The following is a 279806-nucleotide window of genomic DNA, read 5'->3' on the forward strand; positions in this document are numbered from 1 at the left end:
ATATATAATTATTTCTGTATATCTCTGTGATATATATATCTCATATATATAGAGAGAGATTATTCTCTCTCTATCTCTCTCTGTGTGTCTCTGACGGTCTTCATGTTTCAGCTGAGGGCGAGCCTGAGGCTTCTCTGGTTTGGGAGGTGAAGGGTTCAGGGTAGGTGGGGCTTCTGAGAGGCAGAGTACCGGCTTTCCTTCCCAGTCTGTTACTTCGAATGTGCCACCTGAGTGACAACACTCCCCCCCCCCCCATCTTATTTCTTTCCAAATCCTAAAATCACAGACACGTCTTTAGGCTTTTTTTTTTTTTTAATAAATAGCATTCAGATACTCAGCTGGTCAAGTCTTTTATGAACGAGGAAGTGCCTTGCTCAGAAACGATCTCTTACTGGGAACTTTCCCCAACAGTTGTCCAACACTTTCTCTCTTTTTGTTTTTTTAAAACCTTTTTAAAACCACTTGCAAAGCCTTATCTGCGGAGCGTCTAATTGAGAAGAATATTGCCTTGGTAAATGGCTCTCTGCTCAAGACAACTGCCGGCTCTGTTTCTTCTCAGATTTTTCAAACCTAATTCCCCCATCACCATCTCCAGCTAAGAGCTTCAAACAGCAATTACCTCCAGGGAGAGACCAGAGGTCCTTAAAAGGGTCTGCCGGTTCCTCCAACAGTCTTTTCCAGGGTGGTCAGTGATAACTCAGCTGCTGAGGGACTGAGGAGAGCCGGCTAGAAACTTCTCAGCTGTTGACAGGCGTGACTCGCTGAGCACACTGCTTAAATATAGCAAGCAGCGAGCTCAGCTCCAGCCAAGTCACTGCACAGACCCGGCTGGGAAGACAACCCCAGAGGAGAAACCTCAGCTCGGCACCCAACAGCACCTAGCAACAGTAAAGGGACAGAGGAGGGGGGGAGACAACCTATCAAACAAAAAGTCTGGGTAGGAGAATAGAGAAGCAGCTCAGAGTTGTGCGGATCAGGACTTGAGGGCTTCAGGGAGAGGTGGCTGCCTTTTGCCCTCTTTCCTGCATGACCTCAGTTGTTGGCTAGTCCTAGGAAAGCAAGTGGGAAACCCTCTCTCTTCTCTATTCTTGTGGGGCTGGGTAGCTGTCCCAGGACTTCAACCTCTCTGTTGGGGGCTGTAGGACGAGCCACGGGGACAAGTTCTTCAAAGGAGAAACCAACCACTTCCACCCAGGACGTAGCCTTGGTTCAGACAACTGCTAGCAGGTAAGACCAAAGGAAACAGCCTCTTGTTGTCAGAGAGGGCTGTGTCCACCAGAAGGACTTTCTCCCCAACCCCCTTCCCTTTCCTTTGAGCCGTCCTGTGTGTTAATGATGCTGATCACACCTTTCGGAGTTATTATCATTGTGAATTCTTTTTTCTATTTTAAATTAAGAACTTCATCTGCTTCTCAGAATCCTGCCTGTTTCTTTGGAGCTCCCATAGACTTGTGGGATGACTTAATAATCGTCAAAATAGTTCTGTCTGCTGGTAGCTCTTCCCCAGGTAACCAAGATAGGACAAGAGACCATTGCAAAGTTCCTTTCTCAATCAGGACCGCTAGGAACGGCCCGGATGTTAGGCTCTAGGAGGAAAATAGTCGTTCATTTATTGAAACTAGGGGAGCAGCTTGTGGGTTACATGAGAGGAAGTCCCTGGGATGTTTGTACTGCTGTGCTTTTTGGCTTGCTGCTTTATCTCTCCCTTCGCCTCATTCTCTCATTACACGGGACACCTCGTGCGGACTCTCACCCCAAATGCCAGCTCCTAATATGTCTGGTGTGGAGCTACTACTTCTGCCCTAGTTGATTATAGCTATTCAGGACCACATGTATATATTTTTAAAATAAAGTAATTTCTTTCAAATACATACAGAAGGTTCTGCTGTTTCAAATCTTGAACTGAATTGATTAGAGTTAAAAATAAAAAAGAGAAACCTTTCTAAGTCGCACAGATGTGTATGTATGTATGTGTGTGTGTGAGTGTGTATATCTTAGTGTAAAAGAAATCCTTTTTTCCTGTACTGGCTTATTGTTGTCCTTTCATGAGTTTACTAGACAATGTTATCAGAATGGCTTTGAGTGGAGAATTTCATATTGCATCTGGCAGGTTATATGACTGAATATCAGTGACATGGTTAGTGATTTCACTTCATGGTCTGTAGATGGCCTGAATTTGCATAAGAAGGTAATATTTCTTTATGGGATTATGATACTTAGGGTGCATGTTCTAACCTCAGGATAATGTCCAAGTAGAAGCAGAAGACGATTTTAAAAGAAATCAGTCGAGCCAATTTTGACAATTCAAGTATAGAGTTTACCCATGAGCAATGTTGAACAAATTGTTGACAAGGAAGAATACATGAACACCCATGTGAATACAGCTTAGGCTGTAGCTCAGTGGTAGGGTGTTTGCCTGGCATGTACAAAAGGTTCTAGGTTCAATCTCTGGCAACACTAGAAAATGAAGGCAAAAAAGTGCTAGCCTTTTTGGTAATTGTGAAAAAAAATCATACTAAAAAAATCATGTATATAGCACAGATTCAGCAACGTGAAATAGTTCACCCATTTTGATAAGTATTGTATTTCGTAATTGTGATTATTTTATTAGTTTACAAAGTGAGAATAATTATACATAATGAGTATATACAAATTAAAATGAATGTATACACTGGACGCCCTGGGACTGGAGAAGAAACTGCTGCTTTTCTGGAGATGAACTATTAGTGTCTTGAAAAGAGTTCAAAAGTCAGAACTAAATGCTTTACATTTTTCTTGTTTTTACCCTAGGACGGGTCACATTGTTGGCTTATAAATGCATGTATGAAGCCAAAATCTACCACTAGTTTTAGGCATGTAATTTCTGTTAAGAGTCAGAAGGATAGGTTTTAGACAACTGAGCAGAGTCTGATGTTTGCTGAAGTGGATTTTTGAGTATTGTGAAGTGTCTTCTATTTTTTGGGAAGGGGTGGGGGAGGTGCCCGTACTGGGGCTTTAACTGAGGGCTTGCCTTATTTGTTCAAGACTGGATCCCTACCACTTGAGCCACACCTCTATTTCTGGCTTTTGACTGGTTCACTGGAGGTAAGAATCTCAGGGACTTTCTTGCCTGGGGTAGCTTCGAACTGCTATCTTTAGATCTCAGCCTCCTGAGTAGCTAGGATTATAGGCTTGAGCTAGTAAGCACCTAGTCATGAATTTTTTTCCTTGAGAATCAAGAATTGCTCACTTCCATTAAACCATACGCTTTCCTACCGTCCACAGTCAAGTCCTCTTATGATCTATTTTCCTAGTCCCTCAATTGGGAGAACTTTAGTTCCCTAGAAGGGTTGTTAGATTCCATGGCCCATTCTCTGTATCCTTCATCTGGATGGAAACCCAACTGCTCCTGGGGCGAGTCAGGTCATCTTGCCCTGGCATCACGAGACCAATTCGCCCACTGCCTTGCCCTGCAGGTCTGTCTCCCTTTCAGATATCTTCTTGGACCCCTAAGCTGTTGCCAACCACCTGGGCTGGGTATTTTGAAAGCCTTGCATCATCTGGCAACGACTTCACTTTTCCACTCTCACTTCCACGATTCAGACACAAGGTCTAGTCTTGGCGTTAGGTATTCAGACGATAGGCCATCCCAGAGAACAGTTCACTGTGCCACCTGTGCTGGCCTTATGCCCCCTGGCTGGCCCCGCCTAGCTCTCTATTCCTGTGAACACCTGGGCTAATCTTTAAGAGTAGATGACTTCCACCATCACGATGGTTTTCTGGACCATACTTCCGGGAAGTGACTCCTCAGTTTACATAGTGGGGTTCTCTGTTAGAGTTGGGGCATTTTGGACTTGGCTTTGTCTCCTTAGGTCCAGGATGGTTTTATGAAGTATGTACAGTGTGATCCTAAGCACCACTTGATTCTGCAGCACCTCAGGGCTGTGTTCTTTGGGTCTGTTTTGTCGACACTGGTGGCTTTAGATTTCTGTTGGTGAATGTATGATAAAGTATGGATGAAAATAAAATTAAGAAAACTACAAAAATCAGGCACTGTGGCTCACACCTGTAATCCTAGCTACTCAGCAAGATGAGATCTGAGGATCACCGTTTGAAACTGACCCAGGCAAGAAAGCTTTGAGAGACTCTTATCTCCAAAGAACCAGCAAAAAGCCAGCAGTAAAGCTGTGGCTCAAATGAGAGTCTGCCAGTCTTGATCTAAAAAGGCAAATGAGAATGGAGGCCCTGAATTCAAGCCTCAATACCTGCACAGAAAACAAAAGAAAGCGATGGTTATTTACCTAAAAAAAATGCTCAAATTCTCAGGCAAAGTCTTTGTTACTTTATTATGAACAGAAAAATTGCAGACAATGTAAACATATTCACAAGCCTAATTGTGGAGATGATTTTGTATCTCAAAAATGAGAGAGAAATTCTATCTCCTGTGAATACATGTAGACCTCTAAACTTAGAACTGTACATGCAGAGAGAGAGAGAGAGTCAGAGATAGAGACAAACAGAGAGACAGAGATGGAGTCAGAGACAGAGAGACAGAGACAGAGACAGACAGCATGCCTGTCCTTGGACTTGGGATCTGGGCACTGTCCCTAAATAGCTAGGATTACAGGTGTAAGCCAATGAATGGAACCCAGCTATAACCATATATTTTTCTCATCTTTTAGTTCCAGATTTTTGTAATAACTTTTGGTACAATTCATCTAAATCATAACCCTTTTTATCTGTGGGTTTAACATGGAAACATTTAAATAAGTTAGGGTTCCTTTTCCCCTTTAAAAGTGAGGTGTTTCTTAGTACTATTTTCAGTTGCTCATGAAATCTGTTAGATTTACTGTGTGAGACAAAGCAGGAATGATACTTTGGGAGCAAGGTTTTCTGTCTCCACCAAAAGAAAAAAATCCCCTATGATCTAAAGAGATTAAAATTACTCTTTTAGGAGGTTGTTCATCAAGAATTGTTACAGATTTTTTTCCCAGCAGATTTATGAAATATTTAACTCATATCTCTTAAACAATAATTTTTCTTTAGTTATAGTTTTCACTTAATCTTTAAAAGAGAAACTCCAGGGCTTGTGAATTCTGATTGTGTTTTTCTTTTTCTTTTCTTTCTTCTCTTTTTATTTGTGTGTGCTGATGCTGGGGTTTGAACTCAGGGCCTGGCCAGTGCCCCTGAGCTTTTTTTGGCCAAGGCTCGTGCTCTACCACTTAAACCACAACTCCACTTCTGGATTTTTTTGGTGCTTAATTGGAGATGAGAGTCTTGTGGACTTTCTGCCTGGTCTGGCTTCAAACCACAATCCCCAGATCTCAGCCTCCTGACTAGCTAGGATTATAGGTGTGAGCCATTGGTACCCTCAAATTGTGGTTTTCCTTGTGGGCAGGTGAGTGTTTCTTTAGAAAACAGGCAGCCTATACTTAGTAAATTATAGACTTTGATACAAAATATCACTCATTCGTCCTTGTGTCTTTAAAGTTATTGGGGGAGGGGGTTAAAGTCACGTTGAGAGCTATTTAAACACAAAAAATTAATAATGTCAAAAAGTTTGCAGAGTTGCCTGTAATCCTAGCTTCTCAGGAGACTGAGATACAAGGATGGAGGTTCAAAGCCAGCTCAGGCAGGAAAGTCTTTGAGACTCTTGTCTCCAATTAATCACCAAAAAGCTGGAAATGGCGCTGTGGCTCAAGTGGTAGAGTGCCATCCTTGAGCACAAACGCACAGGGACAGCACCCACACCCTGCGTTTTTTTAGGACTCCCCCCTCCCGCAACATACACATAAGCTTGCAAAGTCGCCAGACATTGGTTGTTTTTGCCTATAATCCTAGCTACTCAGAAGGCTAAAATCTGGAGGACTATAGTTTAAAGGCAGCCCAGACAGAAAAGCTAGCTAGACTCCATTTTCAAAAAAACCAGCAAAAAGCTGGGCTGGAGGTATGGTTCAGTGGAAGAGGGCCAACTCAGTTCATCCCTAACTCCAAAAGTCTGTGAAATGATTTTGTTTATAAGGTAACTATTCTTTAATATAGATATCAAAAGAACAAAAGATAAGCTAATATAAACATATATTGTTTCTTTGAATCAGAGTCAAAGCTATAACAAGAAGGTTACATTCATGGAAAGAGGAGTCAGGAACACAGGTAACAGAGAAAAGCCTGGCTTCAGATCTCAGCTCACTGCAGCCTTGGGCAAATTACTCTCCAAGCCTGTTTTCTCATTGGTAATATGACGCTAGTAATGCCATTTCCTCATAGAGTTGTTTCAAAGATTAAATGATTTAATGAAATATATAATTGTCAGAGCTGGGCATGCCTGTCATCCTAGCTACTCAAGAGACTGAGATCTGAAGATTGCAATTCAAAGCCAGCCTGAGCAGAAAAGTCCCTGAGACTCTTATCTCCAATTAACAAGCAAAGAGCTGCAAGTGGGAGATGTGGTTCAAAAGGTAAAGCACTGGCCTTGAGCTAAGTGAGATCATAAGGCTTTGTGTTCAGGCCCCAGCACCTGCACAAAAAACAAGCGAAAACAAAAACACAGAAATATGTAGCTTTCTGGTAGATCTATCTATCTTCTTTTCTTTTCTTTTCTTTCCTTCCCTCCTTCTTTCCTTCCCTCCTTTTTTTCTTCCTTCCTTCCTTTCTTTTCAGTCCTGGGGCCTCAACTCTCAGCCTGGGCACTGCCCCTGAGCTTCTTTTTCTCAAGGATATTACTCTACTACTTGAGCCACAGCACCACTCGTGGCTTTTCCTGTTTTTTTTTCTGAAGAATCAAACCCAGGGCTTCATGCATGCTATGCAAGCCCTGGTAGATTTTTCAATAAATTATTCTGTCATTGCTTTATTGCCACATTTTTAGTGCAATTATTTATTTTACTGTTTGATATACAGAAAAATCTCATATAACCCATATTCTCAAAGGGGGAATATTGACCTAGATGCACTGTATTCATAAACTGCTTTGTTGAATGGCAACTTCTTTGTACAATTACTTAAAGATAATTTAAAAGAAAGACAAAATCTTGGATATCAATAATTTGTGAATTCTGTATCACAGATCATAGGATAGACAGAATAATATACTTTTAAATTTGGAATGTTGATTGGCACAGTCTTTGCAGCTGAGTATTCGAAGCACACACATTTTGAATGGCAGCCAATAATTCAGCTTGGAATTTCTGCTTCATGCCCTTCCTTATCAGTGAATGCTGTCTTCTAGAAAGAAGCATTATTAAAGTGGATAAGCCATCACTCACAATATAGATTGTTCCATGTTCTCTATATTTGCACTCAGAGATAAAGTGTGTTTGTTTATATGTAGTATATGTAGCTTATTAAAAATATTTAATTCAATTGTTTATTATTAAGGTGTTGTGCTGAGGGGTTATAATTTTGTAAGCCAGGCAGTGAGTATGTTTTGTGAAATGTCACCTCTTCCTTCACTTTCCCCCAGTCTCCTCCTCCCATCTTGCCCACAAATACAATGGAGACTTTTCTGACGGAACACTGTGTTAAATTTACCATCTTTCTATTTCTTCCCTTAAATGATTTGTTTTGTTTTACTGACCTACTAACAGATGAAAATGAAAAGACCCAGCTGGGTGCTGATAGCTCACGCCTATAATCTTAGCTATTCAGGAGGCTGAGATTTGAGGATTGAGGTTCAAAGCCTGTTTGGTCAGAAAAGTCCAAGAGACTCTTGTCTCCAATTAACCACAAAAAAGCCAAAAATGTATCTCTGACTCAAGTGGTAGAGCACCAGCCTTGAGCACAAAAGCTCAGGAACAGCACCCAGGCCAACTTCAAGCAAACAAAAACAAAACAAGAAAAGTTTAAAAAGACCCCAAACAGTCATGTCATACTAACTTCAACCTGACCAAACAAAAAAAAAAAATTCTTTTGTTATTATTATTTTTGATTATGGGGCTTGACCTCAGGGCCTGGGCACTTGCTCAAGGTCAGTGCTCTACCATTTTGAGCCACAGCATCACTTTGGTCAGGGCTCTACCATTTTGAGCCACAGCATCACTTTCTGTTTTCTGGTGGTTAATTGGAGATGAGAATCTCACGGAAGCTTTCCTGTCTGGGTTGGCTTTGAATCCTGATCCCCAGATCTCAGCCTCCTGAGTAGTTAGGATTACAGGTGTGAGCCACTAGTGCCTAGCTAAAAATGAATTCTTTCCATTCATTATTTTTTTTGTTGTCGTCAGGCTTGAACTCTGGGCCTGGGAGCTGTCCCTCAGCTCTTCAGCTTAAGGCTAGTGCTCTACCACTTGAGCCACAGCACCACTTCCAGTTTTCTGATGGTTAATTGGAGATAAGAGTCTCATGGAGGGCTGGGAAGGTAGGTCAGTGGTAGAGTGCTTGCCTTGTATGCATGACGCCCTGGGTTTGATTCCTCAGCACCACATAAGCAGAAAAAAAAAACAACCTGGAAGTAGTACTGTAGCTCAAGTGGTAGAGTGCTAGCCTTGAGCTGAAGAGCTGAGGGACAGCGCCCAGGCCCAGAGTTCAGGCCTCACGACCGGATCATAAAAAAATAAGAGTCTCACGGACTTTCCTGCCTGGGCTGGCTTTGAACTGTGATCCTCAGATCTCAGCCTCCTGAGTAGCTAGGATTACAGGTGTGAGCCACCAGCACCCAGCTTCCATTCACTATTGTTAATTCTATCAATTCTTAAAAATGACAAATATATTTTAGAAAGAAAAAAGTGTGTTATATCATAAAGATCTCTGTTTCTGTGCTTGGATGCATAATATTCTGTATGCTTAATTTAACAAAAGTGTATAAATCATCCAGAATAAGTAAGGCCATTTCTTAACAGCTTTAGTAGCAATAAATCTTATGTATGATAATTATGGACAAGGCCTGTCAATTTTATTTTTAGTTTACCCAATTGAAAGAAAGTCTTTAAAAGACAAGGCAAATTGAGTTCTGGAATTAACATTCTCCAGTGAAAATATTGTGGAAAGGAAGGAGGGAAGAAAAAAAGAGAGAGAAAAGGAAAGGGAAAGAAAGGGAAGGGAAGGAAAAAAGAAAGTAGGAAGGATAAAGGAAAGAAGGAAGAGAAGGAGAAGGGGTAGGAAGGAAGCAAAGAAGGGAGAGAAGGAGGGAGGAAGGAAGGGAATACAGAAAAGCAGAAGAAAAAGAAAGAATGAAAGAAGAAAAAAGAAGAGAGAAGGAAGAAAGGAACTAGTTCTTTGAGAATATATTATTAAGGCTCTAGTGGAAAACTATAAGAACCTCAGGAAAATCTACTGTGTTCCCTTCTGGTTTTTCCTTAAATGGTCCATGTTCCTCAGTAGCTAATTTGAGAAGGGAAAAAGCTGCAGGCAGAATACAGCTCTTAGATCTTCATGGTCATAGCCGGAGAGCTCAGTTTCTAAGTCCAGGCAGCCTGTTGTGGCCAAACTTAGAAGGAAAGCCAAACATGAATCAAACAGATTTAGTGGGCTGGTAGCTCCCTGATTGCAGAACCTGAGACACTCTGGGTGGAGAAGCAGAGGAACAAGCCCTGCTAAGCAGCACTGGGTGTCTCTCTCCCTGAGTGCTTCTTCTCAGCCACAGCAGCACTGAGAAATCAAAAGAAGGTTTGTGTTGCTTTTCCTTTTTTGGGTAATGGTGTCAATGTGAATAATATTGGATGATTTATGTGTTTCTGAGGCCTGGGGAAGACACACTGAAAAGAATTTTTAAAGTTAATGCTGAACTTACCTTGAGTGATCTGACTTTCATTGAGCCCCTAAGGTTTAAGAAGTTTGCGTTTTTTGCTTAAATGCAGTTACCTACCTACTTACACAAAAAACATGAAAATGACAATTGTTATTTCAACTAGTGAAAAACTTTACATGTCTGCATTTGAAAATAGTCTTTCTCTTTGCTTGGTAATCATCTAACTAAATAGATGTGTGTGTGTAGATGACAGTACCATATCTTTAATTTAGAGCCTCACTCACACTTGCTCAGCTTTCTAGCTCATGGCTGGCACTCTACCACTTGAAACATGCCTTCAGTCTGGCATTTTGCTGAACTCCAAGACTTTGCTGCCTAGGCTGGTTTTGAACCTCAATCCTCTAGGTCTCAACCTCCTCAGTAGCCAGGATTACAGGTGTGAGCCACTGGCGTTAGGCCTTCCAAATTACTTTAAATAAATAAATAACCTGCACCTTGTCTTTGTGAAGGAGAGGTGTAAGAAAGTCCTGAAATGAACACAGCAGAGGTAACCAAATGCATTCCTTATCAAATAATTGTCTAGGAAGATTGGCCCCTGTGGCTCACACCTGTAATCCTGTCTAATCAGGAGGCTGAGTTCTGAGGATAGCAATTCAAAGCCAACTTGAGCAGGAGAGTCCCCGAGACGCTCATTAATTTGTTCCAATGAACCCCCTAAAAGGCTGGAAGAGGCGTTATGGCTCCTGTGGTAGAGCACCACCTTTGAGTGCAAAAGCTCAGGGCAGCACCTTGGCCTTTAGTTCAAGCCCCAGTCCCAGCACAGAAAAAAGAACAACCAACCTCCAATGAAAACATTCTAAAGATGTGAGACCAGAGTTTATACGTTTGAAAAGAGTAGATTGCTGATGTTACCAAGGCAATGGAGTTACTGCACCTTGTCTTGTTGATTGGAAAGATTTTTGCAGACTTAAGCTCTTCCTGTCCACCATGAGGGAGAGTGCTCACTGAGGAAGCCAGTCACAGGGGAAGAGGGTCGGGTTTTTCCTTTCCTATGCCTGGGCTGCCTGGCCTTTCTGGTTCATGCTCTCCATGTGGCACCCCCCCCCCCCCCCAAGCCGGGAGAGCATAATGGATGATACACTATACACTGAATATGACTGTGTGCCAGGTATGGTGCTAAGCACTTGATGTGGATGATGCTGTTTCTCATAGTAACTGCAGGACTCCAGGAGATGCCCTGCCTGCCTGCCTGTCTGCCTGTCTCTATCTGCCTCTCTGTCTGTCTACATATCATATCATATCTATCTATCATATCATATCTATCTATCTATCTATCTATCTATCTATCTTGGTACTTGGTGCTAGGTGCTGGGGCTTGAGAGGACCTCTTACACGGTAGGCAATTGTCTTGTCACTGTGCGAAAAACTCAGATTTCCCTCCCTCCCTCCCTCCTTCCTTCCCTCCCTCCCTCCCTCCCTCCCTCCTTCCTTCCTTCCTTTCTTTCTTCCTTCCTTCCTTCCTTCCTTCTCCCTCCCCCTCTTTCTTTCTATCTTTCCTACTAATACTGGTTTTTTGTTTTGTTTTGTTTTTTTGGTCAGTCCTGGTCCTGAACTCTGGGTCTGGGCTCTGTCCCTCAGCTCTTCAGCTCAAGGCCTAGCACTCTACCACTTGAGCCACAGCACCACGTCTGGTTTTCTGGTGGTTGGAGATAAGAGTCTCATGGACTTTCCTGCCCTGGGCTGGCTTTGAACTGTGATCCTCAGATCTCAGCCTCCTGAGTAGCTAGGATTACAGGTGTGAGCCACAAGCACCCATCTTGGAACAGTATTTTTTTTTAAATTCTATTTAAATGTCTGGTGTTTAACTTCCAGATTATCTGAGGGAGAAGCCAAATAGCTCTAGTGAAATTTTACCAGTTTGGCTTTTCTTATGCCAGTGGCCAGAAATAATGCTAAGAAAGTGCATGTTCCATGTGGAATGAGCACAGATAGCAGGATGAATTTCTAGACTCTGAGAAATTCTACAAGTTTAAAATTGTCAATCAGGCCTGTAGTTCCAATTACTCAGTAGGTATAGATAGGAGGATTGTGGTATGAGATTAGCTCTGGGTAAAACGTACAAGACCCTATTCAAAACTAATAATTAAAGCACAAAAAGACTAGGAGTGCATAGCTAAAGTGGTAGGGTACTTGCCTAGCAAGGAGAAAGCCCTAAATTTGAAACTCAGAACCCCTAAAGAGTATCTTGTCACCACCATACAGGCATACCCTAAATCCTCTCCCAGTGCATACACATCCACATTTATTATTAGTCAATGCACAGGACTTGTACTCCTGCTCCATGAATAGGCTAACAATCTTCTGAAGCAAATGTGCAGTGTTGAGCTGTGTAATTCAGACCAGGGGAAACAATTTATGACAGAGATGTATTAAATTTCATCAAGGTCTTCTTTTGCATTCATGTGATCTTTCTTCTTTCTTGTAATAAACTCACACTTCTCTCTTTTCTTTTTCTTTGGAAAAAGACCTAATGGTGTGAAAAGAGGAAAGAAAACCATTAGTGTTCTATCTGTTGGAGCGCAAGGTCTTGATTGGTTGGCTTCTGGAAGTATTGTTTGTTTGTTTTCTCCTTCAATTATTCTACATTTTTTCTTGGCAACAACATGGAGAGAGAATTTTCACATTAGTCTTCCGCTAATGCCTTTTAGAGGGAAGCCATTAACAATTGATCACATTCATTCAGTGTTCTCTGAGACTTTGGTAAGATTTCCTAGCTTTCTTGGCACTTCTGCGCTGGGTCTGACGGTAAGCAGGTGGCAGCCATGAATTCCACGCTCTCAATGGGTCCATAGTTTTAGACCTGGCTTCCTTACCTAGAAGGAAGCTGAAGAGAGTGGAAGTGTGTAGACTCATTTGGGGACCTGACATCATCTGAGAGGAGCCATGGGACCACTGAGTTTGGTTCTCCACACCCTTCTTTGGACCCACATTTTCCGGGGAGATTGAAAATCCACAGTTATCTGGGCTTTCCCCCCATAAGTTCCTATTCAAGGAGAGGAGTCCCCACTGTTGACTTGCATTGGAAGCTTTTGTGTGGTTATCATTTCCATCCAGGGCTCCATCTAGTGCCTGCCCAAGTCACTGGGAAGAACTTGCAGAGTCCTGTGCAGGTGGTGTTGGGTCTGGAACTCGGAGATGGGTTCTTTCCACGTCTTCCAGTGTCTGGATTTCTGGTGTCCAGTGAGCGGAGCCCCCAGATCATTGCTTGCCTGCCTTTCAGTATCCGTGGATGCCTTCTGCATGCAGCAGTTCTGCTCCCGAGTCACTTGGGAAGAGGCAGACGTGGAACAAGGACTCCAACTGAAGTCTCTGAATCTTAGTCTCTCACTCTTTCTACCCCAATTAGAAACAGCATGATGGTACCTGTCGTACAGGAAGGACTGACATCCCCACGCAGCAGATCTCCCCCCATCCCCACTCTGTTTTAGTGATAAGGGAGGCAGAGGGGCCTATCTTCTGTCCCTTCCCAGCAAGCAGGTGGCAGAGCTGGGCAGAGTCCAGGCAGCTGGGCTCCGCAGCCTGTGCTCCTAATCTCTGAATCACTTTGCTATTCTGGAGCTCACTCGGAGACTTGGAGGTGTTGAGTGCAGCTGCTCCCCTGTTTGAACACTGGGAGTCAGGGGGGCTGTGGCAGCTGGCTTTGCCAGGACTGGGGTCCTGTCTCTCCTGCATTTGCATCTAGTGAACCAGTGGAGAGAACCTATGCTCCTTGCGTCCTTCCTCCCAAGAACTATGCTGCTTCTGTTCTGGCTGTTTTGGAGAGGGCAATATAAGACTTCATGCACTCCTTTGGGATAATGTTCTCTTTACTTTGCTATAGACAGTCCAACCACAGACTCAACTCTCTCATTTAGACCCTTGACCTTCCCCTGTGAGTCTGGCTGGTTTCTCCTTCTTCCATTTTTCCTGTGATTCTGTCTGCTCTTTCATAGCACCCCCTGGCCCCTCTCACCAAGTGAGCAACACCAGGAAGGGATTAATCAGTTCCCTTCTGTGGTAGCAGGTGCAGTGAAAACAAACTGGTCTGTCTAATGAAATTGAGGTACCTGAAAACTTTTTATCTTTTTGTGTCGATACTGGGGTATGAACTCAAGGCCTGGGTGCTATTTCTTAGCTTATTCCCTCAAGTCTGGCACTCTGGTGTTGTGTTCACATGTCTTTTTTGTGATTTTAATTTTTTAATTGTTGTTATAAAGATGATATACAGAGTCACATGGCTTTTTTCCTGGTTAATTGGAGATAAGAGTCTCATAGATTTTCTTGTTGGGCTGGTTTCAAACCGTAATCCTCAGATCTCAGCCTCCTAAGTAGCTAGGATTGTAGGCATGAGTCACTGGCCCCTGGCAGAAATTATATAATCTATGTTTTTAGGTAGTATTTATGGAATTAATTTTTGAATAGGCTCTGTGTGCTTGAAATTCTACAGAACAGATTTTTCACATATCAGAGAAAATATTTGTTTTTGTTTTTGTTTTGTTTTGCTTTTGGTCAGTTGTGGGTCTTGAACTCTGGGCCTGGGCTCTGTCCCTGAGCTCTTCAGCTCAAGGCTAGTAGTCTATGCTTGAGCCACAGTACCACTTCTGGTTTTCTGGTGGTTAATTAGAGAAAAGAGTCTTACAGACTTTCCTTCCAGAGTTGGTTTTGAACTGCGATTCTCAGATCTCAGCCTCCTGAGTAGCTAGGATTACAGGCATGAGCCACCAGTGCCCAGCTGTTTTTTTGCTTTTTAGTGGATAATTGAAGTTAAGAGTCTTTTGGATTTTAGACTGATTTCAAAGCTCAATCCTCAGATCTCACAGTAAGCAGATAGGATTCCAAGTATAAGCCACCAGTACCTGGCTACTGATTATTTATTTATTTATTTCATTTTTTTGGTGCTGGTCCTGAGGCTTGAACTCAGGTCGTGGAGACTGTCCCTGAGCTTTTGTGCTCAGTGCTAGCACTCTACTACTTGAGGCACAATTCCACTTCTCTGATCAGTTTTTTTAAAAATTTTTAAATTTTTATTTTATTTATTTTTATTTATTTATTTTATTTATTTATTTAGGGTCTGGTTGTGGGGCCTGAACTCTGGGCCTGGGCGCTGTCCCTCAGCTCTTCAGCTCAAGGCTAGCATTCTACCACTTGAGACACAGAGCCACTTCCAGCTTTTTTTTTTTTTCTTCTGCTTATATGGTACTGAGGAATTGAACCCAGGGCCTCAGGCATGCAAGGCAAGCACTCTACCGCTGAGCCACCTTCCCAGCCCCTCTGATCAGTTTTTATTGAAGAACTAAGCCTACTTTTTTTTTTTGATAAACATGGCAATAATACTCAGGGACCATGAGCGAATCTTTCTCCTGCTTCTTAGTTTTCTGTTTTCCCTTCATGGCGATATTATTACTTCTGCATTACATCAGTCAATATCTAAATGTTCATTAGTTTCAGTGACCAATGCCATATTAAGACCTGAGCTCTCGCTCTGATTCACACAGTATAGATGTATTTCCATGAAAAAGCTAGAACATTCTACAGAACAGTAGTACCGATACAACTATTGACATACCAGATTGGCATCTATTTACCAATTATCTTTGCACTAAATTCTTGGAGAAAAAAAAGTCTGAAACAAAAACCACAGCCAGGCTCTTATTGGAGTTCATTAGCTGGAAATGCTCTCATCCTCAGAAATCTATTTTGGAGGCAGGATGGCTTGACTCTCCCTACAAGTAGCAAAGCAACAGCTGTCATTTCATTACTGCTTCTGCTGACAGTTCCAGCTGATGAATACTACTAAACTTCCTGGCCAGGGTCCATTCTCTTTGCATGGCTCCACGAGGAAATGTCTGGTGAAGTGGCTTGCTTCTTGCCTTATTTCAACCCAGCTTTCTTTCTCCCATCACTTGCTCCAGATTTGAAGGATGCCTTTATTGACATCATCATCCATATCTTCCAGGCAATAAAGTCCCATGGGGACACATGTGTTCCTGGTGATGTAGTGGGATGGACTCTCACCAAAAAGAAGCATGTGAAAGGATGAGCTCAAGCCGAGTGGGGGGGTGGGGGGAGGAGGACTGGGGGAGGGGCAGAAGACAGTGACTCGTAGTTTCTCAGAAAGTATGAATTTTGTTCTTCTGAAAGACCAGAGAGATGAGAGAAAAAACAGAGCTCTTGCTTGCCACATCATATGGACGAAAGACTAGAATTCTATAGTGTGATTTGTACATGGATTATATTGTTATTTCAAATTATTAGAGAGAGAGAGAGTGTGTGTGTGTGTGTGTGTGTATGTGCTGGTATTGTACTTTTGTTTAAGGCTGATTCTCTCCTGCTTGAGCCAGATCTCCACTTCCAATGTTTTGCTGATTCAGTGGCGATTAAAGTCTTGTAGACTTGCTTCCAACCTTGATCCTCAGATCTCAGCCTCCTGAGTAGCTAGGGTTACAGGAATGAGCCACCTGGTGCCCAGCTTGTTAGTTCAAGTTCTGTTTCCAAACGCTTTCACAGGAGCGGGGTTTCTACCATGCCATTGCTGTTACTATGTGACAGGGGAGAAGGATTTGGGCTATGGAGTGGATCTCCATCTGCTCATCTCGAAGAACATGTCTTGAAATTCAGTCAGGCAAGGCTTAGGCCTCGGAACTGGAAAGACAGCTGGTCTGGAGCTGAACTGAGATCATGACCGAGCACACCCAGGTCCCAGTGGAATTCAATGGTGAAGACTGGTCCAAGTGGACAGCTGGCATCGACAGCCTACTGTGCAGCAATGCGGTCTTATGTAGACTGGTGGTGTGTGGCTCAGCTCCAGCACTGTCTGGACAAGGTTATCAGCCGGAACAAGGAGACAAGGGCTGCAAGGTGGGACTGGAGAATACAGTGTTTGTGGAGGAGAAGCAATCCTGGAGTCTGTGAGTCAGGGGTCAGAGTTCAAGTACAATGTCAAAGCAATCTGCTGCCAAACTCAAGTACTGAGTGAATGTTTAGTAGGTGCTCTCTCATTCAGTAGTGTGTGTGTGTGTGTGTGTGTGTGTGTGTGTGTGTGTGTGTGTGTGTGTGTGCATGTGTGTGTGTTTTGTATTAGTCCTGGGGTTTTGAAGTCAGGTCCTGGGTACTATCCCTGAACTTTTTTTTTTCTTTGGTCAGTCGTAGGGCTTGAACTCTGGGCTTGGGTGCTGTCCTTGTACTCTTCAACTCAAGGCGAGCACTCTACCGCTTGAGCCACAGCGCCACTTCCGATTTTCTGGTGGTTTATTGGAGATAAGAGTCTCACAGACTTTCTTGCCCAGGCTAGCTTTGAACCATGATCCTCAGATCTCAGCCTCCTGAGTAGCTAGGATTATAGGCGTGAGCCACCATCGCCCGGCTGAGCTTTTTTTTTTGTTCAAGGCTAACATTCTACTATTTGAGCCACAGCTCCACGTCCAGAATTTAGGTGGTTAATTGAAGATAAAAGTCTCATGGACTTTCCTTCCCAGGCTGTCTTGGAACCTTGATCCTCAGATCCCAGCCTCCTAAGTAGCTAGGATTATAGGTGTGAGCCTATAACACCAGTATTGTTTTCTTGAGACTCATGTGTTAGGCCCAGTTAGAGACTGGGTGCTAATATAGAAACTGGTGTTAATATTATATTATTTCTATTCTGTGACAGGGGATAGAGTAGAAGCAATGGCAATTTCAATACTTCATGACTAACAAGCTACAGGAACTGTGGGGGCTCTAGTGTGGAGAGCAGGGATTGGTCTGGAGATCCCATGTGGCGTAAAGAGGGGCTGCTATTAGAAAGGGGGTTGGCAGAGGAGGAGCATGATTTAAGACACAGAAAAATGCAGCAGAAACAAAAATGATCAAAAGGCTCAAACGCCTGGTCTTTATAACAAGTCCATCAAGTGCTGCAAACGGGAAACTATTAAGTGACATTCTTTCATTTACACGATAATTTTAACTTTAACAAAAAAACATTGGAAAGAGAATTCATTCTATACACTCATGTTCATCATTCTTAAATCTTTTTTTGTTTTGTTTTAAGTACTAATACTGGGGCTTGAACTGAGGGTCTGGATGTTTGTCTTTTAGCTTTCTCACTGAAGGCTGGTACTCTGCCACATGAGCCACTTCTAGTTCCACTTCCGGCTTTTTAGTGCTTGGTTGGAAATAAGAATCTTACTGTCTTTCCTACCCAGACTGGCTTTGAATCACAATCCTCAGATCTGATCCTCCTGGGTAGGAGTATAGGCATGAGCCACTGGAGTCTGGCTTTTCATTCTTAATGCTTGAGTGGCCTTAATGAGCCAGGTAAATATGCATCTTGTGGACTGGAAAATTCCTGACACCCCCCCCCCCAACATTCTTTCAAAACAGTGACCACTCTCACTCCATCTAAAGAAGGGTGATGAATGCTTCCTATAAAAGTATTTGCTTTAGGACTTTTACAAGTTTGTGCACTTTGAAAAAATACTTACATATTTTCAATACTCTCCTTCAAGCTCCTAACTGCAGCTGTAGCAGTAAATCCACGTAACCAGCCAGGAAATCCTGGAAGTACAACCTCGAAGTGTCGCTTTCCCACATATCCAAATGAATATGGAAACCACACAAATGAACCACTAAACTGAGCAGATCAAGGGGAAAAAAGAGTAGAAAGTCTTAAAAATACAGACCAACATAGAAGAATTTAGTGTGCATTAGTGGAGACATTCCAAATCTGTACTAAAACTATGAATTATTTAATCAATGGTGTTTAAATGACTGAGGAAAAAGTAGAAACTAAATTTCTATATCACACCAACATTTGTGTGGTAGATCAGAAATTTAAGTGTGAAAAGACAAGATATTCATATACAGTGGCACTGTGGCTCAAGTAGTGTTTGCCTTGAGCTGAACAGCTCAGGGTTAGCACCCAGGCCCAGAGTTCAAGCCCCACGACCGACAAAAAAAAGATAAAGATATTCATATACATATGCAGCAATAGAAGGATGGATAGATAGACGTATAGACAAAACTAGTGGGATTTTAAAAAAAGCAGTAAAGCAAAAGATTTAAATATTTGACTATAAAAACAATAAAACTGGGCTGGGAAGGTGGCTCAGTGGTAGAGCGCTTGCCTTGCATGCATAGGGCCCTGGGTTCGATTCCTCAGCACCACATAAGCAAAAAGAATAAAAAAGCTGGAAGTGGCGCTGTGGTTCAAGTGGTAGAGTGCTAGGTTTGAGCTGAAGAGCTGAGGGACAGCACCCAGGCCCCACGACTGGACCCCCCCCCCCACCAAAAAAATAATAAAACTAAGCCAAGTCTTAGTTTGGTCTCACTGTGTATGAATGAATGCTTGTATAATTGAGAGACCTGTATAATTGATCATGTCCTAATATATTTTAGATCTAGCTTCCACATAGGAGAGAAAACATGCATTGTTTGTCTCTCTGAGCTTGGCTTACCTCACTTAACATGATTTGTTCTAGGTCCATCCATTTCCCTGTAAATGATATAATATTCTTTCTAATGGCTAGGTACTAAATTTTTTGGGGTCCACTCATCAATTGTAGGACATCTTGGCTGTTTTCATAGTTTAGCTATTGCGAATAGTGCAGCAATGAACATGGATGTGCAGGTATCTTTATGGATCCTGGTTTGTGATGTTCTGGGTAGATGCCCAGGAGTGGTATGGCTGGGTAGTAGGGAAGGTCTATGTTTAGTTTCTTGAGGAGCCTCCAGACTTCTATCCAGAGTGGCTGTACTAGTAACATTTCCACCAGCAGTGCAATAGGGTTCCTTTTTCCCACATCTCCACCAGCATTTGCAACCAACACACTATTAATAAAGAGAAAAAAAACCCTCAATATCCAGTTTGGTGAAGGTGTAGGGAAATGAATATTGTTGGTGGGAAATTCAACTGAAAACCATTTCTTCAACAATATATATGGCAAAATTCTAGCAATCAGAAGAAATGAGTGCACTTTCATTCTGAAAAATAAGAGTCCAAACATGATGCTTTTGAGCCTGTCTTTTGTTTTTCTCCTCTTGTTCTCAAATGTTGCCTAGTGACCTCTAAGAATTCAGCACTTGAGGCTTTTTTTTTTCTTGTTGGTTGTGGGGCTTGATCTCAGGGCCTGGGCATTGTCTCTGAGCCTCTTTGTGCTCAAGGCTAGTGATCTACCACTGGAGCCACAACAGTTTTTGAGTGGTTAATTGGAGATAAGAGTCTCTTGAGGACTTTTCTGAACCATGATTCTCAAATTTCAGCCTTCTGAGTAGCTAGGATTATAGGCATGAGCCATAGGCTCCTGGCTAGAGGCTCTTACGTTTTAAAATTTATTTTTATTTTTACAGAAAGGAGGTTCACATAGTTCTTTATACTTTGTTTCTTAGGAGTATGTAGCTGTAACCACATCACCTTGACAATAAAATTAAATTAAAAAAAAAAAAAGATTTCTTAGCTAGGTGCAGGTGGCTCATGCCTAAAATCCTAGCTATTCAGGAAGCTAAGATCTGAGGATTGTAGTTCAAAGCCAGCCCAGGCAGGAAAGTCCATGAAACTCATTGCCAATTCATCACCAGAAAACTGGAAATGGTGCTGTGGCTCAAGTAGTAGAGCACTTGCCTTGAGCTGAAGAGGTCAGGGACAGTGCGCAGGCCCAGAGTTCAAGCTATGTAACCAACAACAACAACAAAAATTCTTAGGGGGAAACTTGCTAGAACAGAGTTGTTAGAACAAGGTGCATAAACCATTCTGTGTAATCACTGGAAGTATTCAATAACTCTCTCTGTGTGTGTGTGTGTGTGTGTGTGTGTGTCTATCTGTCTGTCTGTCTGTCTCTCTGTCTGTCAGTACTTAGGCTTGAATTCAAGGCCCAGTGCTCTTGCTTGGCTTTTTCCACGTAAGGCTGATGTTCTACCACTTGAGCTCTACTTCTGGCTTTTTGCTGGTTAATTGGAGATACGAGTCTCTTGAATTTGTCTTCCCTGGCTGGTTTTGTACCGTGATCCTCAGATCTGAACTTTCTGAGTAGCTAGGATTATAGGTGTGAGCCACTGATGTCTGGCCTTCCAATATTTCTTGATTGTGTCTTACTTCCTGTGTACTGTTATTTTCAAAATATAAATTGATAGTTTTTATTTTTAAAAGAGACACATGTATGAGTAGGTCATGTGGGTGAGGAGCAGGTGCAGGGGTAAGATGAGGCTTTGATCATTGCCTAGCATGAAATTGCTCAAGCTGCTGAGGGAATCCATCCAGGAAAGGGTTTCGAGGTTCAATGCTTTGAGCAGTTTTCTCCTTTCATGAATGACTGAAAAACCTTGTTTCACAGACTTAAAGAGAAACTTTTCTGAAGAGGAAAGAAGGATGACCAATAGACACATGAAGAAATGCTCAACCTCTCTAGCCATAAAAGAAATGCAAATCAAAACAACATTGAGATACCACCTCAGCCCAGTTAGAATGGCTATAATCAAGAACTCTAATAACAACAGATGCTGGAGGGGATGTGGACAGAAGGGAACCTTACTGCATTGTTTGTGGGAGTATAGACTTGTTCAACCACTTTGGAAAGCAGTCTGGAGGTTCCTCAAAAGACTCCACATAGAGCTCCCCTATGACCCAGCAATCCCACTTTTGGGCATTTACCCAAATGATCACAAACAAGACCATACTTGCAGCATTATTCACCATAGCTAAGATATGGAACCAATCCAGATGCCCCTCAGTAGACGAATGGATCAAGAAAATGTGGTATATATGTACAATGGAATTCTATGCCTCCATTAGAAAGAATGACATTGCCCCATTTGTTAGGAAATGGAAAGACTTGGAAAAAATTATATTAAGTGAAGTAAGCCAGGCCCAAAGAAACATGGTCCCATGGTTTCCCTTATTTGCAATAACTACTATATGTCTGAGACAAGCAGAAAAGGTCAGATAAGTTGATGTTAGGTGAAATGAGCCCCAAGATAAGGATTCAAATGTTTTTTCTTTCTTGCGATGGTTTCTAACATATTTATAAGATGATATCTTTGTTGCTTCGTATGTCCCTCCCCTACGCTATAACCCCTGCTTTCACTGTATTTGATGTTGGCATAGTTTGTGGAGGGGAAGAAAAAAAACAAATGGTTTAAATAGGGATACTGGTGGACCCATTGCAACAATGAGATGTACAAGTCGTTATGTTGAAAAACAAACTTTACAACTTTGATGGGGGGGGAGAAGTGAAGTGGGGTGGCTAGAGGGGTGGGGGGGTCGGAGATGGGAAGGGATGGGAAGGGGAAACAAAGGAGGAGGCTACAATGCTTGATAAGAAATGTACTCATTATCTTGCCCATATAATTGTAACCCCTTTATACGGTATTTTCACAATAAAAAAAAATGTTAAAAAATCCCCCTTGTTTCACACTAACGTTGGTGGATTCTGATAGAGATGGCTGAGATATGAATTTACAGAATCGAGAGTAATCACTGGCCTTGTAGAAGTGGCCACCATTTCTCTCATCAAGGCTTTGGCACCACCAAGAAGCCCTCACACCTGTGTCAGGGGGTGGAGAGAGGCCAGTGCTCCCTCCAGACCTCCTGCCTCAGTGCTATGGGAGACCAGTATGTCCAGCCAGGGTCCCCAGGGAGAACTCCTGGACCCCCTCACTCCTCTGGGGAAGCTGTTTTGGAAGGAATCTCTTCTGCAAGACTAACCAGAGTAAAGCTAGTGTTTGATTGTAAAATATGCTTAATATGCTAAGAAAAGGTTGGAATCTTGCTTACACAAAGTACTCAGATAACTTCCAGAAACTGTTCATAAGTGAATTGGGGTAATGGCCTTGCCTTAAAAGGAGATTTATAAATGGGTCTTTAAAATATGTACATGGGCTTGGCATCCGTGGTTCCACCTGTAATCCTAGCTGCTCAAGGGGCTGATATATGAGAACTGTGGCCTGAAGCCAGCCCTGGCAGGAAAGTCCAAGAGGCTCTTATCTCCAATTAAGCAAGGAAAAAGCCAGAAGTAGAGCTGTGGCTCAAGTGGTAGAGCACTAGGCTTAAGCAAAAGAAGCTCAAGAACAGTGCCCAGCCCTGAGTTCAAGCCTCAGAACTGTGTGTGCGTGAGCACATCTGTTTACATGAATAAGGTGGGTACTGTTTTCTAAAATATTCTTGATTATATTCTACATAAGATTAGTGTGCAATTCCTTTCTTTAATTCAACTTACTTCCTTCACCAATGACGACTGATTTGTTTAATTTGGTTCACAGATAAAAGGAAGGTTACATGTATCGCCTCCCATGTTGTGTGTGATCTGCATCTAATTACAGAAGAAATTGTCTAGGAATTTCTTCAATGATCTTTAAATCCCAATTAAACTGAATGACAGAAATAATGGCATTAAATAGGATAGCTATTGTGTTCATTTGAGTTTATTTTTATTATTATAAAGAAATTTAATGGTTATTGCACTCTACCATTAAGCTATGTTCCCAGCCCTTATGATTACTTTTTTTGGGGGAGGGGGTCGGCCATGGGGCTTGAACTCTGGTTTTGGGCGCTGTCCCTGTGCTCTTCAGCTCAAGGCGAGTGCTCTACAGCTTGAGCCACAGCCCCACTTCCGGTTTTCTAGTGGTTTATTGGAGATAAGAGTCTTACGGACTTTCCTGCCCAGGCTGGCTTTGAACTGAGATCCTCAGATCTCAGCCTCCTGAGTAGCTAGGATTATAGGTGTGAGCCACTGGTGCCCGTCTCCACAATTACTTTTGAGACAGGATTTTGCTGCATAGCACATATTATCCTTGACTTTCAGTCTTGCTTCCTTACCCTCCAAGTGCTGGGATTACAGGCAAGTAACATAGGACACAGGAATTATTGCTAATTTTATTTCTTTTGCTGGTACTAGGGCTTGAACTCAGGACCTCATATTTTCACTTGTCTTTTTCTTGCAAAACTGGCATTCTACCACTTGAGCCATATCTCCACTTCAGTTTTTTTGCTGGTTCATTGGAGATAAGAATCTCACAGACTTTCCTTTCCTGACTGGCTTTGAATGAGATCCTCAGGCCTCAGCCCTGAGTAGCTAGATTACAGGTGTGAGTTACCAGGCTGTAACTATTATTGAAAGCTTGAAAGCGAGAGATGGTTGCTTCTGGCATCTAATTGGTTACTGCTGCCTTCACTTCTGGTTCTGGGGTTGTGGGAGGTGACAGCAAACGGTGTGAATTTAGCTGAAAACATGGAATGAATCATAGCTTTATTTGTAGCAACTTTGTTACAGTGCAAAGTTGGAAACAAACATGTTTAATAATAGAGAACTACTAACCAAGACAAGTAGAGCCGGGCCCTGTGGGCTCACACCTGTCATCCCAGCTACTCAAGAGGCTGAATAGCTGAAGTCAACCTGGGCAGGAAAGTCTGTGAAGTTCTTATTTCCAGTTAACCAGCAGAAATCTGAAAGTGGAGCTGTGACTCAAGGGGCAGAATGCCAGCCTTTAGCATAAAAGCTAAGTGACAGGTGGGCCACTCAGGAGGCTGAGATCTGAGGATTGCAGTTCAAAGCCAGCCTAGGCAATTAACCACTCAAAAACCCAGACATGAAATGGTGGTTCAAAGTGGTAGAGTGCTAGCCTTGAGCAAAAGAGCTCAAGGACAGCACCCAGGCCTTGAGTTCAAATCCCTGTACTGCCCCCACCCTCCAAAAAAGTGGAGTTTGTATGACATTCAATATTCACATAACAACAATCTCTGAGGACATCAGATCTGAGAGAAAAAATAACTATTTAATTCAACAATATATTAAATAAAAAGAAGCAAAACACAAAGTATGTTTAAGTTTTTTTCAGGCACTGGTGCCTCATGCTTGTAATCCTAACTACTCAGGAAGCTGAGATCTGGAAGATTGCTGTTTAAAGCCAGTAAGGGCAGGAAAATCCTCGAGACTTATGTCTAATAAACCAGCAAAAAGCCAGAACTGTTTCTAATGCCAATTTTCTTTTCTTTTTTTTGGGTCCGGTTGTGGGGCCTGAACTCTGGGCCTGAGCACTATCCCTCAGCTCTTCAGCTCAAGGCTAGCGCTCTACCACTTGAGCCACAGCACCACTTCCAGCTGTTTTCTTTTTGCTTATGTGGTGCTGGGGAATTGAACCCAGGGCCTCAGGCATGCAAGGCAAGCACTCTACCACTGAACCACCTTCCCAGCCCCTCACTGGAGGAATTCCATGGATGTCTACAATGTATTTTGAACGAGTTCATCTCCTTTATTCTATTTGTTCAGCTTGTCAAAAAAAATGTGGCCACCAGAAGTATAACTTAATTGACACAGAAATGCCATATGCCAATCTGGATTTCCATCCTCATTCACTGTACTTCACTCGGCCTGTGAGGCTCTGTAAATCGTAGTGGAGAATCTCACCCCTGATGGTCTTGCTCAGGGTTCCTCCACCTCCAACAATGACATTTGAGGTTCATGACTCATGTCCCAAGGAGGCTATCCTATATAGGTGGGGTGCTTATCTGCATCCTTGACCTCTTACTAGGTACCCCAAGTAGTGACAACCAACCCCAAGTAGTGTCACCAGACATTGCTGAATGCCCCATAATGGCTCACATTGTCTGGGCTGACAATTGCTGGAGATGTTCATTTATTTTGCTGGCTAGAACGCTATTGGCATTCAGATCCCCACACTGCCTCTTCCCCCTACTTGACTTCTATTCTCCTTCACTCGCGGAAAAATCACCGCATTCTTCCAAGGACAAATGCTCTAACTGTTAAATATGCCTTGTCCTGACTTTGCTTCCATGAGCTCAGAGGAAAAAAAAAGTCTTGCTTGGCTTACAGTTCTGTGATTATCATTTATTTATTTATTTTTTGCTTATGTGGTGCTGAGGAATCGAACCCAGGGCCTCAGGCATGCAAAGCAAGCACTCTACCACTGAGCCACCTTCCCAGCCCTTTTATTTTATTTTTTAAATTCATTTTTCCAATGCATGGTATTTGGGCTTCAACTCAGGGACTCAATTCCCTCACTTGGCTTTTTCTTTTTTTTTTTGGGTCCGGTCGTGGGGCCTGAACTCTGGGCCTGGGCGCTGTCCCTCAGCTCTTCAGCTCAAGGCTAGCGCTCTACCACTTGAGCCACAGCGCCACTTCCAGCTTTTTTCTTTTTGCTTATGTGGTGCTGAGGAATCGAACCCAGGGCCTTGAGCATGCAAGGCAAGCGCTCTACCACTGAGCCACCTTCCCAGCCCTCTCACTTGGCTTTTTCAATTCAGACTAGTGCTCTACCACTTGAGCCACACCTCCACTTCTGGATTTTACTGGTTGATTGGAGATAAGAGTCTCATGGACTTTTCTGCCTGGGATGGCTTTGTACCACAATCCTCAGATCTCGGCCTCCTGAGTAGCTAGTATTACAGATGTGAGCCACCAATACCTGGTACTTTTTCCTCTTTTTAATAGCACTAACCTTCATCCAATGCTTCGTGATTTAGGTGTGTTCATTGTTGGAGCTGAAACTCCTTACTAGGTTCTCCATTCTGTGTGTGCTTATAGCTGGCCTAGAGACCAGGGCAGGATGTGTGACTGAGACTTGTATTGCAGTCTCTTTGAAGAGACTGTCTCTTTGGGAGGGATGGGGATGCCCATTGGGAGGTGCCTCAGACCCTGGCTTTGGTGGTGGGGATGGGAGCAGTGGTCTCCTTCTCCTTGGGGAGCTTAGGCACTGATTGTCTGACTCCAGCTTCCTGGCTTCCAGGCAGATGGAGGGGACCTGCCATGTTCTGTCTACCTGGCTGTGGCTCTGCTGTCCAATGGCTTTGACACTGCCCAGCCTCTTCACTATCTCAAGCCAGGCCAAGCAGCTCGGAAAGCATTCAATACTCTGGTTTTGAGTCTTTATTCTAATACCACCTGCCTCCCATCTTTAAGCATCTTCTCCATTTATGGACTTCCAATGCTTGCTATTGTTTTTCAGCTATATGGATAGTGAAAACAAAAAAACAAAATAAAACCCCTCCCAACATCTTCTTTAATGTTTTAATGGACTGCAGTGGGAAGCGGAAGCTGTGATTGCTTTCTGCTCTCTTACCTCCCAGTGGGAAGCAGAATGTAATCTCCGAAGTCTTGGGAGGATGTTTTAAAATAAGTTTTACAGACCAGTTGCGGTGTGCAGGGTGTGGTCGTATGTGTTGCTCACTGCATGAAGGTTCAAGCTAAGGAGGTGAGCCATGATGAAAATTGAGCTCATTTTCTTACCAGGCTGTATAGCCTGCAGAAGAAAGCAAAAGGGAGGGGAAGAGTTCTCTTCTGCCTGTGGGACAGCAGCCTCCCTCATCATTTGATATTTATAGTATGGATGCCTATTTAAAACTTGTAAAATTAGTCATTATACATCGACATGGTTTCTCTTTTTTATTGTTGCTCATGGGGCTTGAACTCAGGGCCTGGGCACTGTCCCTGAGCGTTTCTGCTTAACACTAGCACTCTACCACTTTGAGCCACAGATCCACTTCTAGTTTTCTGGTTTTTAATTGGAGATAAGAGACTCGCTGACTTTCCTGCCTGGGCTGGCTTCAAACTGTGATCCTCCAGATCTCAGCTTCCTGAATAGCTATGATTACAGGAGTGAACCACCAGCTCCTGGCTCTACATAGTGCTTCTATCATGTGTGTTGGCTCAGAACCTGGGGGACTTGAAAGGCAGGAGGCTGGAGGCCAGTTTGGGATATAAAGGGAGGCCCTTCCTTCCTTCCTACCTTCCTTCCCTCCTTCCTTCCTTCCTTCCTTTCTTTCTTCTCTTTCTCTCTCTTTCTCTTTCTTTCTTTCCCTTCCTTCTTCCTTCCTTCCTTCCTTCTCTTTCTCTCTTTCATCCTCCTTTCTTTCTTTCTTTCTTTCTTCCTTTCCTTCTTCCTTCCTTCCATTCTTTTGTTCTTTTCTTTCCTTCCATATATTTATATATAAAGTTGAACCTAGCTGGCAGAGTATCAAAATTCTGAAAGCTGGTATCTTCAGGAACCACAAGAAGGACAGTTTTTTTCTGAGAAGAGAAAAAGCGGTATAATTAAGAATTTGCCTTGTACATCTAGGAAAATCCCTGGGCAGAAGATAGGAGAAACTAAAGCTGTCTGTCCAGTCAGTCCATCACAGTAATGACTAACCACATGGATCTATTTGAATTTACATTAATGCACATAAAATAATGTAAAAATTCAGTTCTTAGCATACTAGCCACATCCCAGGTGCTTGTTCTGCTGCTCTGTGTGGCTATTGGCCACTGGCCTGGACGCCTGAGAACAGATGGTTTCTGCCATCACAGGAAATCCTCATCTTTGCAGTGTCGGCTCAGATGCTCTCTTACTTTTGATTATTTATACCCCAATCTCTGTAACTTACTGCATCAAAGGTGGCACCAAACTTTAATTATCAGAGTCGAATGGGAAGGTGGAATATGGACTCATAGTATGGAATAGGGAGTGTCATGGATACACTTTTGATGAATGGATGGATACATGAATGGAGACAAACAGTGAATTCCCACCATTTGATGAACACCAGCATTGATTGTCCATTTATTAATTTGACAACTATTTATCAAGTACTTCCACTATGCTAGGTACTGCTTAGATAGTTTGGATATATTAGCAAATAGACAAAGTATGTCCCTTGTGGAACTGGCATGTAAGGGGCGGGTGTGTGTATTTAAATAATAATAAGTACAATTACTAAGTAAACCATATAAAAAGTTTGTTTTTTGTTTTTTTTTTTTTTTGGGTCCGGTTGTGGGGCCTGAACTCTGGGCCTGGCCACTGTCCCTCAGTTCTTCAGCTCAAGGCTAGCGCTCTACCACTTGAGCCACAGCGCCACTTCCGGCTTTTTTCTTTTTGTTATTTGGTGCTGAGGAATCGAACCCAGGGCTTCATGCATGCAAGGCAAGCGCTCTACCACTGAGCCACCTTCCCAGCTCCCCATATCAAAAGTTTTTAACCAGGGCTGGGAAGTTGGCTCAGTGGTAGAGCACTTGCCTTACATGCTCAAGGTCCTGGGTTCGATTCCTCAGCACCACATAAGCAGAAAAAAAAAAGCCGGAAGTGGCACTGTGGCTCAAGTGGTAAGAGTGCTAGCCTTGAGCTGAAGAGCTGAGGGAGGGGCTGGGAAGGTGGCTCAGTGGTAGAGTGCTTGCATTGCAAGCCAGAGGCCCTGGGTTCGATTCCTCAGCACCACATAGGCAAAAAGCCGGAAGTGGCGCTGTGGCTCAGCGGTAGAGCGCTAGCCTTGAGCTGAAGAGCTGAGGGACAACGCCCAGGCCCAGAGTTCAGGCCTCACGACCGGACCCAAAAAAAAAAAAAAGAGCTGAGGGACAGCACCCAAGCCCAGAGTTCAGGCCCCACGACCAGACCCCCCCCCCCAAAAAAAATAGTTTTTAACCATATTACAAATGCTATGAGAAATAAAAGGTAAAGCAAGATAAGAGGAATCAGAAAAGTTGAGTATGGCTGGGGAAAGGAGAACTATAATTTGATATGGATGACTTACTTATTGGTGAGAGTCAGGTATTGAAATCTCCCACTATTGGTGTTGGAGTCTATCAGCACTTGCAAGTCTAGAAGTGTTTGTCTAATAAGGCTGGGTGTGCTGTAATTTGATGCAGGTATGTGGACAAATGTACTTTTCTCTTCACAGATCATTCCCTTTCTTAATATGAAGTGATCTTCTTTGTCTCTTACTATATTTTGTCTTGAAATCTATTATTATCATTATGCTATTTCTGAGAATTATAATTTTAAGCAGGAAGGTCAGATTACACTGTGTGGAGAAGGTAATATTTGACCCAACCAGTAAGCCTTGTGAATGTCTGGGTAGTACAGAAGGGACAGCCCATGGTCCAGGCTAGGATCAGGCTTGGCATGTTGGAGGAACAGTGGCTGCAGGAGAAAGGGTATACATTTGCAAAAACTGTCTGAAAAGTAACAGATGGGCAGACAGCAGTGACACAAGGACAAAATCAAGAGACACCATTGCAATAGTCAAGTAAAAGCTGAGGTGACTGGGTTGAGCTTGGAGAAAAGTGGTCAGACTCTGGAAATACTTGTACGTGTTGTATACTTGTATGCATTCAGTCCATCTGTTAAGATTTCTGGGTTGATTGCCTGTCAATGTCAGAGGAATGGAGTAGCCAGAGTTTCAACCTAGCTACTGGAAGGAGGGAGTCACCATAAGGAACATGAGGATGGCTGCAGTAGGAACAGATTAAGGGTAAGATAAGAGACTGAGCTTGGCACATGTTGAATTTGGATGTGCATTCATTGTGGGAATAGAGAAACTGAGTAGACTGCTGCTTATGTAAGGGTATGTTGGAGAGAACAAGATGGAGTAACAGAGTGTTATGGTGGCTCACACCTGTAATCCTAGATACTCAGGAGGCTGAGATCTAAGACTTGCAGTTTGAAGCCAGCCTGGGTAGAAAAGTCCATGACACTCCTATCTCCAATTAATGAGCAAAAAGCCAGAATTTGAGCACTAGCCTCAAGCAAAAAAGTTCCGGGGACAGCACCCAGGCCTTTAGTTAAAGCCTCAGGACCTGCACACACACACACACACAACACACACACACACACACACACACACACACACACATATATAATAGGTAAGCAAATGTATTCTCCATGAATGAACTCCTAGGCTTTGTACAGCATAAGGTGTGACTGGCCGTGAGTTGCAGTGAAAATACCACTTTGTTCTTAGCAGAAGCTGGGAACCTGTTCATGAATTTTGCTTTGTAAACATTCACAAAATGTTCAGCCATTAATTTTGGTTTTAAGAAAAATAAAAGGAAGAAATGTTTCCAGAAGGCCTGGAAGTTTTAGTGTGCAAGTGTTGATTTTTTTTTTCTTGTCTCCTTCTGATTTTCACAGAAAGCACCAACATTCTTTTCTTCACATCGATGCCATGTTTGGATCAATGCTGGCATAATCTTCTACCCCCAAGTCCTGTCCTATATTTAGCAGTTAAACCCAAATTATTTTAAGCATATTTTCACTGAGGACTGTAACATAAATATTTTAGTTTTAGTCCTAGGAAAGAAATTCTTGGTGTGAATTTGAAAGAATGGAAGAGTGAAATAGAAATAGTTGAGTATCAGGCCTGCGTCTCATAAAAACAAGTTAATCAAAATTGTGGTGCTTTCTAATCTTAAAAGGATGACATCAAGGGTCTGAGGTCTCGGATTCTTAAGGCCAGATGTGGAGCAGTCCAACATCTGTGCCAGAATGACCTCTGCAAAGCATATTTCTTTAAATATTTAGACATCGTGATCGTTTTCCATGGCTTTAATTCATAAAGCATGGGCTTTTTTCCCCCTCAAAGCTACAGCAGCATTTTTTTCAGCTGTCATCTGTGTTCTCTCTCTCTCTCTTTCTCTGTCTCTCTATCTCTCTCTTGTACTTTTAATTCTGTTAACTTCTCACATGGACCCTGCAGTGAGTACCTTCCTTTAGAAATACGGATTTCCATCTCTGACTAAGAAAATTTACATAGAGGAACAATGGCTTTCCATTCCCATTGCTCTCACTCTTCTAAGCAGACTTTTACTTTCTCTTTGTTAAATAAACTCCTTGTCAACTTACTATTAAAAAAAAAAAAAGAATAAAAAGGAAAATAACACGGAGCCAGGCTCTGATGGCTTACATCTGTAATCCTAGCTACTCAGCAGGCTCAAATATGAGAATTTCAGTTCGAGGCCAGACTGGCCAGACAAGTCGGAAGTATTCTTAGCTACAATTAACCAGCAAAAAGCTGAAGGCTGAGCTGTGTCTCAAGTGGTAGAGTACCAGCCTTGAGCAAAAAAACGAAGGGAATTCAAGCCTCAGTACCAGCACACACACACACACACACACACAAGAAAGAAACAAAAAGCACACAGTACCAAAATAATCTTCATTAACTTACACATCAGGGTCATGAAGTGCGGGCTAGCTTTTTTAGTTACATATGATGTGTTTACTTACTTTCCTCTTGTGATGTCTCCATAGCCCCCTTGGTAGAATGACTTCACCTATGGACCATGTCATACATCCCCAGATGTCCTGACTCAGAAAACCCTTCAAAGGCACCATGCAAGTTAACATAGGAAACTGTGTTTCCTTTCCGCTAAGTTGTTGATCTAGTTGAGTAATCCTGAGCTGCAGATTTATGGAAGGTATTTTGCCGTGTTGACACCTGAGCACGCTTAGCTAGATGGTTCTCTTTCACACCTGCCTCACGTCTACCCCAAACACTGCTGACCAGGTTAAAACCCAACAAGGGCTTCAGTTATTCACATGCTTCTGACTACACTAGAGACTAAGTGCCAAGAAATGCCTGCTGTGAATGAATGGATTATTTTTTTTTCTGGTCCTGGGGCTTGAACTCAGGGCCTGGGTGCTGTCCTTTGGCTTTTCTGCTTAAGGCTAGTGCTCTACCACTTTGAGCCACAACTCTACTTCTGGTTTTCTGGTGGTTAATTGGAGAGAAGAGTCTCAAAGACTCTCCTGCCCAGTCTGGCTTTGAATTTTGATCCTCAAATCTCAGCCTCCTGAATAGCTAGAATTCCAGGCCTGTGCTACCAGCATCTGGCTACAATGTTACATTTTTTTTTACAGTGTTCTCATTTTTTATTCTATACAACTGTGAAGATCTCAGGTACAGATGCAGTCATGTGATAATGAAAAATTAACAAGTATCTGAGTAGCCATAGATTTGACCTCCCCAGACTCCCTCACTCTTGGGCACTAGGCCCCTGCTGTAGAGATTCAGGTCCTGACATTTTTTGGTGAAATCATGGGTGCAGCTTATATAGAAAGACCCATCTCTGCACCCCAGCTGGCTGTGGAAATGGAGTAAATGGAGCATAGGTGGCTTGAACCTGAGACAATTTTTAGAGGTTAGAATGAGGAAGATTTTTTTTTTTCTTTTCAGTCCAAGCTGGCCTCAAACATGTAATCCTCCTGTCTCAGCCTCCAGAGTTCTAGGGTTACAGACATGTACTACCATACCTGCTTTCCCCATGGTGTGTGGTATGAGATTCTCCACTCCCATCCCCAAATCCAGGAATCATAAGGTGCAAACTTGGTGCGTGAAGGGTCTGAGAGCCTTGACTTAGCACTTTAGCTGGCATGTCTTCTGATTGGAGGATAGATATTTGAAACAACCCTCACCTTGTGCCAGTGATCCACAGCTGTGATCTTAGCTACTCAGGAGGATAAGATCTGGAAGATCAAAGCTAGCTTAGGCACAAAAGGATCACAAGACTCCATCTCTCCAAACTAGCCAAAAGCTGGACTAGAGGTGTGGCTCATGTGGTGGAGCACCAGCCCAGTAAGCAAACACAAAGTTCTGAGTTTAAATCCTGGTCCTGGCATGAAAGAAAGAAAAATAAAAGAAGGGGGAGGGAGAAAGGGAAGGAGGGAAGGAGGAAGGAAGGAAGGAAAGAAGGAAGGAGAAACTAGCCTCTGTGGCTGTGTTATAGCCAAAGCTGGTCCTACTGAAGTGACATACATGGGAAGGGCAGCTCCACAGGGCTTCTGCTCCCAGAAAGAAGCACTGAAAGCACAGAAACAAATACAGGCAGGAAAAGGAGCTGAACAGTGGGAAGAAGTAAAGACACAGACCAGGGAAGGGCACTGTGAACAAAGATCACTGACCATGGCTTGGCCAAGGCTCTATCCCCACTTGGAAGTTTTTGTAGTGCCTTTGACAGGATCCATCCTGGCCACTCCCACCCATCCCTGCTTCTGCTGGGAGCCTCAGCACCTGCACACACTTGCCTCACTTTACATACAGCATGAAGACTCGGTGATGTTCGCTTCCTGCTGTCTGCATGTAAATAGCTTAGTGTGGCGATTGCCTGACAGAGCACCTCCATTTTGTGCAGGGGAGAAGAGGGAGAACTGCAGGAATGAAATAGTTACCTTCTGTCTCTCAGGTCTGGAGAGGGAGGAGTCGCTTCTTATCTTCTAGAACGCCAGCTGTAGGTTGCAGAGAGATCTGTCGTACCACCAGATACAACAGCTTTGCGAGTAGTTCCGAGCTTTCAGAGAGAAAATTGATTTTGTGTTTTCTTTACTCTCTAAAGACAGGGGGAAAATACTTGTCATGCTAGATTGAAGAAAAAATCTTACATAGAAATCTATGTGTCAAATATAATTTTAGAGAAAGGAAAAATGTCGTGGTCACATCAGGAAATATTCTTCTGTGGTGTCCCAGGAAATATGATGAGAATGCACTTGGATTTCACATGCTTGGGCTCAGGCTCTAGATCAGCAATGTTGTAGAAGTTACTCTACTTCTCTGGGCCTCGGACTCATGTCTGGTAAATGGAAGTGCTAATGGTACCATTCTATAGGATTGGTCTGGTTATTATGCTGGATGACTTAGCTTAGAGGAATGGCCAGCACACAGTAGGGCTACATGCACTAGAGATCTCTCCTTCTCCCTCTCCTTCTCCAGCTCCTTCCCCCTCTCCTCCTTCCCTGCTTCTTCCTCTGTCAGTCCTGTTTCTGTTCTTTGTTTCTCTCTGTCCCTGCCTCTCTGCCTCTCTCTTTTTCTATCTCTCTCTGTATCTCTCTCTCTCTCTCTCTCTCTCTCTCTCACACACACACACACACAACATACAATGTAACACTGGACTAAAGTTTTCTATGGTCCAAAGTCATGTCTCTCCAAGTAGGAGAGACTTGATTTGTTTGAACTGGATTTGATGAAATAATTGGTGTCAAAGTGAAAGGTCAGCTAGGAATGGGCTCCATGGGGGTTGGGCTGTGGAGATCCTTATGGAAACCTCACATTATGGGAAACTCCACATCTTTGCCATAGGACATAGGACATTCTAGGTTATCAATCAGTTTGTTTGGGTCAGTTCTCAGTTTTTTGTTTTTGTTTTTGGTTTGCTGCGGGGCTTGAACTCAGGGCCTGGTGCTGTTCCTGAGCTCTTTTTGCTCAAGGCTAGTGCTCTACCACTTTGAGCCACAGAGCCACTTCCAGTTTTCTGGTGGTTAATTGGAGATAAGGGTCTGGAGGACTTTCCTGCCCAAGATAGCTTTGAACCATGATCCTCTCATCTCAGCCTCTTGAGTAGTTAGGATTATAGGTGTGAGCTATCAGGGCCCAGCTTAGTTCTCGTGTTTATCAGTACTATGGCTTATCTCTTATAAGCAAATTATGTAGATTATATTTGGAGACAAGAAAAGCTAATAAGCATTCACCAGAGGTTGGTAGTTCACGCTGTAATCTTAGCTACTCAGAAGGCTGAGATCTGAGGATCACAGTTCTGAGCCAGCCTGGGCAAGAAAGTCCTGTGAGACTCTTAATCTCCAATTAATCATAGAAAAAGCCAAATGTGGAGCTGTGGCTCAAGTGGTAGAGCACCAGCCTTGAGCAAAAGGAGCTCACAGACAGCACCCAGACCCAAAGTTCAAGCACCAGGACCAGAAAAAAAAAAAAAGAAAGAACATATCATTCTGTTTTAGTGTCTTGTGACCACATTTCCTTATTTCTTTTTGGAGATTATCTGCAGAACACACAACACATAATTCACAGCAGAATCACAGAATCGCAGAAATTATGTGCGAAACTCCATTCCTAACCTGAGCATTAAATCAGACCTCTGTGGAAGATGAAAAACATTTTTATGCCAATAATTCAGACAATCATTTCACTCCAAGACATTTACCTAGTAAAATAATTTCTCAAACCTGAATTCTCACCTATAAAAATGATTTTATTGTTGTTGTTGTTGTTGGATACTGGGGCTAGAGCTCAAGGTGTGACAGTCTTGCTTGACTGTTTTTGCTTATGACTAGAGCTTTACCACTTGAACCACTCTTCCATATTTGGCTTTTTGCTGGACTTCCTTGTTATGCTGGTTTTGAACCATAATCCTTAGATCTCATCCTCCTGAGTAGCTAGGATTTACAGGTGTGAGCCACTAGCAGTGACCAAAAGTGATTTAATAGGTACTATTATTACTAGGTAAAATTCAACTGTCCTTTGGTACATTCTAGATTTCCTCCCCAAACAAGGTTCTTCTAAAACCATGTTATTGTATAAATTGGCCTTGTCAGTGGAAACATGCCTATCAGAGCTGTGTGCCTTTTGAATAGTAGAAAGGTGTCCTTGTGACATGTTGTTCTCTTCTGGAAAGACTGTCTCCATCTTTGTCCATCCTCCATGTGGTTCCTGAGAACCTAGCAAAGACGTCTTAGCAGTTCAGCTCTCCTCACTTTGATGGTACCTCACACTTCCTGAAGAAGGTCACAATTGTGGGGCCCCCACCAAATATTTAATGGGGCTCCAACCCAGGAATCCTAAGGTATACTCCAACTCAAGGGGCTAGGGAGACCACGTTGTCTTTGGGGAGATACAGGGGCAGAATGATTCACACGATCATGGCTAGCTTTTCTTGGCTGGGTGGCTCTGAGTACTTTGCACTTAGGGCCTAGCTGCTGTCTCGGAGCTCTTTCTTGCTCAAGGCCAGCACTCTACTCCTTTAGCCTACAGTGCCACTTCTGGTTTTCTGGCAATCAATTGGAGATAAGAGTCTCACCAACTTTTCTACCAGGGATGGTTTTGAACTGCAATCCTCTGATCTCAGCTTCATGAATAGATATGAGCCATCAGTGCCTGGATTAGCATTTTCTTTCCCAAAATAATATTAGGCTTGAATTACTTCTAATTACTTAATTTATTGGAGGCGGGGTTCATGAACATATTTGGAAACCTGGCCCCACAGGACACAAAGAAGATTCTAAAAGTCATCTTGTAATTCATTGAGAGAGGAAGTATTTGACAGCTGGTAACACTGTAAATGAGATGTAGTCCTGTCCAATCTCTGGATCCAAAAGAATAACAGAAAGAGAATGCATAAGGAGAGGTAGAAGTTGTTATACCAAGTCTACAAAGGGCCAGGTAAATAGGAACATCTTATTTCTCTTCCCTATAGAATATGCCCTATAAAAGTCCATCATTTGCTAGGCTCCAGTGGCTCACACCTGTAATTGTAGCTACACAGGGGGCTGAGATTTGAGGATTACAGTTCAAAGCCAGCCCAGGCAGGAAAGTCCATGAGATTCTTATCTCCAATTAGTGCCAGAAAACTGGCACTGTGGTAGAGTGCTCACCTTGAGCTGAAGAGCTCAGGGATGGCGCCCAGGCCCAGGGTTCAAGCTCCACCACTGACAAAAAAGAAAGAAAAGAAAGAAAGAAAGAAAAGAAAGAAAGAAAGAAAGAAAGAAAGAAAGAAAGAAAGAAAGAAAGAAAGAAAGAAAGAAAGAAAGAAAAAGAAAAAAACTCCATCTTTGTGCCAGGCATCGGTGGCTCATGCTTGCAATTCTAGCTACTTGAGGCTGAGATCCCAGGATCACAGTTCAAAGCCAGCTCAGGCAGAAAAGTCTATGAGACACTTACTGCCAATGAACTACCAAAAAAACCAGAAGTGGAGCGATGGCTCAAGTGGAAGAGCATTAGCCTTGAACAAAAAAAGCTCAGGGACAGCACCCAGGCTCCAAGTTCAAGTCCCAGGAATTGTACACACACACACACACACACACACACACACACACACACACACACACAAATTATGTTTGTCTCAAGGGAAATTTCTTTCTGAAGTCTGAGTGCTTCCTTAGGCAATATAGTTAAAGCAATTATGCTCTTTCAGTCCAGTGTTGACAAGAAGAATCCATGCTGATAATTGATAAATATGCTGAATGATCTTTTTTTAAAAAACTACCTTTAAGAAAATTCAGCTCCTAAGTTAAGAAAATGTTTGGGTATGTAGTCGCAGGGGGTTAGTGCAGACACTCTCAGAAGAGAAGTAATAAAATAATTCAGGCTGTGAAAATAAGACCAAGCAGGATCACCAGACAGTGTGTGGCGTCATTTGATTCTTATGTCATTAGATTATCTTGGCTAGCTCTTTCCTTAGATGAACCATGTTGCTTGCTTTGGGGCCTCCTAGCAAACTTTATGTGGCAAGAATTGACGTCTGAATGCATTTTCAGTACACCACGTCTGTTATTTCTCAGGCTTCTGACATTTGGCCAACCGCACGCCCCCCCCCCCCCCCAATAATCTCTAGTAGGATTCATCAATGCCTTCATTTTCCTTTTGTAATATTTAATAAATTCTTTGGATGGCTTTCCCACATCCAGGAACAGAGAGGGCCTTGAAAAATTTGAGACGCTAAGTTCGCCTGAAGACTTGAACAATATATCTTTGTAGGTCAAAGAAAATGTGGGAGAAAGAGTAGAAATAATCAGAGTTCACATTCCAAGACAGCTTTGCAACCTTCTTTTCTTTCCTGTAAATAAAGTTAGGGGTGGGGAAAGGATTTAGAAAATTATTTGAATGAAAAGTTGTATCCCCAAATCCTATACCTTCCTTTTCTGGCAGCCAGAGGCCACCCAGAGGCTTGGTTGGTGTTCTCTTCTAGAAACATCTGGAGGAATCTACTCTTGGATGGCTTCAGTGTATCTGCCTTAGGAAGGGAGCATTTCCGGGCCACACAGAAATGGAACCAGTTTTCTGGGTTTGCCTCCAAGTTGACCAACTTTGAAAGTAATTAGCAGGAAGCTCACAGCAAGTTATTTTAACAACTCCAAACAGAGGGGTAGCTCAGTAGCAGTGTGTCCTTAGCATGAGGGAAGTCTGGGTTCACTTCCATAGCGTGCACACTCATGTATATGCACACACAATTGCTGAGTAATTTAATGATGGCTCTTCTCTGTGCACCATAGCTAACAGCTTTTCCTCTACTTTGATACCTAAAGACATCTCTAGATAAGGCACCAAATGTCCTGGATATGTTGAAGGACTAAATATACAGATGCCCAGTTAGCCTTGGATAGCAGATAAGGAATGAATGCTTCATGTCTAATTACATCTGACATATTTAATTCAGATCTGAAAATCAGATTTCAGATCTGAAACCTGATTTTGTACGTGGTAAATCTGGCAACCTTACTGAGGTGGGAGGGCAGGGAGGTGCCAAATGACTCTCTCCTCCACTCCATTGAAATCTGTTGTAATTCCAGCCTTAAAAAAAAAAAAAAGATATGGTTCTATTCTCTTTGAAGTTTTCTGGTTCAGGATGATCACATACATAGGTCAGGTTTTCATCAGGTCAGATTTTGGGAAATGTTTCTATGTGGTTAATTTTGTTGTTAAAGACATATTTATTCTAAAAAATAATAACTTGCAACATTTTTTAGACTAGGGCAGAAAATAACCACTCCTTTCAGCCACTGCTGATTTTCTCCTGGGAAGAAGGAGAGAGAGAGAGAGAGAGAGAGAGAGAGAGAGAGAGAGGAGAGAGAGACAGAGAGGGAGAGAGAGAGAGGGAGAGGGAGAGAGAGAGAGAGGTCTTTCTCCCACTCCAAATTCTCCCACTCCAAATGTTATGAAGAGAGAGCTCTGTAAAGAAGTTGTGTGAAGTTACACACGGTGGAGAATGCCTTTAAAATCCCAGCTGTGAGGAGGCGGAGGAAGGAAGATTGAAAGTTCAAGGGCAGCCTAGGCTACATAGAAAGACCGTATCTTAACAACAAACAAGAAGTGTATGGGTGGGAAATGAATGATGCAAGTGAAACAAAGATTTAGGTTCACATCTTTGTTCTATGTCAAACCAGACACACAGCTTTTTCAACTTGAACCAGACTTCCTTCACCAATTTAGGACCTGGCTCTTTTCCTACTGTACTTCCTGTGGTCTAGAAAGCATGGGGTGTGAATAGATTTAGCATGCAGCTAGACAATCTTGAAGATGTCGGATCTGGTAAAAAAAAAAAAAAAAAAAAGGCAGAGAATTGTAAGCCTCATGCTACTCATTGTACTAAAGAACAGGAAAACATGTAATCACTGAGTGAAAGAATTTTTTTTTTAACAGAGAAAGTGACAAAGAAGATACTAGATGAACAAATGAAAAATCTCTCTCTTTTTTTTTGTGGTACTGTGGTTTGAACTCAGGACTTTGCATTTGATAGACAGGTACTCTACCACTTGAGCCAGGCCCCCAGCCTCTTTGCTTAAGTTATTTTTCAGATAAGTTCTTATGCTTTTGCCTCAGACCAACCTTTGATCACAATTCTCCTACCTATGTTTCCAAGTGGCTGGGATTACAGATAGGTACCAACACACCTGGCCCTGAATAACTTTTGGTTTTGAGTAATTACATTTGAAGTGTAGAGTGGGACACACATATGCAAAACTTCTTTTCACATATGCTTTATGCATGCACACACAAACAAAATGAGTAAGGGCAGGATTAAGGTAGGAATCCAAAAATATAACTCCTCTGAACAACTAATGTATTGTTTATCAAAATGAATACTAGGAAGTAGAAACGTATTTTGGGGGGGGCAATTGGCAGGGGGGGGGAAGGGAAGCAAATGTGGTCATTATAGTCAATGTACATTATGTAAAAAATGAACTACGTAACTCAAGGGTAGGGAAAGAACCAGGGCAAATGATGGAAGGGGCGACATTGATCAAGAATCACTATGCTCAGGCTGGGAAGGTGGCTCAGTGGTAGAGCGCTTGCCTTGCACGCATGAGGCCCTGAGTTCTATTTCTCAGCACCACATAAGCAAAAAGAAAAAAGCCAGAAAGTGGAGCTGTGGCTCAAGTGGTAGAGCGCTAGCCTTGAGCTGAAGAGCTGAGGGACAGCGCCCAGGCCCATAGTTCAGACCCCCCCACATCACACCACAACTGGACCCCCCCAAAAAAAACAAACAGAATCACTATGCTCATAAACCTGACTTATGGAATTGTAACCTTTTTGTAAAATTCCTTAATAATAATAAGAAATACAGGCAAACAAACAACTTCTTTCTCCCCCTGAGATTCATACTTGAGTAAGATTTCTCTATATTCGTTTTCTAACTCTGATGAAGATAGTCTAGATCCAGAAAGATTATTCACAGAGTTCGCATTCCAGGATTACAGGATTGTCTTAGCATTACTGTTACTTGGGGCTGGCTATATTTCTCTTGGAGATCACCCTGTGCATTGTACCCTGACCATTAACAACATCTCTGGCTCCCACTTGTTTGTAATGATGATGATGCCTCCTTCCCCTTTGAGACAATAAAAATGCCTCTGGACCTTGTCAAATGTCCCCTGACAAAGAAGATGTCAGCCGGGCTTAAGCCTATAATCCTAGCTACTCAGGAGGCTGAGATCTGAGGATCACAGTTCAAAGCCAGCCCAGGCAAGAAAGTCCATGAGACTCTTATCTCCATTTAACCACCAGAAACCTGGAAGTGGCGCTGTGGCTCAAGTAGTAGAGCGCTTGCCTTGAGCTGAAGAGCTGAGGGACAGTGCCCAGGTCCAGAGTTCAAGCCCCACAATTGACAAAAGAAAAAAAAGCTTCCTGATAGAGCACTGCTGGTGTAAAGGTGTAGGGAAAATTCTGAAAAGAGATAGCATTTGAATAGGGTCTGGGAGAATGGATAAGCTTTCTAAAGGAAGAGGTGCTCACTGATAATCCCCACACCCCAGGTGATGGGAGTGACATGATTAAGATGTCCAAGGAGAAACGTTCTGTCTAGATGTGGGTATGGGCAGTGAATTTAGTTTCAGTTATAGCTCACATGGGAAATAGTAGGGTTGTAGAATCTTTTGTGTTTTTGTTAGGTTTAGTTATAATTGCTTTTTCTTTTTCTAAAATTAATTTTATTTTACTGTAAAGGTGCTGTACAGAGGTTACATGAGTAAGGCAATGAATACATTTCTTGTCACACATGGTTACCTACTCCCTTGTTTTTCTCCCACTATCCCTTTCCAATAGGACTTACCTTGTGACTTGGCCTAGGCCTGTAGCACTTAAATCACAGCCTTCGTAATAACATGTTAGTCAACCGTAAACTGTATGTTCAACGAGGGATTCTAACAACAGAGATGAGAAAATCACCTGGTGACAACATAGCTTGCATAACGCATAGTATGGTGAATGCATTAACGCGTTGTCTCCTGCTGTGCCCCTAGCTAGGTAAAATTATAGCGAAGGCAACTGGCATGGTGCTTACCACTTGACAGTCATGACACACAACTATATCATTGGTTTGTGTGTCTAATATACCGTGAATCATTGTTCAGCGTTTATGCCTACTCATTGATATAAATGTTTACTACAAGTCAGTGTACCGAGTTTCTTTTACAGTAGCAGTCTTATAAATTCTAGGTGTATTGTGTCACTTTACTGTGTCAACAGGTCACCTTTAATGACTATCCTATACCATTCAGCTCTGTGAGAGTGTGTGTGTGTGTGTGTGTGTGTGTGTATGCTGGTCCTGGGGCTTGAACTTAGGGCCCAATTGCTGTCCTTGAGCTTTTAGTTGGGAATGGAGATAAGAGTCTCATGGACTTTCCTGCCTAGGATGGTTTTGAACGAGGATCCTTAGACATCAGCCTCTTGAGTAGTTAGGATACAGACATGAGCCACCTGGGCCCAGCCATTTAGGTTCCTGTAGGTATACTCTGTGTAGACATTAGTCCTAGAGAGAATTGTTTCACAGTGTATTCAAGTTAGCTGAACTAGTGGGTAATATAATCAGGAGAAAGTCAAGGTGTCCTAAGTCCGTCTGTCCTCCCTCCCTTCCTCCCTTCCTCCTTTCCTCCCTCCCTCCCTCCCTCCCTCCCTCCCTCCCTCCCTCCCTCCCTCCCTCCCTCCCTTCCTTCCTTCCTTCCTTCCTTCCTTCCTTCCTTCCTTCCTTCCTTTTCCTTCCTACCTTCCTCTCTTCCCTCTCATTTTCTCTCCTTGTCCTCCTCATCCTTCTTTTTTTTTCCTTTTTTGTGTAATATTGTTTTTCTTTGGCTTCACGTACTGGGGTCTGAACTCAGATCTGTGCTCTCAGTTTTTTGCTCATATTACTTCCCTTGAGCCATGCCTCTGGCCCTGCTTTTTTTGCTGGTTGATTGGAGATGAAGTCTTGTGAACTCTTCTACTTGGGCTATCTTCAAACCTCAGTCCTCTGATCTCAGATTACAGATGTGTGCCACCAGCATTTTATTATATTTTACTTTTTGGTGCATTCAAGGCAAGCATTTGACCATTAAGCTATACTCCCAACTCTGCTGCTGGGCTTGAACTCAGGACCTTGTGCTTGTTAGGCATATGCTATACCATGTGGGCTACCTTCCAAGTGCCTTTTTACTTTAGTATTTTTCAGATAGGGTCTTCAGTTTTGCTGGGTAGGCCACAACTACCACCCTCCTAAGTAACTTGGAGTTTAGTCACAGAGCTTGGTGCCTGGTTTGTTGAAACATTTCATGATCTCACTAATCTTTTCCCTGGGCTGGCCTTGAACTTAGATTCTTCCTTATGTCTGCTTCCTAAAAGCTGGAATTACAAGTATGCCTCACCATACCTAACCCTTAAGAGGCCAGTTTTCCTATTGACAAGAAATATCAATTAGAATTAAAATAGAAATAGCAACTACCTTCTAAGAGCCTCTATGTTTGTGCATGCGTGCCAGTCCGGGGGCTTGAACTCAGTTACCTGGGGTCTTGTCCCTGAGCTTTTTTGCTCAAGGCCACCACTCTACCCTAGATCCACCTCTAGCTTTATTGGTTATTAATTGAAGATAAGAGTCTCTGGGACTTCCCTATATAAGTTAACTTTAAACCAAGATCCTCAGATCTCAGCCTGCTGAGTAGCTAAGATTACAGGCAGGAACCTACTGCACAGGTCAGAAAGTCTTTTTTGTGTCTCACTTTACAAAGCACTTTTTGTCTGGGTTTTATAATCTGCTCCCATAATGCAATATCAACTGCATATGTTTTTTCTTTTTTCTCCCTGCTTCTACATTGCAATGAAAATGAGTTTTTAATATATTTCAGGCTATGAAAAAACCAAAAGTAGAAAAAAAAAATAACCCTCCACAATGATCTCATCAGTGGCCCTGGGCAGCTGGTACCTTGCGGGCAAAGCGGTACACTCTGCCCTGGGCACGGAGAGGCCTTTGGCCTGGGCGCCTTTCTGTGTCTGGGATTCACTCTGTTTGCATTTCTGTTGCCACCTCAGATGAATCACTGGGGCTGTACAAGCGTTAAAAGAGTTTCTGTCATTTCAACTTGGCATTGACCCCCTCCACAATCAATATCCCGCCCTGTCTCTCTTGCGGGGAGTAGCGCTTGAACTCCAATGAAAAGAAAAGACATAGAGCCTTATGGAATCCAGTTGAATTTCTGAGTGGAGTCCATACTTTCAGGTAGGAGGAGACCATAAAATTGTTTATCAGGGTGAGTATTTGTGATAGGCAGAATGGTTCCCCAAAAAAGCCTTCCCTGGCTCCCAGAAACACGGTATAGTGAAAGGCCAAACAGTCTTTGAAGATTTGATAAAGATTATGATTGCAAAATAAGAGCATCTGGAACTTCAGGGTAGGCCTAATCTAATCTAGTCTAATCCAGTCTAATCTAATCTGATCTCTTGTATCCTTGAGACATTTTCTTCTCTCCCTCCCTCCCTCTCCCTCCCTGCCTCCCTCCTTCCTTCCTTCCTTCCTTCCTTCCTTCCTTCCTTCCTTCCTTCCTTCCTTCCTTCCTTCCTTCCTTCCTCCCTCCCTTCCTCTATCCCTCCCTCCCTCTTTCTCTTCCTCCCTCCCTTTCCTCTCCCCTTCCTTCCTTAGAGAGTGGTGGGAGTCCTTTGAAGTCTTCTTGGAGGTGGTCATTATAGTATGGGGTGCTTCCCTCCCTCGTTTCCTGCCCCTCCCTCCTTCATCTGGGTGACTTTCTGGCTTCCAATGATTACTTGGTGGTGAGTGTAGGCACTGACCCTGCCCTTGTCTCAGGCTTCTTTCCTTGGTTCCCGTTTCAGGCACAAGTGATTGGCCACTTCCAATCATACACAAGTACAGAAGTAGATCTGCTTGGACATATCTTATTGTGCAAGAGGCCTTACTGCCTTATAATATTTTATTTCTTGTTATTTTTGGTGCTCTACTGAGGTCTGAGCTCTAGCAGCTCTTGCTTGATTTTTTTTTTCCCCCTGGAGGCTGGCACTTGAGCCACACCTCCAATGCTCCTTCTGTTTGTTTTAGGTGGTTAATTGGATAATTGGAGTCTCACAGACTTTTCTGTCTCAGCTGACTTTGAACCCTGGTCCTCAGATCTCAGTCTCCTGAGTAGCTGAATTGCAGAGAGATTTCTCCCTGCCCCCTCTTTCTTTTTGTTATTTTTGTCGGCCATGGGGCTTGAACTCTGGGCCTGACTGCTGTCCTTGTGCTCTTCAGCTCAAGGCTAGTGCTCTACCACTTGGGCCACAGCACCACTTTCCAGAGAACTTTCTTTAGCTGAAGGCAAGAGAAATGTAGCCAAAGAAGTTAGAGACCCCGAGGGTGAGGAGGAATGCTGAACTCTGATGGCGGCACTGAGATGTGCGGTCTATGACTGAGGATGGAGGCCAGGCCTTGGGAGGGAAGGGGTGCCCCGCCCAGTGAAACAGCTGCATAGAGCTGAATTCTGAATGACACAGATTCCTTCTAGTGGCTTGCAGTAAGAAACACAGGACCTGAGACATTAGATTTCATCCTGGTGAGACTCTAAGCAGAAGAAACAGCTGAGCCACGGTGGATCAAGATCCACAGAAGAGGCAGAAAGAACAAGTAGATGTTGTTTTAAGCCATGAAATTTGTGATCATGTGTCACAGCAGCAACCAACACCAATGCACTGATTTTGTCATTGTTTCCATCTTCATTACTGTCACCACCACTGCATAATTTATTGTAGAGTTAGTTTTACAACTAGATTTTAAGCTCTCAAGGATATGGATTTATTTTAAAATGTCACTTATCACCAGACACCAATGGCTGACGCCTATAATACTAGCTACTCAGGAAGCTAAGATCTGAGGATCTCAGCTCAAGGCCAGTCCAGGCAAGAAAGTCTGTGAGACTCTTGTCTCTAATTGACCAACAAAAGGCTGTAAGTAAAGCTGTGGTTAGAGTACTAGTTTCAACAAAAAAGTTCAGAGACAGGGCCCAGGCCCTGAATTCAAATCCTAGGATTTACACACACACATACACACACACACACACACACACACAGAGTTACCAATTTTCCCTTGTGCCTCAATTGTATAATAATGTGTGCTCAATACGTATTTCTTGAATGACTGAGTGGGCTGCAGATGAATTTTCAGTATTATCCCTTTTCTTTGTGGAGTTAAAAACTCCATCTAAGTTCAATATAAAAAGAGACCTTCCCAAATAGACAATATATTCCAAGTGAAAATGGCAGCATAGACCACGCACACTTTATTTTATTTTATTTTTGCTAGTATCAGGACCTGAATTCAGGGTCTCTCACTCTGGTGCAGTGTTCTTGCTAATAATTGGTACTCTATCACTTAAGCCAGACCTCTAGTCTGGTATTTTAATTGGAAATGAAATCTCATAGGCTTTCCTGGCCAGGCTGGATTTGACCTACTATACTCTAGGTTTCAGCTACCAGAATAGCTAGGATTAAAGACAGACAATGTACACTCCAAATTTTCTTCTTTGTTCCCATCCTAGGGCTTGAACTCAGGGCTTGGGTACTGTCTCTGAGCTTTGTTGTTCAAGGCTAGCACTCTACCACTTGAGCCACAGCACCACTTCTAGCTTTTTGGTGGTTAACTGGAGACAAGAGTCTCATGGACTTTCCTGCCTGGGGTGGTTTCCAACATTGATCCTCAGATCTCAGCCTCCTGAGTAGTTAGGATAACAGGCATGAGCCACCAGCACCTGGTTCACACTTTAGATTTGTAGAGGATTAGAGTCATTGTGAACAGAGGGAAAGACAGATGTCATGCAGGAGCTACGCCTTCAGTTCAGGGAAGACATGAAATAGAGTAAAGGAGGAAGACAGAAGCAACAGAGACAGCCCCAAACTTTACCCAAGGTGATCCAAGGTGGCCGCTGCTCTGTGCTCTGGGTTTGGCTTGAGTGTGGTGGTGAAGCCCCTGTGTCAGGTACACTCCATGAGGCAGTGGAAATTCTGGAGGGAATTGTATAGTAGAGCCCTGGATTTCAGTTATCAACAGTGCTTGTCCATCATCCCATGCTGGTCTCTTTCTCTCATACTAATATGAACCTTTCATATCTGATAATGTTACATCTTGTTTATATACAAACAAACCCATTTATATTTATAATATATACATAGAGAATATATATTTCTATACCATATGCTTATATATTTATATGTATAAATAGATATTTGTATTATAAATAAATGTATGTATACATTTCTTTTGGTGCCAGTACAGGTGTTTGAATTCAGTCTCATATTGCCATTTGACTTTTCTTCTCAAGGCTGGTGCTCTTATCAATTTGAGCCACAGCCCTACTTCCAGTTTTTTTGCTAGTTAATAGTGATAAGAATCTCACAGACTTTCTGCCCAGACTGGGTTAGATCTTAGCCTCCTGAGTATCTAGGATTATAGGCACCAATGACCAGCAAAAATCAATTTTAATGAAAAATAATACATGTTTATATGAACTACTTGGGTGAGAAGAAAAAAATTATATACATTTTCATCATGTATGAATAACTTTAAATAATTTAGTGTATTTTCCAAGGTTTATTTTTCCGAATAATTTAGATATCACAAAATCAGTACCTTATTGAAGTTGTTTGTTTGTTTGTTGGCTTTTTTTTTGGTCCTGGGGCTTGAACTCTGGGCCTGGGCGCTGTCCTTCAGCTCTTCAGCTCAAGGCTAGCACTCTACCACTTGAGCCACAGCACTACTGAGTAGCTAGGATTACAGGCATGAGCCACTGGTTTCTGGTGCCCAGTGAAGATACAGTTTTACATCTAATTATTATTTTCTGTGCAATTTACTAAGACATGAATAAACTATAACTTAAAAGCCCTTCTTTGCTGGTCATTTAATTTGTTTTTAATGCTGTAGAATTTGGAATCCAAATATTTGCTAATAAATTTCTAGTTGCACTTATTATATTTTAAGGATAAAATCTCAGAAGTTGTGATGATTCTTAGATCCAAAGGAGTAGCTTGTGTGTGTGTGTGTGTGTGTGTGTGTGTGTATACTGAGGCTGGAACTCAGGACCTGAGTGCCATTTTTTACCTTTTTCCATTCAAGTCTTCCATTCAAGCCACAGATCCACTTCTGGTTTTTTGATGGTTAACTGGAGATAGGAGTCTCATGGGCTTTCCCACCGGGGCTAGCTTGGAATTGTGATCTTAGATCTCAGCCTCCTGAGTAGCTAGGATTACTCACATCAGTCTCCAGTGCTCAGCCCAAATTTTCATTTTGTAAAGCTGTTGATGCTTAGGAGAAGAAACCTCTGCCTTGTTCTATTCACTATTCAAATCCTTCTTCTCACTGCTAAAGGCATGCACTCTTCTAACCGCGGTGGGGAAGGCAGCGATTACAGCCACAGGCATTACCAAGCATGACAAGCTTTGGCACGAAGCTAGGCAAAGCCCCGATTCCCCACCGTGTGTGGCGTGACCCACCTAAGTCTACCCTCCTTTCCCTGCAGATCTGATCACCTCAAAAGCGAGTTGGGCTGCATGTTGGCCATTCCCAGCGTCTGCTGTAAGACAGTGGCCTCCTTTCTGTGAATGCGCAATGCAGGCCCTGGTGGTTTCCGAGCTCGGTGGCTTGGTCCGTGGCAAACATTGTGTTTACCTGGCTTCACACCCTTTTGCTTTGCGCTTGGACCAACCTGAAAGTTCAAGGACGCCAGCACTGCCAGCTTCTGCATAGTTCCTTCCCATAACCATCAATCTCTCGCTGGCAATAGAAGGAGACCGACCCTCCCCTTGCCCTAGGGTCACCCGAGAAGATGATGATGAATCCTTGGTGGAGTGGGAGCCAAGAGCAATGACATCACTTCCCCCAGCAAATGTAAACGCAGAACACAGCTTTCTACTCGTTTTCTAATTTGGGGAATCAGATTCTTCAGGCCCAGAGCAGCATATTTCCTGCATTGGCTAATTGAGTCAGTTTCTTCTTAAAAAAAAAAAACAACAAAAAAGCAACAAAAAACTTCATGCTAGGAGTCTCCCCAGTCATTTTCAAACACCTGCCCTTTTGCTTAAAAAACAAAGAAAAAAGAAATAGATCTAGTGTTCACTTCCTTGGTCAGCATTGGTATCCTATCAAATAAAGTAACAAGTTACCACCAAGAAAGCAGCATATTATTCCCAGGAGATGTTTATTCAAACCCTTCCTCCCCCACTAAAAAAAGAAAGAAATCATGAAAGCACAGGTTTGGTAAGAGTAAGTCTATACACTTGAGTGTTATTAAGAGCCAATACATATTTTTAACTAACACAAAGTTCGAGTGTACCCAGGAGAAAAGGCAGGAATTGGTTTTAAATGTTAAAAAGTATTTTTAAAGTTTTTTAAAAAAGAGTTCTCTTATTGGCCTTTTATGAAACACTGGTAATAAATCTCCAAAATTTAAGTCTGTAGCAATCAGTTACAATATACATTTATCTCCTTGATTTTTAATTAGCAGGAAACATTTTCAAGGAAAAGTGTAGCTTATCCTATGCGTTAACTTGAGCCAAGAACGGATGCTTCAAATCTCAGAACTCTGGATGAGGTCAGAGTCATCTAAAGAATCTGGGGGCTGTGTGGGGGAGAGGGGAACCCTGATAATACAATTACCATTTATTGAAGAGTGGAAGTCAGCCCTCTCCACCTCAGCAATTATAGACCAAGGTTTACTTTCCAAACTCAGATTTTAAATACACACAGAATGAAAACTGGTGGCTAATTGTCAAAGGAAAGAAGAAATCATGGATTTTGAAAACTGAAAGAGCTAGTTATTTTTGCACTTTAGCTTTTGATCAAGGAAACATTGAGAAGACCTTCGGTTTGCAATGGTGCCTCGAGATCTTTGCAGAACACCTTCAGATAAACACTCAGAAGAAGCTCCATGTATTAAATATATGTCTTAAAAGCTATAAACTGGCCACTGATGGCTCACATCTGTAATCCAGACCACTCAGGAAGTTAAGATTGGAGGATCTTGGTTCACAGGCAGCCCAGTCAGGAAAGTCTGTGAGACTCTTATCTCCAATTAACTCCAATTATTTTACTCTAATTATCTCCAGTTCCTCTCTAGTTCCTCAATGATGGCAGTTCAGCCATGGATCTGCTTACAGCTTTTTTTGTTCAAGGCACAGCACCACTTAAGGTTTTCTGGTGGCTAATCAGAGATAAGAGTCTCACAGCCTTTCTTGCTTAAGCTGGCTTCGAACTGTGATCCTCAGATCTCAGCCTCCTGAGGAGCTAGGATTACAGGCATGAGCCACCAAGCCTTCACCCTCTTTGCATAAGGCATGGATTCCTCATATTATGTTACCTGCATCACATTTAGGCATCTATATGTTGGATGAAATAGATTACCTCTACACTTCTCTTTAGTCCTAACATTTTCACATTAAGTTGAACCATACAAATATGGCAATTGAGCCATTTAACCTTTCTAAATGTCAGCTTTATTTGAATATGGGGAAAATAATAATAGAGCTGCCCACCATTAGAGCTTTATGTGGACAGAATGGAAGGAACAGGAAAGGTCGCTGCGCACTGAGCCTTGTAGGCAGAAGTGGCAGCATTGCCAACAAAAGTAAATGACAGGGAGCATGATGGCTGAAACTCCACAATGGCCAGCCCAAGCTACATCAGAGCTAAGTGGCCATTCTTCTCTTCCAAATGAAACACTAGTCCTGTTTAAAGATACTACCCAAGCTGGGTGCTGGTGGCTCACGCCTGTAATCCTAGCTATTCAGGAGGCTGAGGTCTGAGGATCCCCATTCAAAGCCAGCCCAGGCAGACAAATCTAAAAGAGTCTTACCTGCAATTAGCCAGCAAAAAGCTGGAAGTAGAGGATGTGTCTCAAGTGGTAGAGTGCCAGCCCTGAGCAGAAAAAGATAAACAAGAGTGTCAGGCCCTGAGTTTATACTGGCATATCAAAAAAAGAAAAAGAAAAAGAAAGAAAAGAAAATCAAAGTGGGTGCTTGCATCTCCTGTAATCCTAGCTACTTAGGAGGCTGAAATCTGAGGATCACATTTCAAAGTCTGTAAGACTCTTAGCTCCAATTAATCACCTAAAAACCAGAAGTGGAGCACTAACCTTGAGCAACAAACAAACAACAGTTTCTCAGGGACAGCACTCAGGCCTTAAGTTCAAGCTCCATGACTGTACTCCCCCCCCCCCCCCCCCCCATCAACTGTGTACTATTTCACTAATTTTCAGATATACTTTGCTTGGTTGATCCCAAACCAGTTGGATTCCTACCTGAAATCAGGCGATTTGAAGCAGTGTTCTTAATGCTCTGTTTTTCCCAGTGGTTGAAGTAGCTATGCATATTTGATTTGTGTAAGCTTTCATTGTACATAATGAACTGGCTAAGTACATCTACTTGTGATCCATCTTGTGTTAGGCTTGTTACACACGAATAACTAAAGTAGGGGCATGACTCAAGTGGTAGATCATCTGCCTAGTGAGCTCCAGGTCCTAAGATTAAACCCCAGTAACTTCTCTCAAAAGACCACAAATAACCAACTTAGCAAGGAACTCGGTGCCATTATACATTAGCCACACATGAATCCACAAAGGACTCCACAGCATGGTTTTGCCACCATTGTTCCCACCTTTCAAAGCCCTTCTTGAACCATCTACCACTTGTCACATCCTGGCTCATCTCCTCAGATATACATTTCTTCTTCTTCTTCTTCCTCCTCCTCCTCCTCCTCCTCCTCCTCTTCCTCCTCTGCTTGTGCTTGTGCTTCTGCTTCTCCTTGTTGATAGTGGGGCTTGAACTCTGGGTCTGGGTGCTGTCTCTGAGCTCTTCAGCTTAAGGCGAGCACTCTACCACTTGAGCCACAGCACCACTTCCAGTTTTCTGGTGTTTTATCGGAGATCAGAATCTCATGGACTTTCCTGCCAGGGCTGGCTTTGAACTGTGATCCTCAGATCTCAGCCTCCTGAGTAGCTAGGATTTCAGGCGTGAGCCACCAGTGCCCGGCTCAGGTACACACTTCTTATGTTAGCTTGCTTTATGAAGTCGAAATAGACTTGTTCCAGTAGGTGACAGGCCTATATTTGTCTACTCTTCAAGAGATGTGCTTGCAAATTAAATCTGACTTGCAAAATTTTAATGTTTACTTGTTAATCCCTTCGGCAACAAAAACTAGGAAAATTCAAACAATTTTTTGTGACCTTCTTGAAATCTTTTTATTGAAATTATTTTCCCTCTTCTATTCTCTCCAGATGTTTTATTTTTCATGCACCTCTACTAGCTACCATTTTTATTTACCTATGAGTGACTTTCTTGAAAACTGGGACCCTATTAACACTCAATATAGTGCCGAGAACTGAGTTAAACTGTTAACTAGGGTGTAAATGTTAAATATTGAGCTTCTATACTCATATGAGGAATATGGGGTGGGGCTTGTGCTGTACCTTAAGAGACAAAGAATATGGGTTTTCACACTCTCATCTTGATTGTATCTGCTTTCTGTCTACTTGTTTTCTTCTGAGAGCACTTGGGAACTTAGGTTTCCTTGTCCCCACAAATCTGGGGGGGGTTGTTATCATGTAGAACCTGGTTGTTATGAGGCTCGAGGTGAGAATTCAGGGACTAGAGACTCGTTGGGGTTATTTGGGCACAGAGAAGATTAAGATGTCCTAAAAAAAAATACACTTTGTTTCCATTTTTATACTTGAGGAAAATTGATCTTCAACTTTCTAATAAGAGGACTGTAGAATAAAGAAGAAAAGCAAACATCCCAGGCTGAATATATTCAACGCCAAGATATTCAATTACCTTGCTCCACAACATGAAGTCCAGATGTGGGGTGGAAATGCAGTGCTGTGTGTCTTACAGCTTTGCTTTTTCCACATAACCGTGATGGACCATCAGCCTGTTTTGACTATTTCCTGCCCAGAAGAATCCATTGGAGGTTGGGGCTGAGACTCACATCTGTCATCCTGGCGCCTCAGGAGGCTGAGATGGGAGACACAGCAGCACAAAGCCATATTCTGGATTTCATGATGATAAAACTGCCAGTCCTCCTCAGCCCCTGGGCCACAAGAAGATACGCAGGAGTGATTGCAATATCCTCTCACTGGGCCTTTTCTATCAAGGCTGGCACCCTACTACTTGAGCCACGGCTCTGCTTCTGGCTTTTTTGCTGGTTAATTGGAGATAATCAGAGATAATCTCTCCAGTTTGTCTGCCCCAGCTGGCTTTGAACCATGATTCTCAGACCTCAGCCTCCTGAGCAGCTAGGATGATAGACGTGCGCCACTGGCCACATCATTCTTTTTAATACATGAATCTATGAACTTTCTAGCTTACCCTCAGGGGGGAAAATGACAAGTTAGTAATTTTCCACCTTAAATGTACAAACTGAGGCAAAAAGCAAGCAGTTAATTTTCTTGAAATATCCACACTTGGCAGTTAATTTCTTTGGAATGCCCAATTCATCTCTTAGCCAACATTACTGATGACTAATTCTTGATCCTGACGACACTTCTCCTTCAGTTCAAACATTTTCTCTGCAAATCAGGAAGAAGCTTGGCTTGTGACCTGCCTTAGAGAACACACTAGCTGTCTTCAAGGTCACCATTTGTTTGGATATGCATATCTTTGACCTCATCTCTTTGGACTGTACTTGGAGCTGGTACCTCATAGCAAAGCACAGAGCGATCCCTGATTATCAACCCATTAGTAACTGCTACGGAAATATCACAGACGCAGGCTCTCCCACAAGGCAGTTCTGGCCAAGAGGACTGCAGGAACGAGAGCTGCGAAGAAGAAGAGAAAGCCAGTGTCTTTAGAAACTAATAAAAGAAAGGCATTCAAGAACAAAACATTGACTTCAGTTCAAAATCCAGCTTGTTTTCTTGACAAGGGCTGTTTGGTTGATGTTTGTCCATCCAGGACTTCAACATTTTCTCCCTAGCTTATTGTCACATGCCTTCAAGAGACAAACAATTTCTTTCTGAATTCACTCTCCTCCTTCTCCAGGCTTATCTGGGGTCTTGACACAGAAATGTGACTTAGAACCAGCCAGGATGTGGGGCTGGGAATGTGGCTTAGGAGTAGAGTGCTTGCCTAGCATGCATGGAACCCTAGATTCGATTCCTCAGTAGCACATAAACGAAAACAAACAAACAAATCCAAAGAAACCAGCCAGGATGCTCCGGACTGAGTCTTGGCTGCTTAATATACTTCATCCTCACCCAGCACATGAAGGTGTTCAAAAAAAGAAAGTAGCTGTTTTCATCTACTCGGAAGATGCCACGTTTATCTGATGTTTGTCTTAAAGGACAGACCCTCTGTAATCTACTTGGCAATGCAGGAAAATGTCTCCAATCTGCTTTCCATTGTAAGCAAACAGTGGAGCAGGGAGTTGAGCTGCAGGAGTTGCTTGGGTCTTTTGCAGTGCTGTACTGTAGGCCACTGGCCCTGGTCACAGGGGCTGCTCAGCTCATCTCCTTCCATCTTTCTTCCATCTTTGTGTTCAGTGAGGCCACTTGGGGAGCTTGAAATTGGCCCTGCTGGAGTATGCAAACCAGATAATCTGCAAATGTCCTCCTCCTCCTCCCCATCTTCCTCCTTCTCTTCTTCTCCTCCTCTTCCTCCTCCTCCCCTTTTTCCTTCCTTCCTTCTGCTCTACTTCTTCCTTCCTTCTCCTCTTTCAAAAGTCAGGTAAAGAGCACGATGCTTCTTGGGCAACATCATCACCCCTTCCTTTTTCACCATTTTCCCATTCCCATCCCTGTCCTCAAGTTGCATAGTTCATTGTTTACATAGTATATATTGAATGTAATGACTGCATTGGCTCACCCTTCTTTCCTCCATTCCGGTGTTCCCTCTTTTTCCACCCCCAAAAGAGGGGGGAAAAACAAAGCAAAAATAATGTTTCTGTTTCTTGGAATTTATGTTCTTCCTCCTCCTCCTCCTCCTCCTTTTCCTCCTCCTCCTCCTCCTCCTCTGTCTCCACTTCTCCTCTTCCCTTCTTTTCTTCTCTTCTTTTTCCTTCTCCTCCCCTTTCTCCCCTCCTCCACCTCCTTTCCTTTCTCCCCCCTCCTCCTCTTCCTCCTCCTCCTCCCTCTCCTCCTCCTCTTCCCCCTCCTCCTCTTTCTCCTCTTTCTCTTCTTTATCCTTCCTTCTCCTCCACTTCTCCTCTTCCTTCCTTCTCCTCTCTTCTTTTTCCTTTTCTTTTTCTTTCTTCTCCTCTCCTCCTCCTCCTTCTCTTTCTCCTTCTCCTTCTTTTTCATGTTTTTCAGAGCTGTTTTACTAGTACATCTTTTACTAGTATATCCTTGTCCTCTTTACCTATTTTCAAAGGATTTCTGCTGGTGTCCTATAACAGTTCACTAAAATTGTATACTGTCAGCACAATGTGACAACCCAAAATGAATAGGGAGGATGGACTCCTTCCACGTGTGCCAGAATCACAAGACAGCTTGGGACCAGGGCTTGATCTGTTCCATCAAATCCATGAGCAACCCTTCTCTAAAGGGTTAAGAATCACCAGCAGATGACGTTGCTTGCAACTGGATCTCCATCCATCTCAAGGGCTGCTCTCACTCCCAGCTCTGAGAAACCTGCAGGCAAAGTACTGCCTAGCGCAGGGGCTTCTGGGAGCCTAAGAGCATCAAGATTTCTGGCTTCCCCATTGCCTTCAGAGCATGGGAATATTGGCAGCGCTGGAGAGCGGGGAGGAAGCCTGTATCTTTCTGAGATTTGCTTGGATGACTTCTCAGCCCCTTCCATGGTGACCAGACAGGAATCAATGGCTACTTGGCAGAAGAGCTAGAGGCAAGGGGATGGAAGAATGTCTCTTGGTAGTTGTCAGGACAGCACTAAAAAGCCTGACTACTCGCTTTCACCCTTGGAGACTTCTAGAACCAGCTGAGTGAAGATCTTTGATGAAAGCCTATTTGGAATGGGTAGAAACTTAGACTTCAAAGCTATACTTTTACTTCTAGAAGATCTGATTCTTAAGTTCTCATTCTGTCTAAATTAAGCCCCCAAATGGTTTCCCACTCAATTATAGTCCAAGACAAAAATAGAAAAAGATCTCCAATGAATTAACTTCTCCTCTAGAGAAAAGTGAACAGAATATTAGGGGCATCTGAATTGCCATTTGCTGTCTGATGTAATTTTCTTCTTCAAAAGTCAATGGCTAGCCAGATGCTAGTAGCTCATGCCTACAATCCTAGCTACTCAGGAGGCTAAGATGTGAGGATCATGGTTCAGAACCAGCTTGGGGGGGGGGGGATTCCATGAGACTCTTATCTCCAATTAGCCAGCAAAAAGTTGAAAGTGGAGGTATGACTCAAGTGGTAAGGTGCCAGCCTTGAGCAAAGAAAGGCAAACAAGATCTTGAGGCTCTGAGTTCAAGACTGAGTACCACTGGCTTTCTTTCTGGGGCTGGCTTTGAACCACAATCTTTAGTTCTCAGCCTTTGAATAACTGATATTACAGCACGCACCATCTTGAGCAATAAATTATAGTGGCCACAAAAGGTTAACTGTAAAATTTTCTTTTCAATGATACATTCACAGGTAAGATATGGTATTTATAAATATGCAGGTAACGAAACTAATTAGAACAGTGGGATTGTGTGGGTGAAATCAAAGTGATCTATTAAGCACAGAGTAAAATTAGTTTATATTCTAAGTAGAATCTATAAATAAATGGAAAACACTTAAATCTGTGTCTCTGGCTAGGATTTTAGCACAAGCAAAACACCTGCTCTTTATAATCCTTAGGAAGAGAAACTACTTTTATACAACTCACATGTGTCACTATCTTTCAGACAGGGCAAGAGAAATGTTTTTTTTTTTAACTTTGTTATTGTTGAAGGAATTGTACAAAGGGGTTACAATTTCAGAAGTCAGGTAATGAGTACAAGGCTTTTGGGGCAATATCACCCTTTCCTTTGCTTTTCCATTTTCTTCTGCTCCCATCTCTGGCCTTAAGTTGCTTACTTCATATTCTACAATAGTGTATATTGATTAATGATGCATTTGCTCACCCTTCTCCCCTACCTTCCAGTGTTCCCTCCTTTCCCACCACCAAAAGCGGGGGGATCAAAGAAAACATGTTTCCATTTCTTGGAATTTATTTTGATATATAGTACTTTAGATGTTCAGAGGAGTTATGCCTTTAGGTTCCTCTCCTAAGTATGCCTTCCTTGAGTCAGTTTGGTTGTGTACAAATGCATGGAGAGCTGTATAAGTTATCATGTATGCTTGCCTATGAGATCTAGTTTCTGCATTTGAGAGAAAACGTGCACTTAGGATGGTCCTAGGTATATCCATTTCCCTGCACATGACATAATACTATTTTTTCTAATGGATCAGGAAAATTCCATTGTGTATAATACCTCATTTTATTGATGCACTCATCCATTGTTCCGCACCTGGGCTGTTTCCATATTTTGCTATTGTGAATTATTATAGCAATGAACATGAATGTGCAAGTTTCTTTACTGTATCCTGATTTGTAATGTGCTGGGTAGATGACCAAGAATGGTATGGATGGATCATAGGGAAATTGTGTTTCTATGTTTAGTTTTCAGAGAAATCCCCAAACTACCCCATGGAAGTGATTTTTAACAAGTATCCCTCTTGTCTTCTGAGGTTTAGAATTTGGTGTTTTTGGGGTGTGTGTGTGTGTGTATGTGTGCGCGCACGTGCAGGCACACTTTTCTGGGGCTTGAACTCAACATCCAGGAGCTGTCCCTTAGCTTTTTTGCTCAAGACACTTTACCACTTGAATCACACCTCCACATCCAAGTTTCTACTGGTTAATTGAAGATGAGAGTCTCCAGTTTTTCTGTCTGGTCTGGCTTTGAATCAAGATCCTCAGATCTCAGACTCTTGTGAAGCGAGGATTACAGGCAGGTGCCACTGGTGCCTGGCTAGGTTTTTTGTCTTTTCTGTTTCTTCTTCCAGTTATTGGGTGAATTTTCTTTTATTCTTACCAGCTATGGGGCATATTAGAGAAGAAATGTAGAAAAGCACATAGGGGTATCTAGGCCCATTAGCTCAGTTAGATCATAAGTCTGGAATGACAGGCTGATTCTACCCTGGGCAGCTGGCTGTTCTCAGGTGGTGGGTGGGGAAAAACCCTTTCTTTGCAGGCTGTGCCACATAGTCACTCTGGTTTGTCAGTGGCCTAGTAAATCTTCATCCTTGGCCACAAGAGTCATTAGAAAAGAGAATATAGATGAATGAAGGCAAACACTAACTCTTAGAAAAGCAATTCTATTTGCACCGTGTGGCCAGTGAGTCATCTGGTATACTGAGAACAGAGGTGCACAGAAAACAAGAGCAAGAAGGGAAAAGGGACGCTCTTCCTGGTGACAAATCCCTCCCTGGTGACAAATTTGGAAAATGTTCACTCGGAGCGTTTTTGTTGGCTTGAATGGCAATCGATGAAAATAAGATGGCAACAAAATAAGAAGGTGGTGTCAAATGACTTGGGAAACTGTTTTTTCTCATGGCTACACAAGAAACAGACTTTACTATTTATGTATGTCTTACTTTTTTTTTAGGCATTAAAAATTATAGGAATATAGCCAACATTAAAAATAACCTGGTCTGTCCTTTCTTGATGGGCAACTATACAACGCCCCTTGAACTTTCTCTGCCCCTGCTCCCAGTATTTAGCTCCCATGGATACCACTAAAGCTCACTATGTTTTCCCTTGATATGGAAGATAAAAATGAGGGAGGAAAATGTCAGTGCAGTGTAGTTTCTTAGAATGTGCAACTTGCCTAAGTTAACCCATTGTGTTTTGTGACACACAGAATAAATATCTGGCTACATTTTCTTCTACTCTTTTGGGTATGGCTGGTACTGGGGCATGGACTCAGGGCTTGAAGCTTTTCCTTGGCTCAAGGTAGTGCCAAGATAAGAGTCTTGAGGATTTGTTTGATCTCAAACGGTGATCCTCAGCTCTCAGCCTCCTGAGTAGCTAGGATTACAGGTGTGAGCCACCAGCATCCAGCTTGTCCTCCATTTTGAAGTTTTCCTGGGTCCTCCGATGTGCCAGTGGTTGTGCTCTTCCTCAGCCTGGGAGGAGTTTGGTCATCTGTTAGGGACCAGTAGGAATACCACCACTCCAACTCATACTCAGTTTGCAAAGCTTGCATCTTTGTCCTGCCCTTTAGGCTTGTCTTTGCATGCTTCTAACTTCCTATCACCTCAAGAGTGACTCCGAATCTGGTCTAGTGAATTCTCAGATACAAAGAATGCTGTTAAACTGTATCAGGTATCCTTTATTTTATAAAGAGAGTGAAGTGTTTGGTAGATGAATTGTTACATGAGAAGCCCTTAGGAGGAGTATGGGTATTCACTGTGGTTACTTATAATAAGTTGAATAATGTTTATTATAACATATATACATCCAACATTCATTTGGGGATATAGTTTATACTGAAAACACTGTGAGACTAACACAGCACTTAAAAATACATATACAGCCAGGCACCAGTAGATCATGCCTATAATCCTAGCTACTAAGGAGGCTGAGTTCTGAGGGATCATGGTTCAAAGCCAGCCCAGGAAGGAAAGATTGTGAGACACTTATCTCCAATAAACTACCAGAAAACCAGAAGTGGCACTGTGGCTTAAGCGGTAGAGCACTAGCTTTGAACTGAAGAGCTGAGGGATAGCATCCAGGCCCAGAGTTCAAGCCCCATAACTGACTCCCTCAAAAAATACATATACATCCTTTGGGATTTATTACATATTTTATAATCAGGCTGAACTAGTAAAAACAAATAGAACTAAGAGTACATCTTAAGAGATAAGAGTGCCTGCCTAATTGGGCTCAGCTCACTCTTGTAATCTTAACTACTCAAGAGGCTGAGATCTGAGGGTTAGGGTCTAAGCCAGCTCAGACAGACAAATTCCAGATACTCTTACCTCCAATTAACCAGCAAAAAGTTAAATATAGAGGTGTGGCTCTAGAGTGCCAATCTTGAACAACAAAGGCAAATGAGAGTATAAGGGCCTGAGTTCAAGCCCCAGTACCAGCATTAAAACAATACAAAACAGAAGCAAAGGAGTATCTGCCTATCAAGGGTTCAGCCCTGAGTTCAAATTCTAGTTCTGAAAAAAATAATTAGAGATAACTGTCTGGACCTATGACATTTCTTTCGCATATCCCTGCACCCTAGATGGTCTTGTTAGGCAGTATTATAATGCAGAAAAAGAATTTGTGGACTGAAACATAACATAAGGCATCAAGTTGAAAAAGTCTAGGGTTTAATAGTGCAAACCTAGTGTTATCCTTGTCCTCATTTACACCTAAACTGTTACAAAACCTCACCTTTCTCTTACCTTTCCATCAGGTAAATTTGAGAAGTGGCGCCTATTGGGGTGAGGGGCTATGGGCTCTCTAACCACTTCCTGCTCCTGAGCTGGTGCGCACAGCGCTATTGATGGCTCTACAACTTCTGACGAAGTTCTCCACACAGTCCCCTGTCTCCTGAGTGCCAGTTAGCAAAGGAAGGTTCCAGCTCAACAGAGCCACTCTTATTTGCATCATACTCTTTATTCATGTCCCCAGGGGCTTCGCCTGTGGAGGAATCTCCAGGAGTACATTCTTTTTTCTCTTAGAAAGTCACCTGGTCCTTGGTCATACTTGGGGATGGACCACAGCTTCTTCCTTTGTGTCTCCTTCCTTCCTTCTTTCTTCCTTCCTTCCTTCCTTCTTTCCTTCCTTCCTTCCTTCCTTTCTTTCCTTCCTTCCTTGTTTCCTTCCTTCCTTCCTTCCTTCCTTCCTGCTAGTACTGGGGCTTGAACTCAGAGCCTCACGGGCTCTCAAGACTGGTGCTCTACCACTTGAGCCACACTTCTACTTCTGCCTTTTTGCTGGTTAATGAACTATAAGAATCTTGTGACCATTCCTGCCCGAACTGGCTTCAAACCTCAATGTTCAGATCTCAGTCTCCCGAGGAACTAGAATTACAGGCAGGCATGAACCATGGGTGCCTGGCCACCTCTGGGTTTCTTTGTCAACTCCCAACCAAGTCTTCCCCCATCTCCCTCCTACCCATTTCGTTTTGCCATTCAGGCTTGTCCAGAAGGGACCCAGTCCCGAATAGTTAGAGAAGAAGGGTGGGATAATAAAGAAGAGAAACCCGCAGAGCCTTTGTGTATCAAATTCATATGAACAAAATAATCTCTCCTTGCTTCTTTTTTTAAAATTTTTATTTATTTTTTATTGTGAAAATACTGTACAGAGGGGTTACAATTACATGGGCAAGATAATGAGTACATTTCTTATCAAGCATTGCAGCCTCCTCCTTTGTTTCCCCTTCCCATTCCTTCCCATCCTCCCCCCACCCCGCCCACCTAATCCTCCCCCCCCACCAAAGTTGTAAAATTCATTTTCGACATGATAACTTGTACTTCTCATTGTTGCAACGGGTCCACCTGTATCCTTATTTAAACAACTTGTTTTTCCTCTTCCCCTCCACAAATTATACTGACATCAAATACAGTGAAAGCAGGGGTTATACTGTGGGGGAGGGACATACAAAGCAACAAAGAAATAATCTTATAAATGCATTAGAAACAAATACATGAAAGAAAAAAAACATTTAAATACATAACTTAGGGTTCATTTTCCTAATATCACCTTATCTGACCTTTTCTGCTTGACTCATACATATACTAGATATTGCAAATAAGGGAAATCATGGGACCTATGTTTCTTTGGGCTTGGCTTACTTCACTTAATATAATTTTTTCCAAGTCTTTCCATTTCCTAACAAATGGAGCAGTGTCATTCTTTCTGATGGAGGCATAGAATTCCATTGTGCATATATACCACATTTTCTTGATCCATTCATCTACTGAGGGGCATCTGGGTTGGTTCCATATCTTAGCTATAGTAAATAATGCTGCAGTAAACATAGTTGTGCTGGTAGCTTTAGTGTGGTCTTGTTTGTGATCATTTGGGTAAATGCCCCAAAGTGGGATTGCTGGGTCATAGGGGAGCTCTATCTTGAAACAGCTTTTGTTTTTCTTTTGGGTGCAAGAAGAATTTTGGTACCATAAGAAACAGAACAGAGGGGCTGGGAAGGTGGCTCAGTGGTAGAGCACTTGCCTTGCATGCATGAGGCCCTGGATTCGATTCCCCAGCACCACATAAGCAAAAAAGGAAACAAGCCGGAAGTGGTGCTGTGGCTCAAGTGGTAGAGCGCTAGCCTTGAGCTGAAGAGCTGAGAGACAGCGCCCAGGCCCAGAGTTCAGGCCCACGACTGGATCCAAAAAAAAAAAAAAAAGAAAAGAAACAGAACAGATAGAATAGTAAATACATGGAAACAGAGTTGGTCCCAGGGCCTAAGACCTTACTGGGACTGTCACACTAATAGAAATAAAAGATAATGTGACATGTAATCAGTTCATGTAAACAGTTACCGTTATTTTTTTTAATTCAACGCAGCCCAGCATTTCTCATTAGTCTTAGGAAGGGTGGAGGGTTGCTGATGGCACAGTTAGGCCTCTACAATATTTTAGACTGGATATAGTGGTAGCTTGTTCTAGAACATTCTTTCTCAATGCAGTGTCCTCAGAATCACCAGCAACTGATTAGAAATGTTCTTTCTCAGGCCCCACCATAACCCCACAGAATCAGAAACTCTGGGTAGGGGGTCTGTGCTTACAAACCCTCCCCGTGGTGCTTCAGGGGCCCCTAGACACGGTGGGGGGGTCTCTATGCCAGGTTTTAGAGCATAGGCACTCTTGCTTAGCTTTTCCACTTAAGGCTGATGCTCTACCACTGCAGCCACACCTCCTCTTCTGGATTTGGTTTTGTTTTGGGGGTGATTATTTGGAGATAAGAGTCTCATAAACTTTTGTCCGGGCTGGGTTTGAACTACCATCCTTGGATCTCCACCTCCCGAGTAGCTAGGATGATAAGCGCGAGCCTCCAGTGCTGGGTTTTCCAGGGAATTTCCACCCACAGGATGCTAGGATAGCCCTAGGTCACCTTGCCCCCACCCCTCCCACCCTCAGCTCGGGCTTTGGGAGAAAAGTTATGCCTAGGATGTGAACAGGGGCCAATGGCTGTACAAGAAAGGAAGACTGGACAAAGGCTGCTATTGTGCATAAAGAAGAGAACTTGGGAGTTAAATATCTCGAGAGGGAAGAAAGTTCCACTTTTATTTGTGTGTGTGTGCATGTGTATGTGAATACACTCATGCATACACACACCTCATGCTCTTTGCCCTCTTGCTTGTTGATTGGATTTTTTACTCAAGGTTGGTACTCTTACCACTTGAACCACACCTTTACTTCAGGCTCTTTGCAGGTTAATTGGAGTTAAGAGTGAAGAGCATTATGGACTTTCCTGCCTAGGCCAGTTTCAAACCATGATCCTCAGATCTCAGCCTCATGAGTAGCTAAGCACCTGGCACCATTTAATTCTTTCCATTCTGTCCCAGAAATGACTTTGCGTGGAAGAATGGGCTAGCAATAGTGTAAGAGTAGATGGGTGTGGAATGGGGTTGGAGCTTGGGGCATACTTTATGGAAGCTGGTGCTGGAGCACGATGAGATCACTGGCATCTTTTTTTTTTTTTTTTTTTGGTACTGGTCCTGGGGCTTGAACTCAAGGCCTAGATGCTATTTCCTGAGTTTTGCTCAAGGCTAATACTCTAGCATTCGAGGCACAGCTCCATTTCTGGCTTTTTGGCAACTAATTGGAGATAAGAGTGTCACCTGCTCAGGCTGGCTTTGAATCAAGATCCTTCGATCTCAGCCTTCTGAGTAGCTAGGACTACAGGCGTGCTTCTTCACTTGGCATCTCAGTTTTAGAATTCCAGGGAAAGGGGTTAAGAGAAGAGCATGGTGGAAGCAAGAGGGTGAGGAGGAGCAGAGAGAGCAATGGAGAGCTCTGGAGCTGAGTTTCCCAACTATTCTATCCCAAGCAAGCTCTTTGTCAGCTTCCTCTGAGAGACCCTGGAGCCATTTTGTTATCATGGTCCTTGGAAAGTTCCCAGGCTCTGGTTGCTCCCAGGCTCCATAAATGTCTAATTTATTATTTTTTGTAGGAAGCACAAAGCTGAGATTTAAAGGAAAACTTTGCCAACATAGCTTGAACTTTCTCTAGTACTTTATGGTTTATAAAACCTATAACCAGTTTTTTTTGTTTTGTTTTGTTTTATCAATCATGGGGCTTGAACTCTGGGCCTGGGCTGTCCCTGAGCTCTTCAGCTCAAGGTTAGTGCTCTACCACTTGAGCCACAGCACCACTTCCAGATTTTTGGTGCATAATTGGACATAAGAATCTCATAGACTTTCTTGCCTGGGCTGGCTTTGAACTGCCATCCTCAGATCTCAGCCTCCTGAGTAGCTAGGATGGCAGGTATGAGCCACCAGTGCCTGGCTAGGGTTCTTTTATAGTCCTTTTGGGCAAGACTCATATGTTCTGGCATGTGATTGGGTCTCTGTCTCCCTTACCCCAAGGGGAGGGGCTTCTATGCCCTGTGAGGGTCCTGGGGGCATTGTTTCTCTGAGGGCTTATCTCAGTTTCCTTGGGTCTTCAAGAAGGGAGAGACACTTTGTCTCTACCAGGTCACCATGTCTCCCACCTGTCTAATCTTTGCATTTTTGCCTCCGTGCCAGGGTCCCTTCCTTAAGCGAGCTGTGTTTTTCATTTTGGCTTCAGTTTGGTTGTTCTGGAAGTCCGTAGCCTCTGCCTTGATGGGTTATCTTTTAGCATATTGCTGCCTCTCTAAGCTGCCTGTGGGCACTTGACCATTTTTCCTCTTTGGTGCCAGTACTGGGGCTTGAACTCAAGGCTTTGAGCTCTCTTTTTCATTCAAGGCTGGTGCTCTACCACTTGAATCACATCTCCACTTCTGTGTGGGGTTTTATTTTTTGCTGGTGAATGGGACAGATGAGTCTTCTAAATTTATCTGCTCAGTCTGGCTTTGAACCTCAGTCCTCTGATCTCAGCCTTCTGAGCCTAAGCAACTTGGCTTACAGGTGGGAAACACCAGCAACTGGCTATTGGTCATTTTTGTATGTCTCCAGATACTGTGTGTGGGCCTTCGTCTTGGTGACCTCCTTTCTGGAGGTGTCAGCGGCCTGACTTCTATCTGCTGTCTGCATATGCCAATGTTCCAGCTAAAATCTGGGAGAATCCTCTCACATTTTAGTCATGAAACTGTCAGGTTTGTTCACTTTCCATTGCTCACGCTCTGTGGGAATTCCTTTCCTTTTATGTGCACTCCTTCTCCAGGCCTATTGGGAAGAAAGAAGAGGATGGCTGGGCTCACACCATACCTCCCTCACTGTCTTTTCCTGGTTCTGTTCTGAGCTCTTCAACCCTTTGTGATTACTACAGAGTGAGGAGTGAAAGAAGTCATTTTCATTTCTTCCAGCCTAAATACATGCATGTTTATAGCCTTCCATTTATCCACTCACCTACCCACCCACCATCTACCTACTATCCATCCACCCACCCATCCATCCATTCACCTACCTTTCTACCCACCAACATATACATCCATCCAGCTACCCATTTCACCCATTCATACACCCAACCACCCATTCACCCACCTATCCACCTACTCACCTACCAGTCCACTTATATACCCATCCATCCACCCAAACCATTTGCTCACCCATCCCTCCAACCATTCATCCATCTATTCACCCACTTACCCATCTGTCCAACCACCCACCTACCCATTTATCTACCCACCCTCCTACCCATCCATCCATCCATCCATCCACCCACCCAGCCATCCATCCATCTACTCATTCATCCATTCATCCATCCACCCATTCATCCATCCATCCATTTATCCATCCACCACCCCCCCATCCATCCATGTACACATCTATATATCCATATACCCATCTATACATCCATCCATCTGTCCTTTCATATATCCTGCCATCTATCCACCCACCCATCCATCCATCCATCCACCCATTCATCCATCCATCCTTCCATCCATCTACCCACCCACTATCCATCCATCCATCCATCCTTCCATCCATCCATCTATTCATTCATCCATGTATCCATTGTTTTTTATACAACCTGGGTCAGTGTTGGAAGCTGAGAGCCACAGGTCAAATCTGGCCACTTTGGTGACATCTGTATTGTCAATGGCTACCTTTGTGCTATAGTAGCAGAATTAGATAAGAAGCAATGGAAACCAGATGGCCTGCAAAATCTAACATAATCAATGTCTTTGCCTCTGCAAAAACATTTGCTAATTCTGTTATATGCCCACAGTTGAAAATAAAATGGTTAACTCTATAGTAGTATGTAGAAGTGTCTGTTGATCTCAACAGCTACTCCACCATAAATAGGTGAATGCTTCCTGCAGCCATATTGATGGGAAGCAGGTTTGTGCACATAAGGAGAGCTTTTCTGAGCACTACATGCACTTATCCCCACTTTACAGATGAGGAAGCTACAGCTGGAAAGCTAACTTGTCCACAGTTACAGAATACATGTGGGGGTTAGGGATGCAGCCCTCTTGATTCCTGGAGTTACAAGGTAAATTTCTTCAGGAAGGTTCAGCCAGTTAGGAAAAGAAAGCCTAAGATATTATAATTGGAGGTCTACTGGGGGGATGGGTGATCTGCTGGGGAAAGGGAGACAGGAATGGTGGGGAGGGTCATAATGCCTTTGAAAAAGTGATTTGAAAAGGGGCTGATTCATTTTCTTACATACTTTCTGATCACATACTGAGCTTGAAATGTCTGCCTTGTGCCATGGCATTGTAGATAAAGGTGGTTTTTGTTTATGCTTTTGTTTTTGATGCCAGTATTGGTTCACTTTCCCCAAGGCTTCATTCTACCCCCCTGAGCCATACCCCTGACTTTTTGCTGGTCAATTAGAGACAAAAATCTCCGAGATTTGTCTTCTCAGGCTGGCTTCAAACTGCCCTCCTGAGATCTCAGCTTCCTGAGTAACTAAGGTTATAGAAAAGAACCAGCAGTGCTCAGTTGATAGACTGAGCTATTCTCACAGGCTAAGTCGCTCTTCAAACTGAGCTATTCTCACAAGTTAAGTCACTCCTCACAAAGTTCCCCAGCATTAGGACTCTTGCCAGAGTTTGTGTTCACGTAGAAACTGAGTTTATGAACATCGGCTGATTGACACTGAACCACACACCATGGCCTGTCAGTAGAGTACTGGAGTGACAAACGTCCTTCAACATCACGTCAACAAATGAGGTAGTTCCCGCTGCATTCATTACAGGAATAGTTTTTTACTTGTCTTCTTCCTTAGTCTATAAAGTGAAGTCCTGTTCTGTTTCCAATCTAGATGCCCCCTACTTTGATTTAATATAAAACAAGAAGTGTTCGGGGTTAGAACGGAAGACAGGAGGGGGTCATAGCTTGACTCCATTCATTACCACTGACTTTGGTGACTCTTTTCCTGCTAAGAAACACTCTAGGGATTTGAAAGGAAAGGCATTTATAGGACACCTGAGCGCAGCTGACACTTGGCAGGCAATGAGAGGTCGTGAAGTCATGGTCGGTGCACAGATGCTGTGGGCAGGTCAGGATTTCATTTGTTCCCTTGACAGCCTGTGATGGTGATGTCACTGAACCTCGGCATGGCTTTCTCCTGTGGAGGCTGACATGGGCCTCCCGCCGGGAATTGCATCATGTTCCTTGAAAATGCAGTAAAATTGCTTCAGAATACTTTCTATAGAAAGACAAACTTTTGTGTTCCAACGTGAGGTTTTTTTTTTCATAGCAGTCTTTATTGAATTATTAGTTAACCCAGAAACTAGAATTAATGAAAAAATTAGTTCAGTTCCTATCCAGTTGTCATAACAAATGTTACATTCCTAAGTCTGTGTGTGTGTGTGTGTGTGTGTGTGTGTGTGTGTGTGTGTGTGTGTGTGTGTGTGTGTGTTTACCAATGACTAGGGCTTGGACCTTGTCTTTTACTCAGCTTTTTTTCTCAAAGCTGGTTCTCTACCATTTTAGCCAACACACCAGTCAAGCTCTCAGTGAGCTTTCTAGTTTAAAAAATCAAAATTGCCAGGTGACAATGGCTCAGGCCTAGAATCCTAGCTACTCAGGAGGCTGAGATCTGAGGATCACAATTCAAAGCCAGCTTGGGCAGAAAAGTCTATGAGACTCTCATCTCCAATTAACCACCCCAAAAAAGCCACAAGTGGAGCTCTGGCTCAAATGGTAAAGCACCAGCTTTGAGTAAACTGCTAAGGGAGAGTGACCTGGCCCTGAGTTTAAGTCCCAGTACCAGCCCTCAAAATAAAAATGAAGAAAAAATTTAAAAATTCACAATTCAGCTGGATGCTGGTGGCTCATGCCTGTAATCCTATCTATTCAGGAGGCTGAGATCTGATGATCATGGTTCAAAGCCAGCCCAGACAAGAAAGTCCATGAGACTCTTATCTCCAATAAACCACTCAGAAAACTGGAAGTGGTACTGTGGCTCAAGTGGTAGAGCATTTGCCTTGAGCTGAAGAGCTGAGGGATAACACCAAGGCCCAGAGTTCTAGCCCTATGACCAACCAAACAAAAACAAAAACAAAAATAAAAAATTCAAAATTCAAGTCAGTCAGGGAAGCATTACTTTTCAGATTCTTTGGAAACCTTCCCCATGGAGGACACAGGCAATCTAAAGGACAGAGAGGGTAAGGATGTGGTCTTTGGAGAGTAAGGCATTATGTGAATAGAAGTCAGAGAAGAAAGTTTGTTGAGGTAGTAGGATTTTGTAGTAGTGTATGTGTATTTGAGGTTTCTTGGGGTTTGAATCTCTGTTGTCGAAACTTATTTCAGCCACATGGAAGGGGGCTGTGGATTCATGAGGATTGTAGATGGTGCAGTGCCTGTGTTACTGGGTGGTTGGCAGCAAGCATTTCATGAGATACTGTCTGCTGTCTTTGGCACAATGTATGAAGAGCTCTTCCGGGAAGGTCAGCTATTATTATTGTATGGGGGACAAAGGTAACATTTAAGAAAAATGCAGCAAATATAGACTGCTGAAGCTATGATGCTTATCTTTCTGGCTGCAGAAATTTTCTGGGCTTGTCAATTACAGGAAAACCATGGATTCTTAATTCAATTCTGAGACTGGGCCTTTTTAAGAGTGAAGAAAAACAGGAAGGTATTCCTGTCCTGCCTAAGAAGGCGTTTGGCTATTTTCCAGATGCAGAGTGACTTTAATTAAACGAAATGGTAATATCCCCTTTACTACAGTGCTATCTACATGGTCCACTACTATCCAAATGTCCGAAGAAGAGGTAGAAAATGGATCAGGCAACTAGAGATTATAATCACATTAGCTTGAAGAGCTTACTTTTTTAAGTCATCAGTGATTATTGATATATGGTGTCTAGAAATCAATAGATGTATTAAAATAGTATAAACATTTAAACTCGGGGCTTTGTGCTTGCTAGGCAAATGCTCTACTACCTGAACCATGCCACCAGCCTTTTTTAAAGTTATTTTCCAATAGGGGCTTTTTTTTCTTTTTGGCCTGGATAGGCCTGACCTATGATCCTCTTGCCTATGCCCCCCAAGTCACTGGGACCACAGATGAACACTACTAAGTGTGGCTTCTTCATTGAGATGCAGGGGTTCTCAGTATCTTCAAACCATGATCTTCCCAATCTCTACTCTCAAGTAGCTTTAATTACAGGTGAGATCTACTGTGCCTGGCCATTACTTCTGTTAAGGAAGAACTAAAACCCTGCCATGGGTACAGAAATAAAAAGAAGAGGTATAATGTGACATTCAGGCGGCATGACCACAGTCAATCATGGTATGTGTACAAAAAAAATAAAATAAGGAGACTCCTAAGGACACTTAAGCCAAAATTCCCCCAGTCGCATTGGCTAGTTGGGCCTCAGTTTCCTGAAGGAGGCTAGCAGTGAAAGGGATGCTGGCTACCATTTCCAGTGTAGCACATGCCAGGGATTCAACGCAAGAAGCTCCCATTTCCCACTGGAGGAATCAGTTTGAATCTTGCTGTGGCCACTTGCGTTCTGTGATTTGGGATGTTTTGGTTGCCCTGTTGCCCCATGGCGCTCTTAGCCCTTGGCTTGAGTGTCATTGGGAAAATGAGAGATGTTTGAGTCAGACCCATGGTGCATTCACCCTCTAATCTCCAAAATTGTGTGTTTCATCTGATGTTATTTACCTCCTATGATCTGACCTCCTACAATTCTTTATTTTTCAGTGTGTGTGTCTGTGTGTGTGTGTGTGCGCGTGCGTGTGTGCACACGTGCGGGCGCATGCACGCGCTGCTACTGAAGCTTGAACACAGGGCCTGGGCATTCCTAAATTCATTTTAAATTTATTTGTGTGTTTAAAAATTACCTGTTAATAGTTGTACAAAGGAGTTTCCATGGAACAAAGTGTGTGAGTACAATGCATCTTGATCAGTGCCACCTACTCCAACGTTCTCATCCCCTTCAAGGCCCCCCTTCCCTTACTTGTCTTCATTTTGTGTTCTATGCAGTGAATTCTTGACTGCATTTTCCCCTTAAATTTTTCACTCAAAACTAGCACTCTACCACTTGAATCACAGTTCCACTTCTGACTCTTTGTTGGTTAATTGGGGATAAGAGTCTTCAGATCTTTTCTGCCTGGTTTGGATTTGAACCTTGATCCTCATATCGTAGCCTTCTGAGTAGCTAGGATTATAGGTGTGAGCCACTGGCACCCAGCTCTTTATGCTGGCATTATTAGTAGTAGTAGTAGTAGTAGTAGTAATGTTTCAGGGGAGATTGGAAATAAACATAAATATTGAAGGCATCACATTTCTCACTAAATGTAGGTGTTACTTTAATAAAAAAAATTGCATTTCTTAGTGTTAAGAAGTTCTCCAAATGTCACCAATTGCTTTTGATGCAAATGTATCTAAATCATCTTGATTGTAATTATGTTTGTATCTAGTTATATTTATTGAAAATCATAAGTTCTGGAGGTTTATATTCCAGTATATAAACACATTCAAGTGATGAAATAATGCCTATGAATTCTTATTTGGGTGGTATGAAAAAGTCTTATGAGCTCTCCTCAGAGATTATATGTGTGTGTTTTGACATGCTTGCCATGTAAGCAAATATAACGTGTCACGTAATTGATGTAGAGGACAAGTGTTTGGCATTGCTGAGGAAGGAAGATGGTACTTGTTGAAATAGTCAAAGGAGACTTAAAACGAGCCAGGGAGGAATAGGCTGCCTTAGGAGAGACATTTGTGAGCAAATATATCAAAACATCAAACCAAATATGTAGCAGTAAATAAAAAAGCATCAACAAGGTTTTGAAGCGAAGGCTGGAAATAAAAAGGTTTTGAAATGGAGGATCTTGAATACTAGCCGAAGGACAGGCAGGACCGCTGCAGAAGATATTATGATAAAAGATTTAATCAATTTGGGGTCTATACCAAAATGTAAACAAGGTCACTCTATATTGCATGACCCCAATTACATGTCATTAACTGGAGTTTAAATCTAAAGTTGTACTTTTTTTCAGATTCAGGATGCTAATTCAACAAGATTTTTAAATTTTGTGACAATTCCTTGACCTATTCCCTTGTTATTTCTCCTTTTTTTCTGTAAAAGTTTTATAGGTCTGATATCACCCTTGAAGGATATTAAACAGAGCTTCATAAAAAAAAAAACATTTACCAGAGTTTTAGGCTGGGGAAGAATAATATTTTTCTATTGTTCCACAGTTATGTTTTCTTTGGCCTTTTGATTTCAACATAAGTACAGTTACTTTGAGAGTACTCTTTCTTTAATTCTACCATTTCCTGAAATTATTTAAAGGAAATTTTAACTTATCCAGCTTGGTTCATCCTGGTAGAATAAATATTTTAAATAAGTAAAAACCTGCAGATAATCAGAGTAAAAATAAAACATTTAATAGGATAAAAGGAACTAAAGAGAATTGTTGAATTAAAAAAAAATTAGGCTGGGGTGGGAAAGTAGCTCAGTGGTAGAGTGCTTGCCTCACATGCATGAGGCCATGGGTTTGATTCCTCAGCATCACATAAACAAAAAGCTGGAAGTGGCATTGTGGCTCAAGTGGTAGAGCACTAGCCTTGAGCTGAAGAGCTGAGAGACAGTGCCCAGGTGAGAGTTCAAGCCCCATGACCAACAACAACAACAACAAAATTAGGGCAAGGTGGCGGGGGGTGGGGGGGGGGAGAGGGGGGAGGAGTGTAGTTGTGGAGGTGGGAGTGAAGGGATGGTAGGGGGAAAAACAAAGGAGGAGGCAACAATGATTGATAAGAAATGTACTCATGACCTTGCTCATGAAACTGTAACCCCTCTGTACAGTATTTTCACAATAAAAAACTTATTAAAAAATTAGGGCAAGCCTAGGAACATTTGTGAGCAGTATATGCAGTTAGAGTGAATGATAATATCATGAAAAACACTTGAGTATTTATATATAGACCTAACCAAGTATATCAGATACACACAGGAAATAATCTGGTGTTGATGGAGAATAGTAGATGTGATTGGTCTTCTCCACCTTAAAATGCACTGATGACAGGTGTTTTCTTCTGCCTCTATCTTTTGGTGCTTTAAGTATTGTCATTTATGCCTACAAGAAAGAATGAGGACAGCTCTGTGATAATGATTTGGAATCTCTATTTGCCCCTGACCTTTCTGTAATGCTGTATTACCTATTTACTATGTCTTATACCTCTCTCTCTCTCTCTCTCTCTCTCTCTCTCTCTCTCTCTCTCTCTCTCTCTCTCTCTCTCTCTCTTTGTTCATCGTGGGGCTTGAACTCTGGGTCTGGGCATTTTCCCTCAGCTCTTCAGCTCAAGGTGAGCACTCTCCCACTTGAGCCACAGACCCACTTCTGGTTTTCTGGTGGTTTATTGGAGATGAGTCTCACATACTTTCCTGCCCGGACTGGCTTTGAACTGTGATCCTTAGGTCTCAGCCTCCTGAGTAGCTAGGATTACAAGGGTGAGCCACCAGCATCTGGCTTATACTTTTTTCTTCTATTTCTATAATTTTAAAATAGAAAAAAATAGTACGCACACACTTTCTGTAATGTGGCTTTGCATCCTGTGTACAAATAGGCTCTTGAGAAAAGTGTGGCTGAAATTAGGAAAGCAACTCCATTTGTAATAGCCCCACAAAAAATAAAATACCTAGGAATTAACTTAACCAAAGAAGTGAAGGACCTCTATGATGAAAACTTTAAAAACTTGAAAAAGGAAATCAAAACAGAACTTAGAAAATGGGAAAAACTCCCATGCTCCTGGATTGGAAAGATTAACATCGTGAAAATGGCAATACTTCCCAAGGCTATCTACAAAATCAATGCGATACCTATCAAAATTCCAACCTCATTCTTCAAGGAAATAGAAGAGGCAATCCAAAAATTCATATGGAACAATAAAAGACCCCGAATAGCAAAAATGCTCCTCAATGGAAAGAACACTGCTGGAGGAATATCAATACCAAATTTCAAACTCTACTATAAAGCCATAGTAATCAAAACAGCTTGGTACTGGCACAAGAACAGACCTCAGGACCAATGGAATAGAATTGAAAACCCAGAAATGAACCTACAGACCTATATCCATCTAATCTTTGATAAGGGAGCTAAAAAAAAATAGAGTGGAAGAAAGACAGCCTCTTCAGTAAATGGTGCTGGCAAAATTGGTTAACTACTTGTAGAAAACTAAAGCTAGATCCTTATATATCACCCTGCACCAGAATCAACTCCAAATGGATCAAAGACCTCAGAGTCAAAGCAGACACTCTGAAAACATTACAGGATGGAATAGGAGAAACCCTAGGTCTCCTTGGCTCAGGCTGAAATTTTCTTAATAGAGACCCGGAAACACAACAAATCAAAGAAAGGTTGGACAAATGGGATTGCATGAAGTTGCAGAGCTTCTGCATGGCAAAGGACATAGCTAGCAAGATCAATAGAAAGCCCACAGATTGGGAGAAGATCTTCACTAGCCATACAACGGACAAGGGTCTCATATCTAAAATAGACTTGGAACTCAAAAAATTAAATCCCCCAACAACAAATCCTCAAAGAAACAACTGCCCAATAAATAAGTGGGCTAAAGACTTACAGAGAAACTTCTCTGAAGAAGAAAGAAGGATGACCAATAGACACATGAAGAAATGCTCAACCTCCCTAGCCATAAAGAAATGCAAATCAAAACAACATTGAGATACCACCTCACCCCAGTTAGTATGGCAAAAATCAAGAACAGATGCTGGAGGGAATGTGGACAGAAGGGAATTTTACTTCATTGTTGGTGGGAGTATAAACTTGTTCAACCACTTTGGAAAGTAATATGGAGATTCCTCAAAAGACTCCACATAGAGCTCCCCTATGACCCAGCAGTCCCACTTTTGGGCATTTACCCAAATGTTTACAAACAAGACCACACTAAAGCTACCAGCACAACTATCTTTATTGCAGCATTATTTACCATAGCTAAGATATGGAACCGACCCAGATGCCCCTCAGTAGACGAATGGATCAAGAAAATGTGGTATATATACACAATGGAATTCTATGCCTCCATCAGAAAGAATGACATTGCCCCATTTGTTAGTAAATGGAAAGACTTGGAAAAAATTATATTAAGTGAAGTAAGCCAAGCCCAAAGAAACATAGGTCCCATGATTTCCCTAATTTGCAATATCTAGTATGTGTATGAGTCAAGCAGAAAAGGTCAGATAAGGTGATGTTAGGAAAATGAACCCTAAGATATGTGTTTTAAATGTTTTTTTCTTTCATGTATTTGTTTCTAATGCATTTATAAGATTATTTCTTTGTTGCTTTGTACGTCCCTGCTTTCACTGTATTTGATGTCGGTATAATTTGTGGAGGGAAAGAGGAAAAACAAGTCGTTTAAATAAGGATACAGGTGGACCTGTTACAACAATGAGAAGTACAAGTTGTCATATCAAAAACAAACTTTACAACTTGTGTGTGTGGGGGGGGAGGTTGAGGGGGTGGGAGGATGGGAAGGGATGGGAAGGGTAAACAAAGGAGGAGGCTACAATGCTTGATAAGAAATGTACTCACTATCTTGCCCATGTAATTGTAACCCCTCTGTACAGTATTTTCACAACAAAAAAATAAAAATTAAAAAAAAACAAAACAAATAGGCTCTTGAAATTATGGATGGAGAAAATAAAACACGGAAGAGACAGAGACTGGGGATTTGAGATACTGATAAGCATAGTAAAAATGCCAAATCTAATTTATACAGAAAAGTTTTTGTTGGTGGGAATGGGGAGTATTTTGACCAACATTGAATCATAACAGGAAAGGACCAATCTGATATGAAGCAACTGCAGAAAACTGAAGGCTAGAGAAAGTTCAAGGTTAAGATAGGGGAGAGCCAAAAAATCTTGGGAACTCGAGTGGGTATTGAATTGCTATAGATTTTTCCTTTGCATTTGTTTCCTTTTTCACTCATTCAAATGCTTTAGAAATACTTGCTAGTTCAGCATAAGTAAGTCTGAAGTGTTTGCCCTTGCTGATTTCTGTGATAGTACTCATCTGAGAGAATGCTCTGGTAACTGCCCGAAGTGGGAGGACAGGGAAGAAAGAGGTGAGATAACCATAGATAAAAGAAAGAGGTAAAGAATCACATTGCTTATTCCTTTTCTTCATTCCATTCTAACCAGCAAATTCCATGCAGAGTACTGCTGACTGATTACTGCGAGAGGAAAAGTAGATATATTTCATGAACTAAGAGAAGAATTTGTTCCTCAAATAACACTGATTTTTTAAGTTACAAAATTTGATAAGACTTTTCCATTAGACTGTTTGCTTGCTGAGAATTTTCTTCAAGGATGTATATTGGGATGAGCAAAGGCATTTTTGGCTTCTTTTTGGTTAACAGTATTGGGATTTGAACTTGGGACCTTGACCTTGCTAGGTTGTGTTCTACCACTTGAGTCATGCCCCTGGTCCTTCCAGTCTCCACTTTCTGAGTAGCTGGGAGTTAGAAGTATCGCTTGCTTAGCCATTGTTGGCTTCTTTCAAACAGTTTATCTTCTCAGAGAAACATTAAAACTTATTGGCATAGGCAGGAAACTCCCTGAATAGAATTTTAGGGGTTTAACAAATAGAAGAGAGAGTTGAAAAACGGGATTACATCAAGATAAAAAGTTTCTACAGATAGTCACTAAAAGCTAGTAGACAGCCTACATAATTGGAGAATATCTTTGCCAGCTATATTTCTGACAAAGGCCTAATACCGAATATACAAGGAATTAAAAAAAATTACACCTCCAAAGAATCAACAACCCAATTAATTAGCAAGTGGGCAAAAGTGGGCAAAAGACTTCTCAGAAGTAAAAATGACCATATGAAGAAATTCTTGGTATGTCTGGTCATAAAGGAAATGCAAATCAACACTGAAATTTTAGTTCACTTCAGTTAGAATGGCCATCATCAAGAATACAAACAATAACAAATACAGGCAAGGATTGGAAGGGGAAAGGAGGAACCCTATGACATCATTGATTGGAATACGAACTACTGCAAGCACTATGGAAGGCCATTTGGATATTCTTTAAAAAGCTAAGTATAGAGCTACCCTTTTGATTCAGCAAGACTATTCTTTGACATTTATCCAAAAGATGACAAGTCACGATATAGTAAAGACACCTGCATACCCATGTTCATTGCTGCACTGGCATGGAAATAGACTAGATGCACTACAGTGAAGGAATGCATCAAGAATATGCATATATATACACATATTTAATGGAGTTATACATGAAAAGGAACTTATAATTATATATACACATATACAATGGAACTTTACGATCTATCACAAGGGGAAATGGATGGATTTGGAAAAAAAAAACATTAGCTGAAGCAGGTCAGGCTTGGTGGGACAAAGGAACATGTTTTCTCTCATATGTGGATGTTAGATCTAAATAACATACATTATGCAGATATATGCAAATTCACTAAAGTCTGATATATCCAGGGGAGGACTCCAGTTGTATATTCTTTGAACAACTAACTCACTGTTTAACAAAAATGAATACCAGGAATGAAGCATGCTTGTCAGGGGAGTGAAGAAAGTGGGAGGAGGGCAGATAAATCAAGAGAGGAACGGTAGGCAAATGCAGTCATAATATTCAATGTACACAGGTGAAATGTACACATGTGAAAATGGAACCAGGTAACCTGAGAGTGGGTAGGGCTGGGAGAGCTGGGAAAGGATGATGGAAGGGTGGCATTCATCTAGATGCAGTGTGCTCACAAACGGACGTGACGAAGTCAAACTCCTTTGTACAACTACTTAACATTTTTCTTTAAAGGAAAAGTTTATCTTTTTAACCCAAACTATAGATATGTAAATGACTGTTAAAAAAGCACCAGTGGCTCACGCCTGTAATCCTATCTACTCAGGGGGCTGAGATTTGAAGATCTCTATGCAAATCCAGCTCAGGCGGGAAAGTCTGTGAATCTTCTATTTCTACTTAACCACTAAACAAGACAGAAGTAGAGCTCTTGGCTCAGTGGTAGAATAATGTCCTTGAGAGAGAAAGAAGAAAAAAAAGCCCAGGGACAGCAGTCAGACCTTGAGTTCAAGCCCAAGACCAGCAAACACACACACACACACACACACACACACACAACCCTACTGAGTCTCAGATGTATTTCCTGATACCTGCCTAATAGTCCTGCAGGCACAATAGGCTGGATTTAGCCAGCTTTGATTAATGTTCACTATTGTTCCATTGCCAGCTTCTTAACACAATAAGTTTGTAATGTTAGCTGTTCAGACTTTGCATCCTGTTTCTGTACTTTGTACTCTTAATACTGACAATATTGACTTTTTTCCCACTCAAAGTTTCTGAATGATTCCTTATTTTAGAAATTTTGCAGCAGGTAACTGCTATTAAAAAAAGTATATTTAATCTCTTTAAATCTTACTGGTCTCATCATTAAACCTAAGAATAATAGCAGCTACTTCCAGGATAGCCATATGCTTCAGACACTGTATAACACTTAACAGTCAGTAATAACTGTACAAATAAAAGAGAGTATATATCTTGCCAAATGTGATAGAGTATAAGAGAGTTGTGGGCACACCATTTCCTCTACAAAAGTAGGAAAAAGTAAACCAGGCTTTGGTGGCTCACACCTGTAGTCATATCTCCTCAGGAGGCTGAGATCTGAGGATCTCAGTTCAAAGCCAGCGTGGCTGTGAATGTACATGAAACTGTTATGCCCAATTAACGACCAAAAAGCTGGAAGTAGAGCTGTGGCTGAAGTGGTAGAATGTTAGCCTTTAGTGAAAAAGCCAAGCAACAACATGAAGCCCTGAGTTCAAGCCCCACTACAGGCGCGCGCGTACACATACACACACACACACACACACACACACACACACAGAATACATTATCCAGTCAGTCAGATACAAATACTGTGCTTGATTAAGGCTGTGTTTAAGTTTATAATATTATCACTTGACTTTTTGGGCTTTAGGAAATTATTGCCTGAGGTTTTTTATGAACTGATAAGGTTGTCAAATCATGATTTTATTCATCATTTCAAACATTCTTAAGATCTTATCAAGACAATTATATCAAATAAAAGGAGTTCAAGGGCTGGGAAGGTGGCTCAGTGGTAGAGTGCTTGCCTTGCATGCATGAGGCTCTGGGTTCGATTCCTCAGCACCACATAAGCAGAAAAAACTGGAAGTGGCGCTGTGGCTCAAGTGGTAGAGTGCTAGCCTTGAGCTGAAGAGCTGAGGGACAGGGCCCAGGCCCAGAATTCAAGCCCTACCACCAAAAAAAAAAAAAAAAAAGGAGTTCATGTGGGAATGGAGTTATGGAGAAAGACAGTCCCATTTGGGAAGCCCTTGTGTCTTGGTTGTGATGTTTAATGGGTCACAAGTTACATCAGAAACTCTATCCATCACTTCTGTTTCTTTAGTTCATTTGTCTTAAGGCTTCAGTGAGATTACAAATAAGCTGTGATGAAATACAGGAGATCTGCTCCTGAAATACAGGAGATCTGCTTTCTATGGAGGTTCCATAGAAAGGAACCTCTAGTTTTTGTTCAGTGGGGAAACACAAAAAGACTCTGAAGTTGAGAAGCAATCATGGCTGAACCGGAAGCAGGGTGTCAGCATGCGCAACCCTGCTTCCACTGACATTGTTTAAAGGTAGTGTGCTCCAAGAAGGTTCACACACACATCAGAGGGGCCACTTGGCTACAAGGGTTTAGTTTAAAAAATGAAGCAGGAATGTTAGATTTCAAGATTCACTGCAAGGATTGAATACTTACTATCCAAAAGGAAATATTATTCTGTGTCTGTTTTTCCATCCTAAACCTAATGTTTTTTTTTTCCTTTGAACTATTTTGTTTGATTATCTTTAAGTAATTTTACAAAGGGATTTCAATTCAACATGTTAGTTTATAAGAACAATGCATCTTGACCAATGCCATTCATTTCATCATTCTCCTGCAAAACCTAACATTTTAAAAAGGTTTCTTTCTTTGCTTCTTCCTTCTTTCCTACCTTCCTTCCTTCCCTCTTTCCCTCCTTCCCTCTTTCCCTCCTTCCTTCCTTCCTTCCTTCCTTCCTTCCTTCCTTCCTTCCTTCCTTCCTTTCTTTCTTTCTTTCTTTCTTTCTTTCTTTCTTTCTTTCTTTCTTTCTTTCTTTCTTTCTTTCTTTCCTTCTTTCCTTCTTCTTTCTGTCTCTCTCTCTTTCTTTCTGTGCCAGTACTGAAGCTTGAACTCAGAGCCAGGATAATTTCCCTTAGCATTTTCCCTTAAGGCTAGCGTTCTACCACTTGAGCCATAGCTCCACTTCCCACTACTTGGTGGTTGATTGGAGAAAAAAGGTCTCATAAATGTTTCTGCCTGGGCTGGCTTTGAACTGAGCTCCTCAGATCTCAGCTTCTTGAGTAGTAGCTAGAATTGAGCCACCAGTATCCAGCTTTTTCTCAAAGATTTTTAATAACATATCCATGACAGGTAAAGGAATGCTAACTGTAGACTGAGCTTTTTGTTTGTCTTTATTGTTGAAAGTGTAAAGTTGCTGTAAGTTTCTATGTATGTGGGCAGAATTATTTTAATTATTTTCTTGATTTTCCCTCTTTGCATGTGTTCTAGGTGGGAATGAGATCCAGAAACCAAGCGGGTGAAAGTTCATCGAATGGGCACATCTCCTGCCCGAAGTCCTCCATCATCAGCAATGAGGATGATAAAAGACTCTCTGAAGAAGCGAAAAAGAAGAACAAATCAAATAGGAAGGAGGAAGACGTCATGGCTTCAGGAACTGTCAAACGACATCTCAAGACATCTGGAGAAAGTGAGCGAAAGCCTAAGAAATCTCTGGAGTTATCTAGAGAGGATCTCATCCAGCTCCTCAGCATCATGGAAGGGGAACTGCAGGTAGAGTCCAGTGGTTTCAGTTCTTGGGTTTCTCATTCCTGAGCTATATAAAAAAACAAAACAACAAACAAAACAAAACTGCAAGTCTGTCTCCCTCACTGGACAGGGAACTTCTTTGGGGAAAAGGGTCATCTTCCTTGCTCATTTCTTTTTTTTTTTTTTCTTTTTTTGGTTGGTCATGGGGCTTGAACTCTGGGCTTGGGCGCTGTCCCCGCGCTCTTCAGCTCAAGGTGAGTGCTCTACCACTTGAGCCACAGCGCCACTTCCAGTTTTCTAGTGGTTTATTGGAGATAAGAGTCTCATGGATTTTCTTGCCCAGGCTGGCTTTGAACCTCGATCCTCAGATCTCAGCCTCCTGAGTAGCTAAGATTACAGGCATGAGCCACTGGCGCCTGACTTCCCTTGCTCATTTCTAAATCCCACTGCCCTGCTACAAGTTCATGATAAATACATATTTCTTCAATAAAAGATGCATGAACAGAAGTAGAGTTCAACTTCAAGCTTCTCTACAAGATGAGTTTCCTCACAATAGGATTTTTTCATAATAATAAAATACAGATTCTACACTTCATAGGTGATCAATGAGGCTATCTAACTTTGACGTTGACTGTGGTTGAACATCGTTACCTTGGCTTTTTTCTACAAGGTAGGTTAGAAGGGTGGGGGAGACAAGAGAAAGGAAAGGGAAGTGAGGCGGGGAAGAGAAAAAGGCTTTGCTGGAATCAGAAGTACTGCCTGATGTTTTCTTATTTTCGCAGTTTTCTACAGTGTCATAGGAATTGAGATGCACAGCCATCCATAGAGCATTGTCACTTCTTAATAGATCCACAAACATTTTCTTTCTTTTCTTTTCTTTTTTTTTTTGTCAGTCATGGGGCTTGAACTCTGGACTTGGGCACTCTCCCTCAGCTCTTCAGCTGAAGGCTAGCACTCTACCACTTGAGCCACAGCACCACTTCTGGTTTTCTGGTGGTTTATTGGAGATAAGAGTCTCATGGACTTTCCTGCTGTGGCTGGCTTTGAACCGCGATCCTCAGATCTCAGCCCCCTGAGTAGCTAGGATTATAGGCATGAGACACCAGCCCCCGGCCCCCAAACATTTTTGAATCCATGATCTCAATAAAATGTGGGTGTCATTATATAGGTTTTGAGATGAAGCCACTGAGGCCCAGAATTGAGGTGTGCTTTTGTCTAGATCTCACCCCAGCCTCCTAACTCTTGGTTCCCTGATTTTTCGTGGCCCACCCCACGCACCTTACCTAGTGGCCCTGAGCCCAACCTATTCTGGACTGGTCTTAGGTAGACATTTGAGACAACTTAACATTGGAGCTGTCATTTCCCTTTTTGTTAGGTTTTAACTTGCATGAGCTTCTAAGGGAATATTAACAATTGCGAGAAAGGAAACCTTCCTTCACTTCCTGTCCCTGTTAGCATCAGTGAGGTAATTTGCAACTTACCCTAATTAGGATAGGCTGAGTTGTTCCTGTTCCCATTGGTGTGTTGGCATACACAAGGAAGCTCCAGGAGGGCAGAGGGAAATCCAAAGCCCACAAAACTCAAGCTAGTGTGATTGCATTTGTGAAGAACGTTGCATGTTTCAGAGAAAGATGAAACCTCCTCCTCCTTCTTCTTCTTCCTCTTCCTATTCCTCTTCCTCTTCCTCTTCCTCCTCCTCCTCCTCCTCTTCCTCTTCCTCTTCCTCTTCCTCTTCCTCTTCCTCTTCCTCTTCTTCTTCTTCTTCTTCTTCTTCTTCTTCTTCTTCTTCTTCTTCTTCTTCTTCCTCTTCCTCTTCCTCTTCTTCTTCTGTCGTGGGGCCTGAACTCTGGGCCTGGGCACTGTCCCTCAGCTCTTCAGCTCAAGGCTAGCGCTCTACCACTTGAGCCACAGTGCCACTTCCAGCTTTTTTTCCCTGCATATGTGGTGCTGAGGAATCGAACCCAGGGCCTCATGATGCAAGGCAAGCACTCGACCACTGAGCCACCTTCCCAGCCCCAATGATGAAATTTTCTTTTTTTTTTTTAAAGAGAATTTTTTTTGGGGGGGGGTGTCCGGTCGTGGAGCCTGAACTCTGGGTCTGGGCGCTGTCCCTCAGCTCTTCAGCTCAAGGCTAGTGCTCTACCACTTGAGCCACAGCGCCACTTCTGGCTTTTTTCTTTTTGCTTATGTGGTGCTGAGGAATTGAACCCAGGGCCTCATGCATGCAAGGCAAGCGCTCTACCAGTAAGCCACCTTCCCAGCCCCTAAAGAGAATTTTTTTTAATTGTGAAAATACTGTACAGAGGGGTTACAATTACATGGGCAAGATAATGAGTACATTTCTTATCAAGCATTGTAGCCTCCTCCTTTTTTTCCCCTTCCCATCCCTTCCCATCCTCCCCCCCGACCCCTACCTAATCCTCCCCGACCCCCCCCCCCCCCACCAAAGTTGTAAAGTTCGTTTTCGACATAACGACTTGTACATCTCATTGTTGCAATGGGTCCACCTGTATCCCTATTTAAACGATTTGTTTTTCCCCTTCCCCTCCACAAATTATACCGACATCAAATACAGTGAAAGCAGGGGATATACCGTGGGGGAGGGACCTACAAAGCAGCAAAGAAATCATCTTATAAATGTGTTAGAAACAATCGCATGAAAGAAAAAAACATTTGAATACATATCTTAGGGGTCATTTCCCTAACATCACCTTATCTGACCTTTTCTGCTTGACTCAGACATAGACTAGATATTGCAAATAAGGGAAAGCATGGGCCAGAGTGCTAACATTCCAAAAAATAGCTCCGTCACTCCAGGCTGGTGGACCCCTTCCCCCCACCCCCACCCCGCAGCTATCAATGTGAGTACTAGGGAAAGGAAGCAGAGAAGCCCATTCCCAGCAACTTTACTCATTCCTTTCCCTCCATGCTGGTTCTTGTCTCCCTCAGAAGCTGCTTTCTGTAGAAGGCAGGGCTGTTGTGTGGTGGTGAACTCTGTAAGGTATTAATAATTCATATGGTTTTTAGGTACATGATGGTGCTGTCTACAATTCCAGATCCTGGGTAGCAAAATCAAAGCTCACACACTGGGAAAATTGAAAGAAGTTAGCTATCAGTCTCCAAAGAAATGAATTTGGCTTTTCCATAGACTTTAGGAGCACAGGTGACCTGCTTCTTATGCATTGCTTAGCAGTTAGAAGTCAAAAGTGACCCATATCATTTGTGAGGGGAGGTGGATGAAGGGAAAGAGAAATGGAGGATCTGACATTTTAACTATGCCTTGGTGGATTAATTTGCACAGCAAATAATCTGATATACAGATTTGTAGATTTGGGTTTTGCAATATCAGATTTTGTGTATGTCTGTGCTCATCCTGGTGCTTGAACTCATGACCTTGAATGCTGTCCCCAAGCTTTTTTTGTGCAAGGCTAGCGCTCTACCACTTGAGCCACAGCTCCATTTTTGGCTTTTTTGTGGTTCCTTGAAAATAAGAATTTCACAGACTTTCTTGCCTGAGCTGGTTTCAAACCATGAACCTCAGATCTCAGTTTCCTGAGCAGCTAGGATGACGAGATGTATAAAATGACAGAGTTGGTGTATTTAAGATATAGGTGTATGTTTTGGTAGAAGACATTTGTACTTTAGAAGCATGCTCACCTTGGGGGGATGTCGTAGCTGAGTGGAAAATGATCACATTAGCAAATGTGATCACGCTAGTGAAAATAGGCTGAATCTGACAGATAAGGTGAAAAAGAATTCTATCTGGGCTGGGTGCTGGTGTGTCACACCTGTCATTCTAGCTCCTCAGGAGGCTGAGATCTGACGGTAGTGGCTTGAAGCCAGTAGGGGAAGAGGGGTTCTGAAATTATTCTCTCCAGTTAACCTGTAAAAACTCAGAAGTGGAGGTATGGCTCAAGTTCAAGTTCAAGTCCTAGTACCAACACCAAAAAAATAAAAGTCTGCCTGAAAGACTGGTTCTGGGAGGAAGACAAAGATCCACTTTTCGACTTCCGGAGTGGCTGGGCTCCACATGGCATCACCGAATATCTCTCCCATGACATCACTTACATACCAGAAATGATAAGGGTGCTGGGTTTTAGGACTTTTGTATTTATTCTTGGCCTCTGAGTTCTTCTTCATGCAGACGTGCATTGCGAAGTCACAGACCGGAAGTTAATTCATGAAAGGATGAGATTTTTAAGAAAGAGAAATAGAAGCTGCCTTTGTCCTCAGGAAGATGGATGGAGTAGGAGCTCCAGGGCCTCGTGGGGTGGGCAGGGACATCACGTGAGCATGTGTGCTGACATTGTTCACAATCTGCGGGCTCCTGTGCACAGGGTGATGTCTGTGCGGTTGTGTACTGGCTCAGCCTCAGTGGACACACCCCTAGGCCAGTGGATTGGGGTGGTGACAGACAAGACCAAGGGCAAGTGTGCCTATAGGAGGTTGGCCTTAGAAGTGACCCTGTTTTCACTGTATTTGATTCCGGTGCCCTGCACCTTGTATATACATGTGGGGAGGGGAGAGGAAATAACAAAAAACTGAAATAAGGACACAGGATGACCCATTGTAACAATGAGATGTACAAGACACTATGTTGAAAACCAACTTTATAACTTGGGGGTGGGAGGGAGGAGTTGGGGAGGTGGGGAGGGAAGGGATGGTAGGGGAAAAACAAAGGAGGGGTAATAATGCCCGACACCTTACTCAAGTAACTGTATCCCCTCTGTACAGTATCTTTACAATAAAAAATATATTTTATTAAAATAAATAAATAATGACGGTAAAAAGGAAGAGAAATAATGGCCATGCACAAGATTGGCACTCCATAGATCTTACTTAGATTGGGAAGGATAAAAGAGGAGATGGAGGCTTTTTTGAGATTTTCATGCCAGTTTTCTTCTCAGGCTCCTTTCTGACCTCTCTCATTCTCTCCAGATTCATAGCCAATGTTGGTGTGTGCGTGTGTGTATGTGTACCTGGACTGAGGCTTGAACTCAGGAACTGGGCACTTTCCCTGGGTTTCTTTTTTCTTTCTTCCTTCCTTCCTTCCTTCCTTCCTTCCTTCCTTCCTTCCTTTCTTTCTTTCTTTCTTTCTTTCTTTCTTTCTTTCTTTCTTTCTTTCTTTCTTTCTTTCTTTCTTTTTTTGCTCAAAGATAATACTCTATCACTTGAGCCACAGCGACACTTCCAGTTTCTTGCTAGTGAATTGGAGATAAGAGTCTGATGGATTTTCCTGCCAGGTTCAAACTGCAATTCTCAGATCTCAGCCTCCTGGGTAGCTAAGATTATAGATGTGAGCCACCCACTGTCTAGGTGATATCTAACGTTTTAGGAACTGTGGCAATTTTGTGTTTTATTTTTGGAGCCACCAGTGAAGTACCACTTTTGGAATATATTCATTGACCTGTGAGAATGCATAGACTTAGTCTAAACAGCATAGATTTATAACTGGCTTTGGCTCTTTATAAAGTTTGCAAGTTTACTATTCTGTTTGCCAACACAGGTATCTTCCTTCCTTCCTTCCTTCCTTCCTTCCTTCCTTCCTTCCTTCCTTCCTTCCTTCCCTCCCTCCCTCCCTCCCTCCCTCCTTCCTTCCTTCCTTCCTCTCTCTCTCTCTCTCTCTCTCTTTCTTTCTTTCCTTCTTTTCTCTCTTTTTTTTGTCGGTCATGGGGGCTTGAACTCTGGGCCTGGGCACTGTCCCTCAGCTCTTCAAATCAAGGATAACACCCTACCACTTGAGCCACAGAGCCACTTCTGATTTTCAGGTGGGCTAACTGGAGATAAGTGTCTCACAGACATTCCTGCCCAGGCTGGCTTTGAACTGTGATTCTCAGTTCTCAGCCTCCTGAGTAGCCAGGATGACAGACGTGAGCCACTGGCGACTGGTTCAGTGCAGGTACCTTGTGAGCTTTGAAAAATGTAGTTTTAATAGTTATATATGAGAAATAGAGTTGCCCCTGTCAGCTCTTGTATGTGTACATGTGTGTGCAGTGTGTGTGTGTGTGCAGTGTGTGTGTGTGTGAGTGTGTGTGTGTATGAGTGTGTATGTGTGTGTGTGACAGTGTGCTGATACTGGGGCTTAAACTCGAGGCCTCGTGCCTTCAGTTGCCTCTCTTGGCCAAGGCTGGTGCTCTACCACTTGAGTCACACCTCTACCTCCAGCTTTTTGCTGATTATTTAAAGATAAGAAGTTCCTGGACTTTTCTAGTCAGGCTGGCTTTGAACTGGGATCCTAGATCTCAGCCTCCAATGCCAAAAGAATCTTGTTTAGAACCGATAATGTCTTGAACTTTTTTCAGGAGCAGGACATCTTCCAAACTGTCCACGCAGGGCTCAGCTGATGCGGGGCTCAGCAGATGCAGAGCTGTGGTCTGAGCACAATGCTGGCCCGCATTTGTCTGCATTAGGGATGTTTCCTATTATTACACTTCTGTCACTGACTGCTTCCAATAACAAAGACTTTCTAATAAACTGGAACATTTGACTCTCTGGGTGAACAACTGTTGCATAGTTCCCAGACTAAGCTGAAAGAATGAAATCATACACCCAGACCATCACGGGCACCATGATTAATTTCCTCTTGTATTTATCCAAAAATAGCACTTTTAAAAAGCCTGTCATCTTGGCCATACTAAAAACAACAAAACTTCAAAAGAAATGGTATTCCCACCGAAAAAAAAGAACCATAACACAAAAGACTTGGCAAAAAGCATATTCTTATAAAATGATTCGAGAGCATGATGCAAATTCCTTTTCTTGATGCAGAAATAAAGCCATGTCTAGAGTAAATTCCCTGGACATTTGGATATTTTTAGTGAAAAAAAAAACCCCACCCTCTCTCCTGTTTCTTTCTTTGCTGTTGGAGTGAGTTCTCTTCTCCCTGTAGGGAAGCAGTCAGGGAAAACTCAATAATGAAACTATAGAAGACTTTGCCTTCCCATTCTATTTGGACTTGATGTGTGTTAGGTTAAGTGAGAACCACTGACAGGCAGACAAATCTATCTTCCTCCTAGGCAACTAGCAGAAGTCTTTCAGACAATTTATGAAATCAATAGCAGGCCTAGGGATTGCTAGAAGCCTGCTCTAGCCTGTCTTGTTGGAGTTTCTAGCTACTTTCTGTAATAGTGTTCATTACTTTCTTGCCACCTCTACCATGGAGTAGAGGTGAGCTTTGAACTCCATTCTCAGAAAGATAGTCAATTCATTCTTAGAGCATTTAATGAACTATTCCCGAAAAATGAATTGCTCTTGCACTATTTGCATTATGTAAGAAGTAGGAGGAATAGGAAAATAAGTAGTAATGCTGATAGCTAAAAATTGATAAATTTCTATTCGGTGTTGATTGGTTAATTTCCCCCAAGTGCATTTTGTTTTTAGGCATGAGGCATTACAGTATTCATGAAGACAAATCCATGACCTGGTAGGATAGATGAGAATGCGTAGGAATCAATAACCTATGCTACCTCCTTCCTTCTCTTCCTATTTCCTTTCTTCTTCCTTTTCTTTCTTCATTCTTTTATTCCTTTATTTCTTTGTTTGGTCATTCATTCTTCCTTCCTTCTTTCCTTCTCCTTCCTTCCTTCCCTACTGTATCCTTCCCTCCCCACTGCATCATCATCCCTCCCTTCTTCCTCCCTCCCTCTACCCCTCTCCTCCATTCTTTCAGCCTGCTCTCCTTGGTTTCTTTCTTCTTTTCTTCTCTCCCTCCTTTCCCCCATCCTCTCTCTTTCATACTAGAGCTTAAGCTCAAGGCCTGTACATTCAAGATGAGCATTCTACTCTTTGAGCCACACTTTTGTCTCCTTTTCTTTTAGTTTAGTTTTCAGGAGGCTCTTACATAGGGCCAGCCTTTAATTGTAATTCTCCTACTTTTATCTCCTGCAAACCTGAGATTCTAGACATAAACCAATACACCCAGCTCCAGAACGAATGTTCTAGAGGGACATTAAAGGGCAAAATATGGTAGTACAAAGGAGGGTCAGCTTGTGACACTCTCAGGAAACGAGTCAAAGCTCCACTAAACAATTAGACATTGAAGAAGAATGAGTAGTTGGGGATAAGGGGAGGTGAGGAAAGTATGGGCTGTGTTTATAAGTAGGCTGGCTTCAGTGAAGAAGGTGAAACTACACCCTCATCTGTTGTCTGGTTATAAAGAAAGACAACTTGTAAAAGTCAGAAGATGTGCAAATATCAGGGGAGAGGCAGAGATCAGAGAGGTTAAGATTTTTTTTTTAAAGGAGAGCTTCCTTCAGTAGCATTTGCAGAATGGTGAAGGCAGGCCTGAAGTCTGCCTGCCTGGAGAGAGAGAGAGGGAGGGAGAGAGAGAGAGAGGGAGAGAGAGAGAGGAGAGAGAGAGAGAGCGAGAGAGAGAGAGAGAGAGAGAGAGAGATTATTAGATGTGTTTGCAGAGATGCCATAACTTTAACTGGATTGATAAATGAAAGGAAGGGAAAGCAACTGAGTCACATATCCTATTGAAAATCCAGGAACAGAAAATAGTTTTGCTCAGAGTTACACAAGGGCTGGTACTGGGACTTGAACTCAGGCCTTGACTCTCTCTCAAGCCTGGTGCTCTGCCACTTGAGCCACAGTTCCATTTCAGGCTTGTTGGTGGTTACTTGGAGAGAAGAGCCTCACAGACTTTTCTGCCTTGGCTGGCTTCAAACCACAGTCCTCAGATCTCAGCCTTCTGAATAGCTAGCTGGCGCCCAGCTATTATTTTTAACTTTTCGTAAACATAGTCAAAGACACTTACTCTCCTTTGTCAGCAGCTGACCAGTTGCACACAGTAAACCCTTAGTGTAGGCTGTTGACTTACTGATCTGAAATCCCTATGTTGTGTTCCTCTATTTTAGGACTTTATTTTCAAAGCTAAAACAATGTGGCTTGAATGCCAAGTCCCTTGGGGAAATGTGGGTGCATGCAGTGTTTTGTGGCTGACCCTACTAGGCTAGACTCCCCATGTGTAAAATGGGAGGGTATTTTCCGCACCCTAATTTTGTGGCTATTAAGCTGCACTAACACAGGCTATTTGCACAAGTTTTTTTGTTCTTTTTTTTTTTTTTTTTTCTATTGTGGGGCTTGAACTCCGTGTAGGCACTGTCCCTGAGCTCTTTTGCTCAAAGCTAGTTCTCTACCACTTTGAACTACAGCACCACTTCTGGTATTCTGGTGGTGAATTGAAGAGCCTTGTGGGATTTTTCTGTCCAAGCTAGCTTCAAACTTGATCCTCAGATCTCAGCCTCTTGAGTAGCTCCGATTACAGGCGTGAGCCACCAGCGCCCGGCTTGGACAAGTTCTAATGACGAAAGTAGAGAAACAAAACACGGTAGCTGCAGGGAAAGTTATTATGTCAAGAGAACATTTTCAATGATGATAGAGATTTTGCTGTTTTGTATAGGTTAAAACATCATCAAGGGCCAAGGGGAGCCCTGAGGGTTCACTTCTATCTTTGGGAGGCTGAGATCTAAAGAATACAGTGTGAAACCAGCCCAGGCAGGAAAGTCCGTGAAACTCTTAACAACCACAATGTTGGAAGTAGAGCTGTGGCCCAAGAGGTACAGTGCTAGCCTTGAACAAAAAAGCCAAGTGAGAGTATGAGAGTGTGAGTTCAAGCCGCAGTATCCATACAGAGGGGTGATAAGTTATAGGACCAGGAGCAGTGAAGAATATTAGGACAGAGAAAGAATTTGATGACAGAATCTTGGAGGAGACAAAAGAAAAAGAACCAAAGGTACTATTTGGAAGCTGACTTTAGTTTGTTTTTTATTTTTACCTATTTATCTTTTTTTTTTTTCCAGTCCCGGGGCTTGAACTCAGGGCCTGTGTACTGTCCCTGAGCTTCTTTTGCTCAAAGCTAGCACTCTACCTTTTGAGCCACAGCACTACTTCTGGCTTTTTCTGTTTATGTGGTACTGAGGAATTGAACCCAAGGCTTCATGCATGGTAGGCAAGCACTCTGCCACTAAGCCACATGCCCAGCCCCTTACCTTTTCATCTTCTGTGTGGGTAAAAGCACTCACCTGTAGCTGAGAGGTTGGTAGTTGAGGAAGCATCAATTTTCTGTGTAGAACAAAGCCACATCCTGCTCTAGGTCAGGTAATAGGAGCCAATCAGGGGTCATGAGGATGATCTTGTAGGTGCTAAATTATTCCTGAGGGGTCATGGATGGTAGAGGAAGATTTTTGTGGATGTGTAGGTACTGGGACTTGAACTCAGGACCTTAGATTCTTGCTTGGCTTTTTCACTCAAGGCTAGTGCTCTATCACTTGAGCCACACACCCACTTCTGGCTTTAGGTGGATTCGTTGCAAAGAAGGCTCTCAAGGACTTTTCTGCTTGGGCTGGCTTCGAACTCCAATCCTCAGATCTCAGCCCCCTGAGGAGCTAGAACAGGCATGAGCCACTGGGGTTTGGCTGAGAGGAAGATCATTGTGGGCAAATACAAGCAGTGAGGATAGACTTCAGGATTCTACAGAGAGCGAGCCTGTGTGTTTGCAATGCTATCAGACTGTCTCAAAGCCTGGGATGTAACTTGTAGGACCAGATCTCAGGTTGCGATTCAGATGGCTACAGTAAAGGGACAGAGGTGCAGGAGAACCCGGTTGCGTGGCTGAGACTGGGTTCAGCAAGGAAGAGATATTGACAGGAATGCAGGCCAATGGGCCTGAGCAGGAGAGGGCAGGGAAAGACTGGAAGGCAGGCTAGCTGCATGTAAGAGTGCTGTGTGACACAGATTTTACTAATATTACTATAAGGTCTCAGTGTGGTGGTGGGGTTAACAGTGAAAGTAACTGGAATTAATGAGGTTAAGGAATAGTGAAGCTAGTATACTGGCAAGACTCCCACTAAACATTGAAATGTCGGAGGATGATAGGAGGGTTTGGAATGGGAGGCCTGGCTGTATCTGTTGACACATACAAGGGCTGTGGAGCAGAAGGTCAGTGGAAAACTGCTGCCAGATGCTTTGGCTGAAGTATTTCTCTTGATCATGTCTATCTGTTGCTTAGGAATTTACAAGAGGTCCTTACTGGCTTGAGATCTAAATCACTCAGAGTGGTTTGAAAAAGCTATTGATGAATTGACTCCCCCTGCGGTATGAAACCTTTTTAGCTTTCCTTTATACAACCATTCCCCTGCAAGCAGGCAGTCTCCATGATCTCCCCTAACCCTGCCACACACTCACACATACAAATGCCAACACTTGCTGTATCTAAAATTTTTCTTCTTATATATCTGTTTGTGGAACTGGGGTTTGAACTCAGGGTTCTGTGCTTGCTAGGCAGGTATTCTGCCACTTGAGGCACACCATGAGCCTTGCTATGTTTTAGTTATTCTTTGAATAGGGTCTCGTGTTTTTGCCCAGGGCTGACCTTGGACCTTAGTCTTCCTACCTATGCCTCCCAATTAGCTAGGATTATAGGCGTAAGTCGCTATACATGGTCCCTTATGTCTTTCTTCTTGAGACTATGTGCAAGACAAAAATTAGGGTTCTCTAGGATATGTGACAGCACTTGTCTTTTTTTTTTTAAGTCACTCATGGTGCTTGAACTCTGGGCCTGGGTGCTGTCCCTCAGCTCTTCAGCTCAATGTGAGCACTCTATACCACTTGAGCCACAGCTCCACTTCCAGTTTTCTGGTGGTTTATTGGAGATAAGAGTCTGAAGGACTTTTCTGCCTGGGCTGGTTTGAACTTTGATCCTCAGATCTCAGCCTCCTGAGTAGCTAGGATTACAGGTGTGAACCATCCGCGCCTTGCCAGCACTTGTCTTATAACATACATTTTTCTTATATCAGTCAATTGGTCAGTCTCTCTCTCTCTCTCTCTCTCTCTCTCTCTCTCTCCCCGCCCCCCCCCCCTCTGTTTCTGAACTCAAACTCAGGACCTGAATACTATTCCTTAGCTTTGTGCTCAAAGCTGGCATTCCGCCACAGTTCCCCTTCTGGCTTTTTAGTGTTTAATCGGAGGTAAGATTCTTAGGGACTTTCCTGCCTGGACTGTCTTCAAATGAAGATCCTCAGATCTCAGCTTCTTTAGTAGCTAGGATTACAAGCACTAGCTATTGCACTCTGCCCAGTCAATGGTTCTTGAGGGGCTTCTGTCACGTCTTTTCTAATTATCCATTTGCCTTTCTTCTGCCCCGAATGCTACATTATTTTATTATGCATGCCATTGCCACATATTCCTTAAGTATAATAGCCCAGGTTTTTGCCCAAACAACTTCTTGAGTCAAGAGCTATACCTTGTACTTCTCTCCTATGCTTTGTTTCACCTAGTTACAGGGACTGGCATATCATTGTCAATCTTTTAATAACTGCTGATTGACCTCAGAATGGCTTGATATTTATAGACTCCTAGAGACATTTATAAGGTGAATTTTTTAGTGGCTGCAAAACCACGTTGAATCACACAAAAGTAGTATAACATACTGTTTTTAATGGTATTATTGAATTCACAGCCATGGTCATAGATTCTTGCAATGCTACTTCTGACTGCAATACTGTAATTCTAGCTTCTCTGTTATTTCACAAGAGCTGTCCTGCTCCATTGAGAATGATGATGGAATTACTTAGGTCAACCAGGAATAATCAGCTTATTCTGGAAGGGTACCACTGAGCACGTTCTGCTTTCGAGTTGGCTTTTCTTGTCCTAAATGAGTGTGGTTTATCCTGTTGCAGGTAATAGCTTATGGTTATCTGCTATGGGGATTTAAATTGATGACTCACATGCACTGTGCATGATCCTTATTCAGAGACTAATGAAACCTCACACCACCAGGGGGCCAGGAACCTCTCTGCTCAATTTAGGAGCTAGCATAGAGACAGGTGACTTTCTACTTTAACATCAGGACCAGATCTGACTCTTTGTCGATTATGATACTTCAGAATCTCAGGCATCCATCAGTATTGTCTGTATTTGACAAAGAGCTGTGCACTATTTTGGGCAGAATACTTTCAGTGCCCCTCATAAAACCAAAAAGTTGAGTTCATCAGCAGTGAAAATAGTGGATTTACTGGCTATAGAAGGGTGAACTCTGGTTTTATGGGAAAATGTCCCATAAAACATATATTACTGTTACTTAAAAGGACTGTGGATGTGGGAAAATACCACATAAAGGTAATATGTAAAAGATGGAGACTTCCTTTAATGGCCATTACATGTGTGTGTGTGTGTGTGCGTGCGTGTGTGTGTGTGTGTGTGTGTGTGTGTATGTGTGTATGTGTTTAGTGAAAACAATCCCCGTTGCTTTAATAAAGAAAATTATCTCAAAAAAGCCAGGCTCTGGTAGCTCATGCATGTAATTCTAGCTACTCAGGAGACTGAGAGCTGAGGATTAGGGTTACAAGCCTGCTCAGCAAAAAAAGTCCATGAGCTTTTTTTTTTTACTTGCCAGTCATGGGGCTTGAATTCTGGGCCTGGGCGCTGTCTTTCAGCTCAAGGCTAGAGTTCTAGCACGAGAGCCACAGCACCACTTCCGGTTTTCTGAGTGGTTTATGGGAGATAAGAGTCTCATGGACTTTCCTGTCCAGACTGACTTTGAACTACTTTCCTCAGATCTCGGCCTCCTGAGTGGTTAGGATTACAGGCGTGAGCCACCAGCGCCCAGCTCATGAGCTTCTTATTTCCAAGTAACCAGTAAAAAAAATCAAAAGATATGGCTTAGATGGTAGAGAGCTAGTCTGGAGTGAAAAAGCTAACAGAAAGTACCCAGGTCCTGAGTACCAGCCCCAGAATCAATACAAATTTTAAAAAAAACACCAAAATTCTATCTAAACATTTCAGCTTACCTCTAATCATTTTCATGTGTCTTTCTGACATGGTGCCCTTTTCAAGTACAATCAGTTTGCATAGGAAAGTGTTGTGAGAAGTGTGTGCTGAAGGAAGATTTGGAGCGTGCTGACTTTGTGACTCCAAAATGACTTCCGGAAGAGATGTGAGGCAGGTGTCCAGCCAGGGAACAGGTCAGGACGGGACCTGTACTCTTCAATGGAGACAGAAAAACTCTCCATTTGTCCTGCTCTATACGATAGTCACGAGTCACATGTGAATTATGAATACTTGACGAGACTAATTAGGCTGGGGGACTCAATGTTGGTTTTTATCTAATACTAATTAATTTAAATCTGAATAGCTAGAGCACTGAACAGCAAGAATGGACAAGGGGGAAAACATAGTGTATGTCTGAAGAAACCATGACTGAAAGTAAGGAATCTGTCCTTGACAGAAGGGTACCTCTGGTTATGAATAGGGAGAGGAAGTGGACTGGCCAGAGAAGAAACGAAGACAGCGTTAAAGATGGAGGAAGGAGAAGAGGCACCATTTCTCACAGGCACAGGGTTCAGGAGGAAGATCTTTATGTCACTGAAAGAATAGATGAGACTCAGCTTTTTTTTTGGCAGACTTTAGGTTTGGTTTCAAAGGAATGGTGAGGCAGGAGCTGGTGGCTCACATCTGTCATCTTAGCTACTCAGGAGGCTGAGATCTGAGGATCTCAGTTCAAAGACAGCCTAGGCAGGAAAGTCTATGAAATACTTATCTCCAATTAAACCACAACAAAAAATACAAACAAAAACAAAACAATAGTAAAGGAATGGTGACACACAGCTGGTGTGTAGGAATGTTTGAAGAAGGTAGAGGAAGATGGCTGGTTGCATCTGAGGAAAGAGTGGAGAATGGGAAAGCCTTTTATTTCTTTTGGGTATTAGGGGCTTTGAATTCTGGGTCTCTCACTTGCTAAGTGGGTGCTCTTACCATGCTTCAAGCTTCCACTCCTGATTCTGGCTGATTCGTTTTGAACTAAGGTTTCATTTCCTGTCTGGGCATAAGTGACCTTTCTACATTAGACTTCCAGGAGGCTGGGATCACAGGTGTGCACTGTTTTACCTGGCCACAGGAAGAAAAGGAGGCTTGCGAACTTTCATCTGCCAGAGCTAGATTTGCGCCATAATCCCAACAGGGTCAGGCTTCTGTTGCTAAGATTACAGGTGAAAGCCACGAGCATCTAGCTTTTAATTTCGCTTTTGAAGAGGACATTTGAAAGGTTTATGGGTGCTAGTTACAGGCTTCTACTGCGGAGTGTTAACCTTTATTCTCTCTGTTTACCTGCACACAGATACTTTGACCTATTTCATGTAAGAGTTTGAGGTCTTAGCAACCAACTTTTTTCTATGCTGACACCTCCATTTATCATCTCCTCTTTCTTCCCACTCCCCTTCACTTATAGCGAAGTGTCCCTCTTTGTCAAAGTTAGTTCCATTGACTTGATCTATTATCTGTGTGTTTGTGTGTGTGTGTGTGTGTCCTGGGCTTGAATGCAGGGCCTGGGCACTGTCCTTTAACTTTTTCACTCAAAGCGGGCATTCTACTGCTGAGTCAAACAGTACTCTTCAGGCTTTTTGATGGTTGGCTTCAAACCACAATCCTCAGATCTCAGACTCCTGAGTAGCTAAAATTGTAGGCATGAGCCACAGTGTCTGGTTCTACTGCCTTCTTAGATTTATTTCTTGTTGCTATACACCTGCTTCCCACCTTGAATCTCCCTCTGCTGGTCTTGGATGATGGGAGCTGTCCACATAAAGGAAGCTAGAACAGTTAAAGTCCCTGCAGTTCTCCAATCATTGAACATATTGTCACCAAGGTCCTTGTCCCCAGGGAATCTGGATATAGAATACTTAGGTACCTTTCTTTTTTTTTTTCGGTCATGAGGCTTGAACTCTGGGTCTGGGCACTGTCCCTCAGCTCTTCAGCTCTACCACTTGAGTCACAGTGCCACTTCCAGTTTTTCTGGTGGTTGATTGGAGATAAGTTTCACAAACTTTCCTGCTTCAGCTGGTTTAGAACTGAGATCCTCAGATCTTAGCCTCCTGAGTTGCTAGGATTACAGGCATGAGCCACTGATGCCCGGCTCTTCTCTTTTGATTCTTCTTTTCTCCCTCCACTCAGGTCCCTTTATTCCTCCTTAAGGAAGTTCTCTACATTTTCCCATACTCTTTCGCTATTTTTGACAAGAATTCTACTTTCAATGCCTTTTAAAACAAAACCATTATTGTAGAGATGACCTTGTGGCTCAAGTAGTAGAGCACCTGCCTAGTAAGTATGAGGCACTGAATTCAAACCCCACTACATCTGGGAAGGGAACGAAAGGAATGGGGATGGGAGGGGAGGGCAGGGGAAGGGAGGGGAGAGGAGGGGAGGGAAGGGAAGGGAAAGGAATCTCCTGCCTGTGAAGCCCTTGGTAGGTACTTTTGGAAAATTATTTTATTGTTAAAATTTGCCCATGAAAGGCTTTTAAAAAGTAGCTTGAAATTTAATTTTTCCTAGTAGTATTACATGTGAATTCATCAGATTTGTTTGGCATGGTGATCAGGAGGATATGAAGAGGAAATGTTATGTCATGGTGGCTCTCTTGGCGTAGTTTCCCGTCTGTCACATTACCTACCCACTGTGTTCCTTCATGTACTTTGTCATTGGGTGTGTCAGGCCAATGTCAGCAGCAGAGCTGTCTTTCAACTAGAAACCAGAAGGAATCCTGCCCTGAGAACTCCATCCTTGCTAGCAATGTAATAGCATGTCTAGGGGTTCTACTAAAATGCTCCAGCATAGTCTTCCAGAATATATATGGAGGGAGAATGGATAGCTCATTACGCTGTTGTATTTTTTTTTTTACTGTGTTTAAAACTTTTCCATAGTACAAAGTTCAAAAAATAAAAATAAGTTCCTGACCAAAAAAAGGGAAGGAAAAATCTTGGGCAGGAGGCATAGCACAAGTATTAGAGCACATGCATAGCAAGCCTGAGGATCTGGGTTCAATCCCAGGAATACTTCTGTATAAGTTCTATCATGTCTTTCACACCCCAAAGGCAGTACTATTAGCATAGTCTTTCAGAAACTACGTTTCTAGTAGTTTGTGTTTAAATAAATCTGTTTTTCAAGCTGGATGCTGATGCTCACACCTGTAACCATAGCTACCCAGAAGGCTGAGATCTGAGGATCACATTTTCAGCCAGCCCTAGGGAAGTCTGTGAGACTCTAATCTCCAATTAAGCCAGAAGTGGAGCTGTGGCTCAAGCGGTAGAACACCACCTTTGAGTGAATAAAGCTAAGGAACCGCACGAAAGCCCTACATTGAAGCCCTAGTTATGGTACTCTCTCTCCGTCTCTCTTTCTTTGAGTCTCTCTCCCTCTCCTCCTCGCTCTATATAACGTCTACTTTGTGTTAAAGACTTAAAGCTAATAATTTTAAATCTCTTTCAGAAACTAACTGTATATGAAGGTCAAGTGTGTGTCCAAAAAATAACACATTACTATTGTTTTAGCAGTCCAAGTTCAAAAGCAAAGTTACTATCAAAATAAAAAGAATCCTATTTCACAGGTAAGAAGAAAAGGCATAAATTGTCAACATGATTTCTTTTCGCATAGAAAACAACAATTTTGAAGTTGGTTGGATTTCAAGCTCTGGGTGACTTCTTTGGCCTGAGTTGATGTTCAGTTTTTGTTTTGTTTCTCTCTCTCTCTTTTTTTTTTTTTTTTTTTGCATCTCTAAGAATTCAACAACCTACCAGTAGAAATCATTTGTAACAAATCTGACGATCATTTACAGCACTTCAGTTGTCCAACTGATGATTGAAAACATTTTTTTAAATGCGGTCAGATCGTTACTTAAAGATTTTCTTATGTGCTTTTCCCAACCCTTGCATAGTGTTCCAAGAACTGCTCTTCTACTATTTTGTATTTTAATAATTCTGCTTTATAAGCCAGGCACCAGTAGCTCATGCCTTTGATCCTATCTCCTCAGGAGACAGATCTGAGGATCACAGTTCAAAGGCAGCCCGGGTAGGAAAGTCCATGAGACTTTTGTCACCAATTAATCACTAAAAAAGCTGGAAGTGGATTGGTGGTTCAAGTGGTAGAGGATTAGCCTTGAGCAAAAAAGCTCAAACCCTCAGTCCAAGGCTCAGGACTGACACCAAAAACAACTCAAAAATGTCACAGTCAAAGCCATTCACATGTGTAATTAGTGCATATTAGTAATTGTTATTAAAATGACATTTATCAACCTAAAGAGACTGGAGATGTAGTTCAATGAGCAACAATGTTCTTATCATGTTCATGACCTGAATTTTATCTCTAGTGCTAATAAAAATACCTAAAAATAAATAAAATGGAGACCAAGTTCTAGACTATAATGAACTAAAATTGATGAAGCTTAAATTAGTGAGACATCATTGTCCTATCTTTAGGGACATTCAATACCTTGACAATGTCTCCACTATTTTTTGACTTTTTAAAAAATTTTTAAATTCTAATTACACTCTTGGAAATCACTGGGTAAAGACAATAGATAAGCACTCTTTTTCTTTTCCTTTTGTTGTGCTGGTCCTGGAACTTGAACTTAGCACCTGAGCATTTTCCCTTAGCTTTTTCACTCATGGCTGGTGTTCTACCACTGGAACCACAGCTCTATTTGTAGTTTTTTGTTGGGTAATTGGAGATAAGAGTTTCACAGATTTTCCTGCTCAGGCTTTCTTTGAACTTTGAGCTTTAGATCTCAGCCTCCTGAGTAGCCACAGGCATGAGCCAGAGGCTCTTGGCTCATGAATCCACTTTGGGAGCTCCCCTCTTCTGGTTCTTCTGGCTCTTCCTGTTCTCTCTCTCTCTCTCTCTCTCTCTCTCTCTCTCTCTCCCTCCCTTTCTGTCTCTCTCTGTTTCTCTCTGTCTCTCTCTGTCTCTCTGTCTCTCTGTTTCTCTGTCTCTCTCTCTGATGGTGCTCAGGAGGCCTCTTCTAATGCAGTGGGGAAGGAGGTTTGCTCTGAACCTTGTGTGGGATTTAAAATTTGACTTCCCAGACACCACACCAAACTTTTATAGGCCAGCTTCAGCTTCAAAACAGCTAAAGACTCAAAAGGAATCATCCTAAGGCTGTCACAGGAAAATATTGAATCCCACTGTGAGTATTCAGAAAACAGAGCACTGCTGAAAACAGTTGAGATCATTCCATCAGGAAATTAGTATGTCATCAAAAGGAAGAGTATTAACTCTCATTAAAGAAGAGGATGATCTTTTGGGTCTCTTCAGCTAACGTCACCTTCTGTGGACCTCAGTTTTTGCACCACTGGAAATGTTTGTATTGGCAGGAAGGATTTTATCAGCCTTCCCAAACAGCAGCCATTAATCTCCAGGAATACTTGCTCAGATGTTAAACTTTTCCTGATCAAAGAGCTGAAAGTAATCATGAAAGCATACTTCAACACCAAATTTCTGTGGAGATTAGCTTAATTTAAGAGGAAAAGCAGGCTGGGAAGGTGGCTCAGTGGTAGAGCACTTGCCTTGCATGCTCGAGGCCCTGGGTTAGATTCCTCAGCACCACATAAGCAAAAAGAAAAAAGCCGGAAGTGGTGCTGTGGCTCAAGTGGTAGAGCACTAGCCTTGAGCTGAAGAGCTGAGGGACAGCGCCCAGGCCCAGAGTTCAGGCCCCACGACCGGACCCAAAAAAAAAGAAGAAAAGCAGGCAGAGCACCAGTGACTCCTCTGTAATTCTAGGTACTCAAGAAGCTGAGATCTGAGGATTGTGGTTCAAAATTAGCCTAGACAAGGAAGTCCATGAGATTCTTATCTCCAGTTAACTACCAAAAAAAAAAAAAAAAGCCATAAGTAACACTATGGCTCACGTGCTAGAGCACTAACCTTGAGAAAAAAAGCTTAGGCACAGTGCCTAGGCCCCAAGTTCAAGTCCCACGAAAGGCACACACACACAAAGATGAAAGAAAGAGGAAAACAGCAATAAACCAAGATTTATATGGCCCTAAGCAAATATAGGAATTGTTATTGTTGTTATAAAATCTATAGTGAAAAAGATGCCCTTTGAACAGAGATGTCTACTGTCTGAACCTTGAATGTATCTGCTCTTAAATGACATGTTACGATCCTGGAATAATGAGACAATTTGCATAAGTGTTCATGTATGTATAGGTATAAATAGAATCGGTGCATTATTCTCATCAGAGAGTGCACATGCATGTGTTTAACTAGGAAACTTTTTATCCTGAAAGCAATGCATAAGCAATGTACTATGGCTCAAGTGGTAGAGTACTAGTCTTGAGTAAAAGAAGCTCTGGGATAGTGCCCAGGCCCTGAGTTCAAGCCCTAGTACTGGCCAAAAAAAAAAAAATTCAGAGGCGCTGTGGCTCAAGTGGTAGAGTGCCAGCCTTGAGCTGAAATGCTGAGGGACAGTGCCCAGGCCCAGAGTTCAAGCCCCATGACCATTCAAATAAATAAATAAAAATAATAAAAATAGAAATAATCAAAAAGTGCATTTTGCCTCTTTAATAGACTATCATTCTTAGCTTTTAATTTATAGAGAACAAGCATTTGAAGGAAGATAACATCAAGCTGGAGATGAAGTAGGAGCCCTGACTTTTTATCATTTTTGCATATCTGAAATAACTTGTCTAAATATGGCTGTGATATAACATGTCAGCCTGAAATGCTAAGTATGTCAGCTGCAAAATACCTGGGCAAGATTTTAGTTCCAAAGAAATTTCCACATCCTAAGAGACCATTTCTGGATCAAGGGTCAATGAGAAACTTTCTCTCCAGAAAGAGAATCACTTGTTAGGAATGTTTACTTTTGTGAGGCGAGACATAGGCTTCTCCTGAATCACTTGTCCAACAAATTGAAGAATATTGTAAGAGCTTGTCTCTTTTAATTTGATTTTATTTTTTGTGCTAGTTCTGGAGCTTGAATTTGAGGCCTGGGCACTGTCCCTAAGCTTTTGTGCTAGTGCTCTGCCACTTGAGCCACAGCTCCATTCCAGATATTTTGGTGGTTATTTGGAGATAAGAGTATCATAGACTTTCTTGCCTGGGCTGGCCTTGAGGCATGGTCATCAGATCTCAGCCTCTTGAGTAGCTGGTGCCTAGCAAGCTCATCCCTCTTGAGGTCACATCTGCATTGCAGTGGTCTTCACAGATGTCACACAGAAGGGAGTGGATCAACAACCTGATCTTGCTTATTGATTATCTACCACCATGTGACAAGCAATTCAATTGCCAAGGAAATGGTTGCCAGGTGGTTGTGGGATGCTGGTGGAAGCATGCAGGGGAGAACACACCACATTGTCCCTCACCTGAGATGTCTGCACAACCATGATCTCCATTGCCACTCACCACCTCTGCCCTGCTATGCACCCTTGCAGTGTTGTCACCCTTCTGGTAACTCTCCATATTATGGCAAGTAGCCTTCTCAAATGCAAAGTTAATCATCCTTTCGCTTAAAACATTCAGAGGCTTCCTAAAGCCTGGGCCACTTTTATGGACTGCTTCTGCTCACTACTCCAGCCTCATTTTTCATTGTATCCCTCTAATCCATGGTTCTGTCAAACCCCCTTATCTGTTATCTTTGTTCTGTCATATCAACTGATCTACAGTCCTTGGGGGTATTTCCCATCTTAGTGATTTTTGTTGTTACTGGTGTGTGTGTGTGTGTGTGTGTGTGTGTGTGTGTGTGTGTGTGTAGGTTCCAGGACTCAAACTCAGGGCCTAGGTGTTGTCCCTGAGCTTCTTTTGCTCAAGGCTAGTGCTCTACCACTTGGGCCACAGTGCTACTTTTGCTTTTTTTTTGGTAGGTTAGTGGAGATAAGTCTCACAGACTTGCCTGCCTGAGCTGGCTTTGAATGGTGATCCTCAAATCTCATTCTCCTGAGTAGCTAGGATTACAAGTGTGGAGCCTTTCCTTATTGGGTATTGTTCTCTTTCGTTAATTAATATGCAAATGATTAGGGGGAAACACATAACAATATTCCACACATTAAAGATAGGTTGGTAAGAGCTGTGCATGGAACATAGTCATTGATTCATTGATTCATTGATTTTTCTCTTACTTTGTTATCATGCTGTTTTTGTACAGATCGAAAGTTATTCTACAGGAAAACAATTCTCCATACAAACATTTATAGTCAGCTGACCTTAGAAATCTCACTCCATTATTTGTTGTAACATGTTTGCTTCTTCTTCCAAGGACTCATGGGAAAGGATTTCTGTTCTGTCCAGGAGTTCGGAAATTTTTATCTCTGATAAAGTGCTGTTCCTACATCTCCTCAAGATGAAGACTTACATTGTAATCTCATGCTCAGGAACATGTTGTTATGACCAAACAAAATATTTATGTGGCTTCAGTCTTGACTCAGTACTAAACCTGCATTCAAACTTCAGACAAAACATGAAAATACAGTTCTAGAAGTAAAATTAATGTAGTCAAAAATTTTATATAAAAAATGTTTTGCTTAAGCCAGGTAATTCATACCTATAATCCTAGATACTTAAGAGGCTGAGATCTGAGGATCATGGTTCAAAGCCAGCTCAGGCAGAAAAGTCTGTGAAACTCTTTTCTCCAATAAACTAACAAAAAGCTAGATGTGGAGTTCTGTCCAAGTGGAAGAGTGCTTACCTTGAGCAAAAAAATCTCAGGGACAGTGCCCACGCCCTGAATTCAAGCCTAGGGCAGCCCCCTGCTGCCCCCCCCCCCCCCGCCACGCTTTACTTAAGTTTTTGAATGTTAAACTCACAAATATAGTTGAAAAGACTAAAGACCATAGTTATAAAAGACTATATTGTATGTAAATATATGTGTATTTTCTACATATATAGTAATATACATCGTTCTGAAACTGGTCTTTATAAGACATCACGTATGCCATAGAACTCTGTTAGGACAGATGGAAATTTCACATGGTTTTAATCAGTAGAGCACATGTCAGGTATGTAGTGCAGCATGCTGTCAATGGACATTTTTATTGCACTCAGACATTTGCTTTTATATTAAATGTTACATGATATATATGTATCTCACATACATGCAAGAAAATTTCTTTTAGTTAAATCTCAAGAACTTAAATCGATAACTTAAGAACATATGAATTTATAGTAGGTTTTGCTAAGTTACCTTTAATAGGTATGTGGTCCTTAGTTCTTTGTTTCATTTTTGGATTGTTAGTCTTGATCGCAAGGCCTGGGCACTGTCCCCGAGCTTTTATTTTGCTCAAAACTAGCACTCTATCTGGCATTTTAGTGGTTAATTGGAGATAAGAATCACACAGATTTTCCTGCCCAAGCTGGTTTCAAACCCTGATCCTCAGATCTCAGCCTCCTGAGTAGCTAGGATTACAGGAATGAACCACCAGTCCTGGCTGATTGTTAGTCTTTTATTAATAAGCGTTCTTCATAAAGAGGTAGTTGGTTCTTTGTGATATGAGTTGTAAATTGAATGTTTTTTTCAATGACTCTCCTTTGGGAGCTTTTTGTTCCATGGGATTTAGAATTATCAGTCAGATACCAATCTTTTATGGCTTTGATACTTTTACATTACAAAATTTTCTTCTAAGGCCCTCCCCTCATTTCCTACTTAAGAATTTAATTCTTTAAAATTCATCGTAGCTTAAAGAGTGGTATTGCCCTCTTTTCTTTGTTTTTAGAAGTACTAGGATTTGAACTCAGCTGCCTCACACTTACTAGCCAGATGCTCCATTACTTGAGCTACACCCTAGCTGTCACTTTACTTCTGCATATGTTCTTAGTGCATTTATTGTACTAGTTAGGGAATCTGACAGGAAAATGGAAAGCCCACTAGATACTTCAGATGAAAAAGTATTGGCTAAGCAATTTGGTTACACAGATATAGGAAAGCAGAAAGAGCAACAAGCAAAAATGAGACATGGAAACCACCAGGTTGTAGATAAAATCATGAGGAAAATTAAGTTTGTTCTAACAGATTAAAGGTCTAAAACCTTAGCTCTGGGGAATTCTAGCCCAGCAAGTTGGGAAGATGAAGTAGAATCTGCAAAAGAGAATGGGAAGCAAACAGTTTTAAGAAGTTGTAAGGTCAAGTTCTGGTGGTTCCCACTTGTAATCCTAGCTACGTAGGAGGCTGAAATCGGAGGATCATGGTTCAAAGCCAGCCCAGGACTCTTATCTCTCAGACTACCAAAAAGCTGGAAGTGGAGCTATGGAGCCTTGAGCACAAAGCTAGAGACAGTGCACAGATACTGTGTTCAAGCCCAGGCTTGAACACACACACACACACACACACACACACACACACACAAAGTTAGAAAGAAGTCAGAAAAGTAGGTTGTCCTGGGGTCAAAGTGAATTTTTCAAGATTAGGACAAAGATTTAAAACAAAACAAACAAATAAAGGGGAGGAGGGTTTGAGATATTTTAGCTAAGGCATCAAGGACAGTGAGGAATGAGACCTAACCATTGGATTAAGCAACAGGGAGTTCATGGTTTGCCTTGATAAGAGGATTTCCATAGAGTGATTTGAAAATGCTTGATTGGAATGAGTTCAAATTAATCCCACTCATCTGGGAAGAGAGAACACTGGAGAGAGCAAGCACTGCTACCCTTTCCACGACAAATGAAGAGATTTATGACAGGAGTAGGATGGTGAAATGATCTTGCTTTGATTGAAGAAGGAGCGGTATGTTTGCATACTGCTATTGTTTAAATGTAGAATGGCCATCACACTCTACCTCCCAAAGACTTGTGGTAAAATCACCTTCACTAGCATCAGCCTACACTGGTATTGGGAGGAGATGATAGAAGCTTTAGGAGGTTGGAAAAAGTAGGTCATTGTGGGGAGGTGCTGTAGTGGGATCCTGGCCCCTCCTCTCTAACTTACTCTTTGCTTCCTGGCTACCATGAGAATAGCTTTTCTCTCCCACATGCTTCCACCATGATGTTCTGCTTCATCACAGGCCTGCAAGCAACCAAGTTCTTGTGGTTAGAAAACTCTGAATCCTTGGGCCAGAAAACAATCCTTGGTTTTCTCAAGTATTTTGTCACAGCAATGGAAAGTTGCTGACACGCATTCTGATGAGCCTGAGCCAGTTTGGAGGGAAATGGAAAGATGGGTGACAAGTGAAACGTTGAAGCATTGTCCTTAACAGTCAAGAGAATCTGGTGAACCAAAGTGAGAAGATGGAGTTAACTAGAAGCCACTAACCATTTCACTTAGAGTGATGGGAAAGAAGGTTAGCTGTATGGAAGTGATGGGAGATTGTGGAAATCTATTCCTAATTGTTTTCATTTTCTTGGTGAGCTACATAGCAAAGGATAAAATATATGAAGAACATGATACAGGAAGAGAAGCTATGGAGTAATAGTATATATGGGAGTGGAATAGAGAAACACAGCATGGCTTCTTGATGGCATTAGCAGGCCACTTAAAGGCTAGTAACCATGATTTTTCAAAGGAGATCAGTTGGCACGATATGTTTTCCTCTAGCTATAGGTTTGAGCATTCGCATAGGCTGTCCTTTGACCACGAGAGGCAAATCAAGTAAGAAAAGGGGCATGAAAATGAAGGTGGATGCAAATAAAATTGAAGTTAGATAAAAAGGAAAGAAAAGCGTATTGAGAAAGAGAGGGTGAAATCCATAGGAAGGATAGCAAATCCAGTGGATTATAAATTCTCTTGGCAGCAAAGGATTGTTAGGTTTAAAGTTCTATAGGGAATGAGCTGGAAGAAGAGGAGGTAATGGTGAAAAGTCAAACTTATAAATGGATGGAAGTTCCATACTGATGCAAGGAAAAAATATGGCTATTGAAGGAAGGATGGAAGTCCTATGAAGAACAGAATCATCATGACAGAGTTGAGGAAACCCAGAGGTGAGGTGTTATATTATCATCTAAGGGAATATTGGACTTATCCAGAAATTTGACAGAAGTAATTTAGAGAAAATAACAGCCGGGCATCAGTGGCTCATGTCTGTTCTGTACTTCTAGCTACTTAGGAGGCTCAGGTCTGAAGATGGTAATTTGACGCCAGCTGAGGCAGCAAAGTCCACGAGACTCCTATCTCCAATTAACCTCACTCCCCAGCCTCCACCCCCCAAAAAAGCCAAAAGTGGCTCAAGGGGTAGAGCACTAGCCTTAAGCAAAAATGCTAAGGGAGATCTTCAGGCCTCTGTTTCCATCTAGTACTGGGAGAAAGGGGTGGAGGGGGGGAGGGAAAGTGAAAGAGAGAGGGGGAGGGAGAGAGAGAGGATGACAATATCCTACAACCTAAAATCTTTAAGGAAGGAAGGAAAAGGACCTGTGGAGGTGTGAATGCCATGAAGAGAAAGGATATTCATTGATATTATATGGTAACAGAAGCTTCAGGACATTTCGGGAAGGGAGAATGATCTGGAAGCAAAGATGAGGAGAAAGTCCATACCACCTCCATACCTAGTGTACCTGGGAGAGTACTTGGGGAATGGGAGAGGAGCTGTCTACTTCTTCTGAGCTATTGAGTAGTCAGAATCATCAGGAGAGAGCCGTGATTCTCTTGGGACAGTGGTTCCCAAGCTTGGCTATTAGATAACTTTTGGCACTCCTGTGTGTGTGTGTGTGTGTGTGTGTGTGTGTGTGTGTGTGTGAAAGCTCAGGTGGCTACAAAATACTGCTACGTTTGAGTCACTGTCTTAAACTAAAGAGGTGACAGGAACATTATCAAACTGAGTTGGTGAACTTGGGAGAGTTCACTTGTAGTTGTACGAGTTTCCAGCATACAATAGAAAAGTTAGGGGAATCAGTGAAATACAGAAGTTGGAAAGATTTGAGTTTGGAGAATGAGCATGGGGATGTGTTTTTCTCGGTTTTATGAAGTATGAAATACCTCCCAGTTAGTTGAGTGCAGGATTCTCTCCTCTGATGGTGCCTTTAGTGAATCCTTCTGAGCTCTAGCTAGAGAAAGCAAGAAGACCAGCTAATTCAGCCAGAAATGCTGCCAATGGTTTTGCTGTGGTTAAGTCATCTGGAGGCCTTTAGAACTGACTACATGGGTGTTACACCATGAGTGACACAGCCACCAGGATTTTGGCTGGAACAAATGTCCACGCCGTTGAGCCTCCATGATGTCTTGCTACGTTAGCTCTAGAGATGAATCATTGGTGAAGAGTGGCATAAGATTGGGCACCATACAGCATTCTTGCCATCCTCAAGGTCATGGAGAAAATCAAAAGCAACCTAGGGATGTTCCCGTCATAGTATTGAATCTGCCTGACCTCAGTTGAACATGAAATGGTGAGTTCAGTGCTGAGAAATCTGGCAGTGTCACGTGGACTGACCTCATCCACCTGCTTCTTCTATGTGGTCATGATCCCACGCTTTCATCTGACCACTCTCTTGTGACTGATGGAACACTACGATGACAGCTCAGATAAGGTTCCTCACCACAAAGCCTCAGTCCAGGTCAGTGCATATCAATTGTCTGAAGCAATAATGTTTGGCAGCCTAGTAAAGAAATAAACGGGGGCGGGGGGAGGGGGCAGGGCTCTGAGCTGTTTTATCCACTGTCATCGTCGAAAATGTTCTTTCTTGCAACAAGTTCTCATCTATTAATGGAAATCTTGGCCAGTGGTTTTTGGCCACTTATTTTGGCCACAAAAAACCCAGCTGCTCTGAAAATATACAAGATAGTATGGCAGATGTTTCCAGCACTAGAGTCAGTGTCATGCTGCCAGATAAAGCTTAGGTTTTTTTTAGTGGGAAAAAAATATATCCTAAGGGGCTGCCAGGATGTAGGAGGCTTTCACCACATCTGTAATTTTATTTTGTTAATAACAAACGTTTATTACACCATAATTTAAGACCTCTAAAATTTTATCCACTATAGATCTAAAGGGATAACGTCATTCTGAGTTGGTCCAGGCAGAGCACAATTCAAACTTTCTTAATGCAAAATTAAAACAACAGAGGGATCGTAAAGATTTTTTTTTTTTTGCAGGAGGAGGGGTTACTATATTTAAATTCATATCAAATCTTTGATCTCAGTTACTCCTTCAAGTTGACTAGATTAGTTTGCTAATCTTCAAATCCATCAGATCTATATATTAAAAAAAAGACATGTACAAAACCTCAAAATACAGGATCACTATTGTAGAAACATCTTATGTCTTTTAAGGTTTACATATATTGGTGTTTAGGGTTCTATTACTAATCATCTAGGCTGTTTCACATGTGAATAATTTTCGATGGTTGGCTTTGGTTGAGATCTTATTCTTCTGGTTTTCAGACTCACTAAATCCCCCACCCTGCCCCAGTGAATCTATTCAGTATTCGTGGTGAATTCCTGTACCATGCCTGTACCCTAAACGCTTTGTTTTATATACTTGATCTGTAGTGACCTTCAGAGTTTGTTGCTCACTGAACCGAAAGGCCTTCCCTGTGAAACCACAGAATAGCAGCCTGGTGTACTTTCTGTTGTTTGTTGTCACTGAACAAAAATACCATTATCAGTGTCTGTGAGAAGAAAAGAAAAAAGAAAAAGATATGGTACCCTGTCTCTTTAAAAGTGTAAGCAGCAAGTGTAGCAAGCAGCACAGTAATTTCTCAGGGAGTTGTGGCTTGAGAATTTTCTGGCCCTAAATCAAGCTACAGATAATTAATTATGTCAGTGAAGAAAAAAAAAAAAACTCTGATAGCCTGTTCTCTTCAGAGAAAAGTGACATCATCCACAGAACTCTCTGGCAAGAAAGAAGCATAAAACTGTGAGTGCAGGAAAGAACAGACAGATGCCCAGGAGTGCATATTTTCTCCATTTAGAAGTGCATCCTGGGGCTATCTCCCAAGCAGCAGTGGCCTGGCAAGGAGGGCCTAGAGTGTCCCAGGGGAGGAGGGGCTCAGAGGGTCCGAGGAGATGAGGGCCCCGAAGTGTCAGAGAAGGACAGTCACATGGCTGCCTTCCCTGTCTCACCAACTCTGTCTTGAAGAGCCCAGGATTGTGCTCTTGGGAGAAGTTTCTGAAACTGATGACAAACTCATGGAGGGCAGCTCTTAGTGAGCCCATCACCAGCTGAGGTGTGGGGGAAACTGGGCCAGATGGTGGAGGCATTGCTTGGGACAGGTTTACCCAGTGGGGGTCCTTCCACCACTGGCCTTTGCTCTGTTTACTTCAGAGTTTCACAGGTAATTGTTCCTGACCCTTTATGGCAACATGCAATGCAAGGAACACCTGTTTCAGAATCTAGTACTTGGCTTCTTACTAATAAGGTAAATTGAGGCAAGAGCTTCATTTCTTCAAGGCATAGTTTCTTCACTTGCAGAAGGGAGTTGAGAGGAATAAATAAATTTGGTCAAATTCCTAAAAAGAATTTTTCTAGTCTACTCCAAGATGCAGCTACTAAATTCAATTCTGCCCTTCCCTGTAAAATATATTAGGTTCATATTACGTATCCGGAGCCAGACTCCTATTAGCTGAAACAGGTGCTTACTTACATAAGCAATTTCAAACATTATAGAAAGGTTTTTGTTTAGCCTGCCACCAGTGGCTCACACCTGTAATCCTAGCTACTCAGGAGGCTGAGATCTGAGGATCACACACAGTTCAAAACTAGCTCAAGCTGAAAAGTCCTGTGAAACTCTTATCTCCAGTAACCACCACCAATCCAGAAGTTTAAGTGTGGCTCATATGTGCCAGCCTTGAGCAAAAAAACTAAGGGACAGTACCCAGGCCCTTAGTTCAAGCGTGTGCCCGCACACGCACACACACACACACACACACACACACACACACACACAATCATCATATGGTATTTTAACTTCTTTCTACAACTACTTAATAATAATTAATAAAAAACAAACAAAAAGAGTCATTGTTTCAAATTTTCAGTTACCTTAGGAACTGAGTAGGTATTCTATTACTAGAGTGCTACCTGTTTCAAATCTTCTTTTTAAAAATCTATTAATAAATTACCTAAGCAAAATGAATTCCCATTAGGTCATTATAGCATTCTCTCTCTCTCTCCCCCCCACCCCTGCAGTAGTGGACTTAACTCAGGGCTTCATGCTAGGTAGGCAGGTGCTAAATAGCTTGAGCCATACCCAACATGCATTCTCATTGAAATCACTGTTTGTAAGAAGATGAAGGGTCTGTGAAAGGGAGAGGTAAAAAATTTGGATGTGATAATGGTTTATATCCCTCAGAGGGACCATAATACAATGGTCCCGTAAACATATGTACAGTTCATATGTGGCTCACACCTATACTCCTAGCAACTCAGGAAGCTGAGATGTGAGGATCATGGTTCAAAGCCAACCCAGGCAGATAAATTTGAGACTCGTATCTCCAATTAACCGGCAAAACATCAGAAGTGGAGATATAGCTCAAATAGACTGCCAGCCTTGAGAGGAAAAAGCCAAGAGAGAGCTCAAGGCCTTGAGTTTAAGCCCTAGAATATTCTCCCTCTCTCTCTCTTTCTCTCTCTCTCTCTCTCTCTCTCTATATATATAAAGAGTATAATAAAGGAAAACATCTTCAATTGAAAAAGGTTCAAAACACAGTTTAGGAAAATGAAAAATTATAAAGAAAAATAAAACCATCCATAATCTTACCAAATTGAAAGAGCAATTTCAAATATTTTAGTATTGTTGTTCACATGTTTATTTCTGTAGTTGCAAGGTCATTAATGTGTGGCTTTGCAAATTGGCTGTAGGAATTTCTCATGTCATTCAACTCCTTAGCAATTAATTTTCAAGCCCTGTGTAATACTTTGTCATCTATTTTTAAATGTTTAAGTTTTTGTGCCATAAATAGCATCAACTTTGTGCAACAATCTTTGTCTCTCTTGTTAAACTGTCACTAGAGGAAGAGAAGAGGTGACAGAATTTCTTCAGTTTCTCAATTTCCCCCCAATCATAGACGCTTATGATTTGTCATAAAAAGCACTTCAGGATGTCTCGCAAAAAGGAGAGTCTCACACGTAGAAGTTTTAGCAAGGATCTATTTTTGTATAGCAAGAGAAAGTGGGGGAAAAGGAAAGAAACATTTCCTGTTCTTCATGCAAGAGGCAGGGGAAAAACAATATGCTTGCTTTTTTATGTTTTAATTTTAAAATAGTGATCATTATTTCATTTCATTTTTTTATTATCCTTAAGTAGTTGCAAAAAGGAGTTTCAATTCAACAGGTCAGTGTGTGAGTAATACTAACTAATATCTTAATCAATCACCCCTTCCCTCATTCTCCCTTGACTCTCCACACCCCACCGGTCCTCACAGGTTGCCTGCTTCCATTTCACCTATACCCATTCTTCCACTCTTCTTCTCTCCATTTGTCTACCCTCCTTCTCTTGACCTCAGCCCCTCCCTGCTTCAACGCCTGTTACCTGTGGTCTCGTGATCTAGCCAACGTTAGAAGCAATGGCTTCTAGGTGGGCCTGTTACCCAATCCGTGGCTGCTCTTAGTGATTTCCCAATGTGGAGGTGTGCTCCAGGCCCACTCAAAGCACAGGGCGGGCAGAGGAGTTTCCAAGCTTCCATCTGGTTTCTCTACCCGAGCTGCTGTGGATCCCAAGGCAGGAGTGGGCAGCCCTTTTGTGTTTCTTATTTTTTGTAATTTAACATCTGAAAAGGAGGAAGTGGCAAGAGGAGAGGGTGCTGCTTTCAAGGTTTTCAATTTTTGAGTGGGGATCTTTTATTTTGAATATCTTTCACCTCACTTATCTAGCCTGCCACCAAACTACATAATTAAAAAATGACTATTTTTAAGCTTCATGATTCTTTTGTTTGGTGGGGGGCAGCAACATTAGAGTCTTGAATTGAAGATGTACTTGCTAGGCAGGGACACCGCTTGAGGTGTGCTTCTAGCTCTATTTTGTTTAGCTGTTTTTCAGATAAGGTCTTGAGGTTTTAATCCAAGATTATCCTGCATGGCCATCTTCCTACTGACTGATACCTTCCTCATAGATGGAAAGACAGGTGTGCACCACCGAACCCAATGTCTTTGTTAAGATAAGGTCTCGATTACTTTTATATTTTCTCTTGGTCTGCTCTGGCCTCTTCTTCATATCCTGTCTCTGAAGTAGCTAAGATTACAGAGATGGGTGTGTGTGTGTGTGTGTGTGTGTGTGTGTGTGTGTGTGTGTGTGTGTACATGCGTGTGCACATGCTGATCCTGGGCTTGAATTCAGGACATGGGCACTGTCTCTGAGCTTTTTATTCAAGGCTAGTGCTCTACCACTTGAGCTACCGTTCTACTTCCAGATTTTTGGTGCTTAATTAGAGATAAGACACTCTCTCATGGACTTTCATGCCTGGGCTGCTTGGAACTGTGATCCTCAGATCTCAGCCTACTGAGTAGCTAGGATTATCGGTGTGAGCCACTAGCACCCAGCTAAACTTCTGAAGTTCTATTTTTTAAAGACCGTTGTATGTATCCATTGAAAACTACTCCCCAAGACTTAAAGACTTACTCTCTCTCCATCCACCTCCCGCCCCAAGGAGGCTGGGAAATGGGGCGGTCATGAATATTATCTTCGCCACACCTCTATCTGATGATCTTTTGGTGGCTGTAAAATGTAGTTGATCCTCCTTAACTTCAGATTCTGTAACTCAGAACTTGCTAAGATTTCTTTGTAATAGGCAAGTCAGCCGTTGCCTGGCTACTCGAGTCACAGAGGGACTTGAACAGATTTCACCTGGCCTTCCAATCACTGTTCTCATATTGTAGTCATCTTCCTTTCCTGGGTCATTTAGCCCCACATTCTCTACATTTTTGTGCTTTTGTTGTTATTGTTGTTGACTGTTTTGTTGGTAGTTTTAAAACGGCTCCAACCATAGTGCTGAAGTCTGTTCTAAGTACGAAAAGGCTGTGACGAGCTCTCAGGAGAAAATAGATGTACTGGGTAACCTTCCTTCAGACACGCGTGGTAATATCATTGACCGAATTCAGTGCTAATTAACCAACCACTTAGATTAAATAAGATGTCATTAAACAGAAAAATAAGTAAATCAAGGCAATATGTTGATTCACAAAAATGGTGCTGAGAGAACTCACAAGCACCTCTGTTTCTTCTAAAAGCAATGGTTTTGTATTTTCTAATTCAGGTTGGTGGCAACTGTATAGAACATATCTATTATGAATAGGAAGTATAAATAGTTCATTTTTATTTGTTTAATATACTTATTTATTCCTTATATACCATGAGTCTCTGAATTGTGAACTTAAATGAATAAGCCAACATCTTTTGAAATGTAAACTTTCTCTATCGAGTATAAATCTTTTCTTTTCTTTTTTTTTTTTTTGTCGGTCGTGGGGCTTGAACTCTGGGCCTGGGCGCTGTCCCTCAGCTCTTCAGCTCAAGGCGAGCACTCTACCACTTGAGCTACAGCGCCACTTCCTGTAAACTTTCTCTAAAGAAGAGCAAACTTTTTTGTCTTTCAGTGCTGGTCCTGGGGCTTGACCTCAAGATCTAGATACTGTCCATTGGCTTTTTTGCTCAAAGCCAGTACTTGAGCAAGTACTTCTGGGTTTTTGGTACTTAGAGATCAGAGTCTCACAGGCCTTCCTGCCTGGTCTGGCTTCAAACCTCAAACCTCAGCTCTCAGCCTCCTGAGGAGCTAGGATTATAGGCATGAGCCATTGGTTCCCACTCAAGAATTAAAACAAAAAAAAGAGAGAGATTTATTTATTAAAAGTTTCCTAAATTAAGCTGAGTGCCAGCGGCTCCCACTTGTAATCCTAGCTACACAAGAGGCTGAGATCTGAGGTTCACAGTTTAAAGATAGTTCTAAATAGCTCTAAATGGTATAAGGCTCAGCAGAGCCAGCATAGCTTCTGTGGCACTGCCAGTGGCCTGTTACACCCACGGCACAGGAGACACAGGCATCGTTACAAGTGGGTGAGGCAGTCAGAGGTTATTGAGAGTCACAGGAATGAGAAAGATGACTTCACCTCCGACTTGTTGATTTCATTTGTGGATAGTTATTTTTAGGCATTATTGCCTAATAGATCCAGATGTTCCACAACAACCAATGCACTGCTTAAAGGGGGAAATTACCTTTTATTGCTGCTGCATACCAGGCACCATAGAAGGGACTTGATATACATTGCATTTTCATGCAAGTTGGGGAATTGAAGTTCAGAGTCAATCAACCCAGTTACAGAACAAAGCCACTGTTGGTCTGACTCCTACGCAGGGAACTTATATTTATCAGGTACCTTGTATACAACTAGCTCGTGTACAATCTGTAAGGTAGTGACTGTTGTACTCATTGTAGAGATGAAGAGACTGAGTTCAGAGAAACTAATTCATACAATCAAGGTCATGCTAGCAATGGTGATGCATATGTCTAGCACAGACTCTCAAGTGCATACTTTTTTTTTTTTTTGGGTCCGGTCGTGGGGCCTGAACTCTGGGCCTGGGCGCTGTTCTTCAGCTCTTCAGCTCAAGGCTAGCGCTCTACCACTTGAGCCACAGCGCCACTTCCAGCTTTTTTCTTTTTGCTTATGTGGTGCTGAGGAATCGAACCCAGGGCCTCAGGCATGCAAGGCAAGCGCTCTACCACTGAGCCACCTTCCCAGCCCTCAAGTGCATACTTTTTAACCATACTGAATCTCTAGAGTTAAGAGAGAAGTAAAAGTCAGCAAGATGCTAGCTCTAAGTTCACGGTAGAAACTTGTTTCTTAATTTGAAGATGAAAAAAATAGCTTAAATACAGCCTGGTCATCCTGAGATTTTTTTCTAGTTTGTTTTGTTTTTGTGTTGGTATTAGAGTTTGACCTCAGGGCCTAGATACTACCCCTAGGTAGTACCTAGCTGTGGTAGCTAGGTATTAGCTAGTGGTAGCTACCACTGTACCACTTGAGCCACAGCTCCACCTCTAGTTTCTTTTTTCTTTCTTTCTTTTTTCTGTTTTTTGTTTTGAGGGGGTAGTTAACTGGAAATAAGAGTCTCTGGGCTTTCTTGTCTGAGCTAGCCTCAAAAATTGATCCTCAGATCAACCTTCAGAGTAGCCAGAATTGTAAGTATGAGCCACCGGTACCCAGCCATACTGAGTTTTTAAAACTACATTATCAGCAACTGTTTTCAAAGTCTTGAAAATGTGTTAGAATGCTAACTCTTGATTATTATTTTCTTCTTCTTTTTCTTCCCCCTCCTCCTCCTCTTCCTGTTCCTCTTCTTCTTCCTCCTCCTCCTTCTTTTTCTTCCTCCTGCTCCTCCTTCTTCTCATCTTCCTCTTCCTCATTCTTCTTCTTCTCTTTGTTCTCCTCCTCCTGGTCTTCCTCTTTCTCCTCCTTTTCTTCTTCCTTTTCCTCCTTTTTTGTGCTGGTACTGGTGCTTTAAATCAGGGCCTCATTTTTGGCATTTTGTTCACAGCCAGGGATCTTGATTCATGCCTCCTGTCCAGATTTTTTGCAGGTTAATTAAAGATAAAATCTCTTGGACTTTTCTACCTGGAATCACTGCTAATTACTATCCTCCAGCTCTCAGCCTTCTGAGTAATCAGAGTTATAGACCCCCCCAGCACCAGGCTTGATTTCTTTAAAAACTAAGATAAAGCATTCAGTTTGATATTCCCTATAGATTCAGAATGGCTGAGATTATCTTATATTTTTGTTTTTAAAGTGCACTTTTGCTGAGTTGGTCAAATGCATACTGCCTATGTGCAACTCCCTTAGGTCAGAAGCTGTAAAGAATAGATCAGAAAATGTAGGACACCCCAGGAACTCAGTGTTAAGTGATCCAAATAAACCTCAGAGTAAACTCTATCCAGATAGGGTGGTGCTATCTTATTTGGCTGAAATAGTTTCTCTTTTCAAAGAGGACTAGCCACATTCCTTTGCTCTTAGAGCTGGAGGATAAAAATAAGCAGACTGCGGAGCTGTCTCTTCCTTCTTTTGTCTTTGCCCCTCCTGCTCTGTATAAATTCAAGGCTCCTTCAAAGAAGAATGACCTATACTTGTGTCACACCCTTAATCTTCCCACCTTGCATCAGCGTGTGCTATTTTGTCCATTTTCCTGCCCTAACCTACAGCAGTCATGCTGACAGTATCCATAATGCCCTTGAGCCTGCTGTGTGCGCCCTGCTTCTTGTTCCCTGACACCCACCCTGATGGCAGGATACAGGACATGAGGACCGCCTCCTCATCATCCCCTCTTTTTGCTGAGGCTGCAAGGCCTTGAAGTGTAATTGACCAATCCCTCTAGTTGGTAGTTGGAGCTTTGATTGTCATCCTTTGCCCTGGGATTCAGACTTGGGTGAAAGGGGAAGGAGCGGGCGGGAGTCTGAGTGACAGGTTCCAAGTTGCACTCCCTTTCACCCTTCCCCTATGACCCTGTTCTATTGTTCATCTACCAACATGGCACCCTCTGCCCCCTGGATTAAAGATTTTCCCCTGGGAAGAGCCTGGGTCCCTCATGCAAATAGCTTTGTGGCAAGTGAGTCGTTCCTCCCCCCCCCCCCCCCCAGTTCCCCAAATGGACTTACATGGGACCATTTCCCTCAATATGGAATAACACTTCCCAGAGTCTAAAATAGAGGGTGGTCATAGGTAAAGTAAGGAGGGGAATAAAATTTAACTTGAGAAGTAGAAATATATCAAAGATGCTTGATCTGTCCTGGGTCCTGTCTAGCTGGTTATAGAATTGAATTTACTGAGCTAAAGCCAGGTACTGGTAGCTCACACCTGCAATCCTATCTACTCAGGAGGCTGACATCTGAGGTTCAAAGCCAGCCAGGAGACTCTTACCTCCAAAAAACTGGAAGAGGAGCTGGGACTCAAATGGTACATTGGTAGCCTTGAGCAAAAAAGCTCAGGGACAGTGCTCAGGCCCTGAGTTCAAGCCCCAGGACTGAAACACACACAAAAAATATTAACTGAGCTGGGTTAATAACCACAGAATACTGACCAGTTGTGTCTTAGCAATCAGTTCTCGGTGCTCTGAAGAATCGAATTTCTCACCTAGCTCCCACAGCTGTACCCCATCTGCCCTCCAAGGTCTTTCTTTGTGGAGTTTCAGAAGTTCTGCACCGTGGACTCCTAGCCCTGCCTCTGGGAACCTGTGACCCTGGCTGATTTCTAATTCAGGACACAGCAGCTGTCTCATTATTAATACCCCAGGGTATGCACAGAAGAAAACATGAGAAAATCACAGAGTAAAAATGCATTGTCATTGGATGACACCAATATTCAGATGACTAGTCATGAGGAAGAAAAGACTATGTAGATCTTTAGAAAATTTGTTTCATGGTGTTTTCACTTCTTAAAAAATGGATAATTATCTATAAAGGATTTTTATTTTCCTCAGAATTGTTGGGGTCGAATAGGGGACTGTTAAATTCTTACAAAGTGTGGTGAAAGGCTGGGTGCCAGCAGCTTACACCTGTAATCCTAGCTGCTCAGGAGGCTGAGATCCAAAGATCAAGATTTAAAGTTAGTTCATACAGACAATTGCCAGAAACCTATGTCCAACTAATCAGCAAAAAGCTAGACATGCCATGTGGCTTAAGTGGTAGAGCATCATTCTTTTTGTTGTTTTTTTTTTTTTTTTGGGTCCGGTTGTGGCGCCTGAACTCTGGGCCTGGGTGCTGTCCCTCAGCTCTTCAGCTCAAGGCTAGCGCTCTACCACTTGAGCCACAGCGCCACTTCTGGCTTTTTTCTGCTTATGTGGTGCTGAGGAATCGAACCCAGGGCCTTAGGCATGCAAGGCAAGCGCTCTACCACTGAGCCACCATCCCAGCCCTAGAGCATCATTCTTGAGAAAAAAAAGCTAAGCAAGAATGGAAGGTCCTGAATGAGTTCAGGCCCCATTACTGGCACACACACACACACACACACACACACACACACACACACACACACAGAGTAAAATATATGCCATATAAAAATCATCACTTTTACTCTAGTTGTGTATAATTTAGTGTTATTAAATATATTGCCAGTGATAATGACTTGTACCAGGTAAAGTTACTCAGGAGGCTGAAATCTGGTCATTCCAAGTTCAAAGTCAACCTCAGAGAATAAAAGTCTTTGAGACTCCATTTCCAGGGGGGAAAAAAGCTGTTTTGGATGGTGTAAAACCAGATATGAGCAAGAAAGCTGAGTGAACCAGTCACCAGCAGCTCATATCTGTAATTCAGGAGGCTGAGATCCAAATATCAAAGTTCCATGCCAGCCTGGGCATACAAACCCATGAGACTCTGATTTCCAATCAACCACTAAAAATCAGAAAGTAGAGCTATGTCTCAAGTGTACAGTTGAACAAACAAGCTAAAAAACAGCATCTGGGATGTTGGTTTATGTTGAAAGTATTAAATGTACCAAAAGTTCAAGCCCCAGGGTTGGCACAGAGAGAAAGAAAGAGGAAGAAAGAAAGAAAGAGAAAGAGAGGAGAGAGAGAGAGGAAAGAAGGAAGGAAGGAAGGAAGGAGGGAGGGAGGGAGAGAGGGAGGGAGGGAAGGAAGGAAGGAAGGAAGGAAGGAAGGAAGGAAGGAGGGAGGGAGGGAGGGAGGAAGGAGGGAGGGAGGGAGGGAGGGAGAGAGGGAGGGAGGGAAGCAAGGAAGGAAGGAAGGAAGGAGGGAGGGAGGGAGGGAGGGAGGGAAGGAAGGAAGGAAGGAAGGAAGGAAGGAAGGAAGGAAGGAAGGAAGGAAGGAAGGAAGGAAGGAAGGGAAGAAAGAAAAAGAGAAAGAGGGGAGAGAGAGAGGAGGTGGGAAGGAAGGAAGGAACAAAGCAAGGAAGGAAGGCAGGCTGAGTGAAAGTGAGAAGTTCTGAGTTCAAGCATAAGTAACTGATAAATAAGCAAATAAACTGTGTGTTGCATCCATTGACACAATCCATCTGCATTTTGTAATCTCCTAAACTGGAGATAAACATATTCAATCCTCCCCCTTCCATGTCCTGTCAACCACCATTCTGTCTGTGAATTTAACTACTCTAATTCATCCAAACGGACTCATACAGTATTTGGCATTTTGTAACTGACTTATTTTGCTTGGCACAACAGTCTCAAGGTTTATTGATGCAGTGACATTTATCAGAATTCCCTTGCTTTTAAAGGCTGACTAACATTCCATTATCTGTATACGCTGCATTTAGATTATACATTTATCTACCAGTTGGGTTCCTTAAACTTTTAACTGTGGTGAATGCACATTGATGCACAAATACCTATTTGAGTCTCTGCTTTCCATATGTTTGTATTTATACCCAGAAGTAGAATTGCTGAGTCATTTGCTACTCTATTTTTCACTCTTTGAGAAATTCCCATAATAGTTTCTATAGTGGCTGCACCATTTTACAAGTCTACTGGTGGCGTATGGCATTCCTACACTTTCTCTACATCCTCATGAATACTTGTTATTTTCTGTTTTGTTTTGATAAAGGATATCCCAATATGTGTAAAGTGGTTCCAGTGAATTTCAATTTTGGTTCACAGTCCTCTAATGGCTTATGATACTGAGCTCCCTATTGTATGCTTTTTGGTCATTTGTGTAATGTCTTTGGAAAAATGGCTGTTCAAGAGCTTTGCCCACTAAAAAAATTTAATGGTAGAGATTCTTTAATATTCTTGACATTTATCCGTTAGACAAGTGGCTTGTACATATTTCTCCTAGTCCATGAGATGCTTTTCTCTTGGTTAACTGTACTCTTTGATGCAGGAAAATGTTTAAGTATGACTGAATTTTTTTCTGTGTTTTGGTGTCATGTCCAAGAAATACCTGCCAAATTCAACATCATGAAATATTTTTTCTGAGCTTTTCTGAGTAATTTACAGTTTTAGCTCTTACATTTTGCATTTTAATCTGTGTGTGTGTGTGTGTGTGTGTGTGTGTGTGTGTGTGTGTGTGTGTGTGTGTATGACTGTACTGGAACTTGAGCTCAGGGCCTTGAGCTCAGCTTTCTCGCTTAAGGTTACTACTCTACCACTTGAGCTATATCTCCACTTCTATCTTCTTTCTGGCTAACTAGAGATAAGAGTCTCCAAGATTTGTCTCCCTGACTAGCTTCAAAAGTATCCTCCAGGTCTCAACCTCCTGAGTATCTAGGATCACAGCTGTGAGCTATGGGCACACAATTCACTTTGTATTCACCTTGATTTAATTTTTGTCTAATAGGGTACAGTAAGGGTTTACTTTTCTTCTTTTCATGTGGATATCCAGTTTTTCCAACACTGTTTGCTGAAAAGGCTCTCCCCCCAAACTCCCCACACTGGCCTGAATGGTTTTGGTGATTTGACTGTACCAGAGATTTACTTTTGTGTTCTGTGTGCTACAGATGTTCATGCCTGTCACGAGTGTAAGTTTACAATAAGCTTTGAAATTGGGAAGAATGAGACTTCCAACTTTGTTCTTTTGCAAGGCTGCTGTAGATATTCGGGGGCTCTTAAGATTCCATATAAATTTTAGGGTAAAATTTTCTATTTCTGCAAAAAAAGATTATTAGGCATATGAGTACATTTTTTAAAAATTCAACTGTCAGAGTAATGATAAAAACAAGCGTGTGTGTGTGTGTGTGTGTGTGTGTGTGTGTGTGTGTGTGTGTGTTGTTTTTGTTTTTGGTGCAGGTCCTGGAACTTGAACTCAGAGCGAGTGTGCTGTCCATGAGTTTTTGTGCTCAAGGCTAGTGCTCTACCACTCCAGCCACAGCTCCATGTCTTGCTTTTTGGTGGTTAATTGAAGATAAGAACCTCACAGACTTTCCTGCCTGGGCTGGCTTTGAACTGTGATCCTCTGATCTCAGCCTCTTGAGTAGCTAGGACTACAGGTGTGAGCCACTAGCACCTTATGATTAAAACAAGTTTTAACATAATAAAAGACATCCATTTGATATTTCTTTTGGATGACAGCTGGTCTATAGAGTATTTAATGAACATTTTCTATAGAGAACTTAGGCTACTTTTGACCATCTCATTGTAGAGGAAGACTTTTCTTTTCCAGAGATACCAAAAGTCTTTCTAAACTAACCATACTTGAATAGTTTCCTTGTTTGTTGTATTACTAAATGTGCTAGCTTTGCTTTCTAAAATTCAAGTTTAATTTCTATAGTAATAGTTAATAACGTTATAAATCACATAGTGGTTTGTTTTCATTCATTTTACAATATTAGTATTTACTGACCCAGGCTAAGTAGTTGAATTCCTTTTGTAGGAGATTTGCAGCTACTCCGTTTCCTGTTGCAACATTCCGGTGGAATGTTCAGTTTACATATCTCCTTTTTGGAATAAACTTAGGAAGAACAAAGTTATTCCTAAATGGGAGCCATGGGAGTCAGATGAGAGAGTCAGGGGCTTGAGGAAACGTTCACTGTTTAGATCTTTTGAACAGGATACGTTAGGTTGTCTGAGCTTTTCATGATCCATTCTGAAGCCTTTCTGACTTCACATCACTTAATTATACTTTTCTTCGTTTCAACAAATATTTACTGAATGCCTGTCAGACAGATGCTCTGGGGGCCAGTATGTGTCCCCACAAGGGCTCATTGCCTAAGAAGGAAATAGACAAATAAACTCATCAATTACCTTATGTAAATAGATACAGAACAGCCCAGTTCCCAGAATGAGAAAGCAACCACAGGATGGTCAAAACCACCCCTTCCAGGAGCCCTGGTCCTATGGCATCTCACGGAAGTAGTTAAGCAAATAATGCAAAAGATAAGAAGCCAGAAGGTATACGTAAAAGTTTTCAACATCACTTGTCATCAGCAAAATACAAATCAAAACCAGGTGAATAATCACCTCATAACTGGCACAATGGGTATTACCCCCAAAGAAATAACTGCATAGACTTGGTGGAAAATATGGAGCAACCAGAACCCTCGCGCAGCTGATGAGCTCACAATCATGTGGCTGCTATGGAAGCCCGTATGGAGATTCCTCTGAGGAAAAAAAAAAAATCAAACCTCCTCACAAAACAGAACTAACCCATATAGCCATTCTACTTATGGGTATTTATTTTAAAATAACAACAAAAAACTTTGCTACTCCTGGGCACGTATTCAGAACATTAACAAGTAAGGACAGTTGCACATTCGTGTTTACTGCTGCACTATTCACAATAGCCAACCTATGAAAATAGACCAGATGCCCTACAGTAAATGGTAAACCAAAAAAAAAAAATATGGTGCCTATACACAATGGAGTTTTACAGAGCCATTAGAAAGAATGATACTGTGTCATTTGCTGGGAAATTAATGGACCTAGGACAAATCCTGCTAAGTGAGGTAAACCAAGCTCAGAGAGACAAATGACGCAGGTTTTCTCTCATATGCAGAAGCTAGATCTGAAATGCACCGGGACATGATATATTACACAGGACTGTAGGTATTCACACACAGTGAGAACAAAGGAGGATACTCTTAGGAGAGGAACACAAAGGTACAGTGCCTCTATGCCTCTGTTTATCTGTCTGAGGGGAGATAAGGGAGAGGCATAAGAATGGAGGGAGAAAGGGCGAGCAAATGCAGCAATGCTACTCACTAGACACTCTGTTAGGGGATGGGAGGGAAAAACTGGGAGAGAGGGAAGGAAGGGATGACATTGTCTTAAAAAATATATTCACCACCTGACTTATGTAACTATAACCCCTCTGGACAGGACGTTTAGAAAATCAAAAATATATTATATATCATATATAATTTATATAATAACGAATGCAAAAGAGTAGTGTTCTGAACTGTGTCATACTGGCTCTTGAAGAAGCAGAAATAGATTTCTTTTCTGCTAATGGATCCCTTAGGGCAGTCCGCATCTCTTTCTGGGATGGCCTCACTTGAGGTACACAGGGTCAGGAGGCGGAGTCTGGCTTCTTGGAGTCCTGGGCCACTGAACCAGGGATCCTTAGAAGTCTCTTGCAAGCTATCTGTTTGGTTTTAAAAGTCTACATTTTGTCCTAAACTCTTAAGTAAATAGAGAATTTGTATCAATCTTCTGGGATTGAAAAAGGTTGATAAACCAATACTAAGTTATAGTTAGATAGAAGAAGATCTGACATTGTGTTACTCAATAAGGTAATGATCATATCCTGTACATTAAAAAAAGAAAAGCTAAAAAGGTGCATCTGGCTGTGTTTGAATATATTCACCACCAAGAAATGATTTTGAAAACACAAGTATGTTTACCCTGATTCGAACATTACAAAACATGTATATAGACTGAGATAGCATATTGTACCTCATCGATGTGGACAAGTTTTATATGTCAATTCAAAAACATATAAATGAGTTGGTCACTGGGCTCACACCTGTAATCCTAGCTACTCAGGAGACTGAGATCTGGAAATTGCTATCCAAAGCTATTCCAGACAGAAAAGTCTCTGAGACTCTTATCTCCAATAAACCACCAACAAGTGGAGCTGTGGCTTAAAATGGTAGAGTGCTAGCCTTGAGTGAAAAAGCTCAGGGACAGCACCCAGGCCCTGAATTCAAACACCCAGAACTCGTGTACATGTGTGTACATACGCGCTCACACACACACACACACACACACACACACACACACACACACACACACAAAATGTATATAAATGAAATGTAAATAGTGTTAACATAGTGACCAAGTTTTAAGCCATGTGTCATGCGCCTCTAGCTGTAGAAGAGCACTGTTTCCCTCCAGGGTCTCTGAAGGATCATAGTCCCCTGGGCTCCAGGTTACCTAAAACCCACTTGCAGAAATCCAGAAAGGGCTGAGAATAAAGATTGAAAAGTCCAGCAAGTATAAAATACCATCAAAATCTTCACCATGCATAATACTCAATAATGACATTTTGCAATTAAAGAAAGCTAAATTTGGGAATTCAGTAGTATGCCTTTTTTTTTTTTTTTTGTCTGACACAGGGCTTGAACTCAGGGCCTGGGCACTATCCCTGAGCTCTTTCCCTGAAGGCTAGCCTTCTACCACTTTGAGTCACAGCTCCACTTCTGGTTTTCTGGTGGGGAATTGGAGAGAAGAGTCTCACAGATTTTCCTGGCAGGGCTGGCTTTGGACCTTAATCCTCAGATCTCAGCCTCCTAAATAGCTAGGATTAATGAGCTACCAGTGTGTAATATACATATTTAACCCACCTTTTATCCTTTGAAATGCAGGCATGGTGCGGAATATGCATTTTCCTTCTCACTGGAGACCTTGCCCAGAGTGGCTGGCTTTTCCCAGTTTGCTTGTCCCTGCCCTGGGCTTGCCCCTGCTCTTAGGCCTCTCTCGGCTTTCCTACAGAAACTGCAGGGAAACTGATGACCCAATTTCCAGGGACCCTACCTAAAGGAACATGACCTATGGCAGAGAAAGTTCAGAGGAACTGACAACACAGAGTAACATCCAGAGACCTCTGGGCCAGCCAAGACCCTGGGAATCACGTGACCCTCCTGAGCCACACTGGTTCCAAGTCTTTGGGGTGTTGAATTGCCTGTCAGTTTTAGAGAAGACATGTTCAGTCGCATAGTACATTCAACTCTCCTACAGAAGAGAGTGTAGAACACAACACCTAGTGCCCCCAGCAAACCAGCTGACTCCGAATTTCCCTGGGAAACACAGCAAATGAATGATCTTTCCACCAGCAAATGTGACTGTGCCGCTATCCTGCTAATTAAAACACCCCACATTTCTTGTTGCTCTGTGACAAACATTCAAACTTGTGGTATGGCTTCTCAGGGTTTCCATGACTTCTTCGCTCACGCTGGGCCAAAATCTGCTTGGCCTTGGCTTTCTTCCTTTGCTCCAGGACATTCTTACCTTACTGCCTCCAGCCTTTCTCCGGTTGAAGCACTCTTGGTGAGATTTCAGGTTACTTTCTCCAGGAAGTCTTCTCTGTGAGCTCAGATTGAGGATAGTATTCCTCTAGTGATGAAGTCCACAGCACCTTCTCCTTCCTCCATCCTAATGTAATGCAATGTCATATGCCTTTCAGCTGCCGAGCTCCTGCTACACTTGACATCCTGAGGATGCAATTATATCGTGTGTGTGTGTTGTGTACCAATACTGAGGCTTGAACTCAGGGCCTTGAGCTCCCTCTTGGTTTTCTTTCTTTCCTTCTTTCCTTCCTTCCTTCCTTCTTTCTTTCTTTCTTTCTTTCTTGGTCAGTCATGTGGCCTGAACTCTGGGCCTGGGCACTGCCCCTCAGCTCTTCAGCTCAAGGCTAGCACACTACCACTTGAGCCACAGCGCCACTTCTGGCTTTTTCTGCTTAAGTGGTGTTGAGGAATCGAACCCAGGGCCTCATGCATGCAAGGCAAGCACTCCACCACTGAGCCACCTTCCCAGCCCCCTCTTGGGTTTCTTTTGCTCAAGGCTGACACTCTACTAGTTGAGCCAGAGCTCTACTTCCAGCTTTTTGGTGGTTCATTGGAGATCAATGTCTCATAGAGTTTCCAGCCTGGACAGGCTTTGAACTTTGATCCCCAGATCTCAGCCTCCTGAGTGGTTAGGATTACAAGCATGAGCCAGACTACTTCCTTGCTACAAGAGAAACATTCTGCCTCATGAAAGAGCTGAGCAGATGGTGGTTGTTTGCTTAGTTGGGGGAGACATTAATAGAAGGAATTCATGGGGCACTGGTGTAGAGGGGCCTCCCACTTGCTCTCTTATCCTCTGTTCCCCTCCTGGGAAACACTATATCCAAAGCCTATGTGAAAAACAGACAGACAGACACTAATCTTGGCCCACACTTAATAGCTAAAATAAGTTCTAATTATCAGATGTTACAAATACCTACAATATGCATATATAACATGCATACTTGTGTGTGTGTGTGTGTGTATTTGTGCAGGTACTGGAGCTTCAACTCAGGGCCTGGGACTGTCCCTTAGCTTTTTCCCATCAAGGCTGGTGCTCTACCACTTGAGCCACAGCTCCACTTCGGGCTTTTTGGTGGTTGATTGGAGATAAGAGTCTCATGGATTTGTCCTCCTGGACTGGCTTTGAACCTCGATCCTCAGAGGCATGCTTTACACAGAGTTAATATGCAGAGATATTTATAGAATGAGCCACTGCACCCAGCCCCCTTCAGAATCTATGTTTTTTTCCATGTCTCCTCCCTCCTCCTGCAAGCCTTGCCCTTCTTCCTGTACTGTCAGAAACAATCCTGTGGTCCTGACACTCTTCGCTGGCCCCACAGGTTTCAAATGAGCAACCTGCAAGCCCCTCAGCCAGCTCTGTCCTGCTCCTTGGAGCATGGAGCATGTGTCCTCTGGGATGGGGAGGTAGAGATGGGGTCCTCTGTGTCTGCTTCTGGGCTCTGATCTCCTGCTGTCATCGTCTGTCACGTGGAGGAAATAAGGTGGGCATTTTCTTTGTCACTTTCTCCTCCAATGCACTTTCTGCTGTCCAACAGAAGGCGGGTCTTTGTGAACATTCTCATCAAAGCCTGCTTCTCTTTGGGTTCTTTTCCAGACTGGTGAGTGGAATGGTCTGTTTAGAGCTCTGCAGGCCCTTGGCACTTTCTCCACTTGCTTCAAGTCAAACTTCTGTGGGAAAGTAATGGTCAAGGACAGAAGCGGCTAGCACTGGTGGCACATGTCTGTATCCCTCGTTTCTCAGGAGGCTGAGGTCTGAGGATTGAGGTTTGAAGCCAGCCCAAGGAGACAAATATGAGACTCTTATCTCCAATGACCTAGCAAAACGTCAGAACTGGAGCTGTGGCTCAAGTGGTAAAGTGCCAGCCTTGAACAAAAAGCTAAAAGAAAGCATGAGGCCCTGAGTTTAAGTCCCAGGACCAACACACACACACACATACACACACACAATCACACACACACACACACACCTGTTAGTACAAAGTAATCAAACTTCACAAAAACATGTAATAGTGGTTTTTTTATCCCCAAATGTAGCATCTTTTTTTTTTTCAGATATAGAGTTGTATATTTGAAGTTGTGAACTAATTTATTGGGATCACACAATCATCCTCATTAAGCCATTAGTTAAAAAGAACAATATTATTAACTCCATTAAACTGTTGTAAGGCGCAATAACATAAAGAACATCACTGTTGTTTTCCCCCTGCTTATTATTACAAAGATTAAGGAGTCTTTAGTAAGTTTATATGAGTAGTGTGTTTCTAATTAAGTAAAGAGGATTGCATGATTTCAGCCTCTTTGGTTTAGTAGTTAGTATCTAAGATAGAACAGGAACTATGTGTAGCACGGTACAGTCAGTCTAGTTCAAGTTCCACAGCCTGGTGGAAGTAGTAGGTTTTTTACTTCAGTTGAGACAAGTGAAGCTATTTCCTAAGAGAAAGGATCTGTCTTTGTTGTTGTTTTTAGACAAGCTTTCAATGTCTGACTCAAACCTTCTGTCTCAGCCTCTCACTGCTGGGCGTATAGGTGTAGAGCATAAGCAGATTGGCTAAGAAGATAAATACCAGTGAAATTAAAGCTGAACAAAGTCCCTTAAACACAGAAGAACCAGTGTCTCCATTTTCCACACCAGGAAACTGAGTCAGGGTAATTACATAATTTCTGAAGCTGCTCTGGTTTTAAAATTCCTTTTTGGAAAGAATATTCTTTTGCTTTTATTATGTTGCCAAGTCTGAGTCTTGAACTCAATTCTGTGTCAGCCTCCCAAGTGCTGAGATTACAGGCATGAATTACTACACTTGGTCCTGAGAAACTATTCTTCTTTAATTTTTTTATTATTATAAAGGTGATGTACAGAGGGGTTACACTTGCATAAATCAGGTAAAGAGTACCTTTTTGTTGTTTTTTTGACAATGTCACCTTTCCTTTTCTCTGAAAAGCTATTCTTACAGCCACATGCTGGAGGCGCAGGCCTGTAATTCTAGCTACTCAGAAGGTTGAGACATGAAGACTTAAAGTTTGAAGCTAGCTCAGGCAGAAAAATCCATGACTCTCCATTTTCAATTAACTAGCAAAATACTGGACTGGAGGCTAGACTCAAGTGATTGAGTGCCAGCTGTGAGCAAACAAGTCAAGTGAGCTCCAGGCCCTAAATTCAATCCTGCACTGTCCCCCATAGCCCCCCAAAAAAGAAGAGAGAAAATTGTGAAATATCGAAACAGTTAAACATTATCAATCGTCCATGCTATATTTGATTAGAGAAAATATATCTTAGAAAATTCCTCTTTCCTTGTGCAAAAACTCATCTAATGATGGCATAATATGCCAAATTCTACATCTTACATGTGTATATGCTTTTTTCACATGTTTATCTGATTACATCCCACCAATAATTTAGAAATTATTAGGAATTCTACTTCATAGATGATAAAAGCAATCAAAAAGTGCTGTTAGCAACTTGTGCAAATCACACAGTACAACTGGAACCGCATGAAATTGGAATTAATTTTGAATCTCTTAAAACCCAGGCCTCTCCTAATATACCAGGACACAAATTTTATGTCCATGTTATGTTTGTTTTCTTTGTTTTTGTCAGTACTATGGGTTGAACTCAAGACTTGTACTTATTCACTTTCTTGCTCAGAGCTGGTGCTCTACCACTTGATCCATGCCTCCAGCTCAGCTCTTTGCTGGTTAATTGGCAATAAGAGTCTCACAGACTTTCCTTCCTGGGCTGTCTTTGAACCCCAATCTTCAGATCTCAGCCTCTTGTGTAGCTAGGATTATAAGTAAGCAATAGGAGTCTGGATCTTAAGGATCACATTCAAAGCCAGTCTGGGCAGAAAAGTCCACGAGACTCTTATTTCCAATTAATCAGCAAAAACCCAAAAGTAGTACTGTGGCTCAAGTGGGAGGGCACCAAGCCTTGAGTAAAAAAGCTGAGGGAGAGTGTCCATGTCCTGAATTCAAGCCCCAGTACTAGCACAAAGGAAGGGAGGAAAGGAGGAAGGAAGAGAAGGAGGAAGGAAGGGAGAGAAAGAGGAAGGAAAGAAAGAAGGAGAAAAGAGAAAAAAGAAAGGAGAGGAAAGGGAAGAACTCAGCTTCTTCAGAATGGAAACTGGCTGACTAGTAGTTCTGTTGTGAGTCTAACGGAAATGTGACTGAGTCTGTGAAATGTGATCTTACTATATTTCCTAGTTTGGTCTCAAACTCACAATCCTCCTAACTTAGCCTCCCAAGTAGCTAGAATGACAGTACATGCTGCCACACCCAGCTAAGCTCCATTAGTTCTTTTTCAAAAGACACCACATTCTATGCCTTCCTCATAAATCTTTACACTTCACACACTTAAAATGTAAGCTCCAAAGAGAGCCTTTACTTCTGATTTAGAGATGGAAACAACAACAACAACAACAAAAAGAAGAAGTTTGTTCTGGAGACTTTCATCTTACCAGCCTTCTAGCATCACCATTTTCTCCCTTTCCAACGTGATTCTAAATTTCACTTCACTCCAGAAGTCACTAAACCGCCAGTTTCTTCTTTCATGATCCAGTTTTCAGCTTTAACCGAAACAAAAAGTTCACCTCAGGTGTGAGTGTGATTTAAAAAGAAACAATGCTGACATGTTTGTAAGGACCGGGAAAGACGTGCCTGTGCACCAAGGAGGGAAGTTTAGATTGGATCATGTCAAGGGTTCCTGTTTGAGTTTGGTTGCTACGTCTCTTAACTGACTATGTCTCTTAACTGTATTTGTCTGTGTTCTGCTGCTCTAACAACATCCTCGAGGCTGGGTCTTTTATAAAGTTGAGAGAGTCCTTCAGTGGACAGATGTGCAGGGAAGCCCCACCAGCTCCATCTCTGTGAGGGCCCCTTGATGACATCACAACGTGGTGCTGGCCATAATGGAGGAAGAGAGTAGGGAGAGACAGTAATTGGCAAGGTAGGAAGCCAGAAGGACTCAGGGGCCAGCCGTGCTCTTTTGCACACAGCTTACTTTCTCAGGGACTAAGGAGGGGTCTGCAAGAATGGCATCAATTCTTGTTTTGGGGGGTAGGGGTTGGTACTGAGGCTCAAACTAAGGCCCTGGGAGCTGTCCCTTAGCCTTTTTCACTCAAGGCTGGTGCTCTACCACTTGAGCCACAGTTCTACTTCTGGCTTTTTGTGGTTAATTGGAGAGGAGAGTCTTAAAGACTTTGCTGCCCCAACTGGCTTCAAACCACAATCTGCAGATCTCAGCCTCCTGAGTAGCTAGGATTACAGGCGTGATCCACCAGTACCTGGGCAGCTCGTTGAAATGCAGTCAGAAAATTTACCCATCATCATAACAAGAAACAGCTCCCAGCATATGTGTGGATGGGGTGCATTCAGTAAATGTCAGCTTTGCCATGACTAAAAATATCATCACAAGGAATCAGTACAAAGTACATCCAGATGTATGTGTGCTATGTGATAGAAACCAAAGAGATTCTCCCTCATGAAACCTGCTACCATGTGGTTCTCTTGGGAGCTTTAGCAAGATGTTAAAGTTGTACTAAGAAATCAAAAGCTGGGCACTGGTGGCTCATGCCTAGAATCCCAGCTACTCAAGAGGCTGAGATCTGAAGATCATGATTCAAAGCCAGCCTGGGCAGACAAATCTGAGAGACTCTTATCTCCAATTAACTAGCAAAAAGCCAGAAATGGAGCAGTGGCTCAAGTGGCAGAGCACCAGCTTGGAGCACAAAAACTAAGAGACAGAATTCAAGGCTCTAAATTCAAGCCACTGCACCAAAACACGTGCATGCGTGTGTGTGCATGCTTATGCGCGTGCGCATGCGCACACACACACGCGTACATACACACACACACACACACACATACACATACACTAGAACGTTTTGGATTGCATTTGACCTCATGTACAGGTGAGAGATCCCCAAACCAGCCCTGCCTACCCCTCGTTCACATCATCGCGACTTGCATCAAGCAATCTTATACAGTTAATATTAGCACAAGTCCCTTTTCTGCTTGCCTGCTTCCTAGCAACCTGAAGCAGAATATCTGCTTGCCAATCTGCTGTGGGTTAGAAAAGAAAAAAAAGAAAGAACAGCATACCCCGTGAGTTTGTCGATCGCTTTAAGAGCTGGGGATGCGTTTGGATCAGCTCAGTGCTGAGTGAGCAAGCCAGCGCCATCTCACCTTTCTCCTTCCCACCGCAGGCCAGGGAAGATGTGATCCATATGTTGAAGACAGAGAAAACCAAGCCCGAGGTTCTGGAGGCTCATTACGGTTCTGCGGAGCCCGAGAAAGTTCTGCGAGTGCTGCATCGCGATGCCCTCCTGGCTCAGGAGAAGTCCATAGGAGAAGATGTCTATGAGAAACCCATCTCAGAGGTAAAATCAGCGCCCCAGCTCGGTCCCCAGAACCCCCAAGCCTCCCAGCCCCATGCTTCAGCCCTTGCTTCCCAAGACTCCTTGATACACCAATTAAATAAGCCTGGGGCTTGGAGTGGAGAAGTTTCCGTTGCAAGAATTTCCGGAGCTTTGACTTTACATTTTTAAAGGTTGGCATACATTTTTTCCCATGTGATCATGCCCTTTAAAGTACATCATTGTTTTATTTCTCTAGGAAAGAATAATGTCTTTAAAAAAGGGGGGGGGGAGTGTTGGTCAGTTTTAGCCATGACTAGTCACAATTACTATCAAACTGGTAACTTAAATTTTAATTGATGTTATTACTTAGATTTATGATTGTGAAGCCATCTTGGAGACTGTTATAATCAAAGAGTTCTATTGCAAAATACAATGACTGATTCTGGGAGAATCTTACTCAATACTTAGGGCAATCTTTTGGGATGAAAGGAATTCCAACCAGGATAGATTTTATCATTTTATATGAGATTCTATTAGAAATTAGGGACTGTTATTCTTAACTACTTATGATACCATAGCTTATTTTATCTTCTGAAGAAAAGTAAAATACACTTTTGTATGTGTGTGAGCTGGACGTTGAGCTATTTTGCTCAAGGCAGGTGCTCTGCTACTTGAGCCACAACTCCACTTCTGGCTTAATTGTGGGCTTCCCTGCCCAGGCTGCCTTCGAACCTCTGTCCCTAGATCTCAGCCTCCTGGTTAGGTAGGATTACAGACATGAGCCACTGGTGCTTGGCTCTTTGAAGAAAAAAAAAGAACTAATTACAAAGCAAAGCCCAAGCTAGAGTCAAACTTGTAATCTTCCTGCCTCAGCTTTCTGAATACAGGGATTATAGGAATGCACACCTCACCCAGCAAGACACCGTACTTTACATGGTCTCTTAGGACTTCAGTGCCTAGTCAGAGTTCTAGTTTATGGATCTAGCCTTTAAAAAAAAAAAAAAAAAGCTGTTTCTGAGGCTTGAACTGTGGGCCTGGGCACTGTCCTTGAAGTCCTTTTGCTCAAGACTAGCACTCTACCACTTGAGCCATAGCTCTATTTCCAGGTGTTTTTTTTTTCTGTGATTTAATTGGAGATAAGAGTCTTACAGACTTTCCTGCCCAGGCTGGCTTCGAACCATGATCTGCTTAGAATACTTCTAAGATGAGAACAGGACAATTAGTAGTTTCAATGTAAAATGTAAGTCAAACAGGCACAGCTCTCAGCCTCCTGAGCAGCTAAGATTACAGGTGAGAGCCACCAGCACCTGGCAAGGATCTAGTCATTTTGACTCCCCAAAATTTATGTAAAAAATCCATAGCTATGAAATTAGTATGATGAATGGATAAAATATAGCACAAAAATGAACAAAAGTCTGGAGCAATTGATCCTCTAACTTCTCGCTTGCTTGAAGCCTTTGGAACAGCTCAGTTTAACAGATCTCTGAGACAGGATCTGCTTTAGATGATTTCAGGACAGACAGCAGCTTCCAGAATTCTCTAATTTAGGCGGCAAGTCGCCCATGGTGTGCTCTTACCATGAGACAACTCTGGCAAGACGATCTGAGATCCATCTTTTTTTTTTTTTTGGCAGTACTGGGGTTAGAACCCAGGACTTCACACTTGCTTGGATGGATGACACTGCTGAACCACATGCCCAGCACTGGCTTTCACTGGTGAACTTTAGGGTAGGGTCTCCCTTTCTCCTGGATTGTGTGTACCTGAGAGGTGATTCATCTACTTTTGGGCTTCCCCTGGTCTCTGGGGTGGTATAGGCCACTGCATCGAGCTTCCTCTCATGACTGCAGAGTCTCATAGACTTTTCTGCTTGAGCTAGCCTAGAACCATAATCCTCCTAATTTCATGTTCTCAAGCTGCTAGAATTATGGGCCCAGGCTACTTGTGTCCAGGTCCTATAGTCAAATGCTCTCTTGTTAGAAAAGTCTTTCTTTTCTGAGAATGTCTGTCCTCAAGCTTCAACTTGGGGCCTAGGTGCTGTCCTTGAATGTTTTTGTTCAAGGTTAGTGGACTGCCACTTGAGCCATAGCACCACTCCTGACTTTTTTGATGATTAACTGGAGAGAGGTGTCTTACTGGACTTTCCTGCCCAGACTGGCTTTGAACTGAGATCCTCAGATCTCAACCTCATGGTTACTAGGATGATCAGACATGAGCCACCAGTGCCTGGCTGAGACGCCATTTTAAAAATCACATTATAATTACAGTTTGAACAACCTAAACACATATCTGTATGCCTGTCTGAGTTACATTTTACACTAAAACTCCAATTGTCCTCTTCTCAGTTTAGAAGTATTCTAAGCAGAATTGAACATAGGAGCTAGAGTCTCACACTACTGTATCTTAGCAGAACTTATTGTCCCTAGTGCTAAAAGTCTGGGTCTAATATTCTGCCTAAGAAACTCCACATACAAACTAACACTCCAGAGACCGCAAGACTGTCTTCCTGATGTGGTCACCTGGTATAGGCTAGAGGTGGGTGTGAGTAGCATACAAACTACCTCCTCCAGCCCAGACTGCCAAGACTGCAAACACTCTGAACAACCGAAGTCCCTGACAGGCAGAAAGTGTCAAGGCTCAGGCCTGCTCCTGCCAGCCCAGGCCCTGCTGTTGCATCTGCACACGTCCAATGCACTATCCACTGTCCAATTCAAAACACTGGCTTCTTCCCTTAACGATTCCCGAAGTGTTCAAAGGACCCCAGGGAAAGTTTGGGCCTTCAGAGCAATGTATATATCTGGCAAGACTAAAAAAAAAATCCTGGCACCAATGGCTCATACCTTTAATCCTAGCTGTACTCAGGAGGGGCTTTGAATTCAATCCCCAGTACCAGAAAGAAAGAAAGAAAGAGAGAGAGAGAGAGAGAGAGAGAGAGAGAGAGAGAGAGAGAGAGAGAGAGAGAGAAAGAAGGAAGGAAGGAAGGAAGGAGAGAAGGAGAGGAGAGAAAGAGAGGAAGGAAGGAAGGAAGGAAGGAAGGAAGGAAGGAAGGAAGGAAGGAAGGAAAAAAAGAAAGAGGCTTTGAAATCAATCCCCAGTACAAGAAAGAAAGAAAGAAAAAAAGAAAGAAAGAAAAGGAAGGAAGGAAGGAGGGAAAGAAGGGAGGAAGGAAGGGAGGAAGAAGCTGAGCTATATATACTCTGTTTCATTTTCTAAACACAAACTTCAAATAAGTTATTAGGCTATGAAGAAACAAAAGGTGTACTCCAAATATTCCCGGTCTTTTTTCGTTTTTGTTTTTCTGGCCCTAAGGCTTGAACTCTGGACCTAGACACTGTCCCTGAGCTTTTATACTCAAGGCCAGTACTCTACCACTTATGTCACAGCTCCACTTCCAGATTTTGGTGGTTAATTGGAGATAAGAGTCTTGGGGAGGGCTAGGAAGGTGGCTTAGTGGTAGAGTGCTTGCCTTGCATGCATGTGGCCCTGGGTTCGATTCCTGAGTACCACATAAGCAGAAAAGGCTGGAAGTGGCGCTGTGGCTCAAGCAGTAGAGCTGAAGAGCTGAGGGACAGCACCCAGGCCCAGAGTTCAGGCCCCTTGACCAACCAAAAAAAAAAAAAGAGTCTCAGGGACCTTCTTGCCTGGGCTGACTTTGAACCATGATCATCAGATCTCAGCCTCCTAAGTAGCAAGGATTATAGGTGTGAGCCACCTGTGCCTAGCTCCAGAATTCAAAATCTTTTTGCAAAAAGTAGAAAGGATCAGAAAGGACAAAAGTTCTGATGATGCTTCTGTAATGCGTGACAAAGTGCATCACATGTGGTGAAAATCGCATCGGTAAAGAGCCTAGAGGCTTCTTAAGGAGTTCTTCCAAAGCGGACAGCTCTTGAACTGTTGCTTTAAGACCCTGGGCAGAAATCAGAAGACATCTTAGTTACCATCAGCTGCTAATTAACATGGGCTTCTCCCTGTTCTCCACTGGGATGTAGGCTGCTAAGCAAAGGGATGGGAGGAGGATCCCAGGGATGATAGGAGCAACCCCTCTTTTACTTTGGGCCCCAGAATTCAATCCTTTCACAACTGAGTATACCGTGAAGTTATAGAACGATCTTCCTTCTCTCCCTCCTTTTCTTTTTTTTTGGGGGGGGGGAGGGGGTCCAGTTGTGGGGCCTGAACTCTGGGCCTGGGCGCTGTCCCTCAGCTCTTCAGCTCAAGGCTAGTGCTCTACCACTTGAGCCACAGCGCCACTTCCGGCTTTTTTCTTTTTGCTTATGTGGTGCTGAGGAATCGAACCCAGGGCCTCAGGCATACAAGGCAAGCGCTCTACCACTGAGCCACCTTCCCAGCCCCCTCTCCCTCCCTTTCTTCCTTTCCTCCCTTTCTCCCTTCCTCCTCCTCCTCCCTCCCTCCCTCCCTCCCTCCCTTCCTTTCTCCCTGTCTCTCTCTCTCTCTCTTTCCCTTTCTGTCTCTCACTGTCTCTGTCTCTCTGTCTCTGTCTCTGTCGCTCTCTCTCACTGTCTCTCTCTCTCTCCTTCTGTCCTCTCTTTCTCTTCTTTGTGCTTGTCCTGGAGCTTGAACTCATGGTCTGAGCACTGTCCTTTAGCTTTTTCACTCTGCCACTTGAGCTACCTGCAGATAAGAATCTTACTGACTTTCCTGTCCAAGGTGGTTTTGAACCCTTATTCTCAGTTTTCAGCTTCTTGAGTAGCTAGGATTACAGATATGAGCTAATCGTGTGGGTCTGATCCCTCATATAACCAAAGGGCAAATGAAAACCCGAGGGGACCAGCTCTGATGGTGGTGCCATGGGAGGTGGCCCCTGTGGATTTTAGGCATGGGGTGGTGGGATTGAGAATGGATTATAAATGAATCTGTTTTTCACCAGGAGCAGTGGTTTCACCCAGGGAGGTGACAGTGGATTGTCACCACTAGACCAGTTGCTACTAGCATGGGGGCAGAGGTGGGGGTGGGGGGAGGATAAAAATCCTCTGATGCTCAGCCCTACAACAATGATCTCACCACTCTAGTGTGGTCACCAGGAACCCAGAGAGAGAGAGAGAGAGAAGAGAGAGAGAGAGAGAGAGAAACTTTGGATTCTTCAGATGCCCTTCCTAGAAATGCATATGGCTAAAAGCTTTAAAATAAGAGGATGGTGGTGGTATTTATGGGAGGTGTATGTAACTGCCTCATGTTTCTGAGATCAAGAGGAACATAATGCACTATCTTTGTGAGTACACGGGCTTTGCGCTATCTCATTAAAACAATGAAAGAGCCTGTCCTGAAAATCGAATGGCCCTACCTGTACCTATAGAAAAGAGATCAGAAGGCCAGAAGATACAAAACTGGAGCACTATGAACTGGGCATTGTAGTGCATGCCTGTAATCCCAGCACTCAAGAGGCTGAGGTGAGGAGGAATACAGGTTGGAGGCCAGCCAGAGAAAATGACACCGAAAGGGCAGAGATATCCCATTCAGTGTTCTCCCTTTTCCATCCATACATCACTGGGTGAATGAAAATGGACTCCTTAGAAAGTTGTGTGCAAATGAGAGCAAATACTCAGCTTTGGTGCTGCTTTTGTTGGTGCAGCTGGACAGGCTGGAGGAGAAGCAGAGGGAGACATATCGGCGCATGCTTGAGCAGCTGCTGCTGGCCGAGAAGTGTCACCGGCGCACGGTGGACGAGCTGGAGACGGAGAAGCACAAGCACACGGACTACATGAACAAGAGCGACGACTTCACCAACCTGCTGGAGCAGGAGCGGGAGAGGTAGCCTGGGGGAGGGCTCGGGGGTCAGGCTCCTGTCCCTGGGGCCTGTGGACAGGTGCCCAAGGGTGAATTCCAGCTTTTGAATAGCTTGTGACCAGAGAGAGACAGAGACAGAGACAGGCTTTTCCTGGGATGATTACAAGAATAGAGGGCCATGTTCCCAGTCCTGGGGCTTGAACTCAGGTCCTGGGGCTCGAACTCAGGACCTGGGGCACTGTCCCTGAGCTTTTCTTTTTGCTCAAGATTGGTGCTCTACCACTTGAGCTACAGCTCTATTTCTGACTTTATTTTTCCTGGATAATCAGAGATGAGAGTCTCATGGACTTTCCTGCCTGGGCTGGCTTTGAACAGTGATCCTCATATCTAAGTCTCCTGAGCAGCTAGGCTTATAGACATGAACCCTAAGGATGTTAATAGATATGAAATCACAAAGCAAACCAGGAAGCTCATATTTGAAATTGATTAGGGAAGTATCTACATTTTCAGATTCTTCCTAAAAATGGCTTTCTACTTTAAATAATTTACCTTTGGTCTTCTTTTAAAAAGACTGGAGTTTGAACTCACAGCCTCACACTTGCTAGGCTGGTACTCTATCACTTATGCCATACCTGCGCTTTTGGCTTTTTGTTGGTTAAAGAGATGAAGAATCTCATGGACTTTCTTGAACTGTGAGCCTCCAGATCTTGTCTGCAGAGTAGCTGGGATTACAGATGTGACTCTGTGGCACAAGAATGAACACCAAGCCGGGCGCCAGTGGCTCACGCCTGTAATCCTAGCTACTCAGGAGGCTGAGATCTGAGGATCTCGGTTCAAAGCCAGCCCAGGCAAGAAAGTCCGTGAGACTCTTATCTCTAATAAACCAGGAGAAAACCGGAAGTGCGCTGTGGCTCAAGCGGTAGAGCACTCGCCTTGAGCTGAAGAGCACAGGGACAGCTCCCAAGCCCAGAGTTCAAGCCCCACGACCAACCAAAAAACAAAACAAAAAAAACGAATGAACATCAACTTCTTGAACTTTACCATTGTAAGGGAATGCCATTCATCCTTGATTTCAGTGTAAAAATCATATTTGGTTGTGTATAAATTACTACTTATTTAACTTTCTAAAGAATGGATACCTGTTAAAATGCTTTAAAAAAAAAAAAAACTCACAGAAACAAAAGAAGCTAAAATAGTTGGAGTCTCTCCATCTGTTCTTCCAGGTATTCTGTTTCCTCAACCCAGAAATTGCCATATAGGAAATGCCCACCCCAAGTTCAAAAGGCTTGGAGGTTTGCTACTGAACTATTCTGTAGACCTTTTCAATTCATTTCTCCTTTCCCTTACTTCGACTTTCAGTCTTTAAAACCAATGACATTGAATGGAATGCTTTGCTTTAGCAAGCATTTTAGCATCCGTGATGAGGGCTGGCAAACTGACAGGGCCTGGGGAAAAGCTTTATATATTCTGGCTTTATTATCTACTTTGTTACTAAAAAAAAAAAAAAAAGGATCCAGACACTGGTGGGTCATGCCTGTGATCCTAACTACTCAGGAGGCTGAAGATCTGAGGATTGAGATTTGAAGCCAGCCTGGGCAACAAAGTCTGTGAAACTCTTATCTCCAGTTAAATGCCAGAAAACTGGAAGTGGTGCTATGGTGGAGCACTAGCCTTGAGCAAAAGAACTCAGGGCAAAGAAGAGAGAGTTGGAGGGGGGAGGAAGGAAAGGAGAAAAAGAGGTGGGGGGAGAGGTTTTTTGTTTTGTTTTTAGATTACTTTATAGACTAGAAAAGCTATGATACTAAGAGTAAAGTGGGTTGGAGGTGTGGCTCAGGTGGTAGGGAACCTGCCAATGAGCTGAAAGTGTCACTTAGAGAGTTCAAGTCCCATCTTGGACCAAGTAGGAAAAAAAGCAAATAACCAATACTAAGACTAAATGGAAGAATGAAACTGAGCAGGTTGTATTTGTAAAGGATTTGCCTTCTTGTTGGAAGATTTACTTATTGGGTTTGGAACATCCTGGAAGAAACAGAAATAGGAATGTGGCCAGAGGCTGGCGTTAGAGGCTGTATTCCTAATTTATGTCTGCTTTGAGTTACTCAGAAGCTCCTGGAAGCTAAGGCTTACAGGCCTTGTGTTTGAGCAAATAGATCACCAGGGCTGACACGTTGGGGTACCCAGTAAGAATAAATCCTGCCTGTGAGTATTTAAGAACTCTCCAACCTCAAACAACAGAGCCAGCAAAAAAAAAAAATTGACAATATAAATTACATATATCAACCAGGCACCAGTGGCTCACGCCTGTATGTAATGCTAGCTACTCAGGAGGTTAAGATCTGAGGATCACAGTACACAGCCAGCCCAGACAGAAAAAGTACAAGAGACTCCACCTCCAAAATAATCAGCGAAAAGCCAGGCTGGAAATGAGACTCAAGTAGCAGAATGCCAGCTAAAGGAAGGCAAGCAAGCATGATGACCTGAATTCAAATCCTGCTACTGTTGAGGAGCGATATTGCATATAGTATACACATGTCATATACATATCATACATACCAGACCATCATCTGATTAGATACTATGTTGGAATGTGGTCAAGGGTAAAAAATGTAACAACTTGTTCAATATTACTCTGTGTGTGTGTGTGTGTGTGTCTGTGTATGTGTGTGCACGGGCGCTTGTGCGTGCATGCATGCATGCATATGCTACTTCTGGAGGCTTAAACTTGGGCACTGTCCTTGAGCTTTTATGCCCAAACTATCACTCTTCCACTTGAGCCACAGCTCCACTTCCTGCTTTTGGGTGGCTAATTGGAGATAAGAGTTTCATGAACTTTCTTGATGGGCTGGCTTTCAATGGAACTTTCTTGATGGGCTGGCTTTCAATCATGCTTTTCAGATCTCAGCCTCCTCAGTAGCTAGGATTACAGGCATGAGCATTGGCATCCAACTGATAATGACTTTTTAAGTGATCTGAAATGGGGACAGGAATGTGTCTCAGTGGCAGAATAATTACGTAGCTCTGGGTTTGATCTTCAGAAACACAAAAATAAATTAATTAAATAGGTAGATAAATAAATAATATCTAAAATGAAATGCTTTTAAAGAAGACTTGGGTGAATTGCTTTTGATCACTATGTAAACTGCTTTAGAATAAGATAATGTCTTTTCTACAATTTCCTGCCTAAGCTAAAGGTCCTAGTTTACTTCGAGTTGATTTAACAGTGGTATGTGCTGATTGAGTGACTACTTAGCTCCTCTGTTTCTTTTGTTTTCTTGTTTTCCTAATTTTGTATTTTGTAAGAGTAACTGAAAATACTAACATGATAGCTTTATAGTTTATAGGGAGTTTGTCTTTTTTCTTGTGTGTGTGTGTGTGTGTGTGTGAGAGAGAGAGAGACAGAGACAGAGACAGAGAGAGATAGAGAGAGAGATACCAGAGTTTGAATTCAAGACCTTGCACTTGCAAGCACTCTACCACTGGAGCCACAGTTCCCACTCATTTTACTTTAGTTTTCAGATTGAACCTCATGCTTTTGTCTAGTATAGGGTCTCACTTTGTTGTTGCCACCCACACGCCGACCTTGAATAGGGAGAGATCCTCCTATTTCCATTTCCTATGTAGCTGGGATTATAAGCATGGGCTACTGCACCTGTTCAATATAGACCATTTATATTTATTAGACAGATGTCCCAAATGTATTTGTTTACCAACTTCATGTTCATCAACACTAGAAGGGCAAATGCAATCCCCTTTTTGGAGCTGATTTTTAATACTATTAAAACAACTACAAAAATATTCTCTCCTGAGTAAAACTGATATCTAGAAATTAGGTCAAAGTCAAAATGTGTTTTGGAAATTTACCTTAATAAGCCAACCGCTGGTGGCTCATGCCTGTAATCCTAACTACTCAGGATGCTGAGATCTGAGAATCGCAGTTCAAAGCCAGCCTGGGCAGGAAAGTCTGTGAGACTCTTTTCTTCAATTAACCTCCAGGGGGAAAAAAAAACAAAAAACCAAGAACAGAAGTGGAACAGTGGCTCAAAGCAGTAGAGTGAGTGCTAGTCTTGAGCAAAAGAAGAGCTCAGGGACAGTGCCCAGACCAAATTCAAGTCTCACAACCCACCAGAAAATAAGTAAATAAAAAATTACCTTAATGAGCTTTGCGATTCTTCGATCATCAGTCTGTGTCCTGAAACATTTACATGTTAGATGAGAATTTGTGGGGGTTTTAATGTCAGTGATTTTTCCCTGCACAGCTCTGAGAGCTACAGTGTGTGATGTGGGCGCGCTCTGGCAGACACTTCATTATAAATAGAACAACCCAGGACGATCCTCATGGCTTATGCTGGTGCATCTGAGTTCTTGGATGTGAGGAATTGGGGGGGGGGGGGGGGGGGAGGAGGGGAGCCTCTAGCACATTCCTCCAAAGTCCCTCCTAGGGATCCCTGCCGTCTAGAAAGGTGCTCTGCTAAATCGGCTTTGGGTTAAATCCTCTTTTTTGAACTAGGCGGTCATCATTAGATCTACTTATAGGAGTTGGCAGGTTGCTGACCTCGGGCATCCTTAAGAGGTCCCCCATGCAGTCCTGCAGCCCTGGCTCAGGGCTCCCTGCTGGTGCTCCCGCCTGCTGCCCCCTCCCATCCTCGGAGGTAGGCCTCAGGGCTGGGAGCCCTGGGCTCAGCGAGGAAAGCAGCTGCAGTTCTGAGCACACGTGGGAGAAACCCTCTGCATAAGGTTCCCAGGCCTCCATTTGCCTCTTTGCCCTCCCTTCTCATTCTCCGGCAAAGGCCTTCATGGGAGCAAAACTCCAAGCCAAGAACTTCGCCTTAGGCAGCACGTGCTTGCATCTCTTCAGTGAGCACCAGCAAAAGAAGGACTCGAAGCTGGGGATGAGCCAGCCGGCTTTCATGCTTGGAGGCTCTCTCTGCTTGTCCCCCACGGGGGTTTTTGGATTTAGTGGTAGGAGGGCAAAGTGGGGTGCTAAGAGCAAGGGGTTTCCCCCATGACACCAGCAGCATCCAAACTCCTCTGTCTACCCGTCCTGCTCTACCAGTATTGTAAGGTGAATTATCCAAGAAACCACAGGTTGGAAGATGGAATACTGGAGTCTTTATTACACAGTTAGCATGCCACATGAGGCCCATGGTTACAAAGGCCTGCAGCCCCCAAATGCACAGAACACAGCTAGGAAACAGGCCAGAGGGGGTAGAAGGAACAAAAGTAACACCAACAAACCAACTCAGAGCTGAATTGGGACTCCATGATGACCTGGAGACGAGTCAGGACCCAGGACCCAGGACAAAATTTTGGAGTCACACACGTGGCATGGTGTCATGGCGCCGGCGCTGGTTAGGGCCTAAATAGGGTCAGCGTAGTGGGCAGGCCCACAGGAAACTCCCAGTCCCAGGCTGGGACTGACAGGTTCAGTAGCCTATCAGCCAGAATCCTTGCCTCCAGGAATCTAGGCACGCCCATCAGTTGGGAAGAGGGGGCGTTTCCTTTCCCCCAGCATGAAGACAAGATGCCAGATCCTACCATCCACCACGTGGCCAACATGGCGTGGGTCAGACCTGACATCGTTTATTCAGAAGGAAGTCTCACTTTCTTGCTTCCTCTGGGGTGAAAAAATGGTTAAAGTTAAGAAAACAGAGGTCCAGGTACACAAGTGCTGAGAAATGATCCAACCTTGTCAGATGGAAACCAGGAGTGCCAGGCCTTGAGCTCTGGGATCAGGCCTTGTCTCCATGGAGACCCACCCCCCCCCCCCTCCAGAAGCTCAACTAGACCACAAGTGTGCGCCAACTTGTACCTCTTGCAAATGTGTTCTTTATGTGTGTGTCGGCTTCCTTGGCACCAGAACCTTCCATAGTCCAGACTATGATACAACACCTGAAAATGAAGGATGGTGACTGTCGATGAAGATAAAAGTGAAGAGAAATTGGGGCCCCTGCTGTATCTACCGGGTGAAGGCCAGAAGTTTCAGAATAGCAGCCTGGATGAAGAGCCCAGGGACTTGCTTTGAAACTGAGTTTGAAGTGTGTGTAATTTAGGTTGCATTTTCTTTGGGTAACTATGCAGCCAGGGTGATGACGTTTAAGAGGGGAGGTAAATAGAGCCCCTCAAATCATCCTTGCTTTGCTACAGGGACTTTATTTTTAAGAGTAAAAAGAAGAGCTGCAGAAATTACTTCTCATTTTACAAGGGTTGTTCAGTTGATCTGAAATAAAAGATGGACACACTCAGGAGTTTAAATGGCCAGTGTATTGTTCTGGGCTTCCTTTATTATAAGGCAGCAGATTATAATTATTATTTATGGCCATTATGTTTTACATACTGACTTTTGCAAATAACCATAGTCCCCAAATCAAAAAGGAAAATAGTATGAAGAAATGTACTGTTTAATTAGCGTGTGTGTGTGTGCGTGCACGTGTGCTGGCAGTGGAGTGCTTGAACTCAGGACCTGGGAGCTATCCCTTAGCTTTTTCACTCAAAACTGATGCTCTAGAACTTGAGCCAAAGCTCCACTTCTGACTTTTTGATGGTTAATTGGAGTTAAGAGGCTCACAAACTTTTCTGTCCAGGCTGGCTTTGAGTTATGATCTTTACAACTCAGCCTCCTAAGAAGTTAAAATTACAGGCATGAGTACGTGGGGCCCCACTCAATTAGCATTTTTAATAATAAAGATCAATATGTCTTTCATTGCATCACTTAAGATTGGATAAAGACGTCGGGCGCTGGTGGCTCACGCCTGTAATCCTAGCTACTTAGAAGGCTGAGATCTGAGGATCACGGTTCAAAGCCAGCCTGAGCAGGAAAGTCTGTGAGACTCTCATCTCTAATAAACCATTAGAAAACTGGAAGTGGCACTGTGGCTCAAGCGGTAGAGAGGTGGCCTTGAGCTTGGGATAGTGCCCAAGCCCAGAGTTCAAGCCCCATGACCGACGGGGAAAAAAAAAAGATTGGGTAAAGAATGTACCCTATCTAAATGCTATATTCCATTAAGTCCATATTTCATGTGAACTTGACCTTAACATGCGTAATTCTGAGTGCATGACATCACCGTCAGAGTGTGTACTTTATTCCCCATCTGAGCTGCATGACTTGTGATTTTAATCTTAAGCTTCCCTAAGGTTGTTCCAAGAATATCCAGCTAAAGAAAACACAGTTACATCAAAAAGTGGTCTGAGACTTAGAGAATTATTTGTGTGTATGTGTGTGTGTGTGTGTGTGTGTGTGTGTGTGTGTGTGTATTTAAATGATAGGGCAGTGCTGTTTAAATCTGCCATTGTAAATACAGGTTGTAAAGCCTTCGGTTTTATAGGCTCAGAAGGGACTACATAAATAATGACATCATCATATAATATCGCAGCAGAGCTTCCAAGTATATGTTCTTTAAAAAAAAAAATACAAATCAGTGTCCCAAGAGAAATTTCTTAACCTGTGTGTCCAAGGCTGTAGGAACAGGGGGCTTGAGTGGAAGGAAAGCTTTCAAGTCCCTAGTTACTGTTGTTTCTTTAGGTTGGTATGAAGGGGGGGGAGGTGGGAGTGCGGGCTGACATGTCCCTGTCTGTTCCCTGTCCATACAATTGTGGCTTGGCCTGCGGGGCAGTGATCAGCCACAATCTAGCATTGCTCTGTATTTATTTATTTGGTGCTAGTACTGGGGATGGAACTCAGGCCTTGTGTTCTCTTTTGGCTTTTTCTACTCAAGGCTGGTGGCTCTGGTACTTGAGCCACACCTCCACTCCTGTCTTTTTAATGGTTCATGGAGATAAGAGTCTCACAGACTTTCCTGCCCAGGCTGGCTTTGACCACGATCCTCAGATCTCAGTCTTCTGAGTAGCTAACCCTAGCCCTAACCCTAACTCTGACTTGAAAAAAGAGTCATTTAATTTACTAAGGGAAACATAATGACAGATCCATCCAGAATTAATCAAGACTTTCTGTCATCTGCTGGAATCATATGGAGCACACAATAGAAATTATTAAACACCAGAAAGGATAAAAGACTCAGAAAAGATAAGCCAGGCATTGGTGGCTTATGCCTATAATCCTAGCTACTCAAGAGGCTTAGATCTGAGGACCATAGTTCAAAGACAGCCCAGACAGGAAAGTCCATGAGACTTCTATCTCTTATAAACCGCTCAGAAAAAGCCAGAAGTGGCACTTTGCCTCAGTGGTAGAGCTTTCGCCTTGAGCAAAAGAAGCTCAAAGACAGAACCCCAGCCCTGAGCAAAAGAAGCTCAGAGACAGCACCCTGAATTCAAGCACCAGGGGAAAGAAAAAAGATCATTGTATTTCACAAATGTGTTGTGGCCTGCAGTTAGCACCCTCTTCATTAGTAAAATAATCTCTCTCTGCATATAGATATATATGTATGTATCTAGATATAGATATAGATATAGATATGCTAAGGAAGAATGATGAGGTATCATGACTGGTTCCAGAGAACAATGAGAGTAGCCAATAAGGTCCAACATCTTCCAACTGATCTAAAATATCATCTCTATCTCTATCTCTATCCTATCAAATATCTATATCTATCTATCTATCTACCTATCTATCTATATCTATCTATCTCACCATCCCTTAGCTTTTTCTACTTAAGACTGGAATTCTACCACTTGAGCCACACATCACTTCCAAATTTTTGCTGGTTAATTGTAGAGAAGATTTTTCACAGACTTCCCTGCCTAGCTTTGCATTGAACTGAAATTCTCAGATCTCAGTCTCCTGAGTAGTTAGGATTAAATGTTGTGAACCACTGGTGCCCAGCTCGATCATTAAAATGTACAAATGCCTTATGAGTTCCACAGCTTCTTTTCTGCGTTATTCTTGCTATAGAATACCAGACTCTCTCAAAAATCTATAACTTAGTCATCTTCTTAGTGTCCTGCAATTCATTTTGATTCCAGAAGCCATGAATTTAAATTCTAACTGTTACTACTTACTGGTCTGTGGCCTTGGCTAGGCTAATGTTTCTGATTCTTGGTTTCTATTTATACAGAATAAAAGAATAACTGAGATAGTTATCATACAAGGAAAGGTATATAATGTCTCTAAGCTATCATTTCTTGTGCCCACTTAATGTATGAAACACGGAAGAAAACAATGTAAGCTCCACTGAATCACAATTTCTATTTTGTCAAATTCAGAAATTTTGAAAACAAGGCAAAGAATCAGAAAAGTAAACTCTTGGTATTTGAAGATACGTAGTTTTGTATTTAAAGTAGGTAGGCTCAAGAAAATTTAAAAGCAACCACAGACACTTGGAAAAATCAGTAAGATATGGTAAGGTACAAAACTACATAGAATCAGTACTGAAAATTCAGTCATTTTCCTGTTTCCAAGTGACAAAATAATATGAAATAGGTTAAATAAATTTAAGAACATGAAAGATCTACATTTTAAGAAAGAGAGAAAGAGGAGTTGGAACTATGGTACAGTTGGTAGAGCATTAGCCAATGAGCAAAAGCATCAGGTACCGAATTCGAGTCCTAGTCACAGACCTAAAAAAATGTAAGCAAGCAATGGAAACAAGTCTTTGGATAAGAGGAATCAACATTACAAAATGTCAACTCTCCCTAGAGTTTACTAAAATTTTAATGTGATCCTAATCAAGATATGAAATTCAGTGTGGGCACCAAATGAAATGCCTATACTTACATGTTCACTATAGATAGACAGTAGTGTATGTGTGCAAGAAAGAATAGTGCAGGGGCTAGGAAGGTGGCTCAGTGGTAGAGCACTTGCCTTGCATGCTCAAGGCCCTGGGTTCGATTCCTCAGCACTACATAAGAAAAAAGCCTGAAGTGGCGCTGTGTGGCTCAAGTGGTAGAGGGCTAGCCTTGAGCTAAAGAGCTGTGGGACAGCGCCCAGGCCCAGAGTTCAGGCCCCACGACCGGACCCAAAAAAAAAAAAAAAAAGAAAGAAAGAAAAAATAGTGCAAAAAGCAGTAGAAAACTGTCCCACCAGAAACAAAAACGTAACACCAGAGTTTGAACTCAGGTCCTTGAGCTTCTTCAGCTTACTTGCTTGAATTGTTTCTCAGCCGGCATTCTACCACTTGAGCCATATCTCTAGTCTGGCTTTCTGCTAGTTAATTCAGAGATAGAATCTCTAAATTTTCTTCTTGTGCTGGCTTCAAAATGAGATCCTCCAGATATCAGTCTCCTGAGTTGCTAGGATTGCAGGCATGAGCTACCAGTATCAAGTATAAGAACTTCTAAGGTTCTTATACTTTAAAAAAAAAAACTGCCATTTGTTTAACAGTATGGTATTTGTGGAAGAGTAGCCTGATCAACAGAACCGACAGAATATTTGGAGATAGACTACATTAATTATAGCAAGTTAATATATTTTAAAGATGGCATTCTAGATCAGTTGCAAGAAGTTAGGTCCCTTATAGTAATGGCTATTATCATAATCAGACATATGGATAGTACAGATAATTTATTTGTAAACATAGGAAACCACTGATGATATTTTAGGTCATTTTCTTCTGGCTTGATCTGGTTTTTGCTATTTCAGAAAGTGCCTGTTTTGGCTTATGTTAGGGGAAAAATGTAGCATTTACCTTTTAAGATAAGTCCTCTGTAATAAAAAATTCTATTAGAGGAGTAAAACACAATTTTAAGACATATAGTTGGAAAATAATGGCTTATTTTCTCCAAAAAAGTATTATCATTTTAGCCACATAAAGTTTTATGTGAAGTAAAATAAATGATAACTATAAGTATTCTTTGGAAGAAAAATTACCACAGTAATCTTTGCTGAGGTCATAAATTTACTGCTGTATTTTTACTGCCTCCTAAATTTAAAAGAAGTTACTAAATTAGAAAGAAGTGACAGGATGCTTTATATCATGAAAAGAGTAAGAGATTAAACACAATGCAGACTGAGTTATTGGAATGATCTACAGAATAGCTTTCTTTCCCAACAATTGCATAAAACAAACCAGTTTAACTGTGAAAAAATGAATCTGTACCTGTCTACCAAACTGAAGGTCGTACAAGCACATGTTTGTCACATCAACTTTGTGTCCTCCTTAGTGACATCCAGCTACAAAATTTACTTAGTTTAGAAAACCTAGAAGAGGTTTACTTTATAATATTTTAAATTAAAAAGTTCATCACCAGAGCTGGAGGCGTGGCTCAGCGGGTAGAGCGTCAGCTAATGAGTGAAATCATCAGTTATCTAGCTTGAGAACAGTCTCGGAATTTTTTTAAGTTGATTGTGAGTGACACAGTAAATATGTGCCAGTAAAAATTCAGTCCTATTTTTCACTGTTAATCAGAGAGCCCGAAGAAAATAGACAAGAGCTATGAACATACTCACAATGAAAATCATCAGAAAACAACAACCAATCTAGCTAAAATGACACTTTGAGGGACTCATTTTCAGTCAGTGAGTAAAGCCTCAAACCTTACACATGTGACAACAATAGATAGTAACTAACTAGTGCTTTTTCAGTGACATTGTTTATGCTTTCCAATCTGTCAGGACAGTTGTAATCCAAGCAGTTGGAGTGCCAAGCAATTGACAAATCCTGAGCTTTAGGTCAGCAAACACAGTTTCCAATAGGTTTGTTTTTATCAGCAGAACTTAGGGCCTCATACTTGCTAAGCAAGTGTGCTATCATTTGAATCACAGCACCATTCCTTTTTGCTAGTAATATTTCAAGAAAGGTTTACACTTTTTTTTTTCCTGGGGCTGACCTCAGACTGTGATCCTCCTATCTCTGCCTCCTGTAGTGTTTGGATTATAGGTCTGAGCCCTCATGCCAATATGTCACAACCCACGGCCCCACAAGACAATGATGGACACCAGACCGTGCAATTGAAGTTTGGGACACCAGGGGCCTGAAGTCTTTTGCCAGCTTCAGGTGTCCTGGGTCCATTTTACAAGATATTTATTGAGTAGGGTATACAGGTGCATACACAGAAAGTAAAGTCACAGTTTCCTTAAGTCACAAACACCAATAATGTGATACCATCTCAATCCTTGAAGTCACAAGCACCAATCATGTGGTCTAATTTTACTCAAGTGAGAAATAACCTCTTTATCTCAAGAAGCAGGTGTAAGCAGCAAATGACTTACAGTTAGTATAGATTTTTTGTCTATTGCCATATTCCCAGAAAGTTTGGTGTGGAAATAGCTTACACCTGGGTAGAGTGTGCATGCCTTTCAAGCCAGGACCGATTGACCATTTGGGAAACTCTGAGCGTTCTGAGAGTTCATGTTGGGAGGAGGCATTCTATCCCCCTTTTCTATTATTTCAGAAAGTATCATCTTCATTTCTGTTTGAGCCAGCATACGCTGGATGCTAGAAGATAAACATTGAAATAGGCAGGGAGCTAGCAGGATAATCCCTAAAATAGAGGCTATTGGGCCCAGAAAAGGCAAAAACCTGGAAAACCATTCTGGATGTCCCCGTTGATCACTGAACTTTAACTTTTTCAGCTCCTGTTTGAGCTGGTCTAGCTGGTTCTGAATCTTTTGAGCATTGTTGGTTATATTAAAGCAGCATATTCCTTCAAATTGTTCACATCCTAAATCATTTTTCAATAGCAAATAATCTATGGCAGCTCGATTTTGTAAAATTCCTGTTTTCAACGCCTTCATCTCCTGATTTATTTCTCCCAAAATTATAGCTGTGGTATTTGTCACTTGGTTGAAAATGCAAGCCAGCCTGCTGAGCTCCCTTTGGATATCTACTACAAGTCCAGGGACAGGTAGAACAAAAGCTGCAGCCACCGCCATTTCAGCAGCGTTTAAAAGCACAAGGTGGTCATCACAATTTTGGGGGAGATCATGCCTTATAAGTCCCATATTCTGATGGATCAAATTACTAAGTAACAGAGGCACCACTCTCCCAACATAGCAGAGTCCTGAGTAATTTTTCTTTAGAGCACGATATGCCTTTCCTCCACAAAAGAAAGACCAGCCAATGCCAAGTCTTTTTCCCCTAGACAAACTAAGTCTTGTCACAGATGAGCAGTTACTAAGGTCATCTACACAGTTGAAGCATAAACATTCATGATGGACTATAAACTCAGGGCCCAAAGTTAATTCATTCTCTAAGATCTCCTCTTCTTGGTCAGTAATTTCATCCTGAGTTATATTTGTGTACCCTTCCAAACTGACAGCAAGCCCTACTAAATTCTGTGTTAGCACATTTTGCACAGAAGTGCCTTCCTTGATGCAAAAGGAGGTTTTATTCATGGTCTTAACGGCCAATTGAAGCCATAAGTTTGGAGAACTGGTAAGTTCTGACTCCTGGGCCAAATGTACAGTGACGTTTTTCCCTATAAGAACACTATCTTGTGGGTAGCCTTTCTGTATTTTGGAACAATTATATGTTCCTTCATCCTCAGGGGAGGCCATAAATTTAACTATACCAAATTGGATATTGCCTCTCTTAGACTGATCAGAGTTGTTAAACCAGGGCCCCTCAAGCCTTTTCTGACTAAATATTTTAACTCCATCTTTATACCAATGGACAGGTCCTATTTCTGAGTTGTTACATATCACAGTACAATTTAAGAACAACGGTTTACCCAGTTTAGGAACCCCCGAAACATAGGCTTGTACTGAGCAAGAGGCACTAGCAGAATGAATAAGTGCAGTCATCACCACAAACACAGACATCGCATTAATCTGCTGTTCCTTATCCTTTAAGTGTCTCTCAGCTTCTTGGGAAAGCGTCTTCATCTGCCCCTGGGAGGGAAAAGGCGCTGTTCTGATTCCCACTGCTCTCCCTGTGCCTAGAGTTATCTTCATCTTCTTGAAGGATTCTTCCAGAGGTTCCTCCATGTTGGATGATTTCCTCTTCATTTCTGGGCTTTCGTGTCTGGGCTGGTAGCCAGCTGTCCGCTGAACCTGTGGACACACAAGCATAATCACTGCCCCATACTTCGACAGCTGCAGGTTTCCAGTTATTTTCAGTGCCATCCTTCCGCCCTATAGGTTGGCAGGCAGATTAAAAGTTTTTTGGGTCTTTCCAATGTTTATCTGCTGCTGGAGTATTGGATGGAAAATTTAAAGTTTCACACTTAAGGGTATAGAATGCCATTGCTATAGGTCCAGGGATCTGAACCTATCCCTCCTTTTTGTTTATTTAATTGGGACTTGAGTGTAAAATTATTGCGATCCACAATTGCTTGATCTTGTGGATTATAAGGGATTACCCTAATATGTTTAATTGGCTATTTATTTAGGAAAGTTTGCAATTTAGCACTAGTGTTGGCAGGGGCATTGTCTGTTTTAATAAAGGCAACATCCATAGCAGCGAAGCAGGAAAGAAGATTGGTGATGACATGATTAGAAGTTTCTCCCGATAAAGGCATAGCCACATACAGCGAGAGAAGGTGTCAATATATAAAGGTGTCAATGTATAAAGTTTAATCGATCAAAGGGTGATAATGAGTAACATCCATTGGCCAGATATCATTGGGATTTTAAACCTCCTGGGTTGGTTCCAGGAGAAAATGAGGGCTGAGTAATGGAGGCACAGGTAGGATAGGCTACCATAATAGACTGAGCCTGAGTGCCAGTTAAGTGAAATTTTGTCTGTAAAGCACGAGCACTGGCGTGTGTTAAATTCTGCCAGTCTGTAGCTTGAATGAGTAAAGGATTAATCAGCTGATAAACAGAATCATTTCCCTGGGATAAAGGGCTGGGCAGTTGAGAATGAGCCCGGACATGCCTCTCAAAAAGGGGGAAGTTCTTCTCCCCAACCTCCTTTGGTAACTCAGTAAAGAGAACATTAACGGGAGTTTTCTTTAAGGACAGTGTCATGTGGCCACATATTGTGAGTCTGTGAGGAGATTAAGAGAAGCAGGCTCACCCCGGAGTAACCAGTTAATATCACCAAGTAATTTCTGAAAGGCATTAAGCAGTTTTAATGCCTCTGTTCTGATTTGAATTTTCTGTGGGGCAATTGCATTACCAGTTATTTTGGTTCCCAGATAAGAGTAGGGGGAGACTTTTTGGACTTTCTCCTTTGCTATTCACAGTCTTGAAGCTGACAGCCTCTCCTGTAGCATCGTGAAGAGTTTGTCCAGCATGATCTCATCAGGCAGAGCCAACAATAAGTCATCCGTATAATAGATAATATAGGCATCTGGGAAAGATTCCCGCACAGGTTGCAAAACAGCTCCTACGCAATATTGACCTGTAGTAGGGCTATTAAGCATTCCTTGAGGTAGAATCCTCCATTGATAGTGCTTTGCAGGTTCTTTCCCTATCCTGTTCTGCTAAGAGAATGTTAGAAAACAATCCTTTAAATCTATAAGTTTTCAGTGTCTAGGAATCATTGTGGGAGAACATAGCCCTGGCTATAAAGTGCCCATGGACTGAATAACAGCATTTATTTCTCTAAGATCTTGAAGCATCCACCATTTTCCGGATTTTTTTTCTTTATAACAAATACTGGAAGATTCCAAAGATGGACTGAGGGCTCTATGTGTCCAGCTTTGAGCTGCTCCCGAGACAAATGGTGCAAAGCATCCAATTTTTCTTTGGCTTTTTTCTTTTCATTGACCAGCTCATATGTGTGGGGGGGAGGGGGAAGGAAGGGTTGAGCCATTAAAGAGGCAAGGACTTTGGATGTCTATCAGTGGCCATCAGGAAAAACCTGGCAGGGTAGAGAAACAAATTGAGTCTCCCACTGTGCCATGAGAGCTCTCCCCCAGAGCTTGACTTCTATATTAAAGATGAAAAGTTCTATGTGTCCCATCTGACCATCAAGCCCTGTACAGGTCAGTATGGAGGCACTCTGCCTCACCTCTTTGACCTTCCCTACCCCGACACCTGAATTGTCCTTTCCAATTGACCGGCCGGTGATTTTGAGCAATAACAGTTACATCAGCTCCAATATTTATCAGTCCTCTGAACCTTTCATGAATTACACTTCTGCTTCGATATGCAGTGGAGACAGTGTGGAGGCCATAATCTGAATATGTGCATCACAATCCTTATCAATTACACTTACTTTAAGCCCTTCAAGTCCAATACTTCTTCCTATAATTAATCCTACTGTACACTTAGGTACAGGCCCATAAACCTGTGTAGGTATTTTAACAACACCCTGATCAGGAGTCAAAAACATAGGGGCTACAGTTTTTAGTTCCACCACTGTGCTGCCTGAGGTAGCAGCAACCCAGTCTGAGAAGTGTATGCGGTGGGAAACTCCAGACCAGCATCTGCTGGGCCTCGGGTACTTGTTTCCAGGGCCCTGAAGGGGGCTCCCACTGGCCCGTTTCTCAAAGGGAAAAGAGGCTTGCCACTTTTATTATATCTAGAAAGACACTGACTACCCCAGTGTCTTCCTTATTATATTTAGGGTACATTCCAAATGGGTTGGGCCTCTGTTTGAGAAGTCTTTGCTTTCACGACATTCCTTTTCATGTGCTCTAATTTTCCACATCCAAAACATCTGTATTTTTCACTTTAAGCCTTGTGATGGCTGTGGCCAGTAGGTTAGCATTATAGGCAGAGGAGTCTATGTCATTGCAGGCCTTAATATAGTCAGTAAAACTGCCATTGACAGCCTTAATGGGAGTAAAGCCTTCTGGCATTCTGTGGTGGTATTATCAAAAATGAGCATTTGGAGAAATAGGTTTCTTAGCTCAGCTTGTGGCCCAGTTTTATTAAGATTGTCCTCCAGCTGGGCTATAAAATCCACTTAAGGCTCTATCTCCTTGCGTTTACAAAAGGAGTAGCTGCCTGACCTGTCTGTGCTGTTTTTTTTCCCCCAAGCCCTGAAGCAACAGGTGTGTACTTGGTTGATTGTCTGATCATCAAACCTGTCTGCTCAGATACTCGCAGCCACGCCCCTTGCCCCCATCATCTGGTCCTTCTGGATTTCTATGGGAGGCTGCGCATGTCAAGTTTTCAAACCCTGGCTGCTTCCTCTCTCCACCACGTTTTCAATTGTAGATATTGACTAGGTTCTAGGCAGGTTTTGGCCAAGTTTTCCCGCCCTGGGGAATGAGATGTTCGGCCTCTACTCAGCCCCTGAGAATGTCCATAGTATAAACAGAGGTGGCCCCCTAGGTGGTGATGGCCTGTTTAAACTCCCAAATAGTCCTACAAGGCAGTGCTTCGTGCTCAGCATGGAAAATGCCTTCCTGAGGGTTGCCACCCTCCCCTGGGTTGATTGGTTGTAATCGAACCAGTGCCAACCAAGTAAGCATCCAAGTCCCCTTGTTGCTGAACCCAACAGATTCCTGGAGAGACCAGGGAACTTCAACTCATTAAAGGAGGGCACCGAAGGGTTTGAGAATGGTTTGACTTCTCATTCTTCATCACCCTCCTGGGATTCACATTTTTTATTCCCCTTGCTACCAGATCTAACGTCTTCCAACACATGTTTATATTCATTATCACAAGATTCAGAATTCCCAACCTCATTTTTTTTTGTTGCTTTTTGTCACAAGAATCAAAGTTGTCACAAGGCCCCCCAAATTTTCAGCCACATCTTTTTCCTGCACACGATTTTCCCCACATAGACCCATACTCTGGTGGCTGAGGGGTTTGAAGACACTGTAACACCAATATGATTAAATTGCATAAAGTCCAAACTTTTAATGGGATTGTAACCCCCTGGTTTTGAGCCATGTAAAAGGATCGCACAATCTCCCTCCATTGTTAAACCCACAGCATCTCCTGTGGAGATAACCAATGACTATACTTTGCTATATACCAGGCCAATTTTTCCATATCTTTTCTCTTTACTTTTATCTCTGACTTTGTCAGCAACATACTCACTGGGTCAAGATATCTGGCCGTGTTGCTGTGAGCAAACCCCATTGTTACTCTGGAAGTCCTGAAGCATGTCCTAGCGCATTCCCAGATCACGAACTCTTCAGCGTTCCATGGTTGACTTTTTCCATGTCATTGGTTCATCTGCTGTCTCCTCTCATGCCCCACATTGGGTGCCAGATGTCGCGATCCTCTGCCACCGAGACAAGACAATGACAGACATCAAGACTGTGCAATTGAGGTTTGGGACACCAGGGGCCTGAAGTCCTCCACCAGCTTCAGGTGTCCTGGGTCCATTTTACAAGATATTTATTGAGTAGGGTACAGGTGCATACACAGAAAGTAAAGTCACAGTTTCCTTAAGTCACAAACACCAATAATGTGATACCATCTCAATCCTTGAAGTCACAAGCACCAATCATGTGGTCTAATTTTACTCAAGTGAGAAATAACCTCTTTATCTCAAGAAGCAGGTGTAAGCAGCAAATGACTTACGGTTAGCATAGATTTTTGTCTATTGCCATATTCCCAAAAGTTTGGTGTGGAAATAGCCTACGCCTGGGTAGAGTGTGCATTCCTTTCAAGCCAGGACCGATTGACCATTTGGGAAACTCTGAGCGTTCTGAGAGTTCATGTTGGAAGGAGGCATTCCATCTTCTCAGTCCTTTCAGGTCTCAGAACTGGACTTTTGGAGAGTCTCACACCAATAGATTTTAAAAAACTGAACTGATGCATTAGCCAGATGTATAAATTCTAGAGAGAATAAATAAATCTAGATTGAAAAGCAACTGCTTTCCAGATGGCCATTTTCCACAACTGAGTGGGCACTCCCAAACAAATTAGATGGAGCTTTTGGTTCTGTGGACGAAAATCAAATATTGAAGCCAGGCATCAGTGGCTCACTCCTATAATCCTAGCTACTCAGGAAGCTGAGATCTGAGGATCACAGTTCAAAGCCAGCCCCAGCAAGAAAGTCTGTGTGACTCATCTCCAATTAACCACCAGAAAACCAGAAGTGGTGCTGTGGCTCAAGTGATAGCGCAGGAACCTTGAGCTGAAGAGCTCAGGGATAACGCCCAGGCCCAGAGTTAAAGCCCCATGACCAACACACACACACACACACACATCAAATATTGAAAAAGTGGTAGGTGAATTTTTTTTTTAAATCTGGAATGAGAAACTTTGAGAACCCTGCTCTAACTTAACTACACTACCATCACAATAAATCCAGTTAAATGTTTCATCCTAAACCTTTAAGGATGGTGATTTATGTGTTTATATCTTTTTTTAAGCACTGATGATAAACTCAGGGCTTTGTGTGTGTTAGGCAAAGTATTCTACATCTTAGCCATATCACCAGCCAGGTAAAATGTTTCATACAACAGCATCCACCAAGGAAGAACGAAGAAAGAAAAAATGCTGGAAAATGTGTTGTCTCTGCATCAGAGGGAAGAAGTGCATGCTTTTTATATTTTATCTTCTTTTTCCAGGGAGGAAGAAGGTACTCAGATTTAGGATTACAAATCTTGGGTTCCAGAGAGGGGTAGGGGATGTGAGAAGGTGAGGTTTTCCATGTACGGAGGTTGTTCCTCTGGCTCTCCACCATGTGTGCGCTCTTCTTTCCAAGAATGCTTGTGTCTGGAAAAACACAACCTTTATGGTGGTGGAAAGTCTGAACAGAAAAGATTAATCAAAGGTTGGGTCTTCCATGCTCCGTGCATAACATATTCAGTTCTCAATGCTAAGTCTTAGCCAAGAAACGATTTGAATAATATTCAGGGACTGAATGGGAGTTTCAGCGGCAGCTAAACTAGAGGTCTTAACTTTTCCATCTTACGTTGGTTGGATGATGTGCCTTAAGAACTCTCTGTTGCTGGGTGCCAGTGGCCTGTGCCTGGAATCCTAGCTCCTCAGGAGGCTGTGGTTCAAAGCCAGCCCAGGCAGGAAAGTCTGTGAGACTCTTATCTCCAATTAACCACTCAGAAAACCGGAAGTGGCGCTGTGGCTCAAGTGGTAGAGTGCTTACCTTGAGCTGAAGAGCTGAGGAACAGCACCCCAGCCCAGAGTTCAAGCCCCAAGACCAATCAAAAAAAGGGAAAGAAAAAAAAAAAAGAAAGAAAGAATGCTTCCCTGACTGAAATACAGCAGTGCCACATTTGGTTGATATTGTAATAAATAACAAAGACTAAATAGACCAGAGTATACCTCCCTTCTAATAGCACACTAAACTAGCCTATATCAACCATTTCCAGACCTGACTTCTGAAATCAGACCCCATGCTTCCTTGAGCACTTAATACCAGACAAATAAAAGTAATTCTTAGTGAGTCCTGTATAACACTTAGGGGGAAAAAAATCTCCTAAGAGGAAAGCACACTGAATTGGCAATGACCCCACACACTGAAAAGCTTCCCCCTTGTCAGATGCTAAGCAAGATCTCTCTATGTTCAGGAATCCTCTCCCAATTGCTTCTCTTCGTGATCAGTTTTAATAAGGAACAATTCTTTTTTTTTTTTTTTTTTGTCGGTCGTGGGGCTTGAACTCTGGGCCTGGGCGCTGTCCCTCAGCTCTTCAGCTCAAGGTGAGCTCTACCACTTGAGCTACAGCGCCACTTCCCGCAGAAAGGAAGGAGGGAAGAAAATACAGGTAAAAAAGAAAGAAAGAGAGAGAGAGAGAGGAAGGAAGGAAGGAAAGAAGGAAGGAAGGAAGGAAGGAAAGAAGGAAGGAAGGAAGGAAGGAAGGAAGGAAGGAAGAGGAAAAAGAACAGAGAAGCGGGAAAAAAAATGAAAATAAGATGTTGAAAGTACTTTCTGTGAATGATGATCACGTAGGCCCTCCTTGAAAGCTGGCTGGCTGCATTCATTCACTTTTGTTCTTGTGAACCAAAGGCCGCCCCCCCCCCCCCCCGTCATTTAAATTTATTTTTAGGGAGAAAAAAAAATCAGCAAAAAAAAAGTTTCCAAGAAAGAAAAAGTGGCCTTGCGTAGATGTTCATACAGGAGGTGCACTTTGATGGGACCCGGACGTCCCCTTGGTGTGGAATGGCAGAGCAGGCGCGGGGACTGGGGGGGGGGGGGCAAGGGGGGGCTGGGAGGATGCCGCCCTCCCTGAGCAAGGCTGTCCTGAGCTGAGGGAGCCCCACTGGCCATTTTAGGCAGAGCCTTTGTTCCTCCCCCCCCCCCCCCCCCCCGCCCCCCAGCCCCGCGCACTTCCCTCCTGGTGGATCCTAATTCCTGTTCAGGGGCTCTGTTTCAGAGAAACTCCCTCCCCCTCCCCTCCCTTCCCCTCCCCACCCTTCCCCTCCTCTCCCCTCCCCTTTCCTCCCTCCTCCCTCCTCCCTCCCCGCCCCCAGCTCCTCCCCTGCTCCCAGAGCAAAGCAAATCTGCATAACAAGGACCCATGGGGGTGACGTCATCTCCCCCCCCACCCCAGCACCCCATTCACCTTTCCTGGTGCCCGGGCCGGGGTGGTAGGAGTAGCTTCATTCCCTGCGGAGCACCCCCCCCCCCCCGCCCCAGCCAACCCTGTACGCCCAGCGGCTGTTGAACAAACTTTGGTACCCCTGTTACAGAAAACATAACAATCAGCTAAAATAAAGATCAATGACTAAAACCCGGAGCCCGGCTGAGCCGCCCCCCCGGGGCCAAGGCAGCCAGCCCGGGTCCCGCGGCCGCAGCCTGAGCTCCTCCACGTGCTTTTCAGCTGGCCACCGGCTTTCCCGGCGGCCAACTCGGTTCTCAGCACTTGGAGGCTGAGCGTGGACCTCTGGAGCCCCCCTGATCGGACGAGGCCCGTGAGCACGCCGCGGTCCGCCAGCTCGGTGGAACCCGGTGGTGACCCGGCTTCCCTCCCCGCCCCGCGCCCCTCCCCGCAGCCTCCGAATCCCGCACGGGGGAAAGGCCGGGACGCAGCTCGTGCGGGCATGCAGTGAGTGCTGGGGTGTTCCACGCAGGGGAGAAGTAACGGCGTTGTGCAGAGGTTTGGGGGAGCTCGGGTCAGAACCGAGGTGCCTGCTGACATCAACCCAACGAAAAGGACTCTGAACGTGTGTTTGAACCACAGCCTTTCTGAGCACTACAAGGGTAGCTGCTCACTCGTGATTTCTGGATGAGCAACATCCTAATGGAAGATGGAAGATGGTTGGTAAAGATTCTTCTTGCTATTGTTATCATGTGCATTTTAGACAGATCTCACTCTCTCTTGCTCTCTTCCTCAGCGAGGGTGGGGGAAAGTCTTCTAAAAGTTGGCAGTGAATTAGAATGCACTGTGATTCAAAGAAAGCTGGCCTTGGAAGCCCTGGGGGTTTCGCTGTGAGAGAGCATACTAAAGCAAATGAGAAGTTTGATTTCAAAGTGGGAATGGGATTTGAATTTGGACTGTTAAGTAATTGTTGAAGAGGTTCAACTCCACTAGTTTAAGTTACCAAAAAAAAAAAATTGTCTGTCTTCAGCAAAGTTTAAGTAGTTTATAGTTAGTGCTCAGAAGAGCTAGCGGATTCTGTGTTTCATAAAAGAATTCCATGTGGCCCCAAACAAATTTTTATGGTGTGATTTGAAAGTCACACGACTTGTTTTAAACTTGAATACAAGGGAAGATGGCCTGGTTTTCATTTGTGTAGATTTAATGTGTGGAACATGGATTATTAATAATGTTTGGTCTTCATGCTCAAAGTGATGATAATCTTGAGTTCACTACATTGAGCTGCCTGGATTCTTAATTCTATGTGACTGCGTGAACTTCTGTTAACTTGTTCAACTCAATATCCTTTCTACAACCAAAGGATTTTCATTTGTCCTCAATCTGGGGCTTGGGAGTTTGTTTTGACTTTTGATATCTTTTTTCCATTAGCTTTAAAGTTGTCTCAGAACCGTGTAAAATAGTAATCAGATAATTAGAAAAATAGTAAAATTTTGTAGAAGTTCATATTTAAAACCTTTCTGAAAGACTTAGATTCAATAGTAACATTTCAAAGAGGGAGGTATTTCTTGACTGACTAAATAAATTTACAGAAATACACTTGCTGATTGATAGATCACATCTGCAATCCTAGCTACTCAGGAGACTGAGATCTGAGGACCACTGTTCAAAGCCACATTGGGCAGAAAAGTGTGAAAAAACAAAAAGCCAGAACTGGAGCTGTGGCTCAACTGGTAGAGCACCAACCTTGAGCAGTGAAAGCAAAGGAAGTGATAGGCTCTGGGTTTAAGCTTCAGTGTCAGCAACAAAAAAAACAAAACAAACAACAAAAACCATCCCAACACTACTATACACGAATTTATGGACTTAAGCTTGATACTTAATTATACTGGTTATTTTAAACAAATCTTAAATTTATGCAAATAGATTTACCCAAGAGATAAATTGGATTTATTATATCTTCCTGCAAAGCTTTAAAATAGAATAGGTTTTTATATTGGGAATTCCCAGCACTTTTAAACTTAAAACCATGAAGTGTGTACAACACCCTCACTGCATGTATAGAGAAAAATCCATCTCGGTGCCTTGATTGCTTCAGTAGTCTTGGGAAACCCCACTCATTCATTAGCTCCTCCCCTCATATTTGGTAAGAAACCAAGTCCCAAAGACCTTCCCCCAACTACCCCCCCCCCCCCCCCCCCCCCCCCCCCCCCCCGCCCACCAGAGAGGCCCTCTTATTTCTTCAATCTTGATTTTCTCTAAGCCTTTGATTTTGCTTATTTTGTAAGGAAAGAGTTCTGTGTTGGGGGGAGGGGTGTGATTTAATCACTTCTTATTTGTACTCCTGTAGAATTTTTTTTTTTTTGTATGCTAGGTCCTGTGGCTTGAACTCAGGGCCTGATCACTGTCTCTGAAGCGTTTTTGCTCAAGACTAGTGCTCTATCACTTGAACCACAACTTTGTTTCCAGCTTTTTGGTGATTAATTGGAGATAAGAGTTTCATGGACTTTCCTGCCTGGGCTGGCTTTGAACCATGATCCCCAGACAACAGCCTCATGAATAGCTAGGATTATAGGCATGAGCCAGGGGTGCTAGTCTTGAGCAAAAACAGTTTAGGGATAGTGTCTAGGCCCTGTGTTCAAGTCCCAATACTGGCATTATAAAAATTAAAAATCTTTAAGCAGTTTCAATTCAACCTATCAATGTATGAGTATAATTCATCTTGATCAATGTTTCCCCTTCTTCTGTTCTCCCCCATCTCTCCCAGCTCCTCTTCTCCCCTCCCTTCCCCTCAAGTCAGACTCGGAAGACAAAAGGTAGATGTCTTCTCTTCTCCATGGAAGTTAGATCTAAATTATAAACATATAGGAAAACCTATACAGAGTCCTACGCATTGCCTACAGTATGCTGTATGCAGGGGAGGTTTGTAATGGTATAACTCCTTTGAACAACTAAGTCATAGTTGACCAAAATGAATACCAGGAAGCTGGAGCATGTGTTGGGGTGGGGGGAAGGAGGTTAAAGTCCAGGGGAGGGGCAGACAAATGGAGAGAGGAGGGTGGATGGATCCAGTCCTAGTACTTAATGTACATATGTGAAAATGCATTTAGGTAACTTGAGGAGATGCAGGTACCTCTTGATGAAGCCTCAGATAATTAGGTGTGGTGAATTTGGGTTGACTATTCTTTGGGAAATATGGAGAAATGCCCATTGAGGAAGGGAGGGAAGGTTTAGAAACCAGCGGGGAGGAGAAGCCCAAACTCGTACATTTGGATGACAGATTTATATGGCTTTGGGTCTTTTGTGCTCCCTGTGAAAATTATTTATTTGTACCCCTGGCTGCTTTTTCATAAACATGATTCAAAGCAAAGAACAGCATCTGTTTTCTCCTGCTTTGAAAATAGTTTGTCCCACCCGTCTGAGAAAAGGTTTGCAAAGGGCTGTGAACAATTTTAGGAAATTGAAAAATAGAATACAAGACATTTGATTGGCTTCTTCGCGTGGAAGACAGGAACGGACATCTGAAAGGTGACGAAGAGGAGCTTACAGGTCCCACGGCGTACTGTGTCCATCATCTCGTTGACTTAGGCAGAGGCAACGCAGACCCAGAAGCTTATAAATAGGAGCATTTTTCTCCCAGTTCTCAAAGCTGGAAGGTCAAAGTCAGGATCCCCAGCTGGCGGGTACTGAGGCAGGCCGGCCATCTTGCTTGCAGTCTGTAGATTTTCCCCTGCATCTTCTTAGGGTATGTAGAAGTAGAATGAGCTCCCTTCATGTTCTTCTTAAAGGGCACCAATCTCCTTCCTAAGAGCTCCATCTTTACAGCAAACAGGTTGAGGTTTAGGATTTTTAAATTTGGAGACAATACAAACTTTGGATCCTTTGCAGTTTTGTAGGCAGTAGATTATGGGGACTGAAATCAAGTTTCTATCCAATGATCAAGCTAGACCCTGGAGCCCAGAATGAGTTCCACAGGAAGTGGACCCTCGCCTGGTTCTCGCACTTTTTGATCTGTGGCCTAATTGCTGGAGAAGAGGATTGGAAGCAGGTGCAGAAGCTCTGAGCTATATCTCTCTTCATTCTCATCCCCACCCTTGGGTATCTCTTGGAAACCTATATTTAAAGCATAGCCAGCACTTTTATGTAACCTTATTCTTAGTACCTAATACACAATGCTAGCACCTGATGAGTTATTTTTGGTCAGTCCCAGTGCTTGAACTCAGGACCCATGTGCTGTTCCTAAGGTTTTATGTTCAAGGCGAATGTTCTGCCATTTGAACCGCAGCTCCATTTGTGGGTTTTTGTTCGCTTGCTTGCTTGTTTTTGGTGGTGGTTAATTGGAGATAAGAGTCTCACAGACTTTTCTTCAGAGGCTGGAGTTTCAAACCATGACCCTCCAGATCTCAACCTCCTGAGTAGCTACTATTATAAGCATGAGACACTAGCTCCTGGCTCTTTTCTTTTCTTTTTATTGTTATTATAAAGGTGATATACAGAGAGGTTACTATTTCAGAAGTCAGGTAAAGAGTACATTTCCTTTTGGACATTGTCACTCCTTCCTTTGTTCTCAGTGTTGCCCTCCCCTCCCCGCCCACAAGTTGTATAGTTCATTTTTCCACATAGTGTCTACTGAGCACCACACTGCTGCATCTTTTCACCCTGTGTCCCTCCATTTCTCATCTCTAGTTATTTTTATTTTTGGTCAATCGTGGGACTTGAACTCTGGACCTGGGCGCTGTCCCTAGGCTCTTCAGTTCACACTGAGCGCTCTACCACTTGAGCCACAGCACCACTTCCAGCTTTTTCTGCTTATGTGGTGCTGAGGAATTGAACTCAGGGCCTCGTGCATACAAGGCAAGCACTCTACCACTGAGCCACCTTCCCAGCCCCTCATCTCTGGTTAATTGTTGAGTAAATGAATACATGGTATTATTTCCATACAAGTCAGGGAGTTTGACACTAGAATGTATGATCAGAGACTTTCTCTCCAGTGATTTTCAACTATTGGCTTTCTGATTGGCAGCAATCTCTCCAAAAATACCATTGCTATGGTTCTAAAGCCAGTGACTACTAACCATTCCCCTAGATTTAAATTTTCCTGTAACCAAGAGCTACTTACTAGTCATATACTAAGTGATTTTAGAAATATAATACTAGTAAATTTTAATTCATATGTTACTACATTTTCTTGAACTGGTATTTTACAAGGTTGCTGGCTGTCATTCACTGTAAACACAGACAGAGCATGTGCAGGGCCGGTAGGAGAAAAATCCCATCACTTCATGGAGGGTCAAACTGTCATTAATCATGAACTTTTTGTGATTTTTTTTTCCATTGTCATCTGCACATTTTAAAGACAAATTACTATGGTCCTAACTTCATAATCAATTTAGTTTCTGTGATTCATAGGCTAAAGGATCCATAATGCAAAATGGGTTTTTTCTCATCATTTTCAACAATTGCATCTTAAAGCATGTCATTAATGTGCCTTTTCTGGAGCACAGGTATATATAGTTCCTTTAAGATCTGATGAAGAAGAAAACACCATTTGTCAAACTCTGCCTGAGATTTGTATATGTCAACTATTGGAATTACTTGAATTATATCACCAACTGGATTATTTTTACATTGATAGGATACAGTTTTTGTTTTTTATTTTGTTTGTTTGTTTGTTTGTTTTTGACCAGTCATGTGGCTTGTACCCAGGGCTTGGGCGCTGTCCCTGAGCTCTTTCACTCGAGGCTAGTACTCTACCACTTTGAGCCACTGAGCCACTTCTGGCTTTTTCTGTGTATGTGGTACTGAGGAATTGAACCCAGAGCTTCATGCATACAAGGCAAGCACTCTACCACTAAGCCACATTCCCAGCTCCAGGATACAGTTTTGTAATATAAAATCATGAATATAATTAAAAGTCTATCTCTGATTAAGTGAAAACAATTCATAAAACCTGATAGTGATAAGTCTATTATTTTCCTTTTTTCTCTGTCAATTGTTTATCATGGAATTCTTTTTCAGAGTGAAAATGGATGAGATAGGCCTTAAGTCCTTCAGTATTGCAATAGAGTCAGAAAGATTAAGATCAAGCCAGGCTCTGGTGGCTCAAACCCATAATCCTAGCTACTCAGGAGGCTGAGATCTGAGGATTGCAGTTTGAAGCTAGCCCAAGTAGGAAAGTCCATGAGACTTATAGATCTCCAGTTAACCAGCAAAAACTTCTAAATATAGCTATGGCTCAAATGATAGGGCACCAGCCTTGAGCAAAAAAAAAAAAAAAGCTCTAATCAAGAGAAGGCCCTGAGCTGGGAATGTGTCTTAGTGGTAGAGTGCTTGCCTAGCATGATGAAGCCCTAGGTTGGACTCCTCAGTACCACATAAACAGAAAAAGCCGGAAGTGGCACTGTGGCTCAAGTGGTAGAGTTCTAGCCTTGAGCAAAAGAAGCTCAAGGATAGCCCAGGCTCTGAGTTCAAGTTCCAGGACTGGCAAAGAGGGTGGGGGGCGGGAGGGGGGAAAGGACCTGAATTCAAGCCTCAGTACCAGCACAAAAGAAAAATAAGAAGTTGAGATTGGGAAGGTAGAAAAAGAAAAAAAGGTATCATTAAAAAAATTTTTAGCCAGGTACCAGTGGTTAATACCTGTAATCCATGCTACTCAGGAGGCTGAGATCTGAGGCTTGCAATTTGAAGCCAGTCTGGGTAAGAAAGTTGGTGAGACTCTTATCTCCAAGGAATCACCAGAAAACCAGAAGTGGTGCTGTGGCTCAAAGTGGCAGAGCACTAGCCTTGAGCAAAAGAGCTTAGGGACAGGGCCCAGGTCCTGGGTTCAAGCCCCATGACTACCAAAAAATACTTTTTCTTCCTGAAAACTCATTCTCAGTATTAAGAAATAAAAAACAAAAACAGATTTGAAAAGCTTTCGTCCTATGATGAAGGATCCAAAATTTAAAAGGAGGCCAAAATGCTAGTAACTAAGACCTACTACATTTGAACATACTATTTAATAGAGAAAAATGACTGCAAAAACAATGCATGCAGCCAGGTGCCAGCGGCTCACATCTGTAATCCTAGCTGAGATCTGAGGATGGCGGTTCAAAGACAGCCCAGGCAGGAAAGTCTGTGAAACTCTTATCTCCAATAAAAAAAAAAAAAACCACCAGAAAACGGGAAGTGGCGCTGTGGCTCAAGTGGTAGAGCACTAGCCTTGAGCTGAAGAGCTGAGGGACAGTGTCCAGGCCCATAGTTCAAGCCCCATGACTGACCCCTCCCCCCAAAAAAAGTGTATGCTAAAGAAAATATCAAAATTTGCAGTGAAGATGAGATCTACCTCTGCAGATCTAACCTGGTCCGGCCTCTCTCCCTGGTCTCAGTCCTATGCAGTAATTGGGGACATCAGATTAATTCTGGATAATTATTCTAATAGTCATAAGCTTGAGGAGCTGAGGGGATTTGTTTAAAAGTAATGCTTCTTCCTGATTTGCTGGTAAAACCTCTCTCTACCACCTCAATAAGCTGCTTCGCTCTGGGGCTGTGCTCTAGTTGGGAAGAAATGCATTGTGGGAAGAAAAGGCATTGTGATCAAAGACTCCAGCTTGCACGCACACTTGACTCTTTTGAAGTTCCTTCATCTTTAATTATTATAATGCCCTTGCTAGTTTTAATACGCCCTGTCTCCTGAAGGACAGAGAGACACACATCCAAGAATAATTGAAGAAAAGTAAAAATAGTCCATGAGAAGTATCTAAAACCAGCCTAGGTTAACAGGAACAAATGAGGGATGATTGTTCATGGTCTTGGTGTTTTAAGATGGGGTTCAGTGGGTTAGGATGATGCCAAATGACATCATCTATTTGAAGTGAAGAGACAAGTGCTGCTCTGGGACCAGCTGGAGAAATGGTTGAAAAGTGAGTGTCAGGAAAGTTGGAGAAAATGACCAACGGAAGCTTATACTGTTTGCTTCCTGAGGAAGAGTTGAGGACAGCCCCTGGCAGGCATGCCCCATGTCTTAACACACACAGACGGACAAGTCTTCCAGGAATGGTGTCTATCAAAAGAACCGGATCAGAGAAATAAGAATAAAGCCAGAAAAATTTCTAACTTCTGTCCCCCTTCAAAATGTTTAAAAGGAGGGGTCGGGAAGGTGGCTCAGTGGTAGTGTGCTTGCCTTGCATGCATGAGACCCTGGGTTCGATTCCTCAGCACCACATAAGCAAAAAGAAAAAAGCCGGAAGTGGCTCTGTGGCTCAAGTGCTAGAGTGCTATCCTTGAGCTGAAGAGCTGAGGGACAGCGCCCAGGCCCTGAGTTCCATGACCAGACCCCCCCCCAAAAAAAAAATGTTTAAAAGGAAAGGTAGATCAACAAATATTGGTGGCCTAAAGCCAAGTGAGAAAATGTTTGCTGGAGTAAGTTTACCTGAGCATCCACTGGATGCTGATAATGAAGAAACAGTCTGTCTATCAAAAAAGTTAATTTTCAGCCAGGTGCCGGTGACTCACGCCTATAATCCTAGCTGCACAGGAGGCTGAGACCTGAGGATCACGGTTCAAAGCCAGCCTAGGCAGAAAAGTTCATGAGACTCTTAGCTGCAATAAACTCCCACAAAGCCAGAAGTGGTTCAAGTGGTAGAACACAAGCTTTTAGCACAAAAGCTCAGGGACAATGGCCCACGCTCTGAGTTCAAGCCCCAGAACTGACACACACATACACACACACACAAAAAACAGAACAAAAACAAAAAATAGTTTGAATAACAGCCCCAAAATAATGATTGGTTTGCTGTAGCTTCTAAATTTCATTGAATCTATAGATTCTTGATGCTATTTTGTAGTTTCTTGCCTATCCTCTTGTGATTAGTAATGAATTAGAAGAATATGATATGACTGGAGTTCAATTTTTGGTAAGAATTATATATATGTTTAATATATATATTATATATATAGAGAGAGAGAGAGAGAAAGACTGGCAGTATCTCTTTTTAAGAGACATTTATTATTCCCTGGCTAGTAAAAATTTGATACCCTAGGGCTGGGAAGGTGGCTCGGTGGTATAGTGCTTGCCTTTCATGCATGAGGCCCTGGGTTCGATTCCTCAGCACCACATAACCAGAAAAATCCAGAAGTGGTCCTGTGGCTCAAGTGGTAGAATGCTAGCCTTGAGCCCAGAGTTTGGGCCCCATGACTTACCACCCCCCCCCAAAAAAAATTGATATCCTTTAATTCCTTCCTTCCTTCACTCTCTCTTTCTCCTCTCTCTCTTTTAAAATAATATGAACTTAGGGCCTTGCACTTGCTAGGCAGGTACTTTACTGCTGAGCCATGTCTCCAGTTCATTTTTTCACTGGGTATTTTGAGATGCTGGGCCATGTATCTGAGCTGTGATCCTTCTATTTTAGACTTGTCATCCCACCATAGCTGGGATGATAAACATGTACCACCATGTACAGCTTCTCTGGTTGAGACAGAGTCTCATGGACTTTTCTGGCTGGGCCAGCCTGGAACCATGATCTTCCCAGTCTCAGCTTCCCATAGAATAGCTTAGGACAATAGATATGAACCCTTCTCCCAGCCATCAGTTGAAAAGAGAGGTCTTGTGATTTTTATTTTAAGTATCTGACCTGGCCTCCGTGATTCTCGTAATTTTAGCCTCCCAAATAACTAGTATTACAGACGTGAGCCATCAATACCTGACATTTCTTTTTAATTAAGAGTAACATGCTTTCATTACTTACTACTGCTTATTAACTAGTTTTATATGGGAGAACAGAGTTTATTAATCTCCAATATAGACAAATAGATAGATATATACATGCATACATAGATACATAGATATAATAGGTGATCCTGTTCTACCTGTTTTCCTACATCTATATAACCCCGTTATGGCTTTGTCATGGAGATAGGATCTGATTGGCTCCTTTTTCTTTTTCTAGTCACTTAGGCTCCTGGGAGAATACAGAGAGTGGTCAAGAGTAGAAGCTGGGAGTGAAATTAGGTGCCATTTGAAATAATCCACATAAGAGATGCAGATGCGGTGTCTTCTTGGGGAGGGGTAAAGGGATGGGGCAGATGAGAAAGAATTAAATTGGGGATATATTTTGAAGATAAATGAGAAGTTCTGCTGAGAAATTTCCCTGAGTAGGGATGCGAGACAAAGGGAAGGTTCAAAATTGATTGGAAATTTTGGAACTAGGCATCTGGTAGAACTGATTGTATTTGATGGACTTGAGGAAGATTCCTAGGGGAAGAAAAGGCACAAAGTAAACAAGGAGTTCAAACATGACTTGCCCTACAAGTTTTCTTCTCAGCAACACCAAACTCCACCTGAAAATGTCAACTCCTTTCTGTTTACCTCCCCTTTCTGCTTTCCCCTCTTTATGCCTTAACAAGTTGCTGTGATAGGGTGGTTGTCTTTCCACTGTAGGCCTTGTACTTGCTAAGCAGACACTCTACCACAGGGCTACACCTCCAGATCTTTTAATGCTGGCTATTAGGGTGGGGAGGGGAGGATCATGGGGCTTGAACTCAGGGCTTGGGTGCTGTCCCTGAGCTCTTTCACTCTACTATTCTACCACTTTGAACCACGGCACCACTTTTGGTTTTCTGGTGATTAATTGAGATAGAAGTCTCACGGCCTTTCCTGCCCTGGCTGGTTTTGAACCATGACAATCAGATTTCAGCCTTCTGAGTAGCTAGGATTACAGGCATGAGCCACCAGTGCCTGGCTAAACTGGAAATTTGGGGGGGTTTTTTTGGGCGGGGGGTCAGTCGTGGGGCTTGAACTCTGGGCCTCGGCGCTGTCCCTCAGCTCTTCAGCTCAAGGCGAGCACTCTACCACTTGAGCCACAGTGCCACTTCCAGTTTTCTGAGTGGTTTATTGGAGATAAGAGTCTCACAGACTTTTTCTGCCCAGGCTGGCTTTGAACTACAATCTTTAGATCTCAGCCTCCTGATTACAGGTGTCAGCCACTGGTGCCCTCTTATACTGGCTATTTTTGAGACAAAAGTCCCATCTCCTGCTTGGGTGGATGTCTAGACCATAGTCCACCTATTTTATGTTTCCTACTGTAGCTGAGATGACAGGTGTGTGCCACCACACACAACTTCTTCCACTGAGATGGAAGATCATGAGCTTTTTGGCCAGACTGACTCAGAATCACAATCCTCCCGATCTTTAGCCTCCTGTGCCCAGCTATTAACAAGTTTTATGTTTTCCATGATAGTTAAGTCCTTCTTTTACCCCAACTAATAAGAAGGTGATCAATAAAATGTTCCTTCACACAAGTAAGGGTTACCCTTCAGGAAGCTAGCATAATGCTATTCCTAGGAGTCTGTAAAAGATTTGAAAACAATCTCCTCCTATTTCAGAGCTAAAGTTTTTTTGGAAGCTATTTAATTAAGAGATGTTTATACATGAGGATGTGTTCTATAAAAGTATACAGATATTGTATGACATGATCAGAACAATTTCTGTGGTAATTACATGAGAGTAGATTTAATTATAAATAGATTTTATATGGATGTCCAATCGTTTGTTGCACAATGCAATGTGGGACAATTTCTATTTACAGCTTACTTAGTCATAAACACACACAAAAAAAAAAACAATCCAGGCAAGGATAAAATGTACTGAAAGCAAATAAATACATGTTGGTAGATGTTTACACCATGTGTCTCTTATAAGCATATTAATTACTAAATATGCTCTTACAATAACTAACATGATGAATATGACTTGGGTAGATAAAAATAACCAATAAGTTAACTGAGCACAGTAAGAATGGTAGTTCCTTCTTAAAACTATACATCAGCTGGGTGCCAGTGGCTCACGCCTGTAATCCTAGCAACTTAGGAGGCTGAGATCTGAGGATCTTGGTTCAAAGACAGCCTGGGCAGAAAAGTCCCTGTGAGATTCTTATCTCTAATTAACCACTCAAATACCAGCAGTGGTGCTGTCACTCAAGTGGTAGACTGCATGCCTTGAGCACAAAGAGGCTCAGGGACAACGTCCAGGCTCTGAGTTCAGGCCCTACAACTGTCAAAACAAACAACCAAAAAAGACCCAGAAAAACCCCTACATATGAATAGCATAGAAAAAAAACCATTTCAGACATATAAAACATAATCATTATTGTGGCTGCTACCTTTTTTCTTAAAGATAGTCATTCAGATTCCCCCTCTACTTAGTTCTATATTTAGGGAGAAAAATTGTTTCAATCATAAAATGGACCAGATCCTTGACAGCTGTTGGGGTTAACTAAAATCAGTTTGTGTAGGTCAGCATTTGTACCAGAGAATTTATCTTGTCTTGTTCCTATCATGTGATAGTCACGTGGCTTATTTCAAGGCTTCAAAATAAGAAGCCCCAGGCAAGGTGGTGGTAGTTCATGCCTGTAATCCTAGCTACTCAGGAGGCTGAGATCTGAGGATCATGGTTCAAAGCCAACCGAAGCAGGAAAGTCCATGAGACTCTCATCTACAAATAACCACCAAAAAAGAAGAAGGGAGGGTGGGGGCTGAATGTGGAGCTACAGCTCAAGTGGTAGAGCACTAGTCTTGAGCAAAGAGCTCAGGGACAATGACAAAGCCCTAAGTTTAAGCCCCAAGCCAGAAAGAAAGGAAGGGAGAGAGAGAGAAAGAAAGAAGGAAAGAAAGGAAGGAAGGAAGGAAGAAAGGGAGAGGGAGGGAGGGAAGGAAGGAAAGAAAAGAGGGAGGGAGGGTAGGGAGAGAAAGAAAGGAAGGAAGGAAGGGAAGAAGGAAGGGAGAAAGAGAAAGAAAGGAAGGGAGAAAGAAAGGAAGGAAGAGGGAGGAAGGGAAAGGAAGGGGAGAGGGAGGGAAGAAGGCAAGAAGGAAGGAAGAAAGGAAGGAAGGAAGCAAGGAAGGAAGAAGGAAGGAAACCCACAGTTTCTTCCTTTCTTGATCTTCCCTTCCATTGAAATAAATGGCTCTCTAACAGTAGCATAGGGGAGACAGCTGAGGATCTGGAGTCTTGATGACAGAGCTGGAATCCGGGCACTGCCACTCACTGTGTGATGTGGGCCCAGTCAAGTGATTCCCTGTGTCTTGCTTTCTTCATGAGAGGAGAGTAGTTGGTTGTAAAGTGTCCTCAGGGTTGCCGTGAGGATCGAGTGGACCCGGGTGGATGCACAGAGCACTGTTTGCATCTTTGTCATGACTGATGAGCTGAGGTCTACTTGGTAGTTGTTATTACCTTGCAGTCTCCATGAAGAATGGGAGTCATTCTGTTCAACTTGTGAACTTTCAGTAATTGAGAAATCTTGAATAATTGGCACTTAAACCATGAAACAGAGACAAGGGCACAGCTCTCTTCACGCCCATCCCCTATAGTAAAAGTAACCAGAACCCTGACTTCACTAATTAATGCCCATTGCTAATGGCTATGACAGCGATTGATAAGCATAAACAACAGCGATTGTTGTCAAAGCATTTTGTTTTTAAGTTATTATCCAAAGCTTAAGATCGATCTATTTGCGCCTTTTAATACAGCTCACCTATTTACTCCTTTAACGTGGAGCTACATTTCATTTCTAGGCTGAAAAAGCTGCTTGAACAAGAAAAGGCTTACCAGGCTCGCAAGGAGAAAGAAAACGCCAAGCGACTCAATAAACTCAGAGACGAGCTGGTGAAACTCAAGTCGTTTGCGCTCATGCTGGTGGATGAGAGGCAGATGCACATCGAACAGCTGGGCCTGCAAAGCCAGAAGGTCCAAGACCTCACTCAGAAACTGCGAGAAGAGGAAGAAAAGCTCAAAGCCATCACCTCCAAATCCAAAGAAGACAGACAGAAACTACTCAAGTTGGAGGTGGACTTCGAACACAAGGCTTCCAGGTTCTCTCAGGAGCATGAAGAGATGAATGCTAAGTTGGCCAACCAGGAGTCTCACAACAGACAGCTCCGACTCAAGCTGGTGGGCCTGTCTCAAAGAATCGAGGAGCTTGAAGAGACCAATAACAACCTCCAAAAGGCCGAGGAAGAACTGCAGGAGCTCAGGGATAAGATCGCCAAAGGAGAATGCGGCAACTCCAGCCTCATGGCAGAGGTGGAAAACCTCCGGAAGCGGGTGCTGGAAATGGAGGGTAAAGATGAGGAAATCACAAAAACCGAGTCCCAGTGCAGAGAGCTGCGGAAGAAACTCCAGGAGGAGGAGCACCACAGCAAGGAGCTCAAGCTGGAAGTGGAGAAACTGCAGAAGAGGATGTCCGAACTGGAGAAGCTGGAAGAAGCGTTCAGCAGGAGTAAATCTGAGTGCTCCCAGCTCCACCTGAACCTGGAGAAAGAGAAGAACTTAAGCAAAGACCTGCTGAACGAGCTGGAGGTGGTGAAGCATCGCGTGAAGGAGCTGGAGGATTCCGAGGGTCGCCTGGAGAAGGCCGAGCTGGGCCTCCGCGAGGATCTGACCAAGCTGAAGTCCTTCACCGTGATGCTGGTGGACGAGAGGAAAAACATGATGGAGAAGATAAAGCAAGAAGAGAGGAAAGTGGATGGCCTCAACAAGAATTTCAAGGTGGAGCAGGGCAAGGTGATGGACGTCACGGAAAAACTCATCGAAGAGAGCAAGAAGCTGTTGAAACTGAAGTCGGAGATGGAAGCCAAGGTGTCCGGCCTGAGGAAGGAGAGGGACGAGCTGGTGGGCAAACTGAAGAGCGAACAGGAGAGATCCTCGGCCCTGAGCGGCAGCGTGGAGCTGCTGCAGAAGAGGCTGGACGGCCTAGAGGAAGTGGAGAGAGAGCTGGCCCGGGGGAGGGCGCGCAAAGGGCCTGAGCTCACCGGCCCCGAAGATAACAAGATCCGAGAACTCACGCTGGAGATCGAGAGGCTGAGGCAGCGGCTGCAGCAGCTGGAGGTGGTGGAGGGCGATCTGATGAAGACGGAGGACGAGTATGATCAACTGGAACGGAAATTCCGCACGGAGCAGGACAAGGCCAACTTCCTGTCGCAGCAGCTGGAGGAGATCAAGCACCAGATGGCGAAGAACAAAGCCGTGGAGAAAGGCGAGGCGGCCAGCCAGGAGGCGGAGCTGCGCCACCGCTTCCGGCTGGAGGAGGCCAAGAGTCGAGACCTGAAAGCCGAGGTCCAGGCGCTGAAAGAGAAGATCCACGAGCTGATGAACAAGGAGGACCAGCTCGCCCAGCTGCAGGTGGATCACTCGGTCCTGCAGCAGAGGTTCCTGGAGGAGGAGACCAAGAACAAGAGCCTGGGCCAGGAGGTGCTGGGCCTCACCAAAGAGCTGGAGCTCTCCAGGCGCTACGGCCGCGCGCTGCGGCCCAGCGGGGCCGGGCGCAGGATGGTGGACGTGCCGGTGGCGTCCACGGGCGTCCAGACGGACGCGGTGGGCAGCGAAGCCGTCGAGGACGAGACGCCGGCCGTCTTCATCCGGAAGTCCTTCCAAGAGGAAAACCACATCATGAGTAACCTGAGACAGGTGGGGCTGAAGCGGAACCCCGAGCGGGCCGCCTCCGTCCTCGACCGCTACCCACCCGCCGCCAACGAGCTGGCCCTGCGCAAGTCGTGGATCCCGTGGATGCGCCGGCGGGAGGGCGGCGCCCCGACGGCGGGGACGGCGGCGGCGGGGGCGCCCCGGGCCGGGCACTCCGGGGAGCTGGTCGTGTCCCCCAAGCAGGGCCAGCCGCTGCACATCCGCGTGACCCCCGATCACGAGCACAGCACGGCCACCCTGGAGATCACCAGCCCCACGTCGGAAGAGTTCTTCTCCAGCACCACCGTCATCCCCACCCTGGGCACCCAGAAGCCCAGGATCACCATCATCCCGTCCTCCAACATCCTGGCTCAGAGATCCAAGGGCGCCGAGGCCGCGCTGGGCCCCGAGCGGGCCGTGTCGCCCGTCACCATCACCACCTTCTCCCGGGAGAAGCCCCCCGACGGCGCCCGAGGCTCCGCGGCCGAGCGCGCCGCGTCCCCGGTGCAGATCGTCACGGTGTCCACGTGCGCGGCGGCGCCCGGGCCGGGCGATGGAGCGCCGGCGGCGGCGGCGGCGGCGGCGGCGCCCGGGCCCGCGGACGCCGCCCTGGGGAGGACCGTGCTCAGGGTCACGCCCGAGAAGCCCGCGGCGCCCGCGCCCGCGCGCAAGTTCAACGCCAACGCCAACATCATCACCACCGAGGACAACAAGATCCACATCCACCTGGGCTCGCAGTTCAAGCGCAGCCCTGGCGCCGCCGACGCCGCCTCCGCCAGCCCCGTCATCACCGTCCGCCCCGTCGGCGGTGGCGTGGCCGCCGAGAAGGAGGCGCCCACGGGCACCGTCCTCCGCGCTCCCCGGGGCCACGGGGCCCGGGCCGGAGCCGCCAAACTCACCAGCACCATCACCATCACTCCCGTCACCGCCTCCTCCACCCGGGGCACGGTGTCTGCGGTGAGTGAGTGATCCGGGGAGGGAGGGGGAGGGCAGGGGAGAAGGGAAGGGAGGGAGGGAGGGGGAGGAGAAGGGGGGGAGGTAGCAAGGAGGGAGGGCAGAGTGGCCTGGGAAACCAAGCACTCACCTAACACAAAGCCACAGCCCCACCCCCACCCCATCCCCACACCCCCTGTCCCAGTAATGAAAGGATGCAAATTGAGTCCTGATCTAATGTGGGGGTAAATTGGGCCCATATGCCAGCGGAGGGGGGGGAGGGGTGGACTCCATTGATTCAAATACTCACCAAGACAGCATCTTTGAAATGGGAAGCACAGAGCAATACTGAAGTTTCAAAGGGTGGTCAATTCTTAGGAAGAATTGACTGGTGGCTCACACCTGTCATCCTAGCTACTCCATAGTCTGAGATCTCAAGATGGCCAGCCCAGGCAGGAAAATGTGAGACTCTTAACTACTCAGAAAAGGCCAGAAGTGTTGGTGTGGCCCAAGTGGTAGAGTGCTAACCTTGAGCCAAACAGCGACAGCACCCAGGTCCTAAGTTCAAGCTCAAGGACCAGCAAAAGAATAAAGTAAGATAACACCATTCCTAGCCAAGTGCCCAGGGGCTACCTCACTACTCAGCAGGCTGAGATCTGAAGGTTCCCTGCTGAAGCCAGGCCACACAGGAATGATTCTTGTTCCAATTAACCAGTAAAGATAATTCTTATCTCCAGTCCAGTAAAACAGCAGTGGAGGTGTGGCTCAATTGGTAAGGTACCAGCAGAAAAGATCAGGGACAGAATTCAAGCCCTCCGACTTGCATACCCACACACAAAAAAATTCTGTTCCTAGGCTATATTTCTGTCACTTAAAATATTCAATATGTGGTTATGCATAGCCATACTCATACTCTATTCCAAAATAAGATCAAAAGAGTTCATACTAAAAACACTTAGAGCCAGGCACTGGTGGCTCATGCCTGTAATCCAGGCTACTTAGGAGGCTAAGATCTGAAGATCCCAGTTTGAAGCCAGCCCAGGCAGCAAAGTCTGTGACACCCTCATCTCCAATTAACTACAAAAAATAAAAAAAAAAAAGCCAGAAGTATAAGTGTGGCTCAAGTGGTAGAGCACTAGCCTTGAACAGAAAGGTACAGAGACAGTACCCAGGTCCCAAGTTCAAGCCACAGCAATGGTCAACAACAACAACAACAAAATTAGAAGCAAAAAGGAAATGCATTTATATGTTGAAAAAGTCTATTTCACTTAATTGTATCTTGCAGAACACATGCTGCATAAATATTTGATAACTAGCTGGAATAATTTTTAAAATGTGTGCTTTATAAGTGCAGTGTTGTGGTACATGCCTAACTATAGTCCCAGCACTTGGAGGCAGAGGACCAAAAGCTTGAAGCCAACTTGAACTATATATAATAAGCAAGACCCTGTCTCAAAAACTTGAAACTCAATTGAACCTAACCAATCAACCAAACTAGCAAAAGCAGAACCAAAAATAAGACATAAGTGTCCAAAGTAGAAAAATTAGAGCTTAAAAACTAAATTATGGGGCTGGGAAGGTGGCTCAGTGGTAGAGCGCTTGCCTTGCATGCCTGAGGCCCTGGGTTCGATTCCTCAGCCCCACATAAGCAAAAAGAAAAAAGCCGGAAGTGGTGCTGTGGCTCAAGTGGTAGAGCGCTAGCCTTGAGCTGAAGAGCTGAGGGACAGCGCCCAGGCCCAGATTCAGGCCCCACAACCGGACCCCCCCCAAAAAAAAAAAAAAAACTAAATTATATGTTCTAAAATACTTCTTCTTTCTACAATCCTGTCTTCAATTATTGGGGCCAAAATTCTTATAGGAGACCATGTAGTAGTTAGTTATTAATTTAAATGAATAGAGTAGAAATTAGGATTCTTATGCATGGAACAAATTCTGTAGCATTCGTTGAAATGTTTTTCAAAAAATACAGGAAGCTCAAAATTTAAATATAGAAACTGTGGCTTATTTCCCATTTCCTTAATATACTTTACATTAATTCTCTGGACGCAAGACAGACTTTACAGTATGAATTACTAATTGCTTTGCCAGTAAAGCTTTTAGTTATTGGCCATAGAGCAGTCACATAGTGCTCAGCTTTGTTCCACCCTCTCCTGCAATTGCAAAAGGATGGGTCGTGTATTATATCTTCCTGATGCCTCTTATACCAAGGTGACGGAAGTGTGAATCACTATCAACTAGAGCTCTGTTTTCTGCTATTCCATCCTATCCCCATCTTGAAGTTCAGATTAAAATAGGCTTACTCCCTGTAGCAACTTTTTTGTTCAAGTCCTGGGACTTGAACTCAGGGCCTAGGAACTGTCCCTGAGCCGTTGTGCTCAAGGCAAATGCTCTACCAATTGAGCCACAGCGCCACTACCAGCTTTTGTTTTTAGTGGTTAATTGGAGATCAGAGTCTCAAAGACTTTCCTGCCTTGGCTAGCTTCCAACTGCGATCCTCAAATCTCAGCCTCCTATGTAGCTTAGATTGCAGGTGTGAGCCACTGTAAGTGAGCCACTTATAACAACATTTGTGACTACTGATTAGACCCCAAACACAAATAAGATTTCAAAACCTAACTGATAGTGTGTGTCTTTTAGGCAAATCAGATCCCATACAATTTAGGACCACAGTAGGCTAAGGCCATCCTATCTCAGACTGTGGGCAGTGAAGCCAGCCCGTCTGTGCATTCTGCATTTATTGAGCATTAGCTACACCTCAGCCATGGTAGTCTGGTGTTGGGGAGCACCAAGGACTTCTGGAGTTCTCACCTGAGCTGGAACCGACTTAGGAGTTCTGCGGTAGGTTTGTACAAAGGACCTACTAGAGAAGCCTTCACAAATAAGAAAAGATTCTTCAGAAGGAATAGAGAAGGGGAACATAGAACAGCATGTGTGAAGGTGTGACAGTGGGAAGGGTAGGGCGTGGGGAAAGGGGAGCACATGGTCTACGCTGTAGCAGCTGTGGACGGGCTTGTGAATGTGGAGGCAGGAGATGCTAATGTTGCAGCAGACTAGCCTGGGTTATGTAGTGAGAATGTGCCTCAGAACATTCACAGAGAGAGCTGAGTACAGTGGCTCATGCCTCTAATACCAGCCACCTGGGAGGTGAAGAGCAAGAGGATTATGGCTCAAAGCTAGCCCAGCTCCTCCCCACCCCACCCCCCAAAAAAAGCTAGTGAGACCATTGTGTCAGCAGATGATAAACCAAGAGTGCTGGTTTTGCCTGTAATCCCATCCACCAAGGAAGCATAGGTGGGAAGATCACAGTTTCAAACTCTAATAAGCAAAAAAAAAAAAAAAAAAATGAGACCCATGGCTAGGAAGGTGGCTTAGTGGTAGAGTGCTAGCCTAGCATGCATGAAGTCCTGGGTTCCATTCCTCAGTACCACATACACAGAGAAAGCTGGACGTGGCACTGTGGCTCAAGGGATAGAGTGCTCGCTTGCCTTGAGCAAAAGAAGCTCAGGGGGCTGGGAAGATGGCTCAGTGGTAGAGCGCTTGCCTTGCATGCCTGAGGCCCTGGGTTCTATTCCTCAGCACCACATAAGCAAAAAGAAAAAAGCTGGCAGTGGCACTGTGGCTCAAGTGGTAGAGCACTAGCCTTGAGCTGAAGAGCTGAGGGACAGCGTCCAGGCCCAGAGTTCAGGCCCCACGACCAGACCCAAAAAAAAAAGAAGAAGCTCAGGGACAGTGCCTAAGCCCTGAGTTCAAGCCCCAGGACTGGCCAAATAAATAAATGAGACCTTATCTAAAAAGTAACCTAAGAGAAAAAGAGTAGGGGCAAATTTAGTATGAGTGACTAGAATTTAGTAGGAGTCTCTGGGCCTTCTAGTTTGGTTGTCTGGGTGTATATTTAAGAAACAGAAGGGATATGCATGACTGGAAAAAAAGATAAACTATTTTTGATGCAAGATAGCGCTCTCTCTCTCTCTCTCTCTCTCTCTCTCTCTCTCTCTCTCTCTCTCTCTGTATAATGATGCTTGTTGATGCTTGAACTCATGGCCTCAAGTGCTTGCTGGGCTTTTTCACTCAATGGCTGGTACTCTACTGGTTGAGCTACCTCTCTGTTTTGTGAGCTAATTGGAGATAAGAATCTTGCAGCTTTGTCATCCCTCCCTGGCTCTGAACCCTGACCCTCAGATCTCAGCCTTCTGAGCAGCTAGGATTATAGGTGTGAGCCACCAGCACCTGGTGGAGGCATGCTAGTTTGGAGCTGTCTGGGGGATGCCAGAGGGGCAGAGGAGGGGGTGCTGTAAATGTGAGCAGTGAAGTAGGGTTTGGAGGTATGGAGGAGTAACTAAGGAGATTTTGGGGGGTATGTCTAAAAGATTTAGAAAGAACTGAGAATTGAGAACAGGACATGGCATCCCACCCATCTACAGCCAGGAGCCAGCGAGAGATGGAAAGGAAAACAAGCCAGGGGCTGGTGGCTCATGCTTGTAATCCAAGCAACTCAGGAGGCTGAGATCTGAGGCTCATGGTTTGAAGCCAGCCTGGGCAGAAAAGTCCATGAGGCTTTTATCTATAATTAACCACTAGAAAACCAGAAGTGGTGCTGTTACTCAAATTGGTAGAGCACTAGCCTTGAGCAAAAGAGCTCAGGGACAACACCTCAGGGTGTTCAAGCACCCCATGACAGAGAGAGAGGGACAAAGAGAGAGAGAGAGAGACAGAGAGAGTGCGAGAAAGGGAGTCATCAGAGACTGGAAGTGAATTGTGAAAATCACCTAAGAAACCTTTGCAAAAAGTTTTAGCCACACTTTGGCCAGCCATGATCATTAAAAAAAAATATGACGGAAAGCTTGTCACTGATGGTTCACACCTGTAATCCTAGCTATTCAAGAGGCTGACATCTGGAAGACTGATGTTCAAAGCCAGCCCAGGAAGAAAAGCACACAAGATTCCATCTTCAAAATAACTAGCCAAAAGTGGGGCTGGAGGCATAACTCAAATGGGCAAACACCAGTCATGAATAAGAAAGCTCAGAGATCATAAGGCCCTGAGTTTGAAGCCCAGCAAAAACCAAACCAGAAAAAAAAAATTGAATAGAAGCTGAGGTCACTGGGTTTGAGTTTGCAAGAAGCAAAGAAAGCCCTCATGGTAATGAACTATGGAATCCTAAAAACAGAGTTTGACTTATTAGTTCCTACCTGCTGATGACTTTTTTTTCCTGTGAAATAGATGCTAAGAACACGGTAAGGGCTGGGGATGGTTTGAGAAGAGAAGGAAAGTCTACATAGATCTTTTGAAAGAGGGGAAGGCAGCAATTGGAAGAAGATTCACTTTCAACTCCCAAGTCAGGTACCAGTGGGCTCCCACCTGTAATCCTGGCTACACAGGTAGCTAAGATCTGAAGATCCAGGTTGGAAGCCAGCTGAGTCAGGAAAATGCATGAGACTTTTATCTCCACTAAACTACCAAAAAATCCAGAATTGGGGCTGTGACTTAAGTGGTAGAACATTAGTCTTGAGGGAAAATAAGCTCAGGGATGGTACCTAGGCCCCGAGTATCAAGCCCTAAAAGTGGCAGGGAGAAAAAAGCCCAGCTCCCAAGTTTTCTACAATTGCTTATCAGGGAAGGATGATGTGTGGGTGTGCCTGTGTGTCAGGCATCTGGCTAATGTTCAGACTGATGAACACCAGTCATGGTTTCCAGGGCAAACTCACTCACCCCGGTACCCCTTCTCCTGTCTCTGTGTGTTCTCTCTTGCAGTCAGTACAAGATGGGTCTTGCCAGCGGCCTACACCCACCCGCATTCCCGTGTCAAAAGGTATGAAATCAGGAAAGCCGGTAGTGGCAGCCCCAGGAGCAGGAAATCTGACCAAATTCGAGCCTCGGGCTGAGACTCAGTCTATGAAAATAGAGCTGAAGAAATCGGCAGCCAGCAGCGCTACCTCTCTCGGAGGGGGAAGGGCAGAGGGCAGTAGCTGAGGGGGTATGTCACGCAGATGCTTCCGCTGCCTGCATGCCTGTGAAAACCAGCCTTCTGTCTGTGCCCACACTTGATGTGTGCTAACTGAAGTCCGAAGCCTCTTGTTTGTAAAATAACCAACTAATAGCCATGTGCTTTTCTTCTTTGTGCATTTGTTTTGATGCGGGGGAGAGGAACAGAATGGCTGTTTGTGGTGTGGTTTATTAGGGTTGCCTGGCTAGGAGCCTGGCCTGGCTTTTAATCTCAGTTTTGTTTCAAATGAAACCGGTGAATAGACCCATTTCTCAGCCCTTAGGAAAGCCTCTGCTCTTCATCAGTGAGACAGTCGGCAGTCCTCACAGGCTTGAAAGGGCTGGGTCCCTTCATTTCTAACTGTAAACCAAATTAGTCCTTGATAAATTTATTTCTCAAAAACTCTGTCCAGGCACCAGTGGCACACAACTCTAATCCTTGCTACTCAGAAGGCTGACATCTGAGGATGGAGGTTCGAAGCCAGCCTGGGTAGGAAAATCTGTGACTCTTTATTTGCAGGTAACCACCAGAAAATCCAACAGGAGATGTGGCTCAAGGGGTAGAACACAAGCTTTGAGCACAAAAAGCTAAGAGACAGTATCCAGGCCAAGTTCAAGCCTTAGTACTGGCATAAAACAAAACAAAATAAAGAAAAAGCTCTGTTAGGAAACAGGACACCATTTAAAAATTGTCATTTGCTGCCATCAAATCTTTTGAATTTGATACAAATACTAGGGGACGGGGGAATCTCAAAGCTTTCAAAGGGCTGATAACTCTAAAATGTTGCAAAAACTAAAGCCCTCATATGATTTATGGAAACAATTTTGGATGTGAAATAAAGCAGTGATGAACTATGGAATTCTAAAAACAGAGTTTGAGTTATTTGTGTGTGTGTGCATTGTAGAAGTTTTGGCCACCTCCAAAACCATCCCAGAATTTCATTTTGTAATAAGTTTTAGAAACATTAATGTCAGACTTTTGTTCTATTCAAGTGTGCAACTGATAGACATTGTAAAGCAATTTGAACAGAGCTGCCGAATGGCCCTTCATAGCTAACAGAAATAATGATGGCTAGAAAACACCAGAAGGTAAATTGGGATACATGAATACCAAGAAAAAAAGATGACATCATCCAGAGCTTAATAGAATTCAAATGTTTTTCTCATTAAGTGTGAAGTGTTTTGCAAATGAAGAATACTTGTGATTTGAGGTGTGTGTGTGTGTGTGTGTGTGTGTGTGTGGTATGAATACACTATTATTCCTACCAGCTTTACTTTTGTTGGAATCATTTTCTTTCATTTGAAGCATGTTTGAATAAGCATGAAGCAGAATGTAAGTGTGAGATTAACTTTGTGGAAGAGCTCAAGGCTGGCACGCCCGTGGATCATCCCTGGGTCAAAAGTTTTGAGTCAAACATAATATAAAACATAATAACCACAAAGTTCTCAGTTGTTATTTTCTCATTTCAGAATTGTTAGCACCCCAAAACTAGATAGCACCTGCTCTTGATGTTTCCACAAAGGCAGATTAAATGAAACAAAACACAATGACGTATGATTAGGTTTTAGCCCACAAACCAACATAGTTTGTGATTAATAGGCTCCTGCTGCATCTTGTTCCCACACCATATTCCCTATGCCGTCTAGACTTTGGACTTGAATTATATGCATGGTTAGAAGATGACAGGGTGAAAAATCAAGGGGGAAACAGACAAAAAGGAAGAAATGAATGAATAAAGGAAAAGATGGTTTGAAAAATGTGATTTTGATGAGTTTAACCAGGAGAGCTTGTTATTTGAAGTAAGCGAGGCTAGAGGTGTGACTCAAGTAGTAGAGTACCAGTCTAGAAAGTACAAGGCCTTGAGTTCAAATCCTAGAACTGCCTAAAAGAATGAAACACGAGGTGGTGCTGATGATGGCTACTGCCCTGTAATTCTTACTCAGAAGGCTGCACTCCGAGGATCAATGTTTGAAGCCAATCTTGGCAGACAAATTTGAAAATCTCTTCTGTCCAACTAACCAGCAAAAAGCAGAACTGGAGGTGTCACTCAAGGGGTAGAGCTCCAAATTTGAATGGACCAAAACACAAACACTGCATTCCTTTAGACTCTACCTGCCATTCTCCCATGACTTTTGTCCTCATCTAATGTTACTTGCTGGTACCCTGTTAGTGTTTTACCTGCCACACTGTGCTTATACCATTTCTTGCTAGAAGTCCCTGTTGTGCCCTGAATGTTTAGCAGTGACTGTAGAAGGTGGTTACACATCTAACTCCTGACCTAGAGTCACAACACTCAGCCACCTTGCAGAAATTCTCAAGGATATCCACCATAGAAATGGCTCTGTGGAATTTTAGAACCAACTTTACAAGTATCGGATGGCTTTCCTTTAAAACTTGAAGTCCAGTGGGGATGGGAGCGGAAGGATTAAATGCACCTTTTTGATATCAATAACCTCTTATAGGTGCCGTGGGAAGGGATTTTGTGAGAATGAGTGGGATCAAAGAGTAGACGCCTTTTCCTATGCCGAAATATACTGTATAATGAAATGCTAGGAGGCACACCAGGGGCATTGAATCCAGCTGCTCAGACCCTACCCTGAGATGCAAGGTGGGGCTCCTGGGTGGGGGCTGTGTGCCTGCTCCATGGCCTTCCATGCCAAGGTGTCTTCCAGGGACATGCAGGTGCCATGCAGGAACAGGCAGGACAAAGCTACCCCGGAGGCCCTGGGCCTCCCACCTGCTACTACGTTCAATGTGCTAACTGTGGTGGCGGCTACAGTTGTCTACGTGACCCCAGGAAGGTCCCGCTGGGGCCCGTCCTACATCCTTACAGTAACCCTCTGCTCCAATATGGTCATTCCATTCCTAGGACCATTACTATCATATTAGCAGGAAGAACTGGTCCATGGGTGGCAACTAGTGTTTTCTAGAAATATCAGTGACCTTTGACTTGAATGCTTGTCTTTCAGGAGGCTACGAAGAAATAACTGATGTCTAGTGTGAGGAGAAAATGAGTTGTGTGAGATGAAAACATTTCCAATAGGCCTGGGGCTGTGGCTCAGGGGGTAGAGTTCAAACCCCCATACTACCATTTAGAGAGGAAAAAAAAGTCCAAGAATGTAAGATGTTTAAAAAAAAAAAAAAAAAAAAAACAAGAGACTTGAATTCGAATTTCTCATTGCCTCATAGATTCAGAATAGTGGGGAAAGAGGAGACTTTCCTGACTGGGGAAAGCATAGAAGGGCTGGACATGTAGCACGGTAGAAAAGGGCTTGTCTGGCAAGCACAAGGTCCTGGGTTTGATCACCCCAATACAGAGAGAGGCAGGAAGGGGGAGGGGCAGAAGGGAAGGGGGACGTGGGGAAGGGGGATATAGGGAAGGGGGAAGGGCTTCGGGAAGGAGGAGGGGAGGGGCAGGAAAGAAGCGTGGAGGAGGAGCAGAGAGGAGGAAAGGGAGGGGAGGAGGGGAAAAGGGGAGGAGGGGCAGCTCTGGACTATGGGAAAAAGGAAAAATAAAAGGAAAGAAGATCACATCTGTGTGCCAGGCTACAGCTGGAGGGCAAGAGAGAATGAGCTCATGAGATGGCAGGATTTCCCATGAGCAGGAATGAATGATACCAAATGTCCCTTCAAAAGTGTTTAAGTCCAGGGTTTCCCTTCTACCTGCCCCACCGGTGGTTTTGTCTCTGCTCTCTGTGGTTTCTCCTTCTCTCTCTCATCTGCCATTCTATGCGGGATGTAAACATGGTTCTTCCCAGGCTAGCATGCTCCAGCCTTCCATGTACCGGCCTTCACCTTCTGTGCCCAGCTCAGCCGTTCACAGATCCATCACACTCCTCTCTACACACACACACACACACACACACACACACACACACACACACACACACACACACACACACACGCTTCCCCTTCATTCCTGGTTTCCTATTCTTGTTTTTCTTTAAGGAATCCACACACACAGTGTATAGGTGGTGAAAGATGAGCACAAACATTCTTCACCTTTTCTGCCTGGCCCCCTAAGAATTTTCCCTAGAGAAACTGAACTCTTGGCTGATTCTTCAGACACTATCTTCATAGCTCTAAATAATGTGCTTGAATTCCTTTTACTTCTAGACTTCCAAACATCTTTGATTTTACATTTATGACCTGCCTCCCCTCTTTTTTTGATGCTGGTATTAGGGCTTGAACTCAGGGCCTCACATTCTTGCTTGGCTTTCTTGCTCATGACTAGTGCTACACCACTTGAACCACACCTCCAGTCTGGCATTTTGCTGGTTAATTGGAGATAAAAGTCTCTTGGATTTTTCTGCCTGGGCTGCCTTCGAACCTCAATCCTCAGATCTCACTCTACTAAGTACCTAGGATCACAGGCATGAGCTTCTGGTACCCAGCCACTGAGATTGTTTTAGTGGTTGAAGATTTAGAACTCTCACTTGGCCCTTCTTTTTTCCATGACCCATCTTTTCACCATAATTATGCCACCGGTTTTTTTTGGGGGGGTATATTAACAGCCAACAAGCATTTACATATGATTATTATTATTATTGATAAAATATGTAGAAACAGATTTTGTTCTCTGCTGAGCCTCATCCTTTGACCACTTTTCACTCTTTCAAAAAATAACACTTGGCCAGGTGCCAGTGGCTCATGCCTGTAATCAATCCTAGCTACTCAGGAGGTTGAGATCTGAGGATCATGGTTCAAAGCCAGCCCAGGCAGGAAAGTCCATGAGACTCTTATCTCCAGTTAACCACCAGAAAACCCAAAGTGGCACTGTGGCTCAACATGGTATATATAGCATTAGCCTTGAGCAAAGAAGCTCAAGGACAGTGGCCAGGCCCTGAGTTCAAGCCCCATGATCCCCACCAATAACAACAAGATAATACTTGCTTCAGTTTTTCATATGCTTGGTTTTCTATGGATCAATCATTTTTTTCCCCAATGCTTCATTCAACCTGCCAAACTCCTGGCTCAAATTTTCTCAGCTATTTAAAAACCTTAGTTCCCTATTTTTGCCCTGAGGGCCTTCCCTTTTACAGGGAAGGCCCTGCATTTTCCTTTGTCTGGAATGATTGTCCTCTAGGCCAGCTGTCCACCTGCTATGCTTTCCCCTGATTCCTTTTCCTCAATTTCTTTCATCTATGCATGTGTCTGGGTCCTGGGTTTTGATGGCACCTTCCAGTAAGTTCTTTTTTATTTTATTTTTTAACATTTTTTTATTGGTTGTGGGGCTTGAACTCTGGGCCTGGGCACTGTCCCTGAGCTCTTCAGCTCAAGGCAAGTGCTTCACCACTTGAGCAACAGTACCACTTCTGGTTTTCTAGTGGTTGATTGAAGATAAGAGTCCCATGGACTTTCCTGCTTGGGCTGGCTTTGAACCTGGATCCTCAGAACTTAATCTCCTGAGTAGCTAGGATTACAGGCATGAGCCATCGGCACCCAGCTCCTTCCAGTAAGTTCTGTAGAGAAAAGTCCTCCAGCAACCTCCCTGGAGCAGGCTCTGTGTATCTAGGGACATGAGATGAGAATCTATCTTATGATTCCATGTATACACTGGTCACTTCCCTGTACTTAGTCTGTGCTGTTCAATTCTTGTGCAAAGGTTCAGAACATCTTAGATCACCTTTTCTGGAAAATAAACTTCTTGCCAGGTGCTGGTGGCTTGTGCCTGTAATCTTAGCTATTCAGGAGGGTGAGATCTGAGGATTGTGGATGGAAAACATCTCAGGCAAGAAAGTCCATGAAAATTTATCTACAATTAATCACCAAAAAGTTGGAAGCAGAACTGTAGCTCAAGTGAACGAGAGCTAGACTTGAGCAAAAAACCTCAAAGACAATACCCAGGCACTGAGTTCAAGCCCCCAAAGCAGCACAAAACCAAAGAAAGAAACAAAAAACAAACCTTCTGGTCTTTGGCAACAGTGGGTTAGATTGTGCTTCTCTTCCTCCCTCCACCATCTAGACATTGATGGATCTTCATTAATCTCTCTGATGGTTCCACCTCAACCTCCTTTGCTCCTTCTTTACGAGCTTCCATGTTGGAGATTAATATTCCCCACATCTAGCAAAAGCCCTTTTCCTACTCTGCAGGCTTGCCCTGCTTATTTTATATACTCCCATAATCGCAGTGATTACTCATTGGATCACTCCATGACCTGTTTTATCTCCAACTCTTCTTCCTAAAACCATTGTTCACACCTCTCCATCCTGCCTCCAGATCTTCTCCTCTTCTTGCTCTCTATGCTGGGCCCCCTAACCCACCCAGCCCCAGCCCCATCCCAATGTAGACTGCCATGTAGAGTCGTTCAGCAACTCTTGCTTATCCTACGGCTTTAACTTCTCTCCCTTTCTACCATCATTGCCTAAGTTGTAGTCTTAATTATTTCCTTCTTGTAATCTTCTGATATTCTCCAAACTGGTATAGACCAGTCCCCTGAGCTAGCACTCTACCACTTGAGTCACAGCACCACTTCTGGCCATTTCTGTTTATGTGGTACTAAGGAATCGAACCCAGGGCCTCATGCATGCTAGGCAAATACTCTACCACTAAGCCACAGTTTCAGCCCAGCTTTTCCACTCTTCTGAACACCTTCCCCTCTTCCTCTGCCAGAGCCCTGTTCATTCCAGGCTCGTAGAATTACTCCATTTTGCTCTTTCTCTCCCTGCTCTTCTTTCTACTTTTCCTTTGGGCAGTTGTGTGTTTCATTGTTCAGTTTCTTTTCCAAGCACAGGCTTCCCTCGGGAGATAATTCTGAATCTATCCTGGGTTTCCAGGCCTGTCCTTTGTTGTGAAAACTTGGCCCTGATGGTAGACTAGAACAACAAACTATCAGGAAGTGGAGTGAGAAAGCTGTTCAGGGTTCCTGGCTTAGCATGCAGCACAAACCTTTGAGAATGTCTGAGAATGTCATGGGAGGCACATACAAGTCCAAAGTGAAACCATTGGGGGTAAAGAGATGGTGGAAATCCAGATGCTGCCATTCTGGGTGGTTTTCTGTTTCCCTCCAATGGTATATCAGGCGGTCATAGATACAAGATATCCAGGAGTCCTGGGTAGGAGTTATCCACTCAAGCCCCCCCAACCCCCACACGTGTGTGAAGAACAAAGGAAGCCACGTGGAGAATACCTGCATGAGTTACCAATGGCCTTTCTTCTCTCCTCCTTGGCCTCCCCTAAAGAACACACAGGGCACTTCAGGAAAGAGAAAGTTCCAGAAGGAGGTCATGTTGTTTAGGTTCATGAAGGACCCTCTAAAATAGGGCAGATGGGCTTTTGGGGGGGGGGAGGGGGATGTCCTGGGGTTTCAACTCAGGTTCTGGGCACTGTCCTTGAGCTTCTTTTGCTCAAGACTAACACTCTACCACTTGAGACACACCCCAGGCTTTTTTTTTGGTGATTAATTGGGGATAATAATAATAGTAATTGGGTTTTCTTGCCCCAGATGGCTTTGAACCACAATCCTCAGATCTCAGCCTTCTCAGTGGCTAGGATTATAGGCATGAACCAGGGGCACCCAGCAAGACGCTCTTCTTTTAAAGCATTAAAACTCTTCCCAATAACCTGGACTTTGATTTTGGGTAGATATCAGAACAAACATCCAGTCAGAGAAGGCTGTGGAACTACCAACTAGATACTGCTGGAAGCTCATGTCACCTTCTGCACATCACCGTACCATGGCTTATGGCTTAGCGTGAGCTCTAACTTTTTATGGTTCTGGCATCCTCTTTGAGCCATAATACAATACGCTTCTCATTGTTTAGCAAGCAGCTCGCAGAGCCTAGCTACACTTTTCCTAAGAACTAATGATTAACAGCTTCTTCTGGTGAAAAGTACTTAGAGTCTCTCTGCTTATGCTAATGTTCTGGACGGACAGAATTTCAAAATCAAAGAGCTGGGTAGCGCTGAGTCAGACCTTAGAGACCAAGAAGATCATTATCTCTAGAAAGACAATCAAAGACATCCTTTGCAAGACAAACATTATTAAGAGAAAAACCCTGAGCCTTCCAAGTGTCTAACCATGTAATTACTGATGAAGTCAGAATCAAAGATTTGTTCTAAATTTAAAGACAGAATTAAAACATTTACCATCTGTGCCCCAAACAGGAGAACTTGAATATACTTGGCACAGATACTTACCTATTTTTTTCTACCATTTAGTTTCAATTTATGGTTAATACTGTGTATGAGGCAATCCATTCAAATTTGTTCTTCTGGAAAATAGCATTCCATGCTTCAGAGGACAAAGGATTAGCTTGTTGGAAAAAGTTATTAGTATTAGCTGTAATTATTGATAACTCCTGCAAGCTGAGGGAGGTAACAGAATGATTTGGGCTGATGGAAGAGTGGGGAGAACATTTGGAAAGAAACCAATAGACTATTAGGTGGCTGGAAAAATCTCGAGAGAGTTTGTATCATCTGGTTCAAAAGTTTTCTGGAGCAACTGACAGAACTGAGTATCGGAAGTATTTTTAATTAGCCTAGCGGAATCCAAAAGAAGGGAACCAAGTCCAAGGGAACACAGGAAGTTTATTGAATTTCCTATTTAAAACAGATGTTTGTTTGTTTTCTCACAACCCTGATGAATTTCTGAGTGTGATAATAATGCAATTGAATCCCGAAGCAGTTAATGAAAATAAGTAACTTAAAACTGAACAAGATGTAGGTATGCCTATTTCTAAATGATACACAGCTATAGATTATAGAACTGTTTTTCTGACGGGTCAATTGCATTGAGGGCAGCAAGCTCAAAGTCTTGGTAGCTGGCAGAGAGGGTTGAAAGCATATCCTAAGCTCATACTGGTCATTGTAGCAGAGCCTTGGGTCCCATGAACCATGCAAAGCCAGACTATGAGCTAACCAAATTCAAAAGGAAATGTTTTCTGGACTGTAATATGTGACTTCCTGTGAATGAAAGCAACCTTCCCAGGCAGATGGAAAGCCCTGCATCTTCTGCTAAGTTTTGTCATTGGCATTCTGAATTTAGAGTCTTAGCTATTAAACTGATCTGGCCTAATTTATTATTAAAAGAGCTCCACTGTTGCCTGGCATCATTTGGCAGGTAAAAACAGTATGCAGTGCTTGCGGGGCAGGGGGGGTGGGAGGGGAGATATGGATTTTCCCCAAACATCTTCCCCTTTCTATAGCCAAGAAACTCTCCCAGGAAGGAGAATTCCAGTCTGTTGTGAGTTTGTCCCACTACCACTCGAGACAGCCCCTCCCCCATCTCATGAATTTGGGTTGCCTGGGTGGCCAGCAGTTTTGGGGTGCCACCCACAGAAGATGAATACTTACCAAAGTCAGAGAAATCAAGGGTTATTAGGAATTGATAATATGCTGAACATACTTTGCAGGCAACTGATCTAAGAGCTACTGTAATGAAAGAACAAATTAGTCATCTCCATGGTATCACAATAATGTCATAGCAACAAATAATACAGTGAAGGTCTGGTCCAACGTTCCTTAAGAAACAAAAAACATTGAAATAACACTTGAGGGGCTGGGGACGTGGCTCCAGCCATACAGAGCCTGCCTGGCAAATGTATGGCTGAGTTCCAATTCTAGCACTAAAGAAAAACAAAAGATAACATTTGAAAGAAATGTATAGAGGGTACAAGTGTGTTGGTTAAATGACTAATGTCCTAAGTATGAAAATCTCCAATATCTTCCATATGTATATGCTGATTATGAATTAGGGAATTTTCTCTCTTCCAATTAGATGGGGGGAAAAGGCCATTATTGAAATAAATATCTGGGCATCAGAAGGCATAACATTTAAGTGTTTTTGTTATTTTGAGGATATTCCCACAGAGGTGGTAATTAACCATGATCTTTGATCTCAATCTATTAAATATTTTACAAGTTACTAATTTTGTAAATATGTCTCTATAAAAAGAAAAACAAATTACAGAATTGTGTTTGCATGTACTGAGATCACTATCATGGCCCAAATAAGCTATACTTGGGACTTCTGGAATGAAATGAAGATAGATCAGGAGATGGAATAAAACCAACTGAGCCTATAACTCCAACAAACATGTTTTGCTATGTAAGGAGGGACTACAAAATGAAAAAGCATGAAACATTTGCTTCTCTCACTTTTGTGTATTGGTTGAGTAATTCTTATTTTTGCATAACATCAACAGAGATTAGAGACAAATATAGATGATGAGCAAGTATAGATTTAGTAAATCTGTTAGGTAAGTTTTAATTAAGATTATCTATAGATCTGTCTATAGGAATGAGATGACATATATCTCCATGTAAATAAAACAAAAATAATTTGGACTTCATTGTATTCATTTAAAAAAGTGAGTGTGCATAAATATTAAATACTGTCTTTTATTGGTAAACTAGAATTTACATACAATAACCTGTTATATACAATAACAGCATTATCAAGTATTTCTGAGACATTTTATTATATATGTATAAATATATGGATATTCTAAGATATATAATTATATATAACTAAATATTTTATATAAGTTATATACTAATATATCATTGTTAATCTTTATATTATCACATTTTATATTTATACTGTCATATATTATAGAATTATATTTTATAATAATGAATATATAAATAGCAGTATTTACATATAGCTACACATATAAATGCATATATGTGTAGATTACCAGTAACTAATTTAAATACAATTATGAAATGTAATGGTTGAGGTATAAGACTATATGTTTTTTCTATAGATAAACCTTCTGTTATTAGGGGGATTGCAATGCTAGGACTAAGAGAAGGCAACTCTAGGAATAAAGAGACTTATCTAGTCGGGTGCCAGTGGCTCACACCTGTAATCCTAGCTACTCAGGAGGCTGAGATCTGAGGATCGAGGTTCAAAGCCAGCCCAGGCAGGAAAATCCATGAAACTCTTTTATTTTATTTTTTTTAATTTTTTATTGTGAAAATACTGTACAGAGGGGTTACAATTACATGGGCAAGATAGTGAGTACATTTCTTATCAAGCATTGCAGCCTCCTCCTTTGTTTACCCTTCTCATCCCTTCCTATCCTCCCTTCCCCCCCACCGAATCCTCCCCCCCCCCCCCCCCCCCCCCCCCCCCCCCCCGCAAGTTGTAAAGTTCGTTTTCGACATGACAACTTGTACTTCTCATTGTTGTAACAGGTCCACCTGTATCCTTATTTAAACGACTTGTTTTTCCCCTTCCCCTCCACTAATTATACCGATGTCAAATACAGTGAAAGCAGGGGTTATACTGTGGGGGAGGGACATACAAAGCAACAAAGAAATAATCTTATAATTGTGTTAGAAACAAATGCATGAAAGAAAAAAAACATTTAAAATACATATCTTAGGGTTCATTTTCCTAACATCACCTTATCTGACCCTTTCTGCTTGACTCAGACATATACTAGATATTGCAAATAAGGGAAATCATGGGACCTATGTTTCTTTGGGCCTGGCTTACTTCACTTAATATAATTTTTTCCAAGTCTTTCCATTTCCTAACAAATGGGGCAATGTCATTCTTTCTGATGGAGGCATAGAATTCCATTGTGTATATACCACATTTTCTTCATCCATTCATCTACTGAGGGGCATCTGGGTTGGTTCCATATCTTAGCTATGGTAAATAATGCTGCAATAAACATAGTTGTGCTACTCCACATAGAGCTCCCCTATGACCCAGCAGTCCCACTTTTGGGCATTTACCCAAATGTTTACAAACAAGACCACACTGAAACTCTTATCTCCACTTAACCACCAGAAAACCGGAAGTGGTGCTGTGGCTCAAGTGGTAGAGCCCTCGCCTTGAGCTAAAGAGCTGAGGGAGACAGTGCTCAGGCCCAGAGTTCAAGCCCCACGACCGACCAAAAAAAAAAAAAGAGATTTATCTACTGAAGCTGGAAGAAAACATAGTAGTCACACACAGTGTTAGGCTTGCAAGGGGCATTACAGATGACTTCTGGTACCTTCACTCTGTATCAAGTAAACAAAGGCACACAAGTTCTGAATTATATCTACACTAAGATCTATTGTGGATAACATGCTTTTAAATTGACTTTCTGTGTTTACTTGAGGGAGAGAATGAGGATGATTCTTTAATTATATAAGGGGGACTTGAGACCTAGATGTTTTCATTCTTTGAAGCCAACTACAGAAATTAAAAAAAATAATTTTGCCAGGTGCTTGGTGGCTCACGCCTGTAATCCTAGCTACTCAGGAGGCTGAGATCTGAGGATCATGGTCCAAAGCCAGCCCCAGCAGGAATGTTCTTGGGACTCTGGTCTCCAATTACCACCCAAAACCAAACACACACACACACACACACACACACACACACACACACACACACAAAACAGAAGTGAGGCTGTGGCTCAAGTGGTAGAGCACTAACCTTGAGCAAGAAAGCTCAGGGATAGAGCCCCAGACCCTGAGTTCAAGCCCCAATACCAACACAAAAAAATAGTGGGAAATAGAATTTTAAATCTTGAACCATTTTTGTCTAAACACTTAGATATATTTTAGGCATTTAAAGAAGTTGAAACCAGGATAATTTTTCAATATTAGAAAAAGGAAATTATTTTTAAGGGTTTTCAATAGTAAAAAGTAATAAGTATATCTTAAGAGTTTTAAAAAGCCTTCATAGCTAAATAGTCTCAAGTACAATACATGTATTTCATTTTACTTTGATTTTGTGTATTTATCACAAATTCAAGCAAATTTGACAGTCATAAAAATAAAAATCTAAATTTAAAAAAAGTTTTCCCCAAAGTTCTAAAACAAAGCAAAACACAATAAAACCACCAAAAACACCAAACTCAAGCCAGAAAGAAGACTGAGAAAAGAAATGAAATTACCTCCACCTAGTGGTCATCATGAGGCAAGTTAATAGAACTAAATGAAAAAAACATTTTCCACAGGACTGTTAGCTTAATCATACGTCTATAGTACAATGTCATTTAATATTTTTTGTTTGTTTTTGCCAGTCCTGGTGCTTGGAACTCAGGGCCTAGGTTCTGTCCCTGAGCTTCTTTTGCTCAAGGCTAGCATTTTGTTTATGTGGTACTGAGGAATGGAACCCAGGGCTTGATGCATGCTAGGCAAGCACTCTACCACTAAGTCACATTCCCAGTCCCTTGATTAATGTTTTCTTAGATATAGTACTTGTTGATAATTGCTGACAGGTATTTCTGCACTCAAAACACGGATATGGGTGAATAGAGATTGAAAATTTCAAGTTGAGAAATGATGTGAGGCAGTTATGTTCTTTCTTCTGCTTGGTGCTAATACTCTCAGTTTTCTTTCAATGGCAGCGCCATGCATGGCCCTGTGTACAGCTGTAGTAAGTAGTTCTTAATTGGTCAAATGAAGATGAAACAAATTCAGGAAGGATCAGACACCTGAGAAGGCTGGAGCTCATGTCTGTAGTTCTCACTGAGGATTTAAGTTCAAAGCCAGCCCAAGAAGAAAGTCTTGGAGACTCTCATCTCCAGTTAATCACCAAAAAGCCAGAAATGGAGTTGTGGTTCAAGAGATGGAGCACTTAAAGCAAAAAAAAGCTAAGGAACAGTATACAGGCCCTGAATTCAAGATCCAGTACACACACACACACACACACACACACACACACACACACACGGGACAATAATAGAAAAGCAAAATCAATGGAGTAGAAATTCTAAATGTTCATAATATGGGTAGAATTTTCTATTTACTAAATCTACTTTTTACTTACCTTTATAACAATGAATTTAGAAAAGCCTTTAAAAAAAGGCAAAAAAAAAAAAAAGCCATCAGAGCCAGGCGCCAGTAACTCCTGCCTATAATCCTAGCTACTCAGGAGGCCGAGATCTGAGGATCACAGTTCAAAGCCAGCCCAGGCAGGAAAGTCCGTGAGACTCTTATCTCCAATTAACCACCAGAAAACTGGATATGGTGCTGTGGCTCAATAGTAGGGCACTAGCCTTGAGCTGAAGAGCTGAGGGACAGTCCCCAGGCCCAGAGTTCAAGCCCCATGACTGACAAAAAAAAAAAAAAGCCATCAAAGACAAAACTATTTCTTCATCCTGTGCTTATTGATCACATGAATCATTACTATCACCTTATAAAAGCTTTGATCCATACTCTTTAAAAAAGAAATTAAAAGCCAGGCACTGCACCTGTAATCCTAGCTACTCAGGAATCTGAGATCTGAGGATCATTATTCCAAGCCAGTCCAGGCAGGAAAGTCTGTGAGACTTATTGATAAGATATCTCCAATAAACTACTCAGAAAAAGCTGGAAGTGGCACTGTGGCTCATAGTGTAGAGCACTAGCCTTGAGCAGAAGAGCTCAGGGACTGCACCCAGGCCCTGAGCTCAAGCCCCAGGACTGACAAAAAGAAATAGAAAGAAAAAAGGAAGGAAGGAAGGAAGGAAGGAAGTAAAGAAGGAATGAAGGAAGGAAGGAAAAAAGGAAGGAAGGAAGGAGAAGAGAAAAGAAAAAGGCAGAGAAAGAAATTAAGGGATGTGAATATTGTTAAGAGCAGGAAAAGTTTGGGCAGGAAAGTTAGCAAAGCTATTTTCCCATTCTGAGAACTGTACACAGTAATTCACTACCCATGTTTTTTGTATAATGTTGACCTCATATTCTGAAACTATTAAATACAGCTTCTAAAGGGCTTCAATCAGGCTTGTGTACTTGAAAATTTGTTATTGTGTCATGTTGTTGTTTCACGTTACAGTCTCTCCTTGAAATGATGTATTGACCCTCACATAAAGCACCTGCTGCGGTGAATTGACAGCGCCGTTGTGTTTCTTCTCTTTATAGAGAGCGTGGTCATTCACCAGTTGAGGATGAACTCCAGATGAGCAGAGCTTGTGTGTGCTGGCTGCTCCAGCGTCCTCTGCATTGGTTACAGGGATCTGATTTCTGCCGTCCTCCCTCACCACCTGGGTCTCCTGACTACTGATCACAACTGGATAACTTTTGACTACTTCCAGTGATTTTCTTTTCTTCAGGAGGATACAATGGAAACGTTGCAAACAGCTTTGCTGACAATAGGATAATGTGTAGCAAAGCAGAGAATCTGTGTGCCAAAATAAAATTCTCTTCTTCTTCTTCAAATTCTTCTTCAAATTCTTCTTCTTCTTCTTCTTCTTCTTCTTCTTCTTCTTCTTCTTCTTCTTCTTCTTCTTCTTCTTCTTCTTCTTCTTCTTCTTCTTCTTCTTCTTCTTCTTCTTCTTCTTCTTCTTCTTCTTCTCCTTCTCCTTCTCCTTCTCCTTCTCCTTCTCCTTCTCCTTCTCCTTCTCCTTCTCCTTCTTCTTCTTCCTTCTTCCTCCTCCTCCTCCTCCTCTTCTTCTTCTTTGCAAAAGCTTTCAGGTCTATGGGCACAAGCTATATAATTTATTTCAGTAATAAATTTGTAATGTGATTCATGGTTCCTGAATGGTTTCTTTTGTCAGTCTAAGGCACTTATCTCTGTAAAACACTCTGTCAGCACAGTGTTGATTTTGCTGCATTGAAAATGTTAACCTATAATTATTGTCTTTCTATCAGTTTGTTATGGTTGAGGAAAAGAAAAGCCAACACTGTATTTCCTAGGGTAAATGCAAGAAAGGGGAAAATCTGAGAAAAGTTTTATCATTGCTTGTAAAAATAGATACACTTCTGATCATGGTTTGATGGTTAGAAAAATAATAATGCTCTGACTTAGGAACTTATTTTAACTTAAAACTATTTTTTAAGTTGCTCTTTCTGGTGGTCTGTGTCAAAACACCTGCATGAATTGATTTTTGTTTGTGATAAGTTAATAAAATGGTTCGTGGCAGCCTAAACTAGTCAGGGAAACAGCTTCCTGGGCCTTGAACTCAGGGCCTGAGCACAGTCCCTGAGCTTTCTTGCTCAAGGTTACTGCTTTATCACTTGAGCCATAGCTCTGCTTGCTTCTGGCTTTGTGCAGACTTTCTTGCCTAGACTGACGTCAAACCTAAATCCTCAGATCTCAGCCTCCTCAGTAGATAGGATTACAGGCATGAGCCCACCAGTGCCCAACCAGTTCAGTTATATTTCGATTTAGCATTATTTACATATGCAAGACACAAGCAAGACTGGGGAATCAGCACATTTCTCAATGCTACCCCAGTGAATGCTGGCAAATAAAAATTGACCTAGGAAATATCAGCATCTGAAAAAAAACAAACCAGAGAGACAGATGTGAAAATATATCAGCTTTCCCCTGATTTTGGTAGATCTTCATAACCACATATAGATAGGAAAATATATTCTTTAAAGATAAGCACAGTGCTACTCAATTCTCAATGTCAGAAGCTGCTGATGAATTTAGCTTTATGTGAAAACATGCATTAAAGTCTACTTGAAACTCTGACAATTCAGTTTCTTTTTTAAAATATAGGTTTTTTTTCTTTTAAGACTGTTAATGTAGGCCTGTTTTCAATAAGGTCTTTAGAGATAACTTTGAGTTGACATTTTTTTTCTAAACATAGAAAGCATTTACCACATAACTTTTTAAGCTTCAAGAATGTAACTTTGAGCCACTAAGTGATTTTTTTTTTCCTTTTGGTTAGTTGTGGGGCTTGAACTCAGAGCTGGGGCATTGTCCTTGATTTTTTTATGCTCAAGGCTATTGTTCTACACTTTGAGCCACACTGTCATTTCTGGCTTTCTGGTGGTTAATTGGAGATGAGAGTCTCAAGGACTTTCTTGCTCAGGCTTCAAATCTCCATCTTCAGATTTCAGCCTCCTGTGTAGCCAGAAGTACAAGGGTGAGTCACCAGCCCCGGGCACATGAGGTAATATTGTTGGCACATCTCTTTAAGCCACTGGATGTACACAGATTTATTAGCCACAGAGTCTGGAATGAAAAAAAAATAGTGCTAACTTTTCTTTCCTATGTAAAGTTGGAAAGTTTTTAGATACAAATGGAGGATTGAGCAAATCATATGCACTATGTATGGCACATTAAATAACTATATTGAATGTAAAATCAGTTTTGCTTCTTTCTAAGTGTAAGAAATGCTATAGTAGGTTTGCCCTAACTTGAAAGATGATGAAGTATCACAAAACCTCTGTGATTTTGATTATTGACTCAGAAAACTAGAGCGTGTAGGTGTGAAGCTTTCTTTTTTAATTGTTGTTACTAAGTTTTGTTGCCTGAAAATGTCAAATTGTAAAGATATTTTCAATTAGAAAATAGCTTTTAGTGTTGTTGCATTTTTTTAACTGAGTTCAATTCTTTATTTGCCAATGTTTATTCAATCTCTGATGGCAAAAACATTCAACAAGGACACAGATGTGCACTGGGAATACATTGCTTTTGTTCAACTCGGGGGAATCTTATTATACTATAAGAGGAGAAGATCTTAAATACTTTTTGGCTTTGAATTAAAATATTACTAGTAATTTATGTATATTTGGATCTTCTTTTTTTCTCTCCAAATTTGCAATGGAATTTGGAACTTGGAATAATGATAATACTGCGCTGCTTCCTGTCTATATTATCATTAAGTTCCCTGTTTAACCTTCAGCGGAATCTGAGTAACAAAACAGTAAAATTAGTCACATTCATTTTGAAATAAAACAAGAGAATATTAACAAACAAGATCTTAACATGTCCAGTTGGAAAAACTGCCTTTACACACAATCCACTGGCCTGGAATCATCTTACATGATTTGTGTAGATCTTCTATTGTATAAAAAACCTCCAGTGACCAAACTGAATGAATAATTTTCAAATGAAACAGTATAAATGTGTTCTGAAACATACTGCTTGTAGCTCATGTTTTCTGAACTATTATGTTTCCATTTCAAGGCATAACAACTATTATTTGATTTTTTTTTTTTTTTTTTTTTTTTGGCGACAGGGTCTCATTCATCATGTAGCTCAGGCTAGCGAAGAACTTACTATGTAGATCAGGCTGGCCTGGAGTTCAAGATCCTCAATCCTTAGCCTCCACAGTGCTAGGATTAGAAGCTTGTATCCCATACTTCTCATTTCCTTCCTTCCTTCCTTCCTTCCTTCCTTCCTTCCTTCCTTCCTCCCTCCCTCCCTCCCTCCCTCCCTCCCTCCCTTCCTTTCTTCCATTCATGCCAGTCCTGGGACTTGAATTTAGGACTTGGGTGTTGTTGAACTTATTTTACTCAAGGCTAGTCCTCTACTACCTGAGCCACAATTCTACTTCCTGGTTAATTGGAGATTCTCTTGGACTTTTCTGCCCCGACTGGCTTTGAACCATGATCCTCAGAGGTTAGCCCCCCCTTGTAGCTAGGATTATAGGTGTGAGCCACCAGCTCCTGCCTTACACTTGTTTTTGATAGTGTTTTCTGAGCCTATCTCTGCAGATGGTTTTTCAAGTATTTAATAAAGCATCAAGGATTGCTAAATAAAGACAAAGGATACAGTAAGTTCACCAGAGGTCAGATGCTTGGGATATTCATAAAACATTAAAAAAATCATATCTAAAGACAACCATTTAAAAATAATCACCATGTGTAGAATATATGGTTTAAGCATGAACACAGATACTAAGCTGAAATAAGTCACAGCTTTGAAACAATTAGGGGAAAAGCAAGAGTGAATGGTGCAACATGGATATAAGGTTTTGTTCTGTAAATGCGAGGGCGGGATTTTCCTGGAGATAAATGGAATGTGTAATGAAAGTAGGGTATTTATGAATTGTGTGAGCAACAGATTGAAAAAGTTTAAAATAGAACTTTACAAATTTCAGAATTCGTACCTGAGGCATATAGTCTTTTCTGAATTCCTACTGTTACACTGGTACTGAAAATAATAATTAGGAGGTAATAAGGAAAAAAGAAAAAAAATCAGTCATAAACTTATACAACTTGAGAACTTTTTTCCTTAATCTTTCAGCATTTATCCTATAATTATTTGATGATAACTGTGTTTATCCTCTAAAGAATGTAATTTGAGGAGAAATGTTTATGGATTCTATGGTGTGACACATTTATTTTCTGGTATTGTTTTCATTTATGTTATTTGGAATTTTACCTTATCATTGGAAAATTCTGTTATTTTAACGAGGCAGATTTGTGTTTTTTCCAGTGTAAGTTTTCTTTTAAAAATATCAGGTGTTAGCTTCTTCAATATACAAAGCTTACAACAGAGTTTGCTAGCCTTAATGTTCTTGTGAATTAAATAGGTCTTCAAAACAAAAGAGCACATTTTGGAAAAATTTTGGAAATGCACTCTATTCTCACATCATTCTTGATTTTATCTTCTTCAAATTTTAAGTACATGAGAAATATATTACTTTTCACTGAAGCCAAGTGAATTTGTTTGCCTTTCCTATGAATACAATATCCAACTTTTAGTTTTCCATAGGAGATTGAAATTATTTTCTCAAATATGTTCTCTGTGTTACTCTCAAAGTGAACTATGTTTATGGAACTCTTACCAGTGTGCAAACACAGCAATGAAATGTAGTAAAGCACTGTGCAATATTTTTTCTGAATGAGAACATAATATTCATAAAATTAAAGTTATTTTAAAACAAATGTGTAATTTATTTAAAATTATTTGCTTTAAAACAGATTTTAGTGCTGCACTCATGTTCTTAAAAATAAGTATTGCAATATAGATAGGCCAAAAATAAAAAGGTTGCTTTTCCTCTTAGTGACACCATGATTTTATTTTATTTTTTGCCAGTCCTGGTGCTTGAACTCAGGGCCTAGGATCTGTCTTTGAGCTTCTTTTGCTCAAGGCTATCACTCTACCACTTGAGCCACTTCTGGCTTTTTCTGTTTATGTGGAACTGAGGATGTGAACCCAGGACTTCATGTATGCTAGGCAAGTACTCTACCACTAAGCCACATTCTCAGCCCTGATTTCTTTAGAGATGAAGATGTAAGATTTCCAGGTGGTGGAACTGGTTAAGGGGTTCCCTTACCTTTTATATCCACCAAACCTAATACCAGTCAATCTTCAGGTATTATGTCACTGCTTTCTGCTATTAATCTCTAGGCCTATCCCTCAGTGATTCTGTCAGCAGCTAGATTTGCCTGTACAGAGGCAGTGTGGGTAATAGTTCCCACAGAGTTGGATGTAGGAGAGATCCAAGGGTTATATTTGACCCTTTTGACCCTTTTTATTTATGACCTCCATGCCAGAAGTTGAGGTCCACCCTATATCCAGTCCTAACTTACATTTGCCTTGTTTGAGGTAAAGTAATGGATTTTGTTTATTAGTTGGAGGTACACCCAACCACACCCCTGTCCCCCCTCCCAAAGAAAAAAAAGCAGACAGGGATGATGTCCAAACCAAGATGGTTTCTGCAGATAACATGCATGTCATGGCATCACCTACCTTCCAGGATTGCTCTGCAGCTTCTTTCATTAGAGGAAGGAAATCCTTCCATGCTCCTGCTTTTAGAGGACTGCCTAAGAAAGTCATGACATCCATTAACGTCATGACTTCTCAAGGGAAAATATCCCAGGCTCCACACTGCATTTGCTCCCTCTGTCCTCTGGGCTAGACCTACCTTTAGTGAGCAGCAGGTTTTCTCCCAGGGTAAGGAAACCACAACACACTCCTTGGGACTGTCATGTTGGCAGCAGGGAATACAACAATATCCATTTTCTTAAAAAGAAAGTTGCTAAAATCTGCTTTTGAAGTTGATGAAAGTTGTAAAAACACTGAGCTTTCACTAACAGGGGACTCTCACTAACTTGGTTGTTCTAGGTCTAACAATCTGATCCAGAAATAATGTGTTAGAATCCAGAACCTGAACTTTATAGGTAATTTTCTTCTTATAAAGACAGCCTAGTCACCCCTTCAGGTTTTTGTTTTTGTTGTACATGTTCACCAGTATTTATCATAGATATTTACCTCTCTAGAGAAAAATGTTTTCTCCTCAGCATCTTGCTGGTCTCACTTTACCTTCTATGGACTTACAAATCTGTTGTCTAGCACTATGATCAAATGTCCAAGGCAGTCAACTGTAGGGAAAAAGTTGGTTTAGGTTCACAGCTGCAGAGGTTTCAGTCCATGATGGCTTAGCTCTGTTGCAGCATACCATACCATGGTGAGAATATGTGTTAAGGAGGCCTCTTCACTGCACAGATGACAGAAAGACACAGGGAAGATCCAAGACCCCAAGATCCCCTTTAACAACATGTACCTCATAACCTAATTCCTTCCACTAGGCCCTCCCCTTCTACATTCCCCCACTCCTATACTGCCCAAGAGCATCCTAGGCTGAGAACCAAGCTTTCAATGCATAGGCCTTTGTGGAAGACATTATAGATTCAAGGTAGTGTTGGTGTACCAATTTATCTGCTCAGTTTGTAAAGTTCAAAGGATTGCATGTTCCCCACTACATGTAAGATACTGGATTTGTGTGTGTATGCATGTGTTTGCACATGTATGCATGCTGGGGATTGAACCTAGGACCTTGCACATGCTAGTAATGTGCTGTACCTCCAGTCTTTAAATGTTTTTAAAGGGCATTTCCAAGCTGGGTGCTAGTAGTACCTGCCTATAATCCTAGCTACTCAGAAGACTGAGATCTCAGGATTGCATTTCAAAGCCCAGGTGGGAAAATCTGTGTGACTCATATCTCCAATTAACCAGCAAAAAGCTGGAAGTAGAGATGTGGCTTAAGTGTAAGAGCACCAGCCTTTAGCACAAAAGCTCAGGGACAGTACCCAGGCCCTGAGTTCAAACCCCAGGAGTGGCATACACAAAAAAGGGGGCAACTCTGCTAGGAAGAGGCCTTTTTCAACTGTCTCTGTCTCTCTCTCTCTTTTAGTTGCCTTATACTCCATCCCCAACTTCTGAAAAGCTCTCCATAGCATTTATTTTCTCTTGTTCTGGACTTGCTATCTCCTTGTGCAGAGTTCTTTCATCTCCTTGATAATTAGTAGTCAGATGGCACCTTATAACCACAAAAGATAATTCCTCTGGGAGCTCCCCCAGTCAGGGGCTGCTTTCTTAGAAGCAGATCATCTGGATTAGAAATGAAAAGTTCCTCCATTATCACCTGTTCTAAAGGAAGACGTTGAAAGACAAAGGGCCTATAGCACAGGTACCTATCCATGCTGCCCTCACAAGACAAGAGTGCCTGATCATTTTCATTTCACAAAGGTGCCAGGGGGTGGTTCCCATATGGACCACTGGTGCTAGAACGCATGGGATAAACGAACTTCTAAGTTAACAAACGGAATACCACCCCAAAGTGGATAGCTCTGGGAATGTCTGTCTCCATGACAACCTCAACCTGCTAAAATTATGTTTGAGAAAAAGTAGTTGATCACCCAGGATAATGCACTTGCAGAGCATTGGTAATATGCTAAGGCTCCTTTGATGTGTCTTTCTTCTCTGACTTGAGAACCATGATATTGAAACTGGGATTTTAGAGCCCAGGATCAAAGTCCAGGAGTTCCAGTTTAGGTCCAGCCCTTACCCCCATATGCTAAATAAAGAAAAGGGTGGAGAGAGGCACCCTTTTCCATGGCAGCCATGGGAAGACAGCGCCTCAGTGCATGTTCAGCCATCTTCAGGGTGTAGTCATTGACTTCAGGTTAGATAGGGAGAATTGAGGGCAGAGTTAAAGCAGTCCCGGGTTGTAGGTTTGGCCTGATGGATCTTCATTAGCTTAGTGTTTGTCCCTGTAGGAATTCTGGAGAAGTTATCAATCTATTAATGGAACAGGAACAAGATGCCTGTTTGCTTTAAGATGATCAGAAGACATTGCTTGGTTAGCCTTCCACACAAGATGGTCGTATGAACCTCCTCTTTCCTTATGCAAATACAATGATTGTAAAGGGATGGCAAAGCAGAGAGAAATCCAGACTCAATTTGGGGGTGTAGCTTTTAGTTAATTCTCAGGGCTCACTCAGCAATCTCAATCATTTCCTCACAGTTTAGGTTCTGACAACATACAGGGGATGCAGCCTGGTGCTCCTGCAACCCCTGGATCTGCACTTTATGCAGTCAGGACCACACCGTCTTTCACTTGTTTGTTGGCAAGTGGTCTCTTTCACTAAAATGTAAGATCACTAACAGAAGGTAAGTTTGGTGCAGTTTATTGAGCACCTTTTATATCCTAGGCATTTTGCCAGACGTTGCACCTTTAAAAGTGAGCCAAGGGGCTGGGAAGTTGGCTCAGTGGTAGAGTGCTTGCCTTGCATGCAGGAGGCCCTGGGTTCGATTCCTCAGCCGGGAGTGGTGCTGTGCCTCAAGTGGTAAAATGCTAGCCTTGAACTGAAGAGCTGAGGGACAGCGCCCAGGCCCAGAGTTCAGGCCCCAAGACGGACAAAAAAAGTGAGTCAAAAGCAGTCTCTGACCTTGAGCAGCTTATATCTAGTAAGAAAGATGCAAATCGATATATTCGCTACTCTCTGGTAAGTGCAAGCACGGAGGTACACATGGGCTGACCTGCTGAGTGCAGCTCTTCCCTCCCTCCTAGAAGTCAGTGAGACATTCCTTAAACTGACCTCAGCATTGAAGGATGAGTGGGAATTAGCTGATGAGGTGGTTTCAGAAGAGATGGAGTTTCAAGCCAGACAGCAGAGCTTTGCTGAGTGGCTAAGTTAGGGAAGTGGTGACTATGAGTATAAATGATTCTGCCCCACGGATTCAAAATGATGACCATAATATGCTGTGGGCTGAGTGCAGTGGCTCATCCTTGTAACCGAAGCTACTTGGGAGATAGAGGTCAAGACCATTCTGGTTTGATGTCAGCCCAAGAAAAACAGTAGCAAGACCCCATCATCTCAACAAAATAAGGCAAACATAGTACATGCTTGTAATTCTAGCTACATAGGTGTAGTTAGGAAAACTGATCTCCAAGGAAACCCATGGGCAAACCCTAAGACCCTATCTAAAAATTACAGCAGAAAGGCCAGGCAGTATAGATCCACTGCTATGGTGCTTGCTCAGCAAGCACAAGGCCCTGAAGTCAAACCCTACCATCACCACGTTCCATTAACTATGTGTCAAGGTGTGCGAGTCAGAAGGAAACCTGGGGTATTTGTCATAAATATGTATTGTTCAATAAAGTTGGCTCACAATTAAGATCATTTTGTGCTTTCAAGAATAACTTGTAGCCGGGCACTGGTGGCTCATGCCTGTAATCCTAGCTATTTAGGAGGCTGAGACCTGAGGATCACAGTTCAAAGCCAGCCTAGGCAGGAAGGCTGTGACTCTTACCTCCAATAAGTCACCAGAAAACTGGAAGTGGCACTATAGCTCAAGTGGTAGAACGCTATCTTTGAGCTGAAGAGCTGAGGGACAGCACCCAGGCCCAGAGTTCAGGCCCTACGACTGACAAAAAAAAAAAAAGAAAAAGAAAAAAAAGAAAAAGAATAACTTGGAGTGATTTTAAATCAAGGAAGAACTTAAGGCAGTAGGGCCTTAAGGGCTTCAAAAAGCAAGTCATGGGCACAAGACCATCATCTTCCAGGTCTTCCAATAGTTTAAAACTTGGAAAAACATTTAAAAAATTAACTAAATCTAAAAATGGTCAAACATATGAGTAGACCTTAAAATATCTACTTTCTTGTATCTCTTCATAATTTTCTTTTTGGTGCTGGTCCTGGGGCTTGAATTCAGGGCCCAGGCGCTGTCTCTGAGCATTGTTCTTCAAGGCACAGTTCCACTTCTGTCTTGAGTTAATTGGAGATGAGAGTCTCATAGACTTTCCTGCCTGGGCTGGCTTTGAACCGTCATCCTGAGATCTCAGCCTCCCAAAGAGCTAGGGTTGTAGGCGAGAGCCACCAGCACCTGGCTTTGATGAATTAAACTAAGTGTCTTTCCTATGCCCCTCTCCCCTTTAAGTAATTAATATCTCTTATACATGGAACAGCTGTCAGCTTGCTGTCAACCTAAAGATGGGTATCTATTGGAAGATAACATTTTCTCTATAATTGATGATATCTACTTTAAAAACATAGGCTGTGGGGGCCATCATCAACCAAGAGATTCTACACAACGGGATGCAGCAAATCTGAGGTCTGAATTATATTTTCAATATAATAAGAACTTTTAGGATTCTACTCTTTCACTTAAAGAGTGGGATCATGGGAGATGAAACATTACCTCCCTCAGAAAACAAATTCTTAGGTTACCTATTAAGGAATTTTGGTGCTTATTACTCTTTCTGTTAATGACACTAATCAGTGACCTATTTTACTTCATGAATATTTTAATTATTGAGAGGTTACTCAACACTTTGCAAAATCTTTCATCACAATGTTAGTGATTTCAAGATAATCAACCAAGGTGAGAACAAATTTTTTTTTTTTTTTTTTTTTTTTTTGAGGGACAGCTGGGCACTGTCCCTCAGCTCTTCAGCTCAAGGCTAGCGCTCTACCACTTCAGCCACAGTGCCACTTCTGGCTTATTTCTTTTTGCTTATGTGGTAAGGAGGACTCAAACCCAGGGCCTCAGGCATGCAAGGCAAGCACTCTACCACTGAGCCACCTTCCCAGCCCCAGAACAAAATGTTTAATTGTCTACTTGTCACTATCAATAAATCCACTACATAAAATCAGGAAAAAATTAATTTTTACAAGTAATAAGAAAGCAGTTTGGGCTGGGAAGGTGGCTCAGTGGTAGAGCACTTGCCTTGCATGCATGAGGCCCAGCACCACATAAGCAAAAAGAAAAAAGCCGGAAGTGGCGCTGTGGCTCAAGTGGTAGAGCGCTAGCCTTGAGTTGAAGAGCTAAGGGACAGCACAGCACCCAGGCCCAGAGTTCAGGGCCTATAACCGGACACCCCCCCCCCCAAAAAAAGAAAGCAGTTTGAATCAATCTCTGGTGCAATAAATATAGAAATTAAATTTATGATATTATTTCTACCTCACTTTCTCCTAAAATTCCTCTGAGGTAATAATATTTTGTCCCACCAAGGTTCTCTAAGCTGCCATGATTAACTGAATGGAGTGGGAGGAATGAAGAGAAGTTACTGAAAATGATCCAAACCATTTCCAGTCACTAAGAACCTTCTCTGAAATTCATGTAATTAAAATCTAGAGTTTGCATACCACATCTGCCCAGAACATCACAAGCCAGAATACCATAAAGATACCTGCACATCCAAGCTCATTGTTGCACTATTCAAAACAGCCAAGTTGTGGAAATAGCCCACACACCCTACAATCAATAGAGGAGTGGGCCAAAAAGAAAGAAATGTGGTAAATGTAGATAATGGAATTTTACTCATCCATTAGAAAGAATAAGATGATGTCATTTGCAGGGAAATGGATAAACACAGAACAAATTATGTTAAGTGAGGAAGCCAAGCTCAGAGAGACAAACAGTGCATGTTTTCTCTCATATGAGGAAGCCAGAGCTAAAATACCCCCAGGACTTAATAATTATACAGGACTCTAGATTCCCACAATGAGACCAAAAGAAGTTACTCAGGGGAGGAATCCAAATTGTAACACCTCTGAGCATTTAAAATACTACTTATCGGAACAAATTCCAGAAATGGGAAACATGGGTGTTTGGTGGTGTTGTTAATGATGATGGTATTTGTTTTTGCTTTATGGGTTGCTTTTTTTTCTGTCTTTTGAGGGATGCACATAATTGGAGGAAGAGTGAACAAATGCTATCATGGTACTTAGTATACACTATACACTAAGTGGAAAATGAACTATGTAACTTGTGGGTAAGGGTGGAAGGGGGGAACTGGGAGAAGTGAAGGAAGGGGTGATACTGCCCCCAAAGAAATGTACTCATCATTTGATTTATGAAATAGTGAACCCTCCAGGCAACACTTTAATAATAATATTTTAAAAATCAAAAAACCAAACTACAGCTTGCGGAGCATTGATGACTTACACCTGTGTTCCTAGTACGCTAGAAGAATCTCAGGAGGCTGAGATTTGAGGATTACAGTTGGAAGCCAGCCCAGGCAGACAAATCCAAGACTTTTATCTCCAATTAACCAATACAAAGCTAGAAGTGAAGGTGTGGTTCAAGTGGCAGAGTGCCAGCCTTGAGAAATAAAAGCTAAGGGAGAACCAGCCATCCTGAGTTCAAGCCCCAGTACTGACACAAAAACAAAAATTATTGCTCATTCCTCTCTCACTCATTCAGGTTACTTATATAACCAAAAGCTACAGATGGAAATGATTTGAATAGGACTGGAAGCTAGAGAAGTAATGCAGCAGCAAACAACAAAGGAGCCTCACATGCAAATTGTGTGGTACTGTGGCCAAACAGTACACTGGTAAGACCACCAGTTCGTTTCCTCTTCCTCATTCCTCAGGTTAACCAAGTTGTTATTGTGTATTTTCTTCAATGTCTTTGGTTAACTGTCATAATAAAGTAATTGAGCTAAAAGAGGATGCCATTGTATAAAACTTCCTCTTTAAATATTCAAAGTCTACACTTTCCAGATTGTTAGGTTTGCATCTGTCATTTTGGATATATATTTGGGCTCATGCAACCGTTACATGCTTTTTATGTTGAATTGATAGTCAGCACTAACAGATGCCATTTAAGCACATAAATTCCAATATTTTTATTTTTAATCGTTACTATAAAGGTTATGTACAGAGGGTTAAATTTATATAAGTCAGGTGATGAGTCCATCTTTTTGAACAATGTCATCCTCACTGTTTTCCCCTCCTGTCCCCATCCACAAGTTTTATAGTTCATTTTCAACTAGATAAATTCTACTTTACCAGGAAATCAGCAAGTTAACTATCATTTAAACAATGCAAATGTTCACACACACACACACACACACACACACACTTCTAGCCACCATTTAAAAATCTATTTTTTTCTCTTTTGTTGCTCTTGAAATGCTGAACAACTTTAAAGAATTGTTACTTTAGCAAATTTATGAAAACCCATTGCCATAAAACAATGTGTGATAAACCAAATCATGAAATTCTGAGTCCCTGAAATAATCTTTATGGAGTTAAAAACATGTGAATCGGGTAAGAGCATATTTTAGTGGCAGAAGAGTCATGGAAAGGGAATAGTCCAGTAAGAGATCTGAAAAGTAATTTATTTGAGCAGCACCTGGAGTTTTTTTTTTTTTTTTTTGTTTGGTCGTGAATCTTGAACTCTGGGCCTGGGCGCTGTACCTCAGCATTTTAGCTTAAGGCTAATGCTCTACCACTTGAGCCATGGCACCACTTCTGGCTTTTTCTGTTTATGTTGTGCTGAGGAATCAAACCCAGGGCCTTATGCATGTGAGGCAAACACTCTACCACTGAGCCACCTACCCAACCCCCGGAGATGTTTTAAAAGACAAAACTTAAGATTGTTTTAGTCAAAATGACATTTCTAGTTTTAAAAAAAGAAATAAGTTTAATCTGTGCCATGAACAAACAAAACTAAAGAAAAATGAAGCAAATAAACACATACTGATCATGCAAATCAGGACAAGGGGCAGCAACATCAAAAGCTAGAGCACAGTACTTTTGTCCCTGGGTTCCTAAGGGGGATTGGTTTCCAGGCCCCCTGTGGACCCTTAAATCCTGAGCTCAAGTTCCTTCTATAAAATTGCTCAGCTGAGAATAGGGTGATTAGGCTTGAAACCAGTCTGAAGTTCTTCAGCCCAAAGCTGGATATGGTGGCACACCTGTCATTCCAGCTTTGTCAGAGGCTGAGGTTGGAAGGACTCTAGTTCCAGGCCTATCCTAGCTATATCAGGATGTCTAAATGATAAAAAGTGAGACCTTAACTCAAAAATAACCAACACAAAATGTCAGGAGGTAGGACTCAGGGGTAGCAAAGCTTCCTAGCAGATGCTGAAGCTCTGAGTTCAAACCACTACAAAGGTGTAGTATTTGCATATAACCTATATACATCCTTTCATATACTTTAAATCATCTCTAGATTATGTTACAGTTTAGTACTGGAGTTTGGATTCCAAGCCTCATGCCCTTGCTTAGCTTTTTCTGCCAAGGCTGATGCTCTACCACTACTGTACTTTCACTTCTGGCTTTTTGTTGTTTAAGAGTCTCATGGAGTTCTCTGCAGGGCTGGTTTTGAATTGTGATCCAGATGGCTGCCTCCTGAGTAGCAGGATTACTGTGGCATGAGCCACAGCAGCCTGCCTTTCTTTCCAAAATACAAAACAATAGACAAAAATCTTAAAAACAAAAAACAAAAACAAGTTCGGAAATTTTTCAGATGGTGTAATTTACTCTCTGACCTGGATTTTAGAGACAATAATGTGGATTGAAAATACTTTTTTTAACGTTAAGAACAGTACGTGCTTACAAGAGAAATTTTGGAAAATACAGAAAAGTGCAAAACAGAAAAGAAAAAGTCCTTTATTCAGTCAATGAAGGTTAACATTTTTACACTTTTTAACTGGATTTGATATCATTAATGTTACTTTGCTATCCTTAGCCACTTCTTAAATCAAGTACACTTACTTGAGAGTATGATCTCATTTTATATAATGCTATCTATCAATCTCATCATCACGTGTTTGAAAAAGTACAGCTTCTTACGAAGACTCCGAAATCAACGTGCAGAAAAGAATGTCAAACAGAAAATGGGCAGAATTCAGAGGAAGACATTTGGTGTAGGAAAGGTAACTGACTTGCTCTACCAGGGGCAGAACAGGACTAGGCTGAACGGCAGGATCCCCAATCACCTCGTCACCACCCAAGCAGAACGTCAGGATCGCAGCTGCGCCGGTGGCTCAGACCTGTGATCCTTGCTACTCAGGAGGCTGAGATCGCGGTTCGAAACCAGCCCAAGTAGGAAAGTCCGTGAGACTCCAGTTATGTGCCAAAAACCAGAAGTGGCACAGCAGGCACGAGCCACCGGAGCCTGCCTGGCTCAGGTGGTAGAGCGCCAGAAAACAAAACGAAAAAACCACTGCGCTCTAGTTCCCTTTAGGCAAGGCGTCGCGGTAAACCGAAGGGCACGTAAAGGGTCCGAAGTACCTAGAGGCCCATGATAACCCTGGCGGCTCCCGCGATTGGGTTCGACCAAGACTGCGGTCGCCATGACAACCGGAGGAGCTGGCAGGTGTGCGCCAACAGAAGCATCCGCGCGCTTACTGCGCAAGCGCGGCTAGTCGCAGGGCCGCGCATGCGCTAACGTAACCTCACGCTCCGGCGGGGGGGGGGCGCTGAGCCCCTCACTTCGTCGTCACAGCGGCGATGTTGAGGGTGCGTCCGCCTCTTTCTTCCCCCTTCTCTCCTCCCCTCCTTCCCCTTCCCCTAGTCCCTTTTGCGGCTACCTCCTTCCCCTGGCTCTCCCGGGGATTCGGGGGTGGGCCGGTGGGCCGCCGTCTCCGGAAGCGCGTCCCACCCCTTCCGCCCTCGGCGGCGGCGGCGGAGGCATTGGCTGCGGGGCCTGCGCCTGCGCGTCTCCCTGTAGGGTAGGCAGGCGGCTCCGTGGGGCGTGTCCCGCCCCTTCCGCCCCCGGCGGCGGCGTTGGCGGCGGGGCCTGCGCCTGCGCCTGCGCGTATCCCGCCAGGGTCGGCCGGCGGCTCCGCTGGGCGCGTCACGGCCCGCAGCCCGGGCTCGATGGCGATGAGCTACAACGCCAAGGATGAGGTGGACGGCGGGCCCCCGTGTGCTCCGGGGGGCTCCGCGAAGACCCCGAGGCCGGACAACACGGCCTTCAAACAGCAACGGCTGCCCGCTTGGCAGCCCATCCTCACGGCCGGCACGGTGCTGCCCACCTTCTTCGTGATCGGCCTCATCTTCATCCCCATCGGCATCGGCATCTTCGTCACCTCCAACAACATCTGCGAGATCGAGGTGAGAGGTGCCCGCGCCCAGGCCCGGGGTCCCCGGGGTGAGGGGTGTCCCGCCAGGGTCCGCGGTCCCGGGGGTGAGGGGTGTCCGCGGTCCCCGGGGGTGAGAGATGTCCGCGGTCCCGGGGGTGAGGGGTGTCCGCGGTCCCCGGGGTGAGGGGTGTCCCGCCAGGGTCCGCGGTCCCGGGGGTGAGGGGTGTCCGCGGTCCCCGGGGTGAGGGGTGTCCCGCCAGGGTCCGCGGTCCCGGGGGTGAGGGGTGTCCGCGGTCCCCGGGGTGAGGGGTGGCCCGTCGGGGCCCGCGGTCCCGGGGGTGAGGGGTGCCCGCGCCCGGGCCCGGGGTCCCCGGGGTGAGAGATGCCCGCGGTCCCCGGGGTGAGGGGTGCTCCGCCGGTCCCTTCCTCACCCTGCGTTCTTCGGTCTCGTTCTCTGGCTCCCGAGTTTTCTCTTTTGCTCTAACTTCCTCCCCGCCCCGACTCGAGAGACTCTTGTTTCAAGTGTTGCTCAACGGCGTGAACAGAGAAGTAGAGGGGGAAGAGTGATAGGAACTGAGTGCTCCCACCTGGGCTGCTACCTGGCCGCAGGGGTGTTTGGGGGAGGGGGGGTTATTCCAGAACTCTCTTTACCACCTTGGCCATTGCTGTGAAAGGCCTCAGAGTCACCGAGGATATTGACTCTTACTTCAATGAACGGATCACGACGTATTGGGACATAGGACCTAAATACATGGTTTTAGGTGGTAGAACATCCATGCTGTAGGTAAAAGGGAACCTGGAACCTGAGATCTGCTTTGGTTTGTAGGCTGAGTTTATTAATAATTATGCCCCACGTTCCCCTAGGAGTTTTTTCCCCTTCCACCTTGTAAAATCTATCATTTTACACAGGGAGTTAAGTTGTGCACTGTTAAAACCATTTGGCTGGTCTTGTTTATGCTGACATTTTGCTTATAAAAGACATGATGATAATAGGGGCTATTTTGTTGTCTCAGCAATTTGCAGGGTGAAGAGGTTGTTAGAATAAATACTGTATCGTGTCCAATGTGAGGCTTCTGCTTGTCCTCTTCCATATTTAAGGGTGATTTTATCTGTTGAAAGTATAAGAGCCCATACCAACTAATACAGGTTTTTTCTATTCTGATTTCATGTATATAGTTGGACCATTTTTAAATAGGGTAGGGAGTAGGGGAAAAGTGATTCATTCTATCTATCTGTCTATCTATCTATCTGTATCTGACTGTCTAATTGTTTGTGAGCTAGCTGTTCTTGAGGCTTGAATTTAGAGCCTGGGTGCTGGCTTTTTCTCTTTCAAGGCTGGAGCACTACCTCTTAAGCTTTCTAAAAAAGGCTTGGGAGTTTTTGTGGTTAACTGGAGATAAGAGACTTACTGCTTCTGCTTTTGCTGTGATCCTTAGATCTCAGCCTCCCCAAGCAGATTGAAATAGTTTTTTTTTTTTCTTCTTTTTTTTTTTTTTGTCCAGTCGTGGGGCCTGAACTCTGGGCTTGGGCGCTGTCCCTCAGCTCTTCAGCTCAAGGCTAGCGCTCTACCACTTGAGCCACAGCGCCACTTCTGGCTTTTTTCTTTTTGCTTATGTGGTGCTGAGGAATCGAACCTAGGTCCTTGAGCATGCAAGGCAAGCGCTCTACCACTGAGCCACCTTCCCAGCCCAAACAAGCTTTTTTTGTTGTTGTTGGTGGTGGGGCTTGAACTCTGGGTCTGGGCACTGTCCCTCAGCTCTTCAGCGCTCTACCACTTGAGCCACAGCACCACTTCCGGTTTTTTTTTCTGTTTATGTGGTTCTGAGGAATCGAACCCAGGGCCTCATGCATGCAAGGCAAGCGCTCTACCACTGAGCCACCTTCCCAGCTGAAATAGTTTTTAATTGCTTCAGTTTTGCCAGTAGTATCTACACCAAACTAGTTTTTAAGTTTTTAATTTTTTTTGGAGGGGCTTGTTCCTGGGCTTGAACTCAGGGCCTGAGCACTGTCCTTGAGCTTCTTTTGCTCAAGGCTAGCACTCTACCACATGAGCCACAGCACCACTTCGGGCTTTTTCCGTATATGTGGTACTGAGGAATCAAACCTAGGGCTTCATGCATGCTAGGCAAGCTCTTTACCACTAAGCTACATTCCCAGCCTCCACTTGCACTTTTTGCTGGTTAGTAGGAGGTAAGAGTTTCACCGCTTTTCTGCTTGGGCTGACTTCAAACCAGGATCCTCAGATCTCATCCACCTGAGTAGCTAGGATTACAGATGTGAGCCACTGGTACCCAGTCTGGTTTTTAAATCTTTTACTAAAAATTCATTTTCATCTTATTTACTAAAGCAAGTGTCACTGACTTTTTTCCCCCAATATGCATTTTTATTTTTTTCTCTCCTTTATAGGCCTGCAAATGTAGTCCAAAATGCTCCAAAATTTGAAGCTGCTTTTTGTGTGTATTATGTTAGGCACTCACAAAGTTTTGAGTTTTGGATTTGACTTTCAGATTAAGTATACTTACTAACTGGTAAAGTTCATAAGTTCATTCCTCCTCCACAACAGCAAATCTGAAAATCCTCAAATCTGTAAAGTTCTGCTACAATGCATTTGGATAAGGAATATGCAACTTGTATTTCTTGTTCTCCCAGCCACACTTGGGTCACATAATCAGTTTGTTAACAAACTTGTGTAATTGGAGCCTGGGTTAAATTCCAGTTTAGCCACTTAATTAGCTTAATTTACCTGCTTCCTCCTATGTTCTCTTTGTCATTGCTAACGTAAATAGAGTACAGTAAACTAATTTGAAAGTAAACTAATTTAATTACAAAATTGAGACAGAAAAGCAAATGACCTGGTTTCCTTAATCTTTTACACTAGTCAGATCTTTACCACAGTGATAGTAGATGTAGAAGAAAACAAAGTGACATTAGAAATTCGAATCCTCTTATTGCAATGTCTGAAGATGCAGTGATAAAAGCAACTGTAATTTGAATTATATGGCTCAGTGGTTACGAATTATCAGAAAACTAAGGAAGTATGGACATCTTTAAAAATTTAAAAACTTTTGGGTTCTGAAATATAGTACAGTCCTTTAAGTAGTTGATGAGGTGGAAATTTCTTTAGTTTTCCTGTGTAGTTCTGATTTCAAAGCTCTTTGAAGACTTGCAGCTGAGTCTTGTCAGAAGGGCACAGGAAAGTTGAGTCAGGCTACTATTAAGGTCCCACTCTCCTTTTCTAGTTTGTGACTGTAGGCATGTTTGTGAATCCAAGTTTTGCAAATCAAAAGATTCAGATTAGCTGATCTCTAAGATGCTCTTCAACTTAAATTTTATAACTTCAAGCTTAAATTTTATTTAAAAAAATGATACATGTTGAAATATATTGCTTTAGGGACTAGAGGAAATGGAATTTGTGAATAATTGTGAATTTTTGTTTTTATCTGTATTTTGTGTGTGTGTGTGTGTTTGTGCGTCTTTTTTCTTTTTCAGTATTGGGGATCGAACCCAGGACAATGCACTTGCTAAGGCAAGTGCTTTGACACTGAGCTACATCCCAGCCCAGTAACTGAGAATTTGGTGCCAACATTGACAAATAGTTGTGTTAGTAGAAGGTTTGCACTTGTGGGTATGTGCAATTGTGTGTTAAAAGTTAAGTATTAAACATGTGGATAAATTGTTTTGCATTAGGTCTAGAACTAGAAAAAAACTAGGGAGTTTTCTCAAATACATATACTTGTTTCTGACAGATCTCCTTTACCCTCTCCTCCCTCCTGTTTTTCCCCCTTCCTCCCTTTTCCTCCTTTCCCCTCCTTCCACTCTATTTTTGTTTTTTGTTTTTTGTGTGTGTTTGATTTTGAATCCATAACCAACAGCTTATGCTGTCCTTTTTAATACATATTAAAATATTTTGAGGATTATTAAAAGTAAGTGGGTAATGGGAAGCTATTGGCAACACTTCTGTGTTTTAAGTTCTTCACCTCTTAGTTTATTTATTTTTGAAAATTTGAAAGCCTCATTGCTGTATTATTTCAAATTACTAGGGCAACGCATACTTGTAAAATCAAAATGCTTGTCATAAAGTGCTGTGATCAGAATCTAAATATTTTTTAAGTAATAAGTGGCTCTTTTACATTCTCCAAGAAATGCCACACTAAAAAGGTACTGTTAAAATTGCCTTGGACCTCTGAAAAAGGCATTTTAAAAATGCACTTTGTTTTAATGATTACATATGAATTTAGGTATAGGCATTTTAAAAGTTGGGTTGTATATTTTCCGAGTGAAATATACTTGAGGCTTTAGAAAACTATAGTTATTTTTTATTTTTCAGGAGAAAATATTTTAAATTTTCATATTTTTTAAGTAGTAGCACTGTCTTCATTTATTATGAAGAACAAGGAATGAGTTCCTTAATTTGGCAACTGAAGGAGTCAGTCACATGTTTCTACTACAAAGGTAATGATTGTCTAGTCTAGAGCTCTTAGAGAAGCTGAGCTATGAACTTAAACTTGGTCTTCCTAAGAGAGTAAACTTATTCTTAACTTTTTCAAAAGATTTAGTAATTTTAAAATAATGAACAGAAAGTTTAGTAAGGTCTTTTGTGCCTGAAATTCCATCAGCTCCAGGAATCAGTTAAGTACAAGAGTTCCAGGTTAATTTGAGCAGCGTGGCAAGATAAAAGAACAAAAAATAATTGGCTAATGGTTAAAATCAAAATAGTATGGTTATTCAGAATAGTATTTAAATGGAATATACTGCAGTAAATTTAGTGACACCAAGAAACCAGACTTTTTTTCCCCAAACTAATAGCGTAGAAGATACATTTTCATGAAATTGTAGTGGTTTCTCATATTTAATAAAGAAATTTCCAACTTTCCTCCTTATCACGTTATTTCATTTATTCCTCTTAGTTCTTTAATCTTATCCCTCTAGTTTCTGATAAAAGTGTTTTTAATCTATACTTTAAATTTTATCTTAAAATTGCCAAACCCTAATTATACAAGGGGGGGGCACTGTGACATTTTCACACATGCATACAATGTGTCAATCATACCCTCTCTTAGCTTTCAAAATCTTATCTATGTCTTTACCCTTGTGTCATTTGAATTATTAAACAGTAAGACTTTTTGATTAAATGGTCCAGTAAATCCATATTTAAACCTTAAGGATCTGAAGATAAGTTTAGTTGCTTTTTGGAAATGACTGTTGAGGATCAGTTATTTTAAGTGTGAACATAGTGATATTTAGATTTATTACAATTACAGAAAGAGGACCCTTAGAAGTGGTTTGTGATGATAGTGTTCTTATTACTAAAGTAACTTTAGTACTTAGAGCAACTGATGGCAAAGAAAATATGGCCCACTTGAATATTTTGTAAGACCAGGATCTAAGAATGGATTAGGGGTGGATATTTGCATTCAGTGTGGGGATAGGGAGGGAACTCAAACTTTGAATAGTTGTGTAAACTATTATTTCCCCCCCTCCCCCCCCCACACTCCCAAAGGAATTAATTCCATTCTTCTCATGAATAGAATTGTATCACTAAAAATAAAATGCAACTCATACTTATTACTTAATTACAAATCATACTTAATTTGTAAGAACTTGCTTCTTATTTTTCTCGCCCTTTATAGAAAAGAAATGCTTGTTTTTAAAGTTGTAAAGAAACGTGCTAACATATTTAGTGTTTGCTACAGAAATAGCTGTGAAAGTTCACTTTCTGATGCTCCATCCATAATGGTTTGAAGTAGGTATACTGATCCTAAATAATAGCTTGCACTGTACTATCTTTGCTCAGATTTAGTACATATAATATCCCTTAGCTAAGTTTACCATTGAATGTGGCTCCTGTAACATCATTATTCACTTCCTTATCGGGAAAAATTCAAGCAGCCTTAAGAGGATTGCTTTTCCTAGTTTAATTTTGGTTATTTTTTGTCTTAAGTAGATCCTCTAGGAAGGACTCCAGATATATTCTGAAGTGTAGAAAACTCAGTTCAAGAGGTGTACTTAAAAAGCCTTTAAAAAAAATCTGATTAATACTTAAAATGATTTATCTTATTACTCAGCATTTTGTTGAGTGACTTGTGTAGGTCTTATATTGATTTCCTTTTAGATAAATTTACATTCAAAATGGCAGTTTTCCATTCTTCTGTACAGTGTAAAAAAATACATGTCCTTCAAGTTCCTCCTTTTCCTTCATATTAAATTCAGCCTGTTTCTTAGGCATAGGATGTATTTATAGAATCACTAAGAATACATGTCAATTTGATTTAAGGGAACAATTACAGTTGTAGGAAACAAAGCTGAAATATATAACTCTACCTAATCCACTCATCTACATCTCTTCTATTTTGCCTCTGGTTCTTTGCCATTTGGATTTTATGGGCAAGTTTCCAGACTACCATCATATTTTATACTGTGTCTTTTGTGCTTTTGACCTTTAAAGTCATTAATTATTTAAATAAAGAAAATAGTGTCTCCTCCTCCTCCTGGTAGCCTCCTTTCTTTCTAAGTTTGGTTTTTGAAACTGGTTGAATTGTTTACACTCAACAGACTTTACTGTAATCTGAATGCTAGATCAGATTACCCTTGAAAGTTTAGCTGAAAAGGGGATATAGTAATTTGATGGGTAAACACTCATAAACTGAGTTGAGTTTATCAGACCAGTCACCATTGTATATTTCAGGTAGATAGGTAGGTAGGTAGCTAGGTAGGTAGGTTGGTAGGTAGGTAGGTAGGTGGATAGATAGATAGATAGATAGATAGATAGATAGATAGATAGATAGATAGATAAGTAGAGGTAGACATAGACAGATAGACTTATCTGTATATACATATATGTGGTACCCGTTTGGGCATATGATGAATGTTAAAAAAAAAAAGTTTTCTTTTTTCAATGGAAGGTTTTTCTTAAGAAGCTTGATATCTTGTAGGGGAAGGTGAGACGGACATAACCAGGAAAACCAATCATCCTGTGTGGAAAGCATAGCTAAGCCTTAGCCAGTCATAGGAAAAGTCATTTTGGTGTTTAATGGCCAGGGAACGCTTTGGCTTAAAGTGGGCTCTGACCTGCAACTTAAACTACAAATTGAACTTGTAAAAGTTTACCTGCATTCCAATAGAGCAGATTAACATTATTGGGTATCTAGAGGCAGGAAATCAAAAACTGGCTACAGAAAATAAGAAGGAGATTAACTGGCTTAGGATAGTGAATGTAGTAAACTATGAAAATGATACAGATGATATGTTATATATGGATTAAGGCCAGGTTCCGCAATGAATAATTAGGATTTTTCTTTTTGTGTGACGCCCTGTAAGAAGAGTATGGAACCAATGCAGAACTTGTTTTAGGGAATCTGTACTCCATCTAGTTTACTGCTCTGATGTTCTTAGGAATTGGATCTCATGTTAAAGGTTCAAGATGGAGGCCAGACTTTGTTTTTTTCCTGTGTAGCAGTGAGACTAAAGGGTGAAGAACAAAGGGCTAAAGACCTTTTAAAGAAAGTTCTTAAAAGCTGTCACTATGTACCACCTTATTAATAAGGCAGCCCTGGGTACATGGAAGGCTGGAAAATGTACCTTTCTTCCGATAACAAGATTTAAGCTAATACATGAGAATTTCCTGTTAATAGTGTACATTCTGATCTCCATTCACTCCATATTTTACTGCTGCTTTTAAAGTATGTTAGATTGTGAAAAGGGTTTAAAGGTTTTAAGATTTAAAGGGGGCCTTACAATTTTGAGTCTTTTTGTTGTTGTTGTTGTTGTTCCATAGTGGGACTTGAATTCTAGGCCTCGGCACTGTCCCTCAGCTCTTCAGTTCAAGGCTCTACCTTGTGGCCCTACCACTTGAGCTACAGTGCCACTGGCCTTTTCTGTTTATGTGGTGCTGAGGAATCAACCCAGGGCCTCATGCATGTGAGGCAAGCACTCTATTGCTGAGCTACCTTCCCAGCCCCACAATTTTGAATCTTTTTTTTTTTTTGTTATAAATGCACATTCTTTTTTTTTTTTTATTGTGAAAATACCATACAGAGGGGTTACAATTACATGGGCAAGATAATGAGTACATTTCTTATCAAGCATTGTTGTCGCCTCCTTGGTTTCCCCTTCCCATACCTTCCCATACCTTCCACCCCCCCCCCCCCACTCTATCCTCCCCTCTCTCCCCCCACCAACCAAAGTTGTAAAGTTCATTTTTCGACATAAGGACTTGTACATCTCATTGTTGCACTGGGTCCACCTGTATCCCTATTTAAACGATTTTTTTCCCTTCCCCTCTACAAATTATACCAACATCAAATACAGTGAAAGCAGGGGTTATACCGTGGGGCAGGGTCATACAAAGCAACAAAGAAATCATCTTATAAATATGTTAGAAACAATCCCATGAAAGAAAAAAAAAACATTTGAATACTTATCTTGGGGTTCATTTCCCTAGCATCAACTTATCTGACCTTTTCTGCTTGACTCAGACATATACTAGTTATTGAAAGTAAGGGAAAGCATGGCACCTATGTTTCTTTGGGCCTGGCTTACTTCACTTAATATAATTTTTTCCAAGTCTTTCCATTTCCTAACAAATGGTGCAATATCATTCTTTCTAATGGAGGCATAGAATTCCATTGTGTATATATACCACATTTTCTTGATCCATTCATCTACTGAGGGGCATCTGGGTTGGTTCCATATCTTAACTATGGTAAATAATGCTGCAATAAACATAGTTGTGCTCGTAGCTTTAGTGTAGTCTTGTTTGTGATCTTTTGGGTAAATGCCCCAAAGTGGGATTGCTGGGTCATAGGGGAGCTCTATGTGGAGTCTTTTGAGGAACCTCCATACTGCTTTCCAGAGTGGTTGAACAAGTTTACACTCCCACCAACAATGAAGTAAGGTTCCCTTCTGTCCCCATCCCCTCCAGCGTCTGTCGTTATTTGAGTTCTTGATTATGGCCATTCTAACTGGGGTGAGGTGGCATCTCGATGTTGTTTTGATTTGCATTTCTTTAATGGCTAGAGAGGTTGAATATTTCTTCCTGTGTCTATTGGCCATCCTTTCCTGGTCGGAGAAGCTTCTCTTTAAGTCTTTAGCCCAGTTATTTATTGGGCAGTTGTTTCTTTGAAGATTTGTTGTTGGGGGATTTACTTTTTTGAGTTCCAGGTATATTTTAAATATGAGACTCTTGTCCGTAGTATGGCTAGTGAAGACCTCCCAATCCATGGACTTTCTATTGATCTTGCTAGCTATGTCCTTTGCCATGCAGAAGCTCTGCAATTTCATGCAATCCCATTTGTCCAACCTTTCTTTGATTTGTTGTGTTTCTGGGTCTCTATTGAAAATTTTGGCCTGTGCCAAGGAGACCTAGGGTTTCTCCTATTCCATCCTGTAATGTTTTCAGAGTGTCTGCTTTGACTCCGAGGTCTTTGATCCATTTGGAGTTGATTCTGGTTCAGGGTGATATATAAGAATCTAGCTTTAGTTTTCTACAAGTAGTTAACCAATTTTGCCAGCACCATTTATTGATGAGGCTGTTTCTTCCATTCTATTTTTTTAGCTCCCTTATCGAAGATTATGTGGCTGTAGGTCTTTTAGGTTCATTTCTGGGTTTTCAATTCTATTCCATTGGTTTTGAGGTCTGTTCTTGTGCCAGTATCAAGCTGTTTTGATTACTATGCCTTTGTAGTAGAGTTTGAAATTTGATATTGATATTCCTCCAGCGGTGTTCTTTCTGTTAAGGATAGTTTTGCTATTAGGGGTCTTTTATTGTTCCATATTCATATTCATATGAATATTTCCTTGAAGAATGAGGTTGGAATATTGATAAGTATTGCATTGAATTTGTAGATAGCCTTGGGAATTTTGAATCTTATAAGTCTTATTTAAGTGGTGTGTGTGTGAGTAAAGATGTATGAGAGGTAAGGGCTAAGCCACCTTGCTATCTGAAGGGAGAATGTTCCGTGCAAAATGAGTTAGAGCAGAGGCCTGGAGCAGAGTGCTCAGTAGATGGAAATAGCAAAGAGAGACCAGTGTGTTTGAAGCAGAGGAGCATGAAAAGATGTTGTTAGAGTGGAGTGGTGTTGGGGTACACATCATGTGGGCCACCGTAAGGACCTTACCTTCCACTCAGTATGATAGAAAGCCATTTGCACATAGATGGTATCTCACTTAAAAGAGAGATATGAATCATGGAATAGAAAATATTGCTTGGGGGCAGGGAAGGTGGCTCAGTGGTAGAGCACTTGCCTTGAATGCCTGAGGCCCTGGGTTCGATTCCTCAGCAACTCATAAGCAAAAAGAAAAAAGCTGGAAGTGGCGCTGTGGCTCAATTGGTAGAGCGCTAGCCTTGAGCTGAAGGACAGCGCCCAGGCCCAGAGTTCAGGCCCCACGACCAGACCCCTCAAAAAAAAAAAAAGAAAGAAAATATTGCTTGATAATTAATAATGCAAGCAATGTATTACTATATAATTTTCTTTTGGTGGAGAGCAGTTACTGAGGTTTGAACTCAGAGCCTCTACTTAGCTTACTTGCTCAGTTGATGCTCTACCACTTGCACCATGTCTCTAGCCTTTTTTTTGGCTGGTTATTTTGCAGATAGATTCTCAAAGACTTTTCTCCCTGGACTAATTTTGAAATCTCCAGTCTTTGGATCTTAGCTAGGATTACAAGGTGTGAGCCACCAGCATCTGACAAAGCAGGATAGTTATGATAGGAACCCCCCCCCCTTTTTTTTTTTTTTTTTGGTTGGTCGTGGGGCTTGAACTCTGGGCTTGGGAGCTGTCCCTGTGCTCTTCAGCTCAAGGCAAGTGCTCTACCGCTTGAGCCACAGTGCCACTTCCGGTTTTCTAGTGGTTTATTGGAGATAAGAGTCTCAGGGACTTTCCTGCCTGGGCTCAGATCCTCAGATCCTCAGATCTCAGCCTCCTGAGCACTTCTGACAAAGGGTTATAAATCAAGTTTTCTACTGACCACTCTGGAATTAATGTGTTCAGCTTACAGAAGAACTCAAAGATAGGCTTCTCTTCATTCAATTTGTTAGGGACATTAGGAGGATACAGAGGACAGCTAGATAGAAGAGATTTCCTATGGAAGAGCTGTGGGAGAAAGTGAGGGTCTTCAAGCCTTCTTAGATTAGCATGATTGATTCAGTTATTGGCCATCGATTACCTCAACCCTCAGTTTCTTTCCCTCCTTAGATGTTAAGTGTGGCTGAAAGTTCCAACCCTTTTTAGTTAGTTGTTTTTTGGCTCTGGGATCCAGGGCCTTTGCTTGAGCCTTCCCTTGTTGCTTTAGTTAGTTTCAGGTTTTTCAGGCAGGCCTTGCACTCAGATCTACCTACTTGCACCTCCTGCATAGCTTTAACCACAGACACATAACCTCACACCTGTTTGTTGGTTGAGATGGGATCTTGCTAATTTTCCTGGACTGACTTTAAACTGTGATCTCTCCAGTCTCTGCCTCCCAGGTAGCTGCAATTATAGGCAAGGACCTGGCCCTAAAAGTGCTAACACTTTATTTAGTCAAGGTCTTTCTGGTGACCAGTCTTCCTCCTAACGCTGACTGGGGTGCCACCCACTAGTCCTCTCATTTGCATAGAGGAAGCACTCTTATCATTACTGTACTGATGGTCCAGGCATTTAGGAGATCAAATACAAAGTCCTGCTTTATTCATGTTGATTGTCCATTCTTTGATCCACTCTATGTGTAGGTTGAGACGTAGCTAACAAATCTCTTTTTTTTTTGTTGGTCTTGGGGCTTGAACTCAGGACCTAGGCGCCGTCGTTGAGCTTTTCTGGTCTACCACTTTGAGCCACAGTTCTACTCCTGGATTTCTGGTGGTTAATTGGAGATAAGAATTTATGGACTTTCCTGCCTAGGTTTGTTTTGAACGGCAATCCTCATATCTCAGTCGCCTGAGTAGCTGGGATGGGCCACCAGCACAAGTCTGCAAAGCTCCTTTCATCTATTATTTCCTAAGCAGTTTTAAGTTTTAAAAATTTAGGACTTTTGTAAAATAAAATCTGATCATAATTTATTAGCTTTTGTTTATAGAATTAAGTGTAGTAAACTATTCCCCTATTTACTTTCTGTGGTTTGAGCTATCCACAGTCAGCTGTGGTCTGAAAATGAAAAATTCTAGAAATTAACACTTTTTAAGCTTAAAACTGCACACCATTCTTGGTAGCATGATGGACTCTTGTGCTATTGTGCTCCATGCTGCCTTGGTTATCAGTCATCCCTTTGTCCTGGGTATCTACTTGGTGTTTGCTAATCACTCATTAGTCACTTAGTACCTATCTTCATGTTCAGACTGACTATCCAGGAGTTGCAGTGCTCCTGTTTAAGTACTTCTGCATAACTCAGTAGTGGTCCTGAAGAGTGAAAGTAGGGATGCTTGGCATCCAGATGCACCAAGAGAAACAGGTGTTTTTCTTATGTGAAAGGTGACAGCTCTCCATAAAACAGGAAGATTGTCACGTTTGAGAGAGAACACAATTCATGTATTTTTCATTGTAGTGTACTACTATAATTATTTACTATGCCTAATCTATAAATTGAGCTTTATCATAGTGTGTTTGTAGGGAATTTGCCATTGTCCTTGAGTTTCAGGAACCACTCAGTTTCCTGGAATGTGCACACCAGAGATTACCAGGGAATTCAAATCCTGCTTTAAATTCTGAATAAGAAAAATGGTCCTTGGTGATGGTACCCTGTCATAATGATGTTGGTGGCATTGGAGCCTAATTTACTTTAACATGTCTTTTAAATGGACTTTTCTATTTAAATGATTTGAAGGGGTATATAAGAGGAAGCAGTAATGAGTCTAATGAAAAGAAAACAATTTTGGAGTTTGACAGATTTGCTTCTGAGTGGTTTGAATGTGATCCTCCAAAGGAGACCTGAAATCTTAACTCCGGGTATCTGTGCATGTGACTCTATTTGGAAAGAGTCTTCGCTGGTGGAATCAAGTTCGGATGAGGTCACTCATGTGGGGCTCCCATCCAGTGTGATTGGCTTGCCTCTAGCAGACACACATCAGAATTGGTGTGAAAACAAGGACAGAGAGAACTCAGTGTAACAGCAGAGACAGAGATGGAGTGATGCAGCTGCCAGCTAAAGAAGTGCAGGGGTTGCTGGCCATGGCCAGAAACTGGGAAGGAGCTGCAGGAAATGTGCTAGCAGGAAATGTGGCCCTGCTAACACCCAAATTGGGCTTACACCTTCAGAACTATGAAACACACGTGTTACATTTCTCTTGTTCCCAGACATCCAATTTGTGGAAATTTGCTTCAGTAGTCCCATAAAACAAAGTGTTTCCACTTACTGGCTGTTTGGACTTGGCAGTCACATTGAATCTCTGAATCTCACTTTGTTTTTATAGGACCAAGAATAGTGTTTTCTCTTTCATGGAGAACATTTAGCACTCTGCTACTTGAACCACAGCTCCACTTCCAGCCTTTTTTAGTAGTTAATTGGATATAAGACTCTCAGACTTTTTCTCCCCGGGCTACATTCAACTGCAGTCCTCACATCTCAGCCTCCTGAGTAACTAGGATTATAGGTGTGAGCCACTGGTGCCTGGCAATTTTTTTTTCTCTTTCTCTGATCACTATAGTTAGTGCTTTTTAGGACAGTTTGGTTTCTCTGGTGCTGTCCTGTTTTTCTGTATTGAGAGAAAGGATTCCCCCCGCAGTGGTGTTTGTCTAAATAATAATAATAATAATTAAAAAAGGCATTTTAAATATGTCAGTACTTTCTGTGCTCCTTTTACTTCTCTTCTCTGTAAATCCATAGCCATCTTCTTTCCTACCAGGTCCTTATTGTGCAGATTTCTTAGTCTCTAGTGATAGGAACCTTTGTGGAAGTTTAGCCTTGGACCCTCATATTTGAGTTTTGTGTAGCAGACTGTAACTTATACTACTTCTCTGAGTCAAGAACAGGACATTTACTCCACTTGAGGACAATTACTCTTTTTTTTTTTTGGGTCCGGTCGTGAGGCCTGAACTCTGGGCCTGGGCGCTGTCCCCTCAGCTCTTTAGCTCAAGTCACAGCATCACTTCCGGGTTTTTTTTTTCTTTTTTGCTCATGTGGTGCTGAGGAATCGAATCCAGGGCCTCAGGCATGCAAGGCAAGCGCTCTACCACTGAACCCGGACAATTACTCTTTTTTTTTTTTTTAATTTAATTTTATTTGAGAACATACTGTACAGAGGGGTTACAATTACATGGGCAGGATAATGCATACATTTCTTACCAAGCATTTGCAGCCTCCTCCTTTGTTTACCCTTCACCTCCCTTCCCAGCCTCCCCCCTCCCCCCCACCCAATCATACCCCCCCCCCACACCGACATTGTAAAGCTGGTTTTGACATGACATTTTGTACTTCTCATTGTTGCAACAGGTCCACCTGAATCCTTAAACGACTTGTTGGACAATTACTCTTTTACTTGAAATTACTTAGTAACAGAGCAGAGAAATTTGCTCCTGTGGTGTCACACTAGTGACATTAGAATACAAGTTGTAGGTTTATTTTCTTGAGGACACCTGGAGAAAGATCTTGCTCTTCCTAGCCCCCGGCTGATGTCTGTCATACATTGCTGTCTTCATGAGCTTTCTGATGCTGCTGGTGTTTCTGTTCCCCTGAGTAACAATATCCATTCCCAGAGTCTGCCTTTACTAACAATTCCAGATGCTTCTATGCTGCATTACTAGCATAGGCCTGCAGTGGCCCTGTGCTCTTCATCAATCCCCTGTGCTAGAAAGCCACATTGTCTAGTTTATAGTGGCATAAATCACATTTTTTTTTTAGCAGTACTAGGATTTGAAGTCAAGGCTACATGCCTGGCAGGCCGGTGCTTTGGCACTTGAAGTTGCTTTGCCTCCAGCCTACTCAGATCATTTTCTGTAAGTCAACTGTACTTGAAATCTTGAACTCATGTGTCTTTTGGGTGCATCAGTGTGCTGTGCTTTCAGCCAAGGATGAGTATTTTACTGTGTTCCTGTAGATAAGATCTATTCTGTAGCTGACCTGGAGAAATTTGCTGACTATGAGGCAAGGCTATCTATATGGTATTTGATAAAACAATTTTTTAAAAATCAAAACTCATTTTTATTTTTGTTTTATCAAAATACTCATTTTGGCTGGGAATGTGCTTGCCTAGCACACATGAAGCACTGAGTGGTCTGATTCCTCAGTACCACATAAACAGAAAAGGCAGGAAGTGGCACTGTGGCTCAAGTCGAGTGCTAGCCTTGAGCAAAAGAAGCTTAGGGAAGCCGGGTGTTGGTGGCTCACGCCTGTAATCCTAGCTATTCAGGAGGCTGAGATCTGAGAATCACAGTTCAAAGCCAACCTAGGCAGGAGAAAGTCCGTGAGACTTATCTCCAGTTAACCACCAGAAAATCAGAAGTGATGCTGTGGTTCAAGTGGTAGAGCACTAGCCTTGAGCTGAGGGACAATGCCCAGGCCCAGAGTTCAAGCCCCACAACTGACCAAAAAAAAAGCTCAAGGATGGTGTCCAGGACTGGAAAAAATAATTAAAAAAAAAAAACCCACAAAAATTCATTCCATTTAAAAGACTATCAGAAGCTGAGCTCTGGGCGGTCAAGTGTTATACTAGATTGTCATGCCTGGAATACATAGGCACCCATTAAATATTAGGTGAATGAATGATTCCCTCATTAGAGAGTGTTTGGAAGGCCCATTTCCTGACTCTTGCCATTTGAGAGGGTTCCAAGCCTCCACTATGGGAATAGACCCAGCTGGCAAATATTTGAATTCATCACCTCTCTTAAAAACACTTTCCAGTTCTTTATTCCCTTCTGAAGGAACATTTTAAAAGCACTCAAGGTTACTTAGTTTTCAGAGGAGTTGTTGTTAACAGCAGTATGTACTGCTATCTAGGTTAGAAAAAGAATTTATTAGAGAGGCATTGGGTAGCTTTTCCACAAAGTCAAAATGGATGGGGAATATAGAGATTGAGATAGGAGGCAGGTGGAAATGGAAGAGCTTTTAAAAATGTAGTCTGGCCCAATGGCCATGGCTGCTGTTGAGTTCTCCCCTCTTCTTTCTCTGCTTCGTTGGCTGCTAGTCTATAATCACCTCCACTCTTGTGTCTGTCTCTCATGATTCAGATACTTACGTCCAGACTGTACTGAGCTTAGATCCTGTGCCTTGGTACTGCCTACTATAAGCTTAGGATGGACAAGGAGCCATTTCTCCCCTTTGTCTCTTAAGGTGTGTCCCTCACAGATTCTCACGAGGGAGAATTCCACAATTTGTAGAAGGGTGTAACAATAACAGAGACCATAGTTATTTGCCTAAAGTTCCTCTTCACTTTTATAACCTGTGGGTCCCAAGTTTGTATACCAGGAAGGGCACAGCCATGTGTGAAAAGACAGAGCATGGTTGAGACTTCAGGATAGGACAGGGCTAGATCCATACTCTTGCTTAGAATCAGCAGCCGGTAATCAAGGAAAGTTCACTGAATCTTCCAAAAGAACAATTTCCTAGGAATTTCTTATTTGTATTGAGAAAAAAAGGATTTTAGTTTAGCAGACCATCTGGTATGGTGAAAGTTTTGATACTAATCACCCTGCCATCAGGTGTCACAAGTTTTTATTTATTTTTTTTATGCGAGTTCTGGGGCTTGAACTCAGGGTCGCACTATTTCTGAGGCTCTATTGAGCTATAGCTCCACTTCTGGCTTTTTGCTGATGAACTGGAGATGAGTCTCACAGACTTTCCTGCCTGGACTGGCTTAAACCACAATCCTCAGCTCTCAGCCTCCTGAGTAGTTAGGTTTACAGGTGTGAGCCACAAGTTTTAATGTGTGGACTGAAAGATTGTCCCCCACAAATCAAGTCCCTAGGCAAGCCACTCATGCTTGTCAGCTGGCTTCATACTCAAGCCTTATGAGATGCCTGACCATCCCTCTTCCCCTTGGTCTTGCCCCCTCCTCAGTCACCACCCTCATTTGGTGGTGAGATCTGAAAGAGTTGGGGATGGAGCTTCCATGCCCTCTCTGTGTGCTTGGGGCACACAGTCCTCTCAGTATCTCAGTGGGTATACCAACCAGAACACGCCCTACACCTGTGTCCAGTCTGAAGTGTGGGCTTCATGATTACACGATTGATTGAACACTGACCATGCCACAGTCGAACTATAAATTCTCAGCCCGGTGCTCTCTTCCCTAGAGGTTGGGCTGGGCCAAAGTTCTGGTGACTCACGCCCCATCTTGATGGCATAAATTCTGGTATGAATCAAGGGGCTTATGTGTAACAAAGGTTCTCCAGTTACCTGGGAAATGCTAGTGGCAAGCTTCCTGCTAGGAACTAAGGACAAAGAGTATATATAAAGATATATTAGTGGTTTAGTAGTTTATAGCCTCATATGTCAAGCGTTTTGAATGTTATATGTTTATGACTATAAGCATAAATGTATTTGTTTTGGTAAAAAGGACAGAGAGAGAGAGAGAGGAGGGAGGGAGAGGGGAAAAGAGAGAGACAGATAACTTTGATTGGAAAGACCAGCCAAGAAAAGAACAATAAGGCTTATTTTAGTTGAAACCAATAGATGACCTTAACAGCAGTTAATGCCTGGCTCTAGGTTGCTTTATTGGACTGTTTTTTTCCCTTGAATAGCAGGTTATTTTAGTGTGTCTTAGGCATCCTCTTTCTACAAGGAAGTGCTTACTTACCTTTTTCTCTTACAGATTGATTATACCGGAACAGAGCCTTCCAGTCCCTGCCATAAATGTTTGTCTCCAGAAGTGACACCTTGCATTTGTACCATCAACTTCACACTGGAAAAGTCATTTGAGGTTTGTGTTAGAAAAGCCAGGCTTTAAAACATTACCATATTATACTTTTAAAACTAAGGGTTTTTGTTGTAGCTGTTGTTTGTTTTTTTAGAAAACTCAATTTAATTGATTGGAATCCATATAATATACTCTTTTGGGCAAGATTGTTTTATGTACTTGGCTGTTGCATTTTGCTAATAGTTAAATATATTTATTTGACTGGCTTGTTTATTTTGTAGACAAAATTTAATATAGTTTTATCTTTTTACTGGAAAATTTATAGCTATACATTGTGTAGCTATAATTTACAGCTATAAACTGTAATGTTTATTTATTTATTTATTTTTTTGTTGGTTGTGGGGCTTGAACTCTGGGACTGGATGCTGTCCCTCAGCTCTTCAGCTCAAAGCTAGTGCTCTACCACTTGAGCCACAGTGCCACTTCTAGTTTTCTGGTAGTTAATTGGAGATAAAAGAGTCTCACGGATGTTCCTGCCTGGGCTGACTTTGAACCGTGATCCTCAGGTCTCAGCCTCCTGAGTAGCTAGGATAACAGGCATGAGCCACCAGCGCCTGGTTATAATGTTTATATCTTTGTCTACTTTTATTTAAAAAATTCTCAAGTTGTTTTGCGTACTTTCAATTATAAAATGTTTGCTTTAGCAAAGTACTGATATTCTCATTATTTAATTGAATTACTTTTTGTGAGATATGAAACATTACCCAAAATGCAAAAACTTAGAAAAGTCTAAAGACCTTTTGTATTTTGGTAATTGGATCCTCCCCCACTTCTCCACCCATGTTTGTATATTGATATTTTGTATTTTGGGAATACACCCCAAATCACACACTCTCCTCATGTCTTATCTGTCTGCTGGTGTCTTTTTTTTGTATATGTGTTTATTAATGATGCTCTGCTATTCTTAATGATAGAGTATATAGTAAAGGTCAGAATAGGCATGGAAAGACTAGTTTTTTACTGCTATTTGCAATTAACCTTGAAAAATTATTGTTCAGTGAGAAAAACAGATGGAATGCATGCTAACTTTTTAGATTTTTCTGCATTTTGCTTTGTGATGGTAGAATTTGAGTATTTTGATATTATAATAAATGGTTGCACACTTTGGTTTCTCTTCAGATCGTATAAATCTTTCGCCTTTTACTATAATAGATGGTTGCCATCTGGTGGTTATTGCTGCTTTTACACCAAGATTAATGCACAATGCTGCCTTTGCCCAAACCGTTGGAAGCTCATTTGAGAAGTGAAGAGTTTAATACTTTGTTTCAACAGAAATAATGCAGTCACATGTCTTTTGAAAGTGATAAACTGCAAAGATGTAGTAAATTTTGCTTTTGTCACTGTAGGCAGAATTGAAGCAATAAGAGACTTACTTAGGGTGGTTTAGAAACTTAGTCTCCTTCCCACTCAAAAGCATTTATTTCAGAACTTCTGCAAGAATGATCAACCTCAGATTCATTCTTCTGTAGGTTCTTCAAAACTTTGAAGTAAAGCCTTTTCAGGGAACTTAAATTATTTGTTTGCTTATTCATTGAAAGGACCTTTCTCAGTTTACAAATTGAATTTACTTAATAGAGATGATTTTTATTTCAGAAAGTATGTTTATCTTGTTTCTGTGATGTAATTTTGATATCCTGCCTCCTAAGAAAGTTTTCTTTTTTTTAAAAATTTTTATTTTTTGTGAACATACTGTACAGAGGGGTTACAATTAAATGGGCAAGATAATGAGTACATTTCTTATCAAGCATTGCAGCCTCCTCCTTTGTTTACCCTTCACATCCCTTCCCAGCCTCCCCCCCCCCCCCCCCCAAGAAAGTTTTCTGTAAACAGTTTCTTTCTATAGAATGAGAAAGTTTACAGGGTTTGATTCTATTTTTTTATTTGTATTTTGGTAAGTAGTTAATTCTTCCCCACCTCGTGCTTATCTCTTTCTCTCTAGCTTTAGCTGGGCATAGTACTACATGCCCATAATATAGCACTCTGGAAACTGAAGCAGGAGAATCAAGAATTTGAGGCCAGTTTGGGCTACATAGTGAGACTCTTCCTGAAGAATGAAATAAAATTAAGCTTTGTATGAAAGTAGCAAATCCAAAAAGCACTTACAAAATGTTACTGAATTTCTTTTAATTGAACATAGAATATGTATAGAAAATAGAAGCTAAAATTAGAAGAAAATAATACTTTCAGTATCTCTAAAAATTTTAGCTGTTGAAATGGCTTCTTACATATTCTATAGATTTACAGTATGTATGCATTGCCTTTGTTTCTCAAGTTATTTTGAAGTTGGTTGCACAAAATACATTAAAGTACTTTTCTTGGTTATTATAAAGTGACTCTCTTTAAGATTTTGTAGTAATTATAGATATATTGCTAATAATGTTTTGTAAAACCCCATTTGGAAATTTGATGTTATAATTCAGCTTGGAATTTACTTCTCCTCCTCCTCCTCCTCCTCCTCCTCCTCCTCCTCCTCCTCCTCCTCCTCCTCCTCCTCCTCCTCCTCCTCCTCCTCCTCCTCCTCCTCCTCCTCCTCCTCCTCCCCCCCTCCCCCCCCCCCCTCCTCCTCCTCCTCCTCCTCCTCCTCCTCCTCCTCCTCCTCCTCCTCCTCCTCCGCCGCCGCCGCCTCCGCCTCCTCCTCCTCCTCCTCCTCCTCCTCCTCCTCCTCCTCCTCCCCTCCCCCCCCCCCCTCTTCTTTCTGTAGGGGTTGAGCTATACACCCCTAGTCTGGGCAACTGTGCCATTTTAGGTTGCTGAGTGCACATAGAATTTATTCTAGTACTTATCATAGATTGTATGCTAGTATAGACTAGACTGATTACCTTTCTGTACACAGTAAAAAAAAAAAAAAGCTAATTCATGGTTATTTTCATATGCAAATCACTTCCCTTTCATTTTCTCTAGGGCAATGTGTTTATGTATTATGGACTGTCTAGCTTCTATCAAAATCATCGTCGTTATGTGAAATCTCGAGATGACAGTCAACTCAATGGAGATCCTAGTGCATTGCTTGTAAGTAAAATGAAGAGATATAAAAGTGTGGTATCTAAAATAAGAATGAAGTAACCAGTTAATAATGTAAACATGAACCATGTTTGTTATTTCTGGTTTGTGTTTTTTAGTTAAAATATACTTTTTTTCTGAACTTTGCACAGATTCTTACAGCTAGAGGACATAACACAACCTGCTTGTTCATCGTCATTACTGATATTTTTAACTGCATCAATCTGGTTGTGATGGAATTTTGATCAGTCTAACAATGTAGATGTACAGATGTATTTTGTTTAGATTTGTTCTTACTATGCTAGGTAGATATATGTAAATGAGTGTTTTTATTTTTTGGCTGGGGGTGGGGGGGAGTTTGTAGTACTAGGGTTTTGAACCTAGGGCCTCACACCTCTCATAGCTAGGAAAATAGTGTTCTACCACCTCAGTCATACCTCCAGCTCCTGATTTGCTTTTGTTTAGGGTCTACTTCTTTTGCCCTGTTCCATCCATGGACCACAATCTTAATATCTTGCCTCCTGAGTATCTGGAATTATAGGTGTGCACCACACCTGGATATGGATTAGCAGCCTTTATTTCTCAGATTGTGTTTTAAAATGGAGTATGGTGCTAGGTGCCAGCAGCTCAAACCTATAATTCTAACTACTCAGGAGGCTGAGACCTGAAGATCATGATTCAAAGCTAGCCCAGGCAGGAACCTCTATAAGATGTTTATTTCTAATTAACCCCCCAAAAGCTAGAAGTGGATCTGTGGCTCAAGTGATAGAGCACTAGCCTTGAGCACAAAAGCTCAGAGACAGCACCTAGGCTCTGAGTTCAAGCCCTAGGACTGGCACAAAAAAACTCAAAAAGCAACAACTGTCTGGACTGTTGAGATGTATAGATTGTAGAATTCTCCCAAGTTTATGTGTCAGCATCTGCAAGAGTGGAGCTTTAGATTTCTTTTTTTTGTTGTTGTTTTTTGGGGGGTCTGGTCGTGGGGCCTGAACTCTGGGCTTGGGCGCTGTTCCTCAGCTCTTCAGCTCAAGGCTAGTGCTCTACCACTTGAGCCACGGCGCCATTTCCCGCTTTTTTCTTTTTGTTTGTGTGGTGCTGAGGGATCGAACCCAGGGCCTCATGCAGGCAAGGCAAGTGCTCTACCACTGAGCCATCTTCCCAGCCCCGGAGCTTTAGATTTTTAAAAAGTCTCTTTGACCAGTAGCTGGTGGCTCATGTCTATAATCCTAGCTACTCAGGAGGCTGAGATCTGAGGATCATAGTTTGAAGCCAGCCCAGGCAGGAAACTCCATGAGAATCTTATCTCCAGTTACCCCAGAAAACCGGAAGTGGCACTGTGGCTCAAGTGGTAGAGCACTTGCCTTGAGCTGAATTGCTGAGGAATGGTGCCCAGGCCCAGAGTTCAAGCCCTCCAACTGACCAAAAAAAAAAGTCTCTTTTGTGCTTTACCTTAGATTTTTTTTTTTAGGTTCTTGACTGTAACTTTTCATAGTAGTAATCAATGCCTAAGTATTTTATATTATTGTTGCCACTGCAGCAAACATTCAGAAGCCCAGAGCAGTTTAGAGTCCCTTAGAGTTGGTGAGCTTGCTGTGCCAGAATAAGCCTTAGGTTATCCAAACTGTTTCCATTGTTTCTAAAGAAACTAAGGAATACAAATAATGTTTAGAGACTTTCTGATATGCACAGAGTTTAGATAAAATCTACAGTATTTTTCATTCATAGAGGATTTACTCCATAGAATCCTGTTTTTGTATTCAGAGGAGATGAGATGATTAATTATTGTGAGACACACTGAGACTCCCTAGACCTATTTGGATATTTTTATTGAGATTGTAGATTGGGTTTGTCCAAAGACCTAGAAATGTTGGTTGATTTGAAATTTATTTATTTATAATTTTTTTTCCTCGTTTTTTTTTTTTTTCTCCTTTATTTAGATACTTGCTTTCTTTACTGAGGGCAAAGGAAGACTTATTGTAACAAGGCCATAGTGGTGGGCTGGGAATGTGGCTCAGTGGAGTGCTTGCCTAGCATGCATGAAGCCCAGGGTTCAATTCCTCAGTACTACATATACAGAAAGAGCCAGAAGTAGCTCTGTGGCTCAAGTGGTAGAGTGCTAGCCTTGAGGAAAAGAAGCTCAGAGTAGGCCCTGAGTTCAAGCTCCAGGACTGGAAAAAAAAAAAAAAAGGCCATAGTGGTCTCTAAAATATATAACTATCACATCCCTATTGTAAATCTTCTCATAGCATATTAGCATGTAGACTAAAAATCCCAGGATGTTCTGATCCAGGCATAAGCTTCCAGTTGTATCATGTTCCCGCTTGTCACACTCTAGTTGCATTCACCAAGATTTCCTTAGAAATGTCAGGTTCTTTCTTCCAGGTATGTGCTATTCCCTGTGCCTGCCGTTCACATGGCTGGTGCTTACTCTTGTTTTATGATGCTTTTTTTCCAAAGACAAACTTTTTGTAGCAGTTTCTCCTGCTCTCAAATCACTCCCATAGCATTCATGACATGTAGTCTAGTTTGTGCACGCATAATTCTTTATTATATGTTTTCCTAACTTCGCTGTAAGCTAATAAACTAGAGGAGGATGACTTTCATCATTTTACTAAATACCTGGAGGTAGTGCTTGGCACATAAAAGGTACCTAATATTTTTTAGATGAATATAGACTTTTAAAAAAAGTTTTTATTGTTACTATAAAGGGGTTACAGTTGCCAACAGTGCCATGTTGGTGCATACCTGTAAACCAGGCCCAGTCTGAGTTGTATAATGAGTTCCAGGCCAGCTGGGCAGGCATGTGTAGTGAGACCCCCACCTCAACAACAACAATAACACCCTAATAAGTTAGCTGGTAGAATATATTTGCCCTAATGTGAGTTTATGTTTAATAATAACCTTTCCTGCTGGGCTGGCTTTGAACTGTGATCCTCAGATTTCAGCCTCCTGAGCAGCTAGGATTACAGGTGTGAGCCATTGACGCCCAACTTTAATAATAACTTTTAAAACATAGTTTTCATCAGTTTACTCAGAAAGCACTAAGCCCATTGTAGATTATCTATCTTCATGGTCTTTATAATGTTGATGGTTTGGGTGGCTGGGGGGAACACTGAGAAGTCAGATATAGAAGAGATGTTTTAAGATACCTGCTATTTGCTCTCCTGTTTTTTCTACTCATCTAGTGCCTCTTCAAATCTAAATTTAGTGAATATAGATACAAGTCAGGGTTGGTCAGTAGTGAAATGATCCTAGGAGGTATATAATTCAGGTCTAGTTAGTTTCATGTTGCGATTATCTTGGTCAGTTGTGTGTGTAGAGACATGAACTATGTGGCTTGGAGTCCCAGAATGTCTTGGGCTTACTCCTGACCATAATAGTACACCTCTAGCTTAACCCCATAACCACCCTATCTCCTTGAGCCTTTCATAGAGACAAATCAAAACCAAACCTGGAGGACAGGCAGATGTTCTGCCTCAAGCCTTTCTGTTCCCACAACACCTGGATGTGTAAAGAGTGGTATGGGCTGGGAAGGTGGCCCAGTGGTAGAGTGCTTGCCTCGCATGCATGAGGACCTGGGTTTGATTCCTCAGGACCACATAAGCAGAAAAAGCCAGAAGTGGGGTTGTGGCTCAAGTGGTATAGCACTAGCCTTGAGCTGAAGAGCTCAGGGACAGCACCCAGACCCAGAGTTCAGGCCCCACGACGACAAAAAAAAAACAAACCCAAAAACTGGTATGCTTCAGGAATTTTCATTTGACTCTTTGTTCCCCCCCCTTCTTTTTCTTCCTCTTCCTCTCCCTCTTCATCTTCCTCTCCATCTCACTCTCCCTCTCTCCCTCTCCTCTCTTTCTCCTTCTCCTCCTTCTCTCCTTCTCCTTCTCTTCCTTCTCCTCCTTCTCCTTCTCTCCCTCTCCCTTTCTTGCCGTTTCTTCCCCTCCCCTCCCCTCTTCTCTCCTCTCTCCTTCCTTCCCTCTTTCCTTCCCCCCTTCCCCCTTCCTTTCCCTTCCCTATACAAGATTTAATTCAGAATTAGAAAATGTAAAAATAGTTTGGCATATACCTTATAAATTAGGCTCACTTTAATCAGAGGAATTGTTTAAAACCACTGTAAACTCTAGTTTCTCTGCTTCCCTTTATTTTTTATTCTTACTTTTATTTTGATACTTCTTGTCAGTTGTAGGGCTTGAACTTGGGGCCTAGGTACTGTCCCTGACCTCTTTTGCTCAAGACTAGCTCTCTGCCACTTTGAGCCACAGAGCCACAACACCACTTCCAGTTTTGAGTTCACTGGAGATAAGAGTCTCCTTGGCTTTTCTGCCTGGGCTGACTTTATACTGCTATCCTCAGATATCAACCTCCTAAGTAGCTAGGATTATAGGCATAAGCCACTGGCACCCAGCTTCTGCTTCCCTTTATTATTATTTTTTGTACTTTTTTATTGTAAGAATACTGTACAGAGGGGCTACAGTTACACGAGCAAGGTAATGAGTACATTTCCTATTGAGCTTCCCTTTATTATAACTGGATTGTTGGTTGATCATTTCATAATTTTTCTGACAGCAAAAGTCTGTGGTTGTGAGTTTGTCGTAAATATGAGAGTAAAAAGACAATAATTGGATATATGCTTATGTAACAGTATATGCAAATAAATGCTGCATTAAAAAGGCAATAGAGGGCTGCCCATGGTGACACTCACCTGTAATTTAGCTCCTTGGGAGGTAGATATTGATATGATAGATAAGATCAAGCTTCCAGGTCAGCCTAGACAGAAAGTTTGTAAAACCTAATCTCAGCCACAAAGGCTGGGATAGTGATGTGCACCTGGTCATCCCAGCTACACCAAGAAGTGTAAATATGAGTATCCCTGTTCAGGCTGGCCAGAGCAAAAGTGAGACCTCCCATCTCAAAAATAACCAGAGCAGAAAGGGATGGGGACATGGTTCAAGTGGTAGAGCACCTGCCTAGCAAACACAAAGTCCTGAGTTCTACCCCCCCGTATCAGAGGATGGAGGAACCAAAAAGATAATACAGTAATATTAAGGATATATTTTGAGTCAAGGTTAGCATTATTAATTTGGGAAGGGCTTGAATTAAGGAATTCTCATTTGTTGTAAGGCATGTAGTCTACCATTTGAGCCATGCCCCCAGTTCTTTCAATGTGGAGTTATTTATAGTCTGTTTTCAATACATACTTCCTGATGTATACAAGTGGGAAAACACAGGTATTGAATTTTTTAATAAGTATTGAAGGAAACTCATAGTCTTCCATATGCCGAGGTAATAATTTTTCTCTTTTTCTTCCAAAAACCAGAATCCTAGTAAGGAATGTGAGCCGTATCGAAGAAATGAAGACAAACCCATTGCTCCTTGTGGAGCTATTGCCAACAGCATGTTTAATGGTATGTTACAGATATCAATACAAATAAACATCATTATAACAATTTGAATAATCTTAGTACAGATTTGATGGTTTAGTATATAGGAATGAAATTGAGAAATTCAACTTCAAGATGACTACCCGGTTAGGTATTAAAGGAGGTTTGTAATGTGTTATGACTCCCTTTTGAGCATTCTCATCTTTAAAATAGATTTCTGTCTCTTAGTAGATGAAGCAGAGGAACTTTACTTCTTATTTCATATAAGAGAATAGCAGCCAACCTGCCCTCCTCACTGACTTTGATTATTTATGCCATTAAAAGGAAATTGTAATTGATCATTTAGAGTAGCATTGCCTGGTAGAAATATAACTATAATTGAGAGCCATATAGATAATTTAAATGTTTCCAATAGTCAAAAGAAACAAATGAAATAAACTTAGTATTTTCTTTAACCCAATGTACCTAAAAGATCCTTTCGGCAAATTATGTAAAATACATATATATTATATATAAATATATGTAAACATAAATATAATACTAAAATACCATATACATACATATATTATTAAATCATATTAACTCCCAAATTCTGATGTGGTCCATACACTTACAAAACATACTTCTTAATACTAAATATACTTCAAGCCGCAGTAGCCATGTGAACCTATTGTTTATATGTGCTGAAAGGGAAATGGATAAGCAGCCATGAGTTCTTAGCAGTATTTTTTCTTTTTTGTTTTGGTCGGTTGTGGGGCTTGAAGTCAGGACTAGGATGCTGTCCCTGAGCACTTTTCTGGCTAGCTTCTAACTGTGATCCTCAGATCTTAGCCTGAGTAACTAGGGTTACAGGTGTGAGCCACCTGCTCCTGGCTTCTTGTCAATGTTTTAAAAGGAATAAAAGAGTTGATTTACTTTGAAATTTTATTTAGGTTAATATTAAAACACTTAATCACATTTCTGTGACTTAGATCTGTAATGAAGGGGAAGCCCATGTAGAATTATAAAGGGGCCATAGTGAATTCACATCTAAATGAAGAGCAGATGTGAGCCATACACTTACGTGACTTCTGTTTTTAGGAGCGATATCAGAATCTCATTTCATGTAGAATAAAGCAGGCACTGTGGATCTTTAGTGGATATTAGTCATATTTTCCTTTTCTTCTATTTAGATACATTAGAATTGTTTCTGCTTGCCAATGAATCTGACCCTGTACCTACACTTATTCATTTGAAAAAGAAAGGTATTGCTTGGTGGACAGATAAAAATGTGAAATTCAGAAATCCTCCTGGATCAGGAAGCCTGGAAGAACGATTTAAAGGTAAAATATTAATATTCCATTAAAAAGAAAAGTAGGAGTTTTAATGAAGTAGGTTAAATTTTCCCTCTTTATACAGTTTTAGACAAATTTAAAATTTCTAAACAGCAACATTTTTTTTCTTGACTTCATACCAAGTGAGTTAAATGTTTTAATGACTTAAAATTCTAAAGGAATTGTTTGCTTTAAATCATAAGTGCAGTTTATATGGTATTTTAGGCTGTCAGCTCTAACGTTTTTTTTATTTTGCCAGTCCTAGGGCATGAACTCAGGGCCTGGGCACTGTCTCTGAGCTTTTTTTGCTCACAGCTAGCACTCTTCTGCTTAAGCCACAGCACCACTTTGGGCTTTTTCTGTTTATGTCGTACTGAGGAATGGAACTCAGGGCTTCATGCCTACTAGGCAATCACTCTACCACTAAGACACATTCCCAGCCTCTCGGTTATCATCTGTTAAAAACTAGCAAAATTGGGGCTGGGAAGGTGGCTCAGTGGAAGAGCACTTGCCTTGCATGCCTGAGGGTTCAATTCCTCAGCACCACATAAGCAAAAAGAAAAAAACCGGAAGTGGCGCTGTGGCTTAAGTGGTAGAGTGCTAGCCTTGAGCTGAAGAGCTGAGGAACAGTGCCCAGGCCCAGAGTTCAGGCCCCACGACCGGACCAAAAAGAAAAAAAGAAAAAAACTAGCAAAATTTCTTTATATAAGCCCCCTAGTTTCAATCTAAATTTATTTTTATGTTGCCTTCATTCACAATGTAGTATTTCTTAACATATTTTTTTCATTAATCTGCCTTTTCATATATATATATATATTCTCCTTGTTGTATTCTCTTTATTGGGATATCATCCAAATTTTAATTTTTTTGTTCAGTTCTTATAGGAAGAATAGCTTTTAAAATTTCCTTAGAATATAAATTTTTTATAGTTTTGAAATTAAGTAATCAGATTTAGTATTGTGCATTTTAATTTTAATAGAGTAAGTTTTTATTGACTCTCTTAATATTTTGTTTCCTCGTTCCTTCATCCACTCTTTAAGGGACAACAAAGCCAGTAAACTGGCTTAAACCAGTATACATGCTAGATTCTGATGAAGATAATAATGGATTCATAAATGAGGATTTTATGGTTTGGATGCGAACTGCAGCATTACCTACTTTTCGTAAGCTATATCGTCTTATAGAACGGAGAAACGATTTACATCCAACATTGCCAGCTGGACGATACTATTTGAATATCACATACAGTATCCTTTTTTGGTTATGTATTCAAAATCATAGAGTTTGAAAGGAGTTTATGCAGCCATATCTCAGTTATGTGGCTTGTTACTATGTGCTTTAGTTTGAATTTTTATGAGTATGTGTATGTACAAGAATATTCCTAATTTGTATCTTATAGAAATGTCTTGAATTTTTGAATATTTTGTAGTATTTTCAAGCATATCATTTGGTAAAATTACTTAAAATATAGATACTTGCTTTACTTTGATTGAGTTTAAAACAACAGGCAGTGAATATATCATATACTAAGTAGACATTAGGAACATTGAGTTGTTTGAATAGATTTTTGGAAGGCTATTAAACATCAGCACATATGCTTATTCACATAAAAATAGGTAATAATTACTGATCTGTTCATAATATAAAGACAGTTTTATTACTACAGGTATTTGTTTGTTTATATGGTGCTGGGTATCAGACCCAGGTCCTTGAATGTGGTAAACATGCACTATCCCCAGCCTCTTACCTATATTTTTGTACCTTAATAAAACTTAGGTTCACTTTCAGTACTGATAAGAACATATTTCATTCTTACGGTATGTTAATAGTATACTAAGCATTATTTTATTTGATTCAAGCAGTAATATGAGGTAGATATCCTTCCATAGAGACAAGAATATAGGAGCCTAGAGTAATTAAGTAGCTGGCTGGGTTATACAGGTAGTAATTAGAAGAATTAGAGGGCATGGCTAGGGCACTGACCACCGCCATAGTGTGTATGCCTATCTAGTTCACTTAGCTAGTCAGTCAGATCAATCCATATATACATAGATAACAGTTTTGTTTTTTTGGGGGGGGAGAGGGAGAAATATTGAGCAGCTCCCTTTATGCTAAACAAGGTCCTTACATTTAAAATTTTTTATCCTATCATTAAATATACTGTAATGATTTCTAAATTTCCTTCCTTCCTTCCTTCCTTCCTTCCTTCCTTCCTTCCTTCCTTCCTTCCTTCCTTCCTTCCTTCCTTCCTTCCTTTCTCCCTCCATCCCTCCCTCCCTCCCCTTGTTTATTTTTTGTGCTGGAACTGAGGCTTGAGCTCAGGGACTGGTGCTTTCACTTAGATTTTTTTGCTCATGTCTGGAGTACTTGTGCCACACCTCCAATTCTGCCTTTTTGCTGATTGAGGATAAGAGTCTCTCAGATTTGTCTCTCTTGTCTGGCTCTGCAATTTGATTCTCAGCTCTCCAGCCTCCTGAGTAGCTAGAATTATAGGCGCATGACTTACCAGTGCCTGGCTCAGATTTTAATAATTTAAATGTTTGCTGATATTCAAATTGTTTATTTTCATAGACTTTTAATGAGCTATAAAATTTTGTAGTGGATTGGTAAATGCTAAATTAATAGGCCAACTTCAAATAAGGATTATTTTTGAATCCTAGATTCTTAATGTTGCACATAGGAACACACAGGCTCAATTCAGACCCTGATAGAAAGAACATAATCCTGAGGGAATAGCCAAAATAGAGGACATAGATGTAATACCAAAATATAGCCTAATACACAGCATAGTAAGGGAAGCTCTTAATTAGAAGATAGTGTACATTCAGGAAGTCTGTAGCTGAGTCCCAAGTACTGGGAGAACTGTCAAGAAAAAGATATCTCAGCTGGGTGCTGGTGGCTCACGCCTGTAATTCTAGCTGCTCATGAGGCTGAAATCTGAGGATCGAAGTTCAAAGCCAGCCTGACTTTTATCTCCAATGAACTACCAGAAAAACAGAGGTGGTGCCATGGCTCAAGTGGTAGAGTGCTAGCCTTGAGCTGAAGAGCTCAGGGACAGTGCCTAGGCCCAGAGTTCAAGCCCCATGACCTACCAAAAAAAAAAAAAAAGAAGAAAATGATGTCTCAGACATTGACAGGACACATTATGGGTCTCTAGGCCATCAAGATTTATTAAAATAGGGGTTGTAAGGTAGAAACTACTAGATTCTAACCCATCTTTTTAGGTTTTGGAGACAGAGATTAATGTAGGTGTAAATGGTTATGTTAATGGAATGTTAATGTTGTATTAGAGTTTCTCATGCTTTGTGACCCTGTGCTCAGAGCCCTCTCAGTCTCTTAAGGACACTTTTTTTTTAGAAGTTATTTTTGGTTATACTAGGGTTTGGACCCAGTGGTTCTCTGATCACTGTGCCATTCTCTAACCCTTTTTGCCCTGGCTGTTGTTTTTCAGTTAGCCTCTTGCTTCTTGCCCGGGTATGTGCCCTGGTGTGATCCTCTTATTTATGTTTCAGCAGGTACATGTCTCCATGCCGTTTCTTCCACTGACATGTAATTGCTTGACCTCTGTTGATGCTTGTCTGGAACTGAGGTCTTTCCAACATTACCCTCTCACCTAGCCAAGAGGACGAGTGTGTACCAGTGCAACCAGCTGTTGGTTGAGAAGGGGGTCTTACATATATGCCTAGCCTGGCCTTTAACCGTGATCCAGCCTCAGCCTCTCAGACAGCTAAGATTACAGGGATAAGTCACCAGAGCCCAGCTCATGACTATACTTTCCCACATGTTTCTCCCACTGCCAGTTTCTTGATTCTTCCTTTCCTTCCTCCCGACCTTCCACCTCCCCCTCCAAGCCTGTCATTCTGTCCATTTGGGCTTTACTGCTGGTTATTTGAAGTTTTTTTTTTTTTTCATGTTACATGACTGTGAAGCCTTTAACTTCTGTTTAATGAAGGCAAAACTGCTGGGCGCCGGTGGCTCACGCCTGTAATCCTAGCTACTCAGGAGGCTGAGATCTGAGGATTGAGGTTCAAAGCCAGCCGGGGCAGGAAAGTCTGTGAAACTCATCTCCAATAAATCACCAGAAAACCAGAAGTAGCGCTGTAGCTTAAGTGGTAGAGCACTTGCCTTGAGCTGAAGAGCTGAGGGACAGTATTCAGACCTGGAGTTCAAGCCCCATGACTGACAAAAAAAAAAAAGGCAAAACCAACCGAGGAACTTTATAAACCTTAATTTGATTGTTTTGGCTTTTACTGCTTTAAAATTAATGTAATTTGCTAGATTGGGGCTGGGACATTTAAGAGCTCAGAGCTAAAGTGTTGCCTTGATGTACAAGGCCTGTGTTTGATCTCTAAGGCTGTAAAACAAAAACAAAAGCAGAACAACAGCAACAACAACAAATGGTAATTTGTTAAATTAGCCCTTTAGATAATAGTATAATTTTTTAATGATTTGGAACTTATGAGTATATATTATCGAATTATACAAATGTATGTTTTATGCATGAAATAATTAGAGATGGAAACATTTTCCTATACCCTCTTCAGATTACCCAGTCCATTCTTTTGATGGTCGAAAACGGATGATCTTGACCACTATTTCATGGATGGGAGGAAAAAATCCATTTTTGGGGATTGCTTACATCACTGTTGGATCCATCTCTTTCCTTCTGGGAGTTGTACTGCTAGTAATTAATCATAAATACAGAAACAGTAGTAATACTGCTGACATTACCATATAATTTTATATTCTGAAAACAGATCTATTGCATGTGCGTGAGGCCAGTCCTGTTCAACCTAGCTTTTGAATGCTGATGTCTGGTTAGTATGTCATTTTGAAGTTGGCACATAAGTTTTCTTTTTTAAAAGAAAATCTTTGTCCTTTGCTTCTTACCTAGAATGACTTACCAAAATATTGGACGGGTATTATAAAAATTAGCTATATTGATCATATCAACACTGTAACTGCTTACATAGCATTCTGGTGTTTGCCTTTTATTGGGACCAGCCACATGATGCATAGAGCCTCTTTCAAGTGAAATGCGTCTACTGCTTAAATGTTTATGCTGTGTTAATAATATTATATTGACATATGATGTGTATATGTGTGCCCAGTGTGTGAAGAGAAAGGATTACAAGATGTATGAGTGTCATGACTTGATAACCTTTCACGATTCAGAATTAGGAAACGATGAAGACAGACCAAATCTAAATAAAACACTTCACCATTTTCTTGTGTCTTGTGTGAAGGCTTAAAGTGCCACCTTTGTATTCAAAGATGGTATCTATTCAATTTATCCATTACGTACAGGTTATTTTTTTGTTGTTGTTAAGCTTAGCTTTGAACTCAAAGGACATGCTTGCCTCATATGGCCTAGAAATGAATGTTTATGTCTAGGGAGATGGAAAAGGTCTTGAATAGAAGAATTTCAAATGTGGCTGTCGGGAATCCCAACTCACTTGAAATGTTTTTATACCCAGTCCTTTCCCTTGAGGCTTTACACATTGTAAGGGAAGACAAGAACATAGGTGAGGTGGGTATTGCTTGACAGAGTATCCTCTTCCCTCTCAACTGTAAACCCACATAAATGCTCAATGGCGTCCCATTCTTGTGTATTTAACATTAAGAAAATCACGTCCGCATTGGAAATACCTCAAGCTGTGCTTAACTGGCAGGTAAGTGTTTTTGGCTTAAGTACTAATATTATAGTGTACACATTTTTGGAATTTTAATTTCCTCTCTATTCAATTTTGGCATACAGGTCAAATGTGGATATGTATACATATTTTCTTTACTTAAGATTGTAATTGTTTTGGTTAGTTTTCCTAAGATGTACTTTAAACAGATGTTCTAGAAATTTCCTACAAATTGTAGGGATTTGGATTATGTACATGATAAATTATGAAGTTATTTTCTACTAACTGGAATTATTTTAATATCTTTTATTGAATAAATGCTGTAATTTGTTTGCTATGGAACTTAATTCTTGAAGTGAATGTAAAATATTTTTCCATATGCATGAAAATGTGTGAATCAGATGACTTACTGAAATTTCTTTTTTATATACCTAAAGTAACTCATGTTTATGCAGAAGTATGCTTGTTTATGCAGGATTTGTAATGATTTCCTTCAGTTATATTTTCAATCAGAAGGTCTGGGTAATGTATCAATTTTGAATAATATCTGCTTTAAAAAATGATATAGTTCATAGTAGAAATGTGCCACAATTGTTCAGTTTTGTATAACACGGAATTCAGTTAAAAGAACTTGTAATTCGTAGTAACTTTTAACTTCAGAAAATATTGTTGCATGAGTTACTTGATGTATGGTTACTCTACACTTTGTGAGTACATAGACTGTTCCTTACCTAAAAGTAGTCTTTTTTTTTTTAATCTAAAAAGTAGTCTTTTTTTGTCAGTCTTTTCAGCATGCTTCTTGTTGTTGTTGTTTTTCTGTTTTTCTTTTCCTGAAAATTGTCTCTTGCACATACCAGTTTTATTTTCTGGAACAGTTCATGGACAGAGAGAGGTTTTTTCCAAGCTTTCCAGAGAAGGGACTATTATTCTCCACCTCTTTTCTAACCAAAGGAGCAAGGTTTCTGTTGAGGAAGAGTGAAAGCACTCTTCCCACACTTTCACATCTGTGGAGATCGTGGACTCTTAACACAGGGCAGGAGTGTGGTCTGTTTGCCAGGACATGGGTGGCCTGTGTTCTCACCTGCCTCCTGTCGTTTGAGCACCAAGGGATGGCTGTGGAAGAAAGTGGTCTCATATGGTCTCTGGGAAGCATGGGAAAAAAGGAAGATATTTATTGCTGATTATTTTTGTTTTGGAAACACTGATGTCATATTTGTGTATCATAGTCTTACATTTTAACCGAGGTTAAGTAGAGAGCTGGAGAGAAATGTATCGTTTGTCAGGAAATATTTTGACATGAAATGTCTCTCAATTGAAGGAATTATTCAATAAGTAAAAGCTAAGACATTTTATTGATATTATAAGGCAGTTGGAAAATAAACTGGAAAAGTAACTGTACTACCTAATAATCATTTAAGAAGAGTCAAGTAATATGTTTATAGAATAGTAAAGTTAACATCCTGCTAGTATGTTCTGCACTAATAAAAATGAACAAAATTAATTTTGCTATACTCAAGTCTCAATGTTGTTCCTAATGGGTAGTACTCAGTTTTAAACTGTCAGTGAGTATAAGTTTTAATTTATGCATTGATTTGGTAAAAATGTCATTTATTTAAAAATTGTTACATCTATATTAGTCTCTGACATGGCAAGACTTACAATACTAAGGAGCATCTGTTATTATCAGGGAGTGGCCAGATTGTTACCTGAAGATAGATAGACTGGCTAAGGCTAGCTACATTTGGTATTATGGGAAGGGGAATGTAAGCTGAAAGAGAGCCATGAACGGGGAAATCAATGAATGAGACAGGAAGTGAAAAGCCAGACTGGTGAGGGGAGCAGCCCACTACCTCCCTCCTCGGATAGACACTGCCTCAGAGATCCTGTGGCACTTCTTTGTTGTTTACCTTGTAAAGTTTTGCTCTTTGAGGACATGGCAAGCTTGAGGGGGGTGGGGGTGGGGGCTGAAGAAGTGCTGCTGTTACTAGCTGTGTGATGAAGTTTGGATGGTCTGGTGAAATGTTTTAGGAACCATCCAGTAAACCTAAGAGAATCACATTTCTCCTAATGTCATTTGAAATTTCCAAATAAATATATTGTCTAAAAACAAATCAGACCATGGTGATGTTATTTGCTTTTTTTTGGGGTATCATTTGCTTTTATATATCTATTAAATTCATCAAAATAACATGTGGCACAATTTCAAGTATCAGCTAGTTAAGTTCTAAATGCTTCTTGGTGAAAGGGAGTTGTCCCTGCCTGAACCTTCCTTTCCTCCTCAGAGATAAGATCACCTTGACTCTGAAAGTTTTTCTCTGTTGCCAGGCACTGGTAGTTCACATCTATAATCCTTGCTAGTCAGGAGGCTGAGATCTGAGGATCATGGTTTGAAGTCTGCCTGGACAGAAAAGTCCATAAGACTTTAAAAACTCCAATTAATCACCAAAAAAAACAAAACAAAAACCTGGAAGTGGAGATGAGGCTCAAGTGATAGAGCCCTAGCCTTGAGCAAAAATGCTCAGGCCCTGAGTTCAAACCCTAGGACTAGCACCAAAAAAAAGAAAGAAAAAAAAAGTTTCCATTATCTCAGACAGTTTATTTGATTTTAAGTTTTAGGCATACTTTGATGTTACATATCTTACCTTCTGTTATATAGTTACATCTTAATATTTAGTAAGAACACCAGCTGTTGTTTAAGAAAGAATATAGAGCAAAGTGTCGTGTACCATGATTACAGTTCTCGTTTTTGTTGTTGGTTGTGGTGCTTGAACTCTGGGCCTGAGCACTATCCCTCAGCTCGTCTGCTCAAGGCTAGCACTCTACCACTTGAGCCAAAGCACTACTTCCAGCTTTCTAGTGGTTTATTGGAGATAAGTCTCACAGACTTTCCTTCCTGGGCTGGTTTTGAACTGTGATCCTCAGATCTCAGCCTCCTGAGTAGCTAGGATTACAGGCGTGAGCCACTGGCCCCCAGCTACAGTTCTCCTTTATAGTACTTTTTTTTGCAGTTAGTCACCTCACTTTGAATCTGCCTTAAGACTTCAACATCTCTGTCAGGTCCACTATGTTCTTATCACTAGTTTTGAAACATTTTGTACCCAGACAATGTCTCCAATTTTACTGGCAGGTCTGCTCTGCAGCCCGCACTGGCTGTTCTCAGTCTGCTGCACCTCTCTTCTCCTGGTGACTCCCTCTGTCATCCACCCTGGGCGTCTCCTGCTCCCCAGCTTACTCTTGTTTACTGGATCTCTCCCTAAAACATGAGCCTTAGAAACAGCATATTAAAGATAACATTTCTCAGTTAACGTCTAAAATATCTACCTCCTCCCACCCCTGCTGACCTAGAACCCACTCTTGTACCTGAGACAGGTCTCAAACTCAGGATCCTCTGACCTCAGCCTCCCAAACGCTGGGATTACAAGCATACACCACCATGCCTAGTTTAAAATGCCCCCTAACCCTCACATTATTTTAAGGATTGACTACACATCATAATTTTAAAGTAAAGGTCTTTTTCTTCAACTACTTTGAAGACACTGCTCTGCCCTTCTAGCTTCTCTTATTGCTTGTGAGTAATCTGATCTTAGACTGTTGCTTCTCTTAGGTTGCTACTTAGTTTTCTGTTTTTCCTCTTTAGATGCCATTATCTTCTCTAGAGTTCAACTTTGTCTTTTAATACTTCTTTCTGTCTGTTGAATTGGTAACATGCTATGAAAATTTAGTTTCTAAGATGTATTTCATTTTTTCTAAAATATCCTCTTATTAGGGTCCCTATGAATTTTTTATTTTTCTGAGAATATGTATGAGTGCAAAGGCATCATTGCTTTTGTTTCCTACCTTGTGTTAAGGTCAGGATTTTGCTGCTGCTGTTCTTTTTTTCTTTGTCTATTGGTCTATTGTGGGGCTTGAACTCTGGGTCTGGGCGCTGTCCTCAGCTCTTCAGCTCAAGGCAAGCACTCTACCACTTGAGCCACAGCGCCACTTCTGGTTTTCTGATGGTTATTGGAGATAAAAGTCTCATGGACTTTACTGCCCAGGCTGGCTTTGAACCACAATCCTCAGATCTCAGCCTCCCGAGTAGCTAGGATTTCAGGTGTGAGCCACCAGCACCTGGCTCTTTTTTGCTTTTGTTCATATAGATGGCTTCCTTCATATTTCTGTTGTATGTTAGACCCCAGAACACTATTTGAATGCTTCACTTTTATCAACACTGCCTAAAAAGTAATGGGTTTCATTGGCACTGCAAATTAAGCTGTGCATATTAAAAAGCTTAGCACAGTAATGAATTCATAGGTAAAACACATTTTAAGAAGCACTGCCTGAGAGAGGTAGGGACCCAGTGCTGTAACACAGGAGCCTTTTCTTTGGGATTGTTTCTCTAGTCCTGCATAAGGAAGGGGGTGGAATTGGGTCTCGTTTTCTTGGAATTGTACAAAGCGGTGTCAGTTCAACAGGTGTTTTCTTACCATTTTTTGAGCTAGTGGGGATTGAACCAGGGCCTCATGTTTGACAAGGGCTCTACCTCTTGAGCCATGCTCCCAGATAGGATGACAGGCATGTAATACTGTGCCTGACCTTTCTAACTTGGGTTAACTCTGCTTGTGTTCTTGTTCTCCACCTCCCTTGATTTGTGCTTGACAAATATTTTCTTGTAAACTAGTTATCTATTCCATATAAACATTGTCTTCTCTTACAGTGGGGAACAGTTGGATGTGAGATTTATTTTGTGGCTGAGAAGAGAGGCAGAAGTCTTAGAGATTTCAACTTTGTGTTTTTTTCAGGCTTGCCACCCCCTCCGCTCTTGACTCTAACACTGACCTCTGAACCCGAGTTGTCAATTATTGACATGTTTCTTTCTCATGGGTATTCCTCTTACTGTCCTTCGATTTTTATGTCTTTAGTAGGCAGTACTGAGTTTTTAACTCAAGGCCTTTTCCTTGCTAGACAGGTGTTCTACCACTCTAAGCTAGTCCTCCAGCCCCCTTTTGAGTTGGTTATTTTTTAGATCAGGAGTGAAACCATTTTTTCCGCCACTTGGGCCATTTGGGTATTTTAACAGCTTTCACAGGCTATGCAAAATGATAGTACAGGCAGACATTTGTGTGCAGCCAATGAGATGTATACAAATACATGTCTGTCCTATTATGTGATTTTACAGACTCAGGCCTGTGGCCAGATGTTTCCCACTCCTGCTTTAGATTGAAGCTTCCTCTGTCCATCTCAGCCACTACATCTGCTTTTTGTCTTTTGGAAATCAGTTAAAATCACAGCCATGTCATTTCTACCTCCCTCTTCCCCCAGTTTTTTTTTTTTTTTTTAAGATTATATGGTAAGTTTAAATCATTTTTCTGTAATGTACAGTTCTGTAAGTTTTAACAGTAAGATATAGACACATCCTGGGTTTTTTTTTTTTTTGTCGGTTGTGGGGCTTGACCTCTGGGCCTGGGCTCTGTGCCTCAGCTCTTTAGCTCAAGGTGAGTGCTGTACCACTTAAGCCACAGTGCCACTTCTGGTTTTCTGAGTACTTTATTGGAGATAAGTGTCTCACAGACTTTACTGCCCAGGCTGGCTTTGAACCATAATCCTCAGATCTCAGCTCCTGAGTAGCTAGGATTACAGGTGTGAGCCACCGGCTCCTTGAGCTTCTTTTGCTCAAGGCTAGCACTTTACCAGTTGAGTCACAGCGCCAGTTCTGGCCTTTTCTATTTATGTGGTACTGAGGAATTGAACCCAGGGCTTCATGCACATGAGGCAAGCAGTCTACCACCAAGCCACCTCAGCCACCTCCTCCCCCTCCCTCCTCTCACCACCTCCTTCTCCCTGCTTCCTCTTCCTCCTCCTCCTCATTTTAAATAGTAATTTTGGGTACTCTGCTTTCCATTTCACCACTTATTATTCTATGGATCAGTTACTATGCTAGGGCCTGGAGATATACCAGTAAATAAAACAGTTCTGAGCTTTGTTGTATTATCAACTTAAATTCCTGAAAGGATCACTGCTGTATGGTAGATGGATGTATGGAAAGTAATAGAGTGGAAATAGAGTGAAAATGGTTTCTGCAGTAATCCAAATGGGACAAGCTGGTGGTTTGAGTAATAGTTTAGAAATGCCCAGATTCATGTTACATTTTGAAATTGTAGCCAGCTAAATCTACTAAGGTATGAAGGAAAGCAGCGACAATTTGGGTCTTAAAATGAGGGAAATTGCTGAGGAGGTTTTAAAATGAGGAACGGGAAGTAGAGTTCACTTTTGGTCTTAATTGTGATATGCTCTTGAGACTGCTAAGTGGGGGCTGTCTTGAATTAAAGGGAAATATAGCTCTTAACATGTATGTGTTGCCAGCATACAAATGACATTTCAAGCCATGTGATTGGATAAATTCACAAAACAAAGGTGTTTTCAAATTTAGGAAGTGGAGAGGCTGAAGATACAAGAAAATGAAAAGGAACAGCCCCCACTTCAATCCCTGACAGTGGTGTATCAAACCACATGGTTTTAAACTATCCTTCATGCTGTACTGCATTTGTGGATGGTGGTTTTTCAAATTAAACATATATCCTGAGCCAGGCACAGGTGGCTCACACCTGTAATCCTAACTACTCAGGAGGCTGAGATCGGAGGATCATGGTTCAAAGCCAGCCCGTGCCGAAAACTTCAAGCAATCACCAGAAAACCCGGGAGTGGCTGTGGCTCAAAGTGGTAGAGCTCAGGGACAGGCTCTGAGGTCAAGCCCCACAATCGACCCAAAACACGAAGTATTAACTGTGTTACTTGTCGCTGCTGGGAAAGCTGAAATTGAGATTATTTAGAAACATGGCGATCCTACTTGGGGGGGAGAAGCTAATCCAAAATTGTGTCAAGGAAAGGTTAGGAGAGGAAAGGGAGCTATAAGGAAGTCCAAGTGGTTTAAGTCTGGGAATGGTACAGCCCAGAGACCACTGCACTCTTGTGTATTCCTGGATAGTTAATCGGACCTGTGGTTCTTTTGGGGTGGAATCATGATGTCTAGATCCCTCACCCAGTAAGTAATACACTACTCGGCGGGTCATCTCCCGGGCCGTCCCTGCACGGCCGTCCTGGTCCTGCAGCCTCACCGCCCACCGTGAGTTAGGTGCTCGTTATGAGAAGCCGTTCCTCGTCGGCCCGCGCCTCCCGGGGCTCGGGAGCTGCGCTTCCCCCGGGGCCCGGCTCCCGCGGGCGGCGGCCGAGGTCAGCGAGCGGAACTCCGGGCCGGCCAGAGCGGCCCAGGCGGTGGCGCCGCTCTCGCTCGCTTCCGGTCTCTATGGGTGGCGCGGACGTCTGTTTCCGGTGCGTCCGGTCGGGAGACTTCCCGCTTCCGCCTCCGGTGGGGTAGCTCTCCGTGCCGGTGTTCTCTCGTCGGAGTCAGCGGTGGTCACCGAGCCAGGATGCTGCGAAATCTGCTGGTCAGTCGTTCGTTGGTGTGCGCTGGCAGTGGGCTCGGGGCGGGGGGCGGAGGCCCCGGCCCGCGCTGCGGCGCCCTGTCCTGGGAGCGGGCCGGAGCCCAGCCCGGGGTCACCTTGGTCCGCCTTCTCCCGGCCTGACCTCTCCCCCCCCCCCCCCCCATCCCTTCCCGGGCACCCTGGGCCGTTACTGGGCTGGGGGACGGGGCACCCTAGAAACTAGTGGAACCCCAAGAGCTGTGGGCCGGCCCCTTGCACACCCCCACCGGCGGGGCTTCGGGGAGCTGATGGCTCCGAGGACGGCGGGCCCGGAATCTCCGCGAGCGAGCGAGCGAGCGCCTCCGCCCGCGAGCCCTCGGCCGAGGAAACACCGCTACAATGATTATTTTCTTATGTAGTTAGTAAAGTCTTATGTAGCTGCTCAAGACCATTTGTCGTAGAAAGTTAAGATCGTATTTATTTTCTTAGCACAATTAACTGTGCAAATGCGAGTGTTTTAAAAACAGGTTTATATTCTTTATTTAAAAAAAACTTCCGGGCTGGGAAGGTGGCTCAGTGGTGGAGCGCTTGCCTTGCATGCCTGAGGCCCTGGGTTTGATTCCTCAGCACCACATAAGCAAAATGAAAAAAGCTGGAAGTGGCGCTGTGGCTCAAGTGGTAGAGCGCTAGCCTTGAGCTGAAGAGCTGAGGGACAGCGCCCAGGCCCAGAGTTCAGACCCCACGACTGGATCAAAAAAAAAAAAAATGGTTAAAAAAAATTTCCGAGAGGGCTGAGGATGTGACTCTCACCAGAATGCTTGTCTAGCATATTCAAGGCCCGCATTCAACCCCAGCACGGCAGAAATGAACATCTCAGGATAAACGTAATGACTGGAGCATTTTTAATTCCGTGTAAGGAGCACTTGGCTGACAGATAATAGATTTTTAATAATGTGAGAAATTATAAAATGACAACATTGGAGCCCAAGGATTTCTGTATCTGTATATCAATGTTTTTTTCAGTGTTTACAAAGGCTACTGGTTCACCTTAGGTGAAGCTCTTGCATATGTCATTTAGAGACTAGAATGTTGATATGGAGAGCAGAGCAGCGAATAGGTGACAGATTGAAAAATCTAGATGCTGGCCCAAATTTCTGTTGCTGCTAAAGCAGATATGCATTGTCTTCCATTTCCTTCAAAAGGAAGCATTGAAGATAGCTAGCTTGTAAGGCTTCTCTAGGCCCCTTTTTTTTTTTTTTTTTTGCCGGTCGTGGGGCCTGAACTCTGGGCCTGGGCGCTGTCCCTCAGCTCTTCAGCTCAAGGCTAGGACTCTACCCCTTGAACAGGCATAGCACCACATCCGGCTTTTTCTGCTTATGTGGAACTGAGGAATCGAACCCAGGGCCTCATGCATGCAAGGCAAGCACTCTACCACTGAGCTACCTTCCCAGCCCCTCTCTAGGCTCTTAAGTACTTAATATAAATGGATTTTCCACTTTAGGCTCTTCGTCAAGTTACCCAGAGGACCATCAGCACTGCTCCACGCAGGCACTGGCAAAATAAGGTTGCAGAAAAACAAAAGCTGTTTCAGGTACTGAACTACTTTTTAGGAGATTGTTATTTGTAATAATTAAGAGCGTGAAAAGGTAGAGTAAGTAAATCTAGAGTTGTCTGCTTGCTGAGCCTTTTGTATTAGCAAAAGTGTAATAAGGAATTCTGTTGATATCTAATAAGAGCATTTACTGTTTTTAGGACAGCAATCAATAAAACACGAAGGAATAAGGGATAGTCAACAAGGAAGTTTTTGGGAAGAGTTTAAGATGAACTCTTATTCTTTAGGAATAGTTGCGTGGGAATTGGCAGATGGACCATAGAAAGGATCCAGAAACAGAATAAATATGTGTATAGAGGTTTATTTTATAAGTTAAAAGATAGAGAATATTGGTAGTGGCACAGAAGGTCACTATTGGAAAAACATAATTAAAAGAGGCCAGGGGTGCTAGCACACACTTGAAATTCCAACATTAGGAAGGTAGAAACAGGACTTCCAGGCCAGCCTACACTACATAGATAAGACTTATTTCAAAATACCCCCCCCAATAAAAAAAGGTAAAGTTAGATCTCTTCTAAGAAATAAATGGCACATATAAATGATTCCCCTTTTGTATAATGTAGAGGTAGCAAGGAGCTGTTAAAAAGAAGTGAAATGTTCTTTTTAAAAAATGGTCTATATTTTACAAAAGACAGGGTACAATTTGAGGGATTTTCTAGTATGAAAGGCTAGTATAATTACAAAGAACAGAAAATCAGTTAGGATGCATATTAAGTTACCTGTAATCATTGGCCAGGACTTGGTCTGACTGGTGAGGCTGAGACCTGCTCCTTACTTCCAGGTCATGTCTGGTCAGGTAGTAGATTGGGAAGCACTGCGTCTGCACTAGAGGTGGGCAACACTACTGGCTGTGTCTGCCTGCCCTTCCTGCCTGGAGCAGGAGTACTGCCATGCTGTGGTACCTGGGGCCTAGGCCTTCTGGGCCCTGAAGGTGTCAGCACTTCAGATTTATTCCTTTGTTTCTCTTTTCCCTCCTTTGCATAAATTTGTTAACCAATTCAGCCATTTCAGTGTCATCAAGAAAATAGCCTAAGCCTGAGCCATCACTCTTAAAGTTTATAGTCATTAGACTGTCCATTCTTTATGTACTCCTGGAAATGAAAAGCTAGCTTTGATTAAAATGTGAGTCTTTATTCGAACAAACAATATAATGTTAAGCTGACAAGATACTACTTAGTAGTCACATGTAATTAGCAAGCATTCAGAAAGATTTATAAATAGTTACATTTAGCTGGTATGGGAGATAAATGTATTCATCCACAGTGCTTTCATCTGCATTAACTAGTAGTGTAATTGGGACAAAAGTTAAGGAGGGTACTACTAAACACAAGTCATATTACCCTCTCATCTAGAAAGCCCACTCTTTAAAGACTTATGTGAAAATAATTACATAAGTGCTGTATTTGATGTTGGTGCCCTGCATCTTGTATATACACTTCTCTAATTCGGGGAGGGGAAGGGAAAAACAAAATGCTTAAATAAGGATACAGATTGACCCATTGTAACAATGAGATGTACAAAACAAAACAAAAAAAAGGTGGGATGCATCTTTAAAAAATATCCAACAACTAACTGGGCATTGGTGGCTCACACCTGTAATCCTAGGCTTGAGATCTGAGGATTTGAGTTCAAAGCCAGCCCAGGCAGGAAAGGCCGTGAGACTTATCTCCAATAAACCACTCAGAAAACTGGAAGTGCTGCTGTGGCTCTAGAGTGCTTGCCTTGAGGTGAAGAGCTGAGCCCAGGCCCAGAGTTCAAGCCCCACAACCAACTGACCGCCCCCCCCCAAAAAAAAAAAATCCAAAAACTAAGTATGCATTAATAGAGGGTTGGTTAATTCAGCTAATAATTACCCATGGTGAAATACTGTGTAGCTACTGAAAAGAATAAGGTAATTTTAAGTTGACTAACAGTGGTTTTTAAGACTTTTGAGCAAAAATAGTGTCTGGCAGATCATTGTATAGCATAATCTCATTTTGTATTAAACAAGAATGTATATAAAGGAATTGATAACATAAGCATTGAAAAGTAGAGTTCTACGCCATCCTGTAAATGGTAGTTATCTCTTGGGGGAACATGGAGTTGAGAAGAGCAATTTATCTTTGTAAGTAGATTATGAGTGACTTTTATCATGAATTCTGACTTTTCCCCAGTAAAATTTTAAGTGATAAAAGTACATATATTTAAAGATATCCTCCTTTATAAGGAGAGGGCAAAAGAAAACAAAACCCTTCCTATGACTTTTAGTTTGACTATTATTCTTTCATCATATTGAAAATGTTGAGTTTGATGAGTACATTGTGTATTTTTAATGCTTATATATTCCTAGAGTAAAAAATGCCTTTGTTGAATCTCAAATTAGCCTTGAAACAAATGCTGACATTTAGGAGTTTATATTTGAAAAATTGTTGGAGAACATTAAGACAGTTGCAAGCCTTTTTAATTGTAATATTTAAAATGGTTGAACTCCAAGGATTTAATGTGCTGTTTTATTTTATATGACTAATTAACCCTTGCCAAGTAACAATCTAGTAATGCTGGTTTTTTCTTTCCTAACCTAGGAGGATAATGGAATTCCAGTGCATCTAAAGGGTGGGGTGACTGATGCTCTCCTATACAGAGTCACCATGTTTCTTACAATTGGTGGTAAGTCCTTCCCAATGTCTGGTTCTGTGTAGAACAGTGATACTGACACCAACTCCATTGTTATAGTGTTTTACCACAAACTGTCTGTCTCCAGACTATATCTCATGTAAGGATTGGACAGGGTGATTATTTTAAGAGCATTTTGATGTGTTTTGAAACATACTGTAGTTTATAATCATTTTGATGTGCCCCACCCATTTACTTTATTGTTTTTTTACAGGTGATACACAGCAGGGTTACCTTAACACCTGGGAATAAGTACATTTCCTTTTTCATAGTGTCATTTGTTTCCTCACTCTGACATTCCCTCCATCCCATCTCCACACATGAGTTGCATAGTTCACTTTCATTTGATTTAGTTTTTACACAAAAACAGTCTTATGGCTAATGTTGTTATGGGCTTTCTGAGTATTTTACTGGATGCTCTGGAGTCTGCCTCCTGTAGCAGGTGCTTGTAATAAACACAGACTGAGTAATAGGGAGGTGGAATACGAGCACTGGGAGGGATTTATATGATTGCCCTCCTAAGCCAGGAGGGGGAGCAGTAGCTACAGGATCATGAGGCCATCTTATTGACTGGATTATCACATACTTAGGTCTCTGTAACCCTTGTAGGGAGTCAGTATTTTATTTTGTTTGTGCAGTAAGTACCTAGGTTTAAATTCAGGCCTTCACACTTGCTAGGCAGGTGCTGTACCACCTGAGCCATGCCTCTCCGCTTTTTTTTAGTTATTTTTCAGATAGATTCTCATACTTAATTGCCTAGGTTGGCCTCAAACAGAATTACTCCTGTCTATACCTTATACATGACTAGGATTACAAGTGTGTACCACCAAGTCCAGCTGTTCTTTGAAATGCAGTTAACTTTTGTCTGGGCTGGCTTTGCCTGAAATCATCTGTACCTTCCTCTTAGGTAGCTGAGATTATAGGCATGAGCCATTATATCTGGATGGGTATTGGGGCTTTATTAATAAGATAATGTACTAGGTTCTTTGAAGCCAGATTAGTTCTTAGACATTTTGATAATTCATTTTAAAAATAAAATTTTATTTTGTAATTTGATTGTTTAAACATCTCGGTCTTATCATTGGACTTCAGTTTTAAAATTGTTAATATACTTTGAGTTAGGCATGTTTTCTTTTTATTAAGTGGTGCTAGGAGTGGAACCCTGGGCCTTTGAGCTACATCCTGTGTGGGTGCTCTTCCTTTGATTTTTTGCTCAAACTGGCGCTCCTATCACTTGGGCCATGCCTCTACTTCACACCTTTTGCTGGTTAATTGGAGATAAGAGTGTCACAGTCTTTCCTGCCTAGGCTAGCTCCTGAGTAGCTAGCATTACAGGCTTGAGCCACTGGTGCCCAGCTCAAGTTTACATTATGATATTGACATAACTATATTGTGTTGACATTTACATATTGTATTTAACCTTTTCTCTAGAAATTAATATTGGAACTAGATTAAATACTTTACATAATGAAAAGTTGGCTAGCATCTGTCAAAATACATTTTTGAGCTCTCATTAGGATAGTCTTAATGCCAATCTTGGCTTTCAACATTTGTGTTGGAGTGCTAAAATTTATGTAGTTTCAGCCCAGACTTTCTTGTAAGTTCTTTCATTTGTACTTTTCAGGAACAGCATATGCCATATATCAGCTGGCTTTGGCTTCCTTTCCCAAGAAGCAGAACTGAGTGAAGTTGCCCCAGCAGTCACCTGGTTCCATGTCCTTCATCCTGCTGTGGACTGGTGATGCCCTGAATAACCGAGTTCTTCCTTGGGGATCAATATTTATTGACTTGTACGAACGACTACCACAATAAAGTGGTCTTTACCATGCTTTCTTTGTCTTATTTTGGTTAACACTTGTACGTCTTAGATTAAAAACAAAAGCAGAAAGAGATTTTTATCTGTAAGCTTGTGAGTGGTACGAGATGTTGACATAGTGAGATTGTTCCTCCTGCAGTGGGGAAAGTGGGGGTGTTGTTGCAGTCGGGAGGAGGGGTTGGATGGGTCTTGACTGTTGAAGAGAAGCTTCATGCTTTTTCTGCCCTCGGCCCTCTCTGTCGTGGGATAGCCTGGAACACAGGAGTAGTGAAAGTAGGTTATTTTTTAGCTTTGGGAGTGTAAGTTTCTTGTTTCTCAGCTATGCAAGAATGTGGCTAATGTGTGTCCACTCAGGGAAGGGAAACCCTCTGCCAGGTGATTGCATGTTTTTAACACTCACGGGCCATTTGCAGTTTTATAGAGGCCGAGGTGATGGGCAGCTGACAAGCGCCTGTGGCATTCCATCGTGCACCAAATGTGTTTTGCAGTCCTGTGAGGCCCCAGGGCCAATGTGCCCCACTCTTGGTAGCATTAGGGGTTAGTAGAATGGTTGTTAGACATTTAAGGTTTTTGCTTTTGTTCTGTACCACTAATTTGTTTTTATGTTGTTACTTAATCTGTAACATGAAATACTACATCCCAAGTTACCTTGTGTGGATGCACAGGGAGTCCAGTTTGTTGTTACTATAAAGATTGGAGTGGAACTGAGTCAGAACTGGGGGAAAACTAGTGTCTAGGTAATATTAAGGAATATATTTAGAATAATTGAGTCATCTGAAATTGTCAGATTAAACTTTTTGCTATCAAAACATCGAAGTTTACAGTGTATTTCTTAAAAGCGTAATTGATTACAGGTATTTTAGCCTTATATTTGACGGTTTGCTAGAGTGGCTATATCTATCTGCTAGCTTTTGAGGTTCAGAGTAAACATTGTTAACACATTCTTTTTAAAAAGCCTGGAACCTGGGCCAATTTGGTCTTCCAGAGCTAAAGGGTAAGTGGATAGTATTTGAAACAAACTGATAGCATTTTGACAATACAGAGTTTAACTTTGGAGAATGTGATTTGAAATGCTTTCTGCCACAATTTAGAAAGGAGAGACTCTCAGATGGCCCCATCACTTTCCTGTCAGTAGCGTGACACTTAGGCTGTGGTCACATGGCAAGACACAGGAAACCAGAATTAGGTAGTGTTTTAAGAGACTAAAAAAGATAACCTTAGTTTACTACTTGCCCAAGTGGGTGGTAGAAGTATAAATATTGGGTGTGATGGTCTTTTCGTGATGTAAAGCCTCATTGTCGACCTTTACTTACTCTTTCCAGACTCCTGAAGACTTTTTTTTTTTGGCCAGTGGTGGAGCTTGATCTCTGGCCTGGGCGCTGTCCCTCTGCTCTTCAGCTCAAGGCTAGTGCTCTAGCACTTGAGCCACAGCGCCACTTCTAGCTTTTTCTGTTTATGTGGTGCTGAGGAATTGAACCCAGTACCTCATGCATGCGAGGCAAGCACTCTACCACTGAGTCACCTTCTCAGCCCCTCCTCAAGACTTTTTAACCTGTATGAATAGTTCTCTTAGTGGATGCTCAGTTTGTAGTGTTACTGATGGAATGTTATTAAACAGAGGAAGTTCCGTGATACTGTTGCTCACTCCATTACCACTGGAGGTGTAATACTTGGTATTACTCTGAAAATTACATTTGTAGATAAAGTTATTGCTGAACTGGAATTCTGGATGGAACTTTAATCTTTTTCTTTTTTTTTTTTTGGTCAGGCATGGGCTTGAACTGGGCCTGAGCACTGTCCTTGAGCTCTTCAGCTCAAGGCGAATGCTCTACCACTTGAGCCACAGCGCCACTTACAGTGTTTTGGTGGTTTATTGGAGGTGGGAGTTTCATGGACTTTCTTGCCTGGCCTGGCTTTGAACTGTGATCCTCAGATCTCAGCCTCCTGAGTAGGATTATAGGTGTGAGCCACTGGCACCTGGCCCTTTAACCATTTTTCAGGAAGGAAATAAAGTGCTGACTAGGCTTGGCTGATCAGATCATATGTATAGATGAAAATCCTTCCTCCCAAGTAGCCCAGTTTCCTGGAGGGGACATTGTCATGCCTTGTGTTCCCTTACCAATTTTGCATTGGTCCACCTGGCCTCTTTCATCCCTTCACTGGAGACCTCTTTCTGGTGCTTAATATCTTCACTGTCTCACACAGAAAGGTCCCCACCTTTCTCCAGGTGGCAGGAAGCCTTACAGCTTCCTAATTATGTAGGTTGACTTCAGAGTTTGAATTACCATTGGCAGCTAATTCTGCTAAGCCACTTAGTGGCTTATGGTTATTTTTGTGCCTTGAGAGCATAAAATCATTTCTGGAACATAGCAGGTATGCAATAAATTCCTAATAGTCCTGTTAGTGGTCAGATGGAACTGGACATTGTCTCACATCTCTATCAAGTGACTTGGCACAGCAGTGAGCTATCATCAGGACTCGTCAGGCAACTTCAGCATCATTTCCTCCATGTCTTGTCTTTCAGCTCTGCTATCTTTGTATGGTTTTCTTTCTTGCAGGATGGCCAACTCAGCTCCAGATCTCTTGCAGAAAGAAAGGAAGAAGGAAAGTGCATGATAAGTGAGCTTTTTTTAAGAGTCCAGTAAGTTCATTTGTGAAATTTAGAGTCTTATAGTGAAAACAGGCAAATAAAAATTCACAAGCACAATAACATTCTATGATGGGAACTACAAATCAACAGGATGAGACAGGGCAAATGATGTTTGAATTGAGACTGGAAAAAATAGGGCCAGCTAAAAGTCAGGAGTAAAGCATCCTGGGAAAAGGAGGTTGCTCTGCATGCTTCAGTTATAGAGAGAACATAGTGTTGGAATATAGGGAAATGGAAAGAGTAGCAATTGTTTCCCAGTGACCAATACAGAATGTTGATTCTACATGTAGGGTCTATAGTAATCTCTGGTTTTATAATACTATGTCAGCAATCCTATAACCATATTATTGACTTAGCAAAAATCTCAACTGTAAACTGATAATGTGAACAGTCTATCCCAGGAAGTTAATGTTGGTTACTATTATTAGCAAGAACTAGAAGCTGAGAACACACGTAGATCAAACACACTACAATTACATTTAAACTGGACTTCAAGCCTAGAGCTGTAGTATATTGAAGCTCAGCATAACAACTAACAATTTAAATTTTTTTCTGTCTTCTCCCAGGTTTCTGTGAATCTTTTCTGAGGTCTTCTATAGCTGAGCTGGGTGCTGGTGGCTCACGCCTATAAATCCTAGCCACTCAGGAAGCTGAGATCTGAAGCTCTCAGTTCTAAGTCAACCTAGGCAGGAAAGTTTATTAGACTCCTATCTCCAATAACTACCAGAAAGCCAGAAGTGGGGATGTGTTTCAAGTGGTAGAGCACTAGCCTTGAACTAAAAGCTAAGGAAAAAGCACCCAGACCCCATGTTCAAGGCCTAGTATTGGTATACACACCAAAAAATGGAGTTAGACTACTATATATCATGTTGAAACAGAAGGACCTTCTATAAATCAAAGGTATTTTGAAGGACTCAACTGATTAGTGAAGAAAACAAATCAGAACCCAAGGTGTTTTCTAAAATTTTATCCTACTATAGTACACGGGGAGAAATGACCGTGCTTGTGTGTGTGTGTGTGTGTGTGTGTGTGTGTGTGTGTGTGTGTGTGTGTGTGTGTGTGTGTGTGTGTGTGTGTGTGTGTGTGTGTATCTAATCTAGCTAGACAGGTTTGTATGTGAATACAAAGTTCTCACATAAATGTACTGCTAATGAAATACTACTTTCATGAATTTTTTGTTTCTGTGACAAATACCTGAAAAGAGCAATTTAAAGGAGAAAAGACTGCTTTTTGCCCATGGTTTCAGAGGTTCTAGTCCATTGTTTCTAGGCCTGAGATGAGGCAGATCATCCTGGCAGAAGGTGTACTGGAGAGAGTAGCTTACCTCTTGGTGGCCAGGAAGCAGATAGAAGCAGGAAAGGGCTGAGGGCAAGTTATAACTTTCAAGCACTTGTTCTCAGTGACTTACTTTCTCCAGCCAGGCCCCACCCCTCAACAACATCATGTTACTTGAGAGGATGGGTGGGATGGGGTTAGGAGAGCTGGGGAGAATATGGAAGAGGGGACGTTGATCAGGATGCATTGTACTCATAATACATTGAATTGAAATACCATTGTACAACTAGAGATAATAAGTGAAAAATAGCATCATGTGAATCCCTCAAGGGATGAATCTATTGATTAGATCAGAGGACTCAGGCTCCAATGCCTTCTCAATGAATAGGTCCATCGCAGAACAGTTCTCAACCAAAACCTACTTTGGGGAACACTTCATATCCACATCACAATAGAAGGGCTGTTTTATAAAAATAAATAATTTTTATTTTTTGCTATTCCTGGGGCTTGAACTCAGGTCACTCAAGGCTAGCGCTCTGCCACTTAAGCCACAGCTCCATTTTGAGCTTTTTAGAAATCAATTGGAGATGAGACTCTCAAGTACTTTTCTGGGCTGGCTTTGGACCAAGATCCTCAGATCTCAGCCCTCTGAGTAGCTAGGATTCCAGGCGTGAGCCACTGGTCTGGCATGGGCTGTTTTTAACCTGAGAGCATGTCAGTTTCCATTGACAGGAGGCCATCCTCCTTGTGGTTGGTTATCAGCCCTCTGGTTATCTGCCAAAAATATTCTCTAGCACTGTTCTAGTGGATAAAGGCTGGCATCATTTAGATATGAATGTAACCTGACTGATCCAGGTGTGGGGTCTCCTGTCAGCCCAGCAGATAGGCAGAGCATGAGCTTGAGGCCAGCTTGGGATACAGAGTGAAACAAAATATTACCTTCCCTCCAAGTAATCCACAACCAAAAAACAAAGCAAACCCAAACCCAACCAACCAGTAATCTTGGGACTTTCAAGGGTGGGCCTATACTACTCAGTAAAGCAGGTCAAATATCACCTGGCTGGATTTCCAGCTTTGCTAACCAGAGGAGAAAGGAGAGTTGGCTGCAGTGACAGGGTAGGGTGAGAAGTTGTAAATGCAGTCGCAGCATTTCCCTTTAAAGAAGGGGATAGAAGCCCTAAGGCCGTTGGGGCTAAGAATATGAGAATGGAGAACTGGACATGATGGGTTTCATGCAACGTTGGGCCAGTACTGCCAGAGGTCTCCCAGGCTTGGAATACATTAAAGAAGCATGTTTGTGAGCTCCCATCCGTGTATATGGAAGCATTCGGTTCATTTCTGTTACGGACATGCCATGTTTTGTGGTCTCCTTCCTGTCGATGGCGTCCAGTACCTTGAGAAACTACCTGGCTGGGTGCTGCTCCACCCAAGGTGGAGTCTTAAGACACTCCTAAACACACTTCCCTGTGTCCCAAGGCATGGTTTGCATGGAGAATGAGGAACACATTTCTTCATGCATTCATTCAACAAACACTGAAACGCCTACTCTGACTCTGGCATAGTTCTCTAGGATGGAAACTGAGGTAGATGACACAGTTCTGCTCTCAGGGATTTACATTCTGAGCTTGATTCCCCAGCTAGGGCCAGGACAACAAGGTAAGAGCTTACCCTGTTGGAACAGCTAAATTACCATGTCTTGACCAAGTAGCCACATCTTGGATGTGATTTTTTAAATTCATCTTTGTATTGTTATTAGAAAGGTGATGTATAAAGAGGCTACAGTTACATAAATCAGGTAAAAGCCATGTTTCCTTTTGGACAATGTCACCCCTTCCCTCACTCTCCGTTTTTCCCTCCCATCCCCACCCACAAGTTGTATAGTTCCTTTTCAACATAGTGTCCAGTGTCACTGCTGCATTTGTTCCACCTTTGTCCTTCCAATTCTGCACGCCTCCCCTTACCCTCCCAATGACAGGTAAATGAACAAACAATACAAAACGAAAAGAAAGCCAAATCAGCAATTGGATGTGATTTTTACCCTTTTTCCTGCAGGTACTAAGACTTGAACTAAGATTATGTTCTCTTGTTTGGCTTTTTTGCTAAATCTGGCACTTTACTACCTGAGCCACACTTCCATGTCCAGCTTTTTGGTGGTTAACTAGAGATGAGTCTCTCGAATTGGTCTGTCTGGGCTGGCTTCGAGCCCCAATCTTCCTGAGTAGCTAGGATTACAGGTGTGAGTCACTGGCACTGGCTGATTTTTGACTTTCAATTGATTCAGTTCTTCTCTATTCCAGAGTCCCCAGCATCGTGATTGAATAGAACTCAAATCATGTGAACTTTCTCTCCTCCGCAGGAAGCTACTCCCAGCCCCAGCCTGTGAACAGGAAGCAACCCTTCCATGGAGGCTTCCTTCCTATTTTCAGTTTCCCATGGCCTCCTGTACCATCCCATACCTGAATGGTAGGACCAGTGTTCCTACAAGAACAGCTTTTGCTATAAGAAATACCTGTATTTTTATTTTATTTTATTTATTTTTTTGGTTCAGTGGTGAGTTCAAGCTCCACGACTGACACACACACAAAAGAAGAAATAACTACTTACAATGGCCAAACTTGAAATAATATCCACAAATAGGCTGAAATTGATTGGATCTGGTTTATTACTAATAAATTACTAATACAATGTATTAGTCATTTGTTGATGAAGTGGAAGCTCCCTGTTCCTTTCCACATTGTGAGTTAGGAGGCCCTGCAAGGGAGCTATTTCACCACTAGAGGACAGTATTGGATAGGGAGGAAAGGGAAATTTCCATTTCACTCTGCCACAGAGATGAAAATATCAGAATCTTGCCAGTATGAAGGCACACTTATTTGAACTCCTATAACACTGGTTTTGCAGGTACGTGTAGGAGCACATGTGCTTCCCTTTGCTCTTTGTCCAATATAGCTCAGTTTCTTGAAGGTTGTCATAATTTCTTTAGTCTATTTGTTGAAGGCATGAAATCTTTATGAGTATCCTCTGAACACATGTCCAGTTCTTTTTTTTTGGTTGGTCATGGGGCCTGAACTCTAGGCCTGGGTGCTGTCCCTCAGCTCTTCAGCTCAAGGCTAGTGCTTTGAATCAAGTGCTAGCACTTGAGCCACAGCGCTACTTCCAGCTTTTTCTGCTTATGTGATGCTGGCTGAGGAATCGAGCCCAGGGCCTCATGCATGCAAGGCAAGCGCTCTACCGCTGAGCCACCTTCCCAGTCCCCCCCCCCCTCCTTTTTTTGAAAGTCTTCCTCTATAGCCCAGGCTAGCTTTGAACCCATGATCCTTCAGCTGTAACCCCGTAAGTGCTGGGATTCTAGGTGTCTGTAACTGTGGGCGCAAGCTCCCCTCTCACATCTCCTCTCATATTTCTGTGTACACCTCCACAGCACAGCCTGTCTCTCTAGAGACCACTGGCTCTGCATGTGGCCACATCTAGCTTCAAGGGAAGATGGTGAAGGCTTGGAGCAGTCCTGTACCAAAAGAAGAGATGGGATGTATAGGAAAACCAAATCTAATAGGAGGGTCCTATTATTTCTCAGAATTTTCCCCGCCAGAGATAATCTACTTACTTATTTATTCTACTGAAAATACAAACTTCAACATCGAGTGGAATTTCCCTGGGATTTGGGACTAGTATTTATTAGTTTGACCCGGAATATACCTGTATGACTTCATAAAGCATGAGTAAATACTGAAGTCACGGTCCATTGAAAGGAAGCCATAGACTTTGAAACTGTGGAAAAGATCACCTCAGTCCTGTCTTCCCTATCCCCCATTCCCCTCTCCCCCCTGCTCAGACACTCATAATCTTCAAAACCCTACTTAAAAATAAGGAAGTGATGTTAGGCACTGGTGGCTCATGCCTGTCATCCTTGCTACTCAGGAGGCTGAGATATGAGGGTCATGGTTCAAAGCCAGCATTGGAAGGAACATCTGTGAGATTCTTTTCTCCAATTAACCACCAAAAGCTGGAAGTAGAGGTATAGCTTAAGTGATAAAGCATCAGCCTCGAGCTAAGGGGCATGAAAACCCTGGGTTCAAGCCCCAGTTACCACCCCCCATGCACACACACAAAGTGAATTCTGGCTCTGTATTCATGGAATTCTGGTGTTTTTTTTTGTTGTTGTTGTTGTTTTAGTCAGTTGTGGAGCCTGGGGGCTGATCCTGAGCTTTTTTTGCTCAAGGCCAGTGCTCAGGTACCACTTCTGATTTGTGTTTTTGGTGGTTAGCTGGAGATAAGAGTCTCATGGACTTTCTTACCTGGGCTGGCTACCAACTGATCCTCAGATCTCTGCCTCCTGCATAGCTAGGATTACAGGTGTGAGAGAGCTCAGCAGATTGCTAGTTTTGTATTACACTTAATGCCATCTCTGTAGACCATTCTTGGAACTTTGCTAACAGATTGTTTATTCACATGATTAGTTGGTTCTACCTTTAATACATTCTCCTTTACAAAGGTTGGAATATGTGCTATGTGTCTAATAGTATGTATCTAATAGTACCATAATTTTCATAATAAGCTATTCTGGATGCTTGTTTTTCTAATTATTGCTTAATAATTTTTTACAATTAGTGAATTTTGCTGCCAAAGAGCACAAATTTTGGTAACAAGACAACATAATGCTTGCTTAAAAAAATGTATTCAGTAGGTTTGAAGATCTTTTTCTGCACCTTTATGTTCAGAAAGTTAGCTTCTGTTACAAACTCAGTCTTTTATTTCCAAGACTGTCACTGAAAACCAACAAGAAACTGTCACAACAAGAAACCTGAATATGTTCAGCTTTCCATGTATCTTTTGCAGTGGCTATAGTTTCACTAATACTATTGTGATGTTTATACTATTCTATTTTAGTGTTCCGATGGCTAACTTTGCAAGACACACCTGAGAAAACTTAGATAAGATTGTTAGTCTATTTCTTTTATCATATTAGAAAGCATCCTGGGTAATTTCCACAGTACCAAAATAGCCCCAGGAGATAAAAGAATGGCTACATATTTCCACTGATTACAATGTAATAACAAATAAGTCCTAGGGAACACATTGCCATTGAAATTTGAGAGCTGATTATCAGGGAGCAAATTTACCTCCAAACTACCTTAAAAATGATTAAATCCAATCCATCAGGCATCAGAGCTTACTCACTGTTTGAACAGTCAAGAGTGATTCCAGCTGAGATGCCAATAAAGACCAGCTTCGAAGATGGGCGAAGTGGTACCCAAGAATTTCCACTAAATCTGTGGCCGTGCCTTTAATCCTAGCTACTCAGGAGGCTGAGATCTGAGGATCAAGGTTCAAAGCCAGCCAGAGAAGAAAGAGCATGTAAGACTCTTATCTCCAATTAACCAGTAAAGAGACAAAAATAGAGCTGTGGATCAAGTGGCACAGTACCAGCTCTGAGTGGAAAAGCTAAATAAAGTTCAGTACCTAGGTAGGCCCTGAGGTCAGGCTCCAGACACACACACACACACATACACACACACACACACAGAGGAGGATGTAAAGGAGTAAAACAAATGTATGGGATTTATGAGACAGCATTAAAAAAAAATGACAAAATCTCCAGATACCTAAGTCCAAGCACAGAGCAGTCAAAAGATAACAAGACTCTGTTCTCACCAAATAATCTGGGTAGTGGTGTTCTCAGCTACATGTGAAATGTAGGTTGGATTGTGGCCTAAGGCAAATAGGGGAAAGTGTATCCAGATGAAAAATAACTAAAGCCAAAAGAACTGGAGCCGAGGATCAAGTGGTAGATTGCCAGCCTAGCAAACACAAGGCCCTGATTTCAAACTCCAGTTCAAAAAAGTTTTTTAAATAGAAAAAGAAATATTCAAGTTATAAGAAATTCAAGAAGAGAGCAATAAAGGTTTAGAAAGCTTAGTTCAAACATCAAAGAATGAGCTGGGCACAGAGGCTCAGACCTCTAACCCTAGCTACTCAGGAGGCAGAGCTGAATGCCACAAGTCAAGCCAGCCTGGGCAGAATAGGCCATGAGACTCTTATCCCCAATGAACCACCAAACAGATGGAAGTGGAGGCATGGCTCAAGTGGTAGAATGCTAGCCTTGAGGGAAAATTCTCAGGGTTAGTGCCTAGGCCCTAAATTCAAGCTCAAGTACCTACCTACACACACACACACACACACACACACACATGCACACACACACACACACACACACACGAGCTAAAGAATGGAGAAGCATACTTACTGAAAATAGATACCCAAAGCAAACAAAGGTAGCTCAGCAAAGGAAACAATTCTCAAATAGCTTTTGGGATGGAAGATTATATTCACAAACTATATGCCTGATAAAGAGATTAATGTCTATTTTATCTAAAGAAACAACCCAATTAAAAACCTAGCCAAGAAAGACACACACACACACACACACACACACACACACACACACACACACACACATACACACACACACGGCCCAAAGGTCTATGAGAACACTCTCACCACTATTGTTCATCAGGGAAATACTATGAACATGGTAAGAAATCATCTTATCTGTTAGAATGACTATCATCAAAAAGATGAAAGAGGCCTGGCCCCTAGTGCTGATGCCAGTAAACCTATACTCAGGAGACTGAGACTGAGATCTGAGGATGTGGTTCAAAGCCAGCCCTGGCAGGAAAGTCCATGAGATACTTATCTCTAATTAACCAACAAACAGCTGGAAGTGGAGCCATGGCTCAGGTAGTAGAGCACTAGCCTTGAGTGAAAAACCTAAGGGACAGTACCAAGGGCCCGAGTTCAAGCCCCAGTATGGGAACACACACACATACACAGACACACACACACACACAAGTTCAGGCCCCAGAGTGAAAACAGAAGTATTGTGAGATAATTGGCAGGAATCTGTGAGATTCTATACTTGAGATAATCAGATTCTTTTGTTCTTACAGATGCTTGAGGAAAGGAATTTTGTACTATGAAGTGACAGCACACAGACTGATTCCTGTCTGATCCAGGACAGTCCAATAGATAGGTTTCCACGCACCTTTTTTAGTAGTTCAAATTAATTAAAAGGAGAGAGTCCATCTACTGAAGTAACCAGATGGGACAGAAATAGGAATGTAGGTACTAGAAATGGAAGAGGCCCATGACGTCTTTCAAGCCTGTCTTGGAAGGATTTGGACTTACTGGGCTAAAGCAAGAAGTGCTGGTCATCAGTGCAGCTATCCTGTTCCGCTATAACCTTGGCCTTCTGCATTCTTGAACTTGTGTTCCTCCTGACAGTCTTCTCATGGGTTCCTGGTGCGTGCCACCACAGCCCAGCTGTTTTCCAGGATTCTCAAGTTCTGCTGCATTTCTTTGGAAAGAACTCACATTTAAATTCACACTGCCGTGGAGTTTATTTTCTGACACATTGGCTGGTTTGTTTTCTTTCCATTCATTATATTCATTTGCAGTTTTTACAACTGGAACTGATCTATTCTCCCCTTCTTCCCTCTCCCTTCTCCTTTTCTCTTCCTCCTCCTCTTCCTCCTCGTCCTCCTCCTTCTCCTCCTCCTCCTTCACCCCTTCCTCCTTTTCCTTTCTTCTCCCCCCCCATCTTCCTGAACCAGAGTTCATCTCAAACATCTCCCTCTCAAGAAGGATGTGCACTATTTTTTATTTCACTTTATCTCAGTCTCAAAGAGTAAACCAGCAAAGCTTTTGATGTGGGTCCTGTGGCACAGCCAAGCTCTACTCAATGGAAGGGTCAGTGGGAACCTTCTTCAAGTCTGAGAGGATGGCATAGTTGTTCTCCATATGTAAGCATTGTAGTCTCTTCAACAAAGCAGTCCAGTTAGAGCCGTCTAGAAAACACCCACTTCCTCCTGGAAGCCTGGATTTGCTGTCTCTTTATAACTACAGTTGTTTTTCCATCTTTGCTTTCTAGCATAATGCTTGTTTATTTATTTTTAAATGTTTTTTATTGTGAAAATACTGTACAGAGGGCTTACAATCACATGAGCAAGGTAATGAGTATATTTCTTATCAAGCATTGTTGCCACCTCCTTTGTTTTTCCCCTACCATCCCTTCCCTCCCACCTCCTCAACTATACTCTCCCCCCGCCATGCTTGTTTATAAAATGAGATGTCACATCATCCTTTTTCTGTGCTGTCTATGGTAGGAAAGATGCAATGAACCCTGTTATGATTTTTCATGGAATAAATGACTTGCCAGGGAGAGTACAGGGCTCAAGCAATGATATGAAGATTTGTGACTTCATTGTTCTCTAAAGGACCTGAGGTTTTCATAAGTTGTGTAGATCCCAGGATTGCTTTGTTTTCAAGTACAGCCGGTGTCAAAATTATGCTAAGCACGTAGTCAAGAGTTAAGGAATTTCTGCGTTCAGCTGTTTCTCTAGACTGAGTGGAAGGAAGACTATTTTACTTGAAATCTTAAATTGGATATTAGATTTAATACCAGCCAACTTGTTTGTCTGAATTTTGTCACTTGGGCAGGGCTTGGTTTAGCATGCTCTTTAGATGCTTAGTGAACAGAACAACAGTCCAAAGATGACCAATAACCATTTACTGAAAAAAAAAAAGAATTCATGATGCTAGGCAAGGTAGCTTCTGTCTGCAATTCCTACTCTCCAGAAGGTAGAAAAGAGGAGGATCACAGTTCAAGGCCAGCTCAGGCAAAAACCTGGATCTCAACCAACAAGCTGGATATGGTAGCTTGTACTTCACTTACAGCGATGGGAAGACATACAGAGAGTGGTCTAAAGCAAGCCCCCTGGAAAATGTCAGCCCCTACCTGAAAGTAATAAAAGTCAAAAGGCCAGGGGTGTGTGTGGCTCAAGTGGTAGTGCTCCTACCTAACAAGTCTGAGGCCCTAAGCTCAGCACTGTCAAAAGAAAGAAAGAAGGAAAAGACAAGGATCTGTGGAAAAGTCCAATCAAACTGATGATACAAACAGAAATCACTTGTTTTCTCATTTAAAAACAATTTTTTTTGTGTGGGCCCATATTGGGGTTTGAACACAGGACCAGAGCGCTCTCCCTTAGCTTTTTTGCTCAAGGATAGTGCTCCACCACTTGAGCCACACCTCCACTTTTCACCTTTTTGCTGGTAGAGATAAGATTTTCACAGACTTGTCTGCCTGGACTGGCTCTAATCACAATCCTAAGATCTCAGCCTTTTGCACAGCTAGGATTCTAAGTGTGAGCCGCTGGCACCCAGCTAGCACTTACTTTCTTAAAAGGATAGCATGGTTTGCATGGGTTGAATATGGCCAAATTCATAATTGAGGCCTTTCGGTGGTGATTAGATTTTGAGGGTGGAGCCCTCCGGGATGGGATTAGTGCCTTGATAAGAAGAGATGAGGAAGCCCACCATTTGGGCCTCCAACTTTTGCTTCTGCTTGGCTTTTTCCTTCTGGATAGGATGCGTATGTTGTGGTTTAAGCTTGGGCAGTCATTCTGGACTTTATGGCACCTCACATACAAGCATCATTGTGGAAAAAGAACCAGGGTGCCTGAGAACCCAGGACTTCAGGAGCTGCCCGCCTTAAGATTTGCAGGAGGGGTTTCTTGCTGTAGCAGGAGATGGCCAGTAGGGGCGCAGATGAGTGTCCTCTTGCTATAGCGGGAGATGGCCAGTAGGGGAGCTGTTCGGAAAGCAGTGATTACAAGTTCTCAAGGATTTCAACCCTGCAGGAGAAGCCAGCAGATCTTTCCTGTGTCTGACCCACTGAACACACCAACTTGGGTCCCATGCTGCTTAAGTGTCTGCAGCCAACTGACTTGTTGGTGGTTAAAGCCCCAAACAAACAATTACATGTTTTCGTTTTTTGTCAGAAGAAATAAGCATTTTTTTCTTCACTTTGGGGCCATAGTTTAGTTCAATGTTAGAACAAGACAGGAAGAGAGAGACAGAGAGACAGAGAAGAAGGGAAGGGAAGGGGAGAGGAGGGGAGGGGAGGAGAGGGGAGGGGAGGAGAGGGGAGGGGAGGGGAGGGGGGCAGGCCATCTTGAAGGTCAAATGCCAAGTTTTTGTGTGATTTGAAGTTTAGTTAGTGACAGTAATGGACAGGCTTCTTTCTGGGTGCAGCATGGAGGCGGAGGGGTGAAGGTTTGGAAGCTGGCAGGCCTGGTTAGCCTCTGGCTTCTCCACTTATTATTCCTGGGCTAGTTGTGATTGCTCTCTTTTCTAATAATAATGTCATCATTTTCTCTCTGAATGACTGCTGGTCAAATGGAGGGCAAATTTGTCTCTTTACTAATATTTTGTATCTTCTCCTCTTTTCTCTTTTCCTTTTCCTCCCTCTTTACCATTCCTCTCCATTTCATCTCAGAACTTTGCACTTGCTAGGCAGGGACTCTACCACTTGAGCCATGCTCCCAGCCCTTTTAGCTTTAGTTAGTTATTTTTCAGATAGGATATCTCTCTGTGTTGCTGTCTCTCTCCAGCCTGGGACTGGCATTGGACCACAATCCTCCTACCTCTGCCTCCTAAGTAGCTTGGGTTATAAAATGAGCCACCATGTCCAGTCTTCTCATCCTTATGTCTTAATGCCAGTCAGTCTTCTTCCTCTTTGTGTTCTGATACTGTGAGCACTCTCTCTCTCTCTCATTTATTTATTATTTGTACCTATTTAGGCTTGAACTCAGGACCTCAAGGTTTTTGCTTGGCTTTTTTGTTGTTGTTGTTGTTCACACTAGCTTCAAACGTTGATTCTCAGATCTCGCCCTTCTGAGTAGTTAGGATTGCAGGTGTGTGCCAATGGTGCCTGGGCAGCCCCATGGCTTGATAGGAAACCATGTGTGGTTTTTATGTAGACAGTGGGCCCCATCCCAGCCCATCGCTGATTAGAGACTATCTTCCCAGTGCATACTCAGTTGCCAGATAGCTTATTTTTTTAAACAAGATTGCTTTTCCTGCTCTCATAACTATGTTTAACAATCCTTCCTTTGAACAGGATGGCAATTCCCTGTCGTTGGTGGGAGAGGGGCAGACAGCTCTGAGGTCACACGTTGGTTCCAGAACTTACCAGTGAGTCACTGGGCTCCACTAAGCCACCATGCCTTACTACAGCATGGAGACTAAAAAATTAAATTTCGTAGACTGACAAATCTAAAATGCTCTAGACACTTCTAGGGGTTCAGGTGCATTTCTCCACTGATGACAGAATGAAAAAGCAGGACAAAGCAAGGCAAAGCAAGTTTATTTGAAAGCAGCAGTGAGAGTATAGACTTTCCTGAGAGTTCCTTGAGTCCTCTGGGAGGATAGTTATGATAGCCCTCAGTGCTCCTCCGACCCTCCTCCCCCAGCTTTGCATGTTCGCCTGATAGCTTGTGCACCTACTGCGCTGATTCTTCACTGCAGCCAGTGAGAAGTAACCTGTGGCATTGTGGGAAGAAGAAGCATCCTAGCAAGTACCCAGGGCATTATGGGAAAAAGAAATGCCATGAGCCACAAGTGATGTCTGCTATTTTTTTCATTCTTATCTACCTGATCGAAGAGGCCTAACTTGCCCTCCCTTTGTGTACTACAGAGTTGTTATTCTATCCAGAGGACTAAATTCCAGATTCCAGCAGCTTCCAACCTCTGCCACTAACTCAAGTTGTGCTCACAAACCTCCTGCTAAAATCCCTCTGCTTTCCTCACAGTGCACACCATTTCCTGTCTTCTGTGATTTGTTCAACCTCTGATTTTGAACTCTGTGTTGAAAGGCACACTTCTAGCCTTTCCAGGTCCTCCTCCAGCAATTCCTCAGCGATGGCTACCTCAAACAACCCTCCCTCTCTCCATGAACTCCCCAGAGCCCTCCTTCCTGAGAAAGCTTTCAATGGGGGTCTGTCTCATTTGTGCATTTCGACTAAGCCCTCACCTACTACCACTGTTCCCAACCATCTCTTCAAGACTGTTTACATGCTCACAATATAAAGGGATATTTTGGTTTTGCAGAGCAAAGGGTAGTATTGTTTACCCTGCCCTCCAGCAACCTTGTCTCTGCAGAGCAAAGGCCAGGCGGAGCTCATGCCCTTGAAACAGAGGCCAAACCCTGATTGGATTCCTGTAAAGCAGCCCCTGCCTGAGTGCCTGGTCCCAGTCCCGCTGTCTCTGCTCTGCTCTGGATGGCTGCAATTGCCAGACACAATAAGCACCTTTGTTCTGCACTCTTTGTGTGTTTGGCCAGCACCATGGCACTGCAGCCAGTTCCCCTGTGATCTTGCAACTGGCAGATATTCCACAGCGTGTGTGTGTGTGTGTGTGTGTGTGTGTGTGTGTGTGTGTGTGTGTGCTGGTGGGGCTTGAACTCAGGGCTCTTGCTTAGCCTTTTTGCTCAAGGACGGCACTCTTCCACTTGAACCACACCTCCGCTTCTGGCTTTTTACTTGTTGACTGTGATGGGAATCTGTAGTTTCAACCTGTGAAAGTTCACTCCCTGCCCTCTCCACCCAAGCAGGCCACATCTGGCTGAAATGGGACCTACTTAGTGGGTTTGCCTGAAGCAGGCCTGTGTAAATTACTTCAGGCCCAAACTACAAACTTGCAAAGCCCATCCTGAAACTTTTTGTACCCTTCAACCACCTTTACCCAGGACCCTACTTAAGTCCCTTTATCCCTGCCGACGTTACTCCATGCCTCGTGTCTCCTGACTCTCAAGTCACGATGGCATCCCGCTTCAACTTTCCATTGAAGTTGATCCTGTCCAGTGAGATTTTCTGCTTTCTTTATTCTTATACCCTTGTGACTCAGTTTCCTAACAAACTGGAGGTAAGGGCTTCTTGGATTTACCTGCCCCAACTGGCTTTGAACCTTGATCTTTGGATCTCAGCCTCTTGAGTAGCCAGGATTACAAGCATGAAGTCACCAGCATCCTTCATAATTCTTGACAATTATTGTGATTCATTTGTTATAGCTCTTGTGTGTTTCTTTCATAAACAATGTACTCTTTTCTGTCGTTGGTGGGAGAGGGAAATGAGTCATTTTTTCCTCTAGAATGTTCTGCATTTTGTATTGCGCTCATTGCTTTCCTTAACGATTTTCCATATTGTTCCTTCAGTTTTTAATTACATGCTCTTTCCTAGCCTATCCTGCATTTGATTTTTTTTTTTTTTTGGCCAGTCCTGGAGCTTGAACTCAGGACCTGGGTGCTGTCCCTGAGCTTCTTTTGCTCAAGGCTAGCATTCTACCACTTGAGCCACAGCACCACTTCCAGCCTTTTCTGTGTATGTGGTACTGAGGAATCAAGCCCAGGGCTTCAGCACGCTAGGCAAGCACTTTACCACTGAGCCACATTCCCAGCCCTACATTTGAATTTTTATCTCTGATCTTTCCTACATTTATGTTTCTTATGGATAGAAATTCTTTTAGCTTGCTTTAAAAAACTATCTTCCATAGTTCCTAGCAAATACTGCTCAGGTTAAAGATGATTAAATCCAGCCCCATCAAACTATTAGACATTTTTTTCTTCTCCACCAGAGGGCGCACACCAAAAGGAACATTCCCAAGCCTGCAATACTGTGCTTGGAATATCTGATGTCAGGGCTCCATACATTTAGTGGAACAAACTAGTAAATATAAAACAATGTGTTACAGCCAAGAACTGGTGGTTCACGCCTGTAATCTTAGCCACTCAGGAGGCTGAGATTGGCAGACTAAGGCTCAAGGCCAGGCTGGGCAGAAAAGTCCTGAGTACATTAATCAGCAAAAAGCTGGAAGTAGAAGTGGTCAAGCAGTAGAGAAAACAACAACAACAACAACAAAAAACCCAACCTCCTCCCCAAACAACAACAAAACAACTAAGCAAGAACATGAGGCTCTGAATTTGAAGCCAAATAGACTCAAGAAAACGAGGTACGGTCAGCTTACAGCAAATACAGGAGATATTCCTTCATGTACTTCCCTTAAGGTTAAGGGAACCAAGTCATTTAGGGGAAAACAAAACAGACTAAGTTAAGGAAACTGAGGCATGGTGAAGGCACCTCAGAAATATGGTACTTACAAACATAGAGGTTCCATCTTTGCTTCAAGTTGACAGGATGTACCCCTTCCTGAGAAAATTGATTCCCCTAGCAGGGCACCTCCTTATCTCAAGGATAAGGATCTGTTTAATGCAAGGATGCATTCTTACCCAGAAACTCAGAAAATAGCAATAATAAAGCAAAGACAAAGCATCTACCTTTATATAACTTTGAATCTAGACTCCCCTGCCTTCACCCTATAAATACCCCAACAACCCAAGGAGTGCTCCCCCCCCTGAGGCATCCACTCTGCTAGAGTGTGCCCCTGCCCTTCTGCCCTGTCTGCTTGCCTGCTTGCTTACTTACTCAATAAAGCGCCGCCAAGTTTTCTTACCATCTTAACATGTCCAGAAATTCTTATTCTGGGACGGATCAAAGTCAAGGACCGCAAGTGGAGAGTTCCTACATTTAAAGGGAAACCTCACTAAACCTCACCTCTGTCGGGTGACAAGTTCAAGCCCCAATGCTGGCTGTCTCTGTCTCTGTCTGGATATCTGTCTCTCTCCATTCGAAAATATTTATTATTTACACTTCACCCTGAGGCAGGATGAATTAGGGAAAATGAGGCCTGGTCAAGGTAACTTAGAAACTAAGTAAAAACATAGAAGCACTTAGGTCAAGAATGAGCAACTGTTGGGTGGCAGGATGCATTCTTTCCTGAGAGAAATGCTCCCTTCCCTCATTAAAAGGTGAACCCCAAAGATAACCAGAATGGTAAAGAGCCAGGGGGGGTACCAAGTATACCACCACCAAAAGTGATTGAGAGCAAAGATCAACATCTACCTTTGCGTAACTCAAGGTCGTTCTATAAATACCCCTGATGCCAAAGAACTGTGAGTCTCTCCCTTTGAGAGCACCTACTCTGGACCGTGTCTCTGCCTTCCTGTTGGTCCGCTTGCCTGTTTGCTTGCTCATTTGCCTACTCAATGAAGCTCTGCCCGTTTTTCTTACCCTGGTAACCTGTTCAGAAATTCTTAACTTGGGATGGTAGGCAACGCGCCGAAGTGAAGAGGGGAAACTTCACGAACGTCTGCCTGCCTCTGCTGACAGCCCTTCACCAAGCGATGAAGCCTTTTAGTGATGCTAGGGTTTTGATCTGGGACTTGCCTTATGCACGAGGCCTCTCTCTAGACCCCTGACTTCACAACGACAGCGTTTCCATCTGTTAGGTAGGATGTTTGAAAGCCATGATCAAATTGGAAAATGTGATTCTTTTCCAGATTTTTAACCTCCCCCCCCCTCCCAAAACACCCGCACAACAACCCAAACTTGGAACCCCGAGCAGCTGAGCTCTGGGGACAAGGCCCGGCCGCAGGGGGTGGGGGGGAGGGGAGGCGACTGGGTAATAGGGGTAATAGGGGTAGACAGGCCCAGAGTCCTTCCTCCGCCGTGGGGGTAACTCAGCGCGAGCAGGAACGGGAGCCCCCCCAACCTGCCTCAACCTCCCCAGGGGCTCCCTTTGGACATTTTGCTGTCATGCTTTTAGATGCTCACGCGCGGGGCGCGCAGCTCCGGAGGAGGCTGCGTGTCGGGGTGCCGTCTGCCCCCCGCAACCCCGCCCCGCGGGGCCTCTCCCCCTCCCCCTGCCCCGTGGGGCACCGAGGCGCGGGGATCCCGGGAACCGCGCGGCCGCCCCGGGGGCAGCTGTGCGCCTCGCCGGGCGCTAGGTGGCGCCGCAGGCCCGGGGATCGGAGCCCGGGAGCCCCGGGAGCCCCGGCCTCGGAGGGAGCCGAGGTGGGAGAGGAAATCTCGGGGATGTCGTCCCGGGAGTCAGAGCCGCCGGAAGCGGCCGGGCCCAGGGCAGGCAGCCCGCGGTGCCTCGGCCGTGGAGCCCTCCGCTCGTGGCAAGCCTCCACGCACCCCCGGGGCACAAAGAACCCGACGCAGCCCTGGAAGGTGGCTCGTCTGCCGGGCCACCTTCCACACCGGGAGCCGGGCCCGCGAGCCCGGACGGGGCGGACGGGCGTCAGGAGCAGACGTGCGCGGAACGCGTCCCGAATACGTTTCCGCGTCCTTCCGGAGCAGAGGGTCCCCCTCCCCCTTTCCCATCCTCCCCCTCCCCCTCCCCTCCTCCACCTTCTTCCCCCTCTCCTGCCCTCCCCCTTTCTCCTCCTCCCCCTCCCCCTCCCCTCCTCCACCTTCTCCCCCCTCTCCTGCCCTCCCCCTTTCTCCTCCTCCCCCTCCCTCTCCCCTCCTCCACCTTCTCCCCTCCCCCTTTCCCTTCCCTCCTCCACCTTCCCTCCTCCATCGCCCTTCCCCACCCCCTCCCTCCCTCCCCCTTTCCCTTCCCTCCCCCTTTCCCTCTTCCTCTCCTTCCCCTCTAACCCCCCTCCCCCAGGCGTTTGCATCTGTGTCACTTGCACATTTTCGCAGCCGAGGTAATCTAAGTCTGCGGTTGGACACGAGTGTCCACCACTAGAGAAGCGCTTCCCGGGGTGCCGGACCCCTGTGCTGCGGGCGCAGCCCCTGTCACGGGCCCGGGGGAAGCCCCCCCCCAGCGGTGACCGCGCCAGTGCTTCACACACACACTCACACTCATTCACACACACACACACACGTACACACACACAAGCTGAAGAAGATCAGCACCCAAACGTGAGATCTTCCCCACATGAAACCCCACCACATGAACGCACTCGCTCGCACACGTGTGAAGAGTGCAAGCACGGAGCAGGCCTGGGGCCTGGCGCCAGCGCGGCCCGGCCCGGCCCGCAGGGCACCGCTGCCCCCTCCGGAGCCGGGGCGTCGGGGCAGGGCGGGGGGCGCAGGGCAGCCCCGCGGGCGCCAGCACGGGTGTCTGGGGTCTCCGCCGCTCCCGGGGCCGCCCCCCTCCGTGGCTGGCCGGGACTGGGTTTCCCCGCGCGCGCGTGGGGTGGTGACCCGGCGACGGGCCGGCCTGGCTGGGCTGGGGCTGTTGGGGATGGCGGCTGAGGGGGAGCGGCGGGGAGCCGCGCCGGCGGGCGGGGGTCGCAGCACGGAGGCCGGGCGGCGCTGTGTGGCCTCTTTGTGCTGGCGGCCGGCGGCGCAGGTCGTGGGCCGTGTGCACGCGCGGGGAATGTGCTGCGGCGGCGATTCCTCCCCATTCTTTCCCGGCCGCTCCTCCCCGACCTCGCTTCCGCCGCGGCTCGCGCCGGGGGCGCCGGGGGCGCCGGGGGCGTGGGGCGCGGGCCGGGCTTCGGAGGCCCAACGCGGGGAAGCGCCGGCCCTGCTGCCAGCGCGCGCGCTCGACGGCGGAGCCCGCGTCTTGGCGCCCCCAGCCCCGTCCCCCGACGTGACCCGGCCCGCGGGAGGCCTCTGTGGCCCGGCCTGCCCACCCACGCCGCCAGCCTCCTCGCCGGCTAGAACTTGGCACCCGGGAGAGCCAGACTCCACGCCCAGGGCCCGGGCGCGGGCACCAGGCCGCGGGAGCCCGAGGAGGCAGCACGGCGGCAGGCAGGCCCTGGTTTGGACGCTCCAGTGTCGTGTGTGTGTGTGTGTGTGTGTGTGTGTGTGTGTGTGTGTGTGTGTGTGTGTGTGTGTGTGTGTGTGTGTGTCTGCTGGTTCTGGGACTTGAATTCAGGGCCCTGGTGCTCTCTGTCTGCTGCTTCTGGGACTTGAATTCAGGGCCCGCGCACACTGTGTGTGTGTGTGTGTGTGTGTGTGTGTGTGTGTGTGTGTGTGTGTGTGTGTGTGTATGTTCTGCTTCTGGGACTTGAACTCAGGGCCCGGGTGCTGTCTGTCTGTCTGCTGGTCCTGGACTTGAACTCAGGGCCCGGGTGCTGTCTGTCTGTCTGCTGGTTCTGGGACTTGAACTCAGGGCCCGGGTGCTGTCTGTCTGTCTGCTGGTCCTGGACTTGAACTCAGGACCTGGTCTATCCCTGGAGCCACAGCTCCACTTCTGGCCTTTTGGTGACTAATAGGAGATGAGAGTCTCCCAGGCTTTTCCGCCCCGGCTGGCTTCGAACCACGACCCTCAGGCCTTAGGCTGCTAGGTAGCTGGGTGAGTGGCGTGAGCGACCCGCACCCGGGTCGTTCTCGAGGGCAGAGATGTCCACCCGAAGCCTCCCGGGGAGGAGGCGGGGGCAGGTTTTACCCCAGCCTGGTGCGTGGCTTCCTCTTCTGACCTCGGAGCCCCTCGCCCCCCCCCCCGCCCTCCCTCCCCGAAGCACCCGGGGACCGGGGACAGGACTGGGAAAGGCGCGGGCTTCCCCGTCCCGCGCGTCCCGGCTTCCAGTCGCGGTCGGAGCCTGCACAAGACCGCGGGCCGCGCCGCGTGCGCAGACGGTTAGTTCATGGAAACGCGGCGGATGGGTTTTAGTGCACCCGGTCGGGAGGGGAGGGGGTAGGGGGAAGGAAGGTGGAGGGGGACAGTGGAGGGGGGGCAGGT

At 42.7% G+C, this 279806-nt stretch overlaps 3 protein-coding genes across 3 annotated transcripts; all 3 read left to right on the plus strand.

The window, feature by feature from the left end:
* The first annotated feature begins 932 nt into the window (after window positions 1-932).
* On the plus strand, window positions 933-180455 carry Filip1 (filamin A interacting protein 1). Its single transcript, XM_042687132.1, has 6 exons — window positions 933-1227; window positions 79804-80085; window positions 130804-130977; window positions 136541-136719; window positions 171424-174265; window positions 179993-180455. The coding sequence occupies exons 2-6, from the start codon at window positions 79810-79812 to the stop codon at window positions 180209-180211; spliced, it is 3690 nt and encodes a 1229-aa protein (XP_042543066.1). The 5' UTR covers window positions 933-1227; window positions 79804-79809; the 3' UTR covers window positions 180212-180455.
* A 30137-nt stretch (window positions 180456-210592) lies between these two features.
* Tmem30a (transmembrane protein 30A) lies at window positions 210593-245537 on the plus strand. Its single transcript, XM_042687070.1, has 7 exons — window positions 210593-210918; window positions 228598-228705; window positions 231604-231711; window positions 237017-237104; window positions 238253-238402; window positions 239434-239640; window positions 242938-245537. Exons 1-7 carry the CDS (start codon window positions 210682-210684, stop codon window positions 243129-243131), a joined length of 1092 nt encoding a protein of 363 aa, XP_042543004.1. The 5' UTR covers window positions 210593-210681; the 3' UTR covers window positions 243132-245537.
* Window positions 245538-251341: 5804 nt separating this feature from the next.
* LOC122113939 (cytochrome c oxidase subunit 7A2, mitochondrial) lies at window positions 251342-257518 on the plus strand. The gene is made up of 4 exons (XM_042687071.1): window positions 251342-251450; window positions 252928-253017; window positions 255600-255684; window positions 257315-257518. Exons 1-4 carry the CDS (start codon window positions 251433-251435, stop codon window positions 257371-257373), a joined length of 252 nt encoding a protein of 83 aa, XP_042543005.1. The 5' UTR covers window positions 251342-251432; the 3' UTR covers window positions 257374-257518.
* The last annotated feature ends 22288 nt before the right edge of the window (window positions 257519-279806 follow it).

The sequence above is a fragment of the Dipodomys spectabilis genome, unplaced genomic scaffold (genome assembly GCF_019054845.1).
Source record: "Dipodomys spectabilis isolate Male_0828 unplaced genomic scaffold, ASM1905484v1 ptg000102l, whole genome shotgun sequence".
NCBI classification, from domain to species: Eukaryota; Metazoa; Chordata; class Mammalia; order Rodentia; family Heteromyidae; genus Dipodomys; species Dipodomys spectabilis.

What these genes read in the sequence shown, in the direction of transcription:
- LOC122113939 (XM_042687071.1), top strand. An exon ending in AAAAACAAAAGCTGTTTCAG is followed by an intron (nt 253,018 to 255,599) that starts GTACTGAACTAC and finishes TTCCTAACCTAG; the next exon opens with GAGGATAATGGAATTCCAGT. An exon ending in CATGTTTCTTACAATTGGTG is followed by an intron (nt 255,685 to 257,314) that starts GTAAGTCCTTCC and finishes TGTACTTTTCAG; the next exon opens with GAACAGCATATGCCATATAT.
- Tmem30a (XM_042687070.1), top strand. Translation starts at nt 210,682, where the DNA reads ATGGCGATGAGCTACAACGCCAAGGATGAGGTGGACGGCGGGCCCCCG. An exon ending in ACAACATCTGCGAGATCGAG is followed by an intron (nt 210,919 to 228,597) that starts GTGAGAGGTGCC and finishes TTTCTCTTACAG; the next exon opens with ATTGATTATACCGGAACAGA. An exon ending in TGCCAACAGCATGTTTAATG is followed by an intron (nt 237,105 to 238,252) that starts GTATGTTACAGA and finishes TCTTCTATTTAG; the next exon opens with ATACATTAGAATTGTTTCTG.
- Filip1 (XM_042687132.1), top strand. Translation starts at nt 79,810, where the DNA reads ATGAGATCCAGAAACCAAGCGGGTGAAAGTTCATCGAATGGGCACATC. An exon ending in ATGAGAAACCCATCTCAGAG is followed by an intron (nt 130,978 to 136,540) that starts GTAAAATCAGCG and finishes TTGTTGGTGCAG; the next exon opens with CTGGACAGGCTGGAGGAGAA. An exon ending in CTGGAGCAGGAGCGGGAGAG is followed by an intron (nt 136,720 to 171,423) that starts GTAGCCTGGGGG and finishes TTTCATTTCTAG; the next exon opens with GCTGAAAAAGCTGCTTGAAC.